This window comes from Onychomys torridus, chromosome 4, assembly GCF_903995425.1.
Source record: "Onychomys torridus chromosome 4, mOncTor1.1, whole genome shotgun sequence".
NCBI classification, from domain to species: Eukaryota; Metazoa; Chordata; class Mammalia; order Rodentia; family Cricetidae; genus Onychomys; species Onychomys torridus.
In genome coordinates, this window is record NC_050446.1 from 104508343 (window position 1) to 104795140 (window position 286798).

General features: G+C 45.5%; 7 protein-coding genes and 5 non-coding genes across 21 annotated transcripts in view; 9 read left to right on the top strand and 3 right to left on the bottom strand.

The window, feature by feature from the left end:
* The first annotated feature begins 214 nt into the window (after positions 1 to 214).
* On the top strand, positions 215 to 28067 carry Tgm6 (transglutaminase 6). Of its 2 annotated transcripts, XM_036186022.1 has the most exons (13): positions 215 to 357; positions 10310 to 10483; positions 11017 to 11259; positions 12293 to 12411; positions 14081 to 14209; positions 16022 to 16199; positions 16651 to 16789; positions 18134 to 18237; positions 18309 to 18551; positions 19832 to 20173; positions 25110 to 25264; positions 25512 to 25645; positions 26795 to 28067. In XM_036186022.1, the coding sequence occupies exons 2-13, from the start codon at positions 10432 to 10434 to the stop codon at positions 26946 to 26948; spliced, it is 1992 nt and encodes a 663-aa protein (XP_036041915.1). In that variant the 5' UTR covers positions 215 to 357; positions 10310 to 10431; the 3' UTR covers positions 26949 to 28067. The 2 variants fall into 2 exon arrangements, with proteins under 2 accessions (XP_036041915.1, XP_036041916.1); XM_036186023.1 differs by lacking the exons at positions 215 to 357; positions 11017 to 11259; positions 12293 to 12411.
* A 17346-nt stretch (positions 28068 to 45413) lies between these two features.
* Snrpb (small nuclear ribonucleoprotein polypeptides B and B1) lies at positions 45414 to 53333 on the bottom strand. Its single transcript, XM_036186646.1, has 7 exons — positions 53200 to 53333; positions 50831 to 50982; positions 49082 to 49193; positions 47310 to 47462; positions 46783 to 46921; positions 46351 to 46476; positions 45414 to 45718 (listed from the first exon to the last, which is right to left on the bottom strand). The coding sequence occupies exons 1-7, from the start codon at positions 53200 to 53202 to the stop codon at positions 45708 to 45710; spliced, it is 696 nt and encodes a 231-aa protein (XP_036042539.1). The 5' UTR covers positions 53203 to 53333; the 3' UTR covers positions 45414 to 45707.
* A 5565-nt stretch (positions 53334 to 58898) lies between these two features.
* Tmc2 (transmembrane channel like 2) lies at positions 58899 to 151517 on the top strand. Its single transcript, XM_036184296.1, has 20 exons — positions 58899 to 59027; positions 59961 to 59967; positions 86672 to 86984; positions 92674 to 92826; positions 96738 to 96828; positions 103041 to 103122; positions 103464 to 103570; positions 105774 to 105872; positions 108541 to 108683; positions 116248 to 116395; positions 118848 to 119036; positions 120023 to 120202; positions 122084 to 122233; positions 123815 to 123943; positions 127106 to 127173; positions 127880 to 128119; positions 137186 to 137311; positions 147314 to 147392; positions 148426 to 148543; positions 151102 to 151517. The coding sequence occupies exons 1-20, from the start codon at positions 58899 to 58901 to the stop codon at positions 151317 to 151319; spliced, it is 2769 nt and encodes a 922-aa protein (XP_036040189.1). The 3' UTR covers positions 151320 to 151517.
* A 16538-nt stretch (positions 151518 to 168055) lies between these two features.
* Nop56 (NOP56 ribonucleoprotein) lies at positions 168056 to 172928 on the top strand. 3 transcript variants are annotated; one of them, XR_004944763.1, is made up of 13 exons: positions 168056 to 168116; positions 168277 to 168366; positions 168708 to 168822; positions 169108 to 169269; positions 169465 to 169663; positions 169986 to 170173; positions 170255 to 170406; positions 170583 to 170683; positions 171030 to 171178; positions 171410 to 171531; positions 171718 to 171852; positions 171971 to 172091; positions 172485 to 172551. XR_004944763.1 is itself a non-coding variant. In XM_036185206.1 (12 exons), exons 1-12 carry the CDS (start codon positions 168114 to 168116, stop codon positions 172842 to 172844), a joined length of 1776 nt encoding a protein of 591 aa, XP_036041099.1. In that variant the 5' UTR covers positions 168056 to 168113; the 3' UTR covers positions 172845 to 172928. The 3 variants fall into 3 exon arrangements, 2 of the variants coding, with proteins under 2 accessions (XP_036041099.1, XP_036041100.1); XM_036185206.1 differs by lacking the exon at positions 171971 to 172091 and having other exon boundaries at positions 172485 to 172928; XM_036185207.1 differs by having other exon boundaries at positions 171971 to 172552.
* LOC118583310 lies at positions 168955 to 169025 on the top strand. The gene has a single exon (XR_004944894.1). It is a non-coding gene; the product is annotated as a small nucleolar RNA SNORD110 (small nucleolar RNA).
* LOC118583293 lies at positions 169780 to 169912 on the top strand. The gene has a single exon (XR_004944878.1). It is a non-coding gene; the product is annotated as a small nucleolar RNA SNORA51 (small nucleolar RNA).
* On the top strand, positions 170746 to 170831 carry LOC118583308. The gene has a single exon (XR_004944892.1). It is a non-coding gene; the product is annotated as a small nucleolar RNA SNORD86 (small nucleolar RNA).
* LOC118583282 lies at positions 171250 to 171319 on the top strand. Its single transcript, XR_004944868.1, has one exon. It is a non-coding gene; the product is annotated as a small nucleolar RNA SNORD56 (small nucleolar RNA).
* On the top strand, positions 171578 to 171649 carry LOC118583280. Its single transcript, XR_004944866.1, has one exon. It is a non-coding gene; the product is annotated as a small nucleolar RNA SNORD57 (small nucleolar RNA).
* Idh3b (isocitrate dehydrogenase (NAD(+)) 3 non-catalytic subunit beta) lies at positions 172927 to 177761 on the bottom strand. The gene is made up of 12 exons (XM_036185208.1): positions 177676 to 177761; positions 177459 to 177539; positions 177237 to 177335; positions 177002 to 177122; positions 175418 to 175478; positions 175211 to 175343; positions 174978 to 175111; positions 174784 to 174886; positions 174543 to 174689; positions 174035 to 174129; positions 173859 to 173919; positions 172927 to 173342 (listed from the first exon to the last, which is right to left on the bottom strand). Exons 1-12 carry the CDS (start codon positions 177709 to 177711, stop codon positions 173256 to 173258), a joined length of 1158 nt encoding a protein of 385 aa, XP_036041101.1. The 5' UTR covers positions 177712 to 177761; the 3' UTR covers positions 172927 to 173255.
* A 14647-nt stretch (positions 177762 to 192408) lies between these two features.
* Ebf4 (EBF family member 4) lies at positions 192409 to 263990 on the top strand. Of its 7 annotated transcripts, XM_036185201.1 has the most exons (18): positions 192566 to 192821; positions 193285 to 193406; positions 204724 to 204880; positions 205138 to 205201; positions 205322 to 205377; positions 206862 to 206935; positions 207858 to 207926; positions 252686 to 252767; positions 253484 to 253601; positions 253686 to 253819; positions 253912 to 254038; positions 255469 to 255557; positions 255683 to 255748; positions 255844 to 256018; positions 256107 to 256292; positions 259217 to 259417; positions 262601 to 262676; positions 262848 to 263660. In XM_036185201.1, exons 1-17 carry the CDS (start codon positions 192819 to 192821, stop codon positions 262669 to 262671), a joined length of 1794 nt encoding a protein of 597 aa, XP_036041094.1. In that variant the 5' UTR covers positions 192566 to 192818; the 3' UTR covers positions 262672 to 262676; positions 262848 to 263660. The 7 variants fall into 7 exon arrangements, with proteins under 7 accessions (XP_036041091.1, XP_036041094.1, XP_036041093.1 ...); XM_036185198.1 differs by lacking the exon at positions 262848 to 263660 and having other exon boundaries at positions 192409 to 192821; positions 259336 to 259417; positions 262601 to 262678; XM_036185200.1 differs by lacking the exon at positions 192566 to 192821 and having other exon boundaries at positions 193270 to 193406.
* Positions 263991 to 280042: 16052 nt separating this feature from the next.
* Positions 280043 to 286798, bottom strand: part of Cpxm1 (carboxypeptidase X, M14 family member 1) — a 6953-nt gene continuing 197 nt past the window's right edge. The window contains exons 1-14 of the mRNA XM_036184689.1: positions 286732 to 286798; positions 285731 to 285892; positions 285509 to 285618; positions 285275 to 285414; positions 285069 to 285159; positions 284193 to 284343; positions 284008 to 284096; positions 283567 to 283690; positions 283289 to 283485; positions 283008 to 283187; positions 282630 to 282927; positions 282325 to 282464; positions 280521 to 280623; positions 280043 to 280421 (exon numbers count right to left, since the gene is read on the bottom strand). The exon at positions 286732 to 286798 is cut by the window's right edge and continues 197 nt beyond it. Of these exons, the coding sequence (XP_036040582.1) occupies positions 280180 to 280421; positions 280521 to 280623; positions 282325 to 282464; positions 282630 to 282927; positions 283008 to 283187; positions 283289 to 283485; positions 283567 to 283690; positions 284008 to 284096; positions 284193 to 284343; positions 285069 to 285159; positions 285275 to 285414; positions 285509 to 285618; positions 285731 to 285892; positions 286732 to 286798 (2094 nt within the window). The 3' untranslated portion in view covers positions 280043 to 280179. The remainder of the gene's footprint in view (positions 280422 to 280520; positions 280624 to 282324; positions 282465 to 282629; positions 282928 to 283007; positions 283188 to 283288; positions 283486 to 283566; positions 283691 to 284007; positions 284097 to 284192; positions 284344 to 285068; positions 285160 to 285274; positions 285415 to 285508; positions 285619 to 285730; positions 285893 to 286731) is intronic.

Sequence of the window (286798 nt, forward strand, 5' to 3'; positions counted from 1 at the left end):
GAAAAAAGAGGAAGGAAATGGGGAACGCCTTGGGGAAGAGAGGTGTCTATGGGGCTTGCAGTGCTCATATTGTGCCCTTCTTCCTCTCTGACTGGTGGGCACAGCCTTTGACCCAGAGCCTCTGTGGGCTCTGAGCCTGGGATTGAATGCTCACCTGGACATCCCCAAGGGAGAGGCCTAGGGGCTGGTAATGTGCTCTCCACATTGTCCTCAGGCCTTAGGATCTGTCAACCAGAGAAGTTCCAGATCAGGTATTGCCTGCCCCAACCCCTCCCTGACACCTGGCCAGGAGCTGTGTAACCACCTTCACATCTGCACACTGATTAGAAGATCAAGAGGAACGCTTGGGGACCAGAGGTACTTGTTTCAGCAGCAAGCCAGAGACTCCCCAAACCGTAAGGTCCTTCTGGGTCATTTCACAGATAGAATCACTTAGGCCCAGAAGAGAGGGAACAGCTCACCCAGGTCCCACCAGGACTTAGCAGCAGATCTGCCATTCTTATCAGAGGCCACATAGATACATTGCAGCTTGTTTCATGACTATTGCAGAAGTTAGGGGGAAAGACAGGGCTCCGCATAGGATTACTTAAGTGAAGAGTATAGGGTAAGCATAATGTGGATGGAGTCTGGTCCACCAAGGGTGGGCCCAGATTACTGGTAAGCATTAGATTTTTTTGTTCTACCCCATCCAAGTAGCAGAAAGAGAGGTTCATCATTTATCTAAAATTCACTGGGCATCTGTTAGGTCCCAAGCCCTAACCCATACTCTCAAGTACAGAGGAGCTGTAAATATAAGCAAACAAGTGTAAAGCATCCTTGAACATGGGTTGTGGACAGATGCTTTCATGTCAGAGAGCAGTATCTGAGCTGGGATAAAGGGAAAGTGTCACTTAGTTATCTTGACAGACTGTAGCTGGAGTTTTTCTGGTCCTGCCTGGCCCACAGTCAGGACAAATCTCTCTCACTCGCCAGTCCCACAGCCACTCAGACCCAACCAAGTAAACACACAGAGACTTATATTGCTTACAAACTGTATGGCTATGGCAGGCTTCTTGTTACCTACTTCTTCTATCTTTAATTAACCCATTTCTATTAATCTATACTTTGCCACATGGCTTGTGGCTTACCATTACCTTACATCTCTCATAGCAGCGGCAGGCAGTGTCTCTCTGCCTCACCCTTCCACTTCCTAGAATTCTCTTCTCTCCTTGTCCTGCCTGTACTTCCTGCCTGGCTACTGGCCAATCAGAGTTTTATTTATTAACCAATCAGAGCAACACAATTAACATACAGAATATCCCACAGCAATAGACTGTGACCTGCGTATGTATCTACTTCCTCCTTCACACTGCTTCATGTGTAAGATTCCTTCCTGCATGCTTTTCATCTCACTGTTCCCTTAACTAGGGAGAGACATATTAGGATACAATTGGAAGTAATCACCAGAATGGTGGCTTTCTCCTCACCTCCCTGCTCAGAGTCCTAACCACCATTTCACAGGTGGCAAGTCAGAAGGGTGTGATGCCGATGGATCTGAATGACTTAGGTCACCTCAGGGGCATCTCCAGGGCCAGATCATAGAGAGATGGGTACCATGACCTCCTGGACTGTGAAGAATTATAAAGCTAGGACATGAGATGTCAGGTCACGATTTCTAGGTTAATCTCCCTGCAGAACCACCAGGGCAGAACAGGAAGAGCAGTGTTGGAGGAGAAGTGGGGAGAAGTTGAAAGAATAAAGATATTAGCTTAGCAAGAGGAGCTTGCTTGCCTAGGTGTGTAAGTTACCTCTTCAAGAGCTGCAGAAATTCAGCAGGCCAGTGAGATAGCTCAGTGGGTATGGGCAGTAAAGGTGCTATCAGTGCAAGCCTGGAGACCTACGTTCAATTCCCAGAAGCCATGTAAAGGAGCAAGGAGAGAACCAACTCCACAAAATTGTCCTCTACCCCCTGCGTGTGTGCTATGCATCCATGCCCACACACACACACACACACACACACACACACACACACACACACATTCTACATGCACATGTATGCCCACACATACATTGTGCATGCACATAAACATGCATAATAATATATTTTTTAAAGGATTTCAGCTGAGGGAGCTAGATTTGGTGACAGATGTCTTTGCTGGTACTTAGGATACAGAAGCAAGGACAGAGTTCAAAGCTTACCTACAAATAATGTTATGTAGACTGAGCAGGTTATATATTTATGTATTTAGGGGTGTGTGTGTGTGTGTGTGTGTGTGTGTGTGTGTGTGTATTGTAAATAATTAAAGACAAAGAGGCCATGAATTTGAAAGTGCAAGGGGTATATGGACGTGGAGGAAGGAAAAAAATCTGTAATTTTAGAAAATAATTCATGATCATCCTTGCCTACATAGTGAATTTGAGGGAATCCTGGATGGCATGAAACACTGTCAGAAAGAGAGGGAGGAAGGGAGAGTTGAGGAAGGAAGAAAGGTAGGTGGTAGGGCAGCTGAGGAAACTTGACCCTGGTCTGGGAAGCTATAAGAGAGATGGTTTCTGAGATTCAAGCTTAATGATAATCGTGGTTCTGACTCATCCCACAGGAATAGGCAACAAGGTTATTGGGAGATAATTATCTCAGCCCTACATGGCTCAGGGTGGTTATAAAGGGGGTGGCACTTGATGAGGGGGCTTAAGCCTCATGGGAGTCTGTGCTGGTTTCCTATTCCTTTGTCATAGATCACACCAGCTCCTGTCACCTTCTGAGGCATCTGCATCTTTATCACAAATAGACAGGAGAGAGTGGGATGAGGGAGAGAAGGGGGAGGGGAAAACAAAGAGAGAGGGGTGTGGTGAGATGTTGAGAAATAGCAGGGTTATAAGGAGAATGAGTAGCTGCAGGGAGGGAAGTCCATGAACTGGAGGGAGTTTAGGGGAGGGGAGTTTAAATGTAACTTAGAAATACGTCACAGGTACTTGTGAGCCTAGAGGCCAGCATGTGCTTGGTATATGAGTAGGCACCACAGCTAGCCATCTGTCCCTTCTGCCGGTGATAAGGGAAGTGACTCCTGGTATTTGGGAACCGGCTTCACAAGCTCCTGAGGGACGCTGGCTTTTATCTAACCGCCAGAAATCCTCCTACAGTCCAGGCTGAGCCCATTTCTGAATATTTGGGGTATTCTAGATATTGGAATTTGGGGGATTGGAGTCTCCTTTGGACCTTCTCACTGTTTCTCTGAAGAACCCTGCCCCTTTCTACAGTGGCTTTCAATGTCCATTGCCAAATGTGTCTGCTTTCTAGGACCCTAACTGAAGAGGCGTGGCTTCCCTCTTCCTCTTCTCCATCTCTGTCCTCTCCGCACTGCTGAGACTTACAACTTGCCTGGCCTGTTATTTTTCTTTCCAACTACTATTAAAATGGTTTTGGGGCTAAAAAAAAAAAAAATTAAATATACTATAACCTTTAAAAAGGTAGGCATTTTCATCTACTGTATCGGTCACTGCTCTGCTGCTATGATAAAACGCTAGGACCGAAAGCAGTTTATACAAAGGGGAGCTTACATGACTTACTGGTCCAGAGGGATAAGAGAATATCACAGCGAGGGAGCATGGCACCACGCAGGAGGCCTGACACCCAGAGCAGGAAGCCAGGAGCTCATATTCCCAAGCACAGAGGAGAGAGGAAACTAAAAGCAGTGTGAAGCTTCTAACGTCAAAGCCCATTCCCAGTGGCATTCTTCTGTAAATCAAGGCCACATCTCCTAAACCTTCTCAACTGAGCCACCAGCTAGGAACCAAGTGTTCAAATGCCCGAGTCTGTAGAGGACATTTCTCATTCAAACTACCACACTCTGTGGTGGTATTTTGTTCCTCAATATATTGTGCACCCTAGTAAATTTATCTGGGGTCAGAGAACAAACAGCCACTAGATACAGAGCCCAAAAGCAGTGGCTAGAAAATGGGTCAGAGCAAGCCATAGCAGAAGCTAGGCAGTGGTGGTGCACACCTTTAATCCCAGCACTTGGGAAGCAGAGCTAGGCGGATCTCTGTGTGTTCAAGGCCATATTAGAAAGAGCCAGGCATGGTGACACATGCCTTTAATCCCAGAAATCCAGCCTTTAATCCCAGGGAGTGAAGGCAGAAAGCAGAAAGGTATATAAGGTGTGAGGACCAGGAACTAAGTTAGTTCAGCATTTTGGCAGGTTAAGCTTTTAGGCTTTGGAGCAGCACAGTTCAGCTGAGAGCAATTTGGATGAGGACTCAGAAGCTTGCAGTCTGAGGAAACAAGACCAGCTGAGGAACTGGCAAGGTGAGGTAGCTGCGGTTTGTTCTGCTTCTCTGATCTTCCAGCATTCACCCCAATAACTGGCCTCAGATTTCATTTTATTAATAAGAACTTTTAAGATTCCTGCTATAACACTCTACTCCTTGGTCACCATAGGTTGGTGGCCATATCATAATACAAAATGTGTATGATTTAATTTTAAAAGTCCCCAGACTCTTTCACAGTCTCGACACTGTTTGAAGGTCCAAAGTCTCTTCTAAAACTCTGGCAATCTTTTAATTGTAACCTCCTGTCAAATAAAAAAGCAAATTACATACTCCCAACATATAATAGCATGGAATATACATTATCATTCCAATAGGGAAGAATGGGGATGTAGTAAAAAAATACTGGACCAAAGCAAGACAGAGCCCAGTTAGGAAAACATGAAGTCCTGTAGCTTTGTGGCCATCACCAAAGGGCTTAGATGGCTCCATCCTTCCAGCTTTTCTGCCTGCAACATACATCTCTCTCCTGGGCTTGTTCCGCTTCCTGTATGCAGCTCTTACAGACAGATATCCCACGGCTCTGATATCTCCAACATCTTTGATCTCCAGTGCAATCCAGGCTTCACTTTCACAGCTTCATGCAATGGCCTATGAAGACCTCTTCCTCTCTTATGCAGGGACTCCTCTGCTACACACTATCTGGCCTCAGCAGCTCTCTGAGACTACAGAGGACTAATCCACAACCTCTTTACTCCCCCCATCCTCTATGCCCATAAAGCCAGCACCATGTGGACAACACTGCCAAGTCTGGCTCCAGTATGGGATAGACCCTGGTCCCTTGAATCACATCAGCACCAACATTTTTTGTCTAGTTCCTTTCTGGGAAAAGATAACTGCTTGTGTTCCTTCATAAGCTGGAAACTTCGCTAGGTGGGGTCTTTCCCTGAGGGCATCCTTCCCTTGCTCCAGTGCAGAGCAGACCTCTCCTCTACTGTGCTGTTCTCCTTAACACAGCCTCTTCTAGCATACTCCTTGGCTGTGACATTAAACATCCTAGTGCTCTTCTCTCTAAACTGTGCATTTTGTATTTCATTTTGACCCACTTGCTCTTTTTCACTGTAGACTTGCATAAGGGTTATCAATAATTACCATACCACAGATCCAACATAATGTAGTCTTGAAATGTCCTCCACTGATGAAATTGGTCCTTTGCTTTCTAATTAAGCTTCAGGTAAGTTCTCAGGACATGGACAGAAGGCAGCTGGATTCTTTGCCAAAATATCATGAATGGCCTCTAGCCCAATTACTGTTAAAATCTTCACTTTCTTCTGAAACCTCTTGAGCTAAGCCTCTACAGTCCACATTACTCTCACTACTTCTATCTTCAGGACTCCTATTCAAACGGCTAAAGCTCTGCTTACCACATTCAGTGGCTTTTCAAGTCTAAAGTTCCAACGACTTCCACATTCTTCCAAACAACAGTATACCCGGGTTCTTCTCAACAGCAACCCGCTCTCCAGTACCAACTTCTGCATTGGTTATTCTGTATTAGTTACTTCTCTGTGGCTGTGATTAAAAAAAAAAAAAAAAAAAAAAAAAAAAAACCACAACCACCATTACCCAAATCAACTTATAGATGGAAGAGTTTATTTGACCTATCATTCCAGAGGGATAGGAGTCCATCGTGTCAGGGAAGTGTAGCAGCCAGCAGCAGGCATGACAGCCAGAGCAGGAAATTGAGAGCTCACATCTTCAAATACAAGCATGAAACAGAGAGAGTGATCTCAAAATGGATCAAGGCTTTTAACCTCAAAGCCTGTCCCCAATGGCATACTACTCCAGCAAGACTGTACTACCTAACTTTTCCTAAGCAGGGCCACCAACTAGCAACTAAGTGTTTAAATGCCTGAGACTATAGGGGATGCTTCTCACTCAAATCACCACATCTACCTTCTTCAGATCATGACCCTTGCCAAACCACTGTTACAATGTCTATGATACAGGTTCCTCTTGTATTTTAGAGTCTTGAACTTCTGGGTCTGTGATGCTTATGGGATCAAAAGTAAAGGTAGCAGAGTATAGGGGCTCTATGCAAGTACAGACTCAGGTGCCAGAATCCAAGCTCCACTGTTTACAAAGGTCTGTGACTCTTCCTGTTTCCATTTGTAAAGTTGAGACAAACATCCCTCAAATGGTTAATGAAGATTAAAGAAGATAACATTTATAAAATACTTAGGGGGGCTGGAGAGATGGCTCAATGGTTAAGAGCACTGACTGCTCTTCCAGAGGACCCGGGTTCAATTCCCTACACCCACATGGCAGCTCACACCTGTCTGTAACTCCAGTTTCAGGAGACCTAACACCCATAGCAAAGTACCAATGCACATAAAAAATAACTAAAAAAGTATTAAAATAAAGTACTTAGAAAACTACTTGTTTCATAGGAAATCTTACTAAATAAAAGCTGTTCAGTGTCTCTGCCCACAATTAGTGTATGCCTGCTGTACACACCAAACAAAATAGAAGCAGGATCCCAGGTACCATTAGGCAGGAAATCACTCTTTAAATGTATTTGTATCAGTACATTTCTCATTGCTATGACAAAAGGCCTGAGAGTAACTTGACAGAAGAAGGATTAATTTTGAATGGCAGCTTTAGCAGCTTTGGGCCATGGTCCTTTAGACCATGGGCAGAAAATCATGGTGCCTGAGCATGTAGTGGAGGAGCTTTTTACCTCATGAAGACAGGAGACAGTCACAAGAAGGATAAGACTCTCCAAGGACTCACATTCCACCCAGTGAGTGACCTATGTTTTCTACCTAAAACCCACTTAAAGCTTCCAAGACCTTCCAAAAGAGCACCAGTAGCTGGGGACATTTTATATCTAACCCATAACAATATTAGTTCAATTTCACATCATATTGTTACATTTCTTACCTTCTATGTTCTTTGTAAAAACTATGAGTGACACATTTTCTTCAAGAGGTGGAATGTTTCCGCTCCTTAAATCTATGCAGGCCTTTGTAACTGCCATAACTAATGGAATGTGGAGGTGACAGCAGAGTGAGACTTCTTAGGTCACAACACAAAAGGTTTTGCAGCTTTATCCTAGGTCTCTTAGATCACTTGTCTAGAGGCAAACCAAGTGTACCCAGTCATAGGACAGTTAGGCACAAGGAGAGTCCCATGTGGAAAAGAATTAAAGTTCTCAACTCAGATCGACTTCTCAACCATGTGAGTTAAGAGCATTGGAAGTGGGTCCTCTCGCCCCAAACAGGCTTTCAGGCAAGTACAGCCCAGCTGCTGTGTGACTGAGCCCAGGAGGATCTCCAGATGTGCTGTGGCCAGATGAGCGCTGAGCAAGCTCCTGACTCACAGAAAACGACGTGTCTTAATTTGTTCTCTGTTGCTGTGATAAAACATTGACCAAAACCAACTTAAGGAAGAAACGGTTTGTTTCTTCCAGAGCAGGTGCTCAAGGCAGGAACCTGAAGGCAGGAACTGAGGAAGAGATCTCAGGGAAATGCTGCTTACTGACTTGCTTCCCCAGGCTGGCTTAGCTACCTTTCTTATACAGCCCAGACCCACTTGCCTAAAGATGGTACTCCCCATAGTGGGATGTGTAGCTAGAGTTTTCCTGGTCTTGCCTGGGCCATGGTCAGGACAAATCTCTCTCACCCGCCAGTCCTGCAGCTGCTCAAACCCAACCAAGTAAACACACAGAGACTTACATTACTTGTAAACTGTATGGCCGTGGCAGGATTCTTGCTAACTGTTCTTATATCTTAAATCAAGCCATTTCTATTGATCTATAAGTTGCCACATGGCTTGTCTAGTGTCTCTCTCCCTCAGCCGTCCACTTCCTAGAATTCTCTTCTCTGCTTGTCCTACCTATACTTCCTGCCTGGATACTGTCCAATCAGTGTTTTATTTATTAATCAATCAGAGAAACACATTTGACATATAGAACATCCCACAGCAGGGATGGGCCCTGCTATATCAATTAACGATCAAGAAAATGTCCCATAGACCAAGCTGATGAAGGCAATTCTTTGAGGTTCTGTTTCCCCAGATAACTATAGTTTGTGTCAAGCTGACAAAAACCTAACTGGCACCTAGTGTGACATAGCAATTCTGGTTTTCCTCAGCTAAACTCTGAGGTTAGCAAATTGGTTAACAGCAACAGATTACTAATACATCAGCTTTCTTGTCATTAATTTCTTGCAACTAATTTGATATATATTTCTGGCTCCAGTTATGATTTCACAATTATTATATTCCAATTGTACTATAAATGGTAAATAAGAAATCAATTTTAGTTCAACATAGTTAAGTATATGAACGCTTATCACAGCTTTATCAGAATACATGGCATTCTGGTCAGGCAATATATAACGTACCATGCAGACTTACTCCTGTGGGATGTGGTGGAGACCAAGCTCTATTCAAGCAATATCATTAAATATCTGACATGAAGGAGGGAGGGTTTTTTTGGGGTTTTTTTGTTTGTTTGTTTTGTTTTTTTTTTAGTTCATGTTTCAGAAGATTCAGTTGGGCCCTACACATGCCTGAGCTTGGTGACAAGAATGTGTGGCGAGGAGGACTGTTCCCCTTGTGGTGGACAGGAAGCAGAGGGGGGAATACAAAAAGGAATGTAATTGTACAACAGTGCCCATGGATATACAAGTACCACAGCCCATTCCTCGTCTCCCTCTAAGTTTTGGTGGTCTGTTGCTGGTAACAATCTACCCTCACAGCAGCTTTTCCCTAAACGTCAGAAGCACCATAGACTGTTGGGTCCCCAGTACTCAGTACAACATGCAATCCCTAAATGAACAGACCTCAAATAGACAAAGGATGAGGATTCTGGGATCAAGGTCAGATCCATCATTCTTCTCTCCCCAAGAGAGGCCCCATCAATTGAAGACTTAGCCTCAATGCCACCTTTGCAAGGAGATCTTGTTTATCTCTCTTTAGACTCCATTAGTCCCCTCTGTCATTGTCCTTTGAGCTCTTACGTTCCTAAACAGTAATTAGCCAAGTATGGACTCAGCCACTCAGGTGATGCACCTGCTCATTTGGAACATAACAGTGAATATTTATTTCTCATGTTTTGAGTGATCTAAATGACAAGAAGTTGTCCTGAGAACCACTCCAATGGCATCATTATCCACATTCTACTGGGAAGGAAAGTAAGCTATAGATAGTTCAAGGAGAAAGTAGTTCATCCAATAGATGGTCAAGTCAAGCTCTGTAGTTGGTCACTGTAGTTGACTCAGAGGCCCCACCCATGAGCACTGAGCTTTACCATACAATCACTTAAGACAGTACCATTTCTCTCTTGTTCACCAATCTATCTTGGCACCCAGACAACAAGCTGATGGAAAGAATATGCCACCAATCTTCAGCATTGGTCTATTCTGTAGATATGAATTAGCCTACTTGCTGAAATTTATTTTTAACTCTAAAATCAATTCTCTTGGCACTTTCTTACCTATTCACAGACCTCCAGACAATAACAAAAGAAAGTTGAGGTGGTACATCCATGTTCTCGAGTGAATCTGAACAAGAAACTGCATTCTAGTTTCAATTCTCAGATTTTTTTTTTTTTAAGCTGAGGATCAAACCCAGGGTCCTGTGCTTGCTAGGCAAGCACTCTACCACTGAGCTAAATCCCCAACCCCTCAATTCTCAGATTTTTGCATTTTGTTTGTGTGAGGGTTTGTTTGTTTGTTTGTTTGTTTGTTTGTTTTTGCTTATTTTGTTTGGTTGAGGCTTGAGGTTTTTGTTGTTTTGAGACAGGGTCTCACTATGTATCTCTGGCTGGCCTGGAGCTTGCTAGGTAGACCAGGCTGGCTCAAACTCACAGAGATCCACCTACCTCGGCTGGGATTCAAGGCCTAAGACCCTTACAGAATTTAAGTAGTGTTGATGACAAGAACCAATGGCATGTCATAAATAGACTGACCAGCACTGAGAGGGTGAAGCAGATGGAGGACAGTCGGAGACAGATGAAGTCGCCTCAGAAGCTTGACCTCACTTCTCTCCTCTTCCTGCTCAGGGGTCAGAATCACCAAGGTGGACTGGGAGCATTCGGAAAATGGTGCCGCCCACCACACCCAAGATTACCCTTGCCCTGAGCTGGTAGTTCGAAGGGGCCAGTTATTCAATCTCACCCTGGAGATGAGTGGGGACCTGGACAGCGAGGAGGCCCTCATCTTCACTGTGGAGACAGGTAACTGGCCTTGCCAGAACCCTTGGGTGGTCCCCAGACTACTGATTTTATGACCAGTAATTTGAGATTCTTCAGTTAGTAACCCAGGCTTTGGAGAGAAGCAGGTCCCTGGGAAGTGGGCTTCTGATCATTTCCAAGGGAAAGGTGGAGAATTCCACCAGTACACAGCAGCCAGCTTTGTGAGGTAATCTTTCTGGAGCCCTCTGTATGTAAAGGAATCCAAATATGTAAAGGGCTCTTGATGGTCGTGGAAAATACTCACTACTTTGGGAACCTAAATCCTTTCTTTTTTCCCCCGCCAGAGAAGATGCTAACTGTCACTTTCTCCTTTGCCCAAAGGATAGTTGAGAGCCAAGGCTGCTGAGAGGCATCCACTCTCCCCACTGGGCTCCCTGAGCTTGCCCAATCTTTCCCTTTACAGCCTTCCAGCATTTGGAGGATAAACTCTGGGCTTCTAGATCTATAGCATTTCTGCTTCTCTAAAGCAAGATATTTAAGAACAGAGTCTCTTGATCCCTTCTCCTCCCTGCCAGGGCCCCATGCATCTGAGGCTCTTCACACCAAAGCCATATTCCAGACAACAGAGCTAGAAATAGGTGACATCTGGACAGCTGCAAAAGGGGAACAGACAGAGAACACCATCACTGTCAGCCTTGCGAGCCCTTCCAATGCAGTCATTGGCCGATACCTGCTGAGTGCCAGGGCCTCTTCCCGCCGGAAACACAGTGACCGCAGGCTGGGCCACTTTATTCTCCTTTTCAATCCCTGGTGCCCAGGTAGGAGCTTTCATAACTGAGACCAAGGGTTCCCTGGAAGATCTGAATTAGCCTACTTGCTGAAATTTATTTTTAACTCTAAAAATCCATTTTCTTGGCACTTTCTTATTCACAGACCTCCAGACAAAAGAAAGTTGAGGTAGCACACCCATGTCCTCAGAGGCAGGTCTATCTGTGGGGGGCCTAGGGGTGGAGCCTTGGAAGTAAGATAACGGATAGGAAGACAAGAGCCAGGACCAGATACAGGTCCCACAATATCAGACATGACAATAGAACCTGTGTGAGAAGGGCAGGAAGATAGAGGGGCAGGAAGATAGAGGGGCAGGAAGATAGAGGGGCAGGAAGATAGAGGGGCAGGAAGATAGAGGCTTCTGATGAGAAGCCAGAAGATCAAATGGGAGCTAAGAAAAGTTGGAGAAGCTCAAGAGTGGGCAAGAGAACATCCATGCATGTGGGGTGGGTCAGGCTGCTCTAAGACGCAGAGAGCATCCATGCATGAGAGGAGGCAGGTCAGGCTGCTCTAGGATGCAGAGAGCACCCATGCATGTGGGGCAGGTCAGGCTGCTCTAGGATGCAGAGAGCATCCATGCATGTGCGGCAGGTCAGGCTATTCTAAACTGCATCCCAGAATGAGGCCGTTTCCACACCTGTGAGGTGGGAATAATAACAGTGCCTAACTCTTGCAAATGAGGTGGAAATTCATCTGGCTAGTGCAACAACACAGTCCCATGACAAGGCCTTGGCAGGGGGTAGCTAGGATCAGGACCTTATTAATGTTTAGAAAATATAAGGCTGCTGTTGGCATCAAGGTGGGACATGAGATGGATCAGGATTCAAAGGGTTAGGCCTTGCTTGGGGGGGGGGGGGGGGGGAACACCCAGAAAAGATGTCTTAGCAGAGAGGGGGATGGAGCCAGTAAGTTACTTGACCTGTCCTGACCATGTCAGCCCCCAGGCTCTCTCATACGGCTAAGCCCTTCCCAGGCCAGAAGGGACAAAGTCCCAGCCCCCATGGCCTGCTGACTGCTTTTCAGAGGACGATGTGTTTCTGGACTCGGAGGAGGAGAGGCAAGAGTACGTGCTTAACGACAGTGGCATCATCTTCCGAGGCGTGGAGAAGCACATCCGAGCCCAGGGCTGGAACTACGGGCAGGTCTTCAGGGGCACAACCAGAGGGGGTGGAAGGGCTGGGGTGGTAAAGGCAGCCTGGGAGAGTTCTGTCTACCCACCCCTTCCTAGGAGGGGCAAGCTGGGCTGACTTAAGGCAGGCAAATCCATTCATTCATTCATTCATTCATTCATTCATTCATTCAAATACCACCCACCCACCCCTGTGCCAATGTCTATCCTGGACCCTTGGAAAGGGGAAGTTACTTTGGATACAGTTTAGAATTAGAAGTTCTGTTTGGAAAGCCAGGCAGTGGTAGCGCACACCTTTAATCTCAGCACTTGGGAGGCAGAGGCAGGAGGATCTCTGTGAGTTCAAGGCCAGCCTGGGCTACCAAGTGAGTTCCATGAAAGGCGCAAAGCTACACAGAGAAACCCTGTCTTGAAAAACCAAAAAAAAAAAAAGTTCTGTGTGGAAATATAAGTAGCTTCAATCAGTGGGTCTCAAGCAAGAGCATGTATCAGAGTCACAAGGGGTCTCCTAAAATCACAGGTGGCCAGGTTCCTCCCTCAGAGGGTCTGACTTAAGCAGCTGTAGAGCCGGGCCTAGGAATCTGCATTTTAAACATGTTCCCAAATCATGCGGACACTGTTGGTCTGAGACTCTGCTTTGAGAGCCTGTCCATGTCTGAAGAAAACTGATTCCAGTCCCCACTGCAGACCCTAAAGCCCACAGAAGCCCAAGTCCCTTCTCTCAGAGACAGATTTGTGTGGGACCTGGATACCCATGTGTGTTTGGTTTCTCTCTAAGTTGCTCTCTAACGCCAAAACAGTGGAAATACTAAATAGTTACCCTGCATTGTTCAAGGAATGACAAGGGAAAAACCATACATCTATCCAATTCAGACACAAGGATACAGAACCTACACACATAGGGATGACGGAGCTACAAGACCAGTCCCAGGGGGTGAAGAAAATGGGGGTGCTCTATGGAGCAAAAGCAGCTCAGGAGAAGGTGAAAGAAACCACATATGGGACAATAGATAGTAGGTTCGGGTCCTCAGAGTTGGGCAAGACCTAGATGGGCAGGAGGGGGGTGGGCAGCAGGGAGGTGGGCAGGAGGGGGTGGGCAGGAAGGGGGTGGGCAGGAGGGGGAGCAGCCTAAGCAACTGAGACTAGAAATCGAGGGAGCCTAGAGTCTGCTAAAGGACTCTGCTGGTGGAGACTCCAGGTGCCACATGGGACTTGACTGCCCAACTAAGGACAGACTGGAGGTCAAAAGCACTAAGGGCTCAAGCACTGGTCAGAGATAATATGCTGGAAGTTGAGGGTCCATCTAAAGAGTTACCACCCTTAGCAACAACTTCTTCCTACCACGGGAGCCCAGCATTGTTCAACCTTCCAGATTCTCAGAGATAATTTGAATGGAAAATCCTAGTTGTTAAATGTTATCAGCTGGTCCAAATGTCCATGGAACATGTGGGGCAAAGGAGTGTGTCAGTAAAGTAGGTATGTGGCTCAAGGACCATCATGGGGAATCTTGGGAAAGTTGAACTTCTGGTTCCAAGATGACCCTTTGAAGAAGGATTTTTAATGTCCCCAGGGGGAGTCGGTGCAAACTGATACAAACACGAGCCACAGATCAGGTGGGGCAGCGGGAGGGCCTAGACTATGGATAAGACCCTGGCCTCTGAGTACAGCTTTTCTGGGAGCAGTTTGAAGAGGACATCCTGAACATCTGCCTCTCCATCCTGGACCGAAGTCCTAGTCACCAGGATGACCCAGCCACGGATGTGTCCCACCGCCATGACCCAGTCTATGTTACCAGAATCATCAGTGCTATGGTAAGGAGGCCACTACCAGCCTTCCTTCAAGGATACCCCAAACTAGTCCCAGCACCGAACCCTAAGAATCTCACCAAGTCACCTCTTGCTTTCTGTACTGCTGCATAACCAACCACACCCAAAGACTATGCTAGCAAAACCTGTGTGACAGTCAATTCTGTAGGTCAAGAATTTGGCAGGACACCATGGGACTGGCTTACCCCAGCTCCTGGATGCTTCTGCTGGGGGTTCCTGGATGGTTGTGGCTCCATCCCCAAGGTGGTTGGCTAGAGTCATCTGTCTCAAGCCTTTAGCTCTGGTAGTTGGGGGCTCCTTGTTTTCTGTCCACGCCATGCCTGCTGGACTTCCCAACCCTCACTCAGGCCTCCAGGCTGGTGGGGACTGGAAACCGGGAGACTGGCCAGTGATCTCACTTCTGTGGTCAAAGCAGTCCCAGGACGTTTCAGGCAAAGGTGTATGGGCCCAGGTCCCACTTCTCCAGGGAAGGAGTATTTGCTTTAACTGATCATAAGCTGGAAGCCACATGCCACAAAAGGCTAGAAGAGAGCCTACTATTTTTTTTTATTATTTTTATTTATTTAATTAAAATACAATTACATCATTATACCCCTTCACTTTCTGCCCTCCAGTCCCTCCATGTACCACTCCCCCTGCTCCTTCTCAAAAGCATGGTCTCCTTTTCTTCCATTGTTATTGGGGTGTGTATGTGTGTGTGGATGCTAAAATATATACTATTTAAATATATCAATACAATCTGCTTAGTCTGTTTAGAGTTACTTGTGTATATATGATTTGGGGATTGAGCACTTGGTACTGTGTAACAAATTAGGGAGCTCACCCCTGGGGAAGACCGTTTTTCCCGGTCTCATCATCTCCCCCCTCTGAGGTGGCATGTCCATGGGTGTTGTAGTTCAGGTCCTGTTTAGGCAGCCATACTACTGAGGTCTCATGGGTGTGGCTTCCCAGTCATTTCTAGCAGACACGATCTCACAGCAGCTTTCCTGGTCCTCTGGGAGGGTCTATCAGTAACTGCAGCCTCAACCCCATGTGGGTGTCAAGGTCATGGGGTTCTAAAAGCAAAGCTGTGTTTCTCAGATGCCCTTGGTCCCCACAAGACCTCAGAGTGACGGTGGGGGTCAGAGTCAACACCAGTGAAGCATCCCAGGCTGCAAGTCCCAGCAAGTCCTGAACTAAGGGATCACCCCTTGGCTAATCCAGTTAGGCAGGTCCCCTAATCCCTTGGAATTTCACTTTTCTCCTCTGGGGAAAAGGGACACAGCAGATACAGGAAGATAAAAGACCTTACACTGGACTTAAAACAAGTTAACTCTCCTGATGTAAAATCCTTAGGACCGTGCTTGGCACAGATTAGCTAGCGTTCAACAGGTACCAGACTGCCGCTATGATTACAGTACCATTGACAGTCCCAAATTTAACTAACATACAGATGTTTAGAGCAGGAAATGCTCCCAAATCATAGATGACTTTTGACAACAGACTATCCAAATTGAAGATAATTGAAATTTTTAAGTAGTGTAAAAAATGGGCTGTATTTAGTTTTGTGTTCGGGGAGGTGTTTGAGATCAAATCCCAGGCCTCTTGCATGCTAATCATGTGCTGTACATTCTAGACACACACACACACACACACACACACACACACACACACACACACACACACACCAGAGTGCCCTAACTTTCAGGCAACTTAAACTTGTTGGTGACCCCACTGACTTGGGATTCCAACTGGAGATGATTGGACAATGAAGGTAGGGATGGCTGCCCAGGACTGACTCACACTTTCTCTGCTCAGGTGAACAGCAACAATGACCGGGGCGTGGTTCAAGGCCAGTGGCAGGGCAAATATGGCGGTGGCACCAGCCCACTGAACTGGCGTGGCAGTGTGGCCATCCTGCAGAAGTGGTTCAAGGGCAGATACAAACCAGTCAAGTATGGCCAGTGCTGGGTCTTTGCTGGAGTCATGTGCACAGGTAGGGAAAGAAAAGCCTCTCAGCAGCACATACAACCCTTGGCTTGCATGTGTTTGCATAGATTTGCATATGCCTCAATCAGTTTTCGTTAATGAAGAGGAAAGAGAAATCAGGTTAAAGAACAGAGAAAAAAAACCAGTTCGTTTCTTTGGCATTTGGTGTTTTATTTGGCATAAATCCTCCCTCTGCCTCCATCTCATTGGTTGTCATGGGTCAGCCCTGTGGTCCTCGGATCCCCTCAGAAAGGGACATGGCATTGCTGTGTGGATCCAGAACCTGCCTACCCAGACAAGGGTGACAGTAGCATCTCCAGCAAAGCCCTCTGAGAGACTCCAGAGGACTTGGTGGTTCTGAAACAGGAGAGCCACTGTGGAGAGACAGGGACTGAGGCAAGAGAGGCGGAGCAGGGTGCATCCAGCTGGGCACCTCCCTCTGACCCGCTACTCCACAGTCCTCAGGTGCCTGGGGATTGCAACCAGGGTGGTTTCCAACTTCAACTCAGCCCATGACACCGATGGTAACCTGAGTGTGGACAAATACGTGGACTCTTTTGGACGGACCCTGGAGGACCTGACAGAAGACAGCATGTGGTAGGTCCTGGGCCATTGAGCATCGGGGTCAGGGGCTGCCCAGTCCAGTCCTAAGTACTGGATCCTTCTCTCTTCTCCTTATACAAACCTCTCTTCCTGATGTTGTCACCTCCATCTGGCCCCCAGATGTTTACCAATGTATTTTGCAGTGAGAGCGGCCTCCCCAGAGGATTTCACTGCCACCTTAACACCAGCTCAGTAAAGCAGGATCTGGTCTCCCTCTACTGTGTAGCCTTGTACAAGTAACACCACTGTTCCTAATCACATATTCTCACTGTGAGCACAGGAAGCTGAAAATGGTCAAGACCTCCTCACCAGGGCCTACACAATGTCTGCACAGCCTACACCCTACCTACCCTCCTGTTTATTACTCCCAAGATACTTACACATCTCCTAGTTCTTGAGCACAATTTCCTGTCTCCTGACCTTGTATACACTACTCCTCCTACCCAGAATACTGTTCCCTTCAGCCTTTCTCTGGCTGATCCTTGAATATAGGCCTCATCGGAGAAGTCCTTTACCTACAGTAGGTTTCCAGCAGCCGTTCTCTGGGACAGGTCCCTCATTTTCTGCACAGTTTTTGTTACAGTGTTTGAGGGTCCCTGTCTTCCTGTAATCTTCATTAAAACAAAAACACACACGTGTGTACGCAAGGATATACACATATGCACATACTTACACACACTGCACACACAGAGAGACACACACATAAATACAGACAGACAGACATATACATACATACATACATACATACATATATACACGTAAGCACTTGGAAACAAAACATACACCAACATACAAGTAGGAAGATGTATAAACACATGAAAAAACCAAAAGCATGCAAACACACAAATATACATGACAAATATACATGAACATACAAGCACTCATACACACAAGGTCACAAATACCCACAAACTTGCAAGCATGCAGGTGCAGGAACATACAAGCACACACAAAAATAAAAGTCCTCATGCACACAAGGGCATGAACACACACAGATATGCAAGCATGCAGACACACAAGCATAGAAGCACACACACGTACAAACGTGCGAGACTCACACATATAAACACACACGCATGCCTACATGCACACACACATATACTTACATTAACCAGGCAGCATGAGCAGCGTGGGGGCAAGATCTTTGGTCTTACCTACAGTTGTATTTCTGGTATCTTGAAAGCAGGTTGTTGGTCTGTGTACACACAATCATGCACACACAAATGTGAATGAGTGGGTCATGGGGTGCAGCCCCAGCACTGGCTGGTCTTCAGTAGGGACTTGCCTTCTCTGGGCCTTTGTATGCACACAGCTGCCTTGCCCGTGTGTCTCTGGCAGGAATTTCCATGTCTGGAATGAAAGCTGGTTTGCACGACAGGACCTGGGCCCCTCATATGATGGCTGGCAGGTTTTGGACGCCACGCCCCAAGAAGAGAGTGAAGGTAGGGATCGTTGGGTGGGCCCAGAGCCCCTTGGCAGCACACTGCTCATCTCTACTCCTCCTTCTGCCCAGGCATGTTCCAGTGCGGCCCTGCCTCAGTCACCGCCATCCGTGAGGGCGATGTGCACCTAGCCCACGATGGCCCCTTCGTCTTTGCCGAGGTCAATGCAGACTACATCACCTGGCTGTGGCACGAGGACAAGAGGCGGGAGCGTGTGTACTCAGACACGAAGAAGATCGGCAGGTGCATCAGTACCAAGGCGGTGGGCAGTGACTCTCGTGTGGACATCACAGGCCTCTACAAGTATCCAGAAGGTGAGGGCCGTGGAGCAGACTTTATCAGCCTCCCCATGATGGTCTGTGGGCTTCAGAAGGCCCACGGAAAATCTGGAGCCGGATCCCCTCCAAATGTGAGGATGGCCACAGTAGCTGCAGTTCGGCGCTGTCTGTGCTGCCGGCACCTGCTTTCTCTGCTTGCTGCACGCCTCTTCTGGGCTAGCTTTCCCATATACAGCGATAATAGTGTTGTTTCCTCCAACGTTTGCCATATGCCAAGGATTGCACAGGCATGCACATGGGTTAACAGTTGTACCAAGTGATCATGGAGACAGGAGCAGGTGGTAGCAATGGCACAGGTCGGACTCAGGTCCCTGAGTTACGGAAGAACTTGCATTTGTTGGGGTACAAAAACAAGATGGATGTTTTTCTCATTGTCACTTCCAACACTGTACTCTGACGATCTCCTTTTCCCATAGGGAAGCAGGTCCCTGCATGGGGTGGTAATCTGACCCATACAGCCAGTCACTTATGTTTGTCAAGACATGCTACCAAGTGATTAAGATGTGGTTCAAACTGGAATCAGAGTTTGCCCCTGCTGCTCTCTGAGCACAACCAGAGCAGGGATGCTAGCAGTTGTGGGGAGGAGGGTGAGTCTGTTCTGAATGTCTCTGCCAGGGCTGTTGTGTCCACTACAGCATGCCCTTCAGGCATTGCCCAGACCATCTGAGGCGCCCTAACACTGATGAGACTGCCATGGAGCCATCTCCCATTTGTGGTGGGGTACTCCACGTTTACACTCCAAACCTCGCCTCGGCTCTCTCAAGCATCCATACCTCACGGCACCAGCACTGCCTTAGTTCCCATCTCTGCTAGAAATCTCCACCCTTCTGTTCTCTTCCTGTTGCTTCGGAGTAGGCTGGGGGACGGGGGTGGGGGAGCTGATCTGCCATCTGCAGAGACTTTCTGGAATTGCGAACATGGAGTCTTGGGATGGTTTTTGGCCTAAGAAGAAATTAGCATCCCATTACATGATGGCAATAATGAGCTTCTTTTCACCCTGTTAAAAACCTGCATATTTACATGAAATTTTCCTGACCTGATGTGTTAGCAACTGTTGTAAAGTATATTTAAACAGAGAGGCAAACATGGGCATTTGGCAAAGGGCTCCCTATGATTCTTGGGCTTCCAGTTTGAGTTCCCAAGAATCATGAGAATATAAAATGGCGACAAGTGGTGTGTTTGCCCAGAGCAACAGAGTGTGGACCTGGGTTGAGGGAGAGTGTGCTGCCTGTGTCTGATGCAAGGATACCCTGCAGGGTCCCGGAAGGAGAGGCAGGTGTATAGCAAAGCTGTGAAGAAACTGCTCAGCATTGAAGCCTGGGGTAGGAGGAGGCGGATCCGAAGGGCCGGTATGCGTGGTGTCTGGCGAGATGACCTCCTGGAACCAGCCACCAAACCCAGCATCACTGGCAAGTTCAAAGTGTTGGAGCCACCGGTGCTGGGCCAGGACCTGAGGCTAGCTCTGTGCTTGACCAGCCTCACCTCCAGGGTCCAGCGGGTCCGAGTCAATCTAAGTGGTGCTACCATCCTCTACACCCGCAAGCCAGTGGCAGAGATCCTGCGTGAATCCCACACAGTGAAGCTGGGGCCACAAGAAGGTAAGATCAGGGTGGCCCAGTGGGCTCTGGCCAATACACCTCCTTTTCCAAGTTGACTGGGGGATGAGCAGCAGTGAGGGAGATTCCCAGATTCATCTCCAGGAAGGATGGCCCTAAGCTTTGATATCAGTGCCTGTCTCTTGCCCCCACTTTACAGACAAGAAAATTGAAGGTCAGAGGAGGAAATCATGACCATGTGGTTCACTTTACTATAATGGCAAATCAAGCCCACAGTTATCTGGTGGCAAACTGGCCTTAGGGGTGAGGTGACCTGTCACCTAGTCATCACAATCAATGTGATTATTTACAGACCAAATAAGCACATGCTGGGAGCATGTCACAGTATACAGGACATACTCTGTGTCACTCTTCTAAATTCCACACACATCCTAGGTGCCAGCAATGACTCCATCCTTCAGAGAAGTAGACCCACACCCAGAGTTCAAATTCACACCTGGTACCTGTGGTGGCAGGACCCGAACCCAGACAGCCAGGCTTGGAGGAACTCCTGGACCAGGGTAGAGAGGGGGTAGGGTTCCACACCCGGAACACTCCCAGTGCCAGCAACTCAGCACTCAGCCTTTGGTCTCCAGGCTGCATACGAGCTGGCTCATGCCATGCCAGGGATGCTCACTTGGTGGGGCCTAAAAGCCTAAAAGCCACACTTGGCATTTCACTGTGAAATGGCATGGCCCTAGGCCTTTAGAAAAGGTCTGAGTGATTTTTAACTGGCCTGTTGCTTTTCTTTCAGTCAGTCAGGGATGTTTCTCATGAGCCTTGAACACATCACGCGTTATGTGTGATTTTCCAGATGGACCCCGCTTGTTTGCTCCTCCTTCCTTTCCTACTTCATCTCTCTCCGTGTTCTGTCTCTCCCTCACTCTTCACACATACCATCCCTCTTTCTGTCTCCCATTTCTGTCTCTGTCTGTCCTAATTCTCTAAACACACATGTGCATTGTGGACGTCTGTGCATAGCCTCTGTGTGCCTCACTTCTCACACCACTGTCTGGATTCTAAGGATACAGCTGAACAGGGTTTGGTTGCTGTCCCCCCCACCCCCAGCCACCAGCTCCTTGCAAACACACCTCGTGGGCTTAGACAGGCTGAAAACACACGAAGGAGGCACAACGCTCTCCTTAGCTCTTTATGTCATTTCTTGTCACAAAATCCAAATCACAAAACAACACTTTATAATGGGATAAAATAACATCTCCTGGCTTTTAGCATTTTTTTCATGTTCAAAATAATACATATTCATTAAAGAACTCAAAAGCAAAAGAGAAAAATCGCCTCTTATCTCACCACCTACCTACAAACTGTTGACAGGTTTCCCTTCTAAACGCCCCCTGCCTGTTTGCCTTGTGAAAAGCCCAGTTAGTTCTAATTAAATATCGCCACGCTGTGCACTCTTCCTAGTATATTATAGCTCACTTTATAAGCTCTTCATAGATATCCTTTTACTGAACTTAATTTTTTTAACAAAATCAAGGTATTTGTTTTTCAAAGTCCAGCTTCAGGTTTCGTTGATTTTCAATGCTGATTTTTTCGTTTGTTTGTTTTAACTTTCATTGATTTCCACTCCAGTTAATGTCATTCCCTTCCTCTTTCTTTCGGGTTGTGCTACTTCTGTAGGATGCCTGTCTTCCTTTCTTTGTCTGCTTGGTCGGTTGCTGTTCTCCTGCAGATTGAGTGTGGAGCTTTATGCTTTGAAGGCTCTTCACCCTGAGTAACACCCCTGCCCCCTCCACGTTTTCATTTTATTTTGAGACAGGGTCTCACCAGTTTGCCCAGGCTAGCCTTGACTCACCCTGTCTGCTCAGCAGGCTTTGAATTGGGGTCCTCCTACTTCCGCCTCCCAAGCAGCGCTGATGTAGACCCGTGCCGCCAGGCCCAGCTCTTACATTCCCCTTCTTCTGTATAAGCTGGCTTTAAGTTTTCCATTTTCCTGTGGACACCTAGACTAATCATTTTCAATCTGCCATATATATGCATATACATACATATATATATATATATATATAATAAAAATTGCCTTCTAAGCACCACTTTTGACATTCCTCACAAAGTATTTTTATTTTCATTTTGTTTAAAATATTTAAAATTTTATCTTGTCATTTCTTCTTCGGCTCATATTCTTTTAGAATTTGAACTAGGCACAGTGGAACAAATATCTAATCTAGTGATCAGGAGGCTTAGGCAGGTAGAGCATGAGTTCAAGGCCAGCCTGAGTTAAGTAGCAAAGCTCATCTTTTTTATTTAAAGTAGCATATCCCTTAACCTCCAGCATTGTGAATTTTCCAGTTCTCTTTGTTATTGTTTTCTATTAGATTCCCCTGGTATGAGGGCACACACTGCATTATTTCTATTTTTGCAGTTATTAGTATGTTATTTATGGCACAGAATATGATCTGTCTTGGTGAATGTTCCATGTGAGCTTGAGAAGAAAGGGTATCTGCTGTGCTGGATGGATATTCAGATGCTGTTTATTACTTCCGGCTGGCTGAGGTGCTGTGGAGAATCACTGCTTGAGGGGAAGAGACTCAGCATTTCTTAACTGAGAATGGAGTTCATGACTGGGGATCTGCACTTCATGAGGGGCCAGCTTTCTCAGGGTCTTAACTGGGACCAACACTCTGCCCAAGTGCATCACTGGCAGCATATGTTGGTTCTCCAAGATGGAACTTTGCATTCCAATGAGTTTCCAGTTGATTCTGATGATGCTGGTCCCAGGACCACTCTTGAAGAATCATGGTCTATGACCATGAAAGAAGTAAATGATAAATATAAAGTACTTGGCATAATGTCTATTATCTAATGAACATATATTATCTACTTCTTCATTTATTTTTTATATTACTGCAAGTTGGGGAAAAATAGTTACAATATCTATGCATGGACTATAAGGATTTTATTAGTTCATCCATGAAAGTGCCTCCAGGTTCCCAGTACACCCTAGTCGTTTAATAAAAGTTTATTTCCAAAATTATTGTTATTGTAGCAAGGATTCTTCTAGTAATAACCCACAGAAGAAAGGAAGGGAGCCCAGCAAACAGGGGAGAATCTGTTTTGTGTGGTTCAGGGAATGATCTACTGTAACATATTTTCTGGGTTTTCTTGTTTGTTTGTTTTTTGGTTTTGGTTTTGTTTTTTGTTTTTTGTTTGTTTGTTTGTTTGTTTTTTGTTTGTTTTTGAGACAGGGTTTCTCTGTGTAGCTTTGGAGCCTTTCCTGGAACTCACTCTGTAGACCAGGCTGGCCTCGAACTCACAGAGATCCACCTGTCTCTGCCTCCACCTGTTTTAATGAGTGAATTTACTAAGTAATCAAGAGAGGGAAAGAAGGAGAGAGAGAGAGAAACTCAAATTGAGCACTCAAAAAATCCCAGCAAAGGGGCTAGAGAGATGCTCAGCAGGTAAGAGCATTGGCTGCTCTTCCAGAGGACCCAGGTTTAATTTCCAGTGACCACCTGGTGGCTCATAATGATCTCCAGTCCCAGGGGATCTGATGCCATCTGTCCTCCACCAGCACCAAGCATGCAAGTGGTGCAGGCCAAACATCCACACACATTAAATGAAACTTTAAAATAAAATAAGTTTGAAACACTCACCAGAAATCAACTGGGAAAGCCCTTTAAGGCAGCCAGCTGGAATTCCCAATCAAGAGAGTCAGGACAGAGTAGTGTCCCCTTTGGTGGGGTGGGGTGTCCAAGTAAAAGAACAAAGCTACAGCTGAAGAGACCGAGTCTGGTGCTCACAACATCCAACAGAAACTAACCAGGGAGGCTGATTGAGCCTGACAACTGAGTTCCCAACTGAGCTTTCTCTCCATGACTAAACTTAGTCCCCTGGCTAAACTCGTGGGGTCTCTTTCCCACTTCAGGCTCCTTCAGATTGTGTGATAAACAGTGGTAATGTCTGTTGGAAATGGCTTGCCTTCCAGCTCTTCTCAAGGACACAGTGTTTCACTCTTGGGATATTTGCTGTTCCCTCCCCCTCCCTGTCACAGACTGAAGTGAAGCAGCCCATCCCCAGACCCTGGAAGACACTTGAGACAAACATGTTTGTGTGAGGATTGGGGGAGGGGACAACCACACTTCTGGAGCCAGCTTCTCAGTGGCTCTAAACAACACGCAACAGTTTACCAATATAATGTGCCTTATAGCATCTTAACACAGAGATCAACTGCTTGGCATATAGGAGCAGCATGCTGTATGCAAAACTCTGAGCTAATGAGGACATTAAAGCATCTTCCCTAAGTAAAAACTCAAATGCTTTTGGGGTCAGAAATAAAGGGAAAATAAAGTGGCAGAAGAATAGATTGTTGCAGAGCCCTGGGCAAAGAAAGAGGACTCATTGCATCTGTGCACATGCACACACACATGAGATAAATAGAGGTCAAAAAATCCAAATAGAGCCAAGAGCTAGCTATGGCTTGTAGTGAGCTCCACAAGAAGAGAATGCCTAGGCACTGAGTGTGTGGCTGGGGAGAGAGAGAGACAGAAGATCTGGACCATGGGAATTCAAGCATGAGTACTGACAGAGAATATGAGTGAAGCCTGCCCACAGCTGACTAAAGCCAACCCTTCATGGCCAAGCAATGCTTGGAGACATCACAAGGAAGTTGCCTCCATGAGCTTGGAAGTTGAGAGCCATTGTTTGATCTCTCTTCTCTGGACCTGTTATATAAAAAGCACCCAATAAACAGTAAATAAATTTCAGGTGGGACGGACAGATGGTGTATCAAAGATTTCCATCTTGAATAATTATGAAGAGCTCATGCAGCTGTCTGGGCACTCTTGGAGGACAGCCTGGTATCCTGATACTCCCTAGCCTAGATTTGAACCCAGTTGTATGTGGATTCTTGCTGTGGGACTTTGGGTAAGAAAACACCCTCTCTGAGCCTTGGGTTCAGTCTCCTGTATGCTCTACCTTTCAGAGAAGAAGATCCCAGTCACAATATCTTACTCTCAATACAAAGAAGACCTGACAGAGGACAAGAAGATCCTGTTGGCTGCCATGTGCCTTGTCAGTAAAGGAGAGAAGCTCCTGGTGGAGAAGGACATTACTCTGGAGGACTTCATCACCATCAAGGTGACTCCTGACCACATGTCACACTGTGTCTGACAGGGCTGGTGGAGGGTTTCCAACACTGGGGTCTGAGCCTTGAGCATCAGCCTCACCTCTCAAGGGTGGAGAAGACTGTGGCATTCTAGTAGGGTGTGTGGACGCAGAGGTGGCTACGAGTAATGCCACATTCTCTGGCCCAGCCTGAACCATGTGCTTCAGGGAAGTGGGGATGCAGAGGATGCTGGGTGACTCACAGATGCTGCCTCTCCAGGTGCTGGGCCCAGCGGTGGTAGGAGCAGCAGTTGCTGTGGAAGTGTTGGTGGTCAACCCCCTCTCAGAGAGCGTGAAGGACTGTAAGCTGATGGTAGAAGGCAGTGGCCTCCTCCAAGGACAGCTCAGTATTGAGTAAGTGATGGACTGTCGATGGACAAGGACAGGACCGGGCCAAGAACAGGCACTGAGGAGGTAGCAGGAGATACGCTGGGCTTCAGGGACACACCTACTGCCCACAACACCAGCCCTTATCCATTTAACCATTACTTCACTTGCCTAGCAGATTCACACACGTTACTCATTTTCATTCATTTACCCACTTGCTTAACGTTCACTTGCTGTCTTCAAGTTTTTTTATTTATATGTGATTGTTGTGCTACATGCATGCCTGTGTACTGTGCATGTCTGATCCCCACTGAGTCCAAAAGAAGGCATTGGGATCCCATGGATCTGGAGTTACATTTGGTTATGAGCCACCATGTGGGTGCTGGGAATCAAACCCAGGTCCTCTAGAAAGCAGCCAGTGGTCTCGGCCTCTGAGCCAACTCTCCAGCCCCATTTGCTGCCTTTCATTCATTCATTATCCACTCTTTTATTCATCTTTTCGCTCATCAGTTATTCATTCACTCAGCACAGTTTTGATTGGTTCATTCATTAGCCACCCACTGTTTAATTTGCTCTCTTGTTTACCCACTCTTTCACTTATTCATTCATTTACTCTCTAGTCAATACACAGTCCTTGGTCATACTAATCTGTGCTCTGAGCCACATGGATGTTATCAGGGACACTAAGATGGCTGTTGCCATGAGAAGAGTATGAGGGATGAATCTCCACATTCTAGGGCACCAGAGACAGCCCTTGAGAGAAGGTGGGGTGGGATTAAGGAGAAGTGTTGGGGCTACTGGCGTTTAGAATGGTCCCTAAATGATAATGATAACATGAGGCATTTTTCTGGCATAGAGAAGGAAGACGGGGTTCCCAGGCATAGGTCTCTGATGCAAAGGGAAGGTCTCTTTAAGGGGAGACTGGTTCTGGGCTCCTGGTGTGTTAGGAAAGGAAAGGGCAGCAAGGGAGAAGGGATGCTAGAGCTAAAGCCAAGGAGAGAAGTGCAAGGCTTGCTCAGGGCCAGCACCGTGAGAGAAGAACATGGCCGAAGGCGAGAAATGTGAGCAATAGACGGGGTAATGCTCTTGATCCCTAGGATCTGGGGTAAAGCCAGGCAGACTAGACTCAAGGAGAGAGGACTGACTGTCTGCCTCTTCCCCTGCTCTTGCCTCCAGGGTGCCCACCTTGCAGCCTCAGGAGAGGGCCTTGATCCAATTCAACATTACCCCCTCCAAGAGTGGCCCAAGGCAGCTGCAGGTGGACCTCGTCAGCTCACAGTTCCCCGACATCAAGGGTTTTGTGATCATCCACGTGGCCACAGCCAAGTGAGGGGCCGCGAGTGACTTGGGGAGGACTCTGTCCATCTGCTTGTTTCTCCCACATAAGAGCCAGGAGTCCGGGTTAGCCCTGCTTCCTGTCTTTGCCCCCTTCGTGAGTTTAGGCAAGGTCCTTCCCAGAGCACTGATGCGCTGCACTCAGTAATCCTTCCCTTCAGGACAAAGGGTGATGTCAGACCTGAGGGAGCCTCCAACTGTCGTCATCTTTCTGCTGGAAGGATGGCGTGGTCCAGCCTCCCGAGAGCCCCAGCCTAGTTAGATCTGCCAGCTCAGCCCCGGCAGCTCACCGCTCCTTGCTTTTCTCTCGATTCTTCAAATGTCCTGGCCACACTTGGGCCCAAGAATTCTACAGGCCAAAACACTACCATTACAGAAGAGCCTTCCTGAAGCCATAACGCAAAGCAGAAGCAGGATTGAGAGCCACGCTGGTCCCCCAACTGTTACCCCAAACTCGTGTTCTTAAAAAAGCATCGGATTTTAAGCAACAGGTTTGCTGTTCAGTGGAGACACTGATTCTGAATTTGAGGGGCTAAAGCTGCCTGCAGGCAGCTGAAGAAGACAAAAGAGTCCTCCCCTAAACTCGTCAGCATGGATATGCTCCGGCTCTGGCCATCCTGGAGTCCACAGAACCACCCTGGGTCAGTCAGTCACTCTTTGTTGGAACCAGGCTGGCTGGCACTGTGCAGATCCTACACTTGAGTCAAAGCAGGACACTGATGCCTGGGACAAGGACCAGAGTAGCCACCACTGGGCCATGAAGAATGTGACACAGGATATGGAATTTAGCACTGAAATTTATGGACAGCCCAGGAAATTAAAACTAAGCTACAGTTTAAGAACTTTGAACAACGCAACAGGCACATTTGCAATGTGTTACATCTTGGATACAAATGAGGATGAGGGAGCTGGAGACATGGCTCAGCAGTTAGGAGCACTTTCTGCTCTTCTAGAGGGCCTGAGTTTGGTTCCCAGCCCCATGGCAGAAAGCTCACAATCTTCTGTAACTCCAACTCCAGGGATCCAACGCTTCGGGCCTCTGTGGGCACCTGTACTTAGGCACACACACACCCTCCTCCCAAACACATGCAATTGAAATAAATCTTTTTTTTAACACAGACGAGGATAATTTATGGATTTGCTAGATGTTTCTTGTGACACTCCACACAGTACTTCTCTGACAAGTCTGCAAATGTGAGGTGAGACTCAGAGGCCAGATGTGAGCAGATGTGCCAAGAGGCTTGAAGCGGGAGGACTGCCATGAGTTCAAGGCCAACCCGAGCTGCATAATGAGTTCAGGCCAGTCGGTATGTTGACCGACAAGTAACCCAGGATCAACACTGGTAGAGGCCAAGGGAGCAGGAGTAAATGAAGCCCGCAGCCTAGCCCTGCTGAAGGCCCTGTGGCGGCCAGGAGGGTGGGGCATGCACAGCTCTGCAACTGAACTCACCGGGACGGTGTGGGTCTGGAGGACGAGGACAGCCTGCCAGGAGCTGTTTCCCATATAACGCCTTTTCCCTGGTGCTTCCCAGCTGATTGAGATAGGACTTCAATGGGACCAAACTGGCCTCACAAGATGTTCTGGCCCTGACTGGTAGCACTAAGGATGTACATGAGACTCAGGCTTTCCCTTAAGTCACTCCAGCCCTTAAGGACTATCTGCTTTCATGAAAGCTCTGAACAGTGAGACAGGTGAGGGGTCTGATCCTCTACACACTCAAATCCCCTCCCTTGCCAAGCCTTTAGCACAGAGTTGGTAAGCCAATGTGAAGGCCCAGCGTAAGTTATTTAGGCTTTGCAAACCAGGAGACCTCTGCTGTAATTGCTCAGCTTTGAATCTATAGCACTGAAGTTAACATAGATGGTGCACAATCAAATATGTGTCATGATAAACGTTATTTAAAACAGGCTGCAGACCAAGCCTAGCCTGGGTTAGAGTTGCCCAACCCTTCCACAGAACAGCAGGCTAACTCAAATGCTAGGATCCAGTTCCATCCAGGACTAAGGTAAGTTTTGAGGATTCTCAGAGTGAAACCAGAATAAACTCCCTGCTTGGGACAGTGATTCTAGATTGAGTTGTGATTCGAGCCTGGGCTGGATCATAACCCTGATATTAAACTAAATCCTAACCCCTGTCCTCAAACCAACACCTGGCTAGCACCAAACTGAATTCATATTAACACTGCCCATTGACCAACTCTCCACGGCAACTCTGAGGCCAGACTATAGTTCCCACCCAACAGAGGATCTGATGCTACCCTCTTGATTGAATCCTGATCCTAGACTGACCCCTAACTTCAGATAGATCTGGCTCTAGGCCTTGGCTTTAGCTGTTCTCTCCAAATCTGTACTTCTAAAATGGAACCCATACTTGCTGTCCCAGTCACTGAGTGAAAATGAGTGTCTTCCAGGACCAGGTCTCTAAGCGTTACTTCCTTTCTCCTCCAGGACATGGGGCAGAAATACTGAAGAAGTGTGATGTGCCCCTACCATGTCCACAGTATAGTCCTCACAGAGTATCATAGTTGGGATTTCTATCGCTGTGATGAAGCAACATGGGGACAAAAGATTTATTTCAGCTTACAGTTCCACATCACAGCCCATCACTGAGGGAAGTCAAGGCTGGAACTGAGGGAGAACAAGAACCTGGAGGCAGGAAATAAAGCAGAGAACATGGAGGGGTGAGCTTTCTTGCTTCCCATGGCTTGCTCAGCCCAAGACCACTGGCTCAGGGGTGGCATGTCCACATGGGGTCCTTCCACATCAATCATTAATCATGAAAATGCCCCACAGGCTTCTCACAGAACAATCTGGTTGAGACAACTCCTAGAGATTCTCCCTGCCAGGCGGTGGTGGCACACACCTTTAATCCCAGCACTGGGGAGGCAGAGGCAGGCAGATCTCTGTAAGTTCGAGGCCAGCCTGGTCTACAGAGCGAAATCCAGGACAGCCAGGGCTACACAGAGAAACCCTGTCTTGAAAAACAAAAACAAAGATTCTCTCTCCCCAGGTATGTCCAGATCTGTATCAAGTTGACAAAACAACCAGCTCACAGACCATCTGACCAGGCCTGTCTCATTTGTCACATGGCTCCCCTTTCCTTACACATGTCCACAAAGAGAGAGAAACTGTGGCAGTACCAGCCCTGGACAGAAGCTCACCTGCTTCTCCTAGTGAAAGGGACACTCCCTCCGCAGGAGTCATTGTGGAGCAGTGGAAAGGGGCTCCTGTATCCTCCAACAGACCATCAGCAAGCTCAGGGTTGAGCTTCCCAGGATGCCACTCAAAGGTGGAGTTTAGAGTACAAAATATTGACAAGGAGTAACCTGGGATTCCATATCCATGGCCAGGGCTGGGAGAGCTGGAGTGAGCAGAGGGAGGGGTGCAGCCATGGTGGAGACTCTGTGACAGCCTAGGGCAGTGTGTCCCCCTCTCCTCACCTCGGGTAGCTCCAGAGCTGGAATGGCCTGTCAGCGTGTTCAGAAAGACTGGCAGGGCCGTTTCTCTGGTGGAAGCCGTCGCTGATTTGCCCAGGAACATGTTGCTCATCAGGAGGGCTGTCCTGATCAGGAGGGGGCTCTACAGCTGGGATGTCCCTGAATGGACAACTTCTCCTGGCAGTGCTCCCTACCAGTGAGCATTCAGTGGCACTGAAGGGGGGCAGGGCTGTATCGAGTCCCAACACTGAATGCTGAATGCTGCGTAAGTCCAAGGACAAGACTGCGCCATATGTCCCTCACACACTCTCTCGCCAGTGAAGACAGGTGTTCAAATGGGATATTTTTGTTTTACAGTATGACACACAAAGTGAGAAATAAAAGTAAACACATAAATGGATTATTGAATAAATCAACTAATTGAATTTAGTGCTGAGAGCCAAAAAGAAAACAAAAGTGACAGCCCTATTTTTAGAGAGAAAAGCCAGAGAAAGAAAGGGGTTTTAATTTCAATAAAAATAGTGCTTAAACTAGTGTGCAGGCTGGGAGCTACTTCAGGATCCTTACAAATGTTCATCTTTCCTTCACAGCAATTCTATATGAAGGCTCTTTATTGTCCCCTCTTTGCAAATGAGAAAGAAAAGCAGGGTGCACAAAGGTTAAGTCACTTGCACACAGTCTCACAGCACCTGTGATGGCTAACACTATGTTTTAAGTTTAAATTACTGTGCTTAAGAGATCATAAAACAAAAATGCCTCTAACCTGTGTGGCCACTTGTCCCAGAACAGATAACTTCCTGGAATGCTGGGGCCATTGTTCAGGTAAGATGACAAGCCAGTATTTCCCATCTGTAAACAAGTTTGGTTGCCCCAAAGGCACAGGCTGTGTGCTTGATCATACATAGGTAGGAAGTACGTCAGGATGTGTGCTTGTCTCTGATCACACAAAGGCAGGAAGTGTGTAGCCTTGTGAATTTTGACTTTATAAGCCCCTGACTAATGTTATTTTGCGCCATATTCTGAGCATGAGTCTCGGGTATGAACCTGGCCAGTATCCATAGCCTTGGTCAGTATTTAATAAAGACTCTTATTTGTTAAAAATTTATTAATTGTCAGACTGATGAACCTCTGAGAGACCCCAGACTCACAATACACCTAAGTGTTATGTGGTATCTGAAGTTTGTTTCATGTGAAGAACCAGCTGTACAAAGATCTAGGAAACCCTGTTCCAGTCAGAGGAATGTTTAGGGTTTGCCTTAGATTTCTGTTCCTGTAACAAAATATCAGAGATTTTATATATATATGTGTGTGTGTGTGTGTGTGTGTGTGTGTGTGTGTGTAATATATATATATATATATATATATATATATATATATATATATATGGAAATATGTGGGGGTTGGACAGATATCCCAGTGGTTAAGCACTGGCTAGTTTCAATTCCCAGCACCCACACAATGGCTCACAATATCTGTAACTCCAGTTCCAAAGGATCAATGCCTTCTTCTGGCCCCCATAGGCACCAGGCACACATATGGTACACAGGCATACATAGAGTCAAGACACCCATACACATAAAACAAAATAAATAAAAATTTAAGGAAAGGAAATGCTTGCTTTGGAGATTTCACTTTGTGACTTTTTTAGCCTCACTGCTCATAGGCTCATGTTGAGGCAGTGCATCATGGGAGGGAGCCCATGGTAAAGCAAAATTCCTTATCCATGGTGACCAAGAAGTGAAAGGGGGTAAGAGGAAAGACCAGGGTCTTACCCACTTCAAAGGTCTACCCTGTGTGACCAAGTTTCCAACAAGGCCCCTTAAAAGCGCTAGTATCTATCTTTGTGAGTTCGAGGCCAGCCTGCTCTCCAAAGCAAGTTCCAGGAAAGGCGCAAAGCTACACAGAGAAACCTGTCTTGAAAAACCAAAAAAAAAAAAAAAAAAAAAAAAAAAGCACTAGTATCTGATGTGTCTCCCCATAAGAGGCCTTGCCTTCTTGGGGGCGGGGGAGGTGTGGGCCTGGGTTGGGAGGTGGGTTGGGAGGGGAAGGCTAGGGGGCCAGGAGAAGGGAAGGGGGGAATCTTTGATTGATGTGTAAAATGAATGAAAAAATTTTCTTAAGAATAATAATAAAAGCTCCATTGATGGTGCCATGGCAGGGACCACACAGGCCCATGGGACACCTATCAAAAGCATAGCAGGGTTCTCTAGATAGCAAGGACACTTTTCCCAGAGTGACTCTCGGCTCCCATCTCAACAGCCTCTTCCTCTTCCCCAGGCTGAAAAACCCTAAGCCTTCTGTAGTTTTCTCCCAGCATGCACCAGACTGAGTACTCTGCCCCAGATAGCCATGTCCTGGAACTTTGGTCTTAGAGATTAGGACAGAGGAAACATGCAAAGATGTTTCTGGTGATGGCAGAACCCTCAGTAATGTCCTAGCTAGGTGACTTCTACCATGACACATATGCTGTGTTCAGGTACCAACTACTGTGTAACAAACCAACCCATAATTTAAGGTTTAAAATAATGACATATTGCTCATGCATCTGCAATTTGGATACAGTTTGGAGGGGAGAGCTGCTCTCAGCAACCAGGGGCAGGTCAGACTCCCCAGGGCTGAACACACACCCACAATCCTGCCACCTGTCCTGTGCCTCCTCACCACATGGCAACTGGCTGCCCAAAGACAGCCTTTCAAGGGGATGCTCTCTGATTCAGCCCTTTGTCCTACCCATGCCTTGAACAGATAGGATAAGACCCACCCACATTGAGGAAGGGTATCTATTTTACTTAGCCTACTGACTCAAATCTCACCCTGAAGCACCCAGAATGTTTGGTCAAATTTCTAGACACTCCGAGACCCAGTCGAGTTGACCTGAACCACCACAGTGCTGAATTGGCTGGCTGCTGTGTGGATCTGTAGAAGGGGTGTCTAGTCTACACAGACTCTTAGGCTTTGGGAAGCTGGTTTGATCCAGCAGAGGCATAGGAGGTTAGGACTTCAACAGCATAACAGTACATTCTGCTTACAATATGCCAAGTAGGAGGTCATCCTCCTGTCTCTGTCTTATATTTGTGAGGTGTTGTGTTAGGCAGAGGTTAAGAAGTTCCCAATCAAGGAGCAGTCAGTGAATTCAGGCCACCTAGGCCCAGAACCCATGCACATTCCCAAAGGGTACACATCTTTATCTCTTCACAGGTGTCTGTGGAGTGAGCTCCCCTGACCAAGGCCGAGTGGACATGCCAGGTTATGGGCACATGTTGAGGTGGGGTGGGGGTTGCTGACATCACGGCAACATGTGACACTTGCACACTCCATTGCCTGGGACTTCGTTTTCCTTCTTCCTACAGCATTCACATTTTCAGAGACAACTACAGCTGGAAGTGCTTAATTTAGGCTAGTGGAGTGGATCTCAAATTTACAGTTATCAACAATGGAGCCCCAAGAATCCCTCAGACTTAAAGAGCTTCTGGATGAGGCTAAGTTCCTACCTCCTGCTTTACCAGGACAAGGTCAAAGGATACAGCCCAGTCTGCAGTGTCCTCCTGACACCCTCTCCTCCCCGAGGCGTGGTCAGGAAGGTGCCTGAGGGAATAAATGGCTGCAGTCTGTGAGCTGTGCGCGCCTTGAGATGGTATACCCGGGACTCGAGCTTCTTTAGTTTAATGTAAGCCTTTCATTGACGCAGGCCTGAGCTAGTCCAGTAACAGTGGCACTGTGATGCATTTCTGTTTACACTCTTGGGTGCCGAGGAAGGTTGAAAGAAAGGAAAAAGTGTGTATTGTCATCACTGCTCTTCTGCTTTGAACTGTAGTCCCGGCCAGTAAAATAAGAAAGCACCACAGTCACCCAAAGTTGGAGTCAACAGAGATCAGACCAAAGATCTTGAAAGAGAAAAGATGGAAACTGATCACAGGAGACTCTGATGTGCTCCGACACAGGCCTGGGATCTAGGGAGGCTGCCCAGCACTGCACACAAGCCCAGGACTGGGCAGTGCCCAGGAAATACTGGGAAGTCCTGAGCAATCACGCCATCTCCAGCTGACTTTGCAAGTGTGTGCAAGCAGGAAGTAGCGGACAATGAAGAGGGGCAAACTTCCTGCCAAAGAATAACGGTGTGCCACAGCACATAGAGAGCCTTGGGAAAGCCAGGGAGTTTCCCATTTAAGGCACTTACCAGCTGATACATCAGGGTTCCAGTATCTATACACAGCTCTACAGAATTAGGTCAAGAAAGTCACTAACAAACAACAAAAACCCACAGCAGCATACACTAGGGAGTCAGGGAGCTTGCTTCCAGATTCACCAGGATATATTAGATACGATTCTGGGGCAGAGGTGAGGTTACATGCAAGAAGGAACAAAATCTGGCACATGTGCAAAACAAAACCTCTGAAACAAACTGTCCTGAGGAAGCCCAGCCATGAGCCCACACAAAGTCAGCTGTTATAAATGTACTCAAATAACTAAAAGTCAAAAGGGTAGCACAGTCAGTACAGCATTGTGCAAGCGTGAGAATTGGGAAGCATGCGAGTTCTAGGGCAGCAGCTCCCTGGAGCTCATGGCCAGTCAAGACAAATGGGTAAGCCCCAGGCTCAGTGAAAGAGCCTATCTCAAAAACAAGGTGGAGGGCTAGAGAGATGGCTCAGAGGTTAAGAGCACTGACTGCTCTTCCAGAGGTCCTGAGTTCAATTCCCAACACCCACATGGTGGCTCACAACCATCTGTAATGAGATCTGGTGCCCTCTTCTGTGTACATAATAAATAAATAAATAAATCTTAAAAAAAAAAAAAAAGAACCCAAGGTGGAGGATTGAGGATGACACAAAAGTCAACCTTTGACTTTCACACACACACACACACACACACACACACACACACACACACACACGCGCGCAGATACCATATACACACAGAAGAAACATATAAAAAGCTAAAAGATGATAAAAACAATAGCTTAAGGATTAGATATTCTAGATAAGAATTGAAAGAAATTCTAGAGTTGAAACATATTAAACATAATGAAAACTTTGTTCCAAGAGCTCAACAATAGATCTGAGCTGCAGAGGAAAGATCCAGATTCTCTGGGTCTTTGTTTTCTGGTGAGCACCCTATAAAGCTGAGTCATTGGGGGGATTAATTTGCAAGCCTAGCCAAGGCCCTAGAGAAAGTCCCAACTTCACACATACAGTTCTTCAATTATAATTCCGGTTTTTTAATACAGAGAAATGGTGTTCACACAGAAATCTATATGTGGATGTTTGCAGCACCTTTGCTCATCATAACCTCAAATTGGTAAGTATTTAAATATCTTGTAATATACCCATGCTGTGGAATATTACTCAGCCTTGAAAAGGAAGGAACCGTTGACACCAATAACACCTGGAAGAATGTCATAGAATTATGTCAATTTTTGTTTTAAAAGCCAACCTAGTTGGTAGAGTACTTACCTAGCATGCACAAATCCCTGGGTTTACTCTCTACCCTTGCATAAACTGGGTGTGGTGATGCATGTTTATAATCCTAGCATTTGGAAAATGAGAAATGCAAGATCATGTGTGATTACATAATAAGTTCAAGGCCACCTTGGGTACTTGAGATCCTGCCTAAAAAATTTCTAAAACATCACATCCTTTATGATTCCACTTAAAAGTCTTAAAATGAAAAAATAACAGGAATTGAGAACAGATTTCTAGTTGCCCAAAGTCTAGGATATGATGGGAGGAGTGAAAATGGGAATACAAACATAAGGAGCATCCCAGGGTAGACCGTCCTGCCATGACCACATCAAGGGTAACATCTTAGCTATAATATTGCCCTATGGTTTTTCAAGATGTTAGTACTGGGCCAACATTCGTGAGGATACATGGGACCTCTCTGTATCTTTTTTTCAGTTGCATGTGAATATATAGTCATTTCAAAACAACAGGTTTAATTTTTTAAAGTAATTGGGATCTGTTTTACTGCCTAGAAATGATCTAGTCTCAAGAATGTCCTATGTGTCCTTTAGAAAAATGTGTATATTGCTGTTGTTGGGTACTATAGTTTTGACAGGCCAACACATTCATAGATGAAGTTTTTGCCCACTAAATCTATAATCTCCGGCCAGTCAAAGATTTGTGTATTGATTGCTGCCAATCATCTTTCTGTTGCTTTGACAAAAGTGCCCAAGGCGATAACTTACACAGGCAAGCATATAATTGAACAGGACCAGTAAATATATCCTTTGCTAAGTTTCAAGAACACATTGAAAGTTCAGGCAGTTTCCAAGCAGACATCTTTCCTTCATGCTCTCAAGACCCCACATTAGCGAATGAGGAGTAGCCAATTGGTATACCAAGCCACAAAATGTTGCTCACAGTCTCTGACCTTATCAAGATCTCTGGGCTAAGAATGTACCTAGTGGTAGAGCTGGATGAGGCTCCACTTATCCCCAGTGCAAACGAGCATTTCTTTGGCTTTTCTCTTCCAGCTCTTTGAGATTGATGACTTGTCTATCTGGTTGTCCCAGCTAATACAGAAACCTGTTGGCTTCTCTAGTCGCATCTTGTGTGTGTATGTGTATGTGTGTGTGTGTATGTGTGTGTGTGTGTGTGTGTGTGTGTGTGTCTATGTATCTGTGTCTGTGTGTCTGTATTTTGAGACAGGGTTTCTCTGTGTAGCTTTGCACCTTTCCTGGAACTCACTCTGTAGTCCAGGCTGGCCTCAAACCCACAGAGATCCGCCTGGCTCTGCCTCCCGAGTGCTGGGATTAAAGGCGTGTGTCACCATTGCCCGGCTCTGTAGTTGCTCTTAACAACTCTGAACATGAAGTGTACTGTGCCCTGCACTCCTCACCACCCATGCTCAGTCTGCACAGACAACTGCAGCTAAAGCCTAAACTACCCTCAATTTTCATTGTCATTATCAGTCAAGTGGGTTTCCTTAACCGAATGCTTCTAATCTAGTATGTCAAATGTCAGCCAATGCTTCTCAACGTACCTTGCAGGTGCACTCCAAGAAACATACTGCAAAAATATCAGGAGGTAATTTGCAGTAAGGCTCGTTAAGGAAGGGAATGGCTCAGCTGCCTTTAGCCTACCGGCTATGGGTGGGTTAAGACTTCTGTTGGTCTTTTCTGTGTCAAACACACAGATTGCAAGCCCAGTGCCACTTAGAGATCTTTGGCAACAGTTAACTCTGCAACTCTCACACCATTGAGCCTGTATGATAATGAGTATTCAGAGATGGGCAATACCTGGGGGGCACTCACCAACCTAAGACAGAGTGCCTGTGTGGCCTTGACAGGTGTCTCCATGATGGGTAAGGTGACCTGCTGATGTCCCACATAACCTAAGTCAGAAGCTCATTTTTTTTTTTTTTTTAGTAAAGGGGGGGAACCTATAAGTCCTTGGCCCCCGTTTTGGGTAACTGTTGCCTTGCTTGCCGCCCTTGACCTTGATATCCTCCCTATGCTAATTCCCTGCAAGATTCCACCCTCCTGAATGCTTAAGGGAAGCTCCTTGTCTGTGTATCCAGCATATTGGGCATTAACAGCTTAGATGCAAGATTGAAAAACATCGGGGGGGGTGGGGGGGGGGGGGGGGGGGGGGGGCGGGGATTTAGCTCAATGGTAGGGTGCTTGCCTAGCAAGCACAAGGCCCGGAGTTCAATCCTCAGCTTAAAACACACACACACACACACACACACACACACACACACACACACACACACACCAGAAGCTAACTTCTGCCCTCCAGGGTTCTTCCATTGTGCTGTAAGACCTCCTCCCTCCTTCAATAAACGACATTCGGCATTCAAAAAAAAAGAAGAAGAAGAGGGGATCAAGATCATGATGGGGAAACCCACAGAGACACAGAGACAGCTGAGCGGTGCTAGTTGGAGCTCACTGACTCTGGACTGATAGCTCGGGAACCTGCATGGGACTGAACGAGGCCCACTAAATGTGGGTGACAGTTGTGTGGCTTGATCTGTTTGTGGGGTCCCTGGCAGCAGGACCAGGACTTATCCCAGGTGCATGAACTGACTTTTTGGAGCCCATTCCCTGTGGTGGGATACCCTTGATACAATGGGGAAGGGCTAGGCTCTCCTTCAACTCGGTATGCCAGACTTTGTTGACTACCATGGGAGGCCTTACCCACTCTGAGGAGTGGATGGGGGTAGAGTGGGAGGGAGGTGAGGAGGTGGGAGAAGGGGAGGGAGGGGAAACTGGGGTTGGTATGTAAAATGAAAAAAAATTTAATAAATAAATATATTTAAAAAAATATATCAGGAGGTGGTGCTCTTGACCCATGCACACTCGTTTTTAAATCTGTTAGAACTAGTCTTTAGTAAAGTCCAACATCCTTAAATTCTTTTCATGAGTTAAAACTATATTTAATAATCTAACCTACAAAGCACAGGCAGGCAGCACAGTGTGCAGCCATGTACAGCTATTTGCCCTAGTGCTTATGCAGCTGATGGAGCTGCTGTCAACACTCCAGACAGGATCCCACGGATTACCACTAGACTAGGAACAGGTCAAAATTCCAGATCTGAAGCATCATTTATAAACAAACACATGACTTTTATACAACAGTAAAAATTCAACACGCCTAGGTCAACCCATTTTAAGTTGTAGACCTATCTATATATGTATATATACATATGTATATGTAATATCAGAAACTTAATCTCAGATTCTTGTCCCATCTGAATACAAATGGGAACTCCATTCTTCAGCTGCCCCCATTTTTCTCCTTCACTTCACTAAACCAACTGTAAATCTGTCCATTTTCCCTTCAAAGACACTCAGAATATGCTTCCCGTCATCACCAATTCCACGCCGACCCATGCTGTCACCTTGCTGGGAATTCTGCAGTGGCCTCCCTAGTCTGTCTAATTGTGACCCTCAGCCTCCCCCACCCCTCCTCCAGGAAGCTTTGCCTCTATAGGAATCCCATCCCGGGCTGGAGAGATGGCTCAGCGGTTAAGAACACTGTTCTTCCAGTTGTCCTGAGTTCAATTCCCAGCAACCACATGGTGGCTCACAACCATCCATAATGAGATCTGGTCCCTCTTCTGGCCTGCAAGGATACATGCAGACATTACACTGTATATATAATAAATAAATAAATAAATCTTTTAGAAAGAAAGAAAGAAAGAAAGAAAGAAAGAAAGAAAGAAAGAGAGAGAAAAAAGAAAAAAAAAGGAATCCCATCCCTCAGAGTGAAGCAAGTGTCCTTCGGGGCCTCAGCTCCTCTGAATTTAGCTTCGACTATCATTTTACTCCAGTGGAAGTGGGTGTCTACATCACTCGGGTCTTCTCAGAAGGCAGAAGCTCTGGAGTGCTTTGTTAGTAAGAAATAGGGAGCATCAAAGAGCAGAAACATAGATTTCTGGAGCAGCTATCACGTCCTATGGCTGAGACAGTGTCCAAGGAAGGGCATATTCCCATCTGCCCTAACAAGCCTGAGAGCCAGGCCTTGCAGGATAGGGAGGCTGTGGCTCAATGGAGAAGCTACTGTGCCATCTTTTTATCAGAACTTGCAGTAAATCTGCCAGGAGAAAGCATTGCTAAGGAGCCACGCACAGGCTCTGTGACACCACCACCCAAGATACCAGAGGAAGCTGCTAAGTGCCAGTGCCCACTGTGCATTACAAAAGCCATTTTTCCTGCCGAATCTTGGTGCCAGAGAAAACACCCAGGCTGCAAGAGAGAAAGCCTCACTTGACAATGTCTCTCCAGCACCCTCTACTGACAAACCTGAGCATCTGCCCCTGACCACAAAACAACGGTGAGTGGATCCGGAGCTGAAAGGAAGCCTTCCTGGTGTTCTCGGGAAATCTGTAGCAAGGCCAGCACTTCTGCACTAACACTATACAGAAGGCTCTCTCAGCTCCCCTCATACCAGCATGGCTTGTCCCCTTGCTTCCTATGGGCTTCTGTTCAATTTGTTCTTTATGAAGAGGGCCTTTTTCAATCATTAATGAAGCAGAACCATATTCCAGACAGTCCATCTCCTTCACCAGGAACTATCACCACTCAGCATCATTCATTTACATATTCGCTCATTGTCTACCTTCCCCTTCTAAAATGGAAGCTCCCCAGGTACAGGGAATTCTATTTCATTCACTCTTGTATGCCCAGCAGAGCCGACTAGGAAAGAATGTTGTCTAGCACACACAGTAGGTGCCCAATAAATATGGGTGGATGAATGAACTGTTTTATATTAGGAGCATATATCAAGAGAACAGATACCAGCCAGTGTCATCTGGACAGCACCAGTTCACATGCCTCTTTAGATCGCCTCCAAGGGATGTTGCCTGTTTTGATCTTCAGTCCTTATGGGGCTTATGTACACACAGAAATTTATTCTCGTCAAGAACGTGCAGCACTCAGGAGGCAGAAGCAGGAAGATCATGAGTTTAATAGCAAACCAACCAACCAACCAAAACAGGTACAGCTCACTGAATTCTGTCACAGACTAACATGGCCACGTACTACACATGCATCACACACACACACACACACACACACACACACACACACACACACACACGCTCACTTCCAGGTGAACCAGGACTCAGATAAGATAAAAACTAAAGCGCAACCCCAGCACCCTACCTGTGCTGTCTCTGTGACCCACCAGGGTCAAGCCTCCTCAGTTATAGAAGTCAGTTCTTTGTGAATGGAATTACATTGTTCGAATGTTTTGAGTTTGGACTTTGACATGTTACTTGACAACTTGTGTAGATGGATTCAAACCGCCATGTGTTGCTGCAGACCCACTGTGCATCTCCTTTGGTGTGAGATGCTCTACTGTACAAATACACAAGTTGTCTAATTTAACACTGGTGTGTATTTAGGTAGTGTCCAACTTGTGAGTATGCTTTGTATATATTCTTATACATGTCTTTTTGTGAATATGGCAGCATTTCTACTGAGTGTATGTTTTAGTACTAAAATGCTAAATCATAGGATAAAATGCTAAATCATAGGATATGTTATGTTCAACTTTACTAAAAAAAATCCCCACCTAAGAGTGACTCTTAGCTTGTCAGTTAATGCACTCTGATCAAACTTAAGTGCAGTGCACAGCAATGTTCACAGTCCTTAACAAGGAAATCTGGCAATGGGTGTGTTTTCCCTTTGACACCCAACTAAACACTGGTTTACTAAACAGAAAGAGACAAAGATACAACATGCACAAGAAAACCAAACTCTGTAGCTAAGTCCACAGCTATAGCTCTGGGGTGGGGGGGAAATGCTATAAGGAAGGAGGGAGGGAAAAGATGAAAGGAGGGAGATAGAGAGAGAAGACACAGACCCCAAGTCGCACACAGGCTGTCCCAGTCCTTCCCGCAGAGCGCTGCTGCCTCCTGGTGGATCTGGACCTGGGCAAGTTCATCTGATTTTCAGAACTAGGAGAATGTACATACAAGGCTCCAAGTGCTACTCAGTGTAGATTTCCCTTTCACTCCTGCTCCTCTCAAAGCAGGTTCTTCCCACAAATAACTCTACTGGCCAGTTTCTTAGACGCAGGGATTAGTGATATGTGCACATGGATTCAGCAGGTGCTTTCTAACTTCTGCCTTCCAATCATAAATATTGCTCCTAAAAATTTGAAAAATCCAAAGAAAAGAAAAATATTTCCACATAATCTAATTCATTACTGTCTTATTTATGGTCATTAAAAAAATCAAAGCTATGAATTCCCAAAGTGGGAGGAATAAGCAAATGAATCTACCCATCTGCCATCATTGTGAAGATGACATCAACATGGTGATCATCTCCACAGTCCTCTTTCCTCAACACAGTGATAGATGAAGTTAATTTCACACTGTGAAATAATAATACATATATAAATGGCCTACCATCTTTCAACTGTCAGAGTAGACTGTTTTTTCCTGATAATTACCAATTCTAAGGGGCACCCAGCAAACTGTCAAGTGTAACTAATTTGTAACAGGGCAAAAAGACTCAAATTTTCAAAATAATTAACTTTAATCAGCTTTCTTGAGAATTAAAATGTTTACATCCTTTAACTCAGAAGTTCCATTAGCTAAATATAGAATACTTATGCAAAATACAGCCATCACATTGTGAAAAAAAGTTAACTGTCCAATCACAGAGAGATCAATAGTGGTGCATTCACTCATGTTTTTAGATTTGAGAGCCAGGTGGTGGTGGTGTACACCTTTAATCCCAGCACTCAGGAGGCAGAGCCAGGTGGATCTCTGTGGGTTCAAGGCCAGCCTGGTCTACAGAGCGAGATGCAGGACAGGTACCAATCTACATAGAAAATCCTGTCTCGGAAGATTTGTGGATGTTTTTGATAGCACAAGGCTGTAATCCCAGCTACTCAGGAAGTGGCCAGGGACACTAAATTTAAGGCCTGTCTGGATCTGAGTAAGTTCAAAGCCAAAGTGGGCAACTTAGACACTGTCTCAAAATAAAGAAGATACAGCTTCAGCGGTAGAATTGCCCAGTCTGGCCAAGGTTCTCAAGAGTCACTCTCCAGGACTATGACATTTTTTTTCTTTACGGACTGTTAAGATGGTTCAAAAGGGGGCTCGGCGGTTAAGAGTACTGGCTGCTCGTCCAAAGGTCCTGAGTTCAATACCCAGCAACCACATGGTGGCTCACAACCATCTGTAATGAGATCTGGTGCCCTCTTCTGGCCTGCAGCCATATATGCAGGCAGAACACTATACATAATAAATAAATTTTTGAAAACAATGGTTCAAAAGGTTAAAGTGCTTTCATGGTGACCCTGTGTTCTCTGGGACCCACAGGAGTAAAATGACTCCCCAATTTGTCCTCTGACCTCCATGTGCTCTCCCTGGCCCATACACCCTGACATAGACTAACTGGAGGGGCTGGGCCAAAGAGATGGCACAGTGGGTCACAGTTCTGGCTGCCCTTGCAGGAGTTGGGCTCGTTCCTAGCATCCTCATGATGACTTACAACAGGATTTGGAGCTTCTTCTGGCCTGAGGACGCTGAGCAGGCAGAGTGCACTTAGGTACATGCAGCCAAAATACTCATAAAAATATATCTTTAAAACAGGAAAAAACTTTTTAGAGTATATTAGATAAACAAAAGGAACCAACATGTAGACAGAAGGCAAGCACTGAACACTAGGACTCCATTTTCTTCCAACAGCCATCCACTACACCTTTACACTGCTTCACATTGCTAGCATCCTGATGCACTAAGCTTCACAATTCTGACATTCAGTATCAGATCTAAAAACCCACCACCATAAATGACGATTTAATTTCCTTCTAAATAGTCTATAGCTCTAATTTTTCTAAATTGCATAATAATTTTTAGGAGTGGAGTCTTTTATTCCTGTCTCAACATTACTTGTTTTGGACTTCAATAACTCAACCTTACTCCCTCGTCAAGGGCTTCTCAATTCCATCCTCTACTCACAGGTTTGTGCCTAGATGCCACTTATGAACTCTTATAACAGCTTTGACAGCTAACTATAGTGTGATCATCTTACTTTCAAGATTTTGACTATTCAGGACAGCACACAAAATTAGCATGTTTCTTCTAACTAAAACACTACAATTTCTAGAGTACTGAATTCATTTAGATGGTACAAGTAGCTTAATATTATGTTCCAACCCATGTCTTTCCTCATTTCCTTTTACAATATTTCACTTTCAGAGTTGACCTTAGACCTTTGATCCCTATTCTATTTGCTATCTGTAACGGCCATTCTTGGTTGACTGACTACATCTGCAATCAACTAAAACCAAAGTGACTGGGCACTTATGTGGGATTTAATTCAATCATTTGAAGTGGGATGACCCACTTTTAATCCAGATCTTTTGAAGTAGAAAGATCCATATTTAATCTGGAGTACACCTTCTGCTGGCAGCCTATATAAAGGATATGGAAGAAGGAAGTCACTCTTTGCCTGCTTGCTTTTGCTGGCAAGTCCATTCCTTCCCTGGCATTAGAGCCTACTTCTTCAGGACGCTGGTGAATACTGAAGACCACCTCAGACATCTAGCCTTGTGGACTGAACTTTCTGGATTCTTGAACTTTCCAATGGCAGACAGCCATTATTGGACTAGTTGGACTATATAAATTCTGTTCTAGAGAACTTTACGACACTATATCCCAAGCAAATTTCCTAATCTCCTTTTCAGACTGACACTGGTATAAAGTTGTGTTGACTTCTACCCTACAACATTGCTGAATTCACTCACTACTTTCTGGCTTGTGAATTATTTGTAACTTCCTGGACACATGTTCCTGTCATTGCAGATCATTTACTACACTAACTATACATTTTCTTCCCAACTGTCACTGCTTCAGCTTCTAGCACCAAGAGGAAGGATTCAGTGAAAGCAGGACCTTGTTGTTGGCTGCACTGCCCCTCCCCTCCCCTCTGGCAGTGCTAGAGACCTAATCCAGCTTTGCAAATACCAGGCAAATATTCCATCACTAAGCTACCCTCCCCTAGGCCCTAGCTGAGGGACTTATGTTTAGAATCTCCTTCTGTTCCCAGTTTGCTCATGAAAGGATAATGGATTTAACCCAATGTTGTGTGTTGAGATAATCCTGACCTTTTACCTCTGATTTCCTGAGCTACCACAGCATGCCAAGAAACCCAGAATTTCCATTGGTCACCAATAGTCTTGCTGTGCTACTCACTCTCTCATCCAAAGAAATCATGGCAATCCCACTTAGAAGTCAGGTTGCAGTATATGCATGTGTGTAGCCGTGAGATAAAGTTCTAACAGTACCCCATCCGACAGGGTTCTCACCTTCAGTGTCTGCTTCATAAAGATCTGCCTATCTAAGGGATTAACACTTAACAGCATATGAATGCTCATTTCCTCAAACTGGTCTTTAAATCTGATGAACAAAAAGCCTCATTGTAGTTCAGTTTGCAATTTTCTTAGTCCAAACAACAGTAAAATATTATAGGGAAGCGGCTATGAGTAGGGTTAGTTTTTCCAAGGAAACCCTTTATAAGGCACTCATCAAAGGCTTTTCTAAAGACAAACGGATATATCAAGTGTGTGTATAACAGTCTCTTAAGAGTTTATTATAAACCAGCTTCATAGGCCACAGGAAAAAAAGAGGACTATGTACAGTCTTCTGGAAAACAGGCAAGGAGCTGAGGAGGACGACCAAGATGAGCCTAGGGCCTTGGAGGGCACATTTCCCAGGGAGGGGTCCCTGAAAGGGAAACCAGATGATCCAGGGAGACTCCATGAACAGCATAACAAACAAACAGGTCTATGGTAACTCAGCCCTGGGGAATAGGGCCCACACCTCGGTGGAGCTACTGCCACAATGCTGTTGGAGGATCAAAGCAGACCTGTAAGAGAAAGTTTAGTCAGAACCTGATCTGTAACTCAAGCCCCAGCTTCCCACACTTTGCAGGTAGCTATCAAGTAACTACGGAGTGGGCTGACTGGACTATGTCCAAAAAAACAAATGCAAAATCAAAGAGAAATAAAATGGTGACACAATTTGAACATTATATGTCAAGACCTACTGTGACTTCACGGAAAGAACACAGGGCTGGTAGTCAGGATGCTCTCTGGGCTTTCTGGGCTATTTGTTTGACAAAGACACTCACTATGTAGTCCTGGCTGTCCTCAAACTCATACACCCACCTCCTCTGGAATGCTGGGATTAAAGGCATGAACCACCACACCCAGCAAGAGAGGAACTCTCTTAATTAGTCAAGGGCATGGGACAGTCTCCACTGTGATCTCTGGGACTCTCATCTTGCAGCCAGGTTTGCTGGACTAGTCACTGAGCACACCTCTGTTCCACTAAAGAGGCAAGACCAACCTGTTAATGTTTACTCCCTCCTCGCTACTTTCTGGACACAGTTGTCCTCCAAGAGCTCACTTCCCTAAATTGAGATCTAAAGCCAATCTCCAATTCCCAGCCCAATAAACTCTGTGGAAGGAAGCCAAAGTCACTATTGTAGGCACTTACCTCGCATCCCTGGAGGAGGAGGTCGCATCCCAGGAGGGGGCATGCCCATTGGAGTTCCTCGGCCAGGAGGGATCCCCATTGGAGGACCCATAGGAGGCCTCATGCCAGGAGGTGGGCCCATCATACCTGAAGAAAAGCCCAAGTGACTTCTTAAAAGCTGGAGCATACAAAGCTGTGTACCAGTCAGACAGCCTAGACCATCCTCTCAGCCTCTACAAGCAACCCCCTCCTCCCTCATTCCCCCCAGCAGGAGTGGGGCTCCTACAGCTCTTGTCCAGCTAGCTCCCAACTCAGTCAGCCAGGCTGGATCTCAGAGTAATCCTGCTTAATCACACAAATTCATCATCAGTTTCAGTCAAGAGCTACTTCATCATGAATCCAGCTAAGGCATTTGGTGATGAATTAGTACTGGTCTCCTTTGAGGATATTCACCTGGAGGAGGGGCCCCTCGGCCCATGGGTGGAGGAGGACCCCCACGACCAGGTGGGTACTGAGTTGGGGCTCCTGCAATACTGGCTGTGGCTGCGGCTGCAGCAGCTGCAACAGTGCCTCTTCCTTGTGGAGTCATCACCTAAAATAACAAAGAAGAATTAAGCAAAACACTGCATCCCGCCCCCCAACTGCACTGCCTGAAGCCTCCTAAAGCTGCAACTCACCCCATCAGACTTCCCTGAAAAGTCAACTATACCCAATTTCCAGCCTCTTGGCCGATCCAACTGGGGAAAAAAGGCACTTGCCCTTTCAGTTAAGACTGGTGACATGGAAAGAGAATGAACACTCAAGGTCACAGGAACATTTGGCTAAGTTCAGCTGGCTGGAATACCTTTGTACATCTCTTCACACTAACACTGACAGCCTCACAACCACCACTCATCCTGAGACTGGTCATTCTGAACTCCTGATAAGCCATGGATTCTCCCTAGCTACCAGAAAATGGTAGTCCTCCTCCAATGCCTCACCTGCTGTGAGGGGCCTCCAACCCCTCGGACTGGCCCCGCAAGTCCTGCAGGAGCCTGGGGCATGGGAACACCAGCTGGGATTCCTCTGCCAGCAGCCCTGCCGATTCCTGGTCCCCCAGCAGCTCCAGCAAGTGGCACTCGGGCAATACCAGTCTGAAAAGAAGATTGTTGTAGAATAATATTTTAACCAGGCAAAGATGTTCCACTTGTTTATGCTGTAGATTATTACTTTAACTGTATAAAGGTGCGTTACTTTTGTTTATGCTATTTGTTTAACGATGTAAGGGTGTGTGTTTAATTATGTAAAGAATGCTGCATCTGTTTCCCCTTGCCTACTTAAAGCACCTGATTGGTCTAATAAAGAGCTGAACAGCCAATAGCTAGGCAGAGAAAAGATAGGCGGGGCTAGCAGGCAGAGAATAAATAGGAGAAATCTAGGCTCAAAAAAGAATGAGGAGGAACAAGAGAAGGAGAAAGAGGGGACATGCCAGGGGCCAGAAGTCAGGCAGTCATCAGCCAGACAGACATACAGACAGCAAGAAAGTTAAGAAAAGGTAAAAAGCCCCAACAGGTTAAATTAAAAGAGCTAGCCAGAAACAAGCTAAGACCGAGCATTCAAATCTAATTAACTCTCCTACATTCATGCCACTTGACCTGTCAACAGAGACATGAGATTCACTGGTTCTGTTTCTCTCTTGCTAAGTGACAGTGGCCAAATAATATCTCTAATACATATTTACAAATGAAGAAGGCTGTAGAGTTCAAAATAAGGAAAGGAATGAGATAAACTACTCTACTCACTTGAGAGACTATCTGTAAGTTATTAGCAGGACTTAAGAGGGTAACGGAAGGATGTTTACAAACTGGAAAGACAGAACAAACTTTTTCATGCATTACAAAGCAGCATGTGTGTGGATAAAAAACACAGGGGAGCTGAAGATGCAGCTCAGTGGCATCAGTGGCAGAGTGCTTGCCCAACATACATAACATCCTGGGTCCAAATCAAGCAAAATTAAAACACACATAAATACATAAACACAGACTAAGAATATTTTCCTGATTAACAATGTCTTAAAATAAAACGAGTATGGTTAGGTTCCTTTTAGACAGCTCTATTTATAAACATACACTGGTTTGCAGAACCATAATCATCTGGCTCAAATGTCAGGTTTGCCATTTACTAGCTGTGACATCTTAGATGAGCTACTAAACTTAGTTTATTCCATCAACAAGGTGAGAATAATTTTTCAAAAGCAAACTAAAACCCTCTTATAATGATTAAATAAAACACTGCCGTCCCTGGTGCACAGATGATCGATAAGTACCACTATTCTGTAACTGCCAAACAAAGCATCCATAATTCCATGATTGTGAGCTGTTTTTGTTTTTGTTTTTGTTTTCAGTCTTACTATGTAGCCTTGGCTAGTCCTGAACTCACAGATCCACTTGTCTCTACTGGGATTAAAAGTGTGCACCACCACACCCAGCAGGAACTACTATTTATTCTAAATTACTTCTTGTTGAGATTACAAGTAGAGTTTCTCCCTCCCCTTCCTCCATCTGAACCCTCCCTCTTTGTTCATTCACTGTTGCTACATAATTTATGGAACTGTTCATTTTTAGTCAGTGATGAATGGCCTCAGGTAGCTCCCCTGGTGATTAGGGTTCAAGTCCTGAATTCTAGCTCTCCACTCATTCACTGTCTGTAAAGGAGTGCACAGCTAGAGCACTTTACAGAGCCTGGCTCCCACAGGTATTGAGGAGGAACTTACATCTTTGGGAGGAGGTCCTTCTACTGTCATGGAGACCAGGTTCTCCCCTCGAAGCAACACCAGCCCAAGAACTCGCTTTTCTTCCCTTTCTGCTTGTTTGGAGTTCTTTGGCCTAAAATTAAATTTTTAGACGAAAAGTATTAGAAGGTAGAAAACATTTAGGTTTCCCTATCTAAGAATCACCAAGGTTTGCTTTATATTACATCATCTACAAACAGTATATAAACTTTCTAAAACAGGTCCTTTGGACAGCATCTCAGGCTAAGTGACTTCATATGGAGAGATGGCTGTTGTCTACCAAGCCAAAAAGATGCACAGACCAGGAGACAGGACAAGCAGCAAGAAAGCCCAGCCCTAATGAGGACGCTTCCATAGTCAACCGAAAATGCCTTTCCTAGTTTTCTTTGGTATTACCTTGTTCCCTGCCTTCAGCTTAAGATTTCATAGACAAGAGGCAGGCTAAACAATTCCTAAAAAGTGAACACTACACACCCATGCAGAGTTATGCCAGGAACAATGCAAGCTCAAGGCCTAAATTCCACCCTTCACCTCCATGAGAATAGAGGGGACAGAGGACAAGCTAGGAGAAATGTCACATGCAAAGAAGTTGAATTTTTACAAGAGCCACATAGAAATTTCACATGGGTGTCCTCAAACCAGAACCCACCCCAAACAGTAACAACTGGAAAAGATGAATGAAATGAAAATGTAAACTAGGAAAAATATCTGCAAGATAGGAGCAGGGAGTCAAAGCCACAGTTTTTAAAATAAATAATATCCTGAATTTTAAAAACCTTGGATTTTTCCCCTTTTTAGCTCATACTGTCTTGTTAAATAAGCCCGTATTAGCTTTCCATGATGAAAAAAGCAGGTATTTAAGTTTTTTCTCATTAATTTTATTTGAAGAAGTATTTCCCATCATTTTTTTAAATCAGAAAATCAGTTTCATTTTTAAAATGGAAATTCCACACAGATCTGCTGGCCCACTCTAACATGTACCAGGCACCCAGGTATCTCTGCATTTTTATTCTATACTTGACCTTGGGCCACAAAAGAAAACAATCTCAAAAAGAATTTAAGGGAATTCAGTCAGTACATAACACGAATGCTGCATATCAGGAGTGTGCATATGACCACAAAGTCACATCACTTGTGGAGCTTTGCGATGTCTCCAATATATAAAGCAGGACTAGGGTAGTTTAATGGTCCTGGAAGGAGTTAGCTAATAAACTTACAGAATTGCAGCAAATGAAAAAGCATCTTCAATTTTTTAGAAAATGCCAACAAAAATGACTGGCCCCAAACCCACATGGGGAGCAGAGCACTTACCCTGAAGAGGGTCAGAGGCTTCTTAAAGCAGTTTCAGACCAGGCTGCAATAGGAGAGCCCTGTAGGCTACAGCTTTACAAATAGGTAATGAGGCCAGAAAATCAAGCTCTCCCCCCTCACACACCTGTGGGGAGAACATGAGAGCCCTTTACCCCAGTACCCAGGGGCATGCAAAATCAGAGAAATTAAAAGCCAAGCAGCCCTCCTCACCAACTTCCACTTTGCTAGAATTAGAGAGCAAGGTTTTCTAGATTCCTTAGCAGCCATCGATCCCATTTCAGTTTCTCCCTTCAAAAGGCAGGTGAGCAACGAGAACACCTAGCTGAATGGCCATCCCACACTTGGCCCACCCATCCCTTCCCTGCCGGGTCCATGGGTCCATCCCCAGTGCCTTTTCCCTCCCAACAGCCCTCTCCTTACTTGATCTTCCTGAATTCATCACAGTCACAGAGGATCAAATTCATATGCTTGTCAAAAGCTTTGAAGGTCCCAATAAAGATCCGGCCATCTTGCAGGATGCATCTCATCCTGTAGTCAATGTGCTGCAGCATCTTGCTGCTCTTACCCACAGTCTGCAAGAAGGGAACAGGGATCAGTGAGGCTCAGCTCTTTTGGACTCTCATACTCTGGCCCTCCACCACAGCCTGATTTCCTAGGTCTAACTTTCTCAACAATTTTCAGCTATCTTCCAAACAAGGCCTTTTTCTGAAAGTCTTATCGCCCAGCTTTCAGCCTTGACTCCTGCCCATAATTTGCTATTATCCCTCAGCTAGGCGGTGGTGGTGCACGCCTTTAATCCCAGCACTTGGGAGATAGAGGCAGGCGGAGTCCGAGGCCCACCTGAACTACAGAGTTCCAGGAAAGGCACACAATTACACAGAGAAACCCTGTCTCGAGGGGGGGAAAAAAAGGCAGTCTTCCTCAGATTATGACTGACTTTGTCTATGTTATATCTGTCTCAGGAGTGTGAAGTGCCCACAAACTAATCAAATCCATTCACAGCAGGCACACTAGACATTCAGCCATCCACCACTGTGTAGACTCAGTGCTACAAACATCTAAATCCATCTAAACTAAACTGGAATTCAACTGGCACTAAAAATCCACGTAAGGAAAAGTTTATTACCAGAAAGTGAATCAGCTCTGAAGCAAGAATAGAGTCCTCAAATCAAGAACTCGAGTAGAATAACTTAGGTAACTTTTTCTGAGCCAGAGTGCTAATTTGTTTGGATACTCAACAGTCTAATATATAACTTGTTGACCTTAATTTTTAATTAAGGGAAACAACTATCCTGGTTCTATCCTGGTTACCAATGTAGTTTTGCAAAAACAAAGGAGGAGCCTATACACATCCCTGGGTGACCAGAGGTACCTGTGGCAAACTCTCTTAGAAACTTATCAGTACCCCACAAGTTTTATTATGTTATTATTATGTTACTTCTAACTACCCAAGTGCCTTCTCTGTACCGGGAATTGCAATTGCTGTTCACCCTTTGGCACTACCCAGCCCTAACCTGAAAACACGGATTACGTGTTTTCTGCTTAAACAATCATCTCAAAGAGCTCTGTTAAAGAGGATCAGCATACATGGGTCCGTTTGCCCAGCAACAGCTAACATTTTTTTGGGTACTCCCTGTATAACCAGACCATGAAAAGGGATTGTGTATTTATTTCATTTAATCCTCAAAACTGGGCCCACTGTCATACCTTTTTACTAATAAAATAGAAGACCCAAGCTGAAGGTTAAGTAAGGGCTTGCCTCAGTCAACCCTCAAAAAGATAACCTGTTTTTACGACCTCAGGTTTCTTCAGGTATACAACTAATGTTTTTGGGAAATCTTCGATATATTTATTACACTTTCTCTGTAGCCAAAACTGGCCTCAAAAATCACGATTCTCTGCCTACTTCGCACAGAAATTAGAAATTACAAACTGAGATTTCAAGCACCGGGCCACTTTCCCTGGCTGACCTTTCTGAAGTTCATTAAGCCTGTGGAAAAATCTTTCAGCGATGTCTTACTACAGTAAGATATAGCAAAGTGTAAGGACTTCGGCAACCAGGTCCCTGACCATTTCTTGCCTTCTACTTCTTTGCTCTCGGAGCAGATCTCCAGCTTTCCAGCCAGCCCCGCTCCCTCCCACGGGGGAGCCGGGCGCTCCAAAAACAACCCTCCCAGGGGCCTGCTCGGGACCCACTTGCTGGAGAAAGCCCTCCTGCCCCTGCCCCTGCCGTTACTTCTGCCTAAAGCCGAACTACCAGAGTGAACATCAGCCCGGCGCAGGCCCAGAAGCCGAACTTAGAGAAGTCAGAACTTATCTCAGGGTGCAGCCCCAGCGCCTGGCAGACCCCCACGTAAAACGCCGCGCAGCAGGGTCGCGCGCGCTCCGCTGCCAACACTCCCCTCCGCCCTCCCGCTCCCTCCGCCGCTCCTCCGTCTGCGCGGGCGGCCCCTGGTCGGCCGGCCGGCGGCCCGCGTCCGCTCCAGGGGCCCGGGCACACACTGACCCCGCACAAGTTTACAGCCACCGCGGCCGCGGAACTCTAACCACCGTGCCGCCGGGAGACCGGGTTGGCCCGTCGCCGAGCACGCTCGTCGGCCTCTGTTCCCCCGCGCGGCCTTCCCCTCCGCCCGGCCCAGCCGCACCGCCAAGTCCAGGCCTTTGGCGCCCGGATTAAGCGGCTTCGGCCCCGACCTTCTCCGCCACCGGCGGCTCCGACCCGCGGCCGCCGTCAGCCACGGCCCACTCCGCACCCCCGAGCGCCCCGCGGCCAGCCCGTGCCTTCTTACCATGGTGGCGGCTCCGATGTCTCAGATTCCCGCCGGATTCGCTTCCACAGAGGCCTAGTCGCCAGCCAGCAGCGCGATTCCCGCCGCGGCTAACGGAAATGCAGCCTGCAAAATGCCGCCGCTTGTGAAGCTACTTCCGGTTCGGCCTGGGGGGGGGGGGGCCGGAGTTCCGGTCTCTGAAAGCCAATTAGGGCACAGAACGGTAGTATCAGCGGACGGTTTGTTTGGGGGTTTGTTTTTGCTTTGATTTTGGGTTTTGTTTTGTTTTGTTTTGTTTTGTTTTTCTTCGTTTTGGTTTTATTGGGTTCCCGTCTCGTTTTGTTCTATTTTAGACTGTCTCATTATGTCGCCCAGGCTGGTCCGGAGCTTCCGATCCTCCTACCTATAGCGTCCTTAGTGCCGACGCGGGCGTACACCATCGTACTTGCTGGCAAACATCAAACTGAACGCCCTTGAAAGCCTTGGATCCTCATTGGACGTACACCTTCCCAGCTTAGTCTCCACTGGAGTGACTTGTCTCACGTGCCGCTGCTCGGAACCCCGAACCCCCATCCCAGTTCTCATCCAGCACTCTCCTGAACTCACTCTAGGAAGCCGCTCTTCTCGCTTTTTTCTTAAAGCTTGAAATGGTCTTACCTCTGCATCTTTCCGTTTGCTTTCGTCTCATCAGGAGCGCTAGACCCCCAGGAATATGTACATGCTCACGCCCTTACCTTCATGATTAAGACTGAAATAACACTGTCCTGGTGAGGGCTTCCCTGACCTTCTTATTTAAAAAATAAAAAATAAAATTTTTTAAAAAGTAACCATCCCAGGCAACTCATGCCTACACTTCGGTTCATTTTGTTTTTTCTCTTTAATATTGATTGCTATCTGACATGCTAAACCGTAGTCTCCTCAATCCTGGAAAGGCATACCTTCCAAGACTCTCAATACCTACTTCCCCAAGTCACAGTACCAAACCCTATATATGCTATATTTTTTTCTACATATGCATACTTATGGTAAACTTACCTTTTCACTCAAAGAAAGCATATTTTGGTACCTTTGAATTACCATCATCACAAGGCAAGTGCTTTAGGAACAAGGTACCTGAACACAAGCACTACAACGCAGGTCAGCCAATTTGATGGTCCCTATGATAGCTGAGTGGGTAGTATATACAGTGTGGACACCTACACAAAGGGATGATTTGTGGTTAAGGCAAAAACGTAGTATTTCCTCATGCTACTGGGAATGGTGCACGACTTAGAACATTAATTGCTTATTTCTGGAATTTTCCATTTAATATTTTCAGACCGATAGACCAAAGGTAACTGGAACTAGAATAAGAGATGATTACTGTATATATTTTAAGTTATTTTTATTACCCCATTAGACTTAAACTCCACTGGAGTATAGTGTTTATTGCCTAGAACGCTGCTTAGCATAAAGGGCTCAATAAATGTTTGTCAAATGAGTTAATCTCATTCAGCTCCATGACTTTTCATTATTTCCTATATGCCCAGGAAATTTCTAATTTATCCCTCTAACCTTGTTTTGTTTTTTTGGTTTGTTTTTTTTTTTTTTCCAACTTTTGGTCTTTTATATAAAACCACTTGCTCAATTGCTGTGGAGCAGATACAGTAAATTTAACATGTTGGGAACTGAACTCTTGACCTTACTACTCTTCCTCACCCTCCCCCATCTCAGAAGTGTTGTGGAGAAACCGAGGAACGGCATTAGGAATATATAGTGTTTGGCAGAGTGCTTGTGTAGCACACATGAAGCCCAGGTTCCATCTCCAGCACCATATAAATGAGGCATGGTAACATATGCCTGTAATCCTAGCACTCAGGCAGTGAGGTGGGTACACCAGGAGTTGGAAACCAGTCTGGGCCACACAGGCACCTGTTTCAAAACAAACAAACAAAGCAAAAAAAAAAAAAAAAAAAAGTAATGAGAACATGAAGCATAGTTAATTCCTTTCTTCTATGTCATAATCTACCATCAGCAAATGGACCCCACATTCAAATTACCTTAAATATAACTATTGTTATTTGTTCCACGGCTGCCACCCCTAGTTCCAGCCTCCAGCATCTCTGGCTTGGATTATTAACTGAGTCCTTGATTGGTCTCTTTGCCTTAATCTTTTCTCACTGCAGCAGAGGGGTCCTTCTAAATGTTCAAGGGAATGCTACCACCTCAGAACTCTGCTTCCTTCACACCATTTCTAAGAGATAGCACCATTGTCCCAATTCTGTCACCCTACAGATAGAGACATGGAGGCCCGGCAAGATGAGTTGGCATGCCCAAGGTGTCAGAATCAGGATGAAAATATAGATGGTACCTCTGACTCAGCTGTTTATTTGTCCCCACATTACCCAGTCACCAGATGCAGAATTCCTTGAAGCATTTTAAAAATATTTATTTGGCCAGGCAGTGGTGGTACACGCCTTTAATCCCAGCACTCAGGAGGCAGACAGGCAGATCTCTGAGTTTGAAGCCAGCCTGGTCTACAGAACAAGTTCCAGGACATCCAGAGAGGTTATACAGAGAAATCCTGCCTCAAACGGCAATTATTATTATTATTATTATTATTATTATTTATTATTTGGAGCCAGGCATCTGGCACATATGTACAATCCCAGCACTTGAGAGATGGAGACATGGAGACAGAAGGATCAGGAGTTCAAAGCCAGCAGTTCAATGAAATAGCAAACTCACAGCCAACCTAGGCTCCACGAAACCCTGTCTGAAAAAAAAAGAAAACAAAATTTATTTAGTAGCTACTAATACCATGAATTGTTTCTGAGATTGGAGGTTTCTTACCTCAAGAAGCCTGTGTTCTACTGAGAAAAACAATAAACCAAAGGAATAAGTATATAATGCAATATTACAGGGATACGAGGAGTGGTGGTGTACAGCTTTGGCTAGGTGACCAAGGAGAGGCCCTTAGGCCAGTGACTAGATAAAGCTACAGACACTCTGTAGCTCTGCTACAAAACAGATAACCATAGCATTTCTGACTTCCCAAGCTCAGCCTAGTCCCCTGCTGCTCGTTACACTCTGTCTATCATTTGCAATGTGCTTCTCCAACGCTCGTCAACCTCTCTTCCACATCCTCCACCCTGTCTAATTTCTTTGTCAGTATATTCAGTGATAAAGTCCAATCTCAAAGTTTTCATAATTTTACTAGTTCATTCGGGTACATCTCCAATGTTGCAAAATGTATGTATCCTAAGGTTTTTTACAGGTTGCCCCCCCCCCACACACACACCCCTCAAAAATCAGGTAAGTCTCTGCTAGTGCAGTTTAACAGACTTAAAGTTCAGCCCTCTACTTTACCCTCAGTTACTAAATGACAAAAATCTCTCCTTTGTTTTCTGTTTGTTTGTTTGTTTGTTTTTTCAAGACAGGGTTTCTCTGTGTAGCTTTGGAGCCTGTCCTGGATCTCCCTCTGTACACCAGGCTGGCCTCAAACTCACAGAGATCCACCTGCCTCTGCCTCCTTAGTGCTGGGATTAAAGGCGTGCACCACCACCGCCCAGCCCAAAAAAATCTCTCCTTTAAGTGGTATTAAAATTCACACAACTAAGTTTTCCTCCTCACAGCCAAGACAGCGCTGTCTGGATCCTAAGAAGTGGAAAGTAGGGAAAGAACAAGAACCATGACTACTAGCCATGAGCCAGCATCCTGCTGAGTCTACTTTGCTGTAGCCAGGAAGCAGGGTGACTTGGGGATTGGACCATGGTCTGCATGAGCAGTGTACCAGAGTATAACCTGTCTGTTAGAACCTGGATTTGTCAATCTTGCCAGTCCTTGGGTGCACCCCAACGTCAAAGAAAAGATGCTTCAGCCTTTTAAGAATACTAGGAAATGGCAGACTAGAAATTTGGGGGTTCTAGACTCTCATGTTTCAACCTGTTTGAAACTTCTCCTTAATTAAAGAGCAATTCGTATTTCACTGTTCTCTCAATTTCAGTATTAAAATTCACAAGCAAGACACTGTGGGCGGAAGTTTCTGTGTCTGGCCAGCAACGCCCAAATACCTGGTAGTAGCTCCCCCAAATAATTGACTCAGAGGCTTAATATTACTTATAAATGCTTGGCCAGTAGCTCAGGCTTATTACTAACTAGCTCTTAGACTTAAATTAACACAGAATTCTTATCTGTGTTTAGCCACCTGGCTTGGTGCCTTTTCTCAATACGACATTCTCATCTTGCTTCTTTTCATCTAGCTAGCTACTCCTGACTCCACCCTTCCTTTTCTCAGCATTCTTAGTTTGGTCGTCCTACCTACACTTCCTGCCTGGCTAATGGACAATCAGCATTTTGTTAAACCAATTAGAGTGACAAATCTTTACAGTGTACAAGGGAATTATTCCACAGCAAGACATAGGTCTATATACAAAATGAGAATATGGAGTTAATTTCTTGTATACTTCATGCATATCTGGAGGATATACAAAAGGATAATAGAGCACTTAGTAATGGATGGTGGTGATTAAGCAATGAGAGGCTCTCAGCTTGGTAAGAGTCATTTACCATCTCTTTTAGAAAGAAACTAATTTTTAAAGACTTACTACATTGGAAGAGAAGGCTGGGGAGGGGCTGGTCAGGGGATACTGTTAGATAGAGAGAAGGCTGGGGAGGGGTGGGTCAGGGGAGACTGTTAGATGGAGAGAAGGCTGGGGAGGGGTGGGTCAGGGGAGACTGTTAGATAGAGAGAAGGCTGGGGAGGGATGGGTCTGGGGATACTGTTAGATGGAAGCAAGAAGTTCTAGTGGGGGCCAATGAGATGGTTCAGTAGGTAAAGTAAGTCACTTGTGTGAATCCTGACAACCTAAGTTAAATCTTTATCACCAGAACCCATATAGTGTAAGAAGAGAACTCCAGTTCCAAGGGATCAGGCACTCTCTTCTGGACTCTGTGGGCACAAGCACACACGTGGTTCATAGACATACATGCAGGCAAAACACCTGTACATACAGAATAAATTGAAATTTTCATTCATAAACTCATTCTCTGGTGTAAAGTGAATCATACATGAAATAACAAAATATTATTTTGTCAAGGCGAATTATTTTATATGAATTTATATATTATATGCACACATACAATATACACATATATTATATGTATATATGTATAATATATATAATATATATGCACCAGGATTTTAAAGAAGACTGTCAAAATGGTAGGGATGATGTTGTGTTTTGTTTTGTTTTGCCTATCTAGTACTGATGAAAAATATTAGAAATGTCAAAAGCATTTCAGTGTAAAGAAACTAAGTTAGGGCTGGAGCGATGGCTCAGTGGTTAAGAGTACTGACTACTCTTCCAGAGGTCCTGAGTTCCCAGAAACCACATAGTGGCTCATCTGTAATGAGATCTGGTACAATCTTCTGCCCTGCAGGGACACATGCAGGCAGAACACTTATACTTAATAAATAAATCTTGAGAGAGAGAGAGAGAGAGAGAGAGAGAGAGAGAGAGAGAGAGAGCTCGGTCTCAGGAAACGGATTCTTTCCTGCTATTACTGCGGCGGGCCAGGACATTGCATCTGGGAGTGCCATAGGGATATGGTCCTCCCCGGGGTCTTGTCTTACTTGAAAAGTGGGTGACCACTGAAAGTAGGATGTCCCTCTCTCCTTTGTGAGGGAAGGCCAGCTTCCTTCCCAGGAACCCAGGCTCAGGTCGTTTTAAAAAGGACAAATGTCCTACCTGTTCCTGGACTATGAGAGGCGCAATAAGAAAAGACCCACACCACCCACCCCTGAGGAGTGCTGCGGCTCTGAGCTTGTACCAGCTCCTGTCTTTTCCATCTCTATGGATGAGTCCCAGGTAACCCTACATGTGGCAAGCAGCAAAATTACTTTCCTTTTAAGCTGGTGGTACATTTTCAGCCCTAGCCACCTTCCCGAGTTTGACCTTCCAATCCCCAATTCTTCTCACTCCTCACTCCCAGCACTCCTCAACCAGCTTGGTTCACACCCCTTTAACCTACGTGATGGCCAGATATCTTCTCACCCATCCTTTTCTGATCCCACCTAATTGTTCCATCCCAATCTATAGAGAACGGTCATGTCTAAATCTCAGGTCCAGCTAAGTCTCTGAGATTCCAGAGGCTCACACTGCACTCTTTTGTTTTGTTTTGTTTTTCAAGACAGGATAGCTCTGCGCCTTTCCTGGATCTCTCTCTGTAGACCAGGCTGGCCTTGAACTCACAAAGATCCGCCTGCCTCTGCCTCCCAAGCGCTGGGATTAAAGGCATACGCCACCACCGCCCAGCCCACACTGCACTCTTAACCCCAAGTGCCCTGACCCATCAAGGTCCAGGGCCATCTGATGCCTCAGAGTCCCTCCCCATAGTCTCCACTGCAGACTCTACAGCACTTGGGAAATGTCGCCTGAAAGCATGGGATATCTCCATGGCCAATTGCTCATAGCCACCCCATCACAATTATTCTTAAGGACCATATTAGTTACTTTTCCTTCCGTCGCTGTGCTGAGACAGCAATGGTGAGAGTGCTGTCTTCCAGTCTGGCCCAATCAGCTAATGGTGCAAAGGGAAAAGGTGTAGTAGACAGTCTCAGGAACGCTTAGGGGTTACCAAATGGGCAGAAACCAAGACCAGGGGGTTTCTAGAATAATGGCCCTTGGTGGGCTAGCTGCTTTTGCTAGAAACAAACATTTCTCACACTTCCTTGGTCTCTCTAAGTGAACTCCTGACTGCCTGCTCTACCTCTGTGTCCCACCCGACTTCTTCTCTTTCAGGAGCATGGTACCTGACCACTGCAGAGATCTGAGCAAGAGGAGTGGAAACATGGCTGCCTAAACAGGGAACAACACCGGCAGCGTTATCCAGACTCCAGGGCCCAGTTGTTTATCTCTCCATGGGCCTTCTCCTGCTGCTCACCTCTGTCCACTGGCAGCTGTGCATGTCTTGGTTGGTCTGACAGCTTAAATGCCTCACCAGGCCCTTTAAACTCAAGGGCTTCCTATTGGAGTCTCAGCTAACAGAATCAGAAACCACCACTGTAGTGGATAGGCATCCCAGCATTGGCCTGGAAGTTCCAACCTCCACTGAGGCTTTGGTAATGGTCACGCCCACAAGGCAGGGCGGAGGAGGAAGCAGAAGACCAAGGATCAGGGAAGAGGGCTCGTTCTTGGTTCCCGGACTCTGGACGCGAGAGGTAGACCGAGCAGAGTTCTCCAGAGAACACCTCCAGACTGCGCTATACCCTTGCCAGACCCTGTAACCTACCCCTTCATTTGTAAGTACCCCACAAAATAAACCTCCCTTTTAACTACGTGGAGTGGCCTTAATAATTTCACCAATACACCACCTTTCTCTTAAGAACTCTGGAGCTTTAACCTCTCCAAGTTTGAAGTCCCAACACCTACTGCCAGATCATAGCCCTGGGGTCTCCCTGTCACCTTACTGCAGATCATAGCCCTGGGGTCTGTCACCTTACTGCAGATCATAGCCCTGGGTCTCCCTGTCACCTTACTGCAGATCATAGCCCTGGGGTCTCCCTGTCACCTTACTGCAGATCATAGCCCTGGGTCTCCCTGTCACCTTACTGCAGATCATAGCCCTAGGTCTTCCTGTCACCTTACTGCAGATCATAGCCCTGGGTCTGTCTGTCACCTTACTGCAGGTGATAGCCCTGGGGTATCTCTGTCACCTTACTGCAAATCATAGCCCTGGGGTCTCCCTGTCACCTTACTGCAGATCAAAGCCCTGGGTCTGTCTGTCACCTTACTGCAGGTGATAGCCCTGGGGTCTCCCTGTCACCTTACTTCAGATCATAGCCCTGGGTCTCCCTGTCACCTTACTGCAGATCATAGCCCTGAGATCTCTCTCTAGAATTCTCGTGTAGAGACAATTGACGTTGCCTATGGTGCTCCACCATGTTTACAAGAGTCCCCATCCCCCCAACATGAAGCCACCTGGGAATAGTTTTATGGTAGCAGGACACAGAGGTCATGGAGCTGTACCACTTGAGGTATTCCACATCAATCCAAAAATATGAATTAATTGCCCTCACTATGGTTTCCCAGCTAGAGGCAAGAATGAGCCTTCATATGACACAGATTCTGCCTATTCTTCCAAAGTAACCCATACCCAGTCAGCCATCTAGGGAGATGGTTCTCCCAGCTACCCATAACACCCCAATTAAGCATGCTAAACAGATAGCTTGGCTTCCACCCCAAGCTGCCATAGTTCTAAATTCCACCCTCCCTCATCTTCAAAATACCTCTTAGGATACTCAACAAGCTTCACATTAAGGCTTCTCCACCAACCTGGGGAAGTCACTGGGGAGTCCAGAAAAGAAGCTGTTGTTCTTTCCATGTGGAAAATCCTTAACAGTTTTTACAAGGCCACTCATTTAAAACTGTTTAGTCATTGTAGTCTGTTTCCATCTATAGTCAAGCTACTGATGTAGAAGAAATTCAAACTAATAGAATTAATGTTTGAGAATGGTTTAATAGATTCACTTAGAAGACATTAAGTCACACAAGTGGAATTTAGCTAATGGACCTGCCTCCAAAACACCCCAAAGCTAAGTAGAGTGCTAACCTGACCTGCTAAAGAGAAGTGAAGTTTACGATGCTGTAATATAAATGTTTGTTTACAATATTCACCAGCCATTAGGTCCATCCCCAAAGAGCATGTCTCTAACAGGCAGCTCCAGGGGGCAGTGCAGGGTCACCATCAACGTTGTCTTGACTGCCATAAAGCCTCCAGTTCTCCTGAGAAAAGTATAATCCTGTTAAATGGGCAAGATGGCCCCAGGGAACAACTATTTGAAAAGAACAACACTGGCATACTTGAGAAATAACTCTAGCAGTATCTTTGCTGTGTAAATCTCCCATCTGCCCAAGTGGTCAGACTTGCAGTCTCCTGTCTGTTTACATTGTTCGGAGTGTGACTTGGGCTGGGGACCTGTGCAGAGTGATTCCCCCTGGAAAGGCATAATATTTTTTGTAACATGACAAGCCTGTCACTGTGATTCACCTGTCCAAGGTTAAGACTCCATAGCCAGAAGCTTAAAGTACCCAGTTCTTTGAGCCTTTTGAAAATCTGTCTCCTCTTGTAGTGACACCCAGGCAGATGCCCCCAGATCCCTGTAAGTAAGACTCTTACTTTTCTGAATTTTATGATATAATTTTACAAGCCCTCTTCTCTTACTCCCCAGAATTCCAACATGTTCCAGTACAACCTGTTTCTTTAAGGAGACCTCTAAGACTATCCCTAGACAGAGGTCTTCACATACCTCAAGATATAACCCCAGTTTATATTTTTATATAAAATCCAAATGTGATTTACTGGGACCTACTCGATGTCGTTTTACTCAGATACGTCTGTTTTTTGAAGTTCACCCAGAAATGCAACTTCCTTTACTCACTCCAGCATCATCCATGAATACCCTGCCATCCCAGCATGCCAAGAGAGCGTGTCTCATAAAGAAGAGAGAGCTAAAGGGACAGAGCATAAGCTGAATTCAGAAGCCTAGACACTTCAGTGGAGGGTCTGTCCTGTGGCAGAAGTGACTAAACTTAAAGCTGTTAAATTGTCCCTGCTTGGAACATCTACAACTACACCAGGCTACCTCCAAACTATTGGTGATCAGTGATAATACACACAGATTGGTCTAGTGCTACTCTGTGGAATGAAATTCTAAAACCCATCCCTCTCCTAAAGCCAAGTGGACAGAGAGAAAGAAACAGGACAACCAGCTTGCCTGTGCACTCACAGGATGGACCCAGACACACTCTGTAGAAACCAGAGCTGTGAGCAAAGTAATAGTAACCAGGAATTCCATAAAGGTGTCTACCTCCTAACTTCAGGTTTGGAATTGTCTTAGTCCATTTTGTGTTGGGTGGGTACTTTATTGTGGTGCATAATAACATAATACCACATGCAGATGAGCAGCATACGGAGAAGAGGTCAAACATGTGGCATGGTCTTACTTTATAATAACCTGCTCCTATGGCAGCTGACCTAGTCCCTTCAGACATAGCCTCCATGACCTTACACTCTCCCATAAAGCCCTACCTCTTAACCACTTCACCATCTCACAGTACTGTTATATCAGGGATCAAACTTCCAACATATGAATCTTTGGGGACAAATAGTTCAAAACCATAATGGGGATAGTACAGTTATGGCCACAGCATCTCTTTCTCTGAAGGACTCTTATAGAAGTCATTATGGTGATATATTGTTTGCAAGCTAGGAAATAAAACTTGCTTGAAGATCAGAGGACAGAGCCAGCCACAGAGCTCTAGCCACAAAGGTCAGGCAGTGGTGGCACACTCCTTTAATCCTAGCATTTGGGAGGCCGAGGCAAAGATCCATCTGGATTTCTGTGAGTTCAAGGCCATACTGGGATACATGAGATTAATCCAATCTAAAAGAGAAACAGAGCCATGTAGTGGTGGCACATACCCTTAATTCCAGCACTTGGGATCACACACCTTAATCCCAGCATTTAGGAAGGTTGAAACAGGAAGTAATATGGCTGGGCAGAGAAAGGAATATAAGGCGGGGAGGAGACAGGAACTCCCTCCCTCTTTCAGGCTGAGGAGTTGGTGAGGTACGAGGTGGTGTCTGTGGCTTGCTCTGCTTCTCTGTCCTTTCAGCTTCCACCCTGATACCTGGCTCCAGGTTTTTATTATAAGACCATTTAGGATTCACGCAACAAGTCATAAGAGAATGGCATCCATACACAGCTGAAGAGGAAGAGACAGAAAACCCTTCAGTATCTTGTTTATGGTCCACACATTGTTGGAGACTAATAGGAATAAGACCCCTGTCTGATTCAGGTGGCTTCTCTTAAGAGAGTACAATATTAGAGAACACATTTGCCTTGAGGAGAATTCCAGTTATGAATTGTCTCTATCCCCTGTGAGCAGAAATAGCATGACTTCTGAGTCTTGGCTCCCTTTCCTCTCCCTGCCTACTAGCAAGGTGAGGGAGGGAATGAGTGGACAAATGAAAAGCATGACCTTGGGGTTGGAGAGATGTCCCAGCCCTATGGAGCACTGGCTGCTCTTCCAGAGGACTCAGGTTCAATTCCCAGCACCCACATGGCTGCTAACAACTGCCTATAACTCTAGTCCCAGGGCATATGATACCCTCTTCTGGCATCTAAAAGGTGCTGCATGCCCATGGTGTACAGCTTTACATGCAGGCAAACACCTATACACAAAAAGTGAAAATAAATAATAAACTAACGTGATTCATAGTTGTCACCTAGCTGTGAGTTTCATTGTGAGTTTTGTAAGCTGTGCCTCTTGGTTTGCTTGGCTTTTATCAGGTAACATCAGTCTCCGGCTTGAGAAGTCTGTATTCTTCCCAGGTTCAGATGGTGTAGGTCTAATGTTCTAAGAGCCTGAAATGGCAGCAACCACCATAGAAGTCTCCACCGGGATCTTGTGCCCCACCTCCAATGCTGATCGGAGACCAACACTACTCCAACAAGCCTCAGAACTTGTTCATACTGCACACTCCAAAATATGTGAGAACATGCTGCTTTCATTCAGATTTCCCTGGCCTCTCCCTCTGCCAACCACAAAATAACCAGTAATGAGCTCTAGTGTGGGTTAGCAGATGCAGGGCAACAACCTCATGATAGCACCAGATCATGTTGTCAGTGAAAGTGCTGCCTGCATGGAACTGGATCCCTCCACTGTGCTGGTTTACAAGGTTCTGTGAGTGGTGCTGGATGTTTAGTAAGCAGATACCTATGGCTAATTATATATATAAATATATATATATATATACTTTTAATTGGAGAGATAAATTAACAAGATAATGGAAGAAGCTTCAGTTGATAAAGGGTTTTTGTGACACCCTGGACCATTCAGATGATGTTGTGCTGTTATATTGGTTGCTTTTCTTGTGCATTTGGCTTCCTCTGCTCACACAATGAGAGAAAATTAGTATAGAACTCAGTGTCCTTAGCTCTAGCAGTAATGGTGTTCACCATTCTAATGACACACCATATAGGACACCCCTCCAGTATGATTACTTCCCAAGGCAGTGTTTATTTCTATTAAGTTGGATTTGCAATCAGTGCAAATCAAATATTAATTAGCTAAGGCTTTGTGTTAAGAAAAAAGACTAAGTTTTCTGAGAAGATGAAAGGTATATCTTTGTGGTAGTTAATTTTGGTTTGCTCCTCTCAAATGAGATTATTCTTTCCTTACTTTCAAATGTGTGAACTCAAGAACTTACAATTAATTCATGCTGAAATCACCAAAAGTAAATGGCAAAACTTGATGAGGTATAACTAACTATTCTGACCAGAGAAAGAGAGATTGTAAAGGGAGACACTTGTATTATCAGGCTATTGAAACAATGGACTCCAGAGAACTAATATTTCCCCAGGAATCTCATGCTTGAAGGGGGAAAAAGCTAAAACTCAGTGCCAGCCAGAGGAGGACCTTGCCTCCTCTACATCAAGAGATCCACACAATTCTGATCACTCCTCAGACCACCAGAGGGGACCAGGCAAAGTTGAAACACTGAGAGGCCAGTGGTGAGCCAGACCACACCTGGACCAGAACTGCTTGGCTCTACCTAAACATTATGTTAGTGCCCCAAAGATAGATTTGGGGATTCACTGGACCCCTTTTTTGTTCCTTTTCCCAATATGACCATACTGAATAGATGTCTCAGCTTTTCAGTATCACTTACCTCTTTAACTAGTGTATTGAAATTAGCTTGTGAGGGGCACTGAGAAACAAGGCTTAAAGACACCTCTGTTGTGGTTGTGTAACCATGACCAACGTTACATCTGTACTGTCTTGGTGCATTTAGAGAGTGCTACAGCTGACTAGTCTTTTTAGCATAGCATTTTCATTTGTCATTTGGGAATTTCATATTTGTATAATGCATTTTGGTTGTATTGATCCTTCACTCTCCCCCACCTTCAACTTCTCCAGGATCAACCCCCTACCACTTTAATCTCTTGCTTTTAAGAACACACTGAGTCTAATTTGTGCTACCCATATGTACTTGGGCATAGGGTCAGCCACTGGAGTGCTGCCAACATACTAAGGGCCTTAAAGAAAACTGACTGTCCCTCCCATAGTACCACCAACTGTCAATATCTTCTCTAACTAATGAGCCGCTCCCACATCCATGCTGGAATGCTGGCCGCCTTGATTTTGTACAGGTTTGTGGAGGCAACCACAGAAGCTGTGAGTTCATAAATGCAGCGGTCCTGGCACATCCAGAAGACACTGGTTTGTCACAATCTTCCCTGACTTCTGGCTCTTTTTCCTCCTGCCCTCTCCTTCAGTATGTTCCATGGGCTTTGGTGTGGAGGGAATGTGCTATTTATGGCTGAGCACTCCATAAGCCCCTATTTTCTTCACTTTGACCAGCTTGTATCTGTTTTAACTGTCATTTACTACACAAAGAAACTTCTCTGACAAGGACTGAGAGCTGCTGACGTCTGCACAACTTCATACTATGTCCATGTAGCAAAATAATAGTGCTAAGTTCACTGCTGGGCCTATGAGCTCCCCAGAACCAAATTCTTGGGCAGATTTAGAATATCGGGCATGAGTTTCTTCCTGTGGAGTGAGCCTTATAATCATAAACAATTGATAACCCCCACGACATTCATGTCACCATTTTACCCATGGGCATACTTTGTTAGGCCAGTTGGTCATTATTGTAGCCCATATGGTTCGTAGCTGGATAAGACTGTCAATGACATTTCTTCCCCAGCAGTTTGGATAGCATCTTCCAGCACTGTGAGGACTGGCTGGCAGGATGGAAGCTTCCAGATCAGTACTAGCTTGATTTCTCTATGTTCTGTGACCAAAATGTGTGGTGTCTTCATCTTACCATCAAGTTGTTGTTGTTGTTGTTGTTGTTGTTTAAGCTGAGGATCGAACCCAGGGCCCTGTGCTTGCTAGGCAAGCGCTCTACCACTAAGCTAAATCCCCAACCCACCATCAAGTTTTGATGGACAGAAAAGAGCAAGAGACCCCTCTGACCAACATCATGTGGAGAGGTACCACACACCTGGCAACCTATGGCTTCTGGGAGGAGAATTATTCCCTTGGACATTTTTATTTCTCCTTCTGAAAGCTCTCTACAGTCCATAGCCTATTTTTAATTGGGTTAGGTTTTGTTTGTTTTGGTAATTAATTTTAAGTTCTTGCTATATTCTAGACACAAATAATCCTATCAGATATACAACTGGCAAAGATTTTTTACAGGCTGCCTCTTTAGTAGATTAACAGTTTCCTTTGCAGTACAGAAGCTGTCCAACACAGCAAGTCTGGGTCACCCAGGACTACAAAGTGAGACACTGTCCCAAAGAGGGCAAGACTACATGTTAGAAACCCTGCCAAAAAAAAAAAAAAGTTGAAATAATATATGATGTTTGCTTTTCCTGCATGGGAAAAGGTCTGTAAATTAATTTATTAAGTCAGGTGAGATTTTTCACAGGGAAACAGCTTGAAGCCATGAAAATCAATTCCTGGATGAACACACACACACACACACACACACACACACACACACACACACTTTTTAAAAAACTGAATATGAATAGTCTCAGTTCCCCAATCAAAACACACAGACTAGCAGATTGGCTTAAAATTGGGCATCAGGGGCTTCAGAGATGGCTCAACAATAAAGGTGCTGTCCCGATTGGATGTTTTGTTTTGTTTTTTGACAACTTGACACAAACTAGAATTCTCGGGGGGGGAAAAAGCTTAATTGAGAAAATACCCCCATCAGATGGCCTAGAGGCAAGTCTGTAGGGCTTTTCTTGATTAAGGATTGATGTGGGTGGGCCCAGCCATTGAGGGTGGTGCCACCCCTGAGTGGGTGGTCCCGAGTAGTATAAGAAAACAAGCTGAGCAAGACGGTAAGTAATGGCTTCCAATTTCTTCCATGGCTTCTGCTTCATTTCCTGCCTCCAGGTTCCTGCTCAGCTTCCCTCAATGGATCTGTGACATGGGATGTGTAAACCAAATAAACCCTCTCCTTCCCAAGTTGCTTTTTGTCATGGTGTTTCGTCACAGCAATAGAAACCCCAACTAAGACAGATGCTTACTGTGAAGATCTGTGTTTGATCCTTAGAAACCCACACGGTGGAAGAGACTCCTACAAATTGTCCTTTACCCTCCACATGTGTGCCATGGCTTATACATATGTGTGTATGTGTGTGTGTCAACATACTCACACACAAAGAACAACAGAGAATAAATAGACTTAAAAAATTTTTAATTTCCTGGGCCCATCAATTTTCTGCTCCCAAGAAACAAATCTTACCAACAAAGAAAGATACTACCTTAGAGTGTGTGGTGGGTTGAATAGATTTGGCCCCAATACACTCATGTGTTTGAATGTTTGGTCCATAAGGAGTGGCACTATTAGGAAGTGTGGCTTAGTTGGAGTAGATGTGGCCTTGTTGGAGAAAGTATGTCACTGTGCGGGTGGGCTTGCTGGTCTCATATGCTCAAGTTATACCCAGTGTGGTCTGCCTCTCCTGTGAGACCTTCACACTGACAATCACTTCTGCTGCCTGTTGGTCAAGATGTAGAACTCTCAGCTCCTCTCCAGCACCATGTCTGCCTGTCTTAGTGCCACCATGCTTCCTGACATAATGATAATGAATTAAACCTCTGAAACTGTAAGCCAGCCTCTATTAAATGTGTTCCTTTATAAAAGTTGCTGTGGTCATGGTGTCTCTTCACAGCAATAAAACCCTAAGACAGGGTGAAAGAATGGAAAGGGGACCAGGTGGTCGTGGCTCACGTCTGTAATCCCAGCACTCGGGAGGCAGAGGCAGGTGGATCTCTGTGAGTTCGAAGCCAGCCTGGTCTACAGAGCAAGATCCAGGAAAGGCACAAAGCTACACAGAGAAACCCTGTCTCGAAAAACAAAAAACAAAAACAAAAACAAAAACAAAAACAAAAACAGAATGGAAAAGGGTATTCAAAGCAATTGGAACCTGGAAATAAGCTGTTGCAATTTTAATATGTGAGAAAATAGATTTCAAAACTAGTTATAAGAGATAAATAAAACTTCTTCATACTGATTGTCATAGTTAGGGTTTCTATTCCTGTGAAGAGACACAATGGCCACAGAAACTCTCACAAAGGAAAATGTTTAACTGGGGCTGGCTTACAGTTCAGAGCTTTAGTCATTATCATCATGGCAGGAAGCATGGAGACATGCAGGCAGACATGTGCTGGAGACATAGCTGAGAGTTCTACATCTGGATCTGCAGGCAGCAGGAAGAGACTGCCACACTGGGCCTGGCTTAAGCTTCTGAGACCTCAAAGCCCACCCCCAGTGACAGACTTCCTCCAACAATGCCTCACCTACTCCAACAAGGCCACACTTCCTAATAGTGCCACTCCCTAGTGACCCAATATTCAAATACATGAGTCTATGGGGGCCATTCCTATTCAGGCCACCACACTGATTAATGGAAAAATCTATCATTATAATTTTAAACATATATGCACTAAACACAAGCACACACAATTTCATAAAACATATTCTGCTAGATAAAATGAACTTAACAGACATCTTTAGAACATTCCACCCAAACATTGCAGAATACATTTTTCTCAGAAGTCCATGGAACTTTCTCTAAAGCAGATGCTATATTAGTTTCAACAAGTACAGGAAAATCAAAATAACTTTTGCCATTCTGAGTACAATAGAATCAAGCTAGAAATCAACAGTAAGAGAAACTACAGAAATAAGCAAACTCATGAAGATTAAACAACACACTACTGGATGATGAATGGATCAATGAATAAATCAGGGAGAAAATTTAAATTTTCCTAGAATTGATGAAAAGAAGCTGGGCGTGGTGGTACATGCCTTTAATCCCAGCACTCAGGAGGTAGAGGTAGGTAGATCTCTATCCAAGGCCTCATCTACATATTGAGTTGTAGGCCAGCCAGAGTTACACAGTGAGACAATGTCTTTAAATAAATAGACGCAAGAAAGAAAATAAAAACATAGAATACCAAAAATATGGGCTATAATGAAAGCTGTTCTAAGAGAGAGGTTTATATCTACAAGTGCCTACATGAAAAACAAAATCAGATCTCACATAAATAGTTTAATGATGCAGTTTAGGACCTTGGACAAACAAAAACAAGCCAAACACAAAGCAATAGATGTAAAGAAACAGTTTAATTAATAAGGTAGAAACAAAAAAGTCAAAGTAAAAAGTTGGTTCTTTACAAAGATAAGATTGACAAATCCCTGACCAACCTAAGCAAAAGAAAGAGGTCTTTTAATAGAACTAGAGAGAAAATAGACACCAATGAAATTCAGCAAATCTCAAGGACATACCTTAAAAACTTAGTCCACTAAATGGGAAAAAAATCTAAATGCATATGATCAGTCAAAGTTAAACCAAGATAAGATAAATACAGTAACAGATCTATAAAAAGCAACAAGACTAACCCACAGACTTTAATCCTACTACTTGGGAGGCAGATCTCTGTGAGATCTCTCTTAGAACAGCTTTCATTATAGGCCATGTTTTTGGTATTCTATGTTTTTATATAGGCCAGCCTGGTCTATATGGCATAAATGGACTTGAAGACCAAAATCACATGGTAAACTCAATAATGCATAGAAGGCTTTCACAAAAATCTAACATCCCTTAATTAAAGCTCTGAAGAGACTGGCAATAGAGGAAATGTACCTCAACATAATAAAGACCACATGTGACAAACCCATAGCTAACAGGCCTTTCTTTGGACCACTAGCTCCTGAGTAATGACACAGAGACTTCTTATTAATTATGAAAGCTTGGCTAGCTCTTAAAACTTAAATTAACCTGTTTGTATTCATTTATGTTCTGCCACGTGGCTCATTACCTCTCCTCAGTACCATACCTCTGACTTCCTCTGCATCTGGCTGGTGAATCTCATGCCTCTCAGATTCTTCCAAGAATTCCTGTCTCTCCCTGGAAGTTCTGCATATCCTCTCCTGCCTAGCTATTGACCATTCATCTTTTTATTAAACCAATCAGAAGATACCTCAGGCAGGTGAGGTAAAACAGACACATCTTCACACAGTGTGATCAAATATCCCACAACACTCATGTTAAATGGATAAAAAAGTATTCCCACTAAGATCAAGAATAAAGGAAGGGTGCCCACTCTCTCCATCTCTATCCACTATAGTGCTTAGCCAGCAATAAGACAGATATAAATAAAAGAGATACAAATTAAAAAAGAACCAAAATATTCCTATTTCCAGATGATATAATTATATTCCAAAATCTTCACAGAAAATTCATAGATCAGCAAAGTGGCAGAATGCAAAATTAACCTACTAAAACCAGTAGGCTATACCAGTAAACATGATGAAGATAAAAACTCAAAAACATTACAGATTGTCTCAAAACAAAATAAAAATGCCTTGGGATAAACCTAAGCAAGGGAATGAAAGAGCTTTACAATGAAAACTTTAAAACACTGAAGAAAGAAATCGAGGAAGGCACTGGAAGATGGAAAGATCTCTCATGCTCATGGATTGGAAGAATTAAGTCTATGAACATTACCATTCTACCAAAAGCAGCCTACAGATTTAATGCAATCCCCAACAAAATTCCATTAACATTCTTCACAGAGAAATACAGTCCTAAAGTCCATATAGAATAACCCACAAAAACACCCTAGACAGTCACAGAACTCCTGAGAAAAAACAAAAATGCTAGAGAAACCCACTATCTGATTTTAAGTTACACTGCAGAGCCGTGGTAGTGAAAGCAGCGTGCCACCACCATAAAAACACACACAATTCAGATCAATAGAACAGAATCCAGGACCCAGACGCAAGCCCGAACATCTACAGCTGCGTGATTTTGGACAAAGATGCCAGAAATGCACATTGGAGAAAAGACAGCCTCTGATTGTGGTGTGGGACAATGGGCCATCAACATGCAGAAGAATGAAACTGGGTTTATATTTGTTACCCTCCACAAAGATCCACTTCAGATGGGCCGAAGACCCTCACACAGGACCTGAAACAACAAATGGGAAGACGTAGGCAAAGGTGAGGACTTCCAAGTCAAACTCCAGTCTCTTGGAAAATAAGGATTGCTCACCAATAAGTGAGACCTCATGAAATCAAAACACTTCTTTACATCAAAAGAAACCTTCAGTCATGTAAGAGACAACCTAGAGAATGGGAGAAAATCCCTGCCAGCTGTACATCCCACAGAAAACTAATATCCAGAGTAAACAAAAAACCAAACAAAAGGAAAATGCACAACTCAGTCACAAAGAGGACTAAGACAGTGCCGGGAGCAGGCTATCTTCCGACTATTCAGGGAGACCCCTGACACCCCAAAGTGATCCAAAATAATTGTCTTTGCTACTGGTTGCCTACCAGAACTTGATGATAAGACCATATTGCTGAAGATATCATACATCTTGGTTACAGAGTATAGAGAAACAAAGCTGAAACTGGGCTGGAAGTTTCCTCCCCATTGGCTAGCCCTCATGGTGCAAACAATGCAACTGACCACCCAGGTAAGGTATGCCAATAGGTGCAAGAGTGGCCAAGTTTGTTCCAAGGTAATCAATCACTTGTAGAAGCCAATTCTACAGAGGGAAATCATGTCTGACATTGTAAATCTGGTTAAAATCACTAATCCTTTGTAAAAATCAAATAAAAAGGGGCTCACAAAGCCTCCTGCATTCTGAGGCCTTGTGAGTCCCTTCCAGGGCCTTCCTTTCTGAGTCTGTTGATGGTGAGGCAGGAGAATCAATAGGGCAGAGAGTGGGGTCCAAAAGGACTCCCATGAAGCCTTGCAAAATTAGCACATTACAAAAGGAAGTTGACATAAATCAAAGATTGGAAACTACCCCTAGGAAGTTGACTGAAAGCAGCTCACGCTGCTGGCATGGGCACAGGGGCACTCCAGAGTGTCTATGGGTAGCCTGTGGCCCACTGGGCGGAGATACAGAATGCTGGGGGACAGGAAGTTGTATATAGAACTACACATAACAGAACATGTAGGAAAAAGCTTCTCTATGCAAATGAGCCCCAAAGCCCACACTAAGGTAACAGAAAGACCCCAACTCTGCAGGACTGTTGAGCTGCTGAGCCTCACTATCCCAGCCAGATCCCTCCCTTGGACGTGCATCTTTTCCTGATATTGTTTCTGCTGCAACTCCATGTCTCTAATTCCTTGCTAAGAGATTAGAAGAACCTGGAATCCCTCTCAGTATCAGCTGATACCAGCAAGAACCTTGGTACCATTCTGGTTCTGCAGCCTTGTTATTCCGTGATAATAGCGGTTTTCAAAGCAGCCAAATGAACCTTTCCTCTAAAGGCAGCCAGCACTAGTGAAAGCTGCTGAGTGAATAAGCAGGTGACTTCAGTAAGGACAGTCATCGGTGCTGGCACAGGTCCAAAGTGTAGATTCCCAGGACTCAGGAACACTTGCCTAGCATGCACAAGGCCCTTGGCTTACTCCTGAGCCCTGGAAGGGGAGGGAGGACAGCAAGAAGACCCCATTGTCTATTTCTCATAATCTGCACTTTAAACAGAAACCTAGAGGATAACTTACACCTTTGTCCCAATCAGGGACTCAAGACACGGGGAAAGAGCCGTGCAATACAGCTCACACCTTCCCTGGCTGGATGCAAGTAGTATCGTTGTCAGGAGGCGAGCCTGCAGTTCCTACCCCTCCAGGGCCCTCATGTATAAGTGATGCCTGAAACGTGAGGCCACACTGGCTTTGGCAGAGGAACCAGAGCAGAGGAGTGTGTGGATGGATTGACAGGCTGAAAACTCGTTGCCTCCTTCCCCATATTTCTCCCCAACAAAACCTACCTCTATTTCCAATCTCAGAGAAGCTCCAGCTGCTATCAGGTCCCAGGAAGAGAGGCCAGTGACCATGACAGCATGAGAGCACCCCAGGCTGGGGGTATATGAAGATGTGAGCCAGTGTGAGGACCTTGATATTCTGATGACCATGAGCCACCACTTAAAGAGCCTGGAGGAGGAAGGTGAGTCCTCATCTTGATTCTCAAAGATCCTACTTACCAGGTCTCTTGGCTCAGTGGATATAGGGGAAGCAGTCTCAGGGGGATGGGAAGGCCCTGCATTTGAGTTCAGATCCTACAAATTGAGCTGCACGATCTCAGATGGCTACTTAGCCTCTTCCATTCACCAGAGGATGAGGATAGTTGCCACTTCCTTGCAGGGCTCATACAGGATCTGAAAATGACCTGTGCAGAAGGTCATGTAGAGCCCACACTAATGAACTTGCTGGAACTGGCCACCCATCTGCACGATCTTAAGAGCTTACTGTTTACAGCTGTCTCCCCTTAACAACTCTGACCCACTGTGTCTGTCTGTCTGTTGTGCAGGGGGGTACAGGAGAGAGTTCTGAAGTTAAGACTTTTCCAAGGTATCAGGGAAATGTTGGACTTAGAACCTTTTGAATCAAGTAACTGGAGCCAGGTCCCAGTCTGCAGGCTCCCGCAATGAAATGTGGCTGCTGCCAGGAGACTTTCCAGAGGGCAACCACCTGCCTTCTCCCTGGCCTTGGGCGCATGGTGAAGTGAGCAGCTCCCATGCATGGAGGATGGGGATGGAGGGCGTGAGGCAGTGTGGAGGGTGATGGGCTCCTGGGTAGTGTGTCAGGCTCTTGTTAGCCCTGAACTTCAGCCACCCCACATTCTCCTTCTCACCACCCTCATTCCTTCTTGTCTTGCTCAATAACAAACACGATTCTTTTCTGGGTAGCAGTTGGTTTAACTGGGAAGGAGGCATGAGGTCATGTTGTTGGTTGTTTTTATTCTTTTGGGGGGCCCACCACCCAGCTCCCAAATAAATCACATACAGAAGTTTATTTTAATTATAAGTGTCTGGCCTTAGCTTCACTTGTTGTTAGCCAGTTTTTCTTAATGTTAAATTGTCCTGTCTTTTGCCTCTGGGCTTTTCCCCATTCTCTTACTTCTGTAAATATTACTCTTACTCTGTGGCTTGCTATGTAGCTGGGTGGGCTGGCCTCTGGAGTCCTCCTCCTTCTCTGACTACTTCTTCTCCTCCCAGATTTTTCCTTCTATTTATTCTCTCTGCCTGCCAGCCCCACCTATGTCTCTCTCCTGCCTCGCTATTGGTCATTCAGTTCTTTATTAGCCCATCAGGTGTTTTAGACAGGCCAAGTCACACAGCTTCACAGAGTTAAACAAATGCAACATAAACAAAAGGAACACACTTTAAAATAATATTCTACAACAAGGTCAAGCAGAGATGACCTGCTGCTCAGCCTCTGCTTCAACAAGGATATCCCCAGAATTAGAGACACTTTGAGCTTTGCCTTGGTAAGCTATGGACATTCATTATCCCAGGGTCAAGCAGCACCTAGCAGGTGGTGCAGCCAGGACCCACACCCAAAGGCCTCCCTCCCTCCAAAGGGCATCTCCCAACAATCTTTTTGTAGCTGGGGCTTAAGCAGCTCCCCCTGGGAATGTGATTATGGCATTTCTGTGACCCGTGAGGAAGCGAGCCAGCCCCCAGGGGATAGGAGAAGCTGAAGAGGCCCCAGAAGCTACCAAGAGAGAGGTTCTCCTCCATTGCCACAACTTCAAATTCTCATGTCAATTAAACACATCTGAACACAGAAGACTGCTAATGAATGCCAAAGGCCTGCTCGATATTGCCACTTCCTGGTCTCGTGCTTGCAATTGCTTCCCAAGGGACAGGATTACAGCCGTGTGGCACCATGCCCAGCTACTTACAAATATTTTGAAATAATTAATTTGTATAATCACTTATCTATGTGTTATAAGCCAATCACATAAGCTCCTTTTATCTTTTTTACTTTGAATTTTTCATACAATATATTTTGCTCGTTTTCCCCTCCCATCAACTGCTCTCAGATATCCCCCTCCTCCCTACCCACCCAACTTGATGGTCTTTCTCTCTTTCTCAACCTCTCTCTATCTCTCAAAAAAAAAAAAAAAAAAAAAAAAGAACCCAGCAGGTATCAATTGCAAATAGCTTCTTAGTGAGGGGTGAGACCTCATGTCTTCTTCCCCTCCCAATGCTGGGACCTTGTCTGGCTTGACCTCTTGCAGGTCTTATATGTGCTGCCATGGTCTCTTTGAGTTCAAATGTGCATCAGTCCTGTTGTGTCTGGAAGACATTGTTTCCTTGGAGTCTTCTATCCCCTCTAGCTCTTACAATCTTCCTGCCTCCTCTTCCTCATAGATCCCTGAGCCTTGAGAGGAGGCATTTGATGAAGACATCCTATTTAGGACTGAGCACTCCAAAATCTCTCACTCTCTGCACATTGTCCAGTTGTGGGTCTCTGTATGAACTCGCATCTACTGCAAAAAGAATCTTCTCTGATGTGGGTTAAGTGAGGCACTAATCTATGGATGTAGCAAAGGGTCATTAGGAGTCATTTTACTGTTACGTTCTTTTAGCAGAATAATAGTATTTGGTTTTCCCTAAGTCATGACCTATCTATCCTCAAGTTCTTGGCCACATTAGCAGTGTCAGGTATGTGTTCTACCTCATGGAGTGGGCCTTAAATCCAATTTTTAAAAGTAAAAGCTAATGACTTCCGTAAAATTCATGCCCCCATTGCACCAATATATCTTGCAGGAAGGTTGCTGTTATAAGTCACAGGATTTGTATTTGGGAGATATTGATGATAACCTTTCACCTCTGGCAGGTGTAAAGTACCTTACACTATCATGAACTCTATTCAGGAGGGCTATAGCTTTCCGTTGGGCACCAGCTCCACTTCTCTGTGTTGAATGACATAAGTAAGTGTTGTCTTCAGCAATAGGGCCTTACCTCCAGGTTGTAGAGGGCAGCCAATAGCCTGTAATGTTTGAAGGGTTCTATGGTACTCCTTTGGCCAATGACTCAACAAGATATATAGCCCATTCCTGGCACTAGAGGTTTTACTTGGTGATATAAGATGTCTAGTTGTGGCATCATCCCTTCATTATTTGGTGATTCAATTTATCTTCCTTTGATATTGTATATATTTCAGGAAGCTTCCATAGTAGTAGGTTTCCACATGGCTTTTCAAAGGTCCTTTAGAGGCTTTTCAAAGGTCCCTTCCCCTATTGCTGTGGGATGTCTTTCTGTATGCTGTGAATATGTATTGCTCTGATTGGTTGATAAATAAAGTTGTATTGGCCTATGGCAAGGCAGCTTAGAGGCAGGCAGGAAATACAAGCAGACAGACAGGAAGAAGAAGGGCAGAAGGGAAGAGACGTGAACCAGCCACCCAAGGAGCAACATGTAATGGGATGCAAGTAAAGCCACGGAACATGTGGCGATACATAGAGTAATAGTTATGGGTTAATTTAAGATATAAGAGCTAGCTAGCAAGAGGCCTGCCATAGACTATACAGTTTGTAAATAATATAAGCCTTTGTGTGTTTACTTGGGTCTGAGCCACTGCAGGACTGGGTAGGACACAAGAAAACTTCCGACTACACCCTATTTCCTCCCTTACCCTGCCTTCCCATCCCTCTCCCTACTTAATCTTCCTATTCTAGTTTCTACTCTCTCTCCATAACACTGCACTCCATTTCCCCTTCATGAGGAGATCCTCTCCTCCCCGCTGGTCCAAATCTCTGTGGTTATTTGAATTGTAGCACATGTACTGAAAGCTTAAATGCTAACATCCACAAATAAGAGAAAACATACAGTATTTGTCTTCGGGGGGTCTGGGTTACTTCATTCATGATAATTTTTTTCTAGCTCAATCTATTTACCTGCAAGTTTCATAATTTCATTTTTCTTCCTTGACAGTGAGATGTATTACTTAGATGCAGGCTAATGGTGGATCCTGTTTTCTAATCCAATCTATTAATCTGTGTCTTTTTACTGGGGAATTGAAACCATTAATGTTGAAAGTTTATTTTTGTTTGTTTGTTTGTTTGTTTGTTGAGACAGGATTTCCTGTGTAACAGTGTTGGCTGTCCTGGAACTCACTTTGTAAACCAGGCAAGCCTTGAACTCACAGAGATCCTCCTGCCTCTACCTCCTGAGTGCTGGGATCAAAGGCATGAACCACTACACTTGGCTAGTGTTGAAAGTTATTAATGAGCTGTGTTTATTGATTCCTGTTATTTTGTTCTTGTGATGTGGGCATTTCCTCCCTCATTTTATTTACTGTTCTTAGATTAATCATTCCCTGTATCCTTGGATGTAATCTCTTCCAACTGAAGTTTTCTTCTAGCTTCTTCTGTAGAGCTGGATTGGTAGAAAAATTGCTTAAATTTGGTTTTACCATGGAATGTTTTTCTTTCTCCATCTTCTGTGATGGAAAGTTTGGCTAGGTATAGAATCTGGGATGGCATTTGTGGTCTCTTAGAGTCCATAGAACATCTGTCCAAGTCCTTCTGGCTTTTAGTATCCATTGAGAAGCCAAGTGTTATTCTAATTGGGTCTGTCTTTATATGTTACTTGGTCTTTTTCCTTCAGCTTTTAATGGTCTTTCTTTGTCCTGTACATTCAGTGTTTTGATTATTATGTGTTGTGGGAATTTCTTTTCTGGTACTATCTATTTGGTTTTCTTTATGCTTCTTGTATCTTGATAGGCATATCTTTCTTTAAATTAAGAATTTTTTTCTATTTTTGTTAAGATATTTTCTGTGCCTTTGGCCTGGGTTTCTTCTCCTTCCTCTATTCCTATTATTCATAGATTTGGTCTTTTCATAGTGTCCCAGATTTCTTGGATGTTTTGTGCCTGAATTTTTTTTTTAGGCTTTACATTTTATTTGACCAAGATATCAATTTCTTCTACCTTGTCTTCAACACTGGACAGTCTCTCCTCCATGTCTTGTAATCTGTTGGTGAGGCTGTCCTCTGAGGGTTTTGTTTAATATCCTAATTTTTTTATTTTCAGTTATGGGGGGGGGGTTCTTTAGTGATTGTATTTCTTTGTTAAATTCTACTTCCATGTCTTAAAATGGTTTCATACTTCAACTGTGTTTTTACAATTTCATAAGGCATTTATTTCTTTATATCTTCTTTGAGGTCCTTGAAGTTATTCATAATTGCTATTTTGAGTCCTTATCTTGTCCTTCAGCTGAATTGCAATAGGATCGCTGGCTTCCGGAGGAGGCGTATTGGCTTGGTGGTTTGTGTTTGGCTTTGCACTGGGATCTAGACATCTGGAGTTTTGATGTGTGAAGTTTTATTGGTATGGATATCTGCTCTCATCTTTGTTGGGTAGGTATTCTGTTCTTTTATTGCTGTTGCCTATTTTAGATTCTAGCAACTGTGGTGGATGTTAGGTCCCTGATGGAAACTTTTTCTGAGGGTCTGCAGATGGCACAAAGGAATAGAGACAGGCTGGAAGGAAAGGCTGCAGATGGCAACAGGAAAGAGTTCTGGGGACACTGGGTTCACACCAAGAGTCAGAGTCCCTAGGGAAAGGGGTAGGGTGGGAGTAAGGGCTCCTCCAGGCAGGCTAGACCTCAGAGTAAGTCTGGAGAGATGAGGGTAAAAGAGGTAGGGGGACCCTGGGTCTGTACCAAGACCTCCTTAATCTCTCTCTTTTTTTAAAGTTTTATTTATTATGTATACAGTGTTCTGTCTGCATCTATGCCTGCAGGCCAGAAGAGGGCACCAGATCTCATTACAGATGGTTGGGAACCACCATATGGGTGCTGGGAATTGAACTCAGGACCTCTGGAAGAACAGTCATTGCTCTTAACCTCTGAGCCATCTCTCCAACCTGAGCTCCTTAATCTTTAAAAACACTTTTGGAGTATTTCTTCAAAGCATCTCATTGATCAATCATTTTAATTTTTTAAATAGACTTTTTTTTTTTAACCTGTATGGGTGGTTTGACTGTGTACCCACATGCATGTGTGGTGCTCACAGAGACCAGAAAAGGGTGTCAGATTCCCTGGAACTGGAGTTACAGATGTTTATGAGCCACCGTGTGGGTAAAGAGAATTGAACTCAGTCCTCTGGGAGAGAAGCCAATGACCATAACCATTGAACCATCTCTCTAGTCCCAATATTATGGGGTTTTTTTTAATAGAAATTTTAGGCTTATAGAAAAACTTGGCATAAATTACCTTCCTTTTTCTCTTGCATCAGTTCACTCCATGTTATGACCAATATTGAGACATTCTTGTCAAAGTCCAGAATTAACACTAGGATTTATTCTTTGTGTTGTATCTTCTATGGGTTTTGAAAATGAGTAATGTAATAAGTATACTGCCACAACATTGTACAGAGCAGCATGTTCCCATAATACTCTGTGGCCACCTGTTCAACCTTCTTTTCCCACCCAATCCTGGCAGCCATTGATGGTTTTATTGTCTCTGCCGTTTGGACTTCCTAGAGCATTTTGGAGCAATGATACAGTATGAAGTTTTCACGGGGCAGGAGGGGGGCAGCTTCACTTAGAAATGTGCACTCGAGGTCTCCAACACTATCTTTACATAGCTGGAAAGTTCATTTTTTTAATCACTTAGTAGCATCCCATCTTTATGTCTCAATCTTTTAGTGAACTTGGGCTGCTGGCATGTGACCTTCACATACACCCAATTTCTTCCACCCTTAAAAGAGACAGGAAGGTTTGAAGAGGATGGAGTCAGACATTCCTTTGACCTTGGGTCCATTAGTTTCACTCTCTAACAAATGTCTTCTGTTAAGGGCAGCACATGATAAGGACAGTGTCTTAGTTAGGCTTACTATTGCTGTGATGAAACACCATGATCTAAACCAGCTTGGGAAGGTTTATTTGGCCTCCACTTCCATATTGTAGTCCATCACTGGAGTAAATCAGGACAGAAGCTCAAGCAGGGCTGAAACCTGGAGACAGGAGCTGATGCAGAGGCCATGGAGGGGTGCTGCTTACTGCCTTGTTCCTCATGGCTTGCTCAGCCTGCTTTCTTATAGAACCCAGGACCACCAGCCCAGAGACGGTACCACGCATAGTAAGCTGAGTCCACCACCAATCACTAATTAAGAAAATGGACTGGGCGGTGATGGTGCATGCCTTTAATCCCAGCACTCAGGAGGCAGAGCCAGGCAGATCTCTGTGAGTTCAAGGCCAGCCTGGTCTCCAAAGTGAGTTCCAGGAAAGACACAAGACACAAAGCTACACAGAGAAACCCTGTCTCAAAAAAACAAAAAGAAAAAGAAAGAGAAAGAGAGAAGGAAAGAAAGAAAGAAAGAAAGAAAGAAAGAAAGAAAGAAAGAAAGAAAGAAAGAAAGAAAGAAAATGCCCTACAGCTGGATCTCATGGAGGCTTTTATTCAATTGAGGTTTCTTCCTTTCAGAAGACTCTAGCTTGTGTCAAGTTGACATAAAGCTAGCCAGTACAGATAGCATAATGTTGTTCTGGGTATGCTTCAAAATGTACCTGTTCCTCCCTAATGGAAGCACCAGTCTTCAGTGTGAACTGCTAGTGTTCTTGGCAGGAAAGCACACAAAAGTACTGAGGTATGAGAAAAATGGAGAGAACATGGGAAGGGTCAGAGCCTCCCCCTCCTCCTCCTCCTCCTCCTCCTCCTCCTTCTCCTCCTCCTCCTCAGATCAGGTTTTCCACTGTGTGCTGGTTGAAGTCAAGAAACTACAACACAACTGCTAAAGTCAAAATTATCTATAGAGATAATGGTTGGTTTCCAAAAACCTTCTCAAACAAGGATGTTTGAAACACGAAAATAAGTAAAATGTGTTTATTTAGGGTCAGAATATCTGTAACTTTAAATGTAAACATATTAGCACCTCTCTCTCATCTCTGAACCCAAATAATACACATCATAAGGCTACCTTACAGTTTCATTACACAAGGAGATTATGCTAAGAAAATCAGTAACCTAGCTTATGTTTTGATGGCTCTCCTGCTGCTTGGTAAACACCATACCATAACCAAAAGCAGCTTGTAGAAGCAAAGATTCTTTTGGCTTCTGTTTCCAGGTCACAGTCCATCACTGAGGGAAGTCAGGGGAGAAACTCAAGGCAGGAAATGAAGTAGAAACCAGGGAGGAATGCTTACTGGCTTGCTCTCTGCCTGGCTCCTAGCTGGCTTCTTTATATAGCCCAGGACCATTTTCCCGAGGAATAGTTCTCCACAGTGGGCTGGGCCCTCCTATGTCCATCAATAACCAAGACTGTGCCCCACAGACATAGCCACAGGCCAGTTTGATTGGAGAAATACCTCAATTAGGTTCCCACTTCCTAGGAGACTCTAGATTGTTTAGACTCTAGATTGAACTGACAGTGCCTGCAGAAGCCAGAAGAGGGCATCCGATGCCCCAGAACTGGAGTTACAGACACTTGTGATCTTCATGTGGGTGATGGGAATGGACAGGTCCTGTAGAAGAGCAGCCAGTGCTCTTCACTGCTAAGCCATCTCTCAAGCCCTAGTTTTCACTTAAATTTTAAACTTTGCTTAATATTGAAATCTTGATGTAAATTATACCCTTTGAGCATATAACTCAGAAAGCCACAGAACCATAAATATAGACATTGAAAACACACTTGAATGTAGAATTTTTTCTCTCTTGAGAAGTTCATGTCTTGACTGTATTCACAACCTCCTAGAATACAATTTTTCTTTTTGAATAGTCTTGCTATGTAGCCAAGCACTGACTCTCTTCCACTCTTTAAAAAGTTTAAAATTTATTTAGTTATTTACTCTGTGTGTGTGTGTGTGTGTGTGTGTGTGTGTGTGTGTTTGCTTGTGTGTCTGTGCATGTGAGTGCAAGTGTCTATGGAACCTGAAGAGGGTGTCTGATTCCCTGGAGCTGGAGTTAGAGGCAGTTAGTTGTTAACCTCTTAACATGGGTACTGGGAGATGAACATAGGTCCCTTACAAGAGCAGTATATGCTCTAAACCACTGAGCTCTCTCTCCAGATATGCTCCCACCCTGTTTGTTGAGACAAGATTTTATGTATCCCAGAGCAGTCTGGAATTCAGTATGTGTCTGAGGTTGGCCTTGAACTTCTCATCCCTCTGCCTCTGCCTCCCAAGTACTGAGACCACAGATGTGAATGTCCAGGCCCATTTCAATAGGCTGGGGAGGCAGCTCAGAGGTTAAGAGTACTTACTGTTCTTGCAGAGTACCTGAATTTGGTTCCCAGCATCCACATTGTTTGAATCACAAAAGCCTGTAACTCCTGACTCTGGGGGAGCTTAATACTCTTTTCTGGCCTCTTGCTGGTACACACACCCACATACACACAGACACAGACACACACATACAGATACACACAGAGACACACACCCACAGAGATACACACACACACACACACACACACACACACACACACAAAGATAAAACTAAAAATTTTTTTAATGGCAATAGCTTGTATTCTGTCAGAAAATTGAGGTCAGAGGACAAACTTGCATGGAAAAAGTTCTCCTGTGATCTAAAGAGCATTTGGGACGTGTCTAATCAGTTGCGGTAAGATACACAGAAATGCAAACTGACTGCCATGAAGGAAAAGGATTGTATTCACAGATCCATAGAAGAGGGATGCTCGGTTAGCAGGTAGCCTCCCAGGGAAGCACGGAGGCCAGTCAGGAGGCAGAGGGAACATGAGAGGATATGGGTGTCTCAGTCGATGTTCTGTTGTTGTCAAGAGATACCATGACCATGGCAAGTCTTATAAAAGAAAACATTTAATTGGGACTGGCTTACACTTTTAGAGGTTTCGTCCATTATTGTCATGGCAAGAAGCAATGGCAGTATGCTGGCAGATGTGCTACTGTAAATGTAGCTGACAGTTCTGCATCTTGACCCACAGGCAGCAGAAAGAGAGCCACTGGCCTGGCTTGAGCTTCTGAAAAGCCCACCCCCAGTGACACACTTCCTCCAACAAGGCCACATCTACTCCAACAGGGCCACAAGTTATAATCCTTTCAAATAATCCCTCTCTGTGAGCATATGGTGGCCATTTTCATTCCAACCATCACAGTGGGTTAAGACTCTTCATTGTGGTTTATACAAGAAACAATGAATGAGGCAAGAAAAGGACAGTGTGCTCCTAGAGCCACAGACCATCTGACAAAATCTCAGGGCTGGGCATGGGAAACCTCCTCTCGAGTTGTTGGCCAGGGAAGTTCAAGAGATCCCCAAAACAATCAAGACTGTGGCTGCTGTCTTTGGTTGCTTCTCAGAATTTGAAGGTAAGGCCCTAGCTGAAGACATCACATACTTTGGACACAAGACTTGGAAGATTTGAGCTAGAACTGACCTGGAAGCCTTCTTCCTGAGGACTGGCCCTCATAGTATCAGAAGGTGGTATGCAAGATACTAAGGGAGAAAATCACTCACCAGTCCTACATAGCAATAAAACCTGTGAACCACACAATGACCAGCATGGCAAGATATTCCTGAGGGTGAAACGGTGGTATAAGTTTAACTGCATTCTTACCCTTATATCCACAGATAAATGTATCTCCCACCACTCGCCAAAGAAGCTTCTTTTTGCAGCATGCAGACACCATGACAGAAATTCATGACTCATCACAATGCAAGGAACTATAGTTGAACTTTTTCTGTCCTGCCAGCCAGCTCCCAAATAACAGCACTGAGTTTTCTTATTAATTGTGAAAGCTCAACCAATAGCTTAGTCTTATTACCAACTAGCTCTTACAAGTTAAATTAACCCTTTTTTTAAAAAAATTAATCTACGTTCTGCCATGCAGCCTTTACCTCTGTCCCATTTTTGTGTGTCTGATTTACTCTGGGTCTAGCTGACTTCTCTGCCCTTCTTCTTCCCAGTATTCTGTCTACCCCTAAAATCCTGCCTAGCTATTGGCCATTTAGCTTTTTATTAAACCAATGACAGTAATATATCTTCACACAGTGTAAAGGAATATTCTACAATATAGGACAATTGACCATGAGGTGTCCAACATCAATTGCTAAATTTAGCTAAAAAAATCTTTATACCTTACATTTTTCCTTTTGCCAACTATATTTTTTAGCTTCTTAAGCTCTTTTTTTTTTTTAATGTTGCCAAGAAGTTGAAATTGTGGATAGTTAGGGGATTGGATAAAATTGCTTTGTGTCCATCAAATGGTATCACTGTTCACCTTATAGCAACAGATTTGATGAGTCTTAGCTACTTTTCTATTGTCATGACAAAACACCATGACCAAGGCAACTTATTAAAGAACACACTTAATTGGGGGAATCACCATTCCAGAGAGTTAAAGTCCATGACGATCATGGCAGGAAGCATAACAGGCAGGCAGGCATGGCGCTGAAGCAATAGCTGAGAGCTTGTATCTGATCCACAAGCAGGAGGCAGAGAAAGCTAGCTGGGAATAGCATGGGCTTTAAAAACCTCAAAGTCCACCCCCAGTGACCTCCTCCAACAAGGCCACACCTCCTAACCCTTCCCAAACAATTCTACCAACTGGGAACCAAACATTCAAATATATGAGTCTGTGGAGGCTGTAGTAGTTTTAATGTAATTGGTCCCCATAAGCTCATAGAGAATGGCACTATTAGGAGGTGTGACTTTGTTGGAGGAAGTATGTCCCTGTGGGGGTGGGCTTTGATGTCTCATATGTGCCAAGTCATGCCCAGTGCTTCAGTCCACTTCCTGTTGCCTTCTGATCATGATGTAGCCAGCACCATGTCTGCATGCACATCACCATGCTCCTCGCCATCATGATAATGGACTGAACCTCTGAAACTGTAAGCAAGCCCCCCCAAATTAAATGTTTTCTTTATGAGTTGCCATGGTCATGGTGTCTCTTCACAGCAATAGAAACCCTAACTAAGACAGAGGCCATTCTCATTCAAACTACCACAGCATTGGAAGTCTGCACGTGAGTCTACTTTGAGGCAAAGAATCACAAATGCAGGAGGAAGAAAGGCACCAATATGGATCTATAGCCAAGGTTTAGGTAAGATCAGGGGAATCAGCAAGTCAGATGAGGACAACAACCCTCTCAAACTAGAAGTTTCCCAGATAGGCCTTTGGGATTGTGGGGTGTACAGGTTTGTGATTGAGATTTCTATAGCAAGACAGATTAACAAGAGACAAGTGTACAAATCCATTTAAGTTTTAAGAGACACAAGAGCTTCAGAAATGAAGACCAAAAACTCTAGGGAGAATTGCACTTTCATAAGCTATGTTGGAGAACAATAGAGCATGAGCTAATGTTGGTCAGACATGAGGAAGTCTGTCTCTTCAGCTTCTTGGCTTCTCTTTTCCTAATATTATAGGACTGGACACCTCTCTATCAGAGTGGGTCTCCAGGGATATGAGGGAAGGCCAGAGAGTAACTATCTGTGGTTTCTCAATTTTCTTCAGCACAAAGCATTCAAGTAAACCAAGACGCTCTATTTGAGGGCATCGTGTTCTGAGCTCAACAGAGCTAGCAGGCTCTAGGAAGCACATTGGATTTTTGTCACCCAGCCCCTACAAAGGAGTGATGCTTTCTTGGGCTGAGTCCTGTGGAGCCACCACTGTCCATTTTCTGCTTTTGCAGGTGACAAGTCAGCAAGGAGACCCTCCAGGAAACAAACTTCCACAGCTGCAGGACCCCAAGACAGGCACCATGCCCAGGCTAGCCGGAAGGAGCCTGCTAAGGGTAGTCCCAGGCCAGGGTCATCCCGGAAGAAGCAGATGGAACATGGAAGCTGTCACAGGGGGCTTCGGGGACAAAAACCACGCAAAGTGGAGAGGCCTTCCCAGGGGAGGAAGAAGGACCAGAGGACTTCCCTCAAGAAGCAGAGAACACCTCCAAAGAAGGAAAGGGAGGCTCTGGGGAAGGAGACAGGCAAGCAGCTGAGAAAATCCAGGTACGTTGTAACTCTGATTGGGACACTCTCCCTCAACTTGGCTACCCTCTTCCCAGCCCTGGGATGGGGTGGTTTTCACTTTGGGGAGAAGTAGCTCCTGCTCTTGCTCCTACTTTCCCAGACCATCACATGTAGAAGAGCCCCAATACCCTGTTTATTACAGCAGCTCATATGGCAAGTGAAGCTCTGGGTGTGGAGAGGTGGCCCAGACACAGAGTAGAGACAAGATCTCAAGGTTTGTGACTTTCAGCTGGTGACTATCACTCCAGCTGAAAATAATGAATGGCACTGGATTTGGAAGTCCTACGGGGATCGTGCACACTCCTTCATGCGCACATAGGTGTGTATTACCCTTCTCTCTTCTAGAAATATGGCAGTCTAGAACTTGAAGAGTTCTGCCAGCTCTGAGCCTATGGCCATTGGGATGACTGACTTGGAATCCTTTGTTCCACTAGGTATAAGGGGTAGTAGACAGGCAGCTAATGGAATCTGCAGGTCGGGGTTCTACAGGTGGCTTGTGGTGGCTTCTCTTTGGCACTCATTAGAGACAGTCTGATTTACTCGCTTCCAGGGATATTTGAAGAATCCGTTATGATGATGGATGGGGAGGCTTTTGAAGCAGGTGTGAGAATTAGGATGATGGCAAACACTTGATGTTCCTTCTGGGTTCCAGCATGCTTTCTTTGCTCATACTGTTGACAGAGTCAGCTAAGGCCAGAGCCTGGACCCTGACATACTCAACAAGAGAAAAGAAGAGAAGGGGGGTTTATTAAATGTAACCACTTTGGGAAGAGGAACAACGAGGTCCAGTAGCCACCACCCTCCCACCCCAAGTCTATCTTGAGGCCCTGACATGAAGTTTAGGTTTAAATAAAGGGCAGGGCTGTGTATAAGTAGACAGTCCTGGTCAAGGCATGATCCAGCCCACCATCATTTCAGGTCCAATCTCTCCTGCAAAGTGGTCTGACACGCTGTGAGAATTGTGTGAAATCTCTTCCTGTTCTTCCTCTGGCTAGCACCAGGATTCAATCTTTTGCTTCTCCCAGCATGAGATTCCTTGGAAATTCTAATTCCTGGGGCCATTGCTCCAATAATCTCAGAACTCAAGGGAGAGGCACAGTGTTTCTTTGGAATATCTTCATTCCCGGCTGGAGGGGTGGCTTAGTGGTTAAGAGCACATATTGCTTGCCCTTCCAGAGGACCCAAGTTCAGTTCCCAGCACCTATGTTGGGCATTTCACAAATGCCTCTAACTCCAGCTCCAGGGATCCAAGGCTCTCTTCTGGCCTCCTCAGCACTGTACTCACATGCACACACCACATACCGACAACACATTTGTTTGTGTTGGGAGGTTGTACCCCTGCACAGTATTAACAGGCCTCGGCTCCCAAGTGCTGGGATTATAATCACATGCCACCATTTTTCTTTTGGTTGTTTGTTTGTTGTACCTAGGATTGAACCCAGGTCCTTCTGCATTCAAAGCACATGCCCTACCATTAAGCTACACCTCCAGCTAGCTTAGGTGCATTATCGATTGTCCTTGGGTATCTTAAATTTTAGAAGGAACACATACCCTAAATGACATGTGCAATATAAGGTGTTCCAGACAAGAACTCAACGGTGCCATTTTTAGCTGACTGTCATGACAGGAATGAAAAGACTCAGCCCTGGTTCCCCAGATGCTGATTGTCTAGTAGGAAAGATGAGACTCAATTAAGACAAGGCAGAAAGCAACATGCACACAAGACAAGATTTGATAGTGTTGTACTGCTGGGGCCCTGGGGCATCACGTTTCCACTACAGAGAAGGTGAGCATTTCAGTAAGTATCTGAAGGACAGATGGAGTTTAAACAAACAGTGGCAACTCCCTCCCACGAGGGAAAACATCATACAAAGACTCAAAGACGGTTATCACTGGGAACATGTGAGGTATGACTAAAAGTGCCTATGGCTGGGATTTCTGCATCCAAGGTTATGCTAGATTTCTCTATTTCCAAGAGTTAAGAAACTAAAACTCACAGAGATTTCTGTAAACTGGTCTCCAAAATCTGAAGGTAGCAGTAATCCCAATTAATCTCTTTATGAGGCTTGTTAAGGTTTTCCAGACATAATGTCTTAGCTTGTATTCTACAGCTGTAAAGAGACACCATGACCAAGGAAACTCTTACAAAAGAAAGCATTTAATTGGGAGCTTGCTTACAGCTTCAGAGGGTTTGTCTGTGAACATGATGGTGGGAAGTAGACAGGCATGACTCTAGGACGGTATTTGAGAGCTTTACATCCTGATCCACAGACAGCAGAAAGAGAGAGAGACAAAGGGCCTGGCTTGAACTTTTGAAATGTCAAAGCCCACCCCTAGTGACAAACCTCTTCCAACAAGGCTATGCCTCCTACTCCTTCACTAACTGGGGACCAAGAACATATGAGCCTCTGGGGGCTGTTCTCTTTCAACCAGCACACATGACCTTTCTCTAGACTCTCTTTCCACCTCCCCTATCAGCTACCACATCACTTTATCCCTGAGGATGAACAAAGCACACACAGGAATTGGGATCTTGAAGCCCACTGAGCAGGCGGTATTACCAGGGCACAGGGAGGGGCATAGCACCAGGGTTCTCGACAGAAGTTCTCTGTAGTTGTGCTAGCTAGACAATAACCACTAGGCATTGAGCACTTGAGATGTGGCCAGGGAGACCGAAGAAATAAGTTTCCAATTTGATTTAATATAGCATAATTTAAATTTGACATGAATGCAACTGAGTTAGTGAATTTATTTAACTTGGACAGATACAATTTTGAAACTGACCTGAACAGACTTTGGAATCAAAGTATTTTGTTAATGATATAAACATCAAAGAAAAATCACCTTTTATCACTTGATTTGGAGGAAACTTTTTAAAGCATGTCTAAAACAATTTGTGTATGTATATTGACTTTTTCAACTATAATTTTATAAACTAAAAATAGAAAATATTTATGATGAAAATTTGATGGCTGAATTGACATGCACTGTAAATGAAGAGTAGATATCAGGTTGTAAAGATGGCACCAAAAGACTATTAATAGAATATTTTGGCCGGACAGTGGTGGTGCACACCCCAGCATTTGGGAGGCAGAGGTAAGTGAACCTCTGTGAGTTCGAGACCAGCCTGGTCTACAGAGAGAATTCCAGGACAGCTGGGGCTACACACAGAGAAATCCTATCTCAAAAAAACCAACCAAACAAACAGAAAAACCAAAAAGAGTATTTTGATGATTTTTACATTGATTATGTTAAAACTATAATTTGATTGAATGAATGAAATATATTATTAATTTTATCCATTTTATGTCACCATTTAAATATGGCTCTTAAAAAACTTTAAAATTTCCTAATCTTGTGAGTATTGAGCTGAGGTTTGCAGCCATAGGAAGTCTCTGATATGTCAGAGGGTTCCTCATGCTTTTGTGTTGGGTCATGCTCTTGCTCCCTTATCTGTAACCCAAACTGCAACCTAGCTCTAAGTTGGAGTGAGACAAGTGTCCTCTGCCTAGGATACACCTGCTCTGGGCTCATCATTGGTGTTCCTTTGACTTACCCTGACTGGTGCTGGGGCTCATGAATTCTGATTCAAAGTTCAATCTCATATGACAGGGTGCATTTAGATTTCATTGGTCACTCTCAGTGTTATGTTACATTCAAAGAAGGTTTCTAACAAACTATTGATTGATACAGGGAAAATCCAGGTTCCCCCTTGGGGTTCTTAGTCTCATTATTAAAGAACTTCAGAGTAGACTCAAACAGAAACTCAAGGACAATCTTATTAAGGTTTAAAATAACCCCAGGGCAGTCCAGCTGTAAACCACTGCTGCTGCCTAAAGAATGGAGGAGAGAAAGGGGAAAGCCATGCCATTTAAGATGGTATGGAAGCCAGACACATGGTGGACAAGCAGCCACACTGTGTGGAAGGAGGCTTCAGAGAATGCGTAAGGAAGTCCAAAGTGCTAGGGAAAGCATGCTCAGAAAAGAGGAGGAAGAAAAGCTATGTTTTTCTGGATAACTCAGAAAAACAAGCAGACTTATGAGCTACATGACTGTAGCCTGGTAAGTTGCTACACTGGGGGCCTGAATGGGGAGAATAAAGGGGAGAGCTGTGTGTTATTGAAGGACTAATTATTCCACCCATCTCTTTAGCATGGCATAAGGTGAACCCACCTTCCTAAGGGTGGTCCTTAGGCCAAGAGATGCCCAACTGGAATGTTAGGTCTCCACCCAGGCCAGAGATTCTATTCTCTTGACCAGAAGGAGTTGTTGTTGTTTAATGGACTTTTATTGTTGTTATAACACTATGGGGAAAAAATGACAGAAGAAAATAGGTGAGTTTTAAAAAAAATGAGTGAGACAGAAATGCTTTTTATGTGCATCTGAATACTTGGGGATCTAGAGAGAGTCATTACATAGGAACAATTGACCCTTGTTAGATCATAAAAGTCTTATTTCTTCCTGTTCAGTGTAGGGATTAAGCTCTAAATTCTGAATGGTGCAATAATCTAGTAACCTCAGCATGCTCACTGCTTGAGGATGTCACTGCCCCTTAGAAGTGGAACTAATACCTGTGGTCATGTTTTACCGTTTCAACAGGAGCTTTTCAAATGAAAAACATGCCATGTTGTTCATATTTATAAATGATTTTAAAGGGCAATAAAGGGCTTTCTCAGACTTTAAATTTGTAATGAAAGTATTTTAAATAAAGTTTTAAGATTTAAAAAAATTACTAGTGTGTGTCTTAGGGTTTCTATTGCTGTGATCAAACACCATGACCAAAAAGCAAGTTGTTGAGGAAAGGGTTTATTCTGCTTACACTTACATATCACTGTTCATCACTGAAGGCAGCCAGGACAGGAACTCAAACAGGGCCAGAACCTGGAGGCAGGAGCTGATGCAGAGGCCATGGAGGGGTGCTGCTTACTGGCTTGTTCCCCAGGGCTTGCTCAGTCTGCTTTCTTATAGAATGCAGGATCACCTGCCCCAGGAATAGCACACCCACAATGGGCTGGACCCTCCCCCACCAATCACTAGTTAAGAAAATGCCTTTCCGGTTTGCCTACAATCCATTTTTTCTGGAGGCATTTTCTTAATTGAGGCCCCCTCCTCTCAGATGACACTAACTTGTGTCAAGTTGACATGAAACTAGCCAGCACAGTGTGTGTGAGTGGAGGTAAGTGCCCCTGTGCATAATTGAAGGTCACAGGACAACTTTGTGGGGTTGATTCTGTCCTTGTGACTTTATGTGGGTTCCAGAGATCGATCCGGGCACCAGGCTTGCCTGGCAAGTGCTTTGCCATGTAAGCCATCTTGTCAGCCCTGAAATCCTTACAAGAAAGGAAGAAGGAACAAACGAATGAACAGAGAAAAAATTAAAATTACAAGTGGCTCACCTTTTATTTCTATTGGACACCACTGTGCTAGAGTGTGTATGGATGGAGAACTCAGAGAAATCAAGTTTGAGAAGGCAACCTAGTCATAACTAAGGCTACAGGATGCAGTTTTAGCCTCCTCTCACTGGCAGTGGGAGTCACTGCCTGTTCCTGGTAGAGACAGGCTCCATCAACTCTGTGAGTGTCAAAGATCCTGCCCATCTTTCCTGCGAATTCCTCCCATCCAGAGCCCTTCTAACTCTCATCAGAATCTGTCACAGCTCTGTCCCTAGGTCCACTTCCTTAGCCTCCAGTGTCTCTACTGGAGAGTCCCTGTCTGAGGAGGAGCTGGCTGAGATCCTGGAGCAGGTAGAAGAAAAGAAGAAGCTCATCGCCACCATGCGGAACAAACCCTGGCCCATGGCAAAGAAGTTGAGGGAGCTCAGGTAAGTGAGCTGCAGAGAGAGGGGACCTGGTCCATGGCAAAGAAGCTGAGGGAGCTCAGGTGACTGGGCTGTGGAACAAACCCTGGCTATGGTGAAGACACTGATGGAGCTCAGGTGAGTGGGCTATAGGCAATGCTTCCCATGGCACAGGAGGTTTGTCTTCTGCAGAAAAGGGGCACACTGTCCTCTTCTTTTCCCTGGTGGGACTGCCAGGGGCTGCTCCTCCAGCCTCCCCACTGTAAGCATGGCACACATAGATGCATCAGAGTGTGGCAGCCTTTAAGATCTGCAGGCATCGATCTGCCTTCCATTGCTTACAGCCATCTCATCCCAAGATGCAGCTATTTACATGGCTACCTTTCTTTCCACACTAAAGGAGACTTGTTCCCACTTCCTGCCCATCAGTCAGTAGTCTCACCTTCTCCTTCAAACATTTTGATTCATCCTCCTACACAGAAGCCCCTCCATGGCCTTCCCTCAGTGACGCAACTTCCCCCAGGAGCTGGCTTCCATGGGCAGGATGACCGGGGACTGCTGTGGTATGACCTCAGCACTCATTTCTGACTGACTCTGCCCCAGCCACAAGGTCAAGTTCTGACTGAGCTTATCCAGTTCCGATAAGGAACCCCTGAAGAGAGGTGTCACGGTTGCTATAGTCTTCTCTAGTCACCAACTCCTGCCCTTTGGTGTCTTCAGTCTAAGACACAAGGGGACACAGTACAGAATCTGAAGTGTGGCCTTGTTTTCTGTCATCAGCCTCAAGGCCCGTCCCATATTGAGTCCCAACTGTCTCTTCAGCTGGCACATGCAGGCATTAAATATGTATTCTGAACATTTGGAGATGCCTCTGGGCTGCACACATGCCACTGGGGCTCTGCTAAGCATGTTGACACTCACGCATAGCTATCAAGGCTGACAGGCAGGCCCAGCACTCCTGTACCAAAGCCCTTGGGTAGTTTTCTCATATCCTCTGTGGGAGCACTGAAGTGATGAATCCCACCTGACTAATTCCTATGCACACACTGAGACTTGGCTTAGGGTCCCTTCTTCAGGAGATCCCCATCACCCCTTCCTGCACTCGAGTTTTATGCTCTTGTTTGCAGAGCTGTGCCCAGTCACTATTTGCTGAATATTCCTTAGATGCTAGGCTCTACCTCTAAGTGCAGTAAGTGTAGCAATCCTGTTTCCTCAAAACAGCTCTGTGAAGCAGGTACTATTTTATTCCCATTTGTATTGATGAGGAAACTGAGTCACAGAACCACCAAGTAATTTGCCCAATGTTCCACAGCAAGTTAAGTGATCCAGTCTGGATTTGAACTCAGAAACTCTGGCTCTAGAGCCTATACTGTTAATCACTTCTCCAGAATTACCAGACCTTGTAGAATGCACCCCTTGCCTGCTGTTAAGTCTCTGTCTCAGTTACTTTTCTATTGCAATGATAAGACACCATGTAGGACCAAGACAACTTACAAAAGAAAGTTTATCTGAGGCTGGTGGTTTCAAAGGGTCAGAGTTCATGAAAATGAAGCTGAGGTCGCAAGCAGCAGGTGTCCAGAGCCTCCTCCGCTGAGAGCTCACATCTTGAACCACAAGTAAGAGGCAGAGAGCACAGTAAGAATGGGGGGGGGGGTGATTCATGTGAAACCTCAAAGCCTACCCCCACCCCACCCACTGACACACCAGCAAGGCCACACCTCCTGGTCCTTCCTAAATAGTTCCATCAGCTGGGGACCTGGTATCCGAACATATGAGCCTATGAGGACCATTCTCATTCAGACCAACACAGTCTCCAACTGCAGATGGCATTCCTAGAGGCTACATCCTCTTCTTTTAGAAGCAATGCTGTGGGCCTCAGCCTCTGACACACTTTTGAGGCTAGCTGACCCAAGCATATGGCTAGACACTGCCTAAGAAGGATGGCAAGGCACAAAGAACAATGATGGCAAACAGAACAAACCTGAGTTTATGCCCGGGCCCCATCCAAGTGTCTGGATTTTTTTTTATTGGATCCTTAATCACTCAAACTGATTCCCTTCTCCTAGCCTTTCAGCTTCACTGTCCTCATTTTCCCCACAAATTCCAAACATCAAGTGCCTTAGGCAGAATTAGTAAACAATAGTTGGTGTTATTATTAAAGTTTGAACATCTTTTTGTGCCAGATACTATGCTGAGTCCTGAAAGATGAGGTTGGGGAATGAAGACGAACCAGAGAAGCACAGGGACAGCATTGAGAATGGGACGAAGTAGGAGGTGTTATTGGCATAAGAATGCCTAGTGCCCATGAGTTGAGGACATTGCTTTAATCACAGTCACGTGGGTCTTGCTTTGTCAGACCTGAACTGGGTCTGAGAGTGTAACATGATAGTAGAGTGCTGGCCTACTGTGAAGATCAATTCTAGGCCCTGGGCTTCCAGGATCAATTCTCAGCAGATGGCGGATTAGCTATAGAAACAATTACTGAAAAGAAGAAAGGTTTGTTTTGACGCACAGAGGCATCAGTATATCATAGCAGAAAAGGCAGAGTTCATGATGACAGGAGCTGGGACATCAAAGCAGGAAGCAGAGAGAGCTGGGACCAGGGACTGGCTATAACACTCAAAGCCTGCCCTACAGCCCTGCTTCCACCAACAGGCTCCATGTCTCAAAGACTATACAATTTCCCGTAACAGTACCACCAGCTGAGGAACAAGCACTGAAGTTGTGAACTTGTAGGTGTAGCACAAATTCTAATTGGTCTTATTAATTAAAAGCCTGGAGCCAGATATCAGGATGAAAGCTGAAAGATTAGCAAAGCAGAGCAGCCAGCAACTAGTTCTTACCGCTACAAAATCCTCAGCCTAAAAGGACTGAGCTCCTGCCTCCTCCTGCCTTATATTCCTTTTCTCCGACCAGCCGTATCACTTTCTGTCTCAACCTCCCTAGTGCTGGGATTAAAGGCATGTGTGCCTCCCAAGTACTGGGAACAAGGCTTGAGATCCCAAGTGCTGGGATTAAAGGTGTGTGCCACCACTGCCCTGATCTCCAGGCAAGCTTTATTTGTGAGAGCACAAACAAAGTATCACCACATGTAGGGGTCATTTCGGATTCAAAGCACAATATTCCCACTACAATTAAACTCTGGTGGGTAGGTTGTCCCAGTCAGTAAAAAGTGTTTGACACATGAGTGTCTGACACCCTGGATTAGATCCCCGGAACCTAGTGCAGATGATGGGAACTGACTCCCAAAAGTTGTCCTCTGACCTCCATGTGTATTGTGGCACACACATGACCTCCACATGTGTATTGTGGCACACACATGAACATGTGCGCACGCGCACACACACACACAAACTTTAAAAAATTAAAAACAAAGAGCTACTCTGCTTTTAGTCTTCCTGACCCCTATTCTCTGTTTTGTTTTTCTCATCCATGGCCCAAGCCAGATGACCAAAACAACCCCCCTATTTTATTTATTTATGTTTGTTTGTTTGTTTGTGGTTTTGTTGAGGCAGGGTCTCTATATAGCTCTGGCTGTCCTGGAACTCTCTATGTAGGCTAGCTGTCCTCGAACTCACAGAGATCTGCCTGCCTCTGTCTCAGGTGCTGGGATTAAAGGCGTGCCCCACCACACCCTATGATCCTCCCTGCTTTAAAGCTGTTCACCTTCCTTACACTGTCATGTAACAGTTTATTCACAAATATAACACCAAGGGTCAAAGTCTTAGATGGCAATGACAAAATCATGCCTATCAGTGTCTGACATATGACTGGCATTAGTGATGTTTGGGAAAGTTCAGTGGATAAAAATGTCCTGTTTCATAAAATTGATATTCTAACTAAGGGTACAAACATATAAGGCTTTCAGCCTCACACTTTAGATTTCTGACTTAATTCATGTCTCTCCTCATCTCCTGCATTTTTCCCCTGACCAGGGAAGCCCAAGCATTTGTGGAGAAGTATGAAGGAGCCTTGGGGAAAGGGAAGGGCAAACACCTCTATGCCTACAGGATGCTGCTAGCTAAGGTACGTGTGATCCCCAGACTGCAAACTGTGGGAGAGCCTGCTCCGCACGGGGACGGGGGATGGGGGCCACCACAAACACCTGCCAGCTTGACCGTTAGTGTCAAGTGCCCCTTAGAACTCCAAATGTGAGGTCTGCTAGACCATTCTGAGTCCAGCTACCCCTTGCCAATTACTCCACTTATCTGTGGAGCTTCAATGTGTATGAGATGTGTTTCCTCTGCAGTAAACAAACCCACAGAATACATAGTATTAAACCACTAGTATTTACTTGGTATTGCAGCACTCAAATCAAGGCATCTTGATTTGGTGAAAACACAGCCAAGCTGTGCAATCATCAGGGTTATGTGAATGATAAACAGTGATGTCCCCACGAGGGGTGGGCAGCTCTGCTTTATTGAGTTCTGTCAGAACATGCTTCAAGTGGCTGGTGTTTTATGTGGGTCTCATTGAAGTATCCTTTCTTCTTTGGAGTTAATTACCTCTGATTTAAAAGCTATGATTCCTCATTCATTTGATTCCTACTTAAAGCATGTCCCAGGGCTTTTGTTATGAATAATCATTTAATATCACTATAGCTCTAGCTTTCTCCTTTTACCTTTGTTTTTAAAAAACATCTCTTCCACTTCATGAGTGGACTGAGGGCCGGTGGGGATGAGAACATGAATGATCAGGTTAGAGGGCAGAGGAGGATAGTACTGAAAGAGACTGCTGGAGGGAGGGGGGGGGCATTTCGAGATCAAGTAAATCCTGGCACACGGCAATCTCCCAGGAATCTACAAGGATGACCCCAGTGAAGATTGCTAGCAGTAGCAGATAAGTAGCTTGAACTGGCCACCTCCTGTGATCAGATTGGTGCCTAGCCCAATTGTCATCAGAGAGGCTTCACCCAACAACTGACGGAAACAGATGCAGACCCACAGCCAAACATTAGGATATCCTGCAGAACAGAGAGAGGAAGGATTGTAGGAGCCAGAGTGGTCAAGGTCATCATAAGAAAACTCACAGAATCAACTAACTGGACTCATAGGGGCTCACAGAGACTGAACCAACAACCAGGGAGCCTGCATGGGACTGACCTAGGCCCTCTGCATATATGTTACAGTTGTGTCTTTTGTGGGACTCCTAACAGTGGGAGCAGGGGCTGTCTCTGACTCTTTTATAGGCCTTTGGGACCCTACCCCTCATGCTGGATCACCTTGTCCAGCCTTAATACATGCTTAGTCTTACTGCAACTTGATATGCCGTGTTTTGTTGATATCCATGGGAGACCTGCCCTTTCCTGAACAGAAAAGGGAGGGATGGGAACAGAGGGAGCTGGAGGAGGAGGAGTTGGGAGGAGAGGGAGAAGGGGAAACTGCAGCCAGGATATTAAATAAATAAATAAATAAATAAATAAATAAATAAATAAATAATAAAATCATTTTGCCAAATTTCAAGATGGGTCATTAAAATTTTCTATTTTAACTGATACATAAAAGCACAAAAAGTATTAATGCTTTATGTATCAGTTAAATAATTAAATACTGTAGCATGAATGGGATAATATTTCATGCATGTATACACAAATTAAGTAAATCCATCACCTCTAACATTTTCTTTACGATGAAAACGTTCTGGTCTTTTCTTGTAGTCTTTCATGATAGACAGATCCCTGGTGTCCGTATCCCCTCAGCTGTCACTCAGCCCCCCAGACACCTTGCTCTGTCTAGCCAGCTCCCACTAACTAACCTTTCAGCATTTCTCTTCTTTCCAACCCCTGCCCTCCCCAGCCTCGGGGGACCCCACCCTCAACACTCACAAGTTCAGTTCTTCAAGTTCCACATGTGAGTGTGAGATCATTTTAAATCCTTGGTGTGATCTGATATTTGTATTCTTTGCATCTAGAATACTACGTTTCTCAAGCTTTATTTTGTACCTTTCAGTGAAATTTGTCATATAGATTTTTCCATGTTTTAAGTTTATTTCTAGATAGCTTATATCCTAGTTGCTTCTGTGAATGGTATAATTCTCCATTCCTACAACAGCCAGTTATTAAGGTATGTGGAAAAGTGTGGATTTGTGTATCAATTTTCTATCTGGTTCTCGTGTGTGTGTGTGTGTGTGTGTGTGTGTGTGTGTGTGTGTGTGTGTGTGTGTGTGTTGCTAGAGATGGAGCCCAGAGCCTCAGACATGACTGGCGAGCAGTCTACCACCAGTCTTTGTATTCTTTTGTTGATTCCATCTTCTTAACCAGTTTCATTTGATTATGTAGGTGTCTTAGTTAGGGTTTCTATCATTTTTGTTTGTTTGCTTGCTTTGGTTTTTCGAGACAGGGTTTCTCTGTGTAGTTTTGGTGCCTATCCTGGATCTCGCTCTGTGGACCAGGCTGGCCTCAAACTCACAGAGATCGCCTGGCTCTGCCTCCCGAGTGCTGGGATTAAAGGCGTGTGCACCACTGCCCGGCTTAGGGTTACTATCTTATGGAGGCATTTTCTTGGTTGAGGTCCCGATTCTCACATGACTCTAGCTTGTGCCAAGTTGACACAATGCTAACCAGCACAATGGGTCCCTCATCAGCCTGACGCACAAACACAGTTAAGTCACATATTTTCTTTCTCATTCCTCTGAAAAATTACAAAATAATAGCAACATCACATTAAAACATTTTACAAACTTTAAAAGTCAAACAATTGGAAATGTAAAATTCAGTCTCTTTAAAAACCAAAGTGTCACATTGAAGCTTCCGGTGACATCAGGGCAGATGAAGAAGCAGAGATTTTTCCAGTGTGGTTTTGTTCTTGTTGGGGTTTTTGTTGTTGTTGTTGTTGCTCTTGCTTTTGTTTGCTTTCTTTTGTGGAAGGGGGGACACAATAGGGATTGGGGGAGATATGGGAAGACTGGGAGGTGAACAGAATTGGGGTGCATGATGTGAAACCCCCAAAGATTCAATAAAGAAGTTTTAAAAAATCCAAAGTCTCTTTAAAAGTTCAAAGACTCCCAACTGTGAACTCCTTTAAAATCAAAAATAAGTTAAAAACTTTCTCACCTCAAGGGGGAAGAAACAGGGCACAATCACAATCTAAACAAAGCCCAAGCACCCTCCAACTGCCTAACTAACTCAGTATCCAAGGTCTGGGATCCAGTTATGAACTGCGCTTCTCCAAAGCATGGGGCACTCCTCTGGCTCCTCCCTTACAGCCCACACAGATTGTCTCCAGCACTCAGTCCCGCTGCTGCTCTTGGTGCTCATCCCATGATACTGTCATCTCCAAAATGCTGGGGTCACTTGCTGCAGCTGGGCTGCACTTTTACCAATAGCCTCTCCTAGGCTGTCTTCAGGGACTCCAGCCTGTCATACAGTGCCAAGCCTCAGCTGCTGTCCATGACCCCTTCATGCCTTCAAAACCAATACTACCCAGTGACTCTGACAGTACTGAGTTCAGCTGCCAGAGCAAAGTACAACCTTGGCTGTCTCGGCAACACAGCTTCTATGTGCTAACTCTGAGAAAATACTTCCCAGATTTCACCTCAGTGATGCTGGTCTCTTCTTAATTACCACCCATCTCTCAGACACAGCTAACCGGGATAAACTGTCTGAATAAAGCAAAGCTTTTACTTCAGTGGTGTTCGTCTTCTGTTAATCATGGCTATTTCTTCAGTCCTAGCTGACTAGACCCACAAATTCTTAATTCAAAATATGCAATGGCCCCAATAGAGTCTTTAAGTGACTCTCAAACTTGCCCCTTGGAACTTCACAAGGCAGGCCTCTCTCAACACACTTACCTTCCACAGAATAGCTCACCAAGCTTTCAACACTCAGTGGCTTTTCTAGCACCAAGTTCCAAAGTTCTTCCACAGTCTTCTCCAATTAACATGGCTAGGTCTGTCATAACAACATTCTGTGATGTAGTACCAATTTCTGTCTTAGTTAGGGTTACTATTGCTGTAATAACCCCCCACCGCCTGGCCCAGATAGTTTATATGGGCACTTACTGCTACAAACTTTGCTCTTAGCACTACCTTGGCTATGTCCCAGACGTTCTGATAGGATATGTTTCCATTGTCATTTGTCTCCAGATTTTTCTAATTTCCTCTCTGATTTCCTGGATGACCCACTATTCATTCAAAAATACGTCCTTTAGTCTCCAAGAAGTCTTTGTCTGGATTTCTAGTTTTATTCCACTGTGTTCTGATAGGACTCAAGGAACTATCTCATTCTTTGTATTTGTTTAGATTTGATTTGTATCCTACGATATTATCAGTTTTGGAGAAGGTTCCATCTGCTGCTGAGAAAAAACATGTGTATCCCCTATCCATTAAGTAGAGTGTCCTGTACATGTCTGTTAAGTCCAGTTCATTCAAAGGATACTTAGCTCTGAAGTTTCTTGGTTTTCATTTGAAAGCTCTATCTAAATATCAGAGTGGAGTACTTAAGTCCTCCACAATGATTATGTCAGGGCCTAAGTGGTCTTTTATATCTTTTAATGTTTGTTTTATGAAATTTAGGCCTCCAGTATTTGATACATAAAAGTTTACAACTGTTAGATCTTCTGTAGGAACTGTTCCTTTTATTAATGTGCAGTGTCCTTTTTAATCTCTCCTAATTAGTTTTAGTTTTGGTTTGAAGTTTACTTTGTCTGATGTAAGGATGGCTGAGCCTGCACCTGCTTCTTTTTTTGTTTGTTTGGTTGGTTGGTTAGTTGGTTTTTCAAGACAGGGTTTCTCTGTGTGTCATTCTGGCTGTCCTGGAACTCCCTTTGTAGACCAGGCTTGCCTGGAACGCATTGAGATCCACCTGCCTCTGCCTCCCGAGTGCTGGGATTAAAGGTGTGCACCGCAACCACCCAGGGAGCCTACTTCTTTATGCTTTCCATTTGCCTGCTAGTTTATGTTGCATCCTTTGGTAGTTTTTGCTATCTCTGCCAGCTAAGTGTGTTTCTTTGAGACAACATACATTTTAATGACAGCATTTTAATCCAGCTATTAGTCTTTATTTTTTTAGTGGTGAGAGGAGGCCAATTGCATTTAATGTTATTATAGAAGGGAGTTTGCTATTTCCTATTTCCTATAAACCTGTTAGGTAATGTTCTGGTTCAACAAGTTACCTATCTACAGATAGGTGTGTGTGTGTGTGTGTGTGTGTGTGTGAGAGAGAGAGAGAGAGAGAGAGAGAGAGAGAGAGAGAGAGAGAGACATATTCCTGAGATAGCTCAAAAAGAGATTAGGATATTTAGGCTCACATTCAGTTTCCTAACCCATGAGTAACCTTGTTGCTTTGGGCCTATGGATCACATAGCAAAGCAATACTGCACACCACATGTCCAGGATACAAAGAGAGAGAAAAAGCCAGATTGGGCGATGCTGTCTGTAATCCCAGCACACAGGAGACTGAAGCAAGAGGACCTTGAGTTCCTTGCAGTGGGATCCATAGCAAGACCCTGTCTCAGAAAGGGGAGTAAGGAAGAGAGAGAAAGTGAGAAAAATCTGGAGAGGGAGAAGAGGACTAGGGTCTCACTGTCCAGTTTGGGCAGACACCCAGTGACCTAGAGACCTCCCGATAGGCTCCATGACCTAAAATTTCTACCATCCCTCTGTAGCACTCCTCTGGGGACAAACCTTGAGCACATGCGCCTTTGGGGGACACTCTAACTCCAAACTGTAGCGCTGTAAGGGAAGGAGGAATTCTTGGCTAACTCCTTTCAGCCCAGCAAGGTCAGGGATTCCACCAGGAAAAGGATGGGCAGACCTGGGCAGAGATCTCTCAGTGCAGTTAACAACACTCCAAGTGAACCCAGGCTCTTGGGTCCTGGCCAAATGTGAGTCGTGAGGTTTCTTTTTCCTCAATTTTTGTTTTAACATGAAGAAAGCTGTATCAGAGGACCCAAAAAATGTACGCAGAATTTTAAAATTCATATCAGAACGTCCAACTTTGAGTTGTCCTCCGCACTATAGACATGCTCTGTGCTGTGACCCTGGCTTGTGCCAATGTTTCCTGTGCCCATACACCCCCACTGCCCCTGCCTTGCTTCTCTCAGCACCCCACCCTACTGTTGCCAGGTTTCCTGCTCTCATATCCACGCCCATTCTCTTCTCTGCCCCTCACTTCACCGTTTCAACACACACACACACACACACTGCCCTGCTTCCTTCAGCATCTCCCATGACCCATCTGTGTCCCTTGGTGCTTAAGGTCAACATGTTGGTGACTGAGGGTTTCATCTGTTTCATTTCAGAAATGGATCAAGTTTAAGAGGGACTTTCATAATTTCAAGACTCAATGTATCCCCTGGGAAATGAAGATCAAGGACATTGAAAGTCAGTGTTCTCAATATCATTGGTTTTCATTGGTTTCCTCAAAGAAGTCTCCCAAGGCTTAGATGCTGAGTATACTTGGTCTTCTGGTTAGATTAGTTCATAGTTTCTGTTGCATCAAGGGGAAAGTGGGCATTGGATGAGTATAGGGACCAGATTCTAATCCAGATTCCTCACTTTCTGATGTGAGAGCTCAGGAGACTCAGTTACCCCACAGAGCTTCAGGTTACTTATCTGGAATAAGAAGAGGAGCCCTAGATGTTTGACAGACCAGTGTGAAAACCACTCTCATGGGCATGCCGGTTTCTTCACTGACACATGTCACTGTGCCATCTCTCCCCCAGGTCACTTTGGTTCCTCAGTGGCATCATACTTCATCTTTCTCCGATGGATGTATGGAGTTAACCTCGTCCTTTTTGGCTTAATATTTGGTCTTGTCATCATCCCAGAGGTAAGAATAAACTTTCCTACACCTTCAGATAGTAGTGAGGCTTCACTACACGCACCATCTGCAGTTATACTTTCCAAATACTCTTTTTTACATTAACTATACTCTGCTATTCTTTAAAAAAAAAAATTTCCTTTTGAGATAAGGTATCATTATGAAGCCCACACTGCTCTCAAACTCACACTCCCCCTGCCTCATTCCTCCCAATACCTGAATTATAAACATGCACCCCAATGCACAGCTCTGTTTCAATTCAGTTTTCACGTCAATTGCCCTGGTTGTTCAGTAGAGAGCAGGGAACCAACATACTTAGGGTTCTGAGTTAAGAAACTGATAACACAGTTCTGCCTTTCATATGTACTTAAAAGGAGTAAAAAGTTAAGATCTCAGGGTTTTTGTTTTTGTTTTTTCTTTTTCTTTTACCCTGAGGGAAAAGAAAGAGAGAAAGAGGCGAAACTAAATAAAAGGAAGTGAATTATAAGGAAAAGTGAAGAAGCAGTTGGGAGATGAGCTCTCTGTTGACAAGGGGAACAGGTCATGCATGCCCAAGTATGAGTGCCTGTGCACATGTTCAGGGGCCAGAGGATGATATAAGATTTCCTGATCTATAGCACTTTACAATGTATTCCCTTAAGACAGCACCTGTCAGCTGGACACAGTGGCACACGCCTGTAACCCCAGTGCTTGGGAAGGCAGAGGCAGATGGATCTCTATGAGTTCAAAACCAGACCAGTCTACAAAACAAGCTCCAGACCAGTCAGGGCTACATAGTGAGAATCTGACTAACAAGCAAGCAGGCAAACACAGACAGGTTCTCTCACTGAACCTGGAGTTACGTTGGTAGCCAGCAAGCCTAGTGATTCTCCTGTCTGCTCCCCACTCCCCCCCCCAACACACACACACACACTTAGCACTGACATCTGAGCACCTGCAACTATACTCAACTTTTTCATGATGCTGCAGACTCTAACTCAGGTCCCCACTCTTGCTCAGCAAGTGCTCTTACCTACAGAGCCATCTCCCTAGCCCCAGTTTGGTGGGTTTTTTTAAAAGCTAGGTGATAGTTGGATAAAAAAAATAGTTAAGTTTCGTTATTATGACTGACTACACCTGTGTCTTATGTATGCTACTTTATGTGCAATGTATTTCCCAATAACAGCATAAATTAAAACCTAATAATAGAAACAGAAGAGCTTGGGTGACACGTACCTGTAACACCAGCACTGGGGAGGTAAAGGCAGGAGGATCGTTGCAAGTTCTAGGCCAGCCAGGACTACAAATCCAGACCCAGAGAGGGCTGGTGGAGGGCCAGGGGAGAGAGGGACAGATCTGAAACTGCGAACCTATGAATTAACAAGCAAAAGTAATTTTATGAAGGGAATATCAAAACCTGTGCTACACCTGAGCAGCACCATGCGTCTTTATCTTTAGCATCCATCAACACTTTTTGAAGTTTTTACTTTAGCCAATAGATTTTTAAAAAATTGAACATTTTATATATTTTGTACTAGAAATACAACTTGTCTATAAGTAATATCACCGCAGAAGGCCCCAAATCCATGTATTTGACCAAAAAAAGTGCTTGACTTTAAATAAAAGACTCCGTGGAGCTAGTTAAAATCACTAATTAGACAAACATGGCCAACAAATCTCTACACTCTAACTATCTGATTTATAATGTTGACACAAGAACAATAAATCTGTAACATAGCTAATAAAAATTAGCAGACTAGGAGATTCCCAAGAGGGGCCCTGTCAAGTTTAGTGGACAAAATAAGATGAGAAATGGAAAGACCGTGTGGAAGGAGAAATTAATCTCACTTCTTCAAAAGCCAGCCTAGGGGCTGGAGGGATGGCTCAGCTGTTAAGATCATCTACTGCTCCTCCAGAGGACTGGAGTTGGGTCACATCAGGTGGCTCCTAACCACCTGTGACTCCAGCTCCGGAGAATCTGACATCCTCTTCTGGCCTCCTCAGGTGCCCCCATATACTCACACAGACACACACATAAATAAAAATTAAAATCAGTATTATTTTGAAAAGCCAATCCATCCTAAAACCAATCTGTAAATTTGAGCCCATTCTCACGTTTTCATAAGGGTGTGAGTGAGGGTCGTCTGATAGAAGGATGCAGGATTGTCAAACATGTTTATGGTCATGCTTGGAATTTTCTCGGCTCACTCTCAATCATCTGTCCCCATGTGAGGTGCTGATGGGCATGCCCTATGGAAGTATTCCCAGAAAGACAGTGCCTCGAGCGGAGGAAGAGAAAGCCATGGACTTCTCCGTCCTTTGGGATTTTGAGGTACAAACCATGGTGTCAAAGCACTCCCATTTTGTGATTGTAGAGCTGGTGTCCTTCACTCTCAAAGTCAAATTTCAGTCCCCTCAGAAATGGGGGGATAACAGAGTAATTTCCTGAGGTACCCAGTCACACTGCTCCCATGGCTTTTCTTAGTCCTTCATTTCCTCCAGTGATCCCTAGGGAAGCATCTTATAAGTGAGCAGACAACGTGAATGTTGCATTTAGTTGTTGAAAAGTGACGCTCTCTTCAAATAGGACCTTTGTCTTAAACGTTTTCCCCTTATATCTGTGCTGTGCTCAGCTGACCATGGCTGCCCTCAGAATGCCCTGCCTCGTCTCTGCCTAGATGATATCATCTCCCAATTCCTCTGCTGCCAGAGTGAACTTCGTAAAATGCAGATTGGAGTGTGTCCCTCTCCTACTTCAGCTGTCTCTTGCTTCCCATTCCCAGCGGAATTAAAGCCAGTGTTCTTCACTGACTTTGCAAAAGAACAGTGTGCCGGCAACTGCCTAAGGCCTCCCAAGTGAGTGCCCCATATTCTGAAGTCAGGGACGTCCCTGAGCACACACACCACACTACAGTGCCTCATACCCTGCTGACGGGCCTCTCCCTGGAGTCTTCCTCCTTTATTCATCCTCACCCTCCTTGTCTCTCATCTGCAGCTTCAAAGGGTTCCCGAGGTCACGTAGCCTGGCAACGGTGCTGCTTACAACAAGTTATGGGGCTGGCATCCTCCGTCCTCAGAGTCAGACTTGGGTCTCCTCAGAAATGAGGAACCAATGTGGCAAGGTACCCAGCCACATTGCCGCCAGGGCTTTTCTTTACTTTTTTCTTACCCAGAAATCCTTGTTGAAATCTCTTACCTACCAAAAACAAATGGAATTCATTCAACAAGAATCCCTGATGTTGTTTTCCTCAAAGAAATATAAAAAGTACTCAAATCTAAATGAATACTATACCTAACTAATTCTTTAAAATATATTTATTTATTAAATTTTTTTTCATTTTACATACCAACCCCAATTCCCCCTCCCTCCCCTTCGCCCACCTCCTCACCTCCCTCCCACTCTACCCCCATCTACTTCTCAGAGTGGGTAAGGCCTCCCTCCCATGGTAGTCAACAAAGTCTGGCGTACCAAGTTGAAGGAGAGCCAAGCCCCTCCCCACTGTATCAAGGCTGAGCAAGGTATCCCACCACAGGGAATGGGCTCCAAAAAGTCAGTTCGTGCACCTGGGATAAGTCCTGGTCCTGCTGCCAGGGACCCCACAAACAGATCGAGCCACACAACTGTCACCCACATTCAGCGGGCCTAGTTCAGTCCCATGCAGGTTCCCGAGCTGTCAGTCCAGAGTCAGTGAGCTCCAACTAGCACCGCTCAGCTGTCTCTGTGGGTTTCCCCATCATGATCTTATACCTAACTAATTTATTTTAAAAGTTTACTCATTACTAAAGCCAAGTACATGTGAAAATCAAAAGGAAAACAGGGACAGATGGGATGGCTCAGAAGGTAGGTGGGCTTGCCAGTGAGACTGACACCTGAATGTGATCCCAACACCTACTTGGTAGAAGGAGAGAACTGATTTCCACAGGTTGTCTCTGACCTCCACATACGTTCCATGGCACACATGTACACACACACACACACACACACACACACACACACACACACGTTAAAAATTAATACAAAATGTAAAGTTTAGGTTGCACTAGTATCTGAGGTCATTTTGAAATGTTACAAAATTCCACAAACTCTTGTCTGTTTCTGGCACATTAAGAACCTAGCTAAGTTGGGCAGTGGTGGGAGCCCCCCCCCCCCCCCAAAAAAAGCAAATGCAAACAAAAGAATCTGGCTACAGAGCTCTGGGAACCCTCTAGAAGGGAGGAAGGATTGTGGGAGCCAGAGTAGTTGACACCAGAACACAGCTCACAGAATCAACAAAGCAGGTTCCATAGGAACTCGCAGAGACTGAAGGCGGCCATCACGGAGCCTGCATGGGTCTATGCTAGGTCCTCTGCATATATGATGTAGTTATATACCTTTGGCTTTTTGTGGGTCTCCTAACAGTGAGAGTGGGGTATCTCTGACTCTTTGCCTGCTCTTGGGACCTTTTTCCTCCTGCCGGGTTACCTCATCCAGCCTTGATTTGAGGGTTTGGCCTAGTCTTACCAAATCTTACTAAACCTGCTCTTTTCTCAAGGGAAACAGAGGAGCAGTGGATCTGGGGGAGAGGGCAGCTGGGAGGAGACTGGGAGGAGTAGAGGGAGAGGAGGCTGCTGGCAGGATGTATTGCATGAAAATAAATAAATAAATAAATAAATAAATAAATAAGTAAGTAAATAAATAAATATGAGCCTGTTGGTGGTGGCACACACCTTTAATCCCAGCACTCAGAGGCAAGTGGATCTCTGAGCTTGAAGCCAGCCTGGTCTACAAAGAGAGTTCCAGAGCAACCAGGACTTTACATTGAGAAACCTTGTCTCAAGAAAAAAAAAAAAGACAGTACTGTGGATGGCCTCTGGAGATGCCATGAATTTAATACTTAGGACTCTTCCTCTCTGTAGACTGGCTTTAAAACTCTAAGACAGAAATCCCTGACAGAATGGAAGTGTGCAATTACTTTCTCCTCTGAGATTACAAACCCAGAGATTTCGGATGTCTTTCACAGGGCTACATCAAATATTCTGCTCTCTTCTATGGCTACTACAACAACCAGAGGACCATCGGATGGCTGAGGTACAGGCTGCCCATGGCTTACTTTATGGTGGGGGTCAGCGTGTTTGGCTACAGCTTGATGATTGTCATTAGATCGTAAGTATAAGAGTCTTGTCTGTGGGTTTTGATCTTCCTTCATTCAAACAACTCTCCTCTGATTCTTCTGTGTATTTACTTTCTTGTGAATGACAGGAAACAAACGGGCAGCTATACAAGCCTAGTGGCTCCTTGTGATACTGCTAGACAAGATAACTGACTGAGGTGACTGAAGGGACAGAGGGCTCATTTGGGCCCACAGTTCTGGGGTACAGTCCATCATGACAGGGCGTTCCAGTGGCAGGAGCGTGAGGCACCTGGTCACATTGCCTCCATGGTTGGAAGCAGAGTGATGATTGCCAGTCACTTGAGCTGTCTGTCACATTGTCCCCTTTACTGTCCAGGAACCTAGCCTGTGGAAGAGTGTCACCAGCAGTTGGCTCTTCCCAACTCCATTACCCTGATCTGGATAACCCCTCACCAGCATGTCCACAGGCTCGTCTGCTAGGCAAGTCTAGCTCTTGTCAACAATCAGTATGAATGACCACAGCAAGCAAATGCAGATTATGAAACGTAAGTGATAAGCCAGATGATATGTGAAGCTCTGGGAAAGGAGCTTTATGAAATGAAGCTCCTTCAAACGAGGCAGAGAACAGCCACTTGTGCTGAAAGTTTGAAATGTAAGTGGAAAAGGCACATATGCAAAGACCCAGAGGCAGCAAACAATTCTAGAATTCCTATCTAGATAGCCCGTCCATATTGGTGAAATTATTAAGGCCACTCCACGTAGTTAAAAGGGAGGTTTATTTTGTGGGGTAACTTACAAATGAAGGGGTAGGTTGCAGGGTCTGGAAAAGGTGTAGCGCAGTCCGGAGGTGTTCTCTGGAGAACTCTGCTCGGTCTACCTCCAGGGTCCCGGAACCAAGAGAGAGACCTCCTCTTGATCCTCTGTCTTCCGCTCCCTCTTCTGCCCCGCCTTGTGGGCGTGATCATTACCAAAGCCTCAATGGGGGTTGGAACTTCCAGGCCAATGCTGGGATGGCTATCCACTACATCTCCCCCTTTTGTCTAAATAAGAAAGTACTAACCTAATACAAGACTATATACAAAGAGATGGTTATCAAATATTGTCCAGGAGTAATGAGGGATAATGACTTAGATAAGTTGGAATTACAATAAGTGCAAACAATATCAAGCAAAAAACACATAGTAAAATCCAGGGAAGTCTAGGGCATGGGTAGGTGGCATGTTACAAGGATCATTCCAAAAGGTGTCCTATCCTAAAGAACCTGAGCCTAATACTTAATATGTTACATACACTAAGTTGTAACTATAACTGCTAATCTTCAATCTCATCAAAGACCAGAGAAGGAATATAATGGTACCTGAGAAATGGAAGATGGATGCAAGCAACTTTCAGGAGTCTTGCAAGAGTAGACAGAGACAGCTGGCAGCCTGGACAGTCACCTAATGTTTCTCAGCATCATTGGTGCATTCAAATTGGCTACAGGCCTAGAGTATCTGACAGACCATTTTCAGAAGCAGGAATTCTGAAAGACCATCTTACCCTGTCTTGGCAGAGTTCAGAAGTCACTTTTCTTTGCATCCTGCTTGTCCAGAAGGACAGCATTCGTACTGTCAGCAGTTGAGGCAAGGGCAGTTCTTTGCCCAGTAGGCCATTTTGTGCCAAGACGACAAACTTCCAAATGGAAATATCTTAGAAGCCCAACGTTCTCTTGGGATCAAATTGGTGCTGCCAGGAGCAATTGTGTCTCACGTCAACAGAATTCTAAGTTATTTAAGTGCCATATTCTCTAGGTCTATGAAGTGTTTGAAGATTACCTGTCCATCTGACCTATGTATCTGTAAATCTGGATAACCTAACTAACGTAACTATAGTGATGACAAGCATTGGTGACTATAAATCTGTAAGTCTTATCTACTGAAATAACATAAGGACTAAGGCTTCATCTAACAAGGTAAACAGTTTATAAGCAAATGTACAGTAAAGGACTATGGCTTTAAAATTGTGAGAATACACAAGGTATTTATAACAGAGGTAGGAATGTATAGTGCAATATGCAAAATGACAATCTTAAATATATCAATATACAAAATATCCTAAACAGAAGTAGAACATACATACAGTATGACAGATATAAATCTACATTTATATCAATATACAAATATTTCAAATAAGAGTAGAAATATATGTATATAACAAATATAGTTCTGTATTTGTATCAATATACAAATTATCTTAAACAAGAATATAAAAATAGTTTATATTTGTATCAACATATAAGAATGCATAACAGTGCAAATTACAATGCAATTTAAATTTACAATGCTAATTATCTAAGGCTACTATTTTACTAAATTTGTTTACTAGTGTATACAATAATCTACCATAATATCTTATATCTATCCATTCCATTTCTTCTTTTCTTTTTTTTAGACACTTTTTTTTAAACGGAGAATACTGAGTTTAATAGTTTCTTCCACCCCCAACCCTATAACCATCATCCATAACCCTGAGAAATATGAAACCTAAGGGATAAGGGGCGTCGTTTTCTTAGAACTGCTTCCTGCTGTTTAGGGGGCGATGGTATCTCTGTTGGGTATTGTGAGAAAGCTCAGATAGTTAAATCTCAGTTAGACTAACTGTAGATTCCACAGCAAGTCTCAGAGTAATGGGTAAGATTGTCTGAAATTCTGGCAAGAAGTGTAGTATGATGATGATTACCATGGCATCATTCTGGATTAGGTAGAGTTGTTATTGGGGCCCCATCTTCCTTCTGGAGACTTTGAAGATTGCTATTGGAAAAACTTATTTTTTATCAGAATGGAAGGTTTGAGTTTAATGATGTCATGACATTCTGAGAAATCAAGAGTAAGCATAGAGAGAATTAGAATCTTGAAGACAATGGTCCCTTTTTATTGGTTTCTTTCTGTCCCACACCAGAGGGCTCTTCTGATATGGGACTGAAGAATCTCTCAACCTTTTCTTTTAGCAATATGCTTGGGTTTAGAGAAGGAGTGAGCCAATTCCATCTCCAAAGCCAGCTTGGTTTATAATTGAACTGGAACCACAACTTTTCTAGATTGATAGAGATATAGATGTTAGACAGTGAGATTTTCACCCTGTGTAGATTGGTACCAATAGATTCATTCTTTCTGCTGTAGACATCCGGATATCCAAGGCCTTACATTTTCTGGAAGATGGGTATTTCCACTACCCTGGAAAGACAAAAACAGAACCCTACCCCAACCTTTGTTAAATTTTCCTTAGAACTTATAGAGATGTCACATTGGTGGATGAGATTTTACCTCTGGGATTTGTCTCTCCTATCCTAGCTAAGAGACTCAACACCATTAGTATACTGAATCCACTCTTCCAAAGGAGCTGATCTGATCTTTAATGGTATAAGTATTCTTTTGCATTCTGCATTAGCATTGTCGAATGCCAAGGACTCAGTTAATACTTTTCTTAATTCTTTATCTGACACAGCTTTTGTTATAGCTGTATTCAGCCTTTGTAAAAAAACAATGAAGGGTTCATGTGGTCCCTGAAATATCTTTGTGTATACCTCAGTTGCTTTTCCAGGTTCTGGAATTTTTTCCCATGCATTTAGAGCGGCTGTTCGGCATAGGGATATTGTATGCTCATCATAAGTGGCTTGTACATTCCTGTCAGTGAAACGTCCCTCACCCAGTATTTGATCTTGGGAGATCACAAAACCTCTGAGTTTACCTTGTTGTTCTAAATTTCTTGCCTCTTTTCTCAACCAGCTTTTCCACTGTAACTGCTGGCTATATTCTAGAACAGCTGAAATTAACTGATGCCAGTCATCTGGAATGATTCTATGTGAGGTAGACCACGAATTTAACATCTGTTTTACATATGTGGAGTGTATCCCAAATGTAACTACTGCTTCCTTTATATTTTTAAAGTCTCTTGTTGAAATTGGTTGTAATGTATATGTCATATATGGTTCAGGGTGTGTGTCATCTGCTGGCTTCTCATGGATGATGACAGGATAAGGCATTGTATGAGAGCCATTTGGAGATGTCACAACCTGTATGGCCTTGCCCTTCTGCCTATTAGGTCCCTTGACATGTTTACTGAGAGTTTCTTCCAGGGCTTGTAAACGAGCACCTAGGGTCTGTTCTAGAGAGAGAACCTCCTCTCTTGCAAGGGACTCCAGATTTCTCATAGAATCATGCAACTTTTTATGTTCTTCTGAAACACATGATTCCATGGACCTTATCTTATCAATTATTGATAATCTTTCTTCCTTATATAGTGTCTGAGTAGCCACAACTTCACTCTGGAGAGTTAATGCTTTATCCATTAAATAGTCACATTTATTATCAATAAAATCAATTTTGGGTACAAGCCTGTTTTGTAAATTCCTGTTAGCAGATTCCAGAGAAAGAATCTTTTTATGTAAATCCTGGTTAGCAGATTCCAGAGAAAGAATCTTTTTCTGTAAGCCTTCATTGCTATCTTTTAAAGCCTGTAAATCCTGGTTAGCAGATTCCAGCAAGAGAATCTTTTTCTGTAAGCCTTCATTGCTATCTTTTAAAGCCTGTAAATCTGGGTTAACAGATTCCAGCAAGAGAATCTTTTTCTGTAAGCCTTCATTGCTATCTTTTAAAGCCTGTATCAGTCCCAAAAATGACTCATCTTTGTTCTTATTATTAAACCAGTATTTGAACACTGTGTGAATTATTACAATGAATGGCAAAATGGTACAGGCCAGATACACCTTAGGAAGGTCGTATATTTCCAGGAAAATATCATTCATCATACAGGCAAAAAGGCTTTTAAATTCTTGTGAGGTAATGTTGTTGGCCATATTACAAGAATTACTCAAAATTTGTTAGTCAGTTTTAAAGTATAAAATTATCAAGTACTTTTACTTGAAATAAGACGCTTGTTAGCCTATCTTACCTTTCTGTGGTTTGGGGGGGGGTGTAGTAGCACTTTTCAGCCAGCAGGGGGCGTTGGTATAGCTCCAAAGCAGGCCCTGTTGAACGCCTTGGCAGACCGCAGAGTGAGCACAGGCAGGAGGCCCCTAGGCAGTTCTTCCGGTGACTCCCTGGAGCTTCAGGGCGTGCAGAGTGCCAGGCTGCTCTAAGCCCCTCTCTGCCTCTGCAGACAGGAGGTCTGCCAGCAGGCTCGAGTCCAGGCCCTCTCTGTGCCTCTGTAGGGTGCCACCGCCGCCCGCCGCAGACAGTGCCTTGTCTATTTTAACTAGGTGAAATTCGGGGGAGGGGGGGACGCCTCACTCTGGGGTCTCGCTGGTCTGGGGGCTAAACTTGCCTCGGAACTAAGACCGGATTAGCTCTTTTTCAGGAATGGAACCCTGCAGGTTTTTCCTGGTTTTGTGCAGGTGTCTGCCAGCCGGGGAGGAAGCTGAGGGTGGGAGCCGCCCAGGCCTTTGGAATTTGCTCCACGTGAGCGCCAGATATTGGTGAAATTATTAAGGCCACTCCACGTAGTTAAAAGGGAGGTTTATTTTGTGGGGTAACTTACAAATGAAGGGGTAGGTTGCAGGGTCTGGAAAAGGTGTAGCGCAGTCCGGCGGTGTTCTCTGGAGAACTCTGCTCGGTCTACCTTCAGTGTCCAGCGTCCCGGCACCAAGAGAGCGACCTCCTCTTGATCCTCCGTCTTCAGCTCCCTCCTCTGCCCCGCCTTGTGGGCGTGATCATTACTGAAGCCTCAGTGGGGGTTGGAACTTCCAGGCCAATGCTGGGATGGCTACCCACTACACATCCAGTTACCCAAACTAGCAAAAGGCCACTGTGGCTTGAGAAGGGAGTGTAGAACCTGATAAGGTGGCTGGAAGTTTGCAGCCTCTTCAGAAAAATAAATAAATAAATAAAAAGACCAACCCTGTCATTTATAAAAATATAAACAATAGACCTATACCAAAATAATTTGTGTGACTGTGTTTAGTCATGGCTCCTTTCTGGCCCCATCTCTACCTACCCTTTGTCAAGATTGGCTTCTATACGTTGGTGCCTCTTTTTATTTATTTATTTATTTATTTGTTTGTTTGTTTGTTTATTTATTTATTGCATGTACATAAGTGTATTCCCCAATCACTCTCCATCTTATTTTTGGGGACAGGAGCTCTCACTGAACCTGAAGTTTACCCATTCAGCCAAGCTGTCTGGCCAGTGAGCTCGGGGGATCTACCTGTCTCCACGTCCCCAACCCTGGAATTACCGACACACGCCATACACCTGGTTCTTTACTTAGGTCCTCTTGCCTGTACCAAGCACTTTAACAATGAATCCATCTCCCCCAGCTTCATCTGTTCCTCTTAATTCATATTCTATGAAGAAAAATTAGTCCAGTCCATGAATGTGCCATGTTTCTGTGATGAACCAAAAACACCTAGGTCCTGTGGAACAGCAAGTCCAAAACAGTCAACAGGCAAGATAGAATTAGGGAGGAGCATAAACCCCCACACTTTCTGATGGAATCCATGATTCAAATTCTGTGATTCTCAGACTGAGCACCAGGGAGTACAGAGAGGCTGGGTCAGGCGGGATGAAACAGGGAGCCAACAAGGAAGGTCTGGATGCTTTCATCCAAGCTTGCTGAAGGATATATTAGCCAGCCTATCCAACCAGCATCCTCAAGAGTTACAGGGCCTTTAAAAATACTTATTGTTTATTTTATGTGTATAAACACTTCTGCCTGCGTGTCTGTATGTGTACCACATGTGCCTGGTGCCCGGGGAGGTCAGAAGAGGCTATCAAATCCCCTGGACCTGTAGTTGCAGACAGTTGTGAGCTGCCATGTTAGTGCTGGGAATAGAACCTGGGTCCTCTGCAAGAGCAACAAGTGCTCTTACCAGCTGAGACATCCCAGCCCAAGTTACTGAGTTTTATATCAGAAAAATGCATACCTCTAGCCAAGAAAATTAGATGACTTACTTAGAAAGATACATTTCTGGGCTCAGAGGTTAAGAGCACTGACTGCTCTTCCAGAGGTCCTGAGTTCAATTCCCAGCAACCACATGGTGGCTCACAACCATCTGTAATGAGATCTGGTGCCCTCTTCTGGCTTGCAGTCATACACTCTGTATACATAATAAATAAATGCATTTTTTAAAAAAGAATTGTCTTGCCAGGTGGTGGTGGCAGAGACAGGTGGATCTCTGTGAGTTCAAGGCCAGCCTGGGCTACCAAGTAAGTTCCAGGAAAGGCGCAAAGCTACACAGAGAAACACTGTCTCGGGAGAAAAAAAAAAAAAGAGGAAGAAGAAAGACACATTTCTGTTTGAGAACAGAGTACCCAAGTTCTTAGACTGTGCACACAACTGAGTCAAACCTGAAGAAGCCAAATGCAAGGACAGAAAACAGTGAGATGTCCTATATCTTGCAGACTCATTACCTAACACACGCTAGGGGTGCTTACAGGGAACTCTGAATTCGGGGAGAGCAGTTCTCTAGAATCAAAATCGTCCTAGCTAATGTCCCTCCCGGACTTGCGCTTCATGGCATGTCATTGTCTCCCAGTGACAAGACTGACTTGGGCCAAGGGTCCCGTTGGCTGATGTAGCAGAAAAGAGACAGGTGTGACAACAGTGGCATATGTCCTCCAGGATGGCCAGCAATACCCAAGGGACCACCAGTGAGGGGGAGAGTGACAACTTCACGTTCAGCTTCAAGATGTTCACCAGCTGGGACTACCTCATCGGGAACTCAGAGACAGCGGACAACAAATATGTCTCCATCACCACCAGCTTCAAGGTAGTGACCCTGGGGCTTTTCCTCCTTCCCAAGGAAACTCTGGGTCCCCCTGGCCACTGGGAAGCTTTCCTCAGCTGGGTGAGTGGAAATGAGGTCTCCAAATAATCCATGAGAGGAGCTGTATCAATACACACACCTTCTAAATTTCCCTTCAGAAAAGGGCAGTCTCCCAGGGATATCAACCAAACATGGCAGATCTAGTCACAGTATAACTAGAACCTTACTTCTGGAGTCTGGTTATGCCTCTTCCCTCATGATACTGCTTACTGGTGGATTCATTTGGGACAACTCATATCAACCTTCTACACATGCTAGAATTGCCTAGAGAACTTTAAAACTGTCCTGCCCAGAGCCTTTGGGATTCTGATGTGATTGGTTAACATTGTCTTGCTGTTATTATTTAAGTTGGTTGTTTTGTTTTTTAAAGCTCCCCAAGTAATAGAACTCCCATTTAGGGATGTGGAAATCAGATAATTAACCTTGTGCTTCTTACAGTCCATGTCTCTTACAATCCTCATTATTTTATTCATAAGAAACTTGAAGTGGGCAGATGAAATATAGTTCAACACACCCAGCATTGTGGTATACACTTGTAATCCTGGCACTTGGAAATGAACATGGGAGGCATGAGTTTGAGGCCAGACTGGGCTATATACCAAGACAGTATCTCAGTCAAGCAAACATAACAGCAGCAAATACATGAATAGAAGCAGACACTATAGCATGGGAACATTGTGTGTTATATTGTTCCTCTGTGGCTGTAAAAACAACTACAAGCTTTTGAGACAGGGGTCTCATTACATAGCCCAAGATGGCCTTGAACTTGTGATCTTCCTGCCTCAGCATCCTGAGTGCTGGGATTGGAAGATTACTCAACTATACCTAGCTTCCACTCTCAGCCCTTGATAGCTCAGTTTTCTCCTGCCTAGTTTGGTAGGCTGTCTTTCCCAGGACTCAGCGCTTGCTCATACATCGGTAGTACTTAGCTCTCTCTTCATTTTCCCTCTCTTACCCATCCCTCCCTGGCAAGATAAATGGTCTTCTGCTCACTGCCAGCAAAGGATTTGAGATAACTACCCACTAAATGGGTTTACTGGGCCTGAGTCCTGTTCACTTGCAGTGTGAGTAATAGTATTAACCTTTCTATTGGCTCACTTAACAGTGATTAATAAATAATTCATGAAGGCTGGGAATAGTGGTGAACACCTTTAATCCCAGCACTGGAGGCAGAGACAAGTGGATCTCTGAGTTTGAGGCCAGCCTGGTCTACAGAGAGAGTTCCAGGACAGGACAGTTAGGGACACACAGAGAAACTCTGTCTCAAAAAACCAAAAAGAAAAGGAAAGGGAAGGGGAAGGAAAGAAGGAGAAGGAGGAAGGGGAAGGAGGGGAAGGGGAAGGGGAAGGGGGAGGAGGGGAAGGAGGGGAAGGAGGGGAAGAAGGGGAAGAAGGGGAAGAAGGGGAAGGGAAGATGGGGAAGGGGAAGAAGGGGAAGAAGGGGAAGAAGGGGAAAAGGGGGAAGAAGGGGAAGAGGAAGATGGGGAAGGGGAAGAAGGGGAAGGGGAAGGGAAGATGGGGAAGGGGAAGAAGGGGAAGAAGGGGAAGAAGGGGAAGAAGGGGAAGATGGGGAAGGGGAAGAAGGGGGAAGAAGGGGAAGGGAGAGAATGGAAAGATGGGGAAGGGGAAGAAGGGGAAGAAGGGGAAAGAAGGGGAAGAAGGGGAAGAAGGGGAAGAAGGGGAAGAAGGGGAAGAAGGGGAAGAAGGGAAGGGGAAGAAGGGGAAGGGGAAGAAGAGGAAGAAGGGGAAGGGAGGGGAAGGGAGAGGAGAAGGGGAAGGGAAAGGAAAGGGAAAGAAAGAGAGAGAGAAAGAAAGAAAGAAAGAAAGAAAGAAAGAAAGAAAGGAAAAGAAAGAGTTCATAGAAAATATTTAGTACTATGTCTAGCACATAGTAAATTTCAGCTTTCATTATTACAAAATAATGAAACCCAAGATAACAATAACAGTAAAACATATATTTTTATTGAAAATATCTATAATTCTCTACAGAGTATTACATCATCTCCTCTGTATCATTATTGAAATACAGAGGAGTGCCAGGTGGTGGTGGCACACACTTTTAGTCCCAGCACTCAGGAGGCAGAGGCAGGCTGCCTCTGTGAGTTTGAGGCCAGCTTGGTCTACAGAACAAGATCCAGGACAGACTCCAAAGCTACACAGAGAAACCCTGTCTTGAAAAAACTGAAAAGGAAAAGAGAAGGAGAAAAGAAAGGAAGGAAGGAAGGAAGGAAGGAGAGAGACAGAGACAGAGACAGAGACAGAGGGAAGGAAGGAAGGAAGGAAGGAAGGAAGAAAGAAAGAAAGAAAGAAAGAAAGAAAGAAAGAAAGAAAGAAAGAAAGAAAGAAAGAAGTATTCCTGGCTTGACATTATTCTAATCTCATTTTCACATGCTAAGGAATCTATCGTGGATGAACAAGAGAGTAACAAAGAGGAAAATATCCACCTGACAAGATTTCTCCGTGTCCTGGCCAACTTTCTCATTCTCTGCTGTCTGTGTGGAAGTGGGTACCTCATTTACTTTGTAGTGAAGCGGTCACAGGAATTCTCAAAAATGCAGAATGTCAGCTGGTATGAAAGGAATGAGGTAAGACAGGTATCTTCAATGACACCAAGATTGGGGGGAAGTGTTGGTAAGACAGGCATCTCCAACAATGCCAAGATTGGGGAGGAAGTGTTGGTAAGACAGGCATCTCCAATGACACCAAGATTGGGGGAAGTGTTGAGTCACTCAGCTGTCACTCAGCATAAGTCAACAATTTAGGGGAGTCCTTGAAAGTCTGAACTGCAGGCCTTGCTTTAAAAGGCAAAATTAAGCCAGGCATGGTGGCACATTCCTTTAATCCCAGCACTCAGGAAGCAGACATGGGGATCTCTGAAAGTTTGAGGCCAGCCTAGTCTACCTAGTGAGTTCCAGGACAGTCAGGCTACGTAGTAAGACCCTGTCTCAAAACAAGTAACTATCACAGGGTGGAGAGATGACTCAGTCATTAACAGCAGTATTGAAGAAGACCCATATTTCAGTCCCAGCACCCACAGGTGGCTCACAACCATCTGCACCTCCAGTTCCATGGACCTGACAACTTCTGGCCTCTGCAGGCACAAGGCATGCATGGATACACACCCATACATACATACATACATACATACATACATACATACACACATACATACACACATACATGCAAGCAAAACACTCAAAGTTGTAAAAAAAAAAAAAAAGTAATTATTTTTTAAAGGCTGACGGTACTCTAATTTTCTTTTCCTTATAAGTCAGTTGTTCCAATTGGTGAAGAATTGTTTTGTTTATATTTCAGTAACTTCACTAGAACATATCATGGTGTCTGTTATTCTGGGTGACATTCTCAGTCAGATAGTGTATACATTCTGAATTCTTTATTTTAGGCAATTATATTTTGTTTTATATTTAAAGAGTGAGTTACTGAATTGTAATTTTAAAAGATTGTTTTGTAGCCTTGTTTGAGTCTTTGGCTATCTAAATTTTTTTTTTCTAAAATTTTTAACTTCGTTATTCATTTGTCCTTTAAACTCCCCGCCTTTCAATCTTTTCAGGTGGAGATCGTGATGTCCCTGCTTGGCATGTTTTGCCCCCCTCTGTTTGAAACCATCGCTGCCCTGGAGAACTACCACCCACGCACCGGGCTGAAGTGGCAGCTGGGACGCATCTTCGCTCTTTTCCTGGGAAACCTCTACACATTTCTCTTGGCTCTCATGGACGACGTCCACCTTAAGGTAAAGTCCACACACTCCACGTGCCTGCTGTCCATTGGATTCCCTTTATAACATAATAACTTTACTGTGCATCATTTCTTTTAATTAAACAAATGTTGGGAGTTTAGGAAGGAATATTAAAAAGAGATGTCTCTAGAATCTGTCATCCAAAGGCCACACAGTTGCAAACAACTGCTCTGGTTCTTTCCTGCTTTTTTCTTAGGTTGTCTTTTTCTACATCATGTCTATGTCATTTAGTACTCTTAATATTTTATATGCAGGTTTTTCCATGTTGCTTCAGAGCTGTCATAGCTAGCCAATAACCCAGTAAGTGTCCACTGATGCGATATGCTATGGTTGGTCAAATGGCTCATCAGTGCTTGTCAGACATGTATGGAATCCTGCATGTTAAGGCAGCCCTTGGGTATGGCAGGGAACTAGACACAGTCCTGTTCCAAATGGCTTCATTCTCAGGGTCAGGAGACAGACTCATTCATACAATATGCTGTGAAATGTGTGTGAGTTGGGGGCAAGTCCAAGGCAGTGTGTCAGAGCACAGGAGGAGTTCAAATCCTCGGTGTAGAGAGTCTCAGCAGATACTGGAAAGAGCAGAGGGGAGAGCTTCCAACCGGAAGCTGAAGGGTGACTAGTGTAGCAGGAATTTTAAAGGCCTTATTAATAAAAACAAATCGGAAGCCAGGTACTGGGGTGAATGCTGGAAAATCAGAGAAGCAGAACATGCCACAGCCACCTCACCTTGCCAGTTCCTCAGATGATCCTGTTTCCTCAGCCTGGAAGCTTCTGAGTCCTCATCCAGAATGGGTCTCAGCTGAATTGCTTCTTGAAAGCCTGAAAACTTAACCAGCTCTAGTTCCTGGTTTTCACGCTTTATATACCTTTCTGCTTTCTGCCATCACTTCCTAGGATTAAAGGCGTGAGCCACCATGCCTGGCTGTTTCCAATGTGGCCTTGAACTCACAGAGATCCAGATGGATTTCTGCCTCTGGAATGCTAGGATTAAAGGCATGAGCGCCACCTTTTTCTGTTTCTAGTAGCTGTTCTGTTCTCTGACCCCCGAGAAGTTTATTAGGGTGCACAATATTTTGGGGAACACAATACCACCACAGACTAGAGACTGGAAGGAAGGGAAAAGAATGGAGACAATGGATGGACCAATGAGTCTTCCTCATCCTCTGCCTCATTATGGTTCTGCAGGAACCTGTCCCTGAGGCAATAGGAACTTCTTAGAAGGTTCTAACTGCAAGTGACTGGCACTGGTCCAAAGTCCTTCTACCCTCTCTGGCTTCCCTTCTTTCCCAAGAAACTGCCCCACCCTCCTGAACCTCATATTTTACTCTGAGGTATAGTTACCACTTGCCTTTCTCTAAGACCAGTTGACTAGTTCCAGATGCTGCTGCTTTGAAGGAGCTCTCTATGCCCCCCCACACACACATTATCTGATGTGAGTGCTCCTCGGTCCCCAGAGAACATTTTCCACGGCTCAAACCACTTTGATTTCTAATTGGCCATCTTTACTACTTACTAGACTGTGAACTTCCTGAAAGAAAATTCTTTGGTCACTCTTGTGTCACCAGTCACTTGTATGTGCAGATTAGAGCCCGAATAAACCATTCTTAAGACCAATGAATGGGTGGATGTGTGGGTGGATTGATGGATGCTAATTTGGGGAGAAGACTTCTTGGAAAAGATCCAAGGGCTTCAACCCATTGCAACCTCTCTCAGTGACCTGAAAGCCTGAGAAATCCGTTTCTGAAAAGATTGTCCAATGATAAGGCAGAAGCCGAACGGCAGGGTTGGAGCTGGTTTTACTTGTTTCCATGGAAACGGCTGAACTATCATCCACGGCTTCTTTCAACTTCCCACCACTATTTTCTCTTCCAGCTTTCTAACGAGGAGAAAATCAAGAACATCACTCATTGGACCCTGTTTAACTATTACAACTCCTCTGGTGGGAATGAGAGTGTGCCCCGGCCACCACCACACCCTGCAGATGTGCCCAGAGGTTCTTGCTGGGAGACAGCTGTGGGCATTGTGAGTAGTTCTGCTCTCTGAAAAGGTGATCCTTGTTTTCGACTTTTTTTTGTTGTTCCTTCTTTGATCTTTCCATTTTGAAAATCACCCTGAGAACTCAAATGTCCATCAAGCAGGCCTTGTTTTTACTGTTCATTTGTATTTCTTTATTTTACATCCCAGCCACAGGTTCCCCTCCCTCCTCTCCTCACAGTCCCTTCCCCCTCCCACCTCCCCTCCACTCATAGATTGGTGCCTAGCCCAACTGTCATCAGAGGGTCTTCATCCAGTGACTGATGGAACAGATGCAGACCCACAGCCAAACATTAGGCCGAGCTCAAGAATCCTGCAGAAGAGAGGGAGGAAAGGTTGTGGGAGGCAGAGGGGTCAAGCAGGCAATTCTTAATCATCTTGGAAGGTCCGAGATGAAAAGAGCTGACCCGTACTTCCTGGGACTTCACACCTATCTTCTGCCTTTAAAGTTGTGGTGAAGTTGTGTGACAAGACTGTTCCCCAGGAGATGCAACGCTCACATCTACTCACCCCAGATAGGGAGCCCGGACAGACCAAAGCACAGGCACCACCAACGAACAACCAATGAGCTTTGTGGGGGTCACCTACAGGAACGTGAGTGAGGGTTACTTACAGGAACAGAGTGACTCGAATACAGCTACATCACCAAAGCCCACCCCAGCATGGGGGACAGCTCACAAAAGCTGGGAACCTGAGCATGCTGCACAGCCTGCAGGCAGCCCAACAAGTTGAAAAGTGTCCTTTCCAGGTGCCTCAGTTGGTCTAAGCCTCCTCTGGGCGGTAGCTGGTCTTGGGGTCTCTTTTGCAGCTTAGCTTATCTGAGAGTCTTCTTTGCAGCTCAGCTCCTTTGAAAGTGACTCTCAGAAAACTTTATTACTTACTCTTGGGAGGGAGGAGCCTAGTGAATCTGGTCAGTTTCAGGGACTTTCTGAAGCCATTTTGAATTGTTGTTTTCCTTCCTGTTCAAGGAGCTTCCATGCAGGATGGAATATTTCAGTCTCCTAGGAGACTTCTACATAACAGAAATCTGGCAGATCTTTCCTATTTAAAAAAAAAAAAAAAAAAATCCGTTACATATGCCCCATGTAAGTGGAGAAAGCTCTGTTCTTTTGATTCTATGTGATACATTGTTTATCTTCTCCATATACCAAGAAAATATTTAATTAATAGGAAGTCGTCCTGAGTAATTGATGGCCACATTAAGTCCCAGTGAGTCCTCAGATTCTAGCAATAGTATGGAGCACTCGTCATTACTAATAAACGAGGCTATTTGCATACATGACTGATAGGCTTCCCAATAACTCAGCGAGCGTGAGATTCCTGACTCTTAGAGGCTCAGCTGTTATTCCAAGATTATTTAAGTAATTAGTGATTTATAGAGCCAAGGCTTACATTAAGCTTCCTCCAAAGCCTGGGGTCCTTTCTCCGTTCCACCATTCTGCCAGGAAGAATCAGGCCACCCTGACAGGTTCAGGTGAGTGGAGAGAATGTTGTGTGGCTATGGTCATTTAAGAGACGTGGACAGTTCACATCTAGCCACTCCTTATTTTCCCATGGCCCTCCTTGCAGGAGTTTATGAGGCTGACGGTGTCTGACATGCTGGTAACATACCTCACCATCTTGGTGGGCGATTTCCTCCGTGCTTGTTTCGTCCGGTTCATGAATCACTGCTGGTGCTGGGACCTCGAGGCTGGCTTTGTAAGCTCTTTTTTCATCTGTTCCGCAGGAAGCTCTAGTCTGATATGTGTGCTCAGATGCGCTCTCGTGCGTTCCATTTCCGTCTTCTGTGAGTCAGTGCATTTAGCCATGTTTACTGAGAGTCCTCTTTGCGTTCCCGGAAGCAACTCCACCTTTTCCCATGTGTCCTTCATCTAGGAAATGGAGGCACGGGGGCTGGGGAGATGGCTCAGTGGTTAAGATCACTGGCTACTCTTCCAGAGGACCTGGGTTCAATTCATAGCTCCCAATTGGCAGCTCACAACTGCCTGTAACTCCAGTTCCAGGGGATCCAACACCCTCTCTGGCCTCCATGGACAATCAGGCACTTGTGTGATATACAAACATACATGCAGGTGGAACACAATACACATAAAATACCAAAATAAAAAGGTTTTATTTTTATTTTTAATTGGACGCATTCAGCTTTGGGGGAGGGGACCACATTCTTCAGGGCCACACAGATGACTGGTGGAGAAGGACCGAGATGACCTCTCATAAGGAAGGCTGGAATCTTAGGATGGATGAACATTTTAGAAATCCAAGCACCTGATGCCCCTTTCTGTATCTTCTGATTATGCTGTGAGAAACCTCTTTGACTCTTATCACCAACCCCCAGAGACCCTCTTTCCCCACCCTCTTGGTAAAATGCCCATCCCTAGCGTATGTCATGTCTCACCACATGACTTTCTATGAATTGCCAGAACCTCAGGTCCACTTGCTGGCCCAGTGCATATCTCTCCCACAACACCTCATTGTTCTGCTCATCAGTTGTGTTGGGCAAGGAAGTCTCCTCCACTGAGCTCCTGCCGAGAGACTCCGTATCTTGGTTACCTGTGTAGCCCTCACCCCGGCCTGTGATGCAGTGCCTGACACTAAGGGCCACTGGTTTCTGGCACACATTTCAAGTAAGCCTATTCCACCCTTCCTCAGTGCCAACAAAACCTATGACTATGCCTGAGAACAATAATGAATGCTGTGCTCAAAATGATAATGTCTTCGATGGGAAGACGCAATACCACTGTCTTCAAAGTAATCTCTAAATTCCACAAGATGGCAAAGTTATAATAAAAACTGCTCAAAATAAGCATATGAAACATATAGGAAAACCTTTTAGAAAGAAAAAAGGGACTATACCCACTGCTCTATTAAAGTATGTATATTAAGAAGCCAGGCTTAGCAGTGGGAGATATGGTTCAGTGGGTAAGAGCTCTGGTTGTACAAGTATAAAGACCCGAGTTCAGATCCCGGCACCCATGTAGAAAGCCACATAGGGCCATGTGCACACCTGTAATCCCAACACTGTGGGTCACTGGGGCTTGCTGGCTGCCAGCCTAACTTCAGGCTTGGCGAAAGCCGTTGTCTCAAAGGAGTGAAGCACAGAGTGATAAGTAGGCGCATGCGCACGTGTACACACACACACACACACACACACACACACACACACACACATGTGCAAACATCACACTCACATACACACACATACAAAAAAAGGCAAGAGGATCAGAAGCTTGGAGCCAGCCTGGGTTATATAGTGAGACTCTGTTCCAAAAAGGAAAAGTATGATGCTGCTGTGATAACTAAAATGGGAACTGTAATAAAGAGCCTTGCCAACAGAGCAGAATACAAAGCCCAGAGACTGATATAAGCCAGGGGAAAACTGTGTACAATAAAGAAGCTGTGTCAAATCAGTAAGGAAGAGAAGCAATATATAAAATTGAGCCATAGGTGCTGGAGAGATGGCTCACTGGTTAAGAGCACTGGCTGCTATTCCAAAGGACCTGGGTTCAATTCCCAGAACCCACATAGCAGCTCACAATTGTCTGTAAATGCAGTCCTAGGGGATCCAGCATTCACTTCTGGCTTCTGAGGGCACCAGGCACACATGTGGTACACAAACATACATGCAGGCAATATAAATTTAAAAAAAGTTTTAGACTTACTTTGTCTGCAGAGTAAGTTCCAGGATGCGAGGGCTACACAGAGAAACCCTATCTCAAAAAGCCAAAACAAAACAAAACAAAGAAAACAACTGTTTTTAAAACTGAGCTATGGATGGGGAGAAGACCATGTCCCTCACTTACTTTACCTACAATTACAATTTGTTGTTGTTGCTGAAAGCTTCGGTTCTAATAACTTCAAAACTTTGGGGGCTGAGTAGATGGCTTAGTAGTTAAGAGCTCTGTTGCTCTTGCAGAAGAGCTGGGTTCAGTTTCCAGTACCCACACAGCACACAGCAGCTAACAGTGTCTGTAAAACTTTAGTTCCAGAGGCTCTGATGCCCTCTTCTGGCTCCCAGAGGCACTACACATATGTGGTGCACAGACATAGATACAAACAAAATACCCATACATATAAAATAAGTTAATTAATTAAAAACTTCAAAACTTGTCTTTGAAAGTTGAAAATAAGGATGGGGAAATAGTCTAGTTGGTATAATACTTGTCTAGCATGCCAGAGGCCCTGGGTTCAATCTCCAGCACCACATAAACCAAGTAGCTCACATCTATAATCCCAGTACTTGGGAGATGTAGACAAGAAAATCAGAAGTTCTAGTTGTGTGACAAGTAAATGCACAGCCTGGGCTACATGAACCCTATCTCAAAATGCATACATACATACATACATACGTACATACATATATACATACATACATACATATGTAAGTACATACATATATACATACGTAAGTACATACATATGTATATATCAAAAGTCTATTAAAGAAACAGTCCTGCTACCAGGTATGATGCTTTAATCTCAGAGCTCGAGAAGTTAAGGCATAAGGATCATCATAAATTTGAGGTTAGCTGAGTTATATACAGTGAGACTGTCAAAAAATTAACAAAATACTGAAAAAACTGAGTTCTGAACCCCAGGCAGGCATTTTGGGTGAGTTGTCTTGACTTGGATAGGATCTAGCTGTAATCACCTAATGTCTGCTTGCTCACTCCCTCTCCCTTCCTCTCCCCCTCCTCCCCCTTCCTTCCCCTCCTCCTGCTTCCTCTCCCCCTCCTCCCCTCCCTCCTCTCTCTCCTCTCCTTCCTCTCCCTTCTCTCCCTTCCCCTCCCCCTTCCTCTCCCTTCTCCCCCTCCTCCTCTTCCTCACCTTCCTCCCTCCTCCTCTCCCTTCTTCCCCCTCTAGCCCTCATATGCCGAATTTGATATCAGTGGAAACGTGCTGGGCTTGATCTTCAACCAAGGAATGATCTGGTGAGTTGTCTAATTCATCTGAGGAGCATATTGTTTGGGGAGTCAAAAAACTAGAACCTCCAACTTTGTCTCTCAACGACCTTGTGGGGGGCAGGGGGCAGCAAATCACCTCAGCTCTCTCAGCTCAGTTTCTGATAAGAACTGGAGGGAGGACAGGGTGAGAAGCAGGACAGTGTCTAGCTAACCAGTATGCTACAGAGAAAGTAGAAATGAGGAGAGAAAGGGGGAAGAGAGAAGGAAGAAAGAAAAAAGCCAAGGAGGAGGGGAAAGGGGAAAGGAAGGAGACATGAGAAGGATGGGGGATGGGAAAGCAGGCACGTGGTGAAGGAAGGAACTTCCTCCTCTGGAGGCTGCATGACGTCAGCCTAAGACTTTGGAGAGACAAAGGACTGACTGTCTCCAAGCTGCTGTCTGCCAGTGGGGCTGCTCCTGGAAACCAGAGACTGTGATCCGCCGAAGCCTGCAGGGGAAGCAGTGGTAAAATCCTGGCCAGGGTCCCAGCCTGGAGTGCTCAGAGTTCTCTCCCTCTCTTGGGGACAGGATGGCTCTGGCCTGATGACAGATATCTTGGTTAAACAGAAGGCCTCTGCTCTTGGAATCTTCAGGAAAATGCCTTGATGGCATGCTCCTAATGCACCCACCACATGAACTTCCCTCCCCTGTCCCGCCCCCAGGTCAACCAGATATCCTGTTTCTGATCTTTCAGGATGGGCTCCTTCTATGCTCCAGGACTGGTAGGCATCAATGTCCTGCGCCTGTTGACCTCCATGTACTTCCAGTGCTGGGCAGTGATGAGCAGCAACGTGCCCCATGAGCGTGTGTTTAAAGCCTCCCGGTCCAACAACTTCTACATGGGCCTGCTGCTGCTGGTGCTCTTCCTCAGCCTCCTGCCGGTGGCCTACACCATCATGTCCTTCCCACCCTCGTTCGACTGTGGCCCCTTCAGGTGCACTCTTGTTTGCTGGGGAAGGTTCTCTCCGGAGGCAGTCTGCCCACAGCTCCCGGCTCAGAATTCCAGTTCTGGTTTCACGCCAGCCTGGGAGAGGCTATGGAACTTTGGGCAGACCATCGGAACTATTCAGCCAGTTTCTGTAAGGATGGAGATGCCCCATGTGGTAGCAGGCTTGTGGCTACTGGGTGCTTGAAATGAAGAGCTGAGAAACATAATTTCTCATTTTTTATTGTAATTAATTTTGATTTTATTTGTTTATTTTTATTTTATTTATTTATTTTGATTTTTCGAGACAGGGTTTCTCTGTGTAGCTTTGGAGCCTGTGCTGGAATTCACTCTGTAGCCCAGGCTGGCCTCGAACTCACAGAGATCTACCTGGCTCTGCCTCCCGAGTGCTGGGATTAAAGGCATGCGCCACCACCGCCCGGCAATTTTGATTTTAATAACTACAAGTAGCTGACTACCATATTAGATGGTACAAGTGTAAGCTTTTAACAGCAGATGATCTGCCACCTGTGGTTATCTTAGGATAGTCTAGCCTTCATCCAGGCATGAAGCAGGCATAGCTGACCTTGACCGAGACTCTCAACTGGGCCTCCATACTCCATAGAGCTCTGCCAGCACTGAAGGTGGGTTAGAAATAAAAGTTCTTTGGGAGATTGGGTATAGTTATGTAAGGAGGTAGACTGAACAGTAATGTATATCTCCTATTATCTTTATAAATATATGAACCACTGAAAAACAAATCCCTTTGCTCCCTAAAACGAAATAGGTCTGGGACTAAAGGTGTTTAGAGCACAGTACCCTTTTACCAAGTGTCTTCCCACTTAGACATTCTCTATGTGGCCTCCTTGAGAATCTTTATAATAAGTTAGCATGGATAAATTAGTGTTCCCATCCTTGCTGAATACCTACTCCAGATAAGAAATGGGGCCAGGCAGTGGTGGCGCACGCCTTTAATCCAGCACTCGGGAGGCAGAGCCAGGTGGATCTCTGTGAGTTCGAGGCCAGCCTGGCCTACAAAGCGAGTTCCAGGACAGGCTCCAAAGCTACAGAGAAACCCTGTCTTGAAAAACCAAAAAAAAAAAAGAAAAAAAAGAAAAGAAAAGAAATGGGTAAGGTAAGTGAGAAGGGCCATGCATGGCCTTTGCATGATCCTGAAAGCAAGTATCTCACCCAGCCAGAGGCAGCCCTGCATGCCTGTGTGAAGTGTGCTGTGGGGGAAGCTGGTTGTCTCCTTTTCAGTTAAGATGGCCTGAAGGTGGTGGAACCTAGAGGAGGTATTCGATGGAGTGTGCTATCTGAGCACAATCCGGTCACACAAGATTCTGCACAGAGAGAGAAGGCAGCAGTCAGGTGGAAGGCTGCAGGACACTAGAGATGCCAGAGTGAGGGAACAGCCACCTGGGAGAACTCAGTCAGCCTCTTCCTAAGCAAGCCTGGGTACAGATGCTGCCACCGCTTCCTCAGACCATCCACTGTGCCCAGGAGAGATGGCTCCTTGGCCTGTGCTATGCCTGTTCCCTGACATTTGTGTCCCTTTTGCTTCATCTGCTTTCCTGGGTGTCCCTGGCAACCTATATCAGATCATAGGGAACGAGACCCAACCTGAAACTCAAGGAAGAAGCATGGTTACAACTTCCACAAAGCTGAGCCGACGAAGGCCAGCTTCTCCACGGGGCCTTTGCTAGAGTTCCCAACTGAAATGAACATGCGCAAGCGTGTGCTTGCACATGCACATGCCGTTACACACACACACACACACACACACACACACACACACACCACAACACACACATATCATACACCACACACACACTATACACCACACACACACACACACACATCACAACACACACACACACACACACACACACACACACACACATACAACACAACACACACATATCATACACCACACACACACTATGCACCACACACACACACACACATCACAACACACACACACACACACACACACACACATCATCTCACACACACATCACACCACACACTTGTTTCTGTTTATCTTCTTTTTACTCTTAAACAAATCGTGTGTTCCGTGCTGGACATGGTGACCACTGGCTATAACCAAGCCCTCCAAAGGCTAAGACAGGAGAAGCATGATTTTGAATCCAAACCAGTTTCAAAAAACAAACAGACAAAACACTCTGTGTCTTTCCCTTGTTTATCTTGTTTTTTACATTCTCCCATGGGACAGAAGATCCACGAGGAGATGGTGTTTTCTTCCTTTCTCACTGCATTATACTCAGTGTCCAGAAGAAGACAGCTGCCTTATGGTTGATGTTCCAAGTAGACTGCTACCTCACAGAGATTCAATTGCACAGGGAAGAAGTTAGGGTTCAGACCACACTAAATAAATGCCTAAGGGACACAGCAGGCAACATAAATGACTGAGATGATTAGTGTCTTGTAACATATAATCACAGGTGGGAGTTTGTGAGCTATGCCCTTTGGAACAAATCCAAAACACCATCTGGCTTTGTAAATGAAGTTTTATTGGAACACAGCCATATCAATGTGCTTACCTATACTCCATGGGTACTTCTTCATCGCAGTAGTAGGACTGAGTAGTTGAAGCAGAAACCACCCTAGCTGCACAGCTGATGGAATCATTTAGGTCTGTGCAGAAAATGTACCTAATTTAGAGAGAAGATCTAAGAGCCAGCTCTCTCATTGACCAGCTGGGCAGTTTTGAGCTCAGCACAGGTTCATCCCCTGAAAAATAGAGATATCGGTAAAGTTTAGCTCATAGATTTGCTTTGAGAATCTAATGTGTTGTTATTCGTAAAGTACTTAGAGGACCAACCATGTTGGTCTTTAGTACGGATCTCTGTGAACCTGTTGCTCTGCCCAAGTTGAGGATGGTTGGTGCTCACCTCAGTGGCCTGTCACCATGAAGAACATGGGCTCATTATTATAGGCTTTTCAGATCCTCATAAAAATCTGAACAGTGGTTTGAAAACATCTACCACTTTCACTTTAAAATTCATTCAAATTTTTAAACTAAAAAAAAATCTACATCAACCCATAGAATAAGTCTATAGACGTGGACTACACCTTGGCCAGCATTTGATCTGCTCCCTCCAGAGCAGTCTGGAGCTATTCAGTGTGCCTATATCTAGTCATGAAAATCAGGGGCACAGTCAGGGGGAGGCTAGAGATGTTTGATTATAGGCTCAGGCTTTCCTTGTGGCCAGTGAAGAGACTTTGGACATCGGCTGCAGATTTAGAACAATGTGTGACATTCAGGATTCCGAGGCTTGCTGCTCACTTTTGTGTGAATAACTACATGGTGCATTCATGTCTATTTCAATTTCTTCACTCATGAATTCACTCACCTTTGAGAAAAGAGAGAAGACAATCCTATAGCACATGGAATCTGAGAAAGGACTGCAGTGTCTGTCCATCACAGAAGAGCAGCCCATGGATCCCTAAGGCATTTGTCTGTGTTTGCAGCTCAGGTCTTTTATGTTTCCTTTTCTTTTTTTAACTTGTAAGGGAGACAGATGACTTTGATTTACTCTCCTTTCTCTCTCTGGGTTTGTTAAATTGCACCAGCGGTCTTTGGAGGAAGACAAAAAGGAAGAAAGGTGGCAAGGACCCCATAGCCCCAAACGACCGTGCACTTCCCCGTGAAGATAGGGGAAGTGAGGAGGTAGCCAACGTATTCTGAAAGCTTGGTCTGACAGTCACTGAATGGGGTACTTATTTGTGCTCCTAACACCACCATCAGGTGGGAGGCACTAGATATACTAAACATTGGGTAACTTTGTCTGTCTGCAAGGAGCCTGATCATGTATATTTAAAACTTTGCAAGTTACTAAGGTCTGAGATGATTCGTTGCCTCTGAAACTAATGTTGAAATCCGGCTGCCACTCTGTCAGTTTGAGGAAGCCTAGACTTTAGAAGGTGGTTTGCTCTAAGTTTCAGGAAAATGGAATGGAATCCAACTACTATGGCAGAAGCCACTGCTTGGAAAGGTCAAGGACCTTTCCAAAGGTCAAGCCATGCCTTAAGAAGTCTTGAAGATATTTTAGCTTTTGTGTGTATATATATTAGCTGGTTCCCAAAATGATTTTCTTGTAATGCCATGTGTGGTTCCAAGAACTCCTAACAGTGTATTTATCTAAAATACCTATCAAGCATCCAAGGCCAGCTGATCTCCTGAACTAATGGAAACAGCACCTGTCTCTTAGGTCAGGCAGATAACTTTATTTCTTGTGCAATTTAAGGTGATACCCTCCTTTCTTATACAGCCTTACTAACATTATAGACTCCTAACTTCTTACCTAACCACTTCCAGGAATGTAAACTGAGCACATAGATCCCCTTCTTGATATACTAACGGATATTAGCTCTCAGTTGACCTCCTCCTTTACCACTCCCCTTTTGGGTTCTAAAAGAAAGCCTGACAGTCACTGCCTGAGGAAAATTCTTCCCTGCCTTTATGACCCTGTAGGATTTCAAGCCTGGTGACCTGGTTGGAGGGGGAGGACCTATTGCTTGGGTTTATAACTGAATACTCTAGAGAACTTGAGGATGGAGAACTGAGAGGTATATGGAGGATTTTGACTAGAGAACTTGAGGATGAGATGGAAGATGAGGAAGAGCCAGATAGGGAAGTACTAGCTGGGTAAGAACGAGATAAGAAGAACCTAGATGAGGCAGAATTAAGATGAGAGAATTAAGATAGAACTTAGAGGGGACAGCAGATAAAGGTAGAGAGAAATCAAGCAAGAAAGGAGCTAGGCACGAGAACAGACCTGAAGCTGTGTAGACAGAATTTTATCTCAGAGGAATAGAGTAGACAGACTAAGAGCTTGGTGTACTTAGATTCTTTTCCCCAAAATAATTCTCGCCGTTCATAGTTTCTCTTCTGGGCCCCTGGGAAGAAGATCATTAAGGCTGATCCTTTAATAATATTCGAGAGTGGTTAAATAACTAAATGGTAGTAGTGCCATTCTCTCATGAAATTGGTCTAACAATCATTGTGAGCGAGTTCTCTCTCTTGCAACTGGACTAGTTAGTGTAAGAGTAATTTGTTATAAGCAGGCCTGTCCCTGTGTTTTCCTCTTCTCCATGTATCTGCTCTCACCTTAATTTCTACCATGATTGACAGCAGCCAAAGATGTCAGGCTGCAAGCGGGCACCTCCATCAAATGACAGAAGGCAGGATGGCTGTGAAAGAAGAGAAAGTTTTGAAAATCCACGATGCTGGCTTTACAAAGAAAGAAGGGGACTTACGCCGAGGGACACAGGGCATGCACTCCTCTGTGGCCTCCCCTGGGGGACTGTAGCCCTGCCAACAGCTTAGGTTAACCCAGTGAAACCATTTCAAACTTCTGGCCTCCAGAGCTGTAACACTCCACGCATTACCCATCCGTGTACTAATTGTCATAGCAGCTACCACACTACCACTTCAGAGACAAAATAATTCACGTTCAATTTTGGCTTAAAAACCTAATATTTGAAGCTCTCTTTTTTTTAATTATTATTTTTACATGCTAGGTATGTACTAATAATAAAAAAATAAATCAAATGTCATGACGTGGCACCTGAAATGTCATAACTAAAATGTTGCAGGTTGTTTTATTTTTTCTGAGACAGAGCTCAGGCTAGGTTTTCACAATCCTCCTGTCTCAGCTCCCCAGATGCTGGGACTACTGGCATGCAACACAACAGTGCCAAGCAATGCAATAGCCACACAGTTTCTAATGCAACTGCTCAGCTCTGCAATTATAGCATAATTTATACCAAAATATTGTATATGATATAATGCCATTAGAGCTTAGCCATATACATTGCACCAGTGAATGAGCATGGCTATGTTCCAGCAAAAGTTTATAGTCATTGAAATGTAAAAAAAAATCATACTTCAGTTCTTACATATCACAAGATATTATACTTGATTTTTTTTCAACTACTTTAAAAAATGTAAAAAGAAAGACATAAAGAAAGAAAGAAAACTATTTTTAGTTTGCAGGTGACAAGCTGATTTGTCCCTGAGGCACTATATGTCAATCTGATCTTTGCACAGGGAAAACTAAGCTGCTGACTACATCATTGTATAACACAGCTTATCGGTGCTCTCCTCAGCACCTGCTGACTTCACTCAGAACCCTCTAGCTGTGTGAGCATTGTGCCTTATTGCATATAGAGAGAAGTGAGAAGTAGAGCAAAGAAACTTTCAGTACCTTCTCCAGAGATGGAAGCTCAGCCCCTGCAGTAGACAGCCCTGTGGTGATGAGGGTACCTTGTATCCACTCTTCTAATTCAGTCTTCCTCAGCACAAGACTGTAGACAGACACTTGAAATGTTTGTTTAAAAAACAGAATGTGAAATTGTACTTTAATTAATTTTTATAATTGTTTTTTTTTTTTTTGGAGCTGAGGATCGAACCCAGGGCCTTGTGCTTGCTAGTCAAGCGCTCTACCACTGAGCTAAATCCCCAATCCCTTAATTTTTATAATTTTTTTAATGAGGCAGGACCTCTTTTTTATTTTTAAATTTATTTATTTTTATTTTATGTGCATTGGTGTTTTGCCTGCATGTATGTTTGTGTGAGGGTGTCAGATCTTGGGGTTATAGACAGTTGTAAACTGCCATGTGGGTGCTGGAAATTGAACCCAGGTCCTCTGGAAGAACAGCATGTGCTCTTAACCACTGCACTATCTCTCCAGCCCCAATTTTCATAATTATTTTAATAGTCACATTTGATGGCACAAATCTAGTGGAAAGAACCAGGACATGAATGCAGTCATAAGAGAATGGGGAGATGCCTCGGCCACAAGCCAGGTTCCCAGAACCCACATGAAGGCTGTGTAGGTGTGGCTTCCCCCTGGAATCCCAGCCTCTAAAGGCAAATCCAGAAGACTCCATGATTAAGCTGGCTAGATAGACTAGCCATATTGTCTAGCTCTAGGTTTGAAAACCCCTGTCTCAAATAAGGTGGAAAAACAATTGAGAAAGACTCCTGACATCAACCTCAGATCTCCATAAGCACGGGCACACACATTCACACACATATATATACACAGGAAAAGAAGATAGATGATAGACAGATGGATTAGGTAGGTAGATAGATGGATGGATGGATGGATGGATGGATGGATGGATGGATGGATGGATGGATAGATAGATAGATAGATAGATAGATAGATAGATAGATAGATAGATGAAAAGATGGATGGATAGATGATAGAGGTAGATAGATAGATGGATAGATGGATGGATGGATGGATGGATGGATGGATGGATGGGTGGGTGGATGGATGGATGGATGGGTGGGTGGGTGGGTGGGTGGGTATTGGTGAAATTATTAAGGCCACTCCACGTAGTTAAAAGGGAGGTTTATTTTGTAGGGTAACTTACAAATGAAGGGGTAGGTTGCAGGGTCTGGCAAAGGTATAGAATAGTCCGGCGGTGTTCTCTGGAGAACTCTGCTCAGTCTACCTCCTGTGTCCAGCGTCCCCGAACCAAGAGAGCGACCTCCTCTTGATCCTCGGTCTTCCACTCCCTCCTCTGCCCCGCCCTGTGGGCGTGATCATTACTGAAGCCTCAATGGGGGTTGGAACTTCCAGGCCAATGCTGGGATGGCTACCCACTACAGGTGGGTGGGTGGGTGGGTGGGTGGATGGACGGACGGACGGACGGACGGACGGACGGACGGACGGACGGACGGACGGACGGATAGGTAGGTAGATAGATAGATAGATAGATAGATAGATAGATAGATAGATAGATAGATAGATAGAGTTCATGGTGTTCTATAGGATAAAAGATTTGAACCAGAATCTTCAAACTTCTGACTCTACTTCATAGCACCAAAATTACCATTCAAGAGCCACCAGTATCCAGGTGTCCCTTCACAATAATTCTAAAGAATTCGAAGACAAATGAACCTACTGTTATAAATAGTAAATCTTGTACAGAAGCCCACCTTGGGGCAATCATTTTCCTGATTGGAAGGTTAACTGTAGGTGTACTTTAGAGGTATTGTGATGTTTCCATCACATTAATCTTAGAACTGGAGCAGGAATCTTAAATGGTCTTATTAATAAAATCAAACCTGGAGCCAGTTATTGGGGTGAATGCTGGAAGATTAGAGAAGCAGAACAAGCCACAGCTACCTCACCTTGCCAATTCCTCAGTTGATCCTGTTTCCTCAGACTGGAAACCTCTGAGTCCTCCTTCAGAATGAATCTCAGCTAAACTACTGCTCCAAAGCCTGAAAGCTTTACCAGCTAAAAGCTTCTAGTTTCTGGTCTTCACGCCTTGTATACCTTTCTGTTTTCTACCATCACTCCCTGGGACTAAAGGCTCGCTTTCTGGGATTAAAGGCATGAGCCACCAAGCTTGACTGTATCCTTGAACACACAGAGATCCAGGTAGATCTCTGCCTCTGGAATTCTAGGATTAAAGGCGTGTGCTACCACTGCCTATCCTCTATGTTTAATATTGTGGCTGTTCTGTTCTCTGACCCCAGATAAGTTTATTAGCGTGCATAATATTTCTCACAATACCACCACAGAGAACTGCTTCCAGGTCAAGAAGCCCAGAAGAGTTCATGTTTGTCTCATAACTAAATCATGGACCATTTTCTCCTGGCACAGAGACTTATGTGTATGAAGCCAGCTACTTGGGACTGAGGTAGAAGCATTACTCCAACCCAGGAGCTCAGGAATAGACTGGGCAACATAGCAAGAGCCTATCCCCTAAAAGAAAAGAAGAATTATGTGAGAAAATCCACTTTTTTTGCTGAAGGTGTCAAACACAGAAGAGCAGTATAGTTTGAAAGTTTGGGAGTTACTGAAAACGGGAAGCTAGTGAGTACTAGGCAGCCAGCCCCAGCTGTCTGTCCTAACCAGAGTGGCAGCTCCTCATGGGATCTTCTTAATCCATTTGGAGCAGAACTCTTGTTCTCTCAGAAAAGCAGTTGTAAGCAGCAGCTTTAGATCCATGGGGTCATGGGCATGACTATGTGTGCCACAGAAGCTTTGTGCATGCATGCTATAACATGTCCTCACTTCTTTCTAGTGGGAAGAACAGGATGTATGATGTCCTCCACGAGACCATTGAAAATGATTTCCCTAAGTTCCTGGGCAAGATCTTTGCATTCCTTGCCAATCCAGGCCTGATCATTCCAGCCATTCTACTGATGTTGTAAGTTACCCAGGGGCCCTGACTCTGCCTCAGGGAAACTTCTCCTAGCAGCTGAGGCTTCCTGCACAAGGTTCTGCATTTCACTCTGTCTGGATTCCCAGAAGTAGACCCTGAGACCTCAGAGTCCAATGCAAGTAGTTTATCAGGGTGTGTGTGGGGGGGGGGGGGGTGGAGGACATGGTTACCTCTGTTGTGGATGAGTCTACTGTAAATCTTTCTGGGACACCCAAATGTGCCTCAGAGCTCCTTGTCTAAGGGTAAGGAGTCCAGGAGATTTGCACCAGTCCAGCCTGGTGGAGTGGAAATATCTAAGAGCTGTGGGGTCAGAACTTCTCAGAACGCTGAGAGTTTGTTATGCTTAGATGTGAGGTGTCTCCTAAGGATCACTGTTGAAGCCTTGGTTCCCAGCTGGTGGCACTATCTTTGGGAAGTTCTGGAAACTTTAGTTGGGGGCTAGCTGGAAGAAGAAAGTCATTGCATGTGTTAGTTGCTACTGTTGGGTCACTGTGACCAAAATACCGAATGTTTCATGATGTTGTTCCTGGGGAAGTAAGAACAGTGCCAGAGTCCAGCTGTGCGAACCAGTGAGTTGATTAGGACTACTTCCCGGAGTACTGCTGCAAGGCTACTTCCAGAAGCAGAAATGGCTCAAAGACAGCTGCTTCACCAAAACCCACCCTGAGTGGAAAGCTGAAGCTCACCGAACAGCCTGTAGGCAGCTCAACAGGTCAGAGGGACACTTCCAGGCAATGCTCAGCTTGTCTGAGTATCTCTCAGCAGTTTATAAACTTGGGGAGGAAAGGCCTAGTTATCTGGTCCATTCAAGGACTTCCTAGTTTTTGGTATCTCACTATGTAGTGTTGACTAGCCTGGAGCTTCCTGTGTAGGCTGGATGGTCTTGAACTCGTACAGATCCCCCTGCCAGTGGCTCCTGAGTGCTGAGACTAAAGACACACACCACTGCCCATCATCCGAAAGCTTTTTTGAGTTGTTTATTTCCTGGGTTTTACCAGCTTGTCAGCAGGACCTCCCTTTAGAACACCCTCAGTCTTGAGCTGCTCCCCCGCAGGATGAGCTGTTCTGTCTCAGAGGAAATTTGATACACAATGCTCAGCAGAAACAACCCAAGGGAGACAAGGTTCATTTGCTCCTCCTTTCAGGGACACAGCAGAATGTTCTTGTCACGGCTGACCAGGAAACAGGGAGAGCAGAATGTCGGTGCTTGGCTTTCTCTGTTTCCTCCCTACTAAGTCCATGCATCCCAGCTCATGAGCTGGCACTGACTACTTTCACATGGCTTTCTCATCTTCAATCAGTCCTTTCAGAAACCACCCTTGCTCACACCCAGAGGTGTGCCTTACCATGTCCTAGGTGATTCTATGCCAAGTCAGGCTTACACTGGGCACATGTCCTTGGGGTCTATATCTTATCTATGCCCCTGGCTGTCATTTTCTTTGCTTCCCATCCACCATACTAAAGCCATTTTATACCCTCTTTGTCAAGGTGGGCTGATACCTCTGAAAGCATGAACAACATAATCCTCTCTCCTTTAAATCATTTCTCTCGGGTGCTTCATACAGTAACGACAAAGTGCCTGTCGCAGAGGGTAGTTCAGCCTGACCCTTCTGGGTTGTATTTGTGTGCTTTTTGTTGCTGTGGTGAACACCATGACCAAAACCATCTTACAAAGGAAAGGATTTGTTTGGCTTACATGACACTGTGTCCATCACTGAAGGAAGTCAGGGCAGGAATTCAAGCAGCGTACATGGGAACCATAGAGGAATGCTGCTTACTGGCTGGCTTCCCATGGTTTTCTCAGTTCGCTGTCTTATGTAATTCGGGACCACCTGCCCAAGGGTGGCACCATATCAGTCATTAATCAAGAAAACACCCCACAGACACGCTCACAGGTCACTCTGGCAGAGGCAATTTCTCAGGTGAGGTCTCCTCCTCCCAGTGACTCAGAGTAAGTTAATAAATACTAACCAGCATGTAGATGTTTTTATACAATACATTCTGATTATGGTTTCTCTTTCCCCCATCTCCTCCCAGTTCCTCCCCCACCTCCCATCCGAGTCCACACCCTTTCTTACTCTCCTTAGAAAACAGGCATCTAAGGAATAAGAATAAAATAAATGAAAACAAGAATAAACAAATAAGAACAGGACTAAACAGAACAAAAAGAGCCAAAGAGAAAGCACAAGAAACACATATAAATGCAGAGACACACATGTTCACACACACAGGAATAAAAAAAAAAACACAAAACCAGAAACCGTAATATATATATTCACACAAAGGACTTGTAAAGCTATAGATAGATAGATAGATAGATAGATAGATAGATAGATAGATAGATAGATAGATATAGATAGACAGATAGATAGATAGATGATAGATAAGCCCCAACACAACATTATGAAACAAAGAGCTCCAAAGATGCTGCCGAGTTTGTTTTGTGTTGGTCGTCTACTGCTGGACATGGACCTGCCCTTGAGTGCGCTTAGTTTCTCCAGTGAGACTCCCTTGGAGAGAATTAATTTTTAATTTGAAAGTGATTATCAGTTGGAGTGGATGTCTGGGTTAGGGATGGGAGCATGTGTCTATGACTCCTCTCAGCTCTAGGACCCCATCCAGTGCAGACTCATACAGATCTTGTGTATGTTCTCACAGTCTCGGTGAGTTCATATACGTGTGTGGTCATGCTGTGTTTAGAAGGCCTTGTTTCCTTGGTGCCCATCCATTCCTTTCGGCTCTTAACACTCTCTACCTCCTCTTCCCAGAGTTCCCTGGGCCCTGAAAGGAGGGGTTTGATGGAGATATCCCATTTAGGGCTGAGTGTTTCAAGGTCTCTTGCTCTCTGAACATTGTCTGGCTGTGGGGCTCTGTGTTTGTTCCCATCTATAGCAGGAGGAAGCTTCTCCGATGATGGCTGAGCAACATATTGATCCATGAGGATAGCAGAATGCTATTAGGAGCCATCTTACTGCTACATTCCTTTAGTAGAACAGTAGTATTCCATTTTACCCTAGGTCCCTAGCCTATCTAGTCTCAGATTCTTGGCCACCCACGCAGTGTCAGGGATGGGTTCCGTCTTATAGAATGGGTCATAAATCCATTCAGGTGTTGGTTGGTTACTCCCACAAGCTTTGTGCTGCTGTTGCACCAGCTTATCTTGCAAGTAGTTCATTTCTGTAAACCGAAGAGTTTGTAACTAGGTGGTGTTTATCTTTCTTCTTTGGTAGTGTACAGAAAACCTTCCAGTATCATCAACACTGGTCCATAGGGATGAAAGCTCTATGTAGGCACCAGCTTGACTTTTCCCTGTTCAATAAGTTATATAGGTGCTGTCTTCAGCAATAGGGCCTTACTGTCAGTTTGTGGAAAGCAACCAATAGCCTTGGAGCCTAGGGTGTTTGGTGATTCCCATGGGATGCTTTTGGCCAACAACTCAATTAGATGTAACCTATTCCCAATACTGGAAGCTTCCTTTGGTGACTAGAAATATCTAGTTAGGGCTCTGTCACCCCGTTATTTTATTTAGGTCAGCTTCATATATGTATATACTTTAGGAAGCTTCTACTGTATTAGGTTTCCATCTGACCACTCAAATGGCCTTTAGTTTTAGATGTCCCTCTTTCCTTCCCCTCCCTGTCTGATCCTCCCATTCCAGTCCCCACCTTGTCCAACTATAACTGTCTATTCTATTTCTCCTTCCTGGGGAGATCCATCCCTCATCTGCCCAGTGAAGCATTTATCTAAGTTATTCTTTTATCAATAAAAGCTCAGGAGTCAAATATTGGGGTTTGAATCTGATAGATCCACAGAGCAACAGAGAAATGATCAGCTGATCTGTCTCTCCACATTCCCAGATCAAAAAGGACTGAGACTCTTTCTAAGTCCCTTCCTATTTCTTCCTGTGTCTCTCTATCCTAATCTGGGTCCTCCAAAAGCTCTATGGTTTATTCTAGCCAGCTGAATGTATACCCCACCCTCTGATTCAAGGTTTAACTTTATTGGCAGTCTCAGAGTGACAGTGCAAACAAATCTTCTGCAACAGCCCAGTTCCTTACTCTGTACATAACCTCTGTGGTTATTCAAATTGTAGCTTGCTTATTAAAGACCTAACAGCTAACATCCAGATATAAGTGAATACATACCGCATTTGTCTTTTTGGTTCTGGGTTACCTCACTTGGGATGATTTTTTTCTAGCTCCATCCATTTACCTAAAAATTTCATGATTTCATTTTTTTTAATGACTGAGTAACACACCATTGTGTAAATGTACCACATTTTCTTTAAGCATTAACCCATTTATGGACATCTAAGCTGTTTCCAATTTCTGGCTATTATAACTAGAGCAGCAATGAACATGGTTGAACTAGTATCTCTGTGGCAGGATGGAGTATCCTTTGGGTATATGCCCAAGAGTAGTATAGCTGGATCTTGAGGTAGATTGATTCCCCTGTGGAACCACCACACTGTTTCCATGGTGGCTGTATGAGTTAGCATTCCCATTAGCAATGGATGAATGTTCCCCTTACTCTATATCCTCTCCAGCATGATCTGTCATTTGTTTTATTGATTTTAGCCATCTAGATAGGTGTAAGATGAAATCTCAAAGTAATTTTGATTTGGATTTCCCTGAAACTAAGGATGCTTAGTCTTCATTTCTCTCTCTTTTCTTCCTTCCTTTCTTCCTTCCTTCCTTCCTTCCTTCCTTCCTTCCTTCCTTCCTTCCTTCCTTCCTTTCTTTCTGATTTTCTGAGACAAGGTTTCACTGTGTAACAGCCTTGTCTGTCCTGGAACTTTGTAGACCAGGCTGGCCTCATACTCACAGAGATCCACCTGGCTCTGCCTCCCGAGTGCTGGGATTAAAGGCGTGCGCCACCACCGCCTGGCCTTATTTGTTTTCTTGATGTCCAGGGTTTTTGTTTGTTTGTTTGGTTGGTTGGTTGGTTTTTGTTCTTTATGTATTTGGGATATTAGCCCTTTATTGGATGTAAAGTTGGTTAAAAAAAATCTTTTCCCATTCTGTAGGCTGCTGCTTTGTCCAAATAATGGTGTCTTTTGCTCTACAGAAGTTTTTCAGTTTCATAAGGCTCCATTTATTAATTGTTGATTTTAGTGCCTGAGCTATTGGTGTTCTGTTCAGAAAATCTTTTCCTGTGCCAATGAGTTCAAGATGATTTCTTCTTCTCTTCTATCTGGCTTCATGTTGAGGCCTTTGATCCATTTGGAGATTGATATAGGGTAGTAAGTCTGGATTCTTCTGCATGCAGCCATCCAGTTTGACCAGCACCATTTGTTGAATATTCTGTCTTGTTTCCAGTTTGTGCTCCTGGCTTCTTTATCAGAAACCAAGTGTGGACTTCTTTCTGGGTCTTCAGTTCTACTCCACTGAGCAATGTGTCTGTTTTTGTACCAAATCCATGCTGGTTTTGTTGCTATATCTCTAAAGCACAATTTTAGATCAGGGATGGTGATATCTCCAGCAGTTTTTTTGTTGTTGTTGTTGTTTTTTGTTTTTTCATTCAGGATATTTTAACTATCCAGGGTTTATTTGTGCTTCTATATGAAGTTGAAATTGTCCTTTCAAGTTTTGTGAAGAATTGTGTTGAAATTTTGATGGGGATTGCATTAAATTTGTAGATTGCTTTTGGTAGGATGGCCATTTTTACTATATTAGTGGGAATGCTTGGAGTTTCCATTTGGGTTGATGTTGACTATGGGCTTGTTGTAAATTGGTGACTCATGTCTTTAATCCCAGCATTCAGGAGGCAGAGGCAGGCAGATCTCTGTGAGTATGCGGACAGCCTGGTCTACAGAGTGAGTTCTAGGGCAGCCAAGGCTGTTATACATTGAAATCCTGTCTCAAAAAAAAAAAAAAAAAAAAGAATTACTGTGTTAGTTATGTCCATTGTATCCCTAATCTCCAATACTTTATCATGAAAGGGTGTTGGATTTTGTCAAAGGCTTTTTTCTGCATCTAATGAGGTGATTATGTGGTTCTTCTTTCAATCTATTTATCTGGTGGATTACATTTATTGTTTTACGTATGTTAAACCATCCCCTCATTTCTGGGATTTTAAAACCTACTTGATCATGGTGGATGATCTTTTTGATGTGTTCTTGAATTCAGTTTGCAAGTATTTTATTGAAAAATTTTGCATCTATGTTCATAAGGAAAATTGGTCTGTACTTTTCTTTCTTTGTTGGGTCTTTATGTGGGTTAGGTATCTGTGGCCTCATAAAAGGAATTAGGCAATGTTCCTTCCATTTCTATTGTGTGGAATAATGTGGAGAGTATTGTCATTCATTCTTCTTTGATAGTCTGATAGAAGTCTGTGCTAAAAGCATCTGGCCTTGAGATTGGGTCGGGGGGGGGGGGGGGGCTTTTCATTGCTGCTTCTATGTCACTAGGTGTCTTTGTTTTTTTAATTTCATATCTGATCTTGATTTAACTTTGGTTGTTGGGTGTTCTGTGTTACATGGGTTACTCCTAAACATAATTCAGGTTTAGCAACAGCTACAGGAGAGCCATCCTCTGATGAACTGACTGACTGACTTGGTGGCTTCACAAAAGCCTGCTATATTACACACACACACACACACACACACACACACACACACACACACAAAGACCTTTGCAAGTCTATTTCCACATACCAAAACCTCTTTTCTGGAGTTATTTGAAGGAACCATTTGCCTAAGCAGTCCTTAGCCATGAGACCTCCTGGTTTGCCAGGTCCTCTCAAGACTAAATTATGCAAAGGCTCTGGAATTCCTTCAAAAGAGCCACTCAGAGAACAATCCCTGACTTTAAACAAAAGGAAGTTCAAAGCCCAGGTGCTAGCACTCAATTCAAGCCAGATGCAATGGCTCTGTGGAATCTCTCCCTACAGTTGATGGTGTATATCAAGAAAATTATCCATTTCTTTTAGAGATTCCAATTTGGTGGAGTGCTACTAGTTTTTAAAGGGTCCTTAATGAGTCTCTGGATTCCCTCAGTGTCTGTTGTTATGTCTCCCCTTTTGTCTCTAGTTTTGTTAATTTGGATCTTCTCTCTCCACCTTTTAGTTAATTGGGCTACAAGTTTGTCAATCTTATTGATTTTCTCAAAGAATGAACTATTTGTTTCATTGATTCTTTGTATTGTTTATTTGTTTCTATTTTATTGGTTTCTCCCCTGAGCCCAATTATTTCTTGCCATCTACTCCTTTGGGGTGTTATTTCTTCTTTTTGTTCTAGAGCTTTCAGGTGTGCTGTTAAGTTACTAATATAAGATGGCTCCAATTTTTGATGTAGGCACTTAGTGCTATGAACTTGTCTCTTAGAAGTGTCTTTATTGGTTGGGGATTTAGCTCAGTGATAGAGTGCTTGCCTAGCAAGTGCAAGGCCCTGGGTTCAATCCCCAGCTCCACCAAAAAAAAAAAAAAAAAAAAAAAACCAAGAAGTGTCTTTATTGTATACCATAAGATTAAGTATGTTGTATTTTCATTCAATTTGAGAAAGCTTAAATTTTCTTCCATAATTTCTGCCTTGACCCATTTTTCATTCAGAAGTAATTTGTTCCACTTTCATGAGTTCATAAGCTTTCTGTTGCTTTGTTGTTGATATCCAGTTTTAACCCATGGTTGTCAGATAGGATTCAGTATGTTATTTCAGTTTTCTTGTGTCTGTTGATACTTGCTTTGTGCCCAAGTATGTGGTCAACTTTGGAGAAAGTTCCATGAGCTGCTGAGGATGTATATTCTTTTGTATTTGGCTGAAATGACCTTTAATACCTGTTAGATCCATTTGGTTCATAATGTCAGTTAGCTCCAGTATTTCTCTGTTTAATTTTGTCTGGTTGGTCTGTCTGTTGGCAAGATTGGGGTACTGAAGTCTCACACTATCACTATTACGGCGTGAAGGTCAACGTATGATTTAAGGGCTGTAGACATGTTTCTTTCATGAACTTGGGTGTCCTTGTATTTGGTGCATAGTTGTTAAGAATTGTAATATTGTCTTCATGGAATTTTCCTTTGGAAAGTATGTAGTGTCCTTCCTCATCTCTTCTGATACGTTTTGGTTTGAAGTCTATTTTGTTAGATATTAAAATGGCTGCATCAACTTTCTTCTTAGGTCCATTTGCTTGGAACATCTTTTTCCATCCTTTTACCCTGAGTTGATGTCTATCCTTGATGTTAAAGTGTGTTTCTTGGATGCAGCAGAATGAAGGATCCTGTCTTCACATCCATTTTTGTTAACCTGTGTCTTTTTATTGGGGAACTGAGACTGTTGATATTGAGTCATGAGTGAGCAGTGTTTCTTGGTTACCATTATTTTGTTATTGTGGTATGAGTTATTTTCCCCCTCTTTTGATTTTCAGGTCTGATATTATTTTATTCTTTGTGTTTTCTTGGGTGTTGTTTACCTTTTCAGGTTGAAGTTTTCCTTCTTTTGCCTTCTGTAGGGCTGGATTTGTAGATTAATACTGCTTAAATTTAGTTTTATCATTGAATTTCTTTTTCCTTCTGTTGTGATTGAAAGACATTCCACAATGTCAGAACTTATTGAATAACAATTAATTCATATGATTTAGCTGTTTCATGACAGCAATTTGTCATATAATCCTGCCTACCTTAGCAACATTGCCAAGGCAAATATGGGTTCTTTTATTCTAATCTTAATTATTAACTCTCATATCACACAGTACACAGTAATATATCTATATATCTATATGCAGATACATGCTTTTAGAACATATAAATTAAAGAGACTACAGAAGAGTTCAAGAGGTTTCAGGAGGACTGAGAAAGGATTTGAACTGATACTGAACTAGACTAGTGCTGGCAGAGAGCTTCCAAAACTGACTCAGAGCTGGATGTGGTGGTGCACACCTTTGATCCCAGCACTGGGGAGGCAAACAGAGCTCTGGGACTTCAAGGGCATCCAGTGCTACAAAGTTAGACCCTGTCTAAAAATAAATAAATATATCACACAAAAGGAAATTTGTGAACAATTTTATTAGCATCTGAGGAGGTGGAAAACAGAGAAGGCAGCTACCTGACAGAGGGGGATAGAAAAGAAAAAACAAAGCCAATTTTGATTTGGGTCAGCAATGGAAGTCTACAAGCAGCTGCAGAAAGCAGGGGTGAGGTGGGAGGCTATACTCAGATGAAACAACTTAAGAAAGCAGAGTCTCAGGGCAAGCATGTTTAGAATTTGATTTGGTATCCAAAGAGAAAGAAAGTTATACTTCTGAATTAGATTTTAAAAGTGCTAAGGTTTAGCAGTTAAGATCTGTAGGCAGCTGCATAGGGAGGGATGCATAAGTTCACTGTCTCATTTCAGGCATAATTATTCCTCCCATCTCTTCAGTATGTCTTTGCATGAGTCAGATTTCCTCATTCTAGGGTAGTCTCCTGGCCAGATGACTGGTAGACCCAGTTAGATTAACTTTTAAGGAAAAGCACAATAAATTGTGATGCTTTAATCTTTGGGGCAGAAGCAGAACTCAGATTCCATTCTTTTGACCAGGGGGATATAGCTGTCCCTTAATGGACCAAAGCTGATCTAGAGGGAGGTGTTCATCCTCCATGGCCTCCGAGATGTCTAGTGCCTATCTAGCTGCCCAACACTACCTCATCCAAACCAATGAGATGGGGATAACTATACACGACACAAAGCCCACTGCTAGGCAGCTCCAGCAAGCATTCCCAGCTTCCTTTGCAGGCAAAAAAAATCGTGTTATGCCCTACCTCTTTGGAGTCAGGGTGATTCCTTCTACCAACCTTTACTGAACACTGAGATATAGACATGTGCAAGTCATGCCCACACTCAATAAAATAAAATCCAGAACCCTCTCCATGTTGAGCAGACAATCTAGGATGGTAGGACCAGCTCTGTCCTACTAGAGAAAAGGCTTTGGGAACCTAGGGTCCCTAGGAAAAACACTGAGCTCTTGTCATTTTCTAATACCCAGGACAATAGGAGGTATGCTTTTTCTCTTTCAGTCTGGCTATCTACTACCTGAACTCAGTTTCAAAAAGTCTTTCCAGAGCTAATGCCCAGCTGCGAAAGAAAATCCAAGCGGTAAGTCTCTCAGGAGCTACATCCTTAATGGTGTTCTTACTTCTTGCTGATTAACTCTGTGATCTCAGTTGTGTTCTTTCAGTGGTTTTCTGTTATGCCAAATCTAAAATCCTGCACTATAGGGAGCAGCCCTGTAGGGTTCAACAGCATGCATATACAGCTGAATATTTGAGAGGCCAATGGCGCAGCTTAGTGGCAGAGAAAGTGCTTAGCAGTCACAAGGCTCTGGAGTCAGTCGCTAGTACTCTCACATTTGCACACAAGCATATGCATGCACACGTGTGTATACACACACGCACACACACACGCACACGCACACACAGAGAGAGAGACAGAGAGACAGAGAGAGACAGAGACAGACATCTTAATAATTTAAATACTAAAAGAAATGGCCAAATAATATATTGTTTTTTTGAGACAGGGGTTTCCTTGTAGTTTTGGTGCCTGTCCTGGATCTCACTCTGTAGACCAGGCTGGCCTCAAATTCACAGAGATCCTCTGCACTGCCACCACCACCTGGCTACAACACATTGTTGATACTCAGCCTAAGATGTCTCCTTGATACACAGGCAGCTTCTCTCAAAATCCCAGCTGACTGTTCTCTCTAGAAAGACAGAGCACATTCATTCATTCATTCATTCATTCTCTCTCTCTCTCTCTCTCTCTCTCTCTCTCTCTCTCTCTCAGACAAACTCTAATCTCTGTGTCTTGTCATCTCACTTCCTGTCATGCCTCTGAAACTAACATATACCTGGCTGCCAGTTCCCCACCCAGACTTCCTTGTTAGCCTCACTGGCTCCTGCCCAGATATTTCAGAGAACACTGAAATAATGTTGGATGTTCCTTTAAGTGCTGTGTGAACCCAAGCCACACACTACACTCTCCAGTTAGTTGTGGAACCAATAACAGGCAGTTGAAGGTTGTCAACAAGAACTACAGACACAGTCCTACCTCACCTCTCATGATCCAGGGCTCTAAGCATCAGACATCCATGGCCCTAGCTTGCATAAATAATTCATTTCTTCCCCTGCAGCTCCGTGAAATTGAGAAGAACCATAAATCTGTCAAAGGAAGAGCCATCGTCACAAATTCCGAGGACACACTTAAGAACAGCTCCAAAAATGCCACCCAGCTACAACTCACTAAGGAAGGTAAGTTTTTTTCCACAACAATAACTTTTTCCAAGTCCACATGGAAGTTGTAAAGAACATATGATATGGAATTGGACTGATCTGGGTTTAAGATAAGGACACTGATGATTAACAGTATGAAGCGCCTACGTCATGGGATGGCGATGGTGAAAGCAGTGCTTAAGGGGACAGACTGACAGACGTGCTGGAGCCAGACAAGCAGCTCAGTGCTTAAGAGCACTGGCTGCTCTCCCATGGGATCAGGTTCCAGTCCAGCATCCACAGGACGGCTCACAGTCCAGCGTTGTCTTCTGGCATCCTTGGGCACCGCACGCACACACATGGCACATAGACATACATGCAGGGCAAACACTCATATACATTCATAACAATAATTAATAACTTTTAAAGAGACCTACTGGATAGAATAAGCAGGTAGGGACAGGTAAGAAGTTTCTCTCAGAAGGGTCTCATGTCTCTAAAGAGGGGTCATAGATAGACCAGGCTCCTTTGTGGGGGAGGAAAGAGAAGATGAAAAGACCTTGTCTGAGGTTATCTCCTTGTCTCAGGAGCAACTCTGTTTTAAAGGGTACTGTTGATCTTTGATGGGAGAACTGTACAAACTGTATAATAAATGACTAATAATTTAGGGTTAGAATTTTCTGTGTTCCCACGTATCAGTAGTTGCATTTCATGTATTCTTCATCATTATTTCTTGAGGATTAACCAGAATAATACTAACTGCTATAACAAACAGGTCCAAAATATCCTTTTTTTTTTTTTTTTTTTTTCAAGACAGGGTTTCTCTGTGTAGCTTTGTGCCTCTCCTGGAACTCGCTTGGTAGCCCAGGCTGGCCTTGAACTCACAAAGATCCGCCTGGCTCTGTCTCCCGAGTGCTGGGATTAAAGACGTGCGCCACCACCGCCCGGCCCAAAATATGTTATTACACCTCACTCAATGCAAAATCCAAATGGGGTGTTTGAACTTAGTGGCCACAAGTACAGGAGATGTTATGAGTGGTCAGGGCTAAGGCTGGGCATTTGCAGGTTGGGGCTCTTAGCCAAAGGACTGAAAATATGGGCTCACACAGATTTACTGAAGTAATAAGAGAGCTTTATTGGGAACAAAGCAACAGTACAGATTAGCAAGGGATACACCGTAAATAAAGACTGACACAGGGCATGGTGGTACAGGCCTTTAATCCCAGCACTCAGGAGGCAGGGACAGGAAGATCTCTGTGAGTTCAAGGCCAGCCTGATCTACAAAGTGAATTCCAGGACAGCCAGTATTGTTACACAGAGAAACTCTGTCACAACAAAAACAAAATAATAATAATAATAAATAGTAATAATAAAGATAGACAGCAGGCCATGAGTGAACATATTCCATAGCCCTAGCATACAACCTGGAGTCTCTTTTGTGGGAAAGGAGGGGCTGGTTACTAAGAGGCACAATTTGATGGATTCTCTATTTTATTTAAAGATTAAGTCACATGTTCATTTTTTCTACTACAAATATTTGCCTTACTGTGCATGTGCCCCAAACAAGTTCAGAATGAATCAGTTCCTCTATTCATCATACTCAGATAGATTGGGAATACACTTGAACAGAAATTGTATACATTTCATTGTTATTAGGACCAGGAAAATGTGTACTGTTGTTCAGAGAGGGGAGTGCGTGTGCAGGTAGGAGTCTCGGGAGTTCCGAGTTTGCTAAGTGCAATGTGCAAAGACGCAACATTAACAGATCATGCAGGTAAAGGAGCTAGCCTGACAAATGCATGATTACAAGAGGGGTGAGGTGTGCATAATTCAAAACTAAATAGGACCCCAGGATACTACACTATTCCCTCTGCTTGTCTGCTTTGAAAGGAAAGCATGACTCCTTCCATCCCATGGCTCTGCCTGTATTTCTGAAAGAAGAAAAGCCCAGAAGACATAACTGGTAGTGGCACATGTAAATCCACAAGAGGAACAGTGTCTGTTTCTGCGTTCCATAAGAAGAGGAATTGGGGGGAGGGGAGAAGTTAAGAAAGAGAAAGAGCTGGAAATGATGCTGTTGTCTAAGCGTTAACGTAGCCTCTTCCCCGCCATCAGCAGGTCTGACCTGGCCATCACCCTGAGAGGCTGCCGTCACTACTGCACCGATTTTTCCTATGAAAACCTAGGATGAAAGCTCTACCCTTGGGGCTGGAGAGATGGCTCAGCAGTTAAGAGTGTTTACTTCTCTTCAGAGGTCACAAGTTCACCCAGCACGCACACAACCCGGGACTCCAGCTCCAGGGGATCCAGTGACTTCTCCTGGGTACATATCAGGACACATACATATAAGTAAAAAATTTAAACAGATCTAAAAAACAAACCAACAAGAACCGCTAGCCTGAGACCAGAGTTCAAACTCTAGTTCCCTAGGCAGCAGACAAATCTCTTCAAGTACAAATCAGATCCCAGGGCAGTGGGACAGTTCTCATAGCACCAAGTGGGACCAGAACCTACAAATACAGCAGGGCAGCTCCAGACGTCTCCGACTGAAAATGGACAAAGTCTTCTACACCTTCACTCTTGTCTTTGTTTTCCAGAGCCCACATCTGATTCTCCCAGCCAAATCCAGACCCTGGACAAGAAAGTGCAGGGCCCTGACAGCTCCAGTACTGACATCAGGGCCTCACAGCTGACCTCCCGGCACCTTGTTGGATCTCAGCCCCCGAGAGTCAGACTAGAGTCTGGCCAAGCCCAGTCTCAGACTTACACATGCAGGGCAGCTTCTGGAAAGAGTACCAAGAGGCCTCACAAATGAAGGCTGGTATTTGTGGGGCTCCTAGTCCTGGGCTTGATCTGCAGGCTCTACTGTTCTGTATACTCCTTTCCTTCTCTCACACACATGCAAGGCCCTCGAGGTAACCCCACATACTGTACATCAGGCCAAGTCCTGGTAGTGAGAAGACTTCACAGCTTCTCACAAGATTATACAATGAGAACAGCTCAAACTGAACTTCACTCATGAGCTGCAGTGGCATGAGAATGCAGACATATGAGCAGCAGGAGAAACAGTACTTACTTCGCCTCAGTCCATCCTAACAAGGTGAAGATCTCCATGGAAACTCAGTGAGCCTCCAGATCTGACACTGTGTGCAAGTCACACAGTGCTTTCTGGGACATTCTAGCTGTAAACTTACCTGAGATACCAACACAGGAACTCAGGCAGTCTAACCCACGCCAGCCAGCAAAGCCCACAGCAGCATCCATGCCTCCAGCATCACTTTGCCTGCATAATGCCAACTCAGAAATGAGTACAGGTGGGAGGCACCTCCTCAGCCATCAGCCTCTGTGACTGCTGTGCCTCTGACAGTTAACAATACACTTAAATGCCTACTACAAACTAAATAAATCACCTGTTTTGAGGATGCGTAATTCTATATTAGTGAATATATTTGCTGTCTATTGCTATATATCAAATTAGCCCCTAAACTGATGCTTTTAAATGGGCTGGGCATAGTGTCACATACCTATAATTCTGGGCACTCAGGAGGCAGAAGCAAGGGGTTTACATCAAGCTCACGGCCAATCAAGTTTACATAGTGAATTTTAGGCCAGCCAAGGTTATACAGTGAGACCTTGTCTCAAAAATCCAAAAAGAAAATAAAACACATTAAGTATTTATTGTGCTTGAATAGTGTCTATGGCCAAGAATTTGGGGGTGGGCTGGGGAAATAGCCTAATCAATAGAGTGCTTACAGTGAAAGTCTGAGGACCTGAGTTTGCCCCCCAGAACCCATGGAAAAGTCAGGAACAGTCTGCACTGTAACCCTGTGCTTCTGGGCAAGGGGACATGGAGACAAACAGATCCTAGGGACTTGCTGACTAGCCAGTCTAGCTCAAACAGTGAACTCTTGTTCAACGGTTCTGTGTCAAAAAAATAGTGATAGAGGAAAGCGCTATATATGGATCTCTACATGCGCGCGCACACACACACACACACACACACACACACACACACACAGAGAGAGAGAGAGAGAGAGAGAGAGAGAGAGAGAGAGAGAGAGAGAGAGAGAGAGAGAGAAGCATCTGGGAATGGTTTACAAGGCATAATCCCATAATTGCTCATACAGACTATGGGAAGGAGGCTTTAATTCCTCATGGGTACTGACAGGAGACCATGGTGATTCTCCCTGTGAACCTCTCCATAAAGCTGTGTCAGAGTCAAATCAAACTATGGAGGCCTCTCCAGTAAAGGACATTGTTAGTAAACAAAGGGTAGGATTGCAATCTGGAATACAGCATGCACAGGCCAGGGGGACCTCGTTATGTCTGGAGAAGGAAGAAAGACTGTTTATTAGGAGAGAGATCTACACAGGATACTTTGAAAGAAAGACCTGTGGCGTTGTGGACATTTTCAGGAGCTGGAAGTTCAAATTGGCAGCACTTAATGTACAAACCCAGTCTTGTGTTTTTTTTAAGGTTTTGGTTTTTTTTTTGTTTGTTTTTTGAGACAGGGTTTCTCTGAGTAGCCCTGGCTGTCCTAGAACTCACTTTGTAGACCAGGCTGGCCTCAAACTCAGAGATCTGCCTGCCCCTACTTCCCAAGTGCTGGGATTAAAGTCATGTAACACCACCTGGATTGAAGATTTATTTTTATTTAATCTGTATGGGTGTTTTGCCTGAATGTATGTCTATGCAGCATATGCATGCCTGGTGCCCATGGAGTCCAGAGGGGTGCACCAGATCCCGTTACAGACAGTTGTGAGCTACCACGTGGATGCTGGGATTCAAACCTAGATCCTCTGGAAGAGCAGCCAGTGCTCTATCTAAGCACTGGGAAATCTCTCTGTCCTCATTGTTCAATAAATTTCATACCTACTTGAGTGAGCTAAGGAATGAGGTGGAGGAAGAACACATTGGTAGGTGAAAAAAGGTATTAATGTAATGTGGGCTTTCAGTTAAGGGATATTACTATTCGAAAGCAAACTAAGGTTGCTGTCTGCTGTTTTCTTAGGTTTGGCTTTCCAGCATATTCCATCTTAACACTTCATATTCCATGAAGGCTCCACGGCCTGTGGAGGCAGGCTAGCAATAGGGCTGTGGGTAGGACACATACACCCAGGTTGCTTTAGCCACAGCACAGGTCTAAGTGCACTCATCCAGCCGAGTGGGTGATGGACATGGCAAAAATGTAGAGCTTTGTGGACACGGTTCAGAAGGAACTGGAGAGTGTGCAGCACCCCATCACCAACCTCTGAATCAAAGAGGTCCCATGTGGTGACTGCTCCTTAAGGGGTTGTACCACTATTCTGGCCTACCAGCAGCTACAGTGAGAGATTATCCCGTCAAGTTCCTCGGGTCCACCCTCTCATACCTGAAGTTGTACCTAGAAGCGTCTACACTTGACCTACAGTGCCTGCCTCCTTGGTTACCTGCCACTACCACATTCCAAAACCCAGAAGATACATCTGGCCACCAGCAGGCTAAGCCAGACAGGTGTAGCAGGATCGATTCCTTTGGTGCCCAGGGAAGGATCTGACTCTGGGTGCCACCTGTGCTAGCACTGGGATACAGCAAGTTCTAAATTTCCAAGAACAAGGGCCACCCCCATTTTTGTCTTTAGAGTACTCTATTACTACACAGACTAGGTACTAGGATGTTCAGGAAAACCTACGTCATCGTGGCTTAAACAAGTGAAGCTTGCTTGCACATAATCCAAATTCTGGAAACAGTTAACATCGTGTTGCTTCAACAGCTCAGCTAGGGAAGGGCTTGCTCTCTGCAGTCACCTGGCTTTTCCCTTGTTGCTTCTTTACTTCATGGTCACAAGACTGGGAGGACTGAGCAGACGCCATAACAGCCTGCTCAGTCTTCTCTCAGGGATCAGGCCTCAATTTCAGTTTCCTGAGACTGAGCACGCAGTTTCTGGGAGGGTCATGAACAAAAGACAATTAATCATTGATGCCCCTGTCCACAGGGACAGGGAGATAGGACACACCAAGCCTGAGCCACCAAGTCAGCCCCCACAGTCAGTACGTGCTAGGCTAGCCAGCCTCCACAGCAGCTCAAGGACAAAGCCTGGTACTTGTCCAGGCCTGCCCAAAAATGGATAACTGTAGCCCTGACAAACCCCCAACTAACCCTAGCCAATTAAAAGTTACTAACATGATTGCCACTCACATAAACCAATCCTGAGTCTGTTCCTATACAGTCTGTAGACCCTACAAACCAATCCTATATAGTCTGTAGACCCCAAGACCCTCCTGCTTGCTTAACCCCCTATAAAAACCCTGCCCCATTACTACTAGGGTCTCTCCTGCTCTGCTGCTACATCAGATGGATGGATAGAGAGGCCTGAGTTAACTCGCAATAAAAGACTCTGCTTTTGCATCGGATATGGTTTCTTGATGGTCTTTGGGGGTCCAGACTTGGGGCACAACCAAGACAATGCTGTATCTCCAGGAATCTATGTTTAAGGAAAAAATGAGGGGGTTGGGGAGAGTCAGAGCCAAACCTGCTGGAGCTATCAATTTAAATCAGAAAGGAAAACCTCTTTCAGAAACCTGGTCAAATCCTCTCGCATATTTCCATTTAGGCACCCTAGGCTAACTATAGTGGCCAACCTTAGCTCCAAACAAAGTAGAGATGGCGGGGAATTGGATTGGCCAAGCACACCTGTCATATTCTATCCTCCAGAGCAGAACTGTCTTCTGAAATAAAATAGGAATCTGTACTGATTGTTGTCAGCTTGACACAAGGTAGAGTCATCTGGAAAGAGAGAGCCTCAATTGAGGGTTGCCTCCAAAAATGGGCCTGCGGGGCATTTCATTGATTATGGTTAATGTGGGAAGGCCCTGGCCTGTGGGTGGTGTCACCCCTGGACAAGTGGTCCTGGGTTGAATAAGAAAACAGGCTGAACAAGCCATGGAGATCAAGCAGCATTCCTCCGCGACCTCTGCTGCAATTTCTGCCCTGTCTTCCCTAAATAAGAGATGGAAATGGCAAAATATAACTGGAATAAACTCTTTCCTCCCCCACGAAGGTGTTTTATCCAACAGGAAGCAAACTACAACAGGACCCTGTAATCAGGAGCAGGAGAAACTGTGTATCTGTTCGCTTTGTTGAGTAACAAATGAGCTCCAGACTAAGCCCTCAGGAATTAGGGGCTCCAAACTGGTTGAGTTTGGGCTGGGCTCATCTGAGCTTTCTGCTTGGCTCACCTGGACTTACTTGTGGATGTCAGTCAGCTGTCACCTCAGCTGGGGCTGGTTGGCTAGGATAGCTTAGCTCATGTGTCAATTGACAAGTGTAGGCTGGAGGGCTTGATATCCCGGGTGGCCTTTCTAGCAGGTTAACTCAGGTTTACTCTTGTGAATGGTCTTCAAGTTCCTATAGAGTATCAGTGACCTTGGGACTAGGACCATGTGATTCTGCTGCACTCTTCACCCAGATTCAAGGGGCAGAAACAGACTCCAGCTCCCAGTGACAGGAACCCCAAAGAACCAGGCCATTGTCCATCCATCACAGATGAGTTTGGGGGGGCTAATAAAAGTATTTGTCTCTTACACAAATACACACTTACACACAAGGCCTCACCTTGCTCAACCTGAACCCCTAAGACACTGTCCTTGCCCTGAGGGACTAGAGGAAGAGGTGATAACATTAGGCCTCAGTATCTCTAAGGGATGGTTCCCTCAGCTGAAGCCTCTCTCACTGTTTGTACTGGTGGGTTGGGAATGAGCAGATGGAACATGCCAGGGGAGGGTTTCTGTAAACCAAGAATACTAGGGGTCAGGAAAAGGAAAGGTGCACCATGAGGCAGACCTTGCTCCCATCACACTTAAGGAACCCTGCTGTGGATATCGCTCTGTGTAAATAAAGTTCTGATTAGCCAGTGGCCAGGCAGAAAGTATAGGCGGGACAAGAGAGAAGAAAATTCTGGGAAGTAGAAGACTGGAGGGAGAGACTGCCTACCGCCGCCATGAAAAGCAACATGTAAAGACACTGGTAAGTCACAAGCCATGTGGCAAAGTATAGACTAACAAAAATGGGTTAATTTAAGATAGAAAAGGTAGATAACAAGCAGCCTGCCATGGCCATACAGTTTGTAAACAATATAAGTTTTTGTGTGCTTTCTTGGTTGGGTCTTAGCGACTGTGGGACTGGCGGGTAAGAGATTTGTCCTGACTGGGCCAGGCAGGAAAACTCTAACTACAGAACCCAACCAATCACTTGGCATTTTCATGCCTTAGTTTCCCCAGCTCAATATCAAGGACAACAGTTTTCCCACTATCACCCCTGACTTGTACACTCACAGGAACTAGTGGCTGAGGTGCCAGCCCATAAGAGAATCTGACCAGGGTACCAAGAGCATTCACTGCGCTGGTGGTCCTCACTCAACTCAGTAAAGTCATTTCAGACATACTCTGATGTGCAATCCAGCCCTGCCCAAGTCCGTTCTCCGTATGAGAAATAAATTTGCCATGCATGAAGGATACTTGTGTCTCTTGATAGGAAGTGGAAAAGAACTTCACATCTACAAGGCAGCCTCATAACACAAACACTATCATGTTCCAAAAAAACTCAAATGGAAATTTTAACTTAGAGAGATCTTAGGTTGATAGTGTTAGCAGCAACAGCAGGGAGACACCAGTAGACTAAACATGATTCCCCCTTAAGGACTTCCCCTGGAATAAAGCCAGGTCCCTAACTACAGCTCAGAAAAAAATTTCAAGACAAGCTAGAATGAAGCAAAGTTAGTATCTCAGTTACTTTTTCTATTGCTGTGATAAAATTCCATAAACAGGGCAAGCTATAAAGGAAAGAGTTTAACGTGGGGCTTCCAGTTCCAGAGGGTAAGACCATGACCGTCATGGCAGGGAGCACAGCAGCAGGCAGGCAGGCGGGCAAGCACTGGAGCAGTAGCTGAGAACTCACATCCTGAGACATAGCCATGAGACAGAGAAAACTAACTGGGAATGGTGTGGAACTGTAAAACCTCAAAATTCTCCCTGAATCCCTACCACCCACCCCACCCTACCAGCGCCCACTGATATACACACCTCCTCCAACAAGGCCACACCTCCTAATCCTTTCCAAACAGTTCCACCAGCTGGAACCAAGTGTTCAAACATATGAGCCTATGGGGGCCGTTCTCATTCAAACCAATACAGTGAGTTTATTAAGTATTTAGACAGAGAGCTATACAGGAAAAGGACTGTCATGGAGAAGGCTTCTGGAGATAGCCACACTCAAGTGCCTTCACAATGGCAATAATATCCTGTGGCTTTCTCAGTTACATTTCTCAGTGCAGATAAATTACAAGTTTTAAAGTTTGAGCAAAGCTTAAAATTTAAGGTTTAAAAGCTATGTAAAAATACACTGATCTGATTTATTGTTCTTTTTCAAATTTCTTTTTACTCTCTGAAGTATTCATGGAAGTATACAATGTATCTTAACATGTCCCCCAGTCCTCCTCCACAGCTGTCTTACCTCCTCAGTGTTTATCTCCCTTTCCTCTTAAATCCTCTTTTTAAAACTAATCCACTGTATCCAATTAGTGCTGTGCTCATGTGCATGACTTTGGGGTGATCCAAAGTGTGTAAGGAATCTGCCAGTGGTCACCCCTCAAAGAAGAGTGACTTCTCCTCCTGTGTCAGCCATCAACTACCAATAGCTCCTCGGGCAGGGATGAGGGCCTCAAGAGCCCTTCCCTATTCCTGACAATTTTAACTGAATTGATCCTGGCGGGTCCTGCGCAGGCTCTGTGACAGTCATGTCCTGATCAGAGGACAGCATTTCCCAGCGCTCATCCCACCACTGGCTTTTACATTCTCTCTTCCCCTGCTCCACGGTTTTCCCTGAGCCTTGCGGGAAGTAACACAGACAGCCCATCTACAGCTGAGCACTCATAGTCACTTAGTGTCAGAACTTGAGAACAATTATGAGTCTGCATTAACTGCCTACCACAATAAGAGATTTCTCTGCCCAAGGTTGAGAGTAACACAATCTGGGTTTAAGGCCATGCGGGGCAACTGGGGGGTCCCTATCAGGGCAGTACTGAAATCTGGTGAGTCATAGAGGTAAAGAACTTATTTTCTTTTCATCTTAAATAATTTCCTTTTTGGACCAGTAAGATTGCTCAGCAGGTAAAGACACCGTTTGCCAAGAGTTAAATCCCCTGAACCCATGCAGTAGGAGAGACCCAACTCCAGATTATACTCCATCCCTGGGACACATGCATGTAGATACAATGTTAGTTTTAAAAATTGATTTTAAGGCTGGAGAGATGGCTCAGAGGTTAAGAGCACAGACTGCTCTTCCAGAGGTCCTGAGTTTACTACCCAGCACCCACATGGTGGCTCACAACCATCTGTAATGAGATCTGGCACCCTCTTCTGTATACATAATAAATAAATCTTTTTAAAAAATTAATTTTAGCCAGGCATAGTGACACACACCTTTGATCCCAACACCCTAGAAGCAGGCGCAAGTGGATCTCTGAGTTTAAGGCCAAGCTGATCTACACCGTGAATTCCAAGCCAGTCAAGGCTACATAAAGGGACCCTGTCTCAAAATAATAACAATGATGATAATGATGAAATGATGATAATAATCATAATAATAAGTAATTATAAAAATTTCCCTTTTATAAATGAAAGCATGGGGCTGGCAAGATGCCTCAGTGCAGCCTGGGGTGGTAGTGCACACTTTAGTCCCAGTACTTGGGAGGCAGAGGCAGGAAAATCTCTGTAAATTTAAGCCAGCCTGGCCTACAGAGCGAGTTCCAGGACAGCCAAGGCTACACAGAGAAGCCCTGTCTCAAAATCAAAGAAAGACAGCTCAATGAGTAAGGGGACTTGCCCACTCACTGCCAAGCCTGGTGGCCTGAGCTCCATCCCTGGGCCACAGGGTGAAAGAAGAGAACTGAGTCTCACAAGTTGTCCTTTGACCTCTACAGATGTACCATAGTATACATAGAAATAACATAAATTTAAATTTATTGTTTAAAAGAAAATAAAGGATTGGGCGTGGTGGTGCATGCCTTTAATTCCAGTATTTTTCAGGTAGAGGCAGGCAAGAGTTCAAGATTATCTTGGTTTACACAGTGAGCTCTAGGCTAGGCAGGGCTACATAGTGAGAGCTTGGAAAGAGAGAAACAGAGACAGAGACAAAGAGTTAGCTTTGTGTTTTATGAGGTCCATTGTTCTGATTTAGGAATGAGAGAGAAGAGCTAATAAACCAAAGTTAGAAACATCTGGCCCTAAGTAAGCACAGATCATCTGTTGTTTAAAACATCCTTATCTGAGATGTCTTTAGGAAGATATACACTATCTGTAGGCAGATGAAGCTTTATAAACTGTGCTGAAGTCTCTTCACTCTTAGCAAGTAAAGCAAACTAGATGCCATGATAGGGCTTCTTTCCTTTCTCATGTCCCCTGTTGTCCCTGTCCTTCTATCCTTCCTCAATAGTGCCTTCAAAGCTGGAAGGGACAGCAGAAGGCCCGATGGGTAAAACTGCTTGCCATCACATCTGATGACCTGAGTTTGGTCCCCGGGGAGCCAAAGATAAAAATAATACAAAACAGGTTAAAGTCTGTGTGTATTTTAGAGTCCTCTAAAGAAACAGAACTGATATAATGAAAAACTATCTATGGGGATTTACTAGATTGTCTTATAAGACCACTCCGTGTAGTCCAATCTCACACTGGAGAGGCTGGGAATCTGGTAGTTGCTCAGTCTACCTCCAAGGACGGCTGTCTCAGCAGTCCCAGCCTGGTGCGGCTGGTGCGGCAGGCTTGGAGGAATCCTAGAGAGCCACTGTTCTTTGGTCTCATTCTAACGGCATCCCCAGAAACAGGGCGAGCTGGCAAAAAGGCAAGCTTCCTTCTTTCGGGTCCTTTTAGCAGGTGTGCCCAGCTTTAGGGTGGGTCTTCCTGCTTCAGAAATCTAACCAGAAAAGTCTCTCATAGATGAGCCCAGTGACTTGTTTTACTTGATTCTAGATGCAGTCAAGTCGACAACCAAGATTGGCCACGACAGTGAGATTAACTAAAGGACATCTTCGATCTCATATGCTGTTCCCAAGAAGTACCTTTAAACCATAAGGATAAGGCACATACTTTCTCTTTCATTTCCTAGGAAATAAAAACTGAAATACAATCTTCAAGTATGTGAGTGTTTTCTAATGTAAACTGGGTTTGGTTTTGGTTTTGAGTGTCAGAGATAGCCATCTGCACTGTTATGCCATCCACTGTCTCCTTCATTACAATATCCCTTTGGAAAATGTAAAGAAGTCCAAGGTCACAGTTGGAGTAAATGTAGCATACAGAACATGAAGGGTCTGGAGAGATATCTCAGGAAAGTGCTTACTATATAAGCCTGAGGATCCGAATTCAGATCGCTGGTATCCACATACAAAGCTGAAAGGTATGGCACATTCTTCAGTCTTAGTGCTGGGGAGGTAGAGGCAGGAAGAGCCCTGGAGCTTCAAGGCACAGCCAGCCTAGCCAAATTTGTGAGCACCAGGTTTCCTGAGAGACACTATGTCAAAAAATAAGGTGGGGAGCCAGGCAGGATGGCACATGCCTTTAATCCCAGCACTCAGGAGGCAGAGCTCTGTGAATTTGAGGCCAGCTTGTTCTACAGAGTGAGTTCCAGGACAGCCAGGACTATGTAAAAGAGAGACTCTGTTTCTTTCTTTCTTTCTTTCTTTTTTAAATAATTTATTTAACTTTTATTTTATGTGCTTTGGTGTGCAGGTGTCAGGTCCCCTGGAAGTGGAGTTCCAGACAGTTGTGAGCTGCCATGTGGGTGCTGGGAATTGAACCCAGGTCCTCTGGAAGAACAGTCAGTGCTCTTAACCACTGAGCCATCTCTCCAGCCGTTTCAAAAAAAAAAAAAAAAAAGACAGTTTCAAAAAAAAAAAAGTAAATAAAGTGGAGCTGGGTGTGGTGGCACATGCCTTTAACCCCAGCATTTGGGATGCAAAGGTGGGCAGACCTCTAAATTCAAGGTGCACACACACACACACACACACACACACACACACACAAACCTTGTTAAAGCAACCATAAGTAAATAAAGTGGGGACTAGACACAGTGTGGGACTAGCTTTAGGAGACAAGAGGCAGATTCATTTCTGTAAGTTTGAGGTCAGCCTAGTCAACATATTGAGTTCTAGGCCAGTCAGGGCTACATACTGAGACTCTGTCTCAAATAGATGATAGAAAGACAAACCAACAGATAGATAGGTAATAAATCAGATGGAGAACCATAAAAAAAGATATCCAACATCAATGCCTGGCTTCTATGTGTGTGCATCCTTACACACATGCACACACATGTGAAAACATACATTAATCCACTACATACACACACACACACACACACACACACACACACACACACACACACGTAGAATTTTTAAAACTGAGATACTGCCAGGTGGTGGTGGTGGTCACCTTTAATCCCAGCACTCAAGAGACAGAGCCAGGTGGATCTCTGTGAGTTCAAGGCCGGCCTGGTCTACAGAGTGAGTTCCAGGACAGGCTCCAAAGCTACACAGAAAAACTCTGTCTCAAAAAAAAAAAAAAAAAAAAAAAATTAAGATACCTCTGTCATTGAACCATGGCTGGGAAATGGGCCATATAAGGCCAACTTTCAAATTGTGTTGTGAAGTTTAACAAATTGATGTATGTAAGATTACAACATGCCAGACATTATGCCACTACTCAACAATAACATAGTACCACAAGCATGGATGAGAGCATTCATCCTCTGGCCAAGGTGGTGAACATCACAGCATCAAATGAATGAAATGTTTGTCTTATAATCAATCAATGAAAAGGACCACTGAGCTAAATGATGGTCTTAAGGCTGTCCTCATTCCCTGAGTCTATGTGAAGAGCTGCCAAAGAATTTTGGGGGCTTTTTTCCATATTTGAAAAAAAGGGTCCAGAATTGCTAGAAGCCATTGTGATGTGATGCAATGTGATTTTTCTGACAAGATGTGTGAAGTATCGCCACCTTGTGGCACTTCCTTGCAGTTTCTAGACCTTTCAGGGTTAGATTTTAAAATGTTCCTGTCTCCACAGATCGCCATCAGTGTTGATTGCCAGCAAAAACTCCGGGCTAACATATCAAAGTGACACAAAGGACAGACAGTCACATCACATGGGAAGGGGAAGGAGGGCCTAGGTGCTGATGACTTAAAGTTCAAAGCTGAAGCCTGTCTTGAGAACCCAGAGCCCCACTCAGAAATGCTGTTCATCTCGGATGTATCTAGGCAGAAAACCCTTCAGTGGGCTCTTCTCAGAAAAACAACTGCCTGAATAAGAATTTTCAGTTAACCCTCTCAAGAGGTGAAGCCTAATTCCCTTCCTTTTGAATGTGAACTGAACCTAATAAATGTAAAACACCTCTGGGCCCAAGCACTCTGGATAGAGCATGCTTAGCCTAAAGCTTCCAAGTAAAGGATGTGCCCTTGGCAATAAGTCCTCTGGGAAGGAGACTGGTTCTCACTCAAGTGCAGACCTCAAAAGGGAACAGACACCAAACAGCATGGAACCACAGACACCCGAAGGAGGCCCACAGCTCAGAGGCATTATGCATCTGGCTGGGACCAGCACATCTAAGAGGACAGACAGACTGACTGTATAGGCCCAGCCACCAGACCTTTGTAGCCATGAGACAGTAGAACTAACTGCTCAAGATACAACCTTCAAACCTGACTGAGCACAAGGGCCTGATAGAGCACTGTCCATCCCCAGCATTAAGCTGTGGAAAATGCCTTTTTAAAAAAGAGCCAAGTAAGAGAATTTTTTTTTTTTTTTTTTAACACGGGGTTCCTCTGTGTAATATTCCTGGCTGTCCTGGAACTCACTGAGATCCACTAGCCTCTGCCTCTCAAGTGCTGGAATTAAAGACATGTGCCACCACCACACGACTGAAATTACTCCTTTAAAAAGAGAATGGACTCTTAACAAGACTGTTTAAAGTAGAAAGGATGAAGATACTAACAATTAGCAAATTTACCATCTGAATGGATTCTCCAATCCCTATCATTTAATCAGTGAAAGTAAATATTCATTTCCTGTCATTGGAAATTGAATGGTATTGGTAACTGTTTCACCATGTGAAACTTAATTATATTTATTGTTTACATATGTAAATGAATGAAGTAACTTTTTAAAAATGAGATTACGAGGGTGTGTAAAAAATGGTGTTAGCCTGATTTTTGACAATGAAGTCAAAACTATACAATGGAAAAAAGAAAGTATCTTCAACAAGTAGTGCTGGCATAACTGGATGTCAACATGTAAAAGATTACAAATAGATCCATATCTGTCATCATGCATAAAACTCAAGTCCAAGTGGATCAAAGACCACAACATAAATCCAGTTACTCTGAACCTGATAGAAGAGAAAGTAGGAAGTAGTCTTGAACACATTGGCACAGGAGATCACTTCCTGAATATAGCACCAGTAGCACAGACACCAAGAACAACAATTAATAAATGGGACCTCTTGAAACTCAGAAACTTTCATAGGGCAAGAGACACGGTCAATAAGACAAAAAGACAACCTACAGAATGGGAAAAGATCTTCACCAACCCCACATCTGACAGAGGACTGATCTCCAAAGTATATAAAGAACTCAAGAAACTAGACATCAAAATACTGAACAATCCAATTTTAAAAATGGGCTATAGTGATAAACAGAGAATTCTCAAAAGAAGAATCTCAAATGGCTGAAAGACATTTAAAGAAATGCTCAACATCCTTAATCATCAGAGAAATGCAAATCAAAACGACTCTGAGATACCACCTTACACCTGTCAGAATGGCTATGATCAAAACACTAATGACAGTCAATGTTGGAGAGGATGCGGAGCAAAGGGAACACTCCTCCACTGTTGGTGAGAGTGCAAACTGGTAAAACCACTGTGGAAATCAGTATGGCAGTTTCTCAGAAAATTGGGAATCGATCTACCTCAAGACCCAGCTATACCACTGCCCCGGCCAGCGGGGTGTCAACGGGGCGACCCACCTGTGGGAGAGAATGAACGGACAGGGCGACACAAAGAGACAGCAGCAAGACAGAATTCTGATCAAGCCGCCAATCTTTATTGTTCTCCACATGGCTTATATAGCATAAGGGGGGAAGGGGCAGGAAGGAGGGAAAGGGAAAAGGGGCGTGTAGAACATGGAAGGGGTGCAAGACGTGTGAGGCAGATAGTGCAACTGCGAGACGTCGGCTAAGGTCACTGGTCAGGGGCAGTATATTCTGTTGCTAGGCTGCCTGACCCTGGAATGCTCTTTACGTTCGGTTGTCATGGCACCTGACTGTGGGATGTTCTCTTATCTTGGGAGGCCTCTGGTTACTGCTCTGGGAAGGGGCTTATGAGTTGTTCTTTGGTTTAGCTAGTACTTTCTATGGTTCATGTTTGGTTCCTGACATCTTGGTCCCTAACATACCACTCTTGGGCATATACCAAGAATGCTCAATCATACCACAAAGATACATGCTCCACTATGTCCATAGCAACATTATTCTTAATAGCCAGAACCTGGAAACAACCTAGATGCCCATCAACTTAAGAATGGATTAAGAAAATGTGGCACATATACACAATGGAGTACTACTCAGCGGAGAAAAACAATGACACCATGAAATTTGCAGGCAAATGGATGGAACCAGAAAATATCATCCTAAGTGAGGTAACTCAGGCTCAGAAGGACAAACATGGACAAACATGGTATGTACTCACTCATAAGTGGATACTAGATATAAAGCAAAGGACATTCAGACTGTAACCCACAGATCCAGGGTGGTTACCTAGCAGGGGGGACCCTAGGATGACTGTGGCTTATAATTAAGTTTTGGTTTTGCTCTATCACTGGGCAAGCTTTAGTGAAACATTTCACTATTAGAATAAGAATCTGTAACATATCAAGCTAATGAAAGGATATGCTGGCTGTACTTTCAGGAGAGGCTAAAATCTTTTTAGATTATGGATTAGCCTATAGAAAAATGTCTGTGGTAAATCAAACAGTGAAGGGGAAGATGAAGAGGAATCTCACTTACACAACTTAAGAAAACATAGCTCACTGAACAGATGAAGATAGGTTTCTTCTGTATCACAGAATCTAACCAATATTTTTATGTATAATTCAGCTATCATTTGGCTTAAAAGGGCTTATTGGGAAATGTTATCATTTTTACTATTTCCTACAGAGAAAATATTTTCCAGTTTCAAATAACCCTGGACTTTTGAATTATAACCTGTTTTTATGTTCAAATAAATAAAAAAGAAAAAGAAAAAAAGCAAATTATCCAGTCAATAAAAAAAAGGTGTTAGGAGCTTCTATATATAAAATGTTGTGTTATTTATTGACAAATGAACAAAAAAGTGAGCTGGAGCTGGACAGACAGCTCAGTGATGGAGCAGTTGCCTAGCATCCTTGAGGTCCTGAGTTCAATCACCAAAAACACAAAAAGAGAAAAGTAAAAAATATTATGAAGAGCTTGCACATTTTGTTAAAGCACTCAGTAATTAAAAAATAAATAAATAAACTGGGTGTGGTGGTGCATACCTTTAATCCCAGCATCAGGAGGAAGAGGCAATTGGATCTCTGAGTCTAAGGCCAGCCTGATCTACACAGCGAGTTCCAGGCCAACCAGAGTTTTAATAGTAAGAACTTGTCTCAAAATGATGATAATGATAATGCAATAAAAATGACCCAAAAAGCAAGATGAACAACCACTACTAGCATTTGAGTTGCCACCACATGTCAGGTGCCACATCTATTTCATTCTGTTAAAGAGATGAATCTTTAATCTTTATCTGAAGAAACAGAACCTCAAGGTCAGGCAATTAATTTCAGGTCACACTGGAAGTTACAAAGCTTGGGCTCCCACACAAGTTTGCTTACTTTGATTCATATTCACTGTAGCTTAATAAGTCGCCTATAAATTTAATGGGGTTTTTTGTTTGTTTGTTTGTTGTAGCTGAGGATTGAACCCAGGGCCTTGTGCTTGCTAGGCAAGCACTCTACCACTGAGCTAAATCCCCAACCCCAAACTTAATGGTTTTAAAGCCTAAATTATTTCTCACCATCTTGTATATAGACAGGGTACACCCACACGGCTCTTCTAATCACTTCTTGGGCCGCATGCAGCTTCAGACAAACAGTGGCAATGGCTGGAACACTTCTGATGTTTTGGCAGGCTAGTTGGAGGGCTGGGCCTCTGTCCATTTCCGTGTGGTCTCAGGGCTTCTGCCTCTCCATGGGACATCAGCACAACAGCCTTCAGTTCTTAGGAGCAGGTCAATGAGCATGCAAAAGGCTGAGGACCAGAAATGGCAGAGCTAATCCTCCTGTGTCTGTGGGAACACTGACTCTGCTGCAAGAGCAATCAGGGATCTTAACCACTGAGCCATCTTTGCAGGCCCCGCGCTTGAATTCTGTGAAGTCACTGAGTTAAGAAAACAAAACAGACCTAACTTACAAAGGTGCCTTACGGTTATGAGAATTTTCAAAATCCCCCTAGGAGAGCTCAGTTGGTGGAGTGCCTGCCTTGAATTCACTAACAGATGGCCTCAGACTGGGAGATCATTCTCTGCCACAGAGCCAACTGAAAGCCAGCCCCGGAAAGAAGAGATAAAGACGGAAGAAGGAAGGGAGAAGAAAGGGGGGGGGGTGGGGGCGGAGAGGAGAGAGAAAGAAAAGGGAAGAGTGATGGGAGGTGAGCAAGGTGAGGGAAAGGGAGGGAGGGGGTCGAAAGGAAAGAAAACAGTGAATGGGAAGGAGGAGAAATCCCCTTAGCACTATTATTTTTAATTCATCAAGGCATAAACTAAGAGATAACCACGTTTGGGGCTTATAATTTTAAAGTAAACGTTTTTTTCTTTAAAGAAAAAGCAATTTTCAATTAGCCACTTCGGTGTGCCTAAAAGCAGCCGTGGAGAGCAGGAGAGCGGCTCCCTGGCAGAGGGTAGGAGGAACTGCCCGGCAATTACCAACACGTGGCGCCGAGCAGAGCAGGGCTCTATGAAGCAGGGCAAGGACCAGACCAAGGAGGAGGGGACCGCCCTTCTCATCGACGCTGTTGCCCGCACCATCACTTTTTGCGCGACACAATTAGAGAGGAGGAGGCAGGCGGCCAGGAGCCGCCATTTCTGCAGCGTCTGTGACCGGGACCCAGAGGGTCTGTCACCTGCGGGAAGCCTGCGACGCTCGCCAGGGAGCCTCTCGTCCCCTCTCCGAGTCCTGCCGCTCGGCCCACGGGTGACAAAAGCACGAGGGATGGAGAAGGGCGATCTGCAGAGCACTCTGCGGCCTCAGGCTAGGGCTGACGCCATGCGACCCGGGCCACCGCACCGGCTCGCGCAGCCGCAGAGGCTCGGATGCGCCGGCCCGCTCGCGCCCGCGGCAGTCCAGCCCTCTCTTCGGGCGATACCACACCCGCGAACCCCTCCGAAGGCACGAGAATGGTTCCGTCCCCAGCCTCTGATTGGCCAAGCGGGAGAAGGCGTGGCCTCCGCCGTCTGGTCCCGCGCGCCAGAGCGCGCTAGCCGCATTGCGAGCTGGGCACGGAGCAGGCGCCATGGTGAGGAGTGGTTGTGGGTTCTTGGCGATGTGAAGGCCTCGGTGCGGGTCTGCGTGGGCTTTCGGGTTTGGGCCTCGGAGCACGGGCCAGGACCCGCTCTAGGAGCGGCCCGGCGGACTCGGACATTTGACTGATGGCCGCGCGCCGTTTCCCGTTTCAGGTTCTGCTGCACGTGCTGTTCGAGCATGCGGTCGGCTACGCGCTGTTGGCGCTGAAGGAAGTGGAGGAAATCAGCCTGCTGCTGCCGCAGGTGGGTGGGATCGATGGGCTCGCGGTGCTGCAATGCAGCTCCTAAGGCCGCCGAACCCCAGCATGCACCGCGAGTTCCCACGTGGCCGACCGCACCGGCGGCGCGGGGAAGGGGGGGGCCAGTGGAAGCTCTGGAAGGAGATCTTTAATTACTGCGCATCTATGTAATCTCCTTGGAGGTTGGAGATAAACGTCTCAAGTTCCATTTCTTAAGAATTAAAGTAGAAGTGAGATATGGGGCTTAGGCACCAGTGTACCAATAACTACTGCAGCTGGTGTTCCTGGTTTACTGCGCTGTAGAGGCCAAATTCAGAGAGAGCCCATTCATCCTTCTCTCCACAGGTGGAGGAGTGTGTGCTTAACCTTGGCAAATTCCACAATGTCGTTCGTCTGGTGGCCTTTTGTCCGTTTTCTTCATCCCAGGTTGCCTTGGAAAATGCCAATGCTGTGTCTGAAGGTGAGTTAGCCCCTCGGCGACATATGATTCAATGATTTTGTTCAAAGCATGATGGCGTTGAGACCTACAAGATAACTTCACGGAGCTCAGTGCTTCATTCACAGTTGTGCTGCTGTGTGGTAAAGCCAGGCTTTGCAATGATGACTTGAGAATCTGTCAATCCACTGAATTGTGATCACTGATGTCTCCATGTTTCTGAGCAATGCCTGAACGGTTGGGTGTTCCTGCATGATCCGATGTGGAGGTGGAGTCCTCTTTTACAGGTAAAGTGTTCTTTGTCCCAAGGTGTTGTTCATGAAGACCTCCGCCTGCTTCTGGAGACATACCTACCATCTAAAAAGAAGAAAGTACTGCTGGGGGTTGGAGATCCCAAGATTGGTGCTGCAATACAGGAAGAGTTGGGGTACAACTGCCAGACTGGGGGCGTGATAGCTGAGATCCTTCGAGGTAAATTAATCCTGTTTCTAAACTGCTGAGATTTTATTTTTCAAGTATGAGTGTTTGCATGTATTAAGTGCACCATGTGGGTGCAGTGCCGGCAGAGGCCAGAAGAGGGAGACAGGAGATAGATGGTTATCAGCTGTAGGTGACCATGCAGGTTCTAAAAGACCTTTCTTACTCATAGTCCCGCCTCCCTTTTAGGAGTTCGACTCCACTTCCATAATCTGGTGAAGGGTCTGACAGACCTGTCTGCTTGCAAAGCCCAGCTAGGGCTGGGACACAGCTATTCTCGTGCCAAAGTTAAATTTAATGTGAACCGGGTGGACAATATGATCATCCAATCCATAAGCCTTCTGGACCAACTGGATAAAGATATCAATACCTTCTCAATGCGTGTCAGGTAAGACGGTGCAGAGGCTTCCAAACATTGGGCTCTTTGGCTTGTAATTTAGGTACTACAAACCTTAAAAAGTCAAGCAGGGCTGACAATTCCTGTGGGCAGAATCATGGGACTGAAGCCTCCTTGTGCTTACCACAGGCTGTGTTCTTACACTGACTGTATAGAAAGAGGAGGCAGAATGAACCTACCCCATGTACACCTCAGCCTAGGCCATTGTGCCTGGTCTGTATTGTGAATGGGGAGACATGAGTATGAGGGAGACTGGGGTCTGGTTTATTTGAGGTTTGGCAAACTGGGTCAGGGATTGATTGTTCCTCTGCAGGGAGTGGTATGGGTACCATTTTCCAGAGCTGGTGAAGATCGTCAATGACAATGCCACATACTGTCGCCTGGCTCAGTTCATTGGAAACCGCAGGGAGTTGAATGAGGAGAAGCTGGAGAAGCTGGAAGAGCTGACAATGGATGGAGCCAAGGCTAAGGCCATCTTGGATGCCTCTCGGTCCTCCATGGGTCAGTGCAGAGCCCAGCAGCCTGCATAAGGTACGACTCATTGAGTATCTGGTCCCCCTGTTCACATTAGGTGTTTCCTAGGCATGGACATATCTGCTATCGACTTGATAAACATCGAGAGCTTCTCCAGTCGTGTGGTGTCTTTGTCAGAGTATCGCCAGAGCCTACACACTTACCTTCGCTCCAAGATGAGCCAAGTAGCCCCCAGCCTGTCAGCCTTAATTGGGGAAGCGGTGCGTCATGGGGAACACAAATGGGGGAGTAAAAGACGTTAGCATTCTGTACCGCTATACTTCTGGCTACCATGTTGTCCCTAGTTGTTGCATGGTGGGGAGGAGAATAGGGATGTGAAACTGGTAGGTCCAGTTCCCCCTTACTCACCTGGCTTCTTCCTTGAATCTTTCTCCAGGTAGGTGCACGTCTCATTGCTCATGCTGGCAGCCTCACCAACCTGGCCAAGTATCCAGCATCCACAGTACAGATCCTTGGGGCTGAAAAGGCCCTGTTCAGGTACCAGTGAGGGCGCCTGCCCATGTCAGGTGCTGCTTCTGGTGCCCGCTGCTTTGTTTGGGGATTACAATGATGGCTGACCAGGACTCCCTGACCTATACAGGCCTCTGCTATGGGGGTGATGGCCAGTCCTGGTGTCTGAGTGATTCCCAGGGCCCAGCAAAAAGGGACCGAGTTTCCAGGTCAGCGACATTGGATGCCTTCCCTCTGCCTCTGGGAACTGGGTTGGCATGTGTGTTGAGGTAGAAAGTCCAGGCAAGCCTGGTATGAAATTGTTGGAGAGGGGGGACGTGGACAGATGGGTCGGGTCTTCTGACCTTGAACTGTTGACTGAATGTTCTCACAGAGCACTGAAGACAAGGGGTAATACACCAAAGTATGGACTCATTTTCCATTCCACCTTTATTGGTCGGGCAGCTGCAAAGAACAAAGGCCGCATCTCCCGGTATCTAGCGAACAAATGCAGCATTGCCTCAAGGATTGATTGCTTCTCTGGTATGGATGAGATGGTTGGCATTTGAGTGAGGGGGTTACAAGGGAAGGGAAGGGATCTGCATTGGCAGCTTCTACAATGATGGTAATATTTTTCGTCAACAGAGTTCACCTAGTGAGTGTTGACACTTTGGGTCTGAGTGAAGCTGAGGGTAGAGGGACTGGGCGTGGTGCTTTGCCATTGCAAGAGTTGTAACGGGCTTTGTTTACATATACACATACCCATGCATCTAGAGGTGCCCACAAGTGTGTTTGGGGAGAAGCTCCGAGAACAAGTGGAGGAGCGGCTATCTTTCTATGAGACTGGAGAGATTCCACGGAAGAATCTGGATGTTATGAAGGAAGCTGTGGTTCAGGTCAGTGTGTGCTTTACTTGGGTAGTCGAAGGCCAGAATTGGCTGTTGGAGATGATGAGCTGTCTCAGCCTGACCTTAAGAAGTGGAGGCAAGAAAACTGATTTAATGAGCCTGATCCAGCAAAACTAGAAAATATTGTGGCAAGCCAGGGGTCATCCAGGTTTTCAGCACTTAACTTTTTGCCAGGCAGAGGAAGCGGCTGCTGAAATTACCAGGAAGCTAGAAAAACAGGAGAAGAAACGCTTGAAGAAGGAAAAGAAACGACTGGCTGCACTGGCCCTGGCCTCTTCAGAAAACAGTAGCACTCCAGAAGAATGTGAGGTCAGTCCTCTGCCTGGCTCCTAGGTCTATGTAGGACTTTCAACAGTAGAACAAAGGCATCAAAACCATGGTCTGGAGCTTGGGCTTTTTGGACTAAAACTACCTCTTGATTCTATAGGGAGGAGATAGGTGCTGAGAGAACTTGACCAAGAGCCCAGAATGCTGGTTGTAGCACATGGCCCATTCCATGGGCAAGTGTGCTCTGTCCTCGGCTGCCTCCCAGGAGTCCTCAACCGGGGGTAGTGTGAATTCCTGCTCTCCCTGTTCTGTGTCTGGAGGTGATAGTGTCTCATGATGGGGGGTGGGGGCAGGGAGATCACCAATTTGGCAGTCTAGAATTGTCACCCATGGTTTTTCATCTTGAGCTACTAGTGTTTCCATTTCAGGGTCCCCTGGGAGCTCTGCATGATGTCTATTGTGACCAGCATACAGGGGTTTTTCTCTAGGGTTTAAGAGGGCCAAGAAAATCCTCTAACTGGGAGTAGCTTTGAGACTAGATTACCAAAGTGCTCATGCAACTAAGTCATCAGAAGCACTAGGTTGTTTACTCTTTTGCCTGGATTCTAATGGGAGCTACAGCTGTTATGTTAGCAAGTAGTATGGCAACATGTTTCATGTCTTGTTCCTTTCAGGAAACACATGAAAAACCTAAGAAAAAGAAAAAGCTAAAACCCCAGGAGACTCCACAGGAAAATGGAATGGAAGATCCACCTGTCTCTTTGCCTAAAAGTAAGAAAAAGAAAGCTTTTCCCAAGGAGGAGTTGGTCAGTGATCCTGAAGAGATGGCTACTAGCAGCATAAGTCCTCCCAAGAGGAAGAAATCCTGGCCTAAGGAGGAAACGGCCAGTGAACCAGAAGAGGCAGCAAGCCCCAGCGTCCCCAAGAAGAAGAGGAAGTTTTCTTCTAAGGAGGAACCTGAAGCTGCTGTGAGCTACACAAAGAGCAACACAAAGAAAAAGAAAAAGTCCCAGAAGGCATCCCAGGAGGATTAGAATGGACATGCTTGGGTGGGAGAGACATACCTTAAGGGGACAGTTCCTACCCATAATGAACCCCAATAAAGACACAAAAACATAGCATGTGTACTTGTTTGTTTATTGACTATTTTACATGTGCAGGACTTATGACAGGGCAGCAATGACAGCTTCAGTGAAGTCATGACAAGTGGCATAACCACCCATATCTGAGGTTCGAACCTGCAGGAAAAAGTTGTCATCATCCTGTGGTCTGGACCTAGTTAGTCCCAAACACCCACCCTGTCCAAGTACCTCTAATGCCACCCCCAGAACAACCTAGCCTCTGCCAGAAAAGCAATTATGGTCTACTATCTGGATGTTCTCTTCCCTGGTCCATTGTAACATGTAGGTAGCATGGTCCTTTTGAAGTTGGAGGGAGTAAGGGCTCTAGCCCCCATGGGGGTGCAGATGGCCGATGACAGATTGGATGAAGTCAGTTGTGGTGCTGTAGCCGCCCATGTCTCGAGTCCGTACCTACAGCCACCACCAGCAATAGCCGTGGGGAAGAAAAAAGAGCCCATGAAGAAGGATAAGGGCAATGTGATGAGAGGGAGACCAAGAAAAGCAAGACAGAATGGAAGGAGGTGAACAGGTGTGGAAGAACAAGGACCTGCTCACTCTTGAGCAGCCATGGCAGTACAGGAAGATGAGCAGACAGGGATGGGGAGATGCAAATCAAAGGATGAAGTTACCTTGCAGGAAAAGAGACCAGGTGAGAGGAAAGACAGGCACCTAATCCTGCCTGCTATCTCCACCCCCAGACAAAACTGCAAGGTCTGCATTCAGATGGCCCAAGAAAGATGCAATGGAGGGTGCAGGAAAAGGAACAGCAGATGGAACTAAGGTGAAGAAGACCAAGAGGATGAAACAGCCAAGAGAAGGGAGGTGAATAACAACCCGAGATCACAGGTATGGAAACCTGGAGGGAAAATGCCCCTCTCATCTTCCCCAGTGAATGGTGCTGAGCCCTTGAAACCTTTCTGAACTCACCTTGCCAACTTTGATCACCTTCTTCACTGCATCTGCAATCATGTTGGAGTGATACTCAAGACTGTCAACACAGACAGGAGAAACTGAGACTCCAACCACAATACTTCCACCCATATTTCCCCTCTTGGGCTTCCCCTTCCAACACCCACCCTCCACTTCAGCTTCCCGTAACCTACTTGAGATGCCGCAGCATGTTAGAAGCTGACAGCAGCATGGCTGTGGGATTGGCTATATTCCTGCCCACTGCCTGGGCAAATGGGTGCCGAGCGCCCTGTGGAAAAAGGCAAGCCAGGATCACTAGAAGGAGATGAGCACATGCAGAGGTGAAAGCCTGCAAAAGCATGGCACAGGAGGAGGGCAGGCCAAGGCGACAGAGAGGAAGGAGGTGTAGGGAGTGAGAGAGGAGGCAGCCATGGTCATTTACAAGTGCACTCAGATAGGAGGAGAATACAGCAGACCTACCTGAGGTCAGAGACGGGTGGGTACAGATAACTAAGAGAAAGTAATTTTTTTCTTTTTTGGTTTGGGTTTTTGAGATGGGGTCTCACTATGTAGCTCTGGCTACCCTGGAACTATATAGACCAGGCTGGCCTTGAACTCACAGAGATCCACCTGCCTCCACCTCCGAGTGCTGGGATTAAAGATGTGAGCCACCATGCCCAAGGGAAAAATAGTCTTACTTACCGTCTCAAAAACCGCATACTCTGCACTGTAGCTCTCACCAGGGACCACACCAGCTCCCCCAACAAGGCCGGCAGCCAGATTGTCAATAATGTTCCCATAAAGATTGGGCATCACAAGCACATCAAACTGGTAAGGATTCTGCACCAGCTAGGGGTGGGTGAGATTGTAAGAATGAAGAAAAGCTCCAACAAGGAGACTTCCACTCGGTGCCCGCCCTCTAGGAACTCACAAAGGGCCTCACCTGCATGCAGCAATTGTCTATAATCATTGTCTCAAATTTGATTTTGGGGTACAGTTCAGCAACTTCCCTACAGCACTGCAAGAACAACCCATCCCCAAGTTTCCTGTTCATGGATCAAAGAGACAAAAATCAGTCGAGAGAGTTCAAGGGATACCTCTGCAGGAACCCAGGCCATAAAAAATGCCATGTCTCACATGATGTTGGCCTTATGGACAGCTGTGACTTTGTTCCGCCCTTTCTTGGTGGCATAGTCAAATGCAAACTTTGCAATCCTCTGAGACTTGGTTCGAGTGACAATCTTCAGGCACTCGATGACACCCTTTGCACTCTAGGTGAGAGAAGTGACTGAGAACACTTGGAAAGAAGGCAAGAGGCCTCTACCTCTCGCCTGCCTCTCTCCTTGCCCTCCCCAGTTTCTGGACCTTACCTCATGTTCCAGAGAGCTATATTCCCCTTCTGTCTGTTCTCGAATGATTACCAGGTCTAGATTGTTATGCCGAGTCATGTACCCAGGAAGTGACTTCACATGGACTACGTTGGCAAACAAGTCCAACTTACGCCTAAAGACAGACAGCCATCAGCTTTGTGCCAGGTGCCCAGCCTTCCTTTGACCCAAGCCTACCCATCCACCTACCTCAGCTGCATATCATAAGAAGCTAATTCACCCTTATACTCCATGGGGGTATGGATCTTTCCTGTGGAAACAAAGTATGGGAGAACAGGGTTAGACAAAGGTCAAGTAGAGACCAGGGTCCAATCTCCCATTGACTCCATACAACCTAGACTCCCATCTCCCACTCTCAAATCCCTCACACACTTTATTGTCCCTGGCAAGAGGCAAAGGAGAATAAATAATGTAGTTAAAAATAGGAAAACCAGGGTTGGGGATTTAGCTCAGTGGTAGAGCGCTTGCCTAGCAAGCGCAAGGCCCTGGGTTCAGTCAGTCCTCAGCTCTGAAAGATTAAAAAAAAAAAAAAAAGGAAAATGGAGTGTAATGCTTTCATTTTAGTCACTTTATTTATGTTGAAATTTCAAAATGGCCTAAGAGCTATTTGTTTTTAATCAAAGAACCTGGGTTTACTAACAACTGAAAAGCAATGCTAGGGGATCAATGGTTTCCCTTGAGTCCACTGACCTTGTATTCTCTCAGCTACTCCTTCCTGAAAATGCACTATATATGTAAGGCAATCGGGAGAGCTATCAAAGCCACACAAGCCCTGCCCTCAGCAGCACACACTACACTGGGGAGGACAAATAAATAAGGAGTGATCTCAACACTCAGCACAGCAGCACAGAGGAGGAACCCTCTGATCATAAGAGGACACGGTACAGAAAAGCTGGCACTTGTAGTCAGTTCCTTGGTTCACTGAACAGTGATCCCCAAAATGACAGGCCCGTGCCCTTACTGGGGTAATGAGGGGCTGTAAATGTGATCTTATTTGGAAAAACACTAAGAGTCTTGAGATAAAATTGTCCTGGATTAGGGTAGCCCCTAAATCAAAAATCAAAAAGAAGAGATAAAAGAGATCATAAAAATAGGATTGTGTCTATAAAACAAAGACCACCAGGAAATGAAGGATTCTCATTCTAAGCCTGCAGAGGGACTGTAGCCTCCAGAACTCAGAGAACACTTACATTATTTTCAGCTACCCACAAAATTGTAGTATCCAATGGCAACCATAGAAAACAAATAACCACGAATGAGTGAGGATTCTGATAGGTGACATCAGAGAAGACAACATTTGGGCAGAGGGAAGAGCATAAGTCAAGGCAGGATGTATACATGACAAGTAGCACAGCTGACTGTGAGCAAAACACAGAACAGGTTGTGGAAAGGCAAACAGGGAAGCCAGGCGCCGGATTATAAAGAACCGACCTTTCCTTTGCAAAAGCTGGCCCTAGTAGTTAGGCTGTCGAGAAAATAGATTTGAAAAATGGCCTGTAGGGGAAAAATCTAGAAGCCAAAAGAATCCAATAAGGGTAATAAACAGCATAGCAGAAGAAATAGAACAGTCAGGCCGGGAACTGCCAACACAACTAATAGGGTCTGACCATGGTGCCAACAGCCTCAGCAGACACCAAAACCCTTGCATCTTCGCTGACCTCCCACTGAGAAGAAACAAATTCCCAAGTATCAGTAGAGGGCAGTCTAGGAAGCAGAGAGAAAGACTTAGGAACACTGTTCATTTGACTTTAAATGACAGAGTGGCATACAAACCAATGATGGCAACTTTGTTCTCCTTCATGGAACTCAGCAGCTCCTCCAACTTCTGCTCAGAAGCCATATTCTGCACCTCGCTCAGGCGGTGTTCCTTGAATTCCACGGGAACAGCAGCAGCCTTCAGGGATCAGTCCAAGCACAGGACCGGGTCAGGTCTGAACTGTCCAACTCAATCCATCCATCCATTCCTGCAGGCAGCTCGACCATCCATCCCCCGCCACAGGCTACTGACCTTGAACACTTCCTTGACAGCATGCATGAGCTCTGGCCCCACGCCGTCTCCCGGCAGCATGGTCACGGGAAAGGCACCCTGAACCTTCACATCCTCTGCCTGTGAGTGAGCCCAGCAGAGATGGAGCAAGGGCAGAAGCAGGAGTCAGAAGGAGACAGGGAGGGAGGGGAAACCCAGGGGAGCGACAAGGATGGGCGAGAGCGAAGCCGGACTCGAGCGTACCTGGCTCTGTGAAGCGGCGTGAGCCGTAGCCGATGTTCCGAGACCTCTCCATGGCCCGGGGTTCCGAGCGGCGACCACCGCCTGCGACAGACACAAGGTGAGATCCGGGACACCCAAACCCTTACACCGCGCTGACCTCCCTAGCCTTCTTTTGGAAGCTCCAGACAAACCCTCTGCTCTCCCTCCCACCCTCTGCCCAACACGTCCCGGGCCTCACTCGGGTCAGCCAGCGGACATTGCTCAGCGCGGCCATCTTCTGCGGAGGGAGTCGCGCGGAAGTGACGCCGGAAGTAAGCGCGACTGCGGGAGCTGGACTTCCTGTCGGCCCTGGAGAGCTTGGTCGTTCTTGTTCCTGAACCAAACGGGAGGAAACCTATTCATTTACCGTCTGTCCTGTTTAGTAACGTAGGGTCACGGGGCACATCGGCCAGTTTGTCTGTTTGCTTGTTTTCAGTCGTCAGATTTAATTTCTTTTGAAACTTCAAAACAACTTTGAAGAATATGTAGTTATTTATCCAACGAGGACGTGAGTTTAACCATAATTCTAGGGAGGCTGTGAATGTTTCTTTTATGTTATGGGAGATGTGTTTGTTTTCTACTTTAATCCAGTTACCGGGTATTTATGAAGTCTCTGCGTTTGGGTTTTTTTGGTTTTTTGTTTTTTACTACAGGATCTTATTTTTTAAAAAGTTGTTACAGGCTTGAACTTAGTCACTAGTATAAATATTTGTACGACACATTTCACTTCTGGTGTATATCTTAAAATACTATTTATTTGCCAGGCAGTGGTGGCTCACGCCTGTAATCCTAGCATTCGGGAGGCAGAGGCAGGTGGATTTCTGTGAGTTCGAGGCCAGCCTGGTCTACAGAGCAAGATCCAGGACAGACTCCAAAGCTACAGAGAAACCCTGTCTCAAAAAACCAATATATATATAGTCCGAGGCTCAATGTGTGTGTGTGTGTGTGTGTGTGTGTGTGTGTGTGTGTGTGTATACATATATACACGTGTATATATATAATTTATTCTCAGCTGGGTGTTGGTAGCACATGCCTTTAATCCCAGCACTCAGGAGGCAGAGGCAGGCGGATCTCTGTGAGTTCAAAGCCAGCCTGGTCTCCAAAGCGAGTTCCAGGACAGTCAGAGTAAACCTGAGAAACCCTGTCTCGAAAAGCAGAGCTATATATATTTTAATCTCATATCTACTTTGACATTATTGACCCAATGTTAGATCAATGAACTGAAAAGCAATATATATGCAACTATTGCAAATTTGCTTTTTATTTATTTACTTGGGGAGGGCACCACAGGGCACTTGTGGAGGTCAAAGAACAGGCCCATTCAGAAAGTTAGTACTCTCCTGTCACCATGTAGATTTCAGTGGGTGAGCTCAAGTCATAAGGCTTGGCAGCAGGCACCTTTACCCAGTGAGCCATCTCATCAACTCCAAGTTAGTTTTCTTTCTTTCTTTCTTTCTTTCTTTCTTTCCTTCCTTCCTTCTTTCTTTCTTTCTTTCTCTCTCTCTCTCTCTCTCTTTCTTTCTCTCTCTCTCCCTTTTTTTTCTCTTAGAGGCAGAGTTTCTCTGTGTTGTTTTGGTGCCTTTCCTGGTCTCACTCTGTAGACCAGGCTGGCCTGGAACTCACAGAGATCCACCTGGCTCTGCCTCCCGAGTGCTGGGATTAAAGGCGTGTGCCACCACCACCACCACCACCACCACCACCACCACCCCGGCTAGTTTTCTTATTATCACATACCAACATAATGAGTTTTCTTTGTGATCTGAATTACTTTATCTGTTTAAAAGACCTTCTCTAAGACGTGATCCATGAGTTTCAATGTTCTTCCAAAGAAGTCCTGAACACACCAAGGGTTCAAAATTTCTTCTCCATTAAGACTTGTTCATTCTTTTCCCCCTATAACTATGAACAATCAAAGGAGTGATATAATGATGGCAATTCTTTGAAGATGGAGTCTGGGAAGTTTCTGGAAGAAGCAGAACTCCTGGGATTGTGAGATAAATTGGATTTTACAGAAGTGACTATACTCAGTCTATAGTAAAGTGGGTTATAAGCAAAAGTGGTGTCTTTGCTTCCCCAGAATCAAAGGGGGAAGAGTGGAGAGGGGTTGTTAAAGTGACCGGCTGGAGGGGTGTTCTCAGGAGACATGTATCAATAGGAGAAGGGGCAGGAGAAGGAGTTCTGCAAGATGCGGCCTCAGCTGGACTTTTGCCCGGTCTCACTCCCTGGAGAGCTCTGAAATGTGAATAGTGTCTCAAGATTGTTCTGAGTTGAGGCAAGGCTTCCTAGCCTGCTTTGCTCCAGCATAACATAGGCCAACGACAGCTCTCAGAGAAGGAGAAAGTGGTCATCAGTTAATGACCAGCATCTGAAGCAGTTGAGGGACTGAACAGACCCACTGGCCAAAAGGATCTCAGCATGGCAGCTGTGATGCTGTGCAGATAATAGTGTATACCGTGGCTGAAAATCAGGAGAGTGGACTCATGAAGAGATGAGGCACACATAGTGGGTAATGAGAAGTAGGGTTGGTGCAAGTTCTAAACCTGAGAGAAAAGACAGACTTATGAGCAATACTGTTGAGCCTAGTGACCCTGGAAATTATTTAGTTGTAGGTGGCTTCATCAAGAAAGCAAACATTTGGGTTCATTTAAAAGGAGGATCTCTGTGAGTTTGGGGCCATCCTGGTCTACATAATGAGTTCCAGGTACACCAGGACTACATAGATCCTATCTCAAAAAAAAAAAAAAAAAAAAAAACCAGAAACAAAAACATTTTTTAAAGGTCATCTTACCGAAAGAGTACATGGAGTTGAGGCTTCTGGCATAATGGAATCAAAGATAAGTAAAAAACAATAATAAAAAAAAAAGTTCTAATTGATAGGTAAGAAAAGAATCAAAGGTCACAAATTATTCAAAAAGTAGTGCTTATAGGAGTTGCTGAATGTGTGAAATGGAAGGAGAGGAATGTGCTTCCACAAGGAAGCAAGTCACACAGTTGTCAGTAACAGTGAGGTTGGAGACCCTTCAGATGAGGACACAGATTCACAGTGAGGTTGGAGACCCTTCAGATGAGGACACAGATTCACAGTGAGGTTGGAGACCCTTCAGATGAGGACACAGATTCACAGTGAGGTTGGAGACCCTTCAGATGAGGACACAGATTCACAGTGAGGTTGGAGACCCTTCAGATGAGGACACAGATTCACAGTGAGGTTGGAGACCCTTCAGATGAGGACACAGATTCACAGTGAGGTTGGAGACCCTTCAGATGAGGACTCATTCATAGTACTGATGGTCATCCTTGTTTCAGTGTGCCAGCCAGGACCAAAAAGGCCTGGAAAAAATCCATGCGCCATTCTAGGATGTCAGATATGACAAAGAATGATAGATTGTGTCAAGGAAGAGCTCCTCAAAGCAGGAATTATCCTGTTAATTAGTATTTTACACAGGGTATAACTAACTATATGACCATGGTTCAACTGGAACTGACAATGAAGACCAGGCTGACCTCAGACTCAGAGATCTGCCTCTTCTTACTCTAATTAATACTGAACTAGCTTGAGTACTTTAATTAATAACGAAATTATATCAGTTCTCTTAAAAAACAGAAATAGTAAATAAGGACAAAGCTTCTTGTCACTCAAACCACAGACAGTTAGTTAGCTGTGTCCTTCAAAAGCCTTTTCATGTGTGTACACACAAGAGTATAGTATTGGTTTTAGTGTATGTTTTGGAATAAATAGTTTCATACTGTATGTGCTTACTGTTCCATAATTTACATTTTTCCTCTAAACACTATCTTACATGTCATAGGGATATAAGACACTATGTCATAGAGAATGAAAAACCATTTTTAAAAATTTATTTACTTTTATTTTATGTGCATTGGTGTTTTGCCTGCAGGTCAGATCTTTGAGTTATAGACAGTTGTTAGCTGCCATGTGGGTGCTGGGATTTGAATCTGGGTCCTTTGGGAGAGCAGAGATTTTTATATACTTGGTTTGGGGTAGAATCAAGCAATTGTAGGCTTTTGTTTTGTTTGTTTGTTTCTTTCTGGGGTTTGTTTGTTTGTTTGTTTTGTTTTGTTTTGTTTTGTTTTGTTGAGACAGGGTTTCTCTGTAGTTTTGGTGCCTGTCCTGGATCTCGCTCTGTAGACCAGGCTGGCCTCGAACTCATAGAGATCCACCTGGCTGTGCCTCCTGGGATTAAAGGCATGCATCACTACTGCCCGGCTTGTTTGTTTCTTTAAAGTTCCCTGGATGCCTCTAAAAGTCAGAGTTGAAGCCTGTGGCTTACACCAATTATCCTTCATTTGAGTCTAGGCTGGTGAATCATGACTAGTTTCAGTTTCAACGAAACATATATACTCATAACCCAAACAAAAGAGAGTTTTAATTCTCACCATATAAATTCAATGATGTGCTAGGGATGTAGCTCAGTGGTAGAATATTTGTTAAGTATGCACAAGGTCTCGGGTCCAACCCCTAGAACTGAAAACAAACAAAAAACACAGAGTTCCAGGTGATCCACAACTGGAATGGCCCTCTATCCTGTTGAAAACACTCTTTATTTCGTGACCCACTTTTTATGACCTCCATTCCCAAGGTCATTCAGGATCCAAACAGTTATTCCAGCTCCAAAATTACAGCTAGGAGGGAAACGAACTGGGAAAGAAGAGCAGACACCTGCTTGCTCTCCAATAACACTCTCTTCCTTGAGCATGGGTGGACACATACCCAGAAAGCCTTTGTTTCAAAATGTCTTTTCTACCCTACGATGACAAACATGTGCTCAACATATTTTCTCATGCTGTTATTATTTTGTGTTTATTGCAATTTATTTGAAATTTAGTTTCATAAAATAAAGACCATAATAACTTTTTAAAATTACTTTTTAATTTTATGCACATTAGTGTTTGCCTGAATGTATGTCTGTGTGAGGAAATCACAGACAGTTGTGAGCTGCCATGTGGGCACTGGGAAATGAACCCAGGTCCTCTGAAAGAGCAGCCATATCTCTATCTCTCAGTGATAACTTTCTTTTCTCCCTCAAAAGTTCAGCTAATTCCCTCAGCATCATGTATGTACCTTTTTCTCCAGACAGGAAATTCTACCTTAATCAAATATAGATGTCCCTTGACTTACGACAGGATTACATTACAATGGACTGTACATGGAAAATACTATCAAGTGTTTTTTAAATAACTCATTCACCAAATAACATAAGCTAGCCTAACCTACCTTAATTCATTCAGAACATAGTAATTAACTTACAGTTGATCATTGAACCCAGTGTCTCTTTCATAATAAAATGTTGACTATCTCATATAACTTATTGACTGCTATAGTAAAAGTGAAATCAGAACTGGCATGTATGTTTCAGTGAGACAGGATCTCTTCTTGTACCCCTGACTGTCCTATAACTTGCTCTGGAGATCAGGGTGGCCTGAAACTTGCAGAGATTCACCTGCCTCTTTGCTTCCTAAGTGTTGGGATGAAAGGTGTGTGCCACCATGCCTAGTGAGGACTAGTATTAATTACCTTTACCATTGTTGTGACGAGATAGAGGACAAGAGCAGCTTCAAGATGAGCATCTTTATTCTGGCTCATAGGAGATGCAGCTTAGCACAGCAGAGAGAAGAACTGGCAGCAGGAGCAGGAAGCAGAGGATGGTGCATGCTGGTGCTTATCTCACCTCCATTTTGTTCAACCTGGGACCCAAGCCCATGACATGGTACCAACCACGCACATTTAGTGTGGGTCTTCTCACCCCAGTTAACATAGGTAACTTTAACAGGCATGTCCAGAGTCTTGTCTCTTCAGTGATCTTAGATCCTGTTGGCAAACAATATTAACCATCACAAGTCCACTTCTTGTCAACTTGACACCTAAACATATCACTTTTAAGCTATAACCCTTCCTCCAGTTCTTGTCCCCATAGGCTCATGGCCATCTCATAGTGCAAAATACATTGAGTTCAGTTTCAAAACTTGCCACAGACTTTGAGAGTCCCAACACAATGTAAAAGTCCAAAGCCTTCTAAGATTCAAAGTAATCTCTTAACTGTGAGCTCCCACGAAACAAAAGCAAGTCACATGCTTCCAATGTACAATGGCACAGAATAGGCGTTCCCATCACAAAAGGGAAAACATTTTCTGTTTCTTTCCAATCCCTGTTTCCAAAGCACAGCCTAGAAGATGACAAGATTCATCTGTGTCTGGGCAAACTATACTAGTTAAAGAAGGACAGGTGTTACGGGTCAGGCCAGTGTCCACTGGACTTAAAAGGAATGTTAATCACATAGGGTGTCTCCTCAATGGAGGAGATACAAGTCAAATATCTACATTTTATCTAGAAAGCTGAGAGTGGAGGTTGTTAATGACATGGTGACCTTTTTGCTCTCTGAAGGGACAGACTTCACCCCAATTCTCCAGAATGACTATCCCAGACTCTTCCCTTTCCCTCCCTTGACCCTTCCCCATCTTTAAGGTTGATGTCATAAATATTTTATGGCCTGTTGATGTCTAGGCTATCTCAGTCTATACTAGATTCTAGGCCTTCTAGCTACAGAACCCACCCTCATGGTCACATGCACTGTGCAAAAGAGTCTCTATGTAGTCACCTTAGTCTAGTGTGCACCTGAAATTGGACTGATTGGACTGATTATTGCCTGGAAAGCTTTCCCCAGATTGTACTGTGTTTTAGATATGCTCACAATGAATCCTCTGAAGTGGTTGACAAAGGCAATCTGCACTGGGCTTTCATTATCTCTTCCCAAGCTTTGCTTCCCCGTTTGATACCTGCACGGCCCCTCACTTAATTTAGCTTTTGTTGTTGTTTGTTTTTCTTCATTATGTGTTTTTGTTTGTTTGTTTGTTTGTTTGTTTGAGACAAGGTCTGGCTCTCCTGAAACACACTATGTAAGTGGCCACACTAGCCTTGAACTTACAGAGATCCACCTGCGTCTGCCTCCCTGGTGCTGGGATCAAAGGCATGAGCCACCATGCCTGGCTCATTTAGGTTTTTATTGTCTCTTACATAAACTGTTCCTACCTAACTCCAGGTCCCATCAGAAGATTTAGTATGGGGGTGGCGCTGAAGTTTATGAATTGGAGGGCATGGGTCCTTTAAAAGAGTATACAATTATGATATATAATATATATAAATAACCATGTGAATATGTCACAATGAATTCTCAAAGGGCTTTGAAGAGAACCTATGAAAAGCCTCATGAAGAATCAGTCTCTCTCATCAATTGGACTCCTGGAGTTCGGCCTGGCTCCCAGCTGTGGATCTCTGATAACAGTTAGGGTATTCAGCCCTCCGATCACCAGAGTAGGCCAATTCAGGCACCCTCTCGACTATTGCCAGTAATCTATGGTGGGGTCATCCTTGTGGATTCCTGGGAGTTTCCCTATCACTCTGTTTCTCCCTATTCCCGTGATGTCTTTATTTATTGTGATACCTCTTTCCTTGCTCTCCCACTCTGTCTCTGTTCCAGCTCAAACCCTATGTTCTCATCCCCCATCCCTTGCCCTCCATTACTCCCCCTCACCCCCAGTTTGCTCATGTAGATCGAAGAGAGAGGAGGGATTCTATGAGCAAAGGACATTTGAGACCATGATGGGAAAAAGTACAGAGACAACTAGCCAAACTAGTGGAAACACATGAACTGTGGACCAATAGCTGAGGAGCTCCCATAGTACTGGACTAGGCCCTCTGGATAGGCAAGACAGTTGTTTAGCTTGAACTGTTTAGGCGCCCCCCCCCCCAGCAGTGGGACCAGGACCTGTCCCTAGTGTATGAGCTGGCTTTTTGGAGCCCAGTGCCTATAGTGAGACACTTTGTGCGGCCTTGGTGCAGGGAAGAGGGGCTTGGACCTGCCTCAACTGAATGTACCAGGCTCTGCTGACTCCCCATGGGAGACCTTGCCATGGAGGAGGTAAGAATGGGGGGGTGCATTGGAGGGAAGGCTGGAGTGCAGGAGGAAGGAGGACAGGGGAATCTGTGGTTGGTATGTAAAATGAATAGAAAAATCTCTTAATAGATGGGCTATACAACTAAACAGAGAATTCTCAACAGAGGAAGCTCAAATGGCTGAAAGACATTTAAGGAATTGCTCAACATCCCTAATTATCCAGGAAATGCTAGTCAAAATGACTCTGAGATACCACCTTACACCTGTCAGAATGGCTAAGATCAAAAACACAGAAGACAGCTTATGCTGGAGAGGATATGGAGCAAGGGGAACTCTCCTCCACTGCTGGTAGGAATGCAAGCTTGTACAGCCACTTTGGAAATCAATATGGCACTTCCTTAGAAAATTGGGAATCCATCTCCCCCCCCCAAGACCCAGCTATACCACTCTTGGGTATATACCCAAGGAATGCTCAATCATACCACAAGGACATTTGCTCAGCTATGTTCATATCAGCATTTTTTGTAATAGCCAGAACCTGGAAACAACCTAGATGCCCTTCAACTGAATGGATAAAGAAAATATGGTACATATACACAATGGAGTACTACTCAGCAGAGAAAAACAATGACATCATGAGGTTTGCAGGCAAATGGATGGATCTAGAAAAAATCCCGAGTGAGGTAACCCAGACTCAGAAAGACAAACATGGTATTTACTCACTCATAGTAGGATACTAGATGTAAAACAAAGATGACTAGACTGCTACTCACAACTCCAGGGAGGCTACCTAAAAAAACAGGACCCTAAGAAAGACACAAGAATCACACAATGACAGAGAAATGCATGAGATCTACATGAACAACCTGGATGAAAATGGGAGTAATGAAGGGCAAGGTTTGAGGGAAAGAGAGCTTAGGGGAGCAGGAGATCCCAGCTGGATCAAGAACAGAAAGGGAGAACAAGGAATAACAGACCAGGATAAATGAAGACCACATGAGAACAGGAAGAAGCAAAATGCTAGAGAGGTCCCCAGAAATCCACAATGATACATCCTCTGTAGACTACTGGCAATGGTCTAGAGAAAGCCTGAACTGACCTAGTCTGGTGATCAGATGGCCAAACACCCTAACGGTCGTGCTGGAACTCTCATCCAATAACTGATGGAAGTGGATACAGAGATCCTCAGCCAGGCCCCAGGTGGAGCTCTAGGACTCCAATTGTGGAGAAAGAGGAGGGATTGTAAGAGTGTGAATTGTTGAGACCAAGATTGGAAAAAGCACAGGGACAAATAGCCAAACTAATGGAAACACATGAATTATGAACCAAAAGCTGTGGAGCCCCAACTGGATCAGGCCCTCTGGATAAGTGAGACAATTGAATAGTTTGAACTGTTTGGGAGGCACCCAGGCAATGGGACCCAGACCTGTCCTTAGTGCATAAACTGGCTGTTTGGAACCTGGGGCTTATGTGGGGACACTTTGCTCAGCCTAGAAGGAGGGGTCTAGACTTGCCCATACTGAATCTACCAGGTTGAGCTGAATCCCCAGGGGAGTCTTGGCCCTGGAGGAGATGGGAATGAAGGGGAGGGGCTGGGGGGAAGGTGGGGAGGGGTGCGGGAGGGGGGAGAACAGGGGAACCCATGGCTGATAGTAAAATTAAAACACAAATATAATTAAAAAAATAATAATAAAATATCCAATACCATTAGTCATCAAGTAGTGCCAAATTAATTATAATTTGAAATTTCATCTCAACCAAGAGGAATGGATAAAATTGAGACAATAAATGACAGAGAAGGAGGAGGAAAGGGAAGAGGAGGAGGAGGAGGAAGAAGAAGAAAGAATCAGTCTCAGCTACACCATCTCTACTTCACCCAGACAAGAAGAGCAGCCTTTCCTGTCCAGGGTAGTAGGAGCTTCCTTTCCTGTGGCCCCTCCCCAGAAATCCAGCATTATATGAAAGAACACACACACACACACACACACACACACACACACACACACACACACACACTTTTCCTGTAAAAGCCAAGTGTGGTGCCACGCCTTTGTTCCAGACACTCCAGAGGCAGAGACAGAGGCAGAAAGATCTCTGTGAGTTCGAGGCCAGTCTGGTCTACATAGTGAGTTCTAGGACAGCCAAGGCTAAATAGTGAGAGAGCCTATCTCAAAAAATTCAAAACAAACAAGCAAACAAGATAAGGAAATGAGTAATTTGATATTTGCATCCTGATTTGTAAGTACTATTACACACATCTTTAAATGTAAACAGATATACATTTGTTATACTTGCTACTGAGCCATTTAAGCCTGACCATAGCAAGATATATATATGTATATATACATATATGTACACATATATATGTATGTATGTATATATATATTAAAGAATATAAACAGAACAATTCATGGACTTACTTCTGTTCTTCCTTCTGGGACAAAACCTGCTAGTGCATATACACAGATATCCCTACAAAACAAGAGTCTGACTTCCTTGGCCTAAATAATAGTCATGGTTGCTGAAAGAAAAGACAGCAGCCACGTGGAGCTTCTCAACTTCAAGAAGCTTTGGCATTGCCTGTAGACAGCTAAGAAGCTGCTACCCAGAGACTTCTAGCTTCGTTCCAGTGCTCGGTTAGAAGGCCTCTGGCCTCTCCAAGCTGGAGGATAAGCCAAGGGGCAGCATGGCTCTGCAAAAGAGCACGGAGTGAGTATTCCTCGAAGCACAAGGGAAAGCAGCCACCTCCTATTTATCAGTGAGGATGGAGCTGGTTGTCTGAGATTCCTGGTGATTGGTAGGGATGTGGACAGTCTATATCTTGCCTCTGTTTTATCCCAAAGATGAGAAATGAGAACTCGGCCTAAGGGTCCAACATTGTGACTCCCACTGTTTTATTATTTAGAACTGAATGATTCAGCCTACATGCCAGCCCAGCCCAGGAATGGAATAGAACCCCAGGCAAGACAAGTTGTTCTGATGTGTTTGCTGTTTGCTCTTGAAGAGACTGAGACTTCAAGGAAGACAGAGCTGAAACAACCTCCAGGCGACTTTCTGAAATGACCCTTTTCTTTGCTTCATGGGAGTATGCGAGAAGCCACAATTAGTGCATGCTTTCATTTTGGTGTTATTTTCTAATTATCAGGTGACTTAGGAAGTGGATTGAAACAGCAACCTAACATTCTGGGACTCCAGGGGGCACTATAGTACAATACACAGACATCCAAGCACAAGTCAGCCAAAAATGATTTTGTGTCTTGTTTCCCACAGTTTGCACAGGGCTGAGGCTTGGGGGAAATAACTCTTCTGTTTAAAAAGTATTATCTCAAGACCAGAATTAATAGAAAGAAAACGAACCCTGAACTCCTAGACGTGGTATGTGAAGTACCAGCATGATTCCAGATGCTGGCATCTTCCACCTTGGCAGCAAGTGGAGCCAGTCACCCAGTTCCACAGGCTCATCCTTCTGGCTGAGAAGCTTATCTCTCCTCCCAGGCTTAGGCCCTTCTGTGCTTGTCCCATTACCCATCCCTGTTTCTACGATAGTCCACGTGCTCTGGAATAAGGTTGAATATTCATGCATCTACCACTGTGGGCTTCAGGAGGACACAGCTAGGCTCCATGTGTCCACTTATTCTCGAGCACTGGGCACATGACAAAACTTTGTTGTTGTTGTTGTTGTTGTTGTTGGTGTTGGTTTTGGTTTTGGTTTTGGTTTTTCGAGACAGGTTTACTCTGTGTAGCTTTGCGCCTTTCCTGGGACTCACTGGGTAGCCCAGGCTGGCCTCGAACTCACAGAGATCCACCTGGCTCTGCCTCCCAAGTGCTGGGATTAAAGGCATGTGCCACCACCGCCCAGTGACAAAACTCTTTCTGAACATGAGCATGAATGCCCATGAAGCAAAAGGGTGAGGTAAGAGGGTTTGCCCTAACAGTTCCAAAAGTGAGACCTTGCCTGGGCCAAAGGAGGGTATGGCATTTTCTATAAGCTCAGACCAAACCTCCTCTGTCTGCTACCATGCCTCCAGAACACTTAAATTCTTGTCTACGGAGCAGCCATAGTGTGTAGAAAGGAGAAAATCCCATCCCCCATCCCAAACAAGACAAATCATGCAAAATAAAATGTCATTCCAAGAAGCAGAGTTGTGGCTGGACCTTAAGAAGAGACACTTGATTCGGATTCCAAAGACAGCTCTAACACTTGTCCAGGAGATACCCCGAGTGTCCCAGAATCCTTGCTTCTTGGTCAGCAGCTCTAACCCAGAAGTCCTTCCCTGAGGCTGCAGAGTCTGCCAAATATCACCCTGGCTGGTTCCTTTCTATCCCATGGGTTAGTTAGGGTATTGTAGAAACCACACAAGTCAGGCCCCCCACCCCCTCTGACAGCTACCTCTCAATGCCACTTTCCTAGGCCAACCTAATCCTCTACTTCCCCAGGTTACTTCTGGGCACTTGTCCCTCAAATCTATTCTTCAGAGTCACAATGTAACACCAAAAGGCACAGGGACTCCAGCGTGCCTTGGAAGGAAAAGCACCGCCTGAACTCTAGCATTCCTGCTGGAGGGGGCAGCAGGGCAAAGGGACAGCCCAGAGTATGAGAAGAGTTCAGGAAGGGAGAGATCTCTTGGTGTCAGGCGACCAAGGAACCGACACAGCAAGAAGAGTGTCTAGTGAAACTGGATCAGCCAGGAATGCTCCTAAATGTGGGAAGCCATAAGAGACAATGAAGTCTACTTAAGAAGGTTCTATATACTCCAAATCAGGCAACACTTTAAAACCTGCAGGAGGAAGGTGGAGACGATGAGGAAGCTGTCTGCAGAACAGGGAATGCATCTCCTTCAAGCGAGGGTGGAATCTAGTGTTGACATGTGTTCCTATCAGAGACATCCTCTGTGGGTGCTGGGGCAGAGGGAAGGACATGGACGATCTGACGAAGTGGTAGCTGTAGCTGGAAGAGAAAGGTGTCAGAGATGAACCCCCCCCCCATCCCTGCACACGCACGTGCTCTAAAGCCTGTGGGCAGCAGGAGGGGGTGATGTGGACACACACAGGGGGTGCACTGGCTTGTGAAGGACGGGCATGTGGGAACTAAACTGCCATTGTGGCCTAGGAGCGGAGCCACTTGTGCTGGGGACTCTTCCTGGGGCAGGTGCCCCCCTCTCCTGCCCCTTGGTCTAATTTCCCCAGTTGATGGTCAGGACAGACAGAAGGAAGACAGAAGCCCAAGCTGGGATGTGGTCTTCCCAATGACAGCCTCAGAGACTGTGGACAACACAGGTACTCTTGAAGGAAGAAAAGGGGGGGGGGGGGTGAGAGAGGGGGAGGGGAAGAAGGAGGAAGACAGGAGAGGGAGAGACCGACAGACAGACACGGGAGAAGGGGGGACACAGCAGTCCAGCATCCTCAGAGGGTAGGAGGAACATCACCCAAACAATCGTCAAACTTCTTGTCTCTGGGTAGCTTCATCACATAGGTGGGGGGAGGAGGAGGAAATGTGGCCAGTAGATACTGCAAGGAGGTCAGAGGGCCAGAAGCCTCAAGAGACGGTGGAGTCAAAGCAGAGACGGAGCAGGGAGGGAGGAGCCAGGCTGTGAGCCTCTAAGAGCAGCCGCTGACTGGCAAAGCATCCTTAGTGGAGTACTCCTGTGAACTTCCACAGAAACAGGAGGCGCGGAGATTGTAGGAGGTGGGGAGAAGGGGAAGGTTTTTTAAGAATGGAAAGTCTTAGCCAGACATACTTAGTGGCTCGCATGCCTGATCCCAGCACTTAAGCTCTCTGAGGCAGGCTCTCACTTGACAGGTCTGGGAGGGCCTTCAAGTCTGCATTTCTAACAAGCTACCAATGTCAATGCTGCTGATCCAGGAGCCATACTATGAGGGGCAAGATTTAGAGTCAGCTAAAGGGATGCAGAGGGCGATTGAAAAAGAATTCCTTTTGAAAGACCCTCTTTCGATAATTCCACCTGGGGTAAAAGCTGAGACCTTGAGAGGTCTGAGTGGGAGGGTCCCTTCCTCCTCTTTCAGAGGTGACAGGTGGTGAAAAATTGAGCATAAAGGGGAAGGGATAATGAAGAACAAAGAGGTCGGGAGAAGAGGCAGAGGAACTCTGGGGAGACACAAGACCCCAAAGTGTCCCTGGGATCCTTTCTCTGGATCAGCGTTAGGCAGGATATTAAGGGTTGACTTGGAGCGTGCCCCACCCCCAGGAGGATGGAGATCCGAGAATGCAAGGGCAAGCGCCCCCCACCCCAGCCCCCTTTGCTGTTCTGCAGGACTGCTGAATTCGATCCAAGGTTTCCTGACAGCCCGCAGGACACACAGAAAAGGCTGTGCCACAAGGTCAAAGGCCAGGAGGTGAGCTGGGCTCTTAACCCTAATCCTGAGTCCCACGTGTCCAACTTGCCATCAGAAGTCAAGAGGTTTCTCAAGGGCGCAGTTGGGAATGTAAACTTGAGTTTAAGTAATCCAAGGACAGGAATAAGGGTGGGAGATGCCGGACTAAGGTAGCTCAGCTGGCCTGGGACCCTGCAACCAACTACACACTGAGAGACCCTTGAGCACTAAACCAGAGGTTAAGTCGAGGTCAGGTTCACTGAGGGAAGTGCGGGAGGGCCAGTGAAAAGTCAGAAGGTACCAAATGAGCAGCAACTCCGGGAATCAAGCCTTGGCCGAGGAGAGGGCGGCGCATACTTAGGGGAAGGAGATGGGATCAAAAAGATTGATGCTGGGGCTTCGTCTGGTGGCGACCGGGAGGCCGTGGTGGTTCCCGAGCGCGGTGTGATGAGCTGAACTGCTTAGGCTGAGCTCCTTCGCCGCGCAGCCCCCAGCCCGCCCTGTCTTCGCCTTCCCTGGCCAGGGCCAGCTTCCCTCCAGCCGCGTCTCCCCCGGCCGCGGCCCCCAACCCGGCTACCGACTCTCCAGGGTCCGCCCCGCCGCCGCGGCCCCAGCCCGGCCGCTCCTCCCCCGATGATGTCACGTCCCTGGCCGCCCCTCGGCCGGCCTCGCGCCCCGCCCCCGCCTCCCCTGGCCCCGAGTCCCCTGGGCCCACCCGCTCGCGACAGCCCTCCTCCTGCCCGTGCTCCCTCCCTTCGGCTCCCGCTCCCCAGGGAGCGGCGGCGGCGGCGGGATGGCCAGGGCCCGCGGCCAGGCCCCGGGGAGCGGCGGGCGGCGGCGGCCGCGGCGGGGAAGCCCGGGGACCGGGCCCCGGGGGGAGTCGGCCGGTCTGCTGCTGCTCCTGCTGCAGGTGCTGCCGCCCGGGGCAGCGGCAGGCCCGGGGCGCCGGGGCACTCGGGGACCTGGCGGCGGCTGCGTCTGCTGGCCCGGCGCCGGCCCTGCTTTTCCCCGGGACGCGCGACTGCTGCTGTTGCTGCCACCCCGGCCGCCACCGTCGCCGTCGCCGAGCTCTACGGCCGCAGCCTCCCCCTCTCGGATGGTAATCAGCGCCCCGCGCGGGCGCCGCGGGCGGGCGGGGGAGAGGCCGAGGAGGGGGGGGAAGGGCGGGCAGCTAGCGGGGCGCTCGGGCCCCCCCTCCGACGACCGCGGCTCTGGGCAGCCGCCAGAGCGCGCCTCTGGGGCGCCTCCGTGCGGAGCGGGTGCGGGCTCCGCTCTCAGTCTGTTCACCGGCTCTCAGGCCGCGGGGGAATCCCTCCATCTCCCCGCCCCGCTCCCCAGGAGGGGAGGGGACAGCGTCGGCGCCCAGGGACCCGCTTTGACTGAGAGAGCACGGGAGAGGCGAGCGTGCACTGAGGCTCCAGGACCCCGTGTAGCGCTGCGCTCCTGGAGGCTCCCGGTGCCGTCGGGTCGGGCTGAGCTGCGACGCCCACAGCCTCGGCGGGAAGCGATCCTTGGCAGTGGGGGGCGCCCACGAACTGCGGGTCCTTATGTTCCCCGCACAGGACGCTCTGCCCCGCGGTGGGCTCCATCTGAAAGAGGAGCCGCTGCTGCCCTCCAGCCTGGGCTCGGTGCGCTCCTGGATGCAGAGCGCGGGCATCCTGGACTCCAGCACCGCGGCGCAGAGGTAAGAGCCCCACCCGACCTAGCACTCTGGTTGTACCTCTTCGTGTCGCCTTCGTCCAGCATGCCTTAGCTACTGGAGCAAGGGATGGAGAGAGTCTTAGCACTTGACCGTCCCGACGAAGTCTGCTGTTCACCCTCTGAGTCTGACAGACTTTTCCCTGAGAATATGGGGCGAGGTTGCTCACTAGTGTCCAGGGCTCTGGAGGGGGCGTCGCATCCCGCTGCACATCTTGAGTCTTGACCCACAGTTATTAGCCGTCTAGAGATGTTAAGTCCCTTCTTCCTGAGCAGTCTCCATTGCTCCACTTGTTCAGTTCCGTGGCTACCCGACAAGAAAGGCAAGAAACTCTGCCTCAGTTTTTGCTTTTCCATGCTCCTCAGAGTTGGGGCAGTGGTGGTGTGCAGGGCCAGAGGTGTGGGTGGGGCTGAAGAGTGGCTAAGCCAGTGGGCAGCTGACCTTGCAGAATTGATTGGGGTTGAGAATGGGGCGCGGACTCCTCTGTTGGGTGGTTTTGGGTAGATCCTGAGGGAGGCAGGAAGCTCTTGGGAATTAGCAGAATCTACTCTGGTTACTTTTCAGGGGAAGACATAGGGTTTTGGGCAGGAGACCTCGGTAAGGAATCAACTCTAGGATTTGGATGGGGACTTTGAAGGCTTGTTAACCCAGTCCCTGCAGCCGCTGGTACTCGCTCTCTGTAACACTTCCTCCAATCATACAACATGGACTGGAGGCTATACATCCCATCGGGAGCGTGTAGAGCCTAGCACTAGGCAGGGACTGTCCCTGGAGACCCAGGGCAGGATGGGCACTGGGTTTCCTGGAAGTTTAAGTAGCTGCTACCCATCCTCTGAAGGACGCCAGCTAGAGATTGTCAAAGCAGACCGGGCCTGGCACACCACTCCCCTTCACATATCCAAACTTGTTCAGGCATCACTCGTAGTGCTCCCCAACCTCACCTCATAGTAGACACAGAGTGTCTTGTGGACAAAGGGGTGCAGTGTTTCTGCACACCTGTCTTCACAGCCTTCAGGGAGAGCGCTGGGCTCTCTGTTGAGTCACCTCTCCAGGACAGGAATGGATAATGCAGATGAGCCAAATCCAGTAAGTTTTTAGAGCGATCTAACTAGGGATTATAGAAACGCAAATCACGGTTGTTTAACACAACTGCTATCAGCCTGAGAGTCCATTTCCTTCCCATTTTCCCCTTTAACATTGTCTCGTGCTGTGCTTATAACTCCATGTGCCCCCTTTTCTGTTGGTTTTGGCTTTTTCTTTAAGTTGAAGTGGTTGTGGGAAGTTACGTAGTTGAGTATATTAGAGTGGAAGTTCGCGTTTCTTTCGGACGTTGCTCTCTGCCTGCCCAGGGCCAGCAGGTTAATGAGAGGCAAGCAGGAGTAACAGAGATGATATCCTGAAGGTGGCTGAAGGGGGGGGGGGGGAATCTGGGGATGAGACTTTCGATATCACCCCTCCCCCATTCACCAACAGTGTTGTCTGCACAGAGACAGGGTCTTGAGTGGTGTCTGTTCTGGGTCCCCAAAGCCTTCTGAAGTTTGAACAGAATATTCTTCAGGCCCGAGCTTGCTTCTCCCCAAGTCTGGAAACTCCAGCTCTAGGACACAGATTGACAGTTTTCCAATGTGTTCTAGAGGGGAAGCGAATCCTCGGCTCTCATTTCTTTCCACAGTGTTGGCCATTTCTCCAGTGTGCATCTTCTCCCTCAGTCAGCCTCTGCTCAGATCTCCCCACCCCACAACATAACAAGAAACCTCCATCTCTCATCCTCTCCTTCATCTCCGGTCCCTGCCTGGTCTCATTCTCCTGCAAGGTTGCTCAGTGTGGATGATCTGTGCCTTCCTCACCTTCAACCACAACCAAACGAGTTGTCCCCAGTCTCGATCTCAATGTGCCCAGATACCACTTTTAACAATTGAACTCCTGTGCACTAGACTCCATTCCTCCCTGGCTTGAAGGATAACTCGAGACTCCTGGTCCTGTACTCTGACCCACCCCTTCCCCAGACAATCTTCCCTGCTCTACACACCAAAGCTACATTTTCAAGATACTGGGGGTGGGGGGTGGGGGGGGGTGGAGCTCACTATGTAGCCCAGGCTATCCTCCAACTCTGCCTCCCAAGCACTGGAATGACAAGTCTACACCACTATACCAGGCTTCAGAGTGCTTTTCTCTGATCATGCCCTGATTAAAGAAAGGAAAAGTGCCCCACTCCTCACAGCATGCCTCTGTCTGTGTCCTGTGTCTTCCCACCCTGCCCAGACTGTTTTTAGGGCTAAGGATGGTCGCCACAGGCTGCTGTCACTGGCACATCCCCATTTCCCAGATAGTTGGCATTCAGGACTCATCACAGTCCGACCCAGATCTCTTTGCTAACTTCTGTATGACAGTGGCCTGTGATGTTGGAGAGTCAGCAAGACTGCCAGGCCTGCTTTCTCTTAAAACAGTCCTCAAGCCCTTAGAATCACACACCCACTGAATAGAGCCTCAGCCAGCCTTGAAGACCAGACTCCACCTCAGCACCTGGCTCTGTTTATGCCCTGCCTCCCTGCCCTGGAGAGCAGTTACGTAAAGATGCTTACTAGAGGCCAGGCTCTGCTGTCCTCTGCCTGCCCCTGCTTTACAGGCCCTGCCAGCTGAGGCTTTCCTGCAGGGCAAAGATGGCAGCCCATTCGTCCTTCTTTCTACAGCACCCACAGGCTAACGTAGTCCACCTAGCTGTTTCCAAAAGCTTCCCTATTGGGCACCTCTCTTCACCTCAGTATGTTCCAGCAACTGCCCTACATCCTCCAGCTACCCTCTCCAATTTTACAACTTAGACTTTACAAAAATGCCAAGACTTTGAAGAAAGTAGATGAGGAGAAGAAGGTCTGGAAGGCCTCCCCAAGATCAGTGAGGGAGGCTCTGCTAACACCAAGAAGATGCTGAGCATGGGAAGTAGGGAAAGAAGAGGAGCTGAATACCCAGCTCACAGGAAGGGGAGAGGAGGCTGGGAGGGAGGCTTCCTCTCCCTGCTGGGGGCTCCCTAACAGGGATGTCTGTTCAAAGAGCTTTGCTGTGACTGCCCCTGACCTGAACCAATAGGAATCCCTCTTTTGAGACCTAGCTGCAGCCCCTTCTCTGTCCTCTTCTTTAGACAGGTCTTCCTGCCTGTGGGCTTAGCACAGGGGCAGCACTCTTATCCTTCTGGTGTGTTTCCTAGGCTGTGGAGTCTAGAGGGGCCTGCCTGTTCAGCCCTACCCTGCAGTAGTCCTGGGAGACGCAGGACTGCCCATTCTACCGGGCAGTCTCTGCCCAGGAGGAAGGCCTTAGAGAAGAAAGGCTGCTGAGGATGTCTTTCCTGTAAGCAGCTGTAGGCTAGCCTCCCTGCTAGGAAATGCTTTTGTTTGCTTTAATAATTAATCGCTGCTCCTCATCCTGGAACCTGGCTGGCAGGCTGGCCTGTGGGTGGATGGTAAGAGGGTAGGCAGAAGAAAAACGGGTGAGTAGTTGGTAGGTGGAACTGAAAGACGCTGGGGGAAAGCGCTAGAGCACACGTGTCAGGGTCTCCTGTCCCCTGCCGGCCATTTAGACATGGGTCATTAAGTAGGATTGTGCCGAGTAGTGGAAATGGGGACTCTGAAGCCTCTACTGACCCAAACCTTCTCTTCAGCGGATTCATCCACACACAGGTTCTGGGCAGCTGCCCTTAGCTACCTGGCCTCCTCTCTGTGGGTACCACTGAGGTGGGTGTGCCCTTGTGTGTCACACTGCTTTTATCTTTTTTGTTATGCATCATGGCTAGGTTCTGAGCATTTCAGGGTCTAGGCAGGGTTAAGCCAAGAGATCTTGGCTGGAGGCAGGCACAGCATGATGATCGCGATCAGTCCTTGGGCACAGAGAATGCCTAAGGGAGAGCTTGGGCACCAATGGGATGCTTAAAGGAAGAAGAGTGTGGGAGAAATGAACCTGGAGCTTCTGCAGCCCTGGCGGGAGAGGGAAGAGAATGGCAAGACCGAGCAGAAGAAACTGAGGCAAATCTGAGACCAGCAATGAGATATAGGAGGCATACATTTTTGTGCTGGAGGTGGAGGGTGGTCAGCAGAGCCTGCTTCCAATGCTGATGACTTCAACTCTCCTTAACTCAACATCTCAGATTTGAAGATGAGTCAGGCTCAAGTCAGAGGGCTGCAGTTCAGCATCTTGGGCTGTCAGGTGGGCCAGACTTAACATTTGGCAGGAAACTGGAAGGCTGAAGCCCCCAGGGGCACCTTGTAAGGGGATGCAGGTGGTTATTGTTAAATTGCTATTTATAGTAAGTATGTGATCAAGCCTGAGCATCTTGTAAATAGAGACAAAAGGCTGCAACAGGGGCTTTGTCTTCTAGAGAGTTCTGGATGCCAGGAGAAGAGCGCCCTGGGGCATCTTGCTTAGCCTTGCCAGGGAACATCTCCAGGGGCCTGCTGGGTGGGCTCATTAATAGCAACCAGATACTCTGTTGCCCTACCGTGCCAACCAGCATCCCCGTGTGCTCTGGAGTGCAGTTCATCTTAGTAGCCCAGGCTAAGAAAGTCAAGTTGTCCTTGTTCATTTGACCTCAAAGTCCTGACACAGTGCTCAGGAAGCCTAGGCATACCAAAGCTTGCTGCACAGCAGGACTCCTCTGTCCAAAGAGTACCTGTACAGACTAAGCTCTTCCTGGTGTCACACAAAGTCCCCTTTAATCCTAGGCCTGTGAAAGAACAGGAGATGGGACCTGGTGGGAAATACTGGCATGAAGGCTTCCCAAGTCTGGGTTCTCTAGACTAGAAACGAGTTCTCTACCACCTCAGCACCCTCCAGAGCTGAGAGGAAAGTGTTTTGACATTGTGTTTGCAACAACCTTTCTGAGAAACTGAGGGAATATATTATTTTGGATTATTATTATTTTTTTTTTTTGAGATGGGATTTCTTTGCGTCGATTTGGCTCTTCTAGAACTAGCTCTGTAGACCAGGCTGGCCTCGAACTCACAGAGATCTGACTGCCTCTGCCTCCCGAGTGCTCGGATTAAAGGCATGAGCCACCACTGCCCGGCCAGTCTGGATTCTTACAAAAATGGTTAGTGTGACTGTTGTGCCACTCAGCAGCATTTATCTGAAGAAGGTACATCTCTGTTTCCTATGATGCTAAGAGAATGAAATATCACTGAACTATGGGCCCCAGCAGTACACATCCTGAGTAGGCCAGTGCTCGCCCGCCGCGTTCATCGTAAACCCGGAATCTGCCGAGATGCCCTTGGGCTCCAGGGGCTAAAGTTCCTTTGTACCCAGTGCTTCTGGGTGGCTGACAGTTGGCACCCACGCTTACCTTCTTAGTACCCTTGGTTGGCAAGTCTACCTCAGCCAGCATCTGCTTCCTAATGCTTGAAGCCTTGCTAAGGAGGCCAGAGCTTGTTCTTCCTGCAAGTACTTATGGCAGGCAGGAGAACAGCAACAAAACAAGACCATCAGTGGGAGCTGGGAAGATGGCTCAGTAGTTAACGGTACTTGCTTCTCAGTCATGAGGACCAGAGACTGGATCCCAACCCCCCCCCATCAGGCAGCTCACAAATGCCTGTCATTCCAGCTCCGAGAGAATCGATACCTTTTCTGTCCTCTTACACCTACACATACATACATGCACATGCACATACATACAATCTGGAGGATGAGGTAGTGGCTTAAAAGGTGGCAGTGCCTAACACACCGAGCCCCTGACCCAGTACTCAGGGGGGTGAGTTTGAAGTACTTGTCTTCTGTGTTTTCCTAGTTCTCCATAGACTTGAGCTTGGCTGCCTACAGTGGTAGCTTGTTGGGTTGCCTTTTTTGTCTCTGTCACACTCCACTCCTCAAGTTCCTTGAACCAATCCAGTAAGCTGTTAATATTTAAGTTTTTAATCATAGGGAGTTCTCTGCTTCTAGAACATAAATGACACCCTTGCCTCTCCAGCATTCAGGGCCTCTGTCTTCCTACCCCTCCATCTTTTCTCGTTCTGAGCGGAGAACACTCAATGCCGCCTGTAGCTCCCATGCCTGTGCCCAGATTGTGGCCATGGGGACTCTGCGATCACTGGGGACTTTGTGCATTGTTCCAGTATGTCTCTGTTTCTGTTCTTTAACTATGGTTTGTTTTCTCACTACAAGAGCAGCACTTCTCCCAAGGGGAGAAAAGGAAAACATTTTCCTCCTCCTCCCCACGTTTCTCTCTTTGCAGCTTGCCGGTCAGCCTAACAGGTGTTGATCCTCTCTTGCAATTACAGGTACAGGAGCAATGAGGACAACCAGAGAAGGGAGACACGGTCCAGCCTGCTTCTGCTTTCTTTGGCTTTTTGTCCCTCTGTACAGCATATTTTTTGTATTATTGTGTATCGTGCACATAAAAATGCTAGACTCTTTTCAGCAAAATCTTTTCCATTTTATCTCAGTCTCCTCACTTAACTGACTGAGGCATGACTGAGGTAGACTGGAGAATTCCCAGGCAAGGAGCAGAGGATGCACCTAACAGGGGGTTTCCCATTCTATTGGCTAACCTTGGTCTGATGGGAGCTAAGACTGTCATTAATATTGTTCTGTGGTAGTTCATGGTAGTGGAAATGTTAACTTGTCAATGCTGCCCCACAGAAGCTTGTAAAGCCTGAGCAGGGTGGAGGATTGGATGCTACTCTAGGCTGCCTTAGGAGGAACAGAGCTAGGCTAAGTGAGATTATGTTGGGGGGCATGTGGGGCTCTGTTTCTCTATGCCTCACACACACTCTAGAACTGGATACTGGAGCTTATCCCCTAGAGGAACCTGCTTTCTTTCCCCTTCCCTGATCTCTGTGCTCTCTCTCTTTCTCCCAAATAGCCCTGTCCATAGGGAGGGCTGTAGCAGGAATCTTAAGTGTTCTTATTAATGAAACTCAAACCCAAGGCCAGTTATTGGGGTGATTGCTGGAAGATCAGAGAAGCAGAACAAGCCACAGCTATCTCACCTTGCTAGTTCCTCAGGTGATCCTTTTTCATCAGGCTGGAAGCTTCTGAGTCCTCCTCCACATGAATCTCAGCTGAACTGTGTTGCTCCAAAGCCTGAATGCTTAACCAACCAAATGCTTAACTAACTACATGCTTTACTCCTAATTCCTGGTCCTCATGCCTTATATACCTTTCTCTTTCTGCCCCCACTCCCTGGGATTAAAGGTTGGGTTTCTGGGATTAAAGTCGTGGGTCACCATGCTTGGCTGTTTCTAAAGTGGCCTCGAACACACAGAGATCCACCTGGCTCTGCCTCCCAAGTACTGGGATTAAAGGTGTGCACCACCACCGCCCAACTTCTGCTATGGCTTACTCTGACCCGATTTTTCTAGCCACCATTTCTGGCTCTGTTCTAGTGGCTGTCTGTTCTCTGACCCCAGATAAATTTATTTCGGTGCACAATATTGTGGGGAACACAATACCACAGAGGGCAGGCCCAGCACAGGGGTGTGTGGCCTAGGGCTTAGGGAAGACTCCCAGGTTTGAGTCTCTGGAGACCAGCATAATCGCATAATCGGGGAAGAGACAGGACTCTGGACTGACTGGCATTTGTCAAGGGGACTGAGGTGGGAAGGGAAACTCTGGTCACCATCAGGCTTTTGCATAGAAAAGCCCTATTGAATGAATGGCCTGGGGATTCTGTACTCTTTCAACATGCACTCTCCTCTGCCAAGGCCTTCCTCTCTACTTTCTCCCCACTCTCTGAGAGCCTCCCAGACTCAGCATAGGAACATAGGACAGCAGTGATGGGATTGCTCTACAAGGCCACCCCCTTCGGTCATCTGTTCCACTTGGTGGTTCTTGAAACCACCCCTGGCAGAGTTCAAGCTAAGCTGGCCCTGTAAGCAGGAGGGTGGAGCTCAGAGTTGATGTCTCATTAGCATATTCATCCATAGTAATCAGAGACCTGCTGTGATCAAAAGCTCTCCTCAGGCTTCCCTGCCTCTCAGCTAGGTTGAGAAGCTGACAGAGGGTGGTCAAGTCCCCACTTGAAAGGCAACCTAGCCGGGGAGGGAATGGGAAAGAATGGAGAGAGGACAATAACCCCAGAGAAGGGAACTTCTACTAAGGAAGAGTGTTGGGCGCCTCTTGAGGCAAGACATCTGCCTCCTAGATCACCCATTCCCATGGCCACTGTGGCTCCCAAGAATGTATCCAGGAGAAAGAACTGTTCACTTTTTATTTGCTGTCCTCTCTATGACTGAAAACATAGCAATTGCCTCATTCCCTGACAGCCTAGACACTATGGCCTAGTATGAAGCCAAAGAAAACAGTAAGTTGATTTTTTTTTTTTTAATTTACTTGTATTTATTTATCTGTGTTTGGGGGGGGGGTGCTCACATGTACCATGGAGCACTTACCGAGGTAGGACACCTGGTGAGAGTTGGTCCTCTCCTTCTACCATGTAGGTTTCTAGGATCAAACTCAGGTTGACAGCAAGAGCCTTTTACCCACTGAGCTGGCTCACTGGCTCCCGATTTTAAATTATGTGGAAGAAAATACTAAACAGCAATGCATTTGGTAGTCATTGTCAAGGAAGCATGCCTGATGGGCATCTGGGATGCTGATGTGTGTGTGTGTGTGTGTGTGTGTGTGTGTGCGCGCGCACATGAGTATTTTCAGTTATGGGTGCTTATGTGTGGAGTGCATAGGGAAGTCAGCACAGCCTCATGCCATTTCTCACGCTCCCTTTACCTTCTGTTTGAGACAGGGTCTCCCACTGGCCGGGACTTCACCAATGACCGGCAAGCCCCAGAGATCCCCCATCTCTGCTTCCCATCTTGCCATCTCTGGAATTACAAGCATAGACACCTCTTGTTCAGCTTTTTATGTTGGTTCTAGGGGTCCAAACTCAGGTCCTCATGCTTGTAAAGCACATAGTTTACCAACTGAGCCACCTCCCCAGTCCTGGGCACTGGTTTTTAATGGCAGCTGGCTTCCCCTGTGTGATGGGTCAAGAAAAAGAACAAGACAGAGGTTACGATGCTTTCGTGACCTAAAATGTGGAAGTCGTGTGCTATTATTTTTGTTATATTCTGTTGACCACACGGACCAGCAGGAACACATTGTGAGAGGAACCTGCTTAAGCACATGATATCAAGAGGCAGAATCCTTGGGAACCATCATCTTGGAGTCTGGGTACCTAATACATGGGGAATACTAGCCAGAGCAAACTGAAGCAGAGTCCATTTTTACAGGGTGTCCAAAGGCCTTCAAAGACTCCCGTATGTGCTGTGAGTCAGCAGTGTGGCCACAGCACTCCTCTAGGGAGAAGATAAGGAAACCTGTAAGAAACATGCTTTGACGTGCCTGCCTGGCCTGGAGAAGAAAGTCTAAACTTTTCCTGGTGTTCATATTCCTATACAGTCTGGCAGGAACTTCCAATACAAACTTTTCTCTCCTAGCTTTACACCCCGATGAATGTGTACATGTGGTGTGCAGGTGCATGCGTGCGCGTGCATCTTTGCATGTGTGGGGGCACATGCAGATGTGTGCACATGGAGGCCCGTGAGTGATGTCTTCCTTGGAATCTTCCTTGATCATTCTCCAACCTACTCACTGAGGCGGGGTCTCTCAATCGAACCCAGGGCTCATCCATGTGGCTAGGCTAGCTTGTTATGTGTCCCTGCCTTCCTAGCCATACCATAGCCACATTCACGGGGTTCTGGGGCTCTGAGGTCCTCCTAGTCACATGACAAGTGCTTTAAGCACGGAGCCGGCTCCCCAGCCCCATTCCGCTTACTCCCTTTGCCTTTCATTTTTCTCCTCCTTTCTCTCTTTCTCTCTTTATTTATTTTGGGACAGAGTCTCCTGTATCTCATGCTCACCTCCAACTCACTATGTAGCCAAGGATGAACTTCCAGTCCTCCTGTCTCCACCTCCAGAGTCCTGGGATTACAGGTGTGCGCCACCCATGCTGGTTCTACAGGGCACTAGGTATCACACCAGCGCTTCCTCACCACAGGCAGTCAGTCCCTTTTCCAACTGAGCGGCACCCCTTACCCGGTGCTCCACTTTTTGAAATCTGCTCCACGGACACTTGCCCTCACAGATATTTCTGGGGCTGTTTGTTCTGCTCTCTTGCCTCTTCTGGTTGCTGAGTGACTCCCCGGGGTGGCGGGACAGCTGCAGTCTCTGTAAGCCTCCGCCATATCCCACAAAAAGAATTATCATCCTTTGTTTTTGTTTTGCCAGGTGTGGTGGCTCATATCATAATCCCAGCACTTGGGAAGCTGAGGCAGGAAGATCACAGCAAGTTTGAGGCCAGCCTGAACTACATAGTGAGTTCCAGGCCAGCCTAGACTACAGAGTGAGACCCTGTCTCAAAAACACCAACATTAAGACAAGACAAAACCAAAACACCCCAAAGAACTCAAACAAACAAACAAAAAGAAACCCCCAAACAATATGTTCCTCCTTTGATTCTTTTTACATGGTGACATATTTGGGGCTGGCCCACACACTGACCCACACACTGACCTGCCTGAGAATACCCTCCTCTTCCAGGCACTAAATTCCAGGGCTGCATGTTACGGAGTTTAGTGCTGCACTGGAGTTTATGGGCAGTCTGGTAAACAAGGCCTTGCTCTTCTCGTCCTCCTTGCTTCTGAGCAAAGTTTCTGATGAGCCAGGAGAAAGCCTTTTCTAAGGCCAAACTAGGAGGTCCTCCTGCCCAGAGGCCATGATGTCATGAAGCTGGAGTCATGCCCTCTATACCCAGAAAGAGTACTTCCCATCTACAGTCCAAGGTCTAGGATGAGCAGGCTGATAGCCTGGAACCAGTTCAGTGTCCCTGCTAGTCTGATGGACATCATGCCCCAGACAATGCCATCATCTCAGTGAAGCCCTAGCTGAAAGCTGGGGTACAGTAGGAAGTTCATTCTGGTGTCTCCAAGGTGCCCCCTGATGCCCTAGTACACACTCCTAAATGCCTCTGGATAGTACAGTGAATTGGTTTACCGTTTATACACTTGATTTTAGAGATAAGCCTTCCTAAATATGGGTCCCAGGGAAAACCCTGCAGTGGGGAGAGCCTATCAGATGCCTTCATGCAGCACTATGGTGTTCCTTCTTCTCAAAGAAGCACGCTGGGGTAGCCTCAGTGCTGGAGGCCTCTCTGTGGAGCTGATATGGTCCTGTCCAGGATGGAAGGGCTCACCTCACTTGACCTCTTGTCCACACTCTTGGCGTGTCCAAGCCTACTCCTGGCCAGCCACCGACCTGGCCGGAACCACTGGGGTCTTGCTCACCGGTGGGCCCTTCCCGTGGTTTTCCAGTTCCTTTCCTCCCACAGTGGCGTGGGCCTGGCAAGAGCACATTTTGAAAAGCAGCCCCCCTCCAACCTCAGGAAGTCCAACTTCTTCCACTTCGTGCTGGCCATGTACGACCGGCAGGGGCAGCCCGTGGAGGTGGAGCGAACAGCCTTCATCGACTTCGTGGAAAAGGATCGAGTGAGAGGCTCATGGGCTGGCCTGGGACTAGCACTGGGGGTGATGGAGGGGCTTCAGGGACCCGGCCATATACACACGCACGAGCACACGGGGCCGCTGAGTGGATAGGTGGTGAATGAGTGGGAAAGCATGGGCTGATGGCTAGAAGGCAAAGAAGGACCGCGGGATTCGGGTGGAGGGTAGGGATGAAGGAGGCTATGGGTGAAGGAGCTTGAAGGCCCTGAGCACTTGAACATCCTCCTGTCTTGTCCTTGCAGGAGCCTGGGACAGAAAAGACGAACAATGGGATCCATTACCGCCTTCGGCTGGTATATAACAACGGTAAGCAGTCTGAATACTGCAGCACCCTGAGGCACATAGCACCCTCATCAGGGCTGGAAAGGGTGTGGGTCTAGTCATCTGAGGCACCCTCATCCTCCCCTTTCTACCTTCCCACCTTAGGACTTCGGACAGAGCAAGACCTCTATGTGCGTCTCATTGACTCCATGTCGAAGCAGGTGAGCCAGCCTGGGGGGTGCTCGGGCTCATCCTAGGCTTGTTTGAGAAAACATCCTTAACCCCTCTCGGTCTCTTTTGTACCTTTACTCCACTGCTCTGGCTCTCCCAGTTCCCTGCCTATGGCAAGAAGATGGTGCTTTGTCTCTCCAGTCGGGAAAAGAAAGTATTTATAAAAAGACCCTGGCTTAAGTCATATCCCTTAGCAGCCAAATCTTAGACACAAAATCAGGGGCATGCAGTTTATTGGTGAGGAAAGAACGCCCTCCTCAGGAGGAGAGGAGAGGGAGCAGGACAGGAAGATACCCAGGAAGCAGGTGGTCTCAGGGAGAGTCCAGCCTTAGCCCAGTCCACAGGCATCCCTGGTCTAGAAATAGCACTGGAGTTGGTGCCCTTAGAGCCAGAAGGCAGCATTTTGCATCCTCTGTCCTTCAGCCATTGTCTGGCGACCGTGCCTAAACTCCACTGAGAACAGTTCTCAAGAGAAAGTCTCTGGTGTCATCACCAACTGTAAAGGGGGATGGGTCTTCCTGTGTGCAGTCCCACAGCTCGCACTGCAGACGACACTCAGTACGTTGATGATGTGCTGGTCCCAGGAAGGAGGCTGGGGCTGACAGAGCAGCTCAGGGAAACCAACCTGATGCACTGTGAGAGGCAGCCCAGGTCCCAGGGCTTTCAGAAACATGCTGGGAGAAGGAGTGTGAGTCGTGAGCAGGCCAGACTGGCGGGTCCAGAAAGAAACGAGGCAAATGGACAGGTGCCTCAGGCAGCGTCCACCAGTGCTAGTCCCAAAGCAAAGCGGAATGGCTTGTGCCCAGGAGCTCTCGGTCACTGTGACAAGGGAGGCAGGCCAAGCAGTGGCAGTGGTTGCTACTGGGTGGCAATGTGGGAGCCTAGAGAAAAAGGGATCTGCAAACAAGGGAGGCCCAGAGGCTAGGAGACTAGGAAGCCAGATTTACAGTTTGGGAAGCTCACTTCTTGTTCAGGACAGGGGCCGCTGGGAGACTGGGGAAGAGGGGACACAATGGTGGAAGGGGCAACATACTGGTCCGAGCTGGGGAAGTGACAGGGAGGCGGGGAGAGGCAGCTCAGTGGCTTGCTCTGTCAGAGTGCAGAGAGGGACAGAATACGTGAGCAGAGAGGCAGGAGCCCACCGTAAGCCTGCACAGGACAAGATGCCAGCAGTGCCTGAGGATGCGAGTATGATGCAGAGTGGGACCAGCAGCCTGTTGGCTCCTCCAGCAGGGGATCTGCAGACCTGGTGCCATTCTTGCCACCTAGGTGATGGTCCTATTTGAGGGTAGAAGGCTCTCCTCCATCTGAGCAGCCAGGCTTCAGATGGACTCTGCTTTGCACCCATGGACTCTTCCGATCAGGGCAAAGGGCATGATCTTTCTCCTGGGCCTGGGTCTGGCAGACACCAGGGCAGACTCACAGGCTCACCTGTGCTCCTTCCCTGTGAGTCTGCCCATTTCCTCCTCCTCAGGCTATCACCTATGAGGGACAGGACAAGAATCCCGAAATGTGCCGAGTGCTGCTCACTCACGAGATCATGTGCAGGTAAGATGGGCAGTGTCAAGATGCACCTCCATGTTGGCAAGACAGTGCACCTTGTCAAGGTGTAGCTCAGGGTCCCTGTCAAGCCCTGCTCCTATTTCACAGTCCCTCCAGTCCCCTGGGGAAGCATGGGCAGGGGAGAGACTCCTTGAGGCCCCATTAGCCTGGCCTGTTTATGTGACTCCTCTAAGTGTTTGTGCAAGAGAGGTCTCCTGCTGCTTCTGGAAGCTTACCTAATGAAGCTCCAGGGAGTAGCTCTCTGGGAAGATGGGGACAGGGCTGGCTTGGGCAACACAGAGGCCTCTGGGATTTGCTTAAGGGCCTGGTAGAGGAAACCCAGCTGTTTAGATGTGAGAAATGCTGGGCAGCTCTTTGGTAGATAAGGTGGGGGTGGGGAGGGGGACATAGCTCTTAGCTTACTCTTCCCTTTACTCTAGAGCTTAACATTTTTCTGAAGGGCTTCCCTGGATATACTAGTCCTGCTGCGCCTCAGAGACAGTTCCTAGTATGTGGAAAAGAAAATAGGTTTAAAAACCTGTAGTTGAGGCAATGGCTACCCTTGGAAGGGAAATTATTAAAATAATAATAATTTTTAAAGGCTAGAGAAGGCCTCTGGAGTGCCGGGCACTGGACATGTCTGGGTCAGGGTGCTGCTTACAGGGACAGGTTCACTTTGTGATCATCCAGGAGACCTTGTAGGTGATCCACTGCTTGGTGGCACAAAGATTTCACAGCCCGCCTCTTCCTTAGAAGTGGGCGGCCAAGGGCCCTGCTGAGAGCCTTCCTGGCTTTCTCCCTCAAGTCCCCGGAAGAGATCCCCTGCACATAGGAATTCTACACCCTGAACAGGCCATCTGACCCCTCTCTGGGCCTGTCCTCTCACACTCCTTCATCTCTTCCTTTTGTCTTTCTTCATCTCCTTCAGTCGGTGCTGTGACCGCAAGAGCTGTGGTAACCGGAATGAGACACCTTCAGATCCAGTCATTATTGACAGGTACAGGCTTGGGGAAGGGACCTGGATGAACCACTGAGCATTCAGCAGAGAGGTGGAAGCAGAGAGGTTCCCTAGGGTGCTCTGTGGGTGGCTCTGAGGCCAGTGAGACTTCCTAAGGGACCAAGGAAGTGCCAGCCATAGCCCGCTCCTTTAGCAAAGGAACCAGAGAAGAACAAGGATGTGACAGGCTGGGGAAGAGCATCCAAGGAGAGACCACAGAGAGTGGGGTTGCTGTGGGCAAGGTGCTGGTGCGCTGTGCTGTGTGACTCGACTCCTGAGTGCTAGGATCACATCTGTGCACTCCCACACCTGTCTTAGCATCTGGATTTTGGTATATAAGGGGAGAAGCCAAGAGTGAAAGACACACACACACACACACACACACACACACACACACACACACACGACATTCAAAGATGTCTACAAGGTTTGAGATCTGATAAACTTGGAAGAGGGAGTCCATTAGAAAGGAGATGGGGGACAGGGAGAGAGCAAGCGTGCAGGGTGAGATGCTAGGAGTTTGGTGGTAGTCATGCCATGTTCGGGGGCTGACTGAACCCCCAGGTAGAAAGTTTAAGAAGAAGCTGAGAACACAAGTGGGGGTCCTAAGGGAAGGAGGTGGGTGTGGACACAAATGTGAATAAATGGGATGGGAAAAGAGAGTTGGTAGAAAACAGGAGAGTTCTAAGGGCTAGACCTGAGGTGTCCAATATTTAGATGTCATGGAGGCGTAGATCAAACAGAGGAGAATGAATAGAAGCTGCCAGTGAGGTAAGAGAAAAACCAAGGCAGTGCCGTGCCCTGGAGCTTAAATCAAAAAATGCCCCAAGGAGGAGGCAGTAGGCAACTGTCACCAGTACTGCTCAACACTGATCATTAGACTTAGCAGCGGCAAAGGTGTTGATGACCTCAAGAAGACTATTTCAGTGGAGTTGAGGTGCATTGCCAAGCCCTTGTTCAATGCCAGGGATTGACCTAACTGGGGCACCCAGAGAATGAAGGAATAACAAACACATGGACACACAGAAAAGCTGGGATTGGATGTTCTGTGCTCAATCTCAGAGGAGCCTGGGCATCCCAGAAGCTCAGTGTGTTTAACATATACAGTTCACCAAGGAGGTGGGGTGATGGCATACAGCTGAACAAGGGACTGAGGCTGTTGTATACACATAAACAAGCAGTTGGGGTTGTTACAGCTGCACAAGGAGGTAGGTTTAGCTAACCGCAATAGGAGCAATCTCTGCAGGGGAGCAGTCTTCAGGATGTGAACATTGGAGGGTAGGGATGGGGCGGGTCTGCACATCTGTCAACTTTCCAACTCAGACCCAAGGAAGGCTTTTCCATCTCTCTCAGCCTCACCTCAGGAAGGCTTTGCCCCTCCCGTGGAACTGAGTTACTGGAGTTTTTGATGCCCATGTCAACAATATACATACAGTCAGGATTTAACTTGCTCCCCACAGTGTACAAGGAGAATAGGATTGTAGAGTTCAGAAACTGCAGAACAACCTTGAAGGGGTCAGAGAAGCAGGTTGGAACAACGTAAGTAAGAACAAGGTAAACTCCAGTGTGACATCCAGTATATACAAGAAAGAGAAGAGAGGATTTCTATGCTGCTGTCCTACAGCTAGTGAAAGGGGCAGGCTCTAGTGCACAGGTTGATGCACTGGCTTCACCCGGGAACACTGACCATGGGGCCAGGGAAGGAACGAGGGAGACAGAGAGCATGGACTCTGAAGTGGGTCAGTGTGGGAGCTTGCTGACGTCCCCTTCTGATTGCCTTCTGGTTTTGTTTTATAATGGCTTTGTTTTCTCAGTGAAGAAGGAAGGTAGACAGCTGAGGATGAAGATGGCGAGGGAGACACTAGGGGGATGACATGCTTATCTAGGAGAATGAGTGGTCTGGGGAAATCTCACGTCATGACCGAGCAGCGGTAGGGCCTGCTTGAGTTCTGTGGTCATAAATTTAGAGACAGCTTTCTCTGGCCATCTTGGGCTGTACAGGTAGAGCTGCAGAACAGGTGAGTGGTTATGCGAGCCCCAGGGAAGGGGTTGCCAGCTGAGCACAGTGAAAGCTGGGATGGTAAAAAAAAAGTGGAAGGCATGGGCAAGATGTCATTACAGAGATGAACTGGGACTCACGTGGACTAAGGAGTGTAGGAGGGAGTATAGGTTCAGATGGGGTTGAGGAATTGTTGGAGAGGGGTGACTAGGCAGGGGTTGGAGAGTAGATTGCCAATAGGTGGTAGTGTTTTGTGTTGTAGTTGTTAGTGACACATGGCCAGCAAAAGAGGGAGCAATGTCAACAGAGGAGAAAACGCTCAAGGAATGGGGTAGAGAGAGTATCGGAAGAAAAAAATCTGTATTGATATTGAAATCATCAAGGCCTGTATACAGGAGCAGCATTCAGGATTATAGATAGTGATTCAGTAGTGAAAGCTCCAAGGACTGACAGCAAGTGTGAGGTTGACAGACGGACGGACGGACGCAGCGAGCAGTGTTTCCCCGACTTCCCCTGTCTCCATCAGTAACCCGGCAGTAGTGTCCCAGCGAGTTCCGTTTCGCGTCCTCTGAGCAAGGCTGAGCATACCCTCAAGTTTCTTTTTAAAGCTCTGTCATGTTTTGTGCTCCGTCTTCTCTAAGATCGGTGTCTCTTAGCGGCTTATCTGAAAGAACTCAGTCTTTTGCTCTGAGCTGTACATGTTTGTTCTATTTGGCTGTTGTCTTGAACGGTGTTGTGATGAAGTTTGTCTAGTCTTTCAATTTAAAAAAAATATTTTGGGCTTTTGTTGTGTTTAGAAAGGCTTTTTATATTAACGTTATTTTATTTTATTCTGGAGATGCTAAGGGTGAAACCCAGGGCCTCTGAGGTACTCTCCTGATGAACTACACCTTCATCCCTAAGATGACTTTTAAAGTTTATCCTATAGGGCTGGAGAGATGGCTCAGTGGTTGAGGACTTGTTGTTCTTGTAAGGGCCTTGGCTTTATTCCCAGCACCCACATGATGGTTACTACCATCAATAACTCCAGTTTCAAGGGAACTAACACTTTCTTCTGATATCCTAGGGTACCAGGCACACATGTCACATATGTACATACAATCAGGCAAACGCTCACATAAAGTGATTTATTTTTTAAATCCTTTTTAAAGCAAAAATGTTATATCCTATGATACATACCAAAGAACAATAAAATAAAAATCATGAAACATTCCACAAGATGGGTGAATATGAGACTAGCCTAGGATACACAGGGAAACCCTGCTCCATAAAAACAATAAACAAAAATTTAAAAAATCTCACTGCAACCAATTCTTTCTTGTTTTCTACCATTGTGTAGTCCTCTTGTGAAGATGAGTGTGACTTCATTTTTCTAAATTAAGTTACCATGGACTGTATAATCTCTAAATAATATGTTGTGTAGTTGGAGTTGTGTTCATTGTTGTTGTTGTTTTGTTTGTTTGTTTTGCTGTTGTTTTGAGAAAAGGTCTGACTGTGTTGCTCTGGCTGGCCCAGAACTAGCTATATAAACCAGGCTGGCCTTAAACCCATAGGGATCTGTCTGCCTCTGCCTTTCAAATGCTGGGATTAAAAGCATATACCACCACGCCCTGCCTACATTTTTCTTTTTCAATTATTGGTTTTTTTCTTGTTTATGTATTTATTTACTTATTTACCTACTTGTTATTTATAGTTTTTGAGACACTGAGTGGCCCAAGCTGTCATTGAACCTATAATTCTCTTGCCTCCTCGCTTGTACAGTGCTGGGACAGTAGATGTTTGACACACTCAGCTCCCAGTTGATTTCAGTGACCTCTTAGTGTTTTAATCACTATAGATTGATGATGATGATGATGATGATGATGATGATGTGAAAAAAAATATATAGGGCAAGTGCTCACTTTCCCTAAATAATTTTTCAAGAGAATACTGGACATTTGGACCTTTAGTGTTCTTCATGCAAATTTTAGAATCTGCTTGTATAGATTCTCACATCAATCTACACATGTACACAACACACACACACACACACACACTGACTTAGTGTGTAATAATATCCTTTGAATAATATTGCAATGAATAAAGTCTATCTGTCCATTTACAACCCTGCTTTTAATGCCTTTCAGTAAAGTTGTATAATTTTTCAAGGCCACATGTATGTACGTAGTGTTTTCACTCATTCACTTATTCAGTAAATAGTTGTTGAACAGTACTGTGTACCAGACACTGGGTAAATAGTGTATGTACCAGAGTCTGATACCAGATAGACAAGGAGCTAGAGATGAAGTAACCAAGGAAAATTGCAGCTGCATCATGGCAACTGTGTCTCCTGCCAGTTAGAATGCCTTTGTAGTTAAACATCCTTGAAAATGCACTTAAGCTGTTCAAGCTTTGTTAGACATTAAGATGCCAGGGGGCATTCTCCCACACATGTGCATTCACAGAGGGTCTACGTTCTCAAAAGACCTGACATCATTATACTATTACTTACATTGTGGCTTTTCTTTTAATGTGTATGGGTGTTTTGCCTGCATGCATGGATGTATGTGTATAGCGTGCATGCCTGGTGCCAGAGGAGGTCAGAAGAGGGCATTGGATCCCCTGGAACTGGGCTTACAGATGGTTGTGAGCTGCCACGTGGGTGCTTGGAAACAAGCCTGGGTCCTCTGCAAGAGCAACAAGAGTTCTTCACCTCTTAGCCATTTCTCCAGCCCTATACTGTGCTTTTGACACTCTCCATTGGTGGGATTTTCTAGAGGAGTATGGGAACCAGTGCTCTAAAAGGGAGATCTGGTCCACCAGGATCTGGGAGGGAGAGTTATGTCATGAACCTGCCACTTAATCTCATAATACACATGAAAACCTTTTTAAAAATCCAAATGCAGAACCTCCTGGACTACTCCCTGCCTTGAGGTGGTCCACTACAATCCCTTTTTGGAGTGTTTATTTTGCTTACTTTGTTAAATAAACTTCTGCTTAAATCATCCAGTCTTGACTGAATTTTTTTCCTTCTCAAGAAGACAAGAACCAAGAGACCCAGGCACAGTTTTAGGCTTTATATATAAACATAAAGGAATAAACAAATCAGACAAAAATACTTGTCCCCATGGAAAGAGAAAGTGCTGGGAGTTAGGTAATAATATTTTGCAAGAAAATGTTGGTTATTTTGCCCTGCTGTGTTCTCATGTAAATCTTTGTATCTACTTATATAAAGCTTAAGTCTTTTAGAAGGAAATGGGGAAATAGGGACAAGTGAGTAATTATGATGGAGAAGTGCAGTTTTAAACGGAATAGTCACAGTTGACTTAACTGGAAATGTGGCATTTGAGGAAGAACTTCAAGAGATGAAGGAATGAGCCACTCAGATACACATACCTTCTCATGACCATTTACATATTTTATTCCCATTGAAAATTATATCCTTAATTTTTTCTTTATTATTGAGAAATTCATATAAATGTACAATAAATATGATCATATCTTCCCCTGATTTTCCCATCCTAACTCATCACACCCACCCATATTGCTCTTAACATCTCCCCAACTTCATAGGGATTTTTTGATTTTTGTTTTGTTTGTTTGAGATGATATTTCTTTGTGTAGCCCTGGCTGTCCTGGAGCTCACTCTATAGATCAGGCCGGCCATGAATCCACCTGCCTCTGCCTCCCGAGTGCTGGGATTAAAGTTGTGCACCAGCACCAGCCCAATCATGTCTTTTTTTTTTTTTAAAGCTCACTAACAGCACATGTACACCAGTGTGGGGTCATGCACTGGGGCGTGGGAATCACATCAATCATCAAAAAAAGTGATTCTCCATCTCCCAGCAACTATCAGCTACCAGTAGCTCCTCAGTAAAGGGTGGACCTGGAGGTCATTTACCCACTCTGTGCTAGAATTTTGGGTGGCTTGGTCTTGTGCAGTTAACCATAGCTGCTGTGAGTTCATGATTACAATGGCTGCATCCTATTCAAAGACAGCATTTCAGAGCATTAGCTTCCATCTTTTGTCTGTCTCAGTGGTTCTCAATCTTCCTGATGCTGCGACCCTCTAATACAGTTCCTCATGCTGTGGTGACCCCAACCATAACGTCATTTTCATTGCTATTTCATAACTGTAACTTTGCTACTGTTAGGAATTGTGATGTAAACATGTTTTCCAATGATCTTTGATGGGGGTCACAACCCTCGAGTTGAGAACCACTGCTCTGGCTCTTACATTCTCTGTACTTTCTCTTCCATGATGTTCCCTGAGCCTTGGTAAGAGGGTTGATAAAGATGTGACATTTAGAACAGAATGTTCAGTTTCTTTTTCTCAGCACTTTGATCAATCATGCTGCACTGACTACTACCCACTGTATCAAGTAGCTTCCTGACCAAGGTTGAGAACAGCCTAAGTCTATGGGAGAAAACATAAATATGTAAAAGGCATTTGACAGTATGAATACTTAGCAAAACAATAACCAGTTCTACCCTAGAGCCTGTGACCTCCCCAGCAATGGACTTTTACATTTTTTAAAAAAATTTATGTGTATAGTATTTTGCCTGCGCGCGCGCGCGCGCGCGCGCACACACACACACACACACACCAGTGCTGGTGCCTGTGGGGTCCAGAAGAGGGCATCAGATCTCCTGGAACTGGAGTTACAAATGATTGTAAGCTACTTTGTAGGTGTCAGGAACCAAACCTGGGTCCTCTGGAAGAGCAGCCAGTGCTCTTAACTGATGAGCATCTCTCCAGCCTCATCCATGGACTCTTGACCAAGAATGAAATTACCTCCTGTGGAGCCACCATATCCACATATCATTTATTGATGTGCAACTGATTTTCATATGTGATCTTTTGCTTTGATTTGATTTAATTTTCTGTGCACATGCCATTTAATCTAAACATCTGTTTTAACTATCCAGGCCATTTGTATGTGACTTTTATTGCTTTATTGCACTATTTAGGACTACAAGCACAGCCTTGAGTACCATAAGCATTGTAGGCTGGACGTGCTGGTGTATACCTTCAATCTCAGCACTCAGGAAGCAGAGGCAGGCAGAATTCTGTGAGTTTGAGGTCCGACTGGTCTATATAACAGTTCCAAGCCAACCTGTCAAGAAGAAAAGTAACCAAGCACTATAATGGACATTACTTTTGCTCTTTTTTTAGGCAGGGCCTCCCTATATAAACCAGGCTAGCTTCAAATTTGTGATCTTCCAGCCTTAAGCTCCCAAGTGTGTAGATGTAACCATCTTGTTAAATAAGAAACACAGAGCCAATTGCCGAGTTAAAAGCCAAGGGGTCAGAGCAATAGCTGAGAGCTGAAAACCTTACACTTCACTGCTGCTCTGTCTTTCCTCTCCACAAGAGACCTACTTCCTGTGTCCTGTCTTTTATATAGACTTTCTGTTCTGCCTTTTCATTGGTTGTAAACCCAGCCACATGACCCCCTTGTCACTGCCTGTCTGTACAGACCTCCAGGTCTTCTATGGTTGGTATTGAGATTAAAGGCGTGTGTCGCCATGCTGGCTGTATCCTTGAACACATAGAGATCCTGCCTAGCATTGCCTCCCAAGTGCTGGGAGTAAAGGCGTGCACCACCACCGCCCAGCTTCTGCTATGGCTTGCTCTGACCCCAAGGCAACTTTATTAATATATAAATAAAATCACATTTCAGTACAAATAAAATATCACCACACAAGTGCTAGAGTAAACTGCCATGCCTTGCTTGTAACGGGCATTCTTGTTTTGTTTTGAAATAGTGTCTTGCTGTGTAGTCCTGGCTACTCGGGATATAGACCATACATTTATTTATTTGATTGACTCTCTTTTCTCTGGTGGGTTGGTCTCCCTCCCCTCCCTCCTCCCTCCTAGGATTCACTCCTCATTCTTTTTACCTCGTATTTTGGAACAGGGTCTCACTAACTTTCTCAAGCTGGCCTTGGTCTCATTCTATATCTCAGACATGCATTGAACTTGTGATCCTCTGTATCCATCTCCCAAATACCTGGGGTTACAGGCCTGTACCACTAGGTCCAGCTCTGTTTACCGTGGCACACAGTTGGGAGGAGGCTCAGCAGTTCAGGGCTATCTTTGGCTACATTGCAAGTTCAAGGTTGCCCTGTACTGCATGAGACCCTTTCTCAAAAAAGAATGTTAACTCCAGCTTCCTATCTGTTGGATTATATTCCATCTGGTTAAGAAAGGTGGCTTTTTAAATCATGAATGGATGTTGAATTTAAAATGTTGCTTTTCTCTGCATGTCTTGAGTTGCTCCTGTAACTTTTCTCCTTTAATCTATTTACCCACAATGTACTGAATTATGTTAATGGGGTTTTGTGGGTTTTTTATTTGTGTGCACACATGTGGAAGTTAGAGGTCAAGGTTGATGTCTTTCTCCCTCTCCTCCGCCTTACCTTTTGAGATAGTATCTCACTGAACCTGATATGCGCAGACTGACTAGACTGGCTGGCCAGTGAGCTCCAGGGATCTGCCTGTCTCCATCCCCCTCCACTAGGGTTACAGATGTCCGTGACCTCTGGCCTTTGTACATGGATGCTGGGGATCAAACCCAGGTCTCATGTTTATGCTTTTGGGGCACTTTACCAACTGAGCATCTCCATTCATGTCAATGAAGTTCAATACCACGTGACTCATGGTGTAGAGAGCCCATGAGGATTCGCCACCTCCATCTGCCCTGCTAGCTTCTCTGCCAACCCTCTGTTTAAGGCGCTTGCTTTTATGTTCATCTGTGATCTGTAAATTTCTTATAATTTACTTTTTATTGTGTGATTTTTGACCCATGATTTGCCAGCATTAAATAATTAAATGGGGCTCTGGTCTCTTTTTATTGTTTGTTGGATGAGTTTGGATTTGTTCCGTGAAATTTTGTTAGAATTTGTCTCAAGTTTGACTCTGTTTTCACTGATCAGAAAACTATCTAGGCCTTCTGTTTCTTTCCACTGAGCCCCAGGCCTCATGCATACCAGGCCAGTGCCCTGTCAGTGAGTTAGCTGCACCCCAAGCCACTCCCACTGTTCTCAAGAGCTTACACTAAAGGGATCTGTGCACTGTTGCTACGTTTTCTAATTTGCCTCCACAAAGTTGTTCATAATGTTCTTTTTATCTTTTCTCTGGCTGAATGTGGTGGCACAGACCTAAATCTAAGCACTCCGGAGACAGAGGCAGGTGGATCTCTGTGAGTTTATGTCATATCCTTGTCCTTAAGTTTTGCTGGCAAATCAACATTTTTATTATGTGCTTATTATTTCTTGGGTATTTGTTTGAGGCAGGATCTTGCTATGCAGTCCTGGCTCTTCTGATCCTCACACTGTACTCCAGGCTGGTCTTAAACTTGTAGCTATCCTCCTGTCTCAGACCCATGAATGCGGGGACTATAGAAGTGTGTGCCCTTCCCTATCCTGGTTCTGTGAGGTACGTTCTCCCGGTGTTCTCGACCCCTCTGACTTCTATGATCCTTCCTCCCCTTCTTCTGTGGGGTGCCCAGAGCTCTGCTTAATGTTTGGCCGTGAGTCTCAGGGCTCATAAGGGCTCACAGAGACTGATGTGGCAACCACAGAGCCTGCATGGGTCTGCACTAGGTTCTCCGCATACAAGCTTTGTGATTCTCTGTCCGTTGGGGGTTTTGTTGGACTCCTAACAGTGGGAGTGGGGGTGTCTCTGACTCTTTTTCCTCCTCATGAAACACTTTTTCCTTCTAGTGGGTTGCCTCATCCAGATATGAGAGTTATGCTTAATCTTTTTGCATCTTTTTATGCCGTGTTTGGTTGATACCATTGGGAGACCTGCTCTTTTCTGAAGAGAAACAGGAGCAGGGGATCTGGGGGGAAGGGAGGAACTGGGAGGAGGGGAGGGAGGGAAGGCTGCGGTTGGGATGTATTGTATAAGAGAAGAATAAAGAAAGTATTTTAAAATTATTTTTATTTAATATTTTTGTTTGGTTTTTGAGTATTTTACCTGCATGTGTATCTGTGAGTCATGTGTGTGCCTGCTGCCTGTGGAGGCCAGAAGAGATCCTCAGATCCCCTGAAACTGGAATTACAGATGGTTGCTAACTGCCATGTGGGTGCTTGAAATTGAACCCAGGTCCTCTGCAATGTGCTTGAAATTGAACCCGGGTCCTCTGCAAGAGCAGCCAGTGCTCTTAACCACTAAGCCATCTCTCCAGCCTTTTATTATTTCCCAAAAGCTGTTAGCCTTGTCAATCTTTTCCTAATGCATATTGTTTTTCAGTACATTATTTTCTGCTTCATTGGGTTTATATTGTTATTTTTTTCTAGCTTCTTAAGTCAGATGTTTGTTAGTTTTTACCATTTTCTTTATTCATACAATAACTTAAAGTTATGTTATTTACTTAAAATACTCTTCCAGGAGCTGGGGAAATAGGGTCACTGTGATTGGCTCAGTGTTAAGTATTATTAAATTTTTGTTATGATTTACCTTTTATTATAGGGACCTTAGAAGTATGTTTCCTTATTCTTTATTTTAAAAATAGTTTTACTTAGGAATAATGATAAACAATAAAATGCATATGTAGTATTTAATTCACCAAGTACAGCTCATGTCTGTAATCCCAGCACCCAGGAGGCTAAGTCAGGAAGATTGCCTCAAGTTCAAAGCCAATCTAGGAATACAATATGTGATCTTTTTTTGTCTAGTTTATTTTACTTGCTTCAAGTTTTTAGGATTTATCCATATTGTGGCATTTGTCAATAGTTCATTTCTTCATATTGTTGAGTCATATTCCATTGTATGAATTTGACAGCGTTTGTCAGCTCACCATTTGGTAGACTTTTGAATTGTTCCTAGTTTGGGGGTATTGCAAATAAAATTTCATAAACATTCACATGCAACTTTCTGTATGGACAAATGTTTTTGTTTCTCTGGGGTAAAGTGTCTAAAATTGGAACGGGAGTCCCATGGCAAGGGTGCATTTAGTGTTGTAAGCAGCCTGTCTCTGAGTGCTTGGACCATTTTACATCCCTATCGTCAGTGTTTGCACGTCCCATTAACGCTTAGAGAGAGCTAGTTTTAATTTTAGCTGTTCTAATAGGTGTGTAGTAGAATCTAATTGTGCTTTTGGTCTGTGTGTCCCTAAGTGCTAATGACACCACTCTCTTAATGGGCTTATCTGCCATCTCCACAGTGTCCTGGTAAGCTGCTGTTCAAATCCGTGTCACCGCCCTTCTTTTTTGAGGAGTGGGGGGAGGAAAGGCTTTATTTGACTTATACCTCCAAATTGTAGACCATCGCTGCAGGAAGTCAGGACAGGAACTCACACAGGGCAGGAACCTAGAGGCAGGAGCTGATACAGAGACCATGGAGGATGCTGCTCCCTGGCTTGCTTCCCCTGCCGTCCTTTTTAATTGGGTGGATTCTCTTCTTAGTATTGAATCAGGGCAGTTCTCCATCCACTGTAGACGCAGGTGCTTCATCAGACAAACACTTGGCAAGTGTTTTCTTTCAGTCAGTGTTTATGTCTTTAATCTCATAGCTTTGCCTTTTGAAGAACAGACGTTTTACTTATTCAAAGGAAGTTTAATACATGATTTTTTTTTCCTTTTGGGGCTTGTGTGTTTGTTGTCCTAGCTGTGATCATCTATATTTCATGGGCCTGGGTTTTATGTTTAAGTCCATGATCCATTTAAGTTGATTTTTTAAAGATTTATTTATTTATATTGTATGTATATGAGTGTTTTTAATGCATGTATATAAATGTACTGCATGCATCCCTGGTGCCCAAGGAGGCCAGAAAAGGGCACCAGACCTCATGAAACTGGAGTTACAGATGGCTGTGAGCTGCCACATGGATGCTGAGAAACAGGCCCGGGTCCACAGCAGTAGCAGCCAGCATTCTCACCACTGAGCCGTCTCTCCAGTCCTAACCTAATTTTTACAATGCTGGGTATAGAACCCAGGACCTTGTGCATGCTAGGCATGTGCTCTACCACTGAGCTACAGTCCCAGCCCCTAAGTACATTTTCATAGATGATGAGATGTCTTGGTTTAAACTGGTTCTGGTTGATAGATTGGGTGGGTTAAGTTTTTGTTTTTTTCTTTTATTTCCTTTGTTTTTCTTTTGGTTGTTGTATTCTCCACCAGGAGATACTCAGTTATTATAGCATTGTCTATTTAAGACTCTGTGCTCTGGTACGTTGTCTTTGCTCTTTGTTGCATGCATTTACACACAAACCCCCTCATTTCTGTGTGTCTCAGCTGATTTCTGGACTCTTGTCTGTCCTGTTGGTCCATTAGTGTTCCCTTTCATGCCGGTGTCACCCAGTTTTGATTACTGTTGCTTTGTAATAATGCTTGTTGGTTTTGCTCTTTGAGACAAGGTCCCATTATGTAGCCCTGGCACCTGAAACTCATTATGTACACAAGGCTGGTCTGGAACTCAGGTTGATCTTCCTGCCTTTGCCTCACGAGCTAGAGTCACATGGGTTCCAGGTTAGCTTTGGATTCCCTGTGGACCCAAAGATGACTCCTAATCTTTCTTTCTCTACCTCCCAAGTGCTGGGATCACAGGTGTATACCACCACCCCTGTTTTATACATGTTGAGGGTCAAATCCAGGAGGTCATGCATGCCAGACAAGCACTGTGCTGAGTGAGCTCCATCCCTGGCCCATAACCCTTGCAGCTGGGGAATGTAAGTCCTCCATGTAATTTAAAATAATTTTATTACTTAATGTGTGTGCACACACACACACATGCAAACCATTGTGTACTTGTGGAAGTCAAACAACTTTTGGGAATCAGTTCTCTCCTTCCGCGATGTGGGTCTCAGGGATCTAAATCAAGGCTTTAGACTTGGTGGCAAGCCCCCTTGCCCACTGACCCATCTTGCCCTTGTCCTTCCTGTTCGAACTTGTGGCTCAGTGCGCCAATTAAAGTTATTTTTTATTACTAGCATGTGTGTGTGTGTGTGTGTGTGTGTGTGTGTGTGTGTGTGTGCACGGTTCTAGGAGTTGAATGTAAGCCTCTGGCTTGTGTAGCAAGCACTTTTGCCCATGAAGCCGTCTTCACAGACCTGGTTTATCTTTTTGTTTTCCTCCAAGAGAAAAAGGCCCAGTGGTTTGATTAGAATCGTATTGGATTTCTGGATCGATTTGGGAAAAAAATAAAGAGTTTTCTAGTGTGCCCATAGGTAATTTCTTCACTTGTTTAGATATTCCCTGCTCTTTGGGATATTTGCAGTCTTAAGTATAGATATTTTATATCTCTTTAGATATTTAGATTTATATTGATATGATTCGTTTCCATTTATTATTTTAATTTACTGTAAATACTACTTTAAGTTTCAGTTTCCGTTGTTCCAAATACAAATGATTCCTGTCCATTGATTTCATAACCTACAGCCTTATCAAAGTCATTTATTTACTTCTAATAGCCTTTGAAAGCCTGCCTGATTTCTACATAGACAACCCTGCCATTTGAAAATAAAGTTAATTCATTTCTTCTCATTTAGATTCCTTTGGCTTTTCTTTCTTGTCTGAATATTCTGACTCTATTTCCCAAAATAAAGTTGATTAGTAGTGGTGAGAATGAGTATGTATTGATCTTTGTTGGAGAACATTTAGACTTTCACCGTATATACATTACATTAGTTGTAAGTTTTTCAAAAATGTCCTTTATCAAGTTGAGGGAGTCCTCTCAGTTTTTAGTGACTGAGCATTTTTATGAAGATTGGGTGGTGTGGGTCAACAAGATGGGTCAGCAGGTAAAAGTGTCTGCCACCAAACCTGATGACCTGAGCTTGATCTCTAGAACCTGTATGGTGGGAGGAGAGAGCCAACTGACTTCTACAAGTGGTCCTCTGACCTCCATATGTGCCCTGTGACATGTACACACACACATCCAAAAACGTAATAAAAAGAAAAAGAAAAAAAGAAGGTGTATTAGGATTGGGCATGGTGGCACCCACCTGTAATCCTACCACTCAGGGGCAGAGGTAGGAGGGTCCCTGAAGGTTTGAGACCAGCATAGTCTACATAGTGATTCTAGGCCAGCAAGGGCATAGTGAGATTTTCTTTCAAAAAGACAAAAAAATACATTGGATATTAGATTTTGCCAAATACCTTTTTCTGCATCTATTAAGATGATCATACATTTATTATTAAAAAATTATATGTATGTATATGTGCCTGCTTGAATTTATATGGACCACATATGTGCGGGTGCCCAAGAGGCCAGAGGTCATCAGGTCACCTGGAACTGGAGTTATAAACTGTTAGTTATTAACCACCTGATGTGGATGCTAGGATCTGAATCCTTTGCAGAGCAGTACATGCTTTTAACCACTGAGCCATCATATATTTAAAATTTTTGTTTTAGTATACTAAACTACATTAGATGGTTTTCTAATATTAAAATAATCCCACATTTTTGTCCAATAAACTCTACTTGATGTATGTAAAATATGTATCATATTTTAATATGCTGTTGAATTCAATTTAATAAAATTTGTTTAGAATATTTAACTTAATTTAAAAATTTTAAGCATCTATTTTTATTTATGTGTATGTGTGTCTGTGTATTAGTATGCCACATATTTGTGGGTGCCCATGGAAGCTAGAAGAGGGCATTAGATTCCCTGGAGTGAAGCCACATGTGGTTATGAGCACCAGACATGGGTTCTAGGACCTGAATTCAAATCCTCTGAACAAGCAGCAAGGACTCTTAACAGCTGAGCCCTCTCTAAAGCCCCATTAATTTGTTTGCTTGTTTCTTTGTTTTGAGATGATCTCTTAAAGCCTACACTGGCCTTGAACTCTTTATGTAAGCAAGGATGTACTTGAACTCCATATCATCCCGCCTTCACCTCCCACGTGCTGGGTTTACAGATGTGTGCCATCAAGCCCAGACAATGTGGTGTTTGGGACTGAGCCCAGGGTTCATGCTTGCAAAGCGAGCACTCTGCCAACTGATCTACATCCCCAGCCCTGCTTATAGTTTTTATAACTGTCTTCATGATCAATACTCACATTTTTCTTGCAATTTATTTGCTTGTTTTTAGTATTAGGGTAATATTTGAAAACCATATGAATATTTGATATCCCTTGGGTTCATTAGGAAGTATTTCTCCTCTTTGGTTTTTAAAAACAAATTTTACACTTATTAATTTGTGTGTGTGTGTGTGTGTGTGTGTGTGTGTACAAGTGAAATCCAGAGCAAGTGAAAACTTGTGGGAGTTGGTTCTTTCCATCCACCATGTGGATTCCAGGGATCAAACTCTGGTTGTCAGCTTTGGCAATAAGTACCTTTACCAGCTGATCTATCTTGCATGCCCATCCTTCTTGATTTTTAAAAGAATTTGTGTAGAATTGATATTACTTCTTCAGTAAGTCTTTGACAAAACTCACCAGTGTAGCACCTCCTAGCCTGAGGTTTTCTTTAATTACATAAGGATTTATCTTTTTATTGGAGCTGAGGAGATAGAGCAGTTAGTAAAGTACTTGTTGCCGAAGTCTGGGGACCTGAGTTGGCTCTGCAGCATCTATGTAAAACAGATAAATAACAACAACCGGGACTTGATGGCACAAGCTTATAGCCCCATCCGTAGAGAAGCAAAGACAGGAATCTGGGCCTCTCTGGCCAACCTAGCTAGCAGAATCAGTGGGCTTCAAGTTCCAGCAAGAGACCCTGTCTCAAAAAGTAAGGTGGTGAGTGGTTGAGGCAGATGCCTGATGTCAGCCTTTGGCCTGCTGACTTAGTTACTTCTCTATCACTATGACAAAACACCATGAACAAGGCAACTTATAAAGGAAAGTGTTCCATTGGGCTTACAGTTTTAGAGGGTTAGAGTCCATGCTGGCAGAGCAAAGGCATGATGACAGGAACAGCGGAGAACTTACATCTTAATCTGCAAGTGGAAGTGCAGGGCACTGGGAATGGTAGGAGTCTTTTGAAAACTCAGAGCCTTCCCCAGTGACACACCTTCTCCAACAAGGCCACACCTGCTAATCCTTCTGAAACAGTTCTACCACCTGGGACTAAATATTCAAACATGTGAGCCTGTGGTGGGGTTCTTCTCATTCAAACCACCACATTCCCCTCCCTGGCCCCCTAGGCTCATGACTGTATCATAATCCAAAATGCATTTAGTCCAACTTCAAAAGTCCTCATTGTCTTTCAGTCTCAACACTGCCTTAAAATCCAAAATTCAATTCCCTTTGAGACCATAGATAATCTCTTAATTGTAACCCTCTGTAGAAATCAAAAAGCAATTGCATATGTCCAACATAGAGTAACACAGAAGTATACATGACTATTCCAAAAGGGAGAAATTGGGATAGTGAGGAAATACTGGACCAAAACAAGACCAAAACCTAGCAAGGTAAACTCCAAATCCTGTAGCTCCATGTCTGGTGTCAGGGCTTAGATGTTTCCACCCTTGCAGCTTTGCTGACTACAAAACACTTCCCTCTCTTGGGCTGGTTTCACGCCCTGTCCGCAGCTCTCCTTGGCAGGTATCCCACAGCTCTGGCAGTTCCAGCATGTTAGGGTCTCCAATGCAATACAGAGTTCACTTTCATAGCTTCACACAATGGCTTCTTAGGGCATTCATGCAGGGACTGCCCTGCTGCCCATGGCCTGGCCTCAGCAGCTCTCCTGTGCCTCAGAGGAAGATTCCACAAGCCCTTTACTAGCGTGTCCTCCAGGACTATGCAGCCACAGGAATGACACTGCCAAGTTTGGCTGCCAGCTTGCCGTGGACGGTGAATCCTTTTGCAGCAGCTTCCATTTGGCTTGTTCGTTTTGTTTTCAGCAGAAATTTTCCTAGGCCTTTTCTTTCACAAGTAGGAAGCTTCGCTGGGTGGGGTCTTGCCCTGTGGGCATCCCTCCCTTCATTCCATTTTGGATCAGGCCACTCCTTAATCACCTTATCTCATTCAGCACAGGCCTGGTCTCCTACATGAAATTTCATGATGCTCTTTTTCTCTTCAAACCATGCATGGGTGCCAGGTGTGGCGGCACATACCTTTAACCCCAGCACTCGTGAGGTAAAGAAATGGCTGTAGGAACAGCTGAACGCTCTTGCCTTGACCCACAGGCAGGAGGCAGAGAACACACTGGGAAACTTTTGAAAACTCAAAGCCCACCCCAAGGAGCACGCCACCTCCACCAAGGCCGCACCTCTTCATCATTCCTAAACAGTTCCACCAACTGGGGCCAAGCGAGTGGGGATCCATGGGGGACATCCCCATTCAAGCCACCACACCTGCGTAGGCACCTGCACATACATGCAAACAAAGCTATTTTTAAAAAGAGTGTATCCATTTCTTCATGAATGATCTTTGGCGGTTGGTATCTTTTAACACAGTTTTTCATTTCTTATACATAGCTCAACTTGTTGATATAAAGCTGTTCATAACGTTCTTCTGCTGATAGTAATGTCACCTTTCTCGTTTCTGATACTGGCAACTTGTGGCTTCTCTCTTTTTCCATTGATCAGTTTGGCTACAGATTTGTCTATCTGATTGCTCCAAGAGAACCCGTTCTGGGTGATTTTCTCCATTGTCTTTTTGTTTTTTATTTCATGTGTGTGTGTGTGTGTGTGTGTGTGTGTGTGTGTGTGTGTAGTTGCAGGCAAGGTGAGCTGAGCTATAGCCCCAGCTGTTATCTTACTGATTTCTATTTTGATATGCATTTTCTTTCACTTGCTTACTTTCGTTTAAATTCCTGTGGTTTTTCTGGTTTCTTTCTCTTTCTTTTTTATTTTATGTGTGTGGGTGTTTTGCCTGCATGTATATCTGTACACCACATGTGTGCAGTGCCTACATAGGCCAGAAGAGGGTGTAGTATCCCCTGGGACTGGAGTTACAGATGGTTATGAGACACCATGTGGATGCTATGAGTCTTAGTAGGTCCTCTGGAAGAGCAACCAGTGCTCTTAATCACTGAGCATCTCTCCAGCCCCATTTTTTCTGTTTCTTTTCTTTCTTTTTTTCTTTTTGAGATAGGATTTCTCTATGTAACAGTCATAGCTGTCCTGGAACTCACTTTGTAGACCAGGCTGGCCTCAAACTCATAGATCTGCCTGCCTCTGCCTCAAAAGTGCTGGGATTAAAGGTGTGTGTCACCACCACCTGGCTCTGTTTCTTTTCTTTCTTTCTTTCTTTTTTTTTTTTTTTTTTTTTTTTTTTTGGTTTTTCAAGACAGGATTTCTCTGTAGCTTTGGAATCTGTCCTGGAACTCACTTTGTACCCCAGGCTGGCCTCGAACTCACAGAGATCCACCTGCCTCTGCCTCCTGAGTGCTGGGATTAAAGGCGTGCACCACCACCGCCCAGCCAATAGAAGTTCAGTTCTGGTTGTTTTTTTTTGTTGTTGTTTTTTGTTTTGTTTTTTTTTTTTTAGCTGAGGATTGAACCCCAGGTCTTGTGCTTGCTAGGCAAGTGCTCTACCACTGAGCTAAATCCCCAACCCCTCTGTTCCTTAAGATAGAATCCAAGTCACTGACTTAAAGCCTTTCATTTTATCTAAAGTGGATTTTCAGAGTTAGGAATTTCTCCTTAAATACTCCTTTAGTAACATTTACCAAGCATTCTGGTAAGTTTTGTTTTCATTTTCATTCAGTTTTTAATTTAAATTCCATGGATTTGGAGAAATGGCTCAGTGGTTAAGAGCACTGGCTGCTTTTCCAGAAGAGCCTGATGTGGTTCCTAGCACCCACATGGCAGCTCACAACTGTCTGGGCACCAGGCACATACATTCATGCAGGCAAAACAATCATACATATAAAATAAAAATAAAAATGTTTTTAATCGTTTTTAAATGTTTCTAATTTTCCTTTAGAGATCTGTCTGACCCGTGTGTTATCTATAGTCTAAAAAAAGCTGGTGACATGATTCACAGTGAGTAAAGGCTGCTAAGCCTGACAACCTGTGTTCAATTCCTAACACACACAAGTTGTCCCCTGGCCTCCACGTATTCGCTTTGGCATGTGCCTGTGTGTGTGTGCACACGCACTCACAAAAAATACAATTTAAAAAGTAAACAATAGAAACATGGAGATGCTCCTGGGACCCTCCCATTACTAGTTTCCAGCTGAACATACCTTGTATGACCTGAATTCTTTTGAACTTGTTAAGCATTATTTTATGAGCCAGGGCATAGCATACCTTTTAAAAATGTCTTGCTTGCATATGCAAACAGTATGTATTATGTTACTGAGGGATAAAGTTGAATAAACATTGAACAAGTCAAAGTCGATGATGTAGCTGCACAAGGCTCATGTGTCCTCAATGATTTTCTGCCTAGTCTATAACCAAAAGGAGGTTATGAAATCACTGGATAGGGCCTGCTGAAATGACTTCGCAGTTAGGGCACTAGCTGCTCTCTCAGAACACATGGCTTCAGTTCCCAGCAACCATATTGTGGCTCCAACCATCTGTAACTCTAGTTCCAGGGGATCGGATGCCCTCTTCTGACCTCCACAGGCACTAGGCATTCATGTTGTGCATAGACATACATACAAGCAAAACACCTGTATGCATTAAATAAAAAAAATAAATAAATCTTATAAAAAATCACTGACTAGTCCGAGGCATAGCTCATTTGGTAGGACTTTGCCTAGCATGCATGTCGCCTTGGGTTCCCTCCTATGCACTATGCCGAAACTAGGTGTGGTAGTGCACACCTGTAATCTGTCAGCACTCAGGAGGATCACAAGTTCAAGGTCATCCTCAGTAAGTTTCAAGCCTGGGCTACATGAGGCCCTAACTTAATAAATAAATAAAATAAAGTCATTGATTATTACTGATTATTACTGTGTGTTCTCTTTCTCTTGGGTTTCTGTCAGTTTTGTTTCCTAGAGGTTGACAATTTATTAGGTGCAGAACTTGAGATTATTATGTCCTCTTGATTCATTGGCTCCTATCATAGAATCTGGTTTGACCCTAGATGGTCATACTATGCCTACTTTTATTCCATTCCATCTGAGTATGTGCCATGCATGTCCATGGCAGTCAGAGAAAACCAGCTGCGAGATGGTTGTCTCCTACCATCCTGTAGAGCTCAGGGATTGAACTCAGGCCTCAGGACTGCAAAGAAGAACCTCCACCCACTGAACAATTTTGCCAGTCCTAAAGTGCATGTGGCTTATAAAGAAACTTGGGTGGGTTTTGTTTGTTTGTTTTGTTTTTGTTTTTTGTTTTTTGTTTTTGTGGTTTTTCGAGACAGGGTTTCTCTGTGTAGCTTAGCGCCTTTCCTGGAGCTCACTCTGTAGCCCAGGCTGGCCTTGAACTTACAGAGATCCGCCTGGCTCTGCCTCCCGAGAGCTGGGATTAAAGGCGTGTGCCACCACTGCCCGGCATGAACTTGGGTGTTTTTAAAACTCCTTTATGATAATACTTGCCTGTTGTGTATTTATTTATTGTGCTTTGGTTTGGTTTGGGATTTTTTTTTTTTTTAAACCAGGTCTCACTGTGTAATTTCAGACTAGCCTTGAGCTCAGGGCATCCTCCTGCATCTGCCTTCAGAGTGCTAGGATTATAGGCATGACAACACCATGCCAGCACTATCTGCCTTTTCATTGGGGTATTTGAACTGTTTACACTGTGTGGTTATTGGCATGGTTAGCTTTGGGCCTCACTGTCTTGACATTTACTTCCCCTGTGTACTGGCTCTTCTGTCCCCTCTGTATTAGTTACTTTTCTGTTGTTGGAACAAAACATCAGACAAGAGCAACTTCGGGAAGGACCAGTTTATTTTTGGTTCACGGTTCAAGGAAACAGTCCGTCATGGCAGGAGCTGGAGGCAGCTGCTCATGTATATGCAGGCGGGAAGCAGAGAGAGACATGAGTGCTGATACTCATCTCAATTTCTTCTTTGTCTTTAGTCTGCTGTACCTACTGTGTAGCCTGCATTTAGGGTGAATCTTCCACTTAGCTAGCCCAATCTAGAAACTTCTTCACAGAAATTCCCAGAGGTCTGTCTCCTAGGTGACTGTAGATCCTGTCAAGTCAGCAGTCAAGACAAACTTCCACCTCTGTCCCCTCTTCTGTCTTTTAAAGTATGACTGGGGGTTTTCATTTCCCCTCTGTTTTATGACAGACTCCTGGGTTCTGTGACTTTTCCTGGGGAGATACCACCAAACTTGACCACAGATAAGGCACTGGGGAAAGAGCAAAGACACAGATCTACTCAAGGCTAGCTTGGTGGACCAGTGAGTTTACCTGGGTTATCTATGGAAGCATGAGTGACTCAAAGAGGGCTTCATCTCCAGTGCCCAGTGTAGGTGACAATCCAAGAAAACTGCATGCTGGGAGCTCCCTGCAGGAGTTAGAGGCAGCTGGGCAGGCTGGCAGACAGCAGCGCCTTCTCAGGAGTGGTTTCTGCTTGTGTAACTTCTCATAAGCTGCAGGAATCTGAGACATGTACAGTTTATTTCCCGAGGCTCTCTCCTCCCTTCAGGAGAGACTTTCAATTCTGAGGAAATTGCTTCACACCACCATGTAGCTCAGGCGTGAACCATCTACCTGGCTTAGTGAGGTGTTTTTTCTTTAATTAGCTCAACCTTTGTGTTTTTCATTGGCTTTTAAATTTTTATTTATTTATGTTTTATGTATAAGTGTTCTGCATGCCAGGAGAGGGCATCAAATCCTATTATATAGTAGGTTGTGAGCCACCAGGTGGTTGTTGGGAATTGAACTCAGGACCTCTAGAAGAGCAGCCAGTGCTCTTAACCACTGAGCCATCTCTTCAGTCCTATTTTTTTTTTGGGGGGGGGGAGTTTTCGAGACAGTTTCTCTGTTTAATGGTGCTGGGGTCCTGGTTGTCCTGGAACTCACTCTGTAGATCAGGCTGGCCTCAAACTCACAGAGATCTGTCTGCCTCTGCATCCTGCCCACCCCTACCCCCCACTCCAGTGCTGGAATGAAAGGCATGTGCCACCACTGCCTGACCCACCATTGGCTTTTTTAAAACAAAACTGTAGTTTGTTATTTCAGTTGTTTATTTAAATCTTTTAGAATATACCTTTAACTTACTGTGTTTGTTTTCTTTTGGAGACAGGGAATCATGTCACATGGATTCTCTCTTTTCTCTCTTAAGATATATTTCTCTATTCTCATGGCTTCCATTCTACCCTCAAGATACACACACACACACACACACACACACACACACACACACATCTAGACTGCACATGTGAAAGGTGAACTTTAAGAGGATAAAGTTATATAAAATAATGCATTTACCCACTTACTGTTCCCAGTGTTTCTTCATGCTGCCCCGTGGCTCTAGTGTTCCGTCTGTTTTCATTTTTCTCATGCCTGAAGCTCTTGTTCTGGTAAGCTTTCTTTTGTAGTTTTGCTGGGTATAGAATTCCAGACTGACAACTGGACTTTGTGGGTGCTTTGGTCTTGGTTTTGGTGATTACAGTTAAACCCAGGGCCTTATACACACACTAAGAATCTTCTCTATATTATCTCTATCATATTTCTGGTGAAAAATCTGATAACATATTTACCTTTGTTTCTGTGTGTATAACATACCTTTTATTTGGAGCTGCTTTAGGATTTTCTTCATTCATTTTGAGCAGCATGATTACAGTGTGCAGTGATGGAGCTTTTTATGTTTCTTTTCTTTCTTTCTTTCTTTTTTTTTTTTTTTTTTTTGACTTTCGAGACAAGGTTTCTCTGGCTGTCCTGGAACTCACTCACTCTGTAGACTAGGCTGAACTCAAACTCACAGAGATCCATCTGCCGCATCCCTTCCCCCCAGTGCTGGGATCAAAGGCATTTTCCACTACCACCTGGCACTTTTTATGTTTCTTATGTATGGAGTGTGTTGATCTTTTTGGATCTCAGTTTAAAGCTTTATGTATATTTAGATTTTTGTTTGTTTGTTTGTTTCTAAGGACAGGGTCTGGATGGCCTGTAACTCACGATGTAGATCTGCTGGCCTGGATCTCACAGAGATCTGCCTGTCTCTGTCCTCTAAGTGCTGGCATTAAAGGCATGCACCATGTCTGGCTATATTTAGGAAGTTTTAGCCTGAATTCTACAAGAAACTCTATGGGCCCAGAGACAGAATTCTGGGTAAATTTGGTTGAGAAAATTCTATCTGTATTTTATACAACCTCTAGCTTGGTAAATCTTTTGCTAGACTTTAGTGTTTACTTCAATGAAGGGAATAAGCAACAGACCCTGGAAGGTCAAACCTGAGGCGGATTCTTCTGCTAGTGGAATGAATGAAGGAAGCTGGGAGGCAGTGTGCAAAGATGTGGGCAAAGCTAGAGTCTGCCTCCAGCCTCATCCATCCGGAAACTCTGGAGTGATGGAGGCCCTGGGCTAGCATTGGCAGCTTGTGAGAACAGGTTGAGTCAGAGGCTGCAAGCTAGACCTGTGGTAGGGAATTACCATCAGGCATTTCTAGGTGGAGTGGCTCTTTGCATCTCCGGGTAGGTGAAGCTGGTTTTGAGTACACTGACCCAGTATGTTGATCTCTGTGACCTTATAACACCTCTCACAAGCTTTGTGACTAGGGAGGAATTCATTCTCTCCGAGTTCTAAAGGTCAGGTCAGAATGAAGGCCTTGAGGGAGCCAGCCTGTCCTGCTGTCTGTCTGTTGAAGTTCAAGGTGTCTTCCAGCTGCCAGCACTGCTGTGGCCTCACTACTGTGGTTGCTGTCCCAGGATCCTCTCCTCTCCTGTGTATCTTCTACCTTCTTCTTACAAGGATCCTTGTCATTGAATGTAGGGATCTAGTCAGATAGTTCACAGTCATTTCATCTCAAGATCCATAATTCAATAACATCTTCAAAGATCCCATGGTAGTCTGAATGTAGTTGGCTCCCATAAGCTTATTAGGAGTGCCACTATTAAGGGGTGTGGCTTTGTTGGAGAAGGTGGGTCATTGTAGGGGTTGGCTTTGAAGTCTCCTATGCTCAAGCTGTGGCCAATGTCACAGTTCACTTCCTGTTGCCTGCAAGATGTAGAAATCTCATCTCCTTCTCCAACACCATGTCTGCCTGCACACTGCCATGTCCTACCATGGATAATAATGGACTAAACTTCTGAACTATAAGCCAGCCCCAATTAAATGTTTTCCTTTATAAGAGTCGCCATGGTCATGGTATCTCTTTGTGGTCATGGTGTCTCTTTACAGCAATAGAAACCCTAACTAAGACACATTCTCTTTCAAAATAGGATCGCATTTACAGGTAGTGGAATGTGGATATACTTTCTTGGGGGTAGTAAGACGTTCACCACACTGTACCCAGAAAAAGGGATTGGATCAAGTGCTAATGACATCTATACAAGAAATCCTGGGGCTGGGGATTTAGCTCAGTGGTAGAGCACTTGTCTAACAAGCACAAGGCCCTGGGTTCAGTCCTCAGCTCTGGAAAAAAAAAAAAAAAAAAGAAAGAAATTCTTAAGCCAGTGAGTTACCTGAGAGCCCCTGAGGGTCTGTTAACCTCTCAGTTGCTAATGAGGCTCCTGAGCACATGGCATGCTAAACGCAGCCAGTTTATCATGTGGAACAGGACACAAAAGTATGCAGCTCTGCTGGAGAGATGCTTGCTCTCTGTGTCCAGCTGTCTCAGCGTTCCCTTCTAGCCCCCCATTTGTCAGCATGGCATGAATTTGGGTCATCTACTATAGCGGAGTTCCTGAATACAAAGGCATAAGTACTCATTTCTCTTACGTGGAACAGTCTAGATATAGCTAGTCTAGGCAGCTCTTCTCCACAAAGTTATCCAAGACGGAGCTATTTGTCCTCAGCAGTCCCATAAACTAACATCCTCATCTACACAGTATAAGAAGGTTCAGATATGATCTAAAGATCACACCACGGTTCTATTCATGTCATTGGTCAGAACATAGTCATATGGGCATGCTTTGCTGCAAGGGAAGCTGGGGAAAGGTAGATTTGTGGTAGACTTTGCTGAACCCAGATAAGTCAAAGAGCCCTGTCATGAAAACAAAGGAAGTGTATTATTTACTTCTGTGTCACTATCCCTGGTTTGCCTGAGAGAGCAACTTAAAGGAGAAAGATTTATTTGAGCTCCTAGTTTTCAGAGTGTTTATTCCTTGGTCACTTGCCTCCATTGTTTCTGGGCCTGTGGTGAGGTAGAACATTGTTAACAGAAAGAGCATATAGAGAAAGGTGCTATTCACATGATGGTAGGCAGAAAGGAGAGATGAGGGAGGGAGGGAGGGAGGGAGGGAGAGAGACAGAGAGAGACAGAGAGAGACAGAGAGAGAGAGAGAGAATGGTGCACAGGACAAGATACAGCCAACAAGAACATACTGCCAAGGACCTCCTTTCTTGAGCTAAGTCCTACCTCCTAAAGTGTCTAGACCTTCCCACCACAGTGGGAGACTGAGCCTCTATGAGCCCATGAAGGACATTTCTATCCAAACAGAGGAGAATGCAGACACAGAGACAATGAACATACCCATCTGGCCACTCCCACTTTTCTATGGAACAAACTTTCCCTTTGCCCATTGCACTAAATACCTCTCCCACTGGAGCAAACCCCTGTAGGCTATGGTCCCCTTTAGAACATGGAGTTGGTGCAGAACCCAGGTATCCATCTGCTTGCGATTTGATGGGTCTTCATATTCCCATATTCTGGAAATGTGAAGGTGAGTTCCTAGGAGCAGGCCTAAAGCCAGGGGTGTCACTCTCCACCGGCCTCCTTGTCACTGGCCAAGTTTGTTTGTTTGTTTTTGCTTTGTTATTGTAAGTCCAGGGACACCTACCCATGCTATTGCAAAGGAGTTTTTAATTATATATTTTAAGATGTAATTAACCTACCAAAATTCACTCTTTTAAATAAAATCATACAAGCATCAGCACTGCTTGCATTTACAATATTTTATCACTCTTTTTCTAGTTTGATTTTGGTTGTTGTGATAAACACCATGAACAAAAGCAACTTGAGGAATGAAAAGTTTATTTCACCATTTATAATTCATCCTGAAGAGACGTCAGGGCAGAAACTCAGGGCAGGAATCTGGAGGCAGGAACTGAAATAGAGGCCATGGAGGATGCTGCTTACTGGCTGGCTCCCATGGCTTGCTCCATCTCCTTTCTTATACAGCTCAGGACCTGTGCAGGTCCTCTCATATCAATCCTTAGCCAAGAAAATGCCCCACCAGCACACCCACGTGGGAATATGACGGAGGCAGTTTCCCAACTGAGGATCCTCTAACCAGGTAATTCTAGTTTGTGTCTAGTTGACAAAAACTAACCGTTGTAGCTCTTAAAACAAATTTAACACTCTTTAGCAGTCACTCCTCATTCTCCCTGCCCTTAGCTCCTAGCAATCACTAATCTGTGTTCAGTATCTGTGGGTTCCTTATTCTGGATACTTCATAGAAGTGGGTTCATACAGTACACGGGTGTTACTATTGAGGTGTGTGCATTGTGTGGATGTGTGGATGTGCACACCACAAATGCCTGTGCAGAGGTCAGAGGACAACTTATGGAGTCACTTCTTCCATCTCCATGTGGGATCTCTTGGACTCAAATTCAAGTCCTTATGCGGCTTATGTGACAGTGCCTTTATCTACCTGGCCGTCTCCCCAGCTCCAGTACATAGTGTCTTGTGACCAACTTCTTTTATTTGACCTGGTATTTTCAAGGTTCATATGGATTATAATTTACATTAGCATTTTATTCCATTTTCTTGCCAAATACCATTCCACTATAAAGGTCTACTTTTTATTTGTCTATTCATTAGTGCGTAGAGAGCCAGGCTGTTTCTGCTTGAGCTATTGTGAATTATGTGTAATATGAAGCTTTGTGTACTAAGTTTTATGGATGAGTTCAGTAGCTCATGTCTATAATTCCTGCTACTTGTGAGTCCAAGGCAGAAGACCTTCGAGTTCCAGGTCAAGTTAGAGAGACCTTAGCTCCAAAATATAAACAAAACTAAGAGGCTTTATGTACATAGCAAATACTTTTAATTCAAATGGAATTGCTGAGTTATAGGTTAACTCTGTTTTGCTTTTTGAAACATTGTCAAATTGATTCCCAAACAAATATACTAGCTTTTGCCCCATCACTAATAAATGAGGGTTCTACTTTCTTGAATTCTCATCAATACTTATTATTGTCTATGTGTTTTTTAGATTGATTTATTTTATGTGTATGAGTGTTTTGCCTCCATGTATGTTTGTGTATCACATGCATGGCTGGTGCAGGAAGAGGCCGGAGGAGGGAGTTGAATTCCTTGGTGAACAAGTGTTCTTAACCACTAAGCCAGCTCGCCAGCCTCTTGAGTTAATTTTTATTTAAGATGTGAAATAGGAGTCCAACTTCTAGTTTTGTTGAGAGTTGTAAAAGATTAATATTTTTATTTGAATATTTGATAGAACTCAACACTAAAGCCATCTGGGCCTGAGATTTTGTGAAAAGTCTTTAAAGAGCTAATTCAACACGTCATCATAATTCTATGGTGGGAATTATGCTGAGTCATTTTGAAGTTTTACCATTTCATCTATGTTGTCTAGTGTGCCATTGTCCATAATACACCCCCCACACACACAGTTCCTACTGCTGCAGATTGGTTATGATATTATCTCTCTTAGTCATGATTTTGTCAGCATGGATCTTTCTCTTCTCTTTGTCAGTTGGGTATTTATCACTTTGTTACTCTTTTTACTTTTATTTTTTTAAATTTACTGATGGGGTTAGGGTACACATGCCACCATGCAAGAATAGAGGCCAGATGAGAACTTGTGTAGCCCAGTCTCTCATCCCACATTTTTGTTGTTGTTGGTGGTGGTGGTGCTGCTAGCATGAACCGATATATTTTATTCTCTCTGATTTTAACATCCAATAGCCAAGTCCTACAGGACACAGAAAATAAATGACATGCTATAGGAAAGTGACTTAATAAAGCATGGGTGATGGTCTTACACCTTGCTAACCACCATAATTAGACTTCTAACTGCAATTGTTTTATAGGCATTAACTGAACTCTCTCTCTCTCTCTCTCTCTCTCTCTCTCTCTCTCTCTCTCTCTCTCTCTCTCTCTCTGGGTTACTGAATGAGACCTTGTCTTTAGCTGCACCCCGGCTCCTGTTGAGACCCTATCTTCTTGTCAGCCTGAGTAGCACCAGCCCCTCCCCCTGGAGAAGGTAGCAGTCAGCCAGCCCCTGCTGTGGTGACCATGTTCTGGCATGTACATTGGGAAGGCAGTGGTCAAAACTGCTACTATGACAGGAGCTGCCACAGGACTGGTGGAGTGCACTACTCAGGCTGCAGAAACCTAACATAGAAAAGGATGCTGTGGTCCATAGAAACCTAACATAGAAAAGGATGCTGTGGTCCATAGAAACCTAACATAGAAAAGGATGCTGTGGTCCATAGAAACCTAACATAGAAAAGGATGCTGTGGTCCATAGAAACCTAACATAGAAAAGGATGCTGTGGTCCATAGAAACCTAACATAGAAAAGGATGCTGTGGTCCTATCAAAAGGGAATTTGATAAAACAAAACAAAACAAAACAAAAACCTCAATCCCGGTGGCACTGCGGCATGCTCCTTGGTTCCTTCAGTAGTTGTACGACACGAGAGACCAAGCACTTTATCTACTCCTCCCTGGTCAAGTCATTCTTCTGTTCGAATCTGACTAAAAGTTCTGGGGATGGAATTCTGGTCCTCAGGCTCGTCTGGCAGGTGCCTTTCCCTGATAAGCCATCTCACCACCAGTCTTGTGGATCTTTAAAAAAATTAACCAACTTTTATTTAATTATCTCTATTTTTTATTCTCTATTTCGTTCATTTCTGTCATAATCTTTATTTCCTTTTTCTTGTTTACATTGGATGTAGTTTCCACTTTTCCCAGTTTTAAAAGGTAATATCAGAGATTTGAGATCTGTCCTCTTATTTTTTTAAACTGTAGTTTATGTAGATTACATAAATTACACAAAATTTCACCTAAGCATTCCTTTAGCAACATCACATAAGTGTTAGTATGTTCTGTTTTCATTTTGTTAGCTAAAAGATTTTCTAATTCTCTTGTGATCTCATCCTTGACTCCCTGGTTATTTACAAGTATGTTATTCACTCCAATATTTGTAAACTTCCTTCTATTATTAATTTCTATATCTAATTCCATTGTGGACAGAGAACATACTTTGCAAATTTTGTAGGGTACTGACCCCTAAAAGTTTATGGGGGCTTTTAAAATGGCCTAATATGAGATATGCTTAAAGAAAGAAAAAGAGGGCCCAGGTGCAGTTGAGAAGAATGTCTGTTTATCATATGTCCCGTGTGCACTTGAGAAGAATATCTGTTTATTGTATGCCCCATGCACACTTGAGAAGAATGTCTGTTTATCGTATGTCCCGTGTGCACTTGAGAAGAATGTCTGTTTATTGTATGCCCCATGCACACTTGAGAAGAATGTCTGTTTATCGTATGTCCCGTGTGCACTTGAGAAGAATGTCTGTTTATCGTATGTCCCGTGTGCACTTGAGAAGAATGTCTGTTTATCGTATGTCCCGTGTGCACTTGAGAAGAATGTCTGTTTATTGTATGCCCCATGCACACTTGAGAAGAATGTCTGTTTATCGTATGTCCCGTGTGCACTTGAGAAGAATGTCTGCTTAGCGGATGGTCTTTTAGGTCTTGGGGTTTACAGTGTCTTCTGTTTCGTTGTTAGCTCACTGCCTGATTCTTCTATTACTGAAATAGGAACTGAACTCACCAACTGTTATTGCTGGACTGTTTGTCTCCATTGTTTGTCCCCTGTGTGTATTTTGGAGCTGTGTGTGTTTGTAACTGTTATTTCTACTGACAGCTGCACATTTACTACAAAATGGTCTTTGTGTATGGCAACAATTTTGTCCTGCAGTCTGTTTGGTATTGGAACTGTCACTCCAGCTCTCTTTGGGCTGGAATTTGTATGATTTACCTTTCCCATCCTTTGTTTTCTAAAGTGTGTTTCACATATATAGCATACAGTTGAATCACGTGTTGTTGTTTTTTTAATCCATTCTGCCAGTCTCTGCCTTTGAACTGGGGCATTTAATTGATTTATATTTAATGTAGTTACTGATACATTATATTTAATGTGGTGATTTTTGCACTTTTTTGTATTTGATATTGAGGATTAAGTCTAAGATCTTTTGATATGAGGCAAATGGTCTTCCACTGAGCTGAATCTCTAGCCCTTCTTACTTTATGTTTTGAGACAAGATCATACTACCTTGTCCTGGCTCCTATAGACTTACTCTATTGCCTAAGTGGGCCATAACCCTATGGTCTTCCTGCTTTCAACCCACAATAGCTGAGATTAAAGATTTGCACTACCAGATCTGGATATATGTTTTCTATCTTTTTGTTTTATTCCTCCATTTTTGCTTTTTTTGGTATTAAATGTATATTTTCCAATGAACTGTTTTAATTCTGCTGTAGTTACTTAGCAGTTGCTCTAAGATTTATAAATATCTTAAATTAGAGTAATCTAATTTAGCCACAATCAACTTAATTTATACACTAAAATAATAATATACAAAAAATAATGTTCCAAGACCAGAGAAATGGCTTTTGCACATGCACACCCACAAAACAAACAAATAAATAAAGTAAACTAGTTTATAATACTAATAACAGTATCCAGGTGTAGTCTTATGCTCTCTCTCCTCTTTCAGTCTCCCATTGTCAGTAAGATAAAATCTCATTTAAAAATTGACCTTATTTTAAGAACAGTTGTAGTAAAATGTTACTGGAGGACTGATAATGTAGTTCAGTAGCATGCCTGAAGCCCTGGGTTTGATCCTCAGCATCACATAAAACAGCTGTATTGGAGCATGCCTGTACCCTCTGCACTCAGGAGGTGGGGGCAGGAGGGGCAACTGGACTTGAGATTCTCTGAAAAAAAAAAGAAGAAGAAGAACAAGAACAAGAAGGGTGACACTGTAGGTGTTCCTATAACCCCTGCTCTACACAAGGACACACCAGGGCATTCCTATAACCCCTGATCTACACAAGGGTACACCAGGGCGTTCCTATAACCCCTGATCTACACAAGGATACACCAGGGCATTCCTATAACCCCTGCTCTACACAAGGACACACCAGGGCATTCCTATAACCCCTGATCTACACAAGGGTACACCAGGGCGTTCCTATAACCCCTGATCTACACAAGGACACACCAGGACGTTCCTATAACCCCTGATCTACACAAGGACACACCAGGACGTTCCTATAACCCCTGATCTACACAAGGACACACCAGGACGTTCCTATAACCCCTGATCTACACAAGGGTACACCAGGGCATTACTATAACCTCTGCTCCCATATGTGTGCACGCCAAGGCATTACTATAACCGCTGAGCCCATACCAGTCTTTTAAATTAGGTAAAAAACAAAATGGTTACATGTGTGCTATCTTTTATATTTATCTATTACATTCTTCTTCATGTGAATTTGAATTACTACTGTCTCATGACTTTTCATTTCAAAGTAAAGGACTCCTGTTAATATTTTCTGCATGACAAATTTGTTAATGATGAATCTTCAGTTCTTGTTTACCTGAAAATGTCTCTATTTCTCCTCATATTTGAAGTAGAAATTTTGCCAGTATTTTTGGTTAACTGTTTCTCTTCAGCATAACACGTCATCTCCATGTCCATGGGCTGCTAACTTGCCTGCTGAGAAGTCAGATATTAATCTTTCTGAGGACCCTTTGCCTGGGGGAAGTTATTTCTCTCTACTTACTTCTCGGATTCTGTCTCCATCTCTGCCTTGGGATGGTTTGAGTCTGATGCATCTGTGGGGTCTGTAAGTATTGCTTGGAGTTCACTGAGCTTCCTGGATGTGCTCAATAAAGTTTGTCATCAAATTTGTGATGTTTAGGCCATTATTTCTTTGCACATTCTTTCTAACCCTTCCCCTTTCTTTTCCCCTCTCAGAGAGAATACACTGTATATATATATATTATCCATGCTTGATGATGCTCCATAAGTCTCAAAGGCTTTGTTCATTCCCCGTTATTCTTCTCCTGAACTAGACAGTCTCAACTGGCCAAGTTCACTGCTAGTTTTTCTTTCACCTAAATTTCTCATTTCAATCATGTCTTTTCAACTCCACAATTAACATTAAAAAAAAACTATTTGTTTATCTTTGTTGATATATTTTTGGAATGAAACATCTTTCTCATACTTTTCTTGACTTCTTTATACATGATTTCCTTTAGTTCTATAAGCATTAATAATAATGTTTTAAACTATTTGTCTAGAAAGTCTAACATGGGCTTCCTCAGGGGCAGTCCTATTTATATATGAGTCTCACTTTCCTGTCATTTTACAAATATCACAATTCTTTGTTAAAAACCAAGCATTTTGGTCATATAATGTAGAACCTCTGGAAAGCATATCCCCTAATGGCTTTGTTGCTATTGCTTATTTTGGTAGGTTTTTGTTTTGTGACTTTTCTGGATGAGTTCTCCAGCTTGTATTTTTCTATGCTGTGTAGTACTACCTTAGTGATCAACTCAATTAAGCAGGTTTTCTGCCCTTCGTTGAAAGGCTCTGTGTGTGCCAGGGCACACCTTTGTCTTCCTCAGATGTCTCTTCTTGCTGGGGCAGGAAGCCAGAGCTGAGACTAGGACCCTCCCAGACCATCCCTGGGCGTGTGCCCTTCCCCACAACAGGCATGGCTTTCTAAGACCTTCAGAATGTGCTGGAACTTTCCAGAGTCCCCCGTAGATCTCTTATTTTCCCTTTGAAAAACTTTTGGCCAAATTTGCTTTCCCCAGACAGCTGATTGTGCAAACATCCTGTGCAGAGGGCTTTTCTCCCAGAACAAGCTCTGCCTCGAGTGAAGGTCTGTGGTTAGGGCTGTTGGGGCCCCAGACTGGTCAGAGAGTGACAGCTGCTGGGGAGGGTGTCTCTGACAACAGCTTGGCAGAGGCTAGCCCACCCGCTCCTCGCTGGCTGCCGCCCTTACAGTTGCCACCGTTGTGGGGCTTGTGAATGGGGCTATTTAAACACTGCCAAGCCTTTTGTTCTTATCAGATTCAGAATTCTTCTTTTGAATAAATGTTACAAAAGTACTGTTTTTCAGAGTGGTGAAAATGTTAGCTGTGCAGGATGTTTCACAACCAATAACCTCAGCTCTTAGGAGGCAGAGGTGGGAGGATCAGGAGTTCGAGATCATCCTTGGCTGTGTAGTAAGTTCAAGGTTAACCTGAGCAATTTAAGACCCTGTCTCAAAAAAGGAACAACCACAACAAAACAAGCCAACAAAACCCAGAGTTTTGAAAAAGTTGATTGTGGTTATTTCTGTCACTGCTTTTATTGACTTGTGGGAACATTCTGTGGTTCTCATAGTCCTGTCTTTGTGGTGGGCATCTTTAACCTAAGTATACAACTTTACAGTGTTTCCTATTAAAAGTGACTGGGGACTTTGGACTAACATTCATCTTATCAGAGTGGTGGGGGGGGGGTTGTGTGTATGTGGGGGGGGTTGTGTATGTATGGTGTGTACATGAAGAAGACAGAGGACAACCTCAAAGGTCATTTCCTCAAGAGCAATTCACCTTGTTATTTTTTATATATTTATTTATTTTATGTGTATGACTTTTTTCCTGTATGTTTGCATGTGCATCTCATGTGTGCCTGGTGCCTGCAAAAATCAAAAAAAGACTTTGGATCCTCTGGAGCTTAAGTTACAGATGGTAGTGAGCTACCATGTAGATGCTAGGAATCGAGCCTGGGTCCTCTGTAAGAGCAGCATGTGCTCTCTCCAGCTGACCCCCCTCCACTTGTTACTTTGAAACTAGGGGTATTTTTTTTTTTTTTTAGTGTGGGTGCTGGGGATTGAACCTAGGCCCTCATGCTTGCACAAGAGTTTTATCAACTGAACCATCTCCTCAGGCTCCATTATAACAATTTCTGGTTCTTTTCGGGGGGAGGGGAGGTAAAATAATATATTTTTATTTTTTATGTGCATTGGTGTTTTGCCTATGTATGTCTGTGTGAGGGTGTCAGATCTTGGAGTTACAGACAGTTGTGAGCTGCCCTGTTGGAGCTGGGAATTGAGCCTGGGTCCTCTAGAAGAGCAGCCAGTGCTTTTAACCCTGCGCCATCTCTCCAGCCCCCAAAATCTTTGTTTGTTTGTTTGTTTGTTTTCGGGGGGGTTTTGGGGGCAGGGTTTCACTGTGTGTAGCCTTGGCTGTACTGGAACTCGCTCTGTAGATCAGTCTGTCCTCAAACTCACAGAGATCCACCTGCCTCTGCTTCCCAAGGCATGCAGCACCACTGCCTGGCTAATTTCTGATTCTTTAATTCCATCATAAGCCAGCACCTGCTATGAGGCAGACACTATGATAAGTGTTTGGGGGAAAGGGAGATCTAAACAAATGATCCATGCCTCCAGAAAGCCCCAATAGAGCCGCTGAAGAGACAAAATATAATTACTCAAACATTTCATAATAATGAAGAAAATCAGTGAAATTAAAGCCACGTTAGTTGTATATACTACATAATGATAGGACATAGAGAGGGGCTGGAGAGGTGGCTCAGTGGCTAAGAGCTCTGCCTGCTCTTTCAGAGGACTCAGGTTCAATTCCCAGCACCCACATGGCAGCTCACAAGTGTTGTTAACTCCATTTTCCAGAGGATCCAATGCCCTCTTCTGTCCTCCAGGGATATGGTGCACAGACATACATGTAGACAAAACATCCATACACATTAAATAAACAAGCAAGCAAACAAATAACTAGATGAAATTTAAAAGAGGAAATAGAGAGCAATATAGGATCTTAAGACTGCACTACCCAACATAGTAGCCAACACCACACACAGACATTGAAATTGGTTTCTGTGACTACATAACTGAGTTTTTAAAAAATAACTTACTTAATTTTTTAAGTGCATTTGTGTGAAGGTGTCAGATCTCCTGGAACAGGAGTTACAGACATTTGTGAGCTTCCATGAGGGTGCTGGGAATTAAACCTGGGTCCTCTGGAAGAGCAGCCAGTGCTCCTAACTCCTGAGCCATCTGTACAACACCAATAACTGAGTTTTAATTATATTTGGTTATAACTAAGTCAGATTTAACTGTGTGTGTGTGTGTGTGTGTGTGTGTGTGTGTGTGTGTGGCGCGCGCTCTCCTGAACTGTAATCACAGGTGGTTGTGAGCTATTGTGTAGGTCTTGGAAACTGATCCCAAGACTTCTGCAAAGAGAAGGAAGTGATTTTAGCTGCGAAGCCATCTCTCCAGCCCTGCTTCAGTCAGATTTAAATAAGCACACACAGATTCTGTATCAGAGATCACAGTTCTAAGACTGAACAATTGCGTGATTAGCCAGGACGATCCTGGTTTGGGCCGGAGATAAAGATCCCTTCCCACTGGAGACCATCCTTCCTTCTTCTACCAGTTCGTTGTGATGGCTCCTGCTGTGTGGTTGTGCCTGCTGCCCAGTGAGTGTTAATACAGAGACACTGTTAAAATAGGTCATGTCTCAGCCACCTGGCAGAGGTCAGCTCTCGTCTACTTACATCCTAATGGCTCAGTCGAGCACAACCTAACAGGTACAAGTCAATGAGAATGGCTTTGGAGGACCCAAAAGAATCAGCCATATTCCAAATACAGTAGTAAATGCAGCACTCCTGGCCCCACAGTCCCAAATTAAGCCCATGGTGGCTTCCATCTTCTTCTGCCCTTCCAACCAGACCCCTTTGTTCACGTCATGCTGCAAATGTGGGTGTCTGTCTGGACCCATTCTGTCCATTCCTTTGCATAGTTTTTCCTCCTTTCACCTGAATAGCCTGCATCTCCTTTCCCCACCTAATTCTTCTCACAGCTCAGATTATTTGGGGGACGTAAAAACAGAAGAAGTTTGAGAGAAATTTCTCCTACTGCCCTGGGGATTATATAGACTGAAATGCCACTCATATTGATAAAGACGTGGAGCAACTCTACCCTCTGAAATTCCAGGAGGCCTAGAGATCCATGATAGGCATCTATAGTATTGATAGTCTACAACTTGAGTTTTAAGTTTTGTTTTAAATGAAGGTGTCTTAGTTACTGTTGTTCTATTGCTGTGAAGAGACACCATGACCAAAGCAATCCAGGAAAGAAAGTATCTAATTGGGAGCTTGCTTACAGTTTCAGAAAGTTAGTCCATGGCCATCATGGTGGGGAGTGAGGCAGAAAGTAGGCAGGCATAGCACTGAGCAGTGCTCACACCTCATTCTCAAGTTAGTGGCAGAGAGACTCGGCCTGACATGGGCTTTTGAAACTGAAAAGCCTACCCTCAGTGACACACTTCCTCCAACAAGGCCACACCTCTTAATCTTCCCTGAATAATTCAGCCTCTGCAAACCAGACTTTCAAATATATGAGCCTATGGGTGACATTCTCATCCAAACCACCATGGAAGGATTGTTTGTAACTGGGGTTCAAACTACTTTAGATGTCTGGCCATGTGACTTGAGCCTTGCCTCTGTAGTCTGGACTTCATCTTACTTGGTGGAAAAGATCTGTCTGATTGCTCACTTGGTAGGAATGTTAAGGAAAAGGAGGGCTGGAGAGATACCTCAGTTGAATTCAATCCCTGGAACCCACACACAAGAGCTAGGCTTGAAAGCACTAGCTGTTTATAATCTCAATCCTGGAGAAGCGGAGGCAGGCAGATCCCTGGAGCTCAGTGGCCAGCCAGCCTAACCTACTTTTTAAGCTTCAGACCAATGAGAGAGACTGTCTCAATAAACAAAGTGGATGGCACCCGAGGATGACACCTGAGGTTGTCCCCTGGTCTCCACAGATGGCACACACAGATGCAGACATATATACTTATCAAAGAGGAAGAGGAGGAGGAGAGATATCTATGATGTAAAGGAGAAGCCACGTGAAGTTAAGTGAGATGTATGCATCCAGTGCCCAACACAGTGCCTGCCATAGCATCACTTCTTACCTATCGCTCCTCCTGCCCAGCCTCTAGTGACCATCTTAGATAGTAAAGGCACCTGAGCCTAGACGGCAGCAAGAACATCCACTCAAAGCCAAGGAAGGCCTTCCTGACTCTAACTAACCATGGTCTTAGGTGAGCAGAAAGATGGTGGCTTTGGTGTGTCTTGGGCTGGAAGAGTGTCTTTCTCTAAATAGAGAGACTATGTACAGCCTTCTATCTGTTCCTTCTACCCTAGGTTACTTGGTACATTGTGTAAGATGCCTGGACCTGCCAGCACCACCCTACCTACCTCCCACTTAACTCATAAATAGGAGTTGCCAAAGTCTTGTACCTCAAGAGCCCAGCTTCCCACTTCAAGGCTGAGGAACATACCATTTAAGCCTTCCCTTCCTCTTCACATCCCCACATTACCCGTAAATTCACCCTTCTCTCTGAGGAGAAATTAAGAGTCTAATATCTTGCATCCATATAAGATTCTCCAGGCTAGGGGGACACATAAGGGATGCGTGTATCTGCCTGTGTCCATATGGACACAGATAAGTTTAATGTTCAGATCAGTCACTGTCAGTGCACTCCAACTGGTCCCCATCTTCCTATGAAGGACCCAGAGGCCTTCAGTTATCAACCTCTCCACTTCCTTTCCCCTCAGGCCTGATTCAGGACAAGTGGGGTTCCCACAACTCTTCATGGACAGCTGAGGACCTCTTAGCAATCTTCTCACCCCCCCCCTCCCCATCTCCTCAGGCCCCATGCCCAGCCCTGAGGTTTGGAGAGCCTAGTAAGTGCCCCATCAACATGTTAATCAAATTACTTAGGAGCTAAAATTGACGCTGTTCATTAATTATACAAGATTATGCTAATTGTGCATGCAAATGCATGCAGGGGAACAGAAGGTGTTCAGGCGCATGGTGGGCCATTAGCATAGAGGATGGGGTGCGGGTGCATTGGCATGCTAATGTATGCGCCCTGGCTATTTATAGTCCCGCAGCCCATCTGCACAGCAGCCACCTCTACCCTAGCTGGAGATCTTGGTGGGGAGATTAGGTCCAGGCCTGTCAGGTGGCTATGGCCTTGGAGATACTCTGTCTTGGCCACTGTTGCACACCAAATTCAGGAAGAAGCTTGAGCCACCTCCTTGTATTTCTCAACTAATGTCATCTACCTCCTCAGTCACTCTGGCCTCATCTCTTCAGTGTCTGCTTCTCTCTGGAACCAAACTGGCTCTTCCAGGTGTCATAGTCAGTAAGGCACCCTGTGAGGACTTTCCTTTGCCCACAGTATCCAAATCACACATGAAATGAAGCCAGTCCCGGGCTTTGACCTACAGCTGCGCTCAGATACCACTGGACAAATGTGCCATTCTTGCCACTAATCTTTGAAGAGATAATCTTTGTAGCCCCTTTGCCTCGAGGTCCTCTAAGACCCAATGCTCAAGAGCAGGTAAGAACTATAGAAACTCTTGTGCCCTTGGCAGGCTTAACAAGTGGTTCTTGCAGGAAATACTTGGCAAACTGTCCTGCCACATCTACCACCGGATTGTATCCGTCTTTGCTCTTACTTTGAGTTTCCTTATCCTTGTTAATGTACTGTAAGTTATTTAAAATATTGTTCAGAAGCTAGACCTATTGGCACAGGCCTATAATCTCTGCTACTCAGGAGACTGAGGCAGGAAGATCACAAGTTCAAGGCCAGCCTGAGTAATTAAGTGAGGGGTTGGAGCTAGAGCTCAGTGGCATTGTGCTTGCCTAGTATGTGTGGGCCCCCAGATCCAATCCCCAGCACATCCAATGGCAGCAGCAAAGGAAGAACTCTTCTTGGCCTCTAGATCCCCTGTGACAGATATGTAAAATATGTTCAGTCAGGGTATTCAGCATCTCTAGTATGGACTTGAGTTGGGGATGGAGGGAAGCAGTACAGCATCGCTCTGGGCGTTCTTCTGTTTCTTTCGAGGTTCATGAGCTCAAATACAAGGCTTTTGGGATTAACAGAGGCCCCATCTGTACCCCAGGCTGTAGTACCACCTTGTACTTAGAAATACACCTGCAGTTCCATGCTGTCTTTGGCGCCAAATCTGCCTTTTCCCCAAGACTTTCCTGAGTTCCACTGTTGTTTTGAACACCTTGATCCAACTGGTGCATCTTTACATTCATTATTACACTCGCTCTTTCTAGATCTGCACAATGCAATATGGCAGCCATAAGCTGCATGGGGAAACAACTTTAGTGAAAGTGAACTAAGGTTCCAAATATGAAGTCCCCAGTCACCATACCTCAAGGGTTCAGTAGCTGTGTGTGACTAATGGATGTCATTCTGGAGGAAGTGGGATGGCACTGAAATCTAGACACTCTTCTGTGCTCCTGGCTGTCCGGTATGTGGATTCTACTTGGCTCTGAGCCCAGGTCTTTGAGTTACTTAACAGCTTTCTCTTTGAAAGTGGGTACCATAATCTCAGCCCTCAGTGTCTGAGAATGGGATGGAGGAGGCAAGGAGAAAAGGAGCCAAAAGAAAGCCTTAGCTGTGGGACCTGACTTCATGAGATGGGACTTTTGTGAAAGTGAGTTGTTTGAGGAGATACCTGAAAAGAGAAACAGAGTAAAGGAGACCTAGCAGGGCAGGAGCAAGAACTTGGCAAGGAAGTCAGACTTCCTAATGCCCTGGGGTGGTCTGAGGTATGAAGGTCTCAAGGATTGATCTGTCTAGTGACTGTCTATCCACTTCATTGACCGTGAGTTGCTGACAGGGAGGATATGCTTCCAGTTTGGGATGAGTCACAAATAGGGCAGCTGTGAGCCCTTTAACAGTCAGGGCAGCTTTGGGGGGGCTGGGATTCGGGCAAGTGCTGCCCAACTGTGCTCTCTTTGGACTCTGGCCTCAAGAGCAGCTCATCCCATTCTGTTTTGGAGTCGTGGACTGCACATACATTTTCCTCTCTGTTGGGTGTCTCTTGTGCATGAAGACTGTGCTGGGGTAGAGTTCCTGATCAGCACTGCCCTCCTAAAAGGCCATATGTGAGTCCAGTGTTTGTACTTGACTCATTCTCAACCCAGCCTTGCTTTTTGGAATGTTCCATTGATGAAGAAGGGCCAGTTGAATTTCATTTTGAGCTGTGTTTATTCACAGGAATAAAAAGTCCTAAGAGAAATGATTAGGAAGATCAGACTAAGTTCAGCTGTAGGAAGGTAGGTGTGCCTTTGATACTCTGCTGTTTATTTTCTTTTGTTTTGAGACAAGGTTTCCCTATGTAGTTCTGTGTAGACCAGGCTGGCCTCGAACTCACAGAGATCCACCTGCCTCTACCTCCCAAGTGCTGGGATCAAAGGTGTGCACCACCATGCCTGCTCTTAACTTGCCATTTAAATCACAGGCAGCTGTGTCCTGGTGCATGTTTACCTTAAATGCTTTATTAAGTGGATGAGTATTGTTCATAGTTCTTCTCTGTTTTGTTTTTGTTTTTTAGTTACATTTTCTTTTCTTTCTTTCCTTTCTTTTGTTTTTGTTTTTGTTTTTGAAGACAGGGTTTCTCTCCTGGAACTCACTCTGTAGACCAAGCTAACATCAAACTCAGAGATCTAGCTGCCTCTGTCTCCTGAGTGCTGGGATTAAAGGCGTGTCCTACCACCACCCACCTTAATTACATTTTCTAGTATGGAGAATGTTAAACATAGAAGCAGAAAGATACTGAACCTCAACAACCTGCGAAAATCATCAATGTTAGCTCATCTTGTTCAGATATGTTTAATCTAGCACGTTCGAAGGCCACAGTCACAATATCCAAAGGCCCACATGACAGGCCAATGGAGGCCCTGAAGGAATATCACAGAATGGATCTACTGGTCGGTGCACAGGACACCTCTCAGGGCTGCAGAGTCCTGCCACACCATGCTGTGGCTAGGTAATCCTGGATTCTGACATCCCCACCTACACCTTGTCAGCAGCTGAAATTCAGAGACCCAAGTTCACATCCCAGCTTTAGACTTACATACTGTGTAATTTATTCTTGCTTAACCTTGATTCTTGTTTGTACAGTGGGGACAATTACAGAGCTACACACCACCTCAGAGTTTTGAGAGGACGAAACAAGATAATAAGTGAGAGACTGAGCAGAGTCCCAGGCATTCACTTAATAATTGGTTAGAATGGGTTTGCTCTAAGGGTTCTGTATCGTTCCTTCTATGAAGCATTTTATTTTCACCTCATACTTGTATTTGTAGAATTTCCTCCCATGAATTCCAAGGGCAGCTCCTGGGGTGTGGCCTTTCTCCTATAGTAATTTCTTGGAGATCCAGAGGAGGTTGTACCCCCGAGATATCTGCTGCCGCCAGAGAATGGCGCCAAGTTTAGCCCTCTTACTCACTCTGCTGGGCCACATCTTCTTCCCCCAGCCTGTGGCCCATCTCAGTCAGAGAAAAGGGCTCCTCAGAGCTCCCTTCCAGCCCTGTGGAGCCAGGACAAGGAGAGTTGCACAGAAGACCCAGGGCTTTAGGGGTGAAGTGTACTTGCTTTGCGATGAGCAGGGATTACAAATCCTCAACGAAACAGGTATACCTGCCTATGTGCCTCGGGTCCCCGATGGTGTTGTAGATGCTTGGGTTCCATCTCCCCATGTGCGTTTGTCCTTCTGCTGCTGTCCTCCCCACCGCTTCCTGAACCCCCTCTGTCCCAGCTCCCAGGCTCCACATCTGACCTCTACAGACGTGGGTTAGAGAACTTGCCACCCTCTTCCCAGTCTCTTACTTCACCACGCTGCTTCTCCCAACCATTAGTCCTCCAACTCCAGCCTTGGGCGGCGGGGACACTGGGTGGCACAGTCACTTATGTCAAAGCTCAATCTTCAAATGTGGAAAGACCATAACTGTGAATCTGTTGATGTTCTCTGTAACCAGAGGGGTAACAGGCTGGTTCAGAGGAAATTTCTCCATAACTATGAAGAAGAGGGGGGAGGGAGGGAGGAGAGGAAAGGCAGAAAGTGTGTGAAAAGGCTGGAATACGACAGGTTAGATACAAAACTAGATAGTGTCCATAGGACACAAACATTGCAAAAAGTCCAAACAAAAAGTTATTTACTTCTTCTAACAAGCATCATTTACATCTTACCAGTTTGTTTGTTTCCTAAACATCAGAGTAGGGCTGCCCCATTCACTGCGGATAGGAGCAGGACCAGATTCTCCAGGGCATTGTTAGTGACACAGCACTAGTCTACAGCAGTAGTATCTAATATGAGTACAGTGCAGGCCACATGTAAGATGTTCTAGTTAACAACTTTTTTTTTTTTTTTAAGAATAGGTAAATTTAATGGTGATAATGTATTTTCTGTAATCCATTGTAGCTAAAATATTATTGTTCCAACGTGATCAAGAATTACCAAGGTTTATTTTTGGGGGAGTGGGGTTCATGTAGCCCAGGCTAGCCTTAAACTCACTGTGTAGCTGAGGTTAGCCTTGAGCTCCTGACCTCCACTTCTACCCACTGAGTACTGAGATTACAGATATGCACTGCCATGCCCAGCTAACTCCTGAGTTTTTTTTTTTTAAATAATCTTTTTCTAAAGTGTTTGAAATCCAAGTATATATTTCATACTTGTGGTACATCTCAGATTGAGACTACACACATTCCAAGAGGTTCAATGCCATAGAGGACTTAAGAGAACACAGATGTTGAACCCCGACAAAACTGTTTAGATTTGGCGGGTCTGGGGCAGAGCCTGAGCTTCTGCATTCCTACCAAGTTTCCATGCAGTGTTGCTGCTCTGGATGCTTTCTGAAAACCACTGTTACATTCATACCCCTCCAGCTGACAGAGTGTGTGCAGGGTAGCACTTGCTCACGGAACCCACATCTCATCCACATCCCAGGAACCCTTCCTCTTAACTCTACATGATTGGGCATTGGGTAGAGTGAGCAAGTGTGGATACTAGGGATGTACCTTTTGGGTCATCCCACCACCACCATGCTGGTATTTAAGAGTTAGCATTAACCCCCTCAGCACATGGACTGTGTCCCAGTCTAAGATGTCTCCCTCCTTTTAGCCCCTGATAAAGTATGGTGGATACTGAAAACTAATGGCCTAGGCTGTACTCTACCTAGGGAGCTGACACACTATCCATATGAGTGTGGGACATGTATGAGGACTATGCATGAATGAGGCTCTAGAGCATCTATACCATACAGTGTCTTAACAGGTGAGAAATGCATATAACTAGTATATAGATAGCTATAATGTATACTCTTTTAGAGTACTGCCCTAATTTTAGACCCTTATCTGCTATTTATTATATGAAACATCATGGTGAAAATGTCTCCCAAATAAGTGAAAGTAAACTGGGAACACTAACTAGAAGAGCCCACCAGATGCCCAGAAGCCATGCTACATGCCAAGACCCTCCATGGACCTAACCCTGTCCTCTACATGTAAGACATGTCCAGAGATGCTCCCAGAGTCTCACGGGGCTAAGGCACACATTATAGTATTTGCATTTACAGTGGCTAGAGTTTTGTCCGTGGTCATCTTACTGATGGTGTCAGGGCTCCCCACCAATTTGGAAGCCTGGAGGATTGGCCTCTTCACGGCATATACTGTGGTTTTGTTGTTGTTTATTGTTTACCAATTATATGAAAAAAAAGTTGGGTAGTGGTGACATACGCCTTTAATCCCAGCATTTGGGAGGCAGAGGCAAGTGAATCTCTATGAGTTTGAGGCCAGCCTGGACTACAAAAGAGTTCCAAGACAGCCAGGACTACACAGAGAAACTCTGTCTTGAAAAACAAACAAACAAACAAAAACAAACAAAGAAGCTAATCTGCATATCTGCTTGGTGTGTGTGTGCATATGGTAAGTATGTGTTCTGTGTTATCAGGTTTTCTGTGTATAATGAATATAAAATCTGTGGAAGAGGGATCTGCTGAGGATCAGTGACAGGTTTTTTTTTTTAATCATATACAAGTAGGTATATTATTTTTTATATTCTTGCTATGCATATGCCCTGTAGGATGGATACATAACACACATGATGGGCCTAGACTCACATGTGCATTGTACTACTCATAATCTGTATTTCTTGCTTGGTTTGGTTTTTGATTGTTTTGAGACAAGGCCTCTCTATATAGTATTGATTGGTCTAAACTCATTATGTAGATCAGGCTGGCCTCAAACTCACAGAGATCTGTCTGCCTCTGCCTCCCAAGTGCTAAGATTAAAGGTGTGTGCCACCACCACCCGGCCTCATGTTTGATGAGTATGGGTCATATGTGAAATATATGCTTGTGGTATGGCTGTGTCTTGTGAGTAATAATAAATAAAGTCTATGCATCATCTATAACTGACACAGTTTATGCTGAGTACATATTGTATAGGTGGTGGTTATCATCTGGGGGAGAGATGTGCTGTTTGACAGATACATTGTGTGTGGTGGGCACAGACTGTAACAGATACATGGTAAAAAGCTTACGTTTGGTATTTGGTATATGTAAGTCTATGCTACATATGGAATATACATTGTTTGTGTGATAGGTACACATTATGATGAGTATAATTTGTGAGTAATAGGTACACACGTATACTGTAGAGTTTATGACTGGCACGTTCTGTGCTGATCTACACTGTGCAGGTGGAAAAATAGACACTTTGTAGACAAATAAGCACTGTGTGCATCTGTGTAATAAGGTAGTCCTTGGGATGGATCTGTCTGGTCCATCTCAGGCACCGCATGTGTACACAGCTTGAGATAGGAATTTGGAGTGTGCACCTGTGTGTAAGCAAACAAGGGGTATCACTGTGCTGGGAGGAGGCGTGGCAGGGAGCCATGATCTTCATCTATTTACAGAACCCCCAGAACCTTGAGCCTCCCAACCTCACTGTTTCAGGTTCTTCCTCAAATTCTTTCTCAAATGTAACCAGAACTGCTTGAAGAACGCAGGGAATCCCCGAGACATGCGCCGCTTCCAGGTAGGCTTGGGAAAAGCCCTCTCACCCCATGCAAATCTACCCTTTACTGATAGGTGAAGGGAAAGCTGTGACCCTGCCAGCTCTCTGCCTAGCCGGGTGCCTCACGGCCTGGTACCTGCTGGGGGTGGGGCAGCTCCATCTCAACTTATGCTGGCTGCCAAGGGAGGCTTCATTAGAGTCCCACTTAAGAAGATGCTAATTGTGACATTTTTACATGATTAACGACCCAGGTAATTTGCATAGTGTGAAGCTGAGAACAGCTGCCCTTAGCACATCCTCAACCTGCACACCCCTCCCAAAGCAGGGGGTAGGGAGAAGGCAGCACCAATTTCCTGCCCAGAATAAAGTGGGGGCTCCTGTTGATGGGTTCTGTAACTGATGTTGTGCCCAACTTTAGGAAGGCAAACTGTCTCCAAATTTGATTGATCCTGAATAGTGTTCCCGCGTATGCAAAAATGGAGGCCTGAGGAGCTACAACTTTTTCTGGGCTTTTGATTTTTGTAGCTCCTGAGAGGTCAGTACATCTGGGGGTGTCACGTGGTTCAGCTGGATTCAACTCTGCCAGCACAGCCCCCACCCAACCGAACATCCCCTCCTCTAAGGACACTCTGAATTCCAGCTTCCAGCCACCCAACTCAAGGGGCTAGTTCTCCCTAACAGTGCCCGTTCAGAGGTCCCAAGGGCCCCAGCCAGACTGGTCTTAACTGTCCACACAGGTGGTGGTGTCCACAACAGTGAGTGTGGATGGACATGTGCTGGCCGTGTCTGACAACATGTTTGTGCACAACAACTCCAAACATGGCCGCAGGGCCCGACGCCTGGACCCTTCTGAAGGTCAGGACTCCCGGCCCAGCCCTGGCCAACCTCAGTCTCCACCTTGGTGCAGTCCCCTGACCTGGGTCCTCTCCTACCTCCCAGCTGCCACTCCCTGCATCAAGGCCATCAGCCCCGGGGAGGGCTGGACCACGGGCGGCGCCACCGTCATTATCATCGGCGACAACTTCTTCGACGGGTTGCAGGTCGTGTTTGGCAACGTGCTCCTGTGGAGCGAGGTGGGCCAGCCCCTGCCAGTCTCCCTCTGAGTCTCAGGGCTAGGCCCTCCCCACAGGACTAGACCTGCAGGCCTCCCCCTCTCCTCTCACAGCTCATCACTCCCCACGCTATCCGGGTGCAGACACCACCACGACATATCCCTGGGGTAGTAGAAGTGACCCTCTCCTACAAGTCCAAGCAGTTTTGTAAAGGAGCTCCTGGCCGCTTCGTCTACACAGGTAAGGAAGGAGGCAGCTGGAGCAGGGACTAAGATCCGCAGAGATTAGCCCTCTGAACTCAAGGATGCAAACACAGTTGCAGGGGGGTGACAAAAATCTACAGGTGGCCACGTGCCCTAAGCAGTGGCTCCTCATCCCCCACATACCTTCACCCACACCCACACCTACTAAGTGATCTCTCAAAGTCCCTTTTCCTCTTGACCTATATGTTTCTTTCTCCGAGTTTCTGGCTCCTTTGAAACACCTTCAGCCTCAAGTCTTTCCCTCCTTGAATGAACTCTGGAGTTGAGAACCTCTTCGAGGGTTTTCTTTTTGTTTCTTTTTGTTTTGCTTTGCTTTTTCATCTCAAAGATGCTTCCAAATTGGCTCACTACTCTCCAAGTCTTTTTTCTGGGTGTCTTGGGTCTTTCAGGCTGCATTCTACATTCACACACTGGTGTGTGTGAGCTCCCAAACACATACACACCCTTGTACAAACGCCTTGGTGAACAGTTAGCACAAGGTTCAAGGGGATGCAGTGAAAACTGGGTTCATTTTGACCACTGGTGGAAATCCTCATTCACTGCCGTCTTTGTATCTGGCTTCCCGCTCAAGCCACTGGCGTCTCCCCGTACTCACTGAGGCATGGGGGCTTGGAATACCCTCAGGTAGCTCCTTCATAACTTAGGCTCAGCTGCAAACACAGGTGGATGGGTGGGTGAGTTACAGGGTAGAGGACTTGGCAGAGGAAAGCCCACGCCTGGGAGTATGTGCTGAACCTAGGCTAAGCTGTAACTACAGGATAGGGAGGTAGGTGTTGGTATCAGAAGACTGGCTAGAACAAAGCCCAGGAAGTTCGGACTTTGTGCTGTGGGAAAAGGAAAGGAAATTAAGCCTAGCGTTGGAAGGGAAGAAAGTAGAGCTTTGAGACCAGGATGGAGTAAAGAGCTCACAGGGGGAGGGGTGGGCAGGGGCTGAGCACTGAGTCCTCCTAGAGCCCAAGGTTTTGGCTTGTCCCTTTCCTGAGGTGCAAACCTTGATAGTTATGCCAAGAAGCTACCTGATCCATGATAAATAAAGATTGTTAAGGGTTTTTTTAATGGCAAACTGATATGACCAAATGCAAACAATCCCCCCCCATACTGCCCCTAGAAGTATAGAAGAGTGTGTGTGTGTGTGTGTGTGTGTGTGTGTGTGTGTCTGTGTGTGTCTGTGTGTGTGTCTGTGTGTCTGTGTCTGTGTGTCTGTGTTGATACCAAGCTTGGCACAGAGCCTCGCTCAGTAAATATTTGTTGAATTAATTCTGACCAAATACATGAAGGAACTGAGAAGACTCCCCTGACGTTCACTGATATTGGAGCACGGGTTTTTTGGACAACATGGGGCTGGGCTTGGTGGAAGTGAGTTCTGTTCTGGGAGGAGCGTCCTCCAAATATTGCCATTCTCCACAGCCCTGAATGAGCCTACCATTGACTACGGATTCCAGAGGCTACAAAAAGTCATTCCCAGACACCCGGGGGACCCTGAGAGGCTGCCCAAGGTACTCAGAGGGATGGGCCGGGAATAAGGATGTCCAGTGGGCTAGGGGATGAGGAAGCCCCTCCAGGGTCCCGCTGCGCCCCCAGGGGCTGTCCCTCGGTCCTTCTGTCTCCTCCCTCGCCCTAGGAAGTACTGCTGAAACGGGCGGCCGACTTGGCGGAGGCCCTGTACGGAGTGCCCAGCAGTAACCAGGTATGGTGCCTCCGCCCGCCTCCCAGCACTAGGGGCCGGGGCTCTGACCCCGCGCCTGCGGCTGCCCCGGCCGTGCTCCGTTCTTGTCTTCGCAGGAGCTCCTCCTGAAGCGTGCGGCGGCGGACGTGGCCGAGGCTCTGTACAGCGCCCCGCGCGCACCCGCACCCCTCGGACCCCTGGCCCCCAGCCACCCACACCCCACCGTCGTGGGCATCAACGCCTTCAGCAGCCCCCTGGCCATCGCCGTCGGGGATGCCACACCGGAGCCGGGTGCGTGCCGCCCCTCCTGCCCTCAGTTGCGGTGCCCCAGAAGAGCCCAGCGTCGCCAGGGGGGCTAACCTCCACTCTCCCGCCGCAGGCTATGCCCGCAGCTGCGGCAGCGCGTCGCCCCGGTTCGCGCCCAGCCCGGGCTCTCAGCAGAGCAGCTACGGCAGTGGCCTTGGAGCTGGCCTGGGCAGCTACGGGGCGCCGGGTGTGACTGGCCTCGGCGTGCCCGGCTCCCCTAGCTTCCTCAATGGCTCCACCGCAACCTCACCTTTCGCCAGTGAGTGTCCCCAGCCCACAGGAAAGGGGGGTGGGGCCAGCCTGGGAATGCAGAATGGACTCAGCCCTGCCTTCAGCCCACCCTGGGGTGCGGGCTTCCAGTTCCTGCCTTATGTGGGTGGCCCTTGGCCTAGCCGTGGAGAACCCTCAGTGTTCCTTCCCACGGCCACTCCCTGGTTTTGGATCTTGCCTCAATCCTTGGGGACCCCCGGGATCCTGGGGCCAGACCTCTGGCACCTTAAGCCCTCTTTGCTGACCCCGGTTGTACACATCGCTTCTAGCCCTCCCATGATTGTGAAGCCGCCCTTAATTAGGGGGACCTGTGCTGAAAGCTGGTGGACAGCAACCTTTTGGTCCTTCGCCGGGACTTCGGGAGGAGGCTGGCGGCCCCTGCTGGAAGCCTAAGGAAACTCTAGAGACTCGGGCTTCCAGCGCCCCGCAGTTCCCGGGATGTGTGGCTCCGGGTTAGCAGCACTTCCTCGGGCAGGGCGGGAAACTGTGGGACCGAGTGGCGGCCCCTAGGGGTGTGGCGGGGCTCTGGAGGAGCTCCCTTACCCCCTCACCCACAGGATAGGGTGTCCTGTCCTTCTGAGTACCTTGGGCAGTCTCTCAGGTTCTCCCAGATGGTTCAGACAAAACGAGAGAATTCCCTCTGATCAGAACCTGATTGAGTGTCTTAGCCAGGAGCTGTGGGACATTCAACAAGTTGCACCTATGAATTTAAGTCCCCTTCAGTGAAACAGGATCACTACAACCCCGGCCTCAGGTAGCTAGAAACCCAGACAAAATTTAGAAAGAATGTATGATTTTGTAGGCACTGGCTTGGCACCTTGGGTTAAGGCAGCTCCCTGATGGATGGACAGTGTGGATTTATGTGCTTCATCATTTCACACGGCCTGTCAGTCCCTTGCAATACCAATGGCTACCTGGCAGGTACTTAGAACCCACATGGTGAGAAAGCACTAGGTTTGGGGGACTCTGTCCACATTTTTCTCACCAGCAAAACCATCTCTACCAGTCACAAGAGACCATGTCCCTCAAGGCCCGGGACACTGCTGAATCTGAGAAATAGAGACATCTGCCCGAGAAGGAGCTTGTTGTGGCTTTACCTGGAGTCCCTCACTTCTGCCTCCCCATCCCCCTGTTTTTCATTACCTAAAATAACTGTCTAGCCACCTACCTAGCTTTCCTCACCTGGGGTGCTGTTCTTACTGACTACAAATCTGGCCTGCCATTTTCCTTTGACCTTGACTTAACTTGTGGAACCCAGCATCCCTCCAAGCCAGAGTCCACACAGGCTGTAGCCTTCTTGTATCCCTCCCAAGGCCAGTCTCTCCTGGCACTTAGTCAGGTTCCACTGCTCCAATCCCTTCAGCTCCAAGACAGCGGCCTCACAGCCTTTTTCTGGGTTCCCCTTGTGTTTAACTCTCTCACCCTTCCCCAAGTACACAACAGTACTGTCAGCCGTGAAAGAAGCTGCCCCCGTGCACAGTCTATCCTGGGTCACCCTAGTCAACCAGATCAGAACTTCTGGAGTCACTTACACCCTACTACACCATTGGCAGGGACACTCGGGACTCTACCCAGACCTGTTCCCATCTCAGAATATTCTTACTCAGGTCCACATCTGTTCCCCTGAGTGCAGGATGCCTTGTGACACAGTTGCAGAGGGAGTCAATCTCATTGAGTTTGCCAAGGTGTCCCTAAAACGTCATTGGACCTGACCTAGCCAGAGGGTCTAGGGCTGCCGGTGTCTCTGTTTGGTCTATGGTATTAGTTATTAGCAAGTCTAGAACTCCATAACTCTGCAAAATGTGGCTGTTAGTTCTCCGGGCCTTAGCAGATACCACATATATTTTTTTATCATGATGCTAAGCACTCCATAATGGCCATGGCTTTACCAGCTAGCACTGTGCATTTTCTCCAGGGAGATGGTGACCACTGGTGACCACGGGCTAAGGACATTGAGACTAGGTTAGCTATTGCAGTCATTTTTGTGCCAAAAGTCGGTGAATGGGTGTTGTAATGTCAAAGGCCACAGGTATCTTCCAAGATGTCTGCTGTCCGTTGCCTGCTGGATGGAGAAGATTAAAAATCCTGTGTGCTGGTCTTTAGAAGAGAGACGCAGGGAAATGGGTTCAGATGAGGGCAGAGAAAGGTGGAACTGAGATGCTCTACACAGGAGCCCTTGCAGATACGAGAGGCTCCTGGGGTCCAGCCTGGAGATGACAGGGCCTTGAAACTAAAGTGGGAAGAAATGGTGCCCAGAGTTGGGGGGGGGGGGGGGGGGGGGGGGGGGGGTAGACGAACATTGTACAGGGCACATTGGGTAGGAGTGCTCACTAGAGAGGATGTGAGCTGTCATCTTTGGGAGAGCAGCTTTCCACAGGAGGCTGCATATCTTCCTCCCTATCTGCTTCCTCCAACGCTGTTGTGACCCTTGAACTTTGAGTTTAGCCTTGGCAGCACAGGCCCATAAACATACCTTAGCATTTCCGAATCCCAGTGGTGTTCAGCAGGAATTCCAATCTTTTGTCTCTCTCTTTTCTCCCATCGTTGAGAGCACTTCCCGCTGTTTGTTTGTTTGGTTTTGTTTGTTTGGTTTTGTTTGTTTGGCTTTGTTCTCCCTGGGTCTGATCCTGTCATCTCCAACCCTGAAAATGGTGTCCAGAACTCTTCAAAAGGCAAGGACTGGTCCAGGACCCAGAAGCCCCCATTTTGCCTCTAGACATTTTCTTGTACTGGTCTTCTCAGGACCTTCCTAGCTCCCAGGGAGGTCTGAGCCCGCAGCCTGGTCAACAGTCCACAAGGGACTCACTGCCCATGTGGCACCCCAATCCTGCTGCTCACTCTGGTGCTGTCTCCCTGTTGTGTCTCTCCCTGCCTTCCCTGCTGCATCTGCCCCTTCCTCGCCCCGCCCCGGAGTCATGCCCTCTAGCCCCCCGCTGGCGGCTGCCTCCTCCATGTCCCTCCCGTCCGCCGCTGCCCCCACCACCAGCGTCTTCTCCTTCTCGCCTGTCAACATGATCTCCGCTGTCAAACAGAGGAGCGCCTTTGCGCCCGTGCTGCGCCCACCCAGCTCCCCATCCCAGGCCTGCCCCAGAGCCCACAGAGAGGGCCTTCCAGGTGAGCAATCAAGGCTACCTCAGAGTGACCAGAGGGAAAGCCTACTCCATCTAGTCACCACCACCCATGTCCCATGCAGTTGGCCAATTGTTTTTGGAGGGTGCCCAGGAAAAGGTCCTGTGGGGGTCCAGGAAGGCCCATCTGGACTGCACTTCCTTACTTAAAGCTATAAGTGTCCTGGCCTTTGTCTAGACCCACTCAACTGACCACTTGACCAAGAAGATTGAAACCCCAATTGGGAAAAGGTCTCAATAGTCTAGCCCTGTTCAGTGGAGCCTAGAGCAAAGACCCAACCCTAAGAGCTGAAGGAATCCATACAGGTTGCATGTCTTTCTCTGGCGTCCACCAGAGGGACATGCTCCATTGATGCTGGGTCATCTAATGAACAAGAGGACACTGACCATGGATAAGGTTTAGCCTACCTTCCCCTTTCCCAGTGTACAGGTTAGGAATTACGAGCAAGTCCCCGCCCTACGTCCCCATAGTGAAAGGATTATTCTCTCACTTTACACACAGGCAGTAGATTCTTTAGCCCACAGAACTTGCCTGCCCAAATAGTCACTGGAAACTCGGTAGGGAGAGGAGAGAACGGTTGTGGGGAAGGAGGTAGAAGTAACAGTGTGGGGTAGAGCAAGTCCCAGTTAGGAAGGATCACTGAGGACAGAGCTAGATGAGGTTGTCATGTTCAAAAGACTTGCAGGTGTTCATGATGAAGCTACAGGGGTGTCGGGAAGGATCTCCTGGGACTCACACCAGAGCTTAGCACTTAGCACAGCACCTGGCTTGGCACTTACCCCACAGTCGGTGCTTAATAACTAGAGATGAAATTTGTAGGTGGATATTGGGTTCGAAGGCCCCCTTCAAGTGCAGAAACCTCTAAAAGGTTTTGCCTTACAGTTTGATGGACAGCTGAGCTGACAGAGGATAGTCTCCCAGAGAATAATGGGCATTCCTCAGGGAAGAATCCGTGTTCATTTGGTACATAAACTGAACTACACTGCTTTGAACTATACTGTGAATCTTTTAGGAAACAATTAGAGCCCAAATTCTATTCATTTATTTTTGGTTTTTTAGACAAGTTTTCTCTACATAGTCCTGGCTGTCCTGGAATTCACAGAGTACAGCACAATGCTTGGCACAAAATTAACTTTTAAAAAAGATTATCTTGGCATTAGTTCCTGGGGATACCTTGGAGGTTAGGTAGAGACACCCATGTGGTTTCCTGCATATGAAGTGGTTTGCTGAGGCCAAGGTAAAGTCATGGAAGCAAAGCCGCTGTACTAGGCCCACAGTCGTGCTTCAGCCCCATGCAGTGACTGTTGGAAGAACTGTAGACAGCACCCCGAAAGGCCTCTGAGCCCTAGGGTTCTCTTAATGAGAGACAGGGGACACTGGAAGGAGTGTGAGTATTCTTGAGGCCCGAGAAGACAACAAAGGACGATAAATATACACAGCAGTCAGAGGATCCGCCTGCCACCGAAAAGCTGACTGTGGTGGAGGGTGGTGCAGCACCCACTGTGGTCTGGAAATTCTCTGCTGTGCTCCGCCCTACTCTGTAGATAGAATGAGTTCTTTCCCTCTGGAGCTGCTCCTCTGGACACTCCAGACGGATCTGAGGTGGCGATTCAACCAACTGCAAACTTTTACACAGGGTAAGAAGACTAGAAGACTGGTTGGTATGCCATCCACAGTATGGACTGCTGTCAAGAAAGGCTTTGCCCAAGCAGGGTTTGAAGAATTAATTCCTTTTCTAGGGGAGGAGGCCTCAGTAAGGTGTGGAGAGAGGGAAGTTGGAATATTGGGACCCATATACAAAGTATTAGAAGATAAGCTATACAGATAAGTGTAAAAAACTTAACTCATGAGTGAGCTAGCAGAGAGACAAAGTGACTTAAAGAATACATGAGGGCCAGGCAGTGGTGGTCCACACCTTTAATCCCAGCACTCAGGAGGCAGAGGCAGGTGGACCTCTGTGAGTTTGAGGCCAGCCTGGTCTACAGTTCAAGTTCCAGGAAAGCCAGAGCTACACAGAGAAAACCATGTTTCAGAAAAACAAGCAAAAAAAAAAGCAACAACAAAAAAAGAATACATGGGGACTAGGGGAATAGTGAAGGATAATAGCTCAGAGGTTAAAGCTCTCAAACATGAGGACCAGAGTTCTCATCCCCAGAACACAAACAGATGCTGGGTGGGCCTGGCAGCCTGCCTGTAATGTCAGGAAGGTGGAGTTGGGGATCCCAGAACTTAAGATGCTGAGAAAGAAAGAACCAGCCTGGGTTACATAGCAGGACCCTGTTCCCAACTTCCACATGCCCCAAAAGACACAGCACCCCTTTTCTTGGTCTTATTTCCAACTTTTGGGTAATTTGTCTTAACATGTGTATGCAGCTTAAAATGGGAGAGATGGGGAAGACAGAGGACTCAAGAATTCTCCTGCCAGCTCAAGGAAAGGGGTCGGTGGGGTGGGAGCTAGTGAAATGATGGATTTCCCACCTGTGGGTGGCAGATAGGATGCTGCTGTGTGTACCAGTGCTCCTGGAAGCTGCCTCTTCATTACTGTCCTGGTCCTCATCCATCTGCTTCCTCACCTCGGCCCAGGCCCTCTGAAGAAGGTGGGTCTGGCCTGGGAGATGACTTGAGCAAAGCATTTGCTGTTCAAGAACAAGCAGCTGAGCCAGACACCTAACTTCCACGTAAGAGCCGAGTGTGGGGGAACACACCTGTAACCCCAGCCCTGGGGCAGACAGGCAGATACCCACTGCTCACTGGCCAGTGAGTCTACCTGGAAAATAATGGCAAGTTCCAGTTTCAGTGAGTGACCCTGACTCTAAAGTGGCGGAAGACACCCAAGACCAACCTCTGGCCTTCACCACGCACATGCACAAGTGAGCCCACTTACATGCACATATATACACCACAGACAGAGACACACAGCAACACACAGGGATGGGGAGAAGAAGACGAAGAAGAGATCAGCCTGGAAGAGAAGCCCAGAGGTCAGGGAAGTAAGGAAGTCAAGAATGTGGGCTGTACATCCTGAGACACCATAGAGGTGCCAGACAGATTGACAGCCTGTAAGAAGTGTTATATACCCTGCCTTCTATCTTCAGCCCAGAGAAGAACAGGCAGGTAAGATCACCAGGCCACAGAAGGCTTATTTCCCTCTCTCCTTGGTAACCACAGACCAGCCTTTTGAAGATACTGACAAGTTCCACTCTGCAGCCCGGGGGCTCCAGGGCCTGGCATACTCTTAGTTACGGTAGGGATCCATCTCAGTCTTCCTGTCTCATTTGGCCCTGGAATGGGTTTGGCAGGGTTGGGGAGTTGTGGTCCAGGTCTTCCTTCCTTGTGCTTGTCTAGACAGCTAACTAAGGTGCATGGGAAGAAATGGCTTCCTCCAAGACGTTCTTCTCCCTTATCTCCCAACCAGGTCCACAGGTGCTGCCCCCAATGAGGCTGGACTGGAGGTCCCTCTGGATTCACATTCATGACCAGGATGCTGGCGGCACAAACAGATGTAGGGTCAAGACTTTGCGTAGACCTCAATCCCTGGGATACACAGGGAGAGGCCTTCACCTCTGTGCTCAAGGCCCCTTCATACCCACAGACTCTCATACTTACCTCCCTTTGGGGGGGCCACATTAGAAGCCCAGCACTGTGAGGACGCTCTTGGCAAGAGAGCATCATAGGGAGGTGTTGCCATGTCAGGCCTTACCCACGGGATTGGTTCCTCTGTAAGAGATGGATTTTGTGAAGACCAGAGACGTTGGTGAGGTGAGCAAGAATTAGGAACCGTGGGAAAGAGGACATCTCAGAGAGAGGTGATCTAGACAAGGTCCTGATTGCATCAGTCTCACCTGACCTAGCAGCCCACTTTCTCTCTTGTGAACAAGGTGGTGTCTAGCAGTCTTAGGAGGCCCATTCAGGCTCCCATGGAGCTGCCCACAAGCCACTGGACCCCAGTGGCTGCCCCCACTTCCTTTGAGAGTAGCATATTCATGCAGATCCCATCATACCTCCCTGTGGGGTTTCAGGCATGGAAGATGCACAGAAGGGCCTTCTGAAATTTGACTCTTACCCCAATGGATGTTTCGTGAATTTTGTCCCCCTACCACCACACACCCAACTCTAGTTGGCCAAAAAGAACAGTCTGGCTGCCCCTTGGTGGCCTCACACGCTGCTGAGTTTGGACAAAATGGAACAATAAACCAGATGCAGGTGGCCACGTGGCCTCTCTTGCCTGCTTCCTTGGTCTGCTTTTCTCAACGGCTCTGCAGCTCTCCGAGGGTGGCTTTGATCCATGCCCCTGGGCAACTTTGTGTCTCAGGCCTTTAAGGCATCTCCAGGGATCAGCTGAGAAATTACCCCTGCTTTATGCCTTCTAGATGGGTTTGATCCCAACAGTGTTGTATGGGGACATGATCAGGAACTTAGAACTTGCTTTCCTGACCATCTGGCCAAAACCAAGATGAGGGCTTTGAGACATTGCTGGGAACTACAGTAGAGCATGTTAAATACTAACCTAGAGCCAGGTGGTGGTGGTGCACACCTTTAATCCCAGAAATTAGGAGGCAGAGGCAGGTGGAGCTCTGTGAGTTAAAGGCCAGCCTGGTCTACAGAGTGAGTTCCAGGAGAGTCAGAGCTGTTACACAGAGAAACCCTGTCTCTAAAAATGAAAACAAAATACTAACCTAGATGTGTAGGAGTCCAGAAGTGAAACCAGTTTCAGAGGCTAGAGGACTTACCTGGGTTTGGCAGCTTATGGGCCCCAGGAGGCCCCTTTGAATCACCCTTCAAATTCTCTTGCCTCTTCCCCAGACCCAGACCCCTTTCGGCTTTACCTAAGAATTTAAAAGGAGCATAGTGAAAAATTCCCTTGGCCTATTCACCCACCCAGAGTGCTAGAAGACTCCCAGACCCTGAGCTGTACTCCCTAGGTAAGGTCAGGTTCTCTCTTGAAAGCCATTTTTTTTTTTAAAATCTACTACCCAGTGAGTCCAATGCCTAATCTGGACCTCAGGCATTTAGAAACCATGTCTTAACCAGGCCCCTGCCCCACACCCAGCAATGCCCTGCAGCCTTCTGGGAGAACATCCTTGTCACAGCAGGTAGGCTGGTCTTGTCCTTAGAGGTCTCCGCTTGTTCTCTAGTGTTTTGGGACAGAATCTAGGATTCCTCTCACTTGGGATGCATGACTGGTGTCATCCTCCGCTCAGGGCTTGGCCTCCCCTGCTGTCCTGGACGGAAGCCCACGTAGCTTATCTATGGCAAAGCTTGTCTTCCCAAGCCTGTTCCATTCAACTACAAGCCCTTCTTACCAAGCCAAACCTTCCAAAGCCTGGTCTCTACAGACTCTAATCAGTACTGGATGGAGGTCATATTCTGGTCCCCCCAAATGGGTCAGTTGCCATGATCAATATAAAATGAGATATGATATCCTGTCTTTCCTCAGTGGTCCCATCACAGTACTTAAGCACCATTTGCGTTTACATGACCTCTCTTACATACACACATACCAGTTCCGGGTAGATGATACATCAAAATGAAAAACCTGAACCAGTCATCTCATTCCCCTGCGGAAAGATAAGCATCCTTCTGCCAGAGGGACCTCCAAGGTCTGTTCCCCACTGACACAACCAATTTTTTAATTAAAAATAAAAACTTTATTATTATTCTCTCTCTCTCTCTCTCTCTCTCTCTCTCTCTCTCTCTCTCTCTCTGTGTGTGTGTGTGTGTGTGTGTGTGTGTGTGTGTGAAGGCACAAGTATTAAACACGTTTGAGGTGGTTCACATAAACCTTAAACCTGTCTTCTCCAAGATGATTTTTCCCACATAGGAAGTAGTCCGTCTACAGCCTCTTTCTCCCCTAGAAAAGAGCCTTTTCACGGGTCGTGAGTCTCTGAAGTCCTGATCTCCTTTGCCTGGAGTAGGCACTGTCCTCCAATCCATGCACAACTTTGCACTTTTACCTTCAAGCTTCTGCCTTCTGCTGTCACCTCAGTGGTGACAATCATAACCAGTGGATGATGGAACAGAAGGAGTCTAGAGGCCAGATGTTTACAAGAAGACTGTTCTTATGGGAGCCTGATGAATGTGAGGCTCAGACCTCAAATGTGGACCCTCGAGTCTCTACCATTCAATTCCTCCATGCTCCCATTCTCTTCAATAGCATTATTAGTTGTGTTTGGTTTTTGTTTGTTTAGTTGTTGTTTTGTATTTTTTTTTATCTCATTATGTATCCCAGGCTGGCCTCAAACTCACAGAGATCTGCCTGCCTCTGAGTACTGGGGGATTCAAGGGGCGCACCACCACACTCAGCTAGAATCAACTTCTGTGTTGTGGTGACAAAGGATCAAATGTACTTGTTTTCAGATGGACAGTCATTACCCAGCTCTATTTGTTAAGCTTTCTCTCTTTCCTCCATCTCACTGCAGTGGAGAGTAATCACAAATCAATTGTCTCTACACCAGCCTGTTCTCTGTTCTGATCTACTGGTCATTTCATCTGTCACACCAATACCACCGTATCCTAACAGCTTTAGATATATAGCAAGCTTTACTGTATACTACAGTATCTTAGAATTTCGATTGCCGTGATAAACACCACGACTAAAAACAACTTGAGGAGGGAAGGGCTTGTTTCTTCTTACAGCTTGTAGTCCATCATGCAGGGAAGTCAGGGCAGGAACATAAGGGAGGAACCTGAGAGGTAGGACCTGAAGCAGTGGCCCTGGAGGAGCACTGCTCACTGGCCTGTTCCCACACTTGCTCAGCCTGCTTTCTTACATGCACCCAGGACCACCATCCCAGGCTCAGTGTTGCCCACATCAGTCAAGAAAGTTTACAGGCTGCCTCACAGGCCAGTCTGATGGTGGCATTTTCCTAATTGAGGTTACCTCTTCCCAAAGAAGATCACTTGTGTTAAGTTGGCATAAAACTAGTCAGCACATACAGCAAAGTACCAACTTAGTTTCCTAGCTGAGAGATTTACTGACTGGTCCTGAGTTTCTGATATGACTGCCTCAGTTCTAGGGTGACAGGCGTGTGTTGCCATTACCCAAGCCCATGTTAATTTCAAACTTTGTTTATTACGCTGGGCGGTGGTGGCGCACACCTTTATTCCCAGCACTCAGGATGCAGAGCCAGGCATATCTCTGTGAGTTCGAGGCCAGCCTGGTCTACAGATTGAGATCTAGGACAGGCACCAAAACTTCACAGAGAAACCTAGTCTCAAAACAAAACAAAATATTGTTTATTACTATTTTGAAAACCTGCTGGATTCTCACTGAAGTTACATTAAGTTTCTAAATTAATTAATGCAGAACCAGAAACTTAAGTACTTTGATGTAGAAATATTGTTTTTGTAGCTCTCCATTGATCTCACTCCTTTAAAACATACCAATGAGGGCATAGCTTCTGACATTCCCAGGAGACATAATCTCACAACAAACTCCCTGATCCTCTGGCTCTGATAATCTTTCTGTCCCTTCTTCTGAACTGTTACTAGGTGCAAGAGTTGTACTGGAGATGCATCTGTTAGGAATGTGACCCACAGCTCTGCATTTTGACTGGTTGTGGTTCTCTGTAATGGTCTTCATCTGCTGCAAAGAGAGTTTTCTTGATGAGGGTGAAGACTACAGTCATCTGCAGGTGTAAGGACAAACATTTAGAATGTAGTTAGGAAAGACATACAAGTAACATTAAATAGACTGAGCAGGTTGTATTGATATATTTAGGAATATATATACATATATGTACATAATAACAATTCATGAAAAAGAGGTCATGAATTTGAAGGAGAGAAAAGAACGTCATATCGGAGCGTTTGGAGAGAGAAAAGGGAGGGGGAAATTATGTAATTCTATTATAATCTAAAAAAATAAAAACTAAATTAAAAAATAACATTTTAGAGACTTCTCATGATAGTTTTGCACATCTTTCACTTTAAGAATTTTATATAATTGTACATTTCATTATTTAAGCATTTATTATAAATACTTAAGTGAATGTCAATTAGAAGCACAACTGATTTTTAAAAATAATATCTTTATATCCAGCAGCACACTTCAATCAGTAATATTTTATCAATAGATTGTCTTAAGTGTGTATCTTTTTAAGTGTGTGGCTGTTTCCTCTACAAACATCTTCACTTGCAGTTTTTACTTTAATTTCAATTTCATGTCTAAATGTGTTACTTAGAATCTTCAGTTTGATGGTGAATAAAAGTAGTGACGGTGGACATCTTTGTCCTTGATCCTGGATGGCAGACTTTTAGCATTGCACCGCCAAGTATCATGTCTGGTTTATAGTTGTCATTAGACCTAATTTCTTAGTTAAAAATTGTGACTGAATTCTAAATCTTTAAAAATACTTTTCTGAATCTCCTAAGATAATCAAGTGATTTTCTGCATTGTTTTGTTACTGTGCTAAATCACATTAGTTACATGTCTAATTTTAAACCTTGTATTTACTTGAACGACATATTTAGTGGTAGACCATTACACGTCCTCTGCCCAGGTGTATTAATTGCTAATCTGTGGTCCCATTCTCTCCCTCTCCTACCCTTGTTCTTCCTACTTCTCAGCACATAAAAAGCTGTGCTTCTATGACTTCTGGAAGCAAAATGAGGCAATCTCCATACCATGTCGATTTTTTTCTTTCCATGCTAGCTTCTGGTACCTCTTGGGATCCAGGAAGGAGAAAATGGGAGAACAAACAGATTACTCACGGTCATTCAGCTCCCTATGACTGATCTTTTACTGTCCTAGTCTGTGTGATTCCAGCCCAGCTAGGCGCCACAGCTCTGTGTCCCCTCTGTTGGAGGTCCAGAAGAGCCCTAGTGGATGACCTGCCTAGAAACCCCTGTATCTACTCAATACACAAAGATGTCCAGGCTCCTCACCTCACCCTAATAGGGTGTCAGCATCCAGGGGCTGGGACGGGGGGCTCTGGGTTTGCAGCTTCAGGAACTTGAGGATGAGTGGGGATTCTGAGTGCAGAGTTCCAGCCGGAGACAGAACGGAATAATCTTCATGACTACAAAGATTAAGAGGAGGCTTCCCAGCAGGGAGTAACAGAACAAGACTGTTTTTGACCTCTTTGCTTTTGATTATTTTGTTCCTTGAGACCAAAGAAGCCAAGCATCTAAAGGGGGAAGGGAAAATATCATCAAATAGCAGGTATTTTACATATTTATTTTACTTTTAACTCGTGTGCTTGTGTGCAAAAGTTGTGTGTGTGTGTGTGTGTGTGTGTGTGTGTGTGTGTGTGTGTGTGTGTATGTACCTGAGGCAGCCAGAGGTATTGGATGCCCCTAGAAAGGGAGTTAGTTACAGGCCACCTGAAACATGGGTGCTGGACACTGAACTCAGGTCCTCTGAAATAGCAGTATTCACTCTTAACACTGACCCATCTCTCCGGCCCCAGGGTCCAGCATTTTAGCATCTTAGTTCTCCAAGGTTTTTCTCTCCCTTCTTCTGCCAGCCTGAGAACGTAAGCTGTCCCAGAATCCCCGCTGTATGGAGCCCTGGTAGCTATCATGAGCCTGCTCCCTGCTGTGCACTCATGCCCTTACCCAGAACTGACTCCACTCTCAGGTGGCTAGGGGAGGACCCAGCCATTTTGAACTGGTACTTTTTCAAATCTGACCACTATTGGCTTCTGTGGTAAAAACTGGTTTCTCTGGGCCACTCCTGGAGTGCTTCTTAAGAAGCTGGGTCTAGGGGTTCACCTTGCCAAGACAAACTGGTTACTGGTGAAATGTGGTGGAGCAGCAGCTGAAAGTGCCCAAACTTGGCTGGCCTGTCAGCAGGTCTCCCACTGCTTCCCCAGCATGGAGCTCTGGAGAGTCAGGCCAGGCCAGGAGAGGCTGTCAGACTTCTCTCTGAGCCCTTGTTGAGTGAGGCATTGTTGGTCTTACCTGAAAACTAAAGAGCCCATCACTAGCTTAAGGTTGACAGAACTCCAAATCCACTTCCCCTTGAAGCAGCTCCGCATCAAAGGTGTGGGGAGAGGCATGTGCCAGGTATGGGTTTGCAGTAGCAGGAGAAAGAGCCAGCAAAACCTTCCCTTCCCTCCACATAGCCAATGTGATGGTGCTACACTGCCATAATTTATTCAACGTGCACTATAATCTGAGGTAGGAGACCCTGGAAGCAGAGCCTGAAGAGATTTAGATGTCCATGAAAGTTCTGTCTGGAAGAAAGGAAAGGGCAGGGGGCAATTTGGCATACATAATGTCATTTCCATGGAAGTCTAACATCGTCCAAGCTCTGGAGGCTGCAGGGTACCACACTAGGATCGCCCTTGTGAAAAGATACAGCTGTATTCCTGTGCTCCTGGTAATTGGCTGCTGACTGGCAGAGTGGTAACCTGGGTAAAGCAGCGCCCATTTGGCCATGGGCAACAGCTGAGAGAAGGAAACAACTGTGCACAAAGTTAGTAGCCAGCGCTCACCAAGAGGAAGGGATGAGCTGGGCGGTGGTGGCGCACGCCTTTAATCCCAGCACTCAGGAGGCAGAGCCAGGCGGAGCTCTGTGAGTTCGAGGCCAGCCTGGGCTACAGAGTAAGATCCAGGATAGGCACCAAAACTACACAGAGAAACCCTGTCTTGAAAAACAACAACAACAACAACAACAGAAAAGACCTTGGATACAACACAGAATTAATATAGTTAACAGAGATGGTTTTTAAAGTGATTGACAGATGAGTGTGAATACACTTGAAGCAAAGTGGAAACAGCCTAACAGCCTTAGCAAAGAAAGGCAGTGAGAGCCGAGCTATGAATGAGCTAATTAAAACATTAAACAGAAAAAGAGTTACGATAAAAGGTTCAACAATAAAAAATATAAAAGTAATAATAATCATGGGTTCAACAGTGAAATGAAGGGTATGAAGAAAGCAAGATAAAAATCAATGAGCTCAACAAACTGACAGGAGTGACCAGAACTTCCATTATCCCAACCGTGGGGACACTGTTTGCAAAACAGCCTCTTCTGGCTCGGCCTGAATTAGCAACCTACTTCCACACACTTGAATTTTCTATAAAGATATGATACCTTCACAGAACCCTGAGGAGCCAGGTCCGTGTCTTGGTTGGGCTTCCCTGAGCCTTCCTGCATGCAGACTTTAGTAGGTAGTAATTTCGCATTAAATTTGGGGCCTCTGGTCTTATTGCCTTTGCTAACGTGGGATATGGAGCTTGAGACATATATAGATAACACAGACTTAGACTGCCTTCATCATGTTCTCTGTTGATTTCAAATAGGCTTCATTTTGAGCACAGTGCATATGAAATCTCTATACAATTTAGAAAAACACATTCTTCCCTCAAGCAAAAAAAACCATATTAATATTTATTTCTTGAGAATAAATATTTCAGATAAACACACAGAAAGAATGGGGAACTTTTACAGGAGTCTCCTAATGAGAGAAATTGTTTTTCCGGACCTATTGACGCAGAAAGCCACAATCAGATGTTATCAATCTGTGCCCGCTTGGTGCTTTCGACATCTGTGGGAGAATTTGCTTCTGGTGCCTCGCCGCTTCCAACAAATGGTCTTAGAGTCTCGGCACCACATCTTAAGCAAGCATGCATTGTTCTGAGTCAGAGGCAAGACTAGATCACAAAGAAATGGGGAACATAGTAAAATCAAAGCTGTGCATTTAGTGGAGCTTGTAGGAGCTAATTATGTTGGAAGTCCAAAGTATAATAAGATTGATTGCATTGTTATTCTTAAAGGTCAGTTAATTCTAACCAGGCTAAGTACCCAGTATGTCAACAGAAGGAATGTAAGGTTCTAAGTGGCCTCAAAGCACAGCATTAACTTGGTCACAGGTTGAGGGGACATTTGATTTGTAAAGGCAAACTTTAAACAGCATTTCTTAGAAAAATCACTCCCACAATGTGTTTTTTTTTAATTGTTTATTTATAAGGGTATTTTTTTGCCTGCATGTATGTCTGTGCACCATGTGTGTGTCCACAAAGGCCAGAAGAAGACACTGGATTCCTCTGAAGTTACAGACTGTTGTGAGCTGCCACACGGGTGTTGGGAACCAAACCCAGGACCTTTGGAAGAGCAGCCATTACTTTTAACTACTAGGCCATCTCTCCAGCTACACAATGTGTCTTTTAATTCACTGTGTTAATCTTTGTTATGTAATTAGAGGATGAGATTCACTCATTTAAACCGATGTGAGATTTGCACATTATCACTTTGCCGTTCATTTTCTTTAACTTCTCGAGTGTTAAAATATTTTCTTTTGTGTCACTTAAGTTCCCATCTCTCCCTTTACCATTCCCTTTGAGTTACGGGCTCAGTGGTTACCATGGGGACTGTGACTCCATTCAACCGCATCCCAGCATCTGTCCAGCTTTGATAGTGGGCAGGAACTCCGATCCTCCTCCTCCTCCTCCTCCTCCTCTTCCTCCCTCTCCGCTCTCTCCGCATCTCCTCGGTTCTTTTGTCATACAAACTGTATTTTATGCACTGTATATCTGCCAATGTAGACTTTCTGTAACAGCTTCTAGATAAAATTCACAGCTTTACAATTCATTCATTTCAGTAATGTAGTTCAGTGGTTTTCCTTTTTTTAAATATCAGATATTTTCTTTCTTTCTTTTTTTCTTAAGAGATTTTTCGATTCATTTTACATACCAACCACAGATTTCCCAGTCCTTCCTCTTCCTGCCCCTCAGCATTCCCCCCAACCCAACCCCCTTTCCTGCCTCCTCCAAGGCAAGGTCTCCCATGGGGAGTCAGCAGAGCCTGGTACATTCAGCTGAGGCAGGACCAAGCCCGTCCTCCCTGCACCAAGGCTGTACAAAGTGTTTAGGGGCCTCCAGGCAGTGGGATCGGGACCTGTTCCTAGTGCATGAGCCGGCTTTTTGGAACCTAGTAGTTTTCTATTTTATATATATATATCACTATCAACACATTCAGTTTTAGAACTGGAAAAGACAAAAATATAGCCACTAAAACAAACACAAAACCTTATTCTTTTGTTCTAAGACTCCTTCCCAATTGTGCCTACACAATAGTTTGTTTTCTGTACCTACTGATGTGCCTACACTGAACATGTCATATAAAAGGAAACATACAAGACATACAAGGCCAGTTATGGTGGTGAAGCCTGTGGTCTCAGCACTTGGGAGGTAGAGGCAGGAGGATCAGGGATTAAAAGGCCACTCTGGGCAACACACCCTGTCAGAAAGAATGGCTGAAGAGATGGCTCCCCAGTTAAAAGCACTTGTTGCTCTTGCGGAGAATGTGGGTTTGATTCCCATCATCCACATAGTGGCTCACAACCATTCATGACTTCAGCTCCATACTTTCTTCAGATAGCCACAGCTACACGTGTGCACACATACATACATGCACACATACATACATACATGCATGCACGCACACATACATACATGTGGGCAAAACATTCATTGTCTTAGTTACTTTCCTAGTGCTGGGATAAAACTCCATGTCCAATGCAACTTATAGAAGAGAGTGTAAAATCGGGGCTTACAGCTTCAGAGTGACAGTCCTTGATAGTGAGAAAAGGCGTGGGGTAGAAACAGCTGGGAGCTTACATCTTGATCCACAAATTGGACACACACACACACACACACACACGCACACGCACACGCACACGCACACGCACGCGCACGCGCACGCACACACACACCCACACGCACACGCGCACACACACACATACTCACACACTCACATACTCACACTCACACTCACACACACATACTCACACTCACACACACACACATACACACAGATGCTGGAAGTAACCAGAGACTTTTGAAACCTGAAAGCCTGCTCCCAGTGACCCATCTCTTTCAGCAAGGCCGCAGGCCCTAGTCCTTTCCAAACAGAATTTTACTAACTAGGAATCAAACATTTGAACCTGTGAGCCTTAGAGCCCATTCTTGTTCAAGCCACCACATTCATACACATAAAATAAAATATACAAATCTAAAAAAAAGAAGGAAGGAAAGAAGATAGGAAGAGGGCCAGAGAGGAGGCTCAGTGGTTAAGAGCACATACTGCTTTTCCAGAGGACAGGGGTCCACAGCATCCAAGTTGGACAGCTCACAGCTGCCTGAAACTCCACCTTCAGGGAAATCTGTCAATTCTAGCCTCCTCAGGCACCCAGCACCAGGCACCTGTACTCAGAAGCACGTGCACACATACACACACACGTACACACACGAACTTGTGCACATAATTTAAAATAATAAAAAGTAGATCACTAAAAAATAAAAAGAAGAGCCGGGCGGTGGTAGTACATGCCTTTAATCCCAGCACTCGGGAGGCAGAGCCAGGCGGATCTCTGTGAGTTCGAGGCCAGCCTGGTCTACAGAGCGAGATCCAGGAAAGGCACAAAGCTACACAGAGAAACCCTGTCTCAAAAAAAAAAAGGGGGGGGGGGAATAAAATAAAAAGAAGGAAAAGAAAGAAAAACTCTTCCCTTCAGTACAGAAACCTCCAAATTAGCCCACAGTCCCGTGTCACGTCACACCCTTCATTCTTTTTCCCATCTTTAACCTTCGTTCTCAAATATAACCAATCAGCTGTTTTTGTGAAGGTTCTGGCTGCTCTTCCAGAGGATCCAGGTTCAATTCCCAGTGCCCACATGGTGTCTCAACACCATCTGCAACTCTAGTCCCGGGAAATCTGACTCCAGAAGCCCCTTCTGGCCTCTACAGGCACTATGTGGAGCACAGACATTCACACAGTAAAACATCTGAGCACATAAAAATAAATAACTTACAAAATTAATTGTGGTCAGACATACTTATCATCTTAACTTTATTTTGCCACTCTTCCTTGAAGTAGTGGGAATTTAACATGGTCTTGTTGGGGCTAGGCAGGTGCAATGTCACTGAACTACTTCCCCAGTGTTTCTTTCATTTTTGGGACAGAGTCTCCCTAAACTCTTGCAATCTTGCCTTAGTCTCCTGGATAGCTGAGACTGTAGGTGTTGTAAATCATGCCCAGCTCACCATCGCCATTTTTAAGGGTATAGGTCAGTGATGTTGAATATGCTCATATTGTCAGGCAAATATCACCATTATTCATCCTTAGAATTCTTCTCAACTTGCAAAATTCAAGTCCTATATCCCCACTGTGATTTAAAGGGAGATGTCCCGTCACTGGCTCCTATGTTTGAATACTTGGTTCCAGTTGATGGCACTGCTTTGGGAGGTTGTAGAACTTTTTTTTTTTTTAATTAATTCATTTATTTTACATCCCAACCAAAGTTTCCCCTCCCTCTTCTCCTCGCATTCCCCCACCACTCCCAGCCCCTCCCCCCACAATCCACTCCCCTGTTTCTGTTCTGAAAGGGGCAGGCCTCCCATGGGTGTCAACAGAGCATGGCATATCAAGTTGAGGTAGGTCATAGAACTTTTCAGAAGAAAGGGATTGTTGGGGGTGAGCTTTAGGTTTGCAGCTGGCCGGGCTTTCTACTCACCCCCTGCTTCCTGTTCTACCAGGATGTGAGATGGGAAGAGTTCCAGCTGTGCCTCCCACCACAGGGAGCTGCCTGCTCATGCCATACCCTCAAAACATGAGCCAAAATAAATTCTCCCTCCTTTGAGTTGTGTCAAAAGTAACTAATACAGCCACTAAAAAAATAATTCCTCGTTTCTTCTTTCCCAGCCCTGGCAACCACTAACCTGACTTACTGTCTCATGTGAGCAGAATCACACAGCTCTGTATTTGCCATATAACTTATTTCACTTAGCATATTGTTCTCAAGGTTTGTCTGTGCTGTAATGTGGGTCAGAATCTTCTTCCTTTACAATATAATATTTTTATTAATTCTTAGAGAATTTCACACAATGTATCTTTATCATATTCACCCTCCCAGAAACACACATACAGACTTCTTTGTTATAGAATATTATTCTAAAGTGTGTTACTTTTGTTTATGTTGCCTTTGTTTAACTCTGTGAAGCTGTGTTACTGTGCCTGTGTAAAACACCTGATGGTCTAATAAAGAACCGAACGACCAATAGCAAGGCAGGAGAAAGGATAGGCAGGGCTGGCAGGCAGAGAGTATAAATAGAAGGAGAAATCTGGGCGGGGAGAGGAAGTAGCCAGAGAAGGAGAAATCCAGGGACCAGCCACCCATCTACACAACCAGCAATGGGATAAGAAAGAGAGGTATATAAAAACAGAGAAAGGTAAAAGCCAAGAGGCAAAAAACAGATGAGGTAATTTAAAATTAAGAAAAGGTGGCAAGAAACAGGCCAAACTAAGGCCAGACATTAATAAGAATAAGCCTCCGTGTGCGATTTATTTGGGAGCTGGGTGGCGCCCCCACCCCAAAAAAAAAGAACCAAAAACAACCAACAACACTTCTTGTCCTTTTTTTTTTTTTTTTTTTTTTTTTTTCCTTTTTTCAAGACAGGGTTTCTCTGTGTAGCTTTGTGCCTTTCCTGGAATTTGCTTTGTAGACCAGGCTGGCCTACAGAGATCCACCTGGCTCTGCCTCCCGAGTGCTGGGATTAAAGGCGTGCACCACCACCACCCGACTTGTCCTTTCTTTAGAAGAGACTGTCTCAGAGCAGATGTCCTGGTCCTCTGGCTTACAGTCTTTCATCCCCCTCTTCCATGCTGTTTGTTGAACCTTAAATGTAGGAGCTGTGTTGCAAATGTACTAATTGGGGATGGGCACCCCATGGTCAGTTGATCTATGCATTCTGACTAATTGTGGCTTTCTGTAATGATTTCTACCTGGTGCAAAAAATAAAATCTTTTTTTTTTTTTTCCAGAGCTGAGGATTGAACCCAGGGCCTTGCGCTTGCTAGGCAAGCACTCTACCACTGAGCTAAATCCCCAACCCCAAAAGTAGCTTTTTAATGAGAGGTGAGATCTACACTTATCAGTGAATATAATGATAAGTATTTAGAATGCATTCAAACATAAAAAAAAAATAATCAAAAAATTCTTCAAGATGAAGAATTACAAAAAAAATTGTTAGTATTTACAAGTAGTGATTGGCTAATGCTTGGTGGTGTCCTTTAATCCCAGCACTTGGGAGACAGAGGCAAATGAATTGCTAAATTTATGGCCAGCCTGGTCTACAGGGCTAGTGCCAGGACAACCAACAACACCCAAAACACCAAAAAGAAAAAAAATTGGGTAATCTTTCTTTTGTGAGATGCATATTTCTCATCTCTATTCCTCTCTCTCTTTCTTTCTTTCTTTCTTTCTTTCTTTCTTTCTTTCTTTCTTTCTTCTCCCTCCCTCCCTTCCTTTTTAGGGCCTGGAACTCACAATGTACATCATGTTGGCCTCAAATGCACAGCGATCCTCCTGCCTCTGCTTCTGCCTTTGCCGGGCAGGGTGGGCATGGCCACCATTCCTAGCCCCCAGATTCTTTTACCTGTGAATTTTTGTCTTTTGTCAGTTCTAGAAAATGCTTGGTTAACATCTCTTCGAAAACTGCTCCTGTGGGTTGGAGACACAACTCAGTAGGAAGAAAGCAACACCCTGAAATTAACCCAGAATCTATGTGACAGAAGGGGAGGACATGTTCTGGGGTACTTACAACGAGAAGAGGACACCAAAGCTTTTCTTCCAGGAAGTGGGTTTTTGTGCTGAAACTTCAGCTTCTAGAAGATTCCTATTTAAAATTTATTTATTTATTATGTATAGTGTTCTGCCTGCATATATGCCTGCAGGCCAGAAGAGGGCACCAGATCTCATTACAGATGGTTGTGAGCCACCATGTGGTTGCTGGGAATTGAACTCAGGACCTCTGGAAAAGCAGTCAGTGTTCTTAACCTCTGAGCCATCTCTCCAGCCCAAAGATTCCTATTTAAATACTAGAGCCCCAAACACTACAGGGTTAAGGCTCTTACATATTTTGGACTTTCTTGTTTTGTCTCTTGTATGTGGTGACATACCATCTTGACTGGGTACTTGAAACTACAAGGCTTTAATATTCGAAGGACTGAGAAAGGAGGAGAAGGAAGGTGCAGGAGAGGTGAGGTGAAATGGTAAACCCTCACGGACACGACTGACCAGGCCATCAGGCTGTTCCCTGCTTTTCTTTCCTTCCACTTGTCGGGACACCAGGCACAAACCAACTCCTTCAGGTTTTCTTCTGACACCCAAAAACACACCTCAGCTGGGGGTGGGGTTTTGTGCCTTGTGCCTCTCCATGAGGGAGTTTTGGCTGGCTAGCTCTTGGGCAGGCCATAGGCACTGTGAGTTTGTGGTACAGTAGTAATGAACCTCTGCAGTAATCACTACCCACTGCAAAAAGGAGCTTATGTGACCAAGGCTGAGAGCAATGCAACCTATGCACATAAACAGTATTTAGAAGACAGTTCAACATGACTATTTGCAAAACAATAGTGGGCTCACCTGCCCATAGAGTCTATTACCTCCCCAGCCATGGGCTTCCGACCAAATTTACAGTACCAGGCATAAATTCCCTCCTGTGGAGCAGGCCTTAAATCCAATCAGAAAGTGGTTGGCTAACCCCAAACAGTCATGCCACTAATACACATCTATCATCAGGCAGAGTCCAGTACTGAGTAAAATCATCGATGTCTTTTCTCTCCCAGTGACCTGCGCAGCACCTTTTAACAGTATGAAAGCTAGCTAGCAGGGTGGGGGCTGGGGGGTTAGGGGGGAGGTTTCCTAGTCAGTTCGCTTGATTTCTGTATGTCCTACAACCAAAGTGTGTGGTATCTTCAGCAATAGGACCTTACCATCTACTTCTGGTGAGTAACGGAGAATAACAGCAATGGTCTGGTTGTTCTGTGGGCCTCTGGGTTACTGGCTCATTTTAAGTTTTTAAGAAAAGATGTGTGAAGGTTTTGCCTGAAGGTATGTATGTGCACTGTGTGCATGCATGGTGCCCTTGGAGGCCAGATGAGGGTGCCAGATACCTCAGAAATGGAGTTAAGGAAAGTTGTCAGTTGCCATGTGTGAACTGGAAATGAAACTTGGGTTCTCTGCAAGAAAAGTAAATGCTGAGATATTTCTCCAGTCCAGGGTACTGACTTATTTTAAACAGAATTCCCTAATGTTGCATAATACAGCGACCCTGCTCAGAAATCCTTTCCAGCATTTCCAACATGTAAACAAGCTCACTTACCATTGATTGTCCAGCTTGTTTTAGCTGGACTTCCTATATTGTAAAAGGTGAAAGGCCAAGAGCTAAGACTCTCAGACTTCTTTTTACCTGGGGTTACTCGTATAACCTAGATACCACTAAAGAGATGCTATAGCCCTAGACTTGGGTGTAAAATTGGGCAACAGGAGATGGCATATTTCCTGACTATAGTAGTGGAAGTGTTCGGTTCTTCTGGTACACAGAGAGAAGTTTCTAACATCTGGTCTCGAGTATCTTAGCTGCCAATAGAAAGCAAATGGTTCCTGTAAGATATTCCTGTAACATGGCTTGGCATCCCTCTCATCTTTCTTGACACTGGCTGTGTTGTTTAGACTCGGAAGCATTGAAATCTGGTCTCTAGTTCTCTTGAAAGTTGTATAAACTAAGACCTTTTTAACAAACCCCTTTTTACTTCAGCTGTCTAGAGTGGATTCTATTGTCTGCACCAAAGATTCTGTTATGTCCAGTGAAGTAAAAACAGAATGGAACACAGTGGAGAGGAATCTCTGCTGCTCTGAATTGTAACGGGCCTGAGGCTTACCTACATTTTACACATTTCCTTGACAGCTAAGTGAATCAGACTCAGCATCAACCTAACCAAATACAGTTATAAACACCGAAGCAGGGACAGACAAGACGCTGGTTCAGCAGGTAACAAGCCTGATGACCTTTGATTCCTGAGGCCCACAGAGCAGGAGAGAACTGACTCCAGAAGTTGTCCTCTGATCTCCACGTGCATGTGGCACCCACATTAAAGAAATAAAACTTTAAATAGCAACAACAGTAAATAGAGGTTATTAACTTCCTCCTTTTCCCATGCAGTAATTTCAATACCTTTGTACACTATTTCTAGCATGAAGGTTTTCTGTCTGGAATCATTGTAATGGGTTGTTTTCTTGGCAAGACACAGGTTCACAAATCAATTCCTCCTTTAGTAGGAAAGAAACTATCATTTATTCATTGGTACTCACTGAATAGCTGATGAAGTAAATTCAAATGCTTTCAACTGGTCTTTAGTCCCTTACCCATAATCCTTTGCCTGGTGTGGACTTCATCTGAAATCCTAAAACCACCTGTACTACAGCCTTGACTGTTTCGAGTCCCTGCAGACCTCCATTTCCCATGTGTATGACCACGCTGTCTGCACTACAAAATCAACTGTCTTCCACCTTGGCATACCTCACATGGATTGCCTGTCCCCTCCTAACTGGATGCCCCGGAAGGCTGGGCACAGAGAGACACTGCTGACTCTCCACTGCTTGCACACTTGACACCAAGCAGGTGCTTATGGAATGTAATAGCACCCGTGGCAGAAAATTACAGACAGAAGTGAGTTGTTCTGCCAAGCCCCGGGTACCAGGGCTCAGGTGGGATCTTCTTTGTACAGAACGTGCTAGTGTGTACAAGTGCATGCAGAATAGAAGCTCAGAGGCAGGCTGAGCCCTACCCTGGAGAAGGACCTGGGACATGGAGACGACAGGAACACCACGCACCAGGAAGCTTTAATAAGGCAGGGCACCTCTTCTTCTACCCTGTCCTTCCCTTCTCCCCTTCCTGTCCTCCTCCCTCAGTTCTGGACAGGTCCAGCCTGTCCAAGGATATGGCTCTCTTCAGCTGAAGACATTATTTTTTCTGTCCCCTCAGCCGCTCTAGCTTCCTCCGAAGGTCTGGGGGCACCTTAGCCCCCGCTGCCAGCAGCTCTCGAAGCCTCTGCTTAGGAGTCTTGGTGAGTAGGAAATTGCAGGGAACAGGACCCTCTTCAAAGGTGACCTGACAATGCCGTTTAACTGTATGGTAGCCCTCAGCGCTGGCTGTCACCACGTAGTCTCCAGGAGTCAGCAGCCGCCAATAATCTCCGCCCCATGCTGACAGAAGTGAAGGGCTCGAAGTTAGATGGGGTTCAAGGATCTTCAACTCCTGACCAGTCGAAAAGTCCCCAGCTCCTCCCTCTGCCACACACACACCTGTTGTAACATCGTGGTTAATGCCCTCCACAGCAATGACAGCATCTGCAATCCCCAGCTCTGTGTCTTTGTCCCGTACTACTCCTGCAATGCCCATGCGCACCTGTGTAGCAGAAGTTAAGTGGGCTTTTTGTTGTTGCTTATTGTTTTGGTTTTGGTGGGGTGGGTTTGTTTGTGGTTTTCGAGACACGGTTTCTCTATGTAGCCATGGCTGTCCTGGAACTCACTCTGGAAACCAGGCTGGCCTCAAACTCAGAGATCCACCCACCTTTGCCTCTCGAGTGCTGGGATTAAAGATATGTGACACCACTGCCCAGCTGAAGATTTTTAAGGCAAAGTCTCAATATGTAGTCCAGGCTACCTCTGAGCCTGATTCTCCTGCCTCCACTTCCCAAGTTCTGGAATTACAGGTGTGAGTCACCTCAGCCTGTATGAAAGTTTATCAAAGCCTTGAGGTAGATGTAAGATTTCAAGTTAAAGACTAGCCTGGGCTACATAGTGAGACTCTGTCTTAAAATCAAACAAATAAACAAAAAATTTAAAGACACTTTCCCTTTGTGTAAGAACGTGACTTTGAGCCGGGCGATGGTGGTGCACGCCTTTAGTCCCAGCACTTGGGAGGCAGAGGCAGGCAGATCTCTGTGAGTTCGAGGCCAGCCTGGGCTACAGAGTAAGTTCCAGGAAAGGCTCCAAAAGCCACACAGAGAAACTCTGTCCCCCTCCCCCCAAAAAAGTGACTTCATTAACTTTCTGGCTGTTGCCTTGCAAGCTTGATAAGGTACCAGATCTACTGTGATCTGGTGACAAAATTTCTATTAAAAAGGAGAAAAGGGAAGGGAAATTGCAGCTGGGATATGAAATAAATAAATAAATAAATTTATTTGAAAAAAATTATCTCTTAACTGCTAACGTATAACTTTGGGTCTTTCCGAAGTGTGGTGGGGCTGTTGTTATTAAGCTTATCTTTGTGTATGTGCAGGCGTTCCTGAACAGGGCATCAAGGTCCTCTATCTCTCTCCACCTGTTTCTTTAAGGCAGGGTCTGTCCTTGAACCTGGAGTTCACGCTTGGCTAGGCTGGAAGCCAGCAGGGCTCAGCATTTCTTGTCTACCCATCTCGGAGCTGGGGTTACAGGAATTTCTGGGGATGCTCAGTTTGTTACATGGGTGCTGGCATCTGAACTTCAATCCTCTTTTAAAAAATATATATTTTACATTTGTTTATGTTGTGTGGGCCTATGTTTGCATGTGGGGACATGCAAACCAGGACAAGTGTGTGAGGGTCAGAGGACTTGTGGGAGTCAGTTCTCTCCGCCCACCACGTGCATCGCACGGATTAAACTTGGGCTGTTAGGCTGAGGAGCAGGTGACTTTACCTCCAAGCCATCTCATGCTGGGGAGATGTCTTTTGTAGAATCATGGATGCTATTCTTACAGTGCCATCCACAGGGATCTTAGTCCCAGAGGGATGTAACATTTTTACATCTGACTAATGTCTTTTCTAAGAAAAGCTATCCTAACAATGGCAGGTTTGAGACAATTCCAGGGGCCAGCTAGCCGCAGGTCATTCTGGCTTCTAGTTCCACTGGCTTACAATATCTGAAACCACCCTACTAGCAAACTGCACCTCCTCACCTAGATCATTCCAAGACAATCTGATATCACATGTGGCCCACAATGCAGTGGAAATCCAATGCCAGTTAGGACTGCTGGTTTTCCCAGTTCTTTACAGTACAACTCCTGGGCAGCAGGCTGGCCAGGGGTAACTCAAGGAGGGGGGCCAGGAACTGGGGATTCGGATCCCACCTGCTCCAGGTACGTGAGAAGGGCGTCTTTGTTGTTTTCCCACTCCTGAGGCAGCTCCTTCTCATGAGGGAACTTGTCACAGGACAGCTCCACAGTGACCTCAAAGCAGTTGGTGTGTAGGTAGCTGAAGTCATTCATGCCTGGGGACACCAAAGACACTGCAGCGTTAAGTGGGTGGATAGGAGCTCTCCCAGTGCCCTTGAGAGACACCCAGGGTAGGGACTGACAAGTACTACACATTACAAAAGACTATTATGGGCTAGGTGGTTATGGAGACAGGACAAATTCCACTCTCAGGCACATACTCCCAGGAACTGTGTGCCAGTCAGCTCCATTAATGACATTGCCATGCAAGGAGAAGTCCTGGCTATGACAAGGTCGGCGATCTGTGTCTTGCATGACCCTGTTAGTGCCAGCATAGACAGTGCTAAGCCAGCGAAAGACAGCATCATCTGGTGTGGGGGTGAGTTCACGAGCAGCCCACGGCGTCCGGGTCATGTCGAAAGGGTAGGACACCACAAGTTCACCCCCATGGAGGTTGGCACTTAGCACGAATGGAATGCGCTTCATCCATTTGATCACTGCCCACGTTTCAGGAGCCACCTAGACAAGGGTAGGTGAGGATGGGCTGCACACAGAGACAGGGGGGCCTTGCCCTCCACCACTGCCCCCGAAATACTCACAGTGGCATTGGGCAGCGTATAGTAAGTAGGCAGTGGCAGGTGATGGTTGGGGACAGTGTGGGGTACCAGCCCATCATCTTCTGCATACCACAGTGGTGTGTTGAGGTCAGCAAAATTGTGGTTAAGGTCAATGCCCTGGTAGGTCCAGCGACCCTCTGCCCAGCCCACCAGCTCTGAGCCCTGCCAAGAAAGGTCCTTATTCAAGTCAAACAGGCTCTGTGTACCATGGCAGAAGAGACGGGGGGGGGGGGGGGGGGGAGGCCTCACGCCAGGTGGCCTACCCTGTGGTAGGCAGTCTCATAGCCATCGGGATTCATGGAGGGTAACAGGTGAATACGGGTCTCAGTAAGCAGCCGAGTCACTCGTGGGTCCCCTCGAAGGAACTCATGACATAAGAACTGCATCAGAAGCAGAAGTAACTCCCGCCCCAGGGCCTCATTCCCATGCATTCCAGCCACGTAGCGGACCTCAGGCTCTCCTGGAAACACATGGAGGCTCAGAGCCAGCGCATACCGTAGCCTGCGCTGTGCCCAACTCTTCCCATGCCGTCAAAGAGTACCCAGCTCATGCTCCCCAGGCTGGTCTGACATCTCCATCACATACAGCTTCAGACCCTGGTGGCTCTTCCCGATGCTGTAGATGCGGGTGATGTTGGGACACTGCTCATTCACCTGTTTCATCAGCTGGGAGGCAGAGGGGAGCATGAGGTGGTTACACACAGAAGTCGTCAGACCAAGAGTAACCATGGGAGGGCTTACTGAGCCAGAGGTGCACACAGATGGGAGCATCGTGGTATGATCCAGGAAAGGCACAGCAGGCCAGGAGGAAGGGGCAGAGGGGAGGTGTCACAACAGGGTAATTGGAGCAGAACTTGGGGATCAGGAGAAATGGAGAAAAGTGGGACACAGGGACAGGAGACTCATGGGTAGTCACAGCCCGTTCGCCTGGCGGGAAGGGGATAGGCAGGCCTCCTTCCTGGGTCACAGGGGTTGTATCTGACCTTCCTCATAGCCTTATAATTGTGATGCCGGAAGTCCAGAGAGTCAGAAGATCCCAGCGTGTGGGCCTCAGGAGACAGGTCATTAGGATCTGGTGGGAAGTGAATTCCAGGTAAAAGTTAAGTTCGTACTGGAGGATGCCCCTGAAGTCAGACCCTGCCCACACAGCCTTTGCCCAGATGCCCACCTGAGACTGGACAGGCCAGGATCTCTGCCCGGAGGCAAGATGCGCCTCCCTGGAACCAGGTCTGAGGCAGCAGGCGAATGAAGCGAGCCACCTGAGGCTCTGGCAGGAGGTTCAACACTGGGGTCTCTGAGTCTGAATTGGCAGGAAATACCTGGGGATATGGGGTCCTTGCTGAGGATGCTCAGACCTGACACTGGCCCAAGATCCAGGGAAGGAGTTCAGGTTCCCACATCCATGAGCCAACCCTCCCTGGCGGGTTCAGCTAGAGATATGCACGCTATCAAACATGGATCCCCATTTCCATAGCTCCTGCCAATTGGCAACTTTGGGCAGCTGTGTTTTCTAACGTGGTCTCAGCTCGTTGGAGTAACATATCCATTCTGCAGCCTTGTATAAAAGAGGTCCATGAGATGGAAAACCAGAGCCATGGACAGGCAAGAAGTAAATAAGCCAGAGGTGAGAAGGGTGTACCAGGAAGAAAAGCCAGAGGTGAGAAGGGTGTCCCAGGAAGAAAAGCCAGAGGTGAGAAGGGTGTCCCAGGAAGAAAAGCCAGAGGTGAGAAGGTTGTACCAGGAAGAAAAGACAGAGGTGAGAAGGGTGTCCCAGGAAGAAAAGCCAGAGGTGAGAAGGGCACCCCAGAAGAAGCTGCAGCACCCACCCCGTGGTGGAGTTAATGAGGATACCCTAAAGGAGCTTGTGCTGGGTAAATAATGGCCCTGTGAATGCACAAAGTCCTGGATTTGAGCCTTTAGCACTGCAAAAAAAAAACCACTTTCTCCTGGGGCTTAAGTGTGTATCTATTTTTTCTTTGCAGGGAATTCTCACCCTAGCCCAGCACCCCAATGGGCTGCTCCTAGCCAGTGTGGGGTCACTTACCATGTCCAACCCACTACTGTGGTCCCTACTCCTCCACCAGGTCTGGCTGTCATTGCTGAACTGCACTTTGTATGATGTGACCCAGTCGTACCTGGTCACAGAGACAAAGAGAAATATTATACAGAGATACTGCCCAAGTAGTACCATTGCAGGACTTCTGGGTCTGTCCACCAATCACTTCCAGGCTAATAGTTAGCCTGTCTCACCTCCACACAGAATTTCTGCCCTGCGTAACAATTCCCGAGAAGCGGACAGAATTCTTAGCATCCACTTGAAACCAAGGCTCGGTGTCTTGTTGCTCGGCACACCAAGCCCCATCATATAGATCACCATCTTCCAGACCTGACTGTGGACACAAGGTCATGGTGATGAAGCCAGGTAGGCCGACTGACAAGGGCAAGGACAAAGGACGGGAAGGAGGAAGTCCTAAGGCTGCTGACCTGGATGTTGAGCCGTCCTCGGTGTGGCCCAAGACCAAAGGACTGGCTGCTAGAGGCCTCAAGCTGGCTATCTGAAACCCGCAAGGACTCCAGGCCTAGTGGGGGACATCCTGGGGTAAGGACAGACCAGGAGATGGGATTAGATAGAGGGTAACCAGAGCAGCTCAGGGGATGAGCCTGAGCTCCATCCTGTGCCAGACAAGGCCCCTGGCAAGGCAATACCTGGTTCTTGTTTCTTAGGGAGAGGGGGGGACTTTGCTGGGTTGGCGGTCACCAAAGGCCTGGCAGTCACTGAAGGACCAGGTTGCCTTAGCTTCTTTCGCTTCTTGACGATGATTTTTTTCTTCTTGATGACTCGCAGCCGGACATGCTGTTCTGAGGTCTCTAGGGTACCAGGAGGCAATGTACCAGGGGAGGGAAGAATGTCGTGAAACCCAGATGGAATTAGCCCAAGAAGGCACTGGAGCATTTGGGACACTCACTACAATTACCAAAGCATGGCCTTCAAGTCCTGTCACCTCTCCCCAACCTGCCTTTCTTAGTCACGTCCTTGGTGCCCCCTGCCTCTGATCCAGTGGGGAGCAGTGTCGACCCACTAGAAACCCGTCACTTTAAAGATCCGAGTTTAGTTTTTAACCTTCCAGATCTTCTCCTAGCTGCTCCCTCTGCAGTAACACTACCTCCCACCTCTGACTTTGCACCTCCCCGACCATCCTCTAAGCCACCCTTAGCTTCAGACTAGGCCTCGGGTCTTGTCCTGAAGTCTGTGCTTGGCCTACCTGCTAGCCTCAGAGCTCCGCCTTCCCACAGGAAGAAGTTGGGAGGCCAGACAGCCTGCCTGTACCCATGCGGAGCCCGACCCTTTTCCCCCACGGAGCCTCAACACCCCTTCTTTCCCCCTCCAATCCTTGGCCGTCAACTCTCTCCTATACAGGCGCACTCTGCCCCTTTTAGTCTGGTGTCTCTTCACCTTACTCCAGCTCCTCCAGATTCTGGCCTCAGTTTCTCCATTTGTGAAAAGAGAAGGCTGGAATTGGGGCAGCCAGCATCCCACTGGGCCTGCCCTGGAACTGCTGACTAGGTCTGACCAGAATGGGGTTGCTGAGTCAGCAGCCATTGCACAGGGCTGAATGTGTGTCCCTGTTCACAGGGCGAGCTGGAGGACCCAGCTCGGGGAGTGGGTCTGACCTGCTCAGCAGCCGACCGTGGGTCCCAGAGCTCACCATTTGCCTTCGTGGACGGCTGTGTAAAGCTGCTATGTGGGGCCAGGGTTGAGCCCGGTGCCAGGCC

Coding starts and splice junctions, on each gene's coding strand:
- Tgm6 (XM_036186022.1), top strand. CDS start 10,432: ATGAGTGGGGACCTGGACAGCGAGGAGGCCCTCATCTTCACTGTGGAG. Junction 10,484..11,016: donor CATCTTCACTGTGGAGACAG/GTAACTGGCCTT, acceptor CCTCCCTGCCAG/GGCCCCATGCATCTGAGGCT. Junction 14,210..16,021: donor CCAGAATCATCAGTGCTATG/GTAAGGAGGCCA, acceptor TTCTCTGCTCAG/GTGAACAGCAACAATGACCG.
- Snrpb (XM_036186646.1), bottom strand. Junction 49,194..50,830: donor GATGAATTCAGGAAGATCAA/GTAAGGAGAGGG, acceptor ATTTAATTTTAG/GCCAAAGAACTCCAAACAAG. Junction 46,922..47,309: donor TTGGAGGCCCCTCACAGCAG/GTGAGGCATTGG, acceptor TTGTTATTTTAG/GTGATGACTCCACAAGGAAG.
- Tmc2 (XM_036184296.1), top strand. CDS start 58,899: ATGTCCTACCTGTTCCTGGACTATGAGAGGCGCAATAAGAAAAGACCC. Junction 96,829..103,040: donor ACAGGATGCTGCTAGCTAAG/GTACGTGTGATC, acceptor GTTTCATTTCAG/AAATGGATCAAGTTTAAGAG. Junction 120,203..122,083: donor TGGACGACGTCCACCTTAAG/GTAAAGTCCACA, acceptor TTTCTCTTCCAG/CTTTCTAACGAGGAGAAAAT.
- Nop56 (XM_036185206.1), top strand. Junction 168,367..168,707: donor TCAGCCTGCTGCTGCCGCAG/GTGGGTGGGATC, acceptor TTCTCTCCACAG/GTGGAGGAGTGTGTGCTTAA. Junction 171,853..172,484: donor GCACTCCAGAAGAATGTGAG/GTCAGTCCTCTG, acceptor TGTTCCTTTCAG/GAAACACATGAAAAACCTAA.
- Idh3b (XM_036185208.1), bottom strand. CDS start 177,711: ATGGCCGCGCTGAGCAATGTCCGCTGGCTGACCCGA. Junction 177,540..177,675: donor ATGTCCGCTGGCTGACCCGA/GTGAGGCCCGGG, acceptor TGTCTGTCGCAG/GCGGTGGTCGCCGCTCGGAA. Junction 174,690..174,783: donor TAGACAATTGCTGCATGCAG/GTGAGGCCCTTT, acceptor ACCCACCCCTAG/CTGGTGCAGAATCCTTACCA.
- Ebf4 (XM_036185198.1), top strand. CDS start 192,516: ATGGCCAGGGCCCGCGGCCAGGCCCCGGGGAGCGGCGGGCGGCGGCGG. Junction 205,378..206,861: donor TTGACTCCATGTCGAAGCAG/GTGAGCCAGCCT, acceptor CCTCCTCCTCAG/GCTATCACCTATGAGGGACA. Junction 255,749..255,843: donor GAGTGCCCAGCAGTAACCAG/GTATGGTGCCTC, acceptor TTGTCTTCGCAG/GAGCTCCTCCTGAAGCGTGC.